General features: G+C 35.8%; 10 protein-coding genes and 2 long non-coding RNA genes across 17 annotated transcripts; 5 read left to right on the top strand and 7 right to left on the bottom strand.

Annotated features, from left to right (window-relative positions):
- Positions 1–757: 757 nt before the first annotated feature.
- Positions 758–34295, bottom strand: LOC147064998 (apoptosome protein Dark-like). The gene is made up of 19 exons (XM_085958376.1): positions 34005–34295; positions 30208–30345; positions 29249–29482; positions 28909–29123; positions 27180–27444; positions 25434–25666; positions 23973–24546; positions 23469–23662; positions 18992–19112; positions 17837–18014; positions 16985–17344; positions 16352–16616; positions 15778–15924; positions 12808–13084; positions 8309–8953; positions 7212–7364; positions 6088–6320; positions 3147–3299; positions 758–1052 (listed from the first exon to the last, which is right to left on the bottom strand). The coding sequence occupies exons 2-19, from the start codon at positions 30343–30345 to the stop codon at positions 845–847; spliced, it is 4593 nt and encodes a 1530-aa protein (XP_085814502.1). The 5' UTR covers positions 34005–34295; the 3' UTR covers positions 758–844.
- Positions 34296–34518: 223 nt separating this feature from the next.
- On the top strand, positions 34519–42899 carry Pop5 (POP5 ribonuclease P/MRP subunit). Its single transcript, XM_085958396.1, has 2 exons — positions 34519–34619; positions 40086–42899. Exons 1-2 carry the CDS (start codon positions 34600–34602, stop codon positions 40528–40530), a joined length of 465 nt encoding a protein of 154 aa, XP_085814522.1. The 5' UTR covers positions 34519–34599; the 3' UTR covers positions 40531–42899.
- LOC147064996 (uncharacterized) lies at positions 42897–45460 on the bottom strand. The gene is made up of 3 exons (XR_015071961.1): positions 45392–45460; positions 44694–45145; positions 42897–43943 (listed from the first exon to the last, which is right to left on the bottom strand). It is a non-coding gene; the product is annotated as an uncharacterized LOC147064996 (long non-coding RNA).
- A 4552-nt stretch (positions 45461–50012) lies between these two features.
- On the bottom strand, positions 50013–53097 carry LOC147064995 (putative ATP-dependent RNA helicase DDX43). Its single transcript, XM_085958380.1, has one exon. It carries the CDS (start codon positions 52945–52947, stop codon positions 50551–50553), a length of 2397 nt encoding a protein of 798 aa, XP_085814506.1. The 5' UTR covers positions 52948–53097; the 3' UTR covers positions 50013–50550.
- A 4066-nt stretch (positions 53098–57163) lies between these two features.
- Positions 57164–75985, top strand: LOC147064993 (FGGY carbohydrate kinase domain-containing protein). Its single transcript, XM_085958384.1, has 4 exons — positions 57164–57441; positions 69993–70861; positions 72491–72716; positions 75485–75985. The coding sequence occupies exons 1-4, from the start codon at positions 57253–57255 to the stop codon at positions 75848–75850; spliced, it is 1650 nt and encodes a 549-aa protein (XP_085814510.1). The 5' UTR covers positions 57164–57252; the 3' UTR covers positions 75851–75985.
- On the bottom strand, positions 64142–68861 carry LOC147064994 (uncharacterized). 2 transcript variants are annotated; one of them, XR_015071959.1, is made up of 3 exons: positions 68783–68857; positions 68369–68503; positions 64142–65070 (listed from the first exon to the last, which is right to left on the bottom strand). It is a non-coding gene; the product is annotated as an uncharacterized LOC147064994 (long non-coding RNA). The 2 variants fall into 2 exon arrangements; XR_015071958.1 differs by having other exon boundaries at positions 64143–65028; positions 68783–68861.
- Positions 75986–129772: 53787 nt separating the features above from the next.
- On the bottom strand, positions 129773–137864 carry LOC147064992 (RNA polymerase-associated protein CTR9 homolog). 5 transcript variants are annotated; one of them, XM_085958398.1, is made up of 7 exons: positions 137790–137864; positions 136187–136281; positions 135767–135889; positions 134630–134867; positions 134127–134399; positions 132219–132394; positions 129773–130244 (listed from the first exon to the last, which is right to left on the bottom strand). In XM_085958398.1, the coding sequence occupies exons 4-6, from the start codon at positions 134635–134637 to the stop codon at positions 132373–132375; spliced, it is 303 nt and encodes a 100-aa protein (XP_085814524.1). In that variant the 5' UTR covers positions 134638–134867; positions 135767–135889; positions 136187–136281; positions 137790–137864; the 3' UTR covers positions 129773–130244; positions 132219–132372. The 5 variants fall into 5 exon arrangements, with proteins under 5 accessions (XP_085814524.1, XP_085814525.1, XP_085814523.1 ...); XM_085958399.1 differs by having other exon boundaries at positions 137786–137803; XM_085958397.1 differs by lacking the exon at positions 137790–137864 and having other exon boundaries at positions 136187–137514.
- Positions 137865–145311: 7447 nt separating this feature from the next.
- Positions 145312–147770, top strand: LOC147064991 (zinc finger MYM-type protein 1-like). Its single transcript, XM_085957411.1, has one exon. It carries the CDS (start codon positions 145474–145476, stop codon positions 147625–147627), a length of 2154 nt encoding a protein of 717 aa, XP_085813537.1. The 5' UTR covers positions 145312–145473; the 3' UTR covers positions 147628–147770.
- Positions 147771–152820: 5050 nt separating this feature from the next.
- Positions 152821–159394, top strand: Gas41 (YEATS domain-containing protein 4 Gas41). Its single transcript, XM_085958395.1, has 4 exons — positions 152821–152956; positions 155233–155514; positions 156428–156626; positions 157923–159394. Exons 1-4 carry the CDS (start codon positions 152909–152911, stop codon positions 158093–158095), a joined length of 702 nt encoding a protein of 233 aa, XP_085814521.1. The 5' UTR covers positions 152821–152908; the 3' UTR covers positions 158096–159394.
- Positions 159395–161123: 1729 nt separating this feature from the next.
- On the bottom strand, positions 161124–208163 carry LOC147064989 (uncharacterized). Its single transcript, XM_085958383.1, has 6 exons — positions 207986–208163; positions 170558–170715; positions 168306–168522; positions 167570–167678; positions 163665–163732; positions 161124–163212 (listed from the first exon to the last, which is right to left on the bottom strand). Exons 1-6 carry the CDS (start codon positions 208043–208045, stop codon positions 161737–161739), a joined length of 2088 nt encoding a protein of 695 aa, XP_085814509.1. The 5' UTR covers positions 208046–208163; the 3' UTR covers positions 161124–161736.
- Positions 208164–209711: 1548 nt separating this feature from the next.
- On the top strand, positions 209712–249306 carry LOC147064988 (dnaJ homolog subfamily C member 1). The gene is made up of 8 exons (XM_085958392.1): positions 209712–209972; positions 210046–210194; positions 214275–214446; positions 215971–216215; positions 217149–217326; positions 242585–242815; positions 243159–243323; positions 247881–249306. Exons 1-8 carry the CDS (start codon positions 209826–209828, stop codon positions 248037–248039), a joined length of 1446 nt encoding a protein of 481 aa, XP_085814518.1. The 5' UTR covers positions 209712–209825; the 3' UTR covers positions 248040–249306.
- A 16238-nt stretch (positions 249307–265544) lies between these two features.
- On the bottom strand, positions 265545–266327 carry LOC147064987 (uncharacterized). Its single transcript, XM_085958310.1, has one exon. It carries the CDS (start codon positions 266325–266327, stop codon positions 265545–265547), a length of 783 nt encoding a protein of 260 aa, XP_085814436.1.
- Positions 266328–283465: the final 17138 nt, after the last annotated feature.

The raw sequence follows: 283465 nt of genomic DNA, 5'->3' as shown, positions 1-283465 counted from the left end.
AGGAGGGTTACTTACTTATTCAAGACCAGCTGACTAATAGACTGGAGGGCGATGATCCGGTCTTTTCGTACCCTAGAGGGGCCGTTTGCTGAAGGCAGACAGTTCTGTCGGTATTACTACCTACCTCAGTTTAAAACCCTTTCACCGCAGAGCATTTAATTACTATTTAATTACCACATTTAAATAACATGCTAATTATATCAAATGTCCAACTAATGAGGGCACAGCGTACAACAGCTGTGCCGTCAGCGGTGAAAGGGGGAAAATGAAATTTAAACTTAACTTGATTATCATAAATCTAGGCTAAAATTATTATTTAAAATAAAAATGGAAAATTGTGCTTTTGTCTAATTGGGAACAATTAAATAATGTTCAATTGTATAAAAAAATATTGTAGTTATATTATTTTATTAAATGTTTTAAAGTTATCGAATATCTAGTAAAAAGTTAATACAGTTCCCATTAACTTCTGACTTCGTAGTTTTATCATTTTGTAGAGAAGGAAATGTAATCATATTCGATAGCTAATTCAAAAACAATGATCTAGTTGTAGTATTGAGGAGACGATATGAAATGGGTGTATTATTAATTGTACACCCAAGAATTGATGCGGAAGGAAAACATCTTTTCACTGCTCCTGGTATAAAGGAAGCCGGCCTGAGAGCCAAGATTGCGAGTCGTAAACATCTCCGCGTCATATTATTTAACATATAATGGAGTTCTACCATGTAAACACCGGTTCAATTAATATATGTCATAGAATATAAGAAAAAAGTTTTATTAGTACTGCCTAAAAAATAAAATAACATAGCAACTTGTTTTAGAGTAAAAATAAGTAGTCCAACTAAGATTCTTCAATTAAGCTATCCGAATACTCGCATTCCTGTATTCCTGTTTTATTGTTGTTGAAAACGTTCATGACATAGACGGTCCCGCTGTTGTCTATGGTGACAAATTTCTCAAACATGCTGTCCACCATCAGTTTGCTAGCCTTTTCACCGACTAGCTTAATGCACGCCAACAACTCCTTACGAGGATTGTACTTCCTGTAGCTGTAATGGAAATAAAACAGTATACAATAATCTGTGGTCAAATTGAAGTAGGTACTGACATCAGTCAAAATTATACACCGCAGGAACTACCCTTAGCACCCTTTTATGGGCCCAGCAGTTCTATTCCATCATAACACTCCAAAATCAATAAAAATAAAGATTCCAAGAGTTAGCCCTGTTTAAATCTCAAAAAAATTTGGGGCATCTTTGGTAGCTGCATGAATATTCTCTTCTAAGACTTTGTAGAAAATATGTATTTCATTATAGGCTTGTTTTTTCTCGTAGAAATTAACATTTCAAGATCAACTAAAATATATAAATAACATAAAAGTGTATTATTGTAAATGTCATCGTTTTAAAATTTAGAATAGGACTTTGAAGTCTGCAGACCAGGTACGCTATGTTATAACTTGTGACATGAAGTCACCCGATGACATGACGTAATTGTGACGTAAGCTCAATACACACATACGGCTCACCATAGATATTATTATGCTGAAACACCTATTTGTGTATGGGGACAATGAATAACGCCAGTATTAGAGTAGCGTTAATTTCTCGAATGCTATTGACTCACTCCGGTAGTACGTCACAATGATGTCATATGACGTCATGTCGACCGGGCGACTTCAACTCGCAAGTTACAACATAAGGCCCCAGGTACATTGGATTTCAAACATGTTCCATATTTAACTCTCCGACTTGCCAGAATTTGTCCGTCAATCAAGACATTAATACGCAATCATTTGAATTGAAAAAAACCTATAATTATTGTTCTAAACATTTTTTAATTAAATAATTTTTTAATTTACACATTAAAAAATGAGAGATTCATCAATTATTTTTTATATTTAAATTTATGAAATTCTTAAAAGAAAATGTAAAATTTGTGTTGTTTTCACTGTTATATTATGTTATACAAGTCTAAATGTAAATAACACAAAATTTAAGGAATATCGGAAGATATTAAGATAATCACTACTTTTGAACTTTTGACAGCTCGACTTTTTTATTCATTCGTTGATCAGTAGCAGAGCATAGACAAAACAGACGATTTATTGTCCTCGGACTTTTAGCTCACCAATGGAGCGCCTGAATTAAAGGTCCTATGCATAGTCATACTTATGTAAATAAGTAGGAATTACTATGATAAAGCAAAATTATATTGAGTAGAAGCAAACACAAAAGACTAACAGTATTAAATTGTCTTATTACATTATTCAAAAAATTGATCATTTTTTGTATGCATGTGTCAACTGACTTACATAGTACTTGTGATTATTCTAGCACCTAGTATTGTGCAACTGTCAAAGTCTCTATCTGCAGTGCGTGCATTTATTCAAATAAACCACTGATTACATTAAAAGATTTAAAGTTTATATTAGTTTATGATTATTAAATGTATTTAAAAAATTTTAAGGAGAAATGAAAATGAAATAATTACAAGATAAAAAGAACTTTTTATATACAACGTTTTTAAATTTTCTGTTGAATTATTATGCTCAATATGCTCAAACTTGTACTTGATATGAAGTAAATAAAAAACAATCAAACAAATATAGAATACTGAAATGTCATTTTAACATTTCATTTTGATTTCCATAGTAACGCATGTATATATTAATAATTTACTTGCTAGGACCACCCCCTTAGCAACCAATAATAGTCTTTTACCTTTTACGGATTTTTCTGAAATAACTTTCCATACAAATCAGAATTAACTGAAAATGAATTCAATTCTGCTTAAAGATGGCTAAAAGTATTAAAAGAATGCATTGGCATCGTGTTCTAAAATGTCTAGCTAGTCGGGAAGTAAGTTAAAAATCGATTGAAAGATTTGTACTGGACAAACAAGAATACGAGCTAATAAAAACGTTGTAATAAAAATGACACTACTTTTGATCGCCAAAAGCGACATTCTAATGTTTATTATTTTACTACACTGTCAATTATGTATGCATAGGATTCATAATTAGTTAGTACAAAACAATGCTAACTTCTTTCCATTTTGTCCCTAGTATTCTCATATTAGTATTGTATCAATAACACAAGTTCATTTTGAATATATTATTAATAGAGAGTATATCCACAAACCTCTTCCCTTTCCAAAGACTTTCCGAGTCTCTTTCTATGGAGTTTGGGTTTTTTGCTGGGGGGTTGGTAAAATTCATCAACAGGTCGAATTCTGTTAAAGAATGTCTATCAGTCAGTGAACCGCTTGGCATTGAGGCTAAGCTACTTAAAGCGCTGTAAACACAATCATATCAAAGCGTGAACAAAACTGTGAGTGTGATAGGGAAAGTTTTCGGAAACACTTAGTGATAAAGATATGTGTTAGAGTGAGATAGAATAAACTGGTATGTAAGTGTATGTTTCACTGTGCAACCTACAAATCATATTAATTTAATTACTCCGTGACGAGGGGTGGTTGCGGGCTGTTAAGATTCTATTAAAATAGTGCACACTAATCTTTGAGTCATACCTGTTTTGTTTTCATTGAACTAAGAATTGCAGATGGTGTAGGTTAGTTTTTAAAAATCAAATATGGGCAATCCAACCAAAATAGTGCACACTTTTCAGTTATACTTATTTGTTTTCGTTGAATTAAAAATATATTATATTACAGATGGTGTTGGTGTTTTAAAATTCATTAAACCCTGCTAAAACCAAACCATAATAGAATAAAAAAAATCTTCTATCTATGGTATCAAAAATTATCTGTGATTTGATTGCATAATTTTAGATATTTTATAGATAGATGAATATTTTTTCATTAATTTAATTTTAAAAACTAACCAACACTATCTGCAATTCATAGTCCTAGTTCAATGAAAACAAATATGTACGACTGATAAAGTTTGATGTTGATACCGCCTAAACCATGGCATCCTCAGAGGATCCAAGGCCATGAGGCCTGAATCGTCATTGGGCGGATTCATGCAGACATGATCAGATCGACTACGATACAGAAATTTCTAGCCCGTAAGAAATATCGTTATTTCGAAAAAAATATGTCAAATCATGCATCGACTTAATATGGCGTCACCTGCGCAGTCGAATCTAATTCTGGGGTGCGCAATGATAGATGGTTCAGCCAGCACGCGCCGACGCATGCGCAAGAGACAGCCTGGTCACTTCGAGCGAGATTGCGAGGGAGATTGATTCGTGTTTTTCCTCTTGCCTCGCGTCGGCCGCTCGGAGCCGACGCACCTCGGTGAATTATTTAATTTTTAAAAATATTATGTTTTAGACGCTGTATTCTTGACTAAAGATATTGAGATACCCTGGGTTCCAGCGGCTAGCTCAGGTGTGCATCGAACCCCGGATTCACAAAAAAAAAAAGGATTTATATTTGTTGGTAAAATTAAATAAAACACTAAGTCTTTCTCGTGCGGTCTTAGCATTATATATTTTAATATTTGGTTGGACAACGTCACTTTGTAGTCCTTTACATATCTTGTTTTTACAATTAGTTATGCAGGTCTGTACACGGTTTACAAAGGACGCTTACTAACTTTCTTTTTTTTCTTTTTAAATTTCCTGTACCCACGCCGACTAGTAAAAAGGACTCGTGATTGGCCAAATCTGATCGCATGATCTTTGATTCGGCGAATCACGAGCCTGACCCTGGCGCCGGCGCGCGAGGATTTCACCGTTGCGCAATGCATGGCAAAATTTATTATATTTGAATACTTATATTTAGTCTTAAAATTATCTCTTTCATCCATCATCATTTACACTTTTTAAATTAAATTAAATTTATCTTAATTACACCTCCGCCCAATATGTGATTTTCACACACCGGACGAAGGCCTTTACTTATGAATAAAAAATACTTACGTGGTTGAGCAAGGAATCAGATTAGATGTTTTATGAAGCCGTTTCTAGAGGTCAGGGTTACGTTTCGACTTATAGCTACTAAGTGATTATTTTACACCGAGAGAAGCCCGCCTGTAACAGGGGTGTATCAATATTCCGAAAATAAAAAGCCCTGTTTCCGCCGTAAATCCGCGTTGTCAATAAAACCCGCATGTTCCCGAAAGGAGAAGCCAGCAAACCTATCCTAGACATTGCATCATCCCGCGTGGGTCCAGCGCGTCCTACACCCCCCCCATCCTTTCGGAGGTGACAATGTGTACTATCTATCTCGGATCTTCACAACCTACCTCCACCCTTAGCCACTGCTATAACTCAACCACTAGTAAAAGCATGAAAACAGATCCCGTTTAGTTCTGACGTGCATCGGTGGGCAGTGCTTGTCAGAATTATTTACAAAGTATAATAAAATTTCGGAGCCCGAAGAAAACCATCTTCTATCGAGACCTAAATAAGCATGTTGCTCTCATTGAATGGAAATTTTCATTCCTGAAAAGATATTTGTAATTAATCTAAATGTATTTCTGTTTCGCCGCTATTTTGCCAACCGCCTAATTTATGTATTGAATCTTAAATCGAATTTTTATTCCGTATATCGAAGTTGCAGGTTAGTTTTTATAATACTGTTATAGCAAAATTTCACATACCAAATGTCCGTTACCCGAGAGTAATCCGATAGTAAAAGCTGAAAAGAGGTTATTAAGGCTACTGATTAAATTAGCTGCGATTTATTCATAGTACACTTCACATTGCTATCGGCAGCGAAATCAAAAAATTCCAATATTTAAACACAATTTTAGATGCACTCATGGTCAATCTAATAAATTATTATATCTACAAATATTGCCATGGTAAAAACTGAAATGTGACTTTAATTATGAATGAATGGTATGTAATCATTATTTAGATGATCAGGTGCTCTCGTAGTCCAGTGCGTAAGGTGCCTTTCATCCAGGGGCCCCGAGTTCAATTCTCTGTGAGGTCACAATATACTGATGTATGTGATTGTATTGTTTTTGTTCTATTACTAAATACACAACTGTTTCACTGCACTACTGTCATTGGGACTCAGGTTGTAGTGATATAAAAAGCAATCTAATATCACAAAAACCATAAAAATAGTAAATCATGCAAGGGTGATTAGGTATATAATATTTACCTTCTTGGTTTTTTCAATGACTTCTTGGCAGCAAGTAGATAATTGATATTCCACCATGCGATCTGTCCAGCAAGTGAAACGAGGATCAAGGGAGTTTCGTCATTGGGCTTCTTGGAAGCATCTGAATCTGACTCATCGGCCGTGAACGGAGTGGGAGAAAATTTTAAATCGATTACAGGTGTCCTGTCAAAGCTCAGAATAGATATTAAGCTCTTGGAAATTATGTGCCATATCTGAAATTAAAAAAAAATATACCAGATGAGAGATCTTCACAATCCGCAATAAGATACCGCAAATTTTTTAAACACAATAAAATTGACCTTTGTGGTGACCAGGTTGGACGGCCCAATGAGCCCAACAGCTGGTTGAACCGACTTGAAAATCACTTCCCATGTTGGTCGGGTGACAAGTCCAAGCTCAAAAAGCTTGGCAGCGAATCCACCACGGCCGGTCAAGAATTGACTGGTGCAGTGGTCAGGAGTCAAACCGGTTATCTCCGATCACCATTGAACATTTAGAATTTAGAACAAAATTTGTGTGCCTGCCCTTGATGGAGGCTTCCCATGCCTCCGGGTCTTCGACGTCACATCTAGTGTCATTTGAAACAAACCATAAATCACTTCTTAATAAAATCAAGGGCGAACAAAAAGAATTTATCGATTGGGGAATTAAAAATATAAATATTCAATCAACAAATCTAATGAAATTTATCGACAGTCATTCGAATATAACAGCTGCTTGTTATTTTGCTTCAAACTTATAATCGCTAAAAATGAAAAACCGTTCAGTGATGTGGAATATTATAAAACAAATGTGGTTAAAATGCTCCCACGATCTCTTTGAAAATTTTGAAAACAAGGAAAAAATTAGTCAAAGTATAAAAGGTATGCCTTCGGCTAGAACACGGTGAAAGATAGAATCTCAAGAACTCAATTGTAATTTTTAAACTTTTTCAATAGAATTCTTATCAACTCAATTTTTCTTTTTTTTCCCCATGAAAAATCTATTTTCACTAATTAATTCCAAGTTGGCTTTATCTAAAGATTGGTTATAGATAAGGTCATCTACATTCATTAATCTTTATTATTTAGATATATAATTCTATTACTTAATTATTTACCTACCACAATATCTCCGGAGTCTTGTCCTAACGCCAACATTTTACAGTCATACGATATGCAGCAGCTGGTGATGCATCTGTCGAGTTTTTCATTTGAATCGAACAGATGAGCAGAAAGCGGAACCCCTTCGTCATTACTACTAACTAGATTATATATCTGAAATATACCAAGTCATTACACATTAAAGTAATATAAAACTCTAAAAGACTATATAAATAGGATAACCATATTGTACAGGCCAATTGTCATAATTTTCAAACATCAAATTGTTCAGGAAGTAAAAAAAAACTATGGGCATTGGATTTACTTATTATTTTATATAATATATTATTTTATTACAAATTGAGTGGCTTACTCTGTACGTACCCTGTGGCTTACGTTTAGAGAGGGTTACAGCATTTGGCTGGAATATTTTTTGTCACGTTACAAATAATGGCTTAAAAAATAGTTTTGAATTATTTTGATATGAAATGAATTTTTAGGATTTATGATTTTTGGCCAGTTCGTGAAAGAGTATGCAACAAGTTCATTACCATCAAAATGTCACTTTGGTGAAAAGTGAGGGTTACTGCAATTGGCTTGTACAGTGACGATACATCCTCTTTCCCCATACCATTTCTTCTTTTTAAGGCTTTATTTACTATTTACTATTTTAAGGCTTTTTTTACTATTAATACTGCTGCTGAGGTTTACCAGTCACTTGAAAAGTTACACCAGACTCTGTGGCAGGAGTGGAGAATTTTATGATACTACTGTGATACTCGGAAAAGGCTCATGAAGTTTTGAACTGTAGCCCATTGTGCCTATTAATATTATTAGAGTTCTAGTGTAGATATTATGATTATGTCGATAACTTCGGAGTAAGAAAAGACTTTTTTCTTTGGCCCAGTATCTTGATCTTGTGTCAAATGTGTGACCTGTATCCATTGTGTGCCCGGCAATCACCGATATTGTGTAATATTAGTTTATAAATAATATAATTTGATAGTTATTACTCCTATTCCTATTCCTTATCCTTCCAATAAATTTGTTCAGCACATTATTTGTTATGTGCTTACTTTAGATTAAGTTATAAAGTAACTGAGAAATAAAATACTCACTGTAAAATTTCCAGAGCAGTAACACAAGACCAAAAGCTTAAAGTTTTGTAGCAAGACACACGACACTTCAGTGCCCTCTCTGCCCAAAACCAAATCAGCCACAAGTTGCGACGTAGACGCACTCCATAGTTTGATGGTACCGTCTCTAGCGACGCTAACTATAACACTATTCTCTTGAATCAAGAAACACTTAAAACCATTTTCCATGCTGTGATATTCCTTGCTACATGAAGTTTCATCGATTTCAATAGAACTTTCTTTTGATACAGTGCTAAAAATGTGCGGAGATACAGGTTGGCTTATTCGCCTAGATCGTTCCAGATTATCTATAATGTCCATATCTTTCGGTAAACCACCAGATAATACGGTTTTGATGCAACATTCGTTTTTCGAAATGTATAAAACTGTGAATATGTTCCTTTTCCCAGAAACCGTCAATGTCGCGCAGTCAACAAACTCCAAATTGTAAATGTCATCGTTTAAATTGATCAAGGATACCGTGTGGTTGAATGTCCATATAAACTTCTTGATGACTCCATTCTCTTGAGCGTAGACCAAGTATTGACTGCACGGCGATACGGCAACCGATGTTATGGTGTTTTCAGCCGTAGTAGTTTCAGCAATCAGCTTTTTGCCGTATAATATCTAGAAATGAATATGTACAGTAAACTTTGTTATTTAAATTAATCAAAAGACTTCGAACCAGCATAGACACTAGTGTTTATGTAAAAAGAGGCTGGCCAACAATTCGTCTGCTAAAGCTACCTATGACTGCCGTATACTGGATGTCCTAAACTAGAAAGCGACCAATGTGGATAGGGACAGGTGAAGACAGCTAATGGCGGCAGCTGGGCTGTCGCGTTCTTGATGATCTGATGGTGATTATAATAGTCTATGATGAAAGAAAGTCCTCTAAATCGGAGCCTAACAATTCATAAACTTTGTAGCATGGATATTTGTGTCATTATGATGCATTTACGTTCATCTAATTAGTTGGCGGCTAAAAAAATCATGATTTTTTTAATGTGTTTTTGATCCAGTGTATCTAATGAGTTGGGTGAATGGTTAACAAATATTCCTTGTAAGTAACTTAAGAGCAAACATGGTAATTAAACTTTTTCTTCTATGATGTCATACTTTTTCTCAATATATAATAATAGCTGAAATATCTGGATTTGCTCAAAGTCGTTTTGTTGACAGATATAAGTATTGATAGGTATGAGATTAAGTAGGATGTTGATTTATACTTCCACTTATTAAAAACACGGATTCAGGGACATTAATTATTAAGTAAGTATATTTCCCTTGACAAGTAACAATTAATTATTAATAACATTTGTAAACGCACGCTTTGGCGCAAAAAGGTGGCAAATCGTATTTAAAGGCGACATTCAAGGCTCAAGGGTAGATTACCGACTACCCATACCGTACCTACTCTCGACCCTTCATCCGCCCAGAAACAGATAACGGTAACTTTCTTTTTCTTTGTTTCGCTGTGCATCCTGGTCTAGCCTTGACTCATTTACAATTACAATAATATCATTATATTCCCAACTCTGTCGATTGGAGGATTTTTGATGGGGATTTAGGCATTATGATTTTTGGTATCAGTACATACTATTATTCTCAATAATTATCAGGATTTCACTAAATATGTCAGGAGAACACTAAATGTGAGATTAGCTTTTGGATTTGAAGGCGCGCAAGTCAGTACCATTATAGCTAAAACACTTTGTAGTTACATAATAAATGTCACAAACATAAATAATTTTAATAAATGCAGCAATGCACAGATACAAAATAAATAGAATTAGCTTGGAGAGGCCTCTATCTAACAGTAGATTGACTCTGATTGATGATGATAATACACAATAAATGTCTAAATCCCCCATCAAAAATCCTGTAATCGACGGAATTGGGAAGAAAAATATTATATCTACTCATGTGTAATTGTAACTTTTAAATAAACGAAACAAAAAGAGAAAATTAAAATATAGAAATAGTTAAAAAAAGGTACCGTTGTTTTTTGACTCGGTGGGGCTCGAAAGATAGAAGGTAGGTAGCGGCCAGTCGGAAAGCATCCCTCGAAACCACCTAACTAACCTACTCGCCACCTTTTTCCCGTGTCAAAATTTTGTTATTTCAACCTAATATCTATGTTTTATATCTTATGTGAAAAGCCAAATACATGTACATAATATTTAATTTCTCTGAATCCGTGGTTTTAATTGAAGTGTAACACTCGGACATATATTCATCTAACAGTGGATTGATCCAGGCTGATGATAATTATGACGATATAAATCGGTTTTGATAAATATAGCAACGCAATACATAGGTCCGAAAGTAATGGAATCAACTTGGGAAAGCCTTCATCTAGCAGTGGATCGATCCATACTGATAATGATAACGATGAAATCAACAACTGTATTATGTCACCAGAAGGGCCTTTAAATATTTTTACGTAATATCAGCTTATTTAATTTAAATTTCTTTCATTGGTTCAAAAGACAACATTGGAGCGTTACACTATATAATAATATGGTGGTGTCATCTAAATTTGAATTTTAATGCATCAATAGTAAACATATTGCGGGGAAATGTCAATTTCGACCGTGATATATAATATATTATGAAATTGTTTTTGAAGTTGTCAATTTGTGTAATAATATATTCAATTCAATTTGAAGATTTTAGGAGTGTATAAATCGCACGATATGTCGATTGGCGTTCGCTGATGCGTTCATCTGTCACCCAATTTTTTTTAGCCTGTATTAACTTATTAATTATCGAGTAAACTAAATAATATACGTAGCTCAATTTTAATTGATATGTTAATAAAATTCTTTTTAAATTTAAATAGTCTAAATCAATAGCGGCCTTAAGCCTGACAACGGGGTAGGTCAATTTTGAATATATTATTTTAATTTGCCTTTTCGTTGTATACTTAAAAGACGTATTGCAAATTAGCTTTTTATACATTATAGAAGAAGTGCTAGAAATTGTTATAGGTAGGTTACTCACCCTTAAAAAAATGTCCATTTTTCACGTTGTCAACTCATCGTTAACCGAAATTGCACCCAACACGTTATAATTTTTTGTAAATTAGGTCAAAAACCAAACTTTGTGTGTCTATTTATACACCTAATAACTGTTGTACTTAATACCATTTAAGAACATAAGATTAAAACAATCAAACAAATTTAATAAAAACTCCGTTATAATACCTAGTGTTATGGAATGGCGGGATCATTTATATATAAACACTTTTTATATTTCCACTGATCTTATTAGAAGGTAACTTTATGATTAATATAGCAGATTACATTTTAATCGGTAACTTCTATACAATGGTTTAATACAGAAAATACAGTCGATGGGTTTTACTCAAAGGTTGGATTTAAACTGAACTACAATTAATAACATATGAAACTTTCAGACAACAATGGTCAGTTTAAAATAATAAGCGACAACAAATAAGAATAAAAAGGTTTGCCGCTCAAATGAGACCTTGAAACCACAGAACAAAACTCTTGAAATATTTAAGGAAAAATTTATATCATTCTGTTTCATTTTACATGTTGAAAATAGTATAGCTATCTCGTTTTCAGCAATGACCAAAATTTAGTGTATGCAAGCGATAAAACAATATGAAAAAAAAGGCGTGTTTTGTGCTTTCTTTCCGTCTCACATATGGGAAATGAGAGAGAAAGAAATATTATTAAGAAATATGAATCTTGGCATTCATAAAATTGACCGAACAGCGAACGATTGTGAGAGTTGAGATACGTGTGTGTGTATGGTGGTTAGATACATGTACATATAAATAAGCGTGCGTCACGTTATAATCGCTCGCCAAAACGAAAAAAGGCGTAGGATAATAATATATAGGAGATAATTGACATTGTATAATGTATATAGATTGTAAGATATTTATTTTTGGGAGGTCATTGACTATTTGACCCAAGGAGCCAGCCGCCCATGGACTAAATAGTTTAAATAGGGGCAGTCGCCATCTTGGATTCTCGTGGTGCAGTGCGTCAGGCGCTGGCCTTCCACCCGAGAGTTCTGGGTTCGATTCCCAGTGGAGGACACAATATTTATGTGTTTTTCTCAATGCCTGTATGTTTGTGATTGTTAATTACTAATAACCACCTTGTACGAAAAAGCAAGGACATCATTATTCATAATTAAAAAAAAAAAAACATTATTCAGTGTTGCAATGTATCAAATATTTTCCTTCATAAATTACATTGTAAGAATAATTGTATGTTGAATAGAAATCTATTATAGATTCACCAAATACGCAATAATAGAACAAGGGATAGGGTCAAGATTTCCCAAATTCTACACTTTTATTTTTGAATTTAGCATTATGACAGATCAATTTTTAGTGAGACTATTGGACAAGAATAAATAAGGCACACAATCGCATGCCAATTCATATTTCATTAATATTAACATTAATAATATTATAATAGTTTTTTTAACATACTCACATGTATTTTGTTGTTACTGTTTCTAACCGCTATAAGGGCTGAATTGTTTGCTGAAGTTAAATCATTGATATGCGACAGCCGCTTCTGAAAAGTCTGACTGAGAGGAATCTTTCGGGACCATCCAATGGTGCTGTACTTCCGGCAATTGAAATCTAGACTAGCCTGCTTTATTGTATGAACGGTGGTGCACCTCCGCTGGAGACCAGAGTGGGTGACAGGAGGACATACGAATTTCTTATTGAATAAGCAGTCAAACTTCATGGACAACTTTTTTTTCCTGGTAAAATGAGAAAATATATAAATTTTTAAAAAATCTGCACAGATCTAAGTACTGCATAATGTTCCAATTCTGAAATACATTATTTATAACAATAAAAACTCGATGACCAATTTATAAAACAATAGTAAAGTTTTCGTGTCAAATTTCACCAAGTCACTGAGTGTTGATTATATATGAGGCGCTAATTCCAAAAAGCGATAAGTCCACATTTGGTAAAAATCGAGAAAAAAATACGCACGTATTCTTTGTATAATTTTACACAATATGTATTGATCTATAAATTCCAAAACATAACATAACCCTACGAAAAAAATATTTTAAGTCTCGATTTATTACAAAAAGCGCCAAGTCTGTGTTTCATAATATTTAAAGCTTGGTTGATTTCGCGCGTGTTTAAGTCAACCAATAAGGGAACGTTCAATATTGAAAAGGGCGTCTCCCAAGCCGTAGCATCTGGTAAATTCATGACAGTGCCACGGAAATATGTGCCTTATGCGGAATAAGTTAAAAAGTGAGATACAAGTAGCACTGTGTCCAATTTTATTTTGCCTATATTTATTACATATAAGGGCGGACATGCTCAGCGTAGGTCAAAATGGAGCTTTTATTGCATTTTTAAAGCATGATCCTGGACATTTCTTAAACGTTGTAGATAATTTATTTATATAATTTTGAAGCCTTATTATCCTTTATATTTATTTTAAACATTTGATGACTGCATAAAGTATTTTTATTACATAATTAAACCTCTCACTCTAATGTTTTAGAATATGGTCATATTTCAGTACATGCATGTGCAGTGGTGTTAAGGTTTTTTACATTTATTAATTTTTAAATGCATTTATAAAACCATTAGTATAATTTATGTCGACATTATTGTGGTGAAATATTTACGATAAAAAATTATATTGATAATCTCTGTGATCCCAAACTTGACAAGAATTAGGCATTTTATTATTCAAAAAATGGGCAAGATTAACACATTTGAAGATAATTCTAAAGATACTAATTATAAGCTATGTCTTTGACCATTCAAGTGTGATAAACATCTTACGAATAATGATTGCTTTATAATAATTATTGACCTAAGAATAAGGTAGTGTTTTTTTGAAATACGCCATTTCTTTTGGCATTCCCCAGTAGTTAAGCTACAACATACGGCTGTAGCCATAAATTGACAAACTATAATTGAAGTAGGGAGTAAAATGATGTTAACGAGCATGTTTGAACATAAATTTAAAATGTGTTTAAAATTTTATAATAAATGGGACTTTTCGACAAGCGGAGCTCAGCGTATTTCTATTGAAGCCGATACCCAGTCTGAGTTCCCTGAGCCAATACGTATTTCAAATACTAATGTGATGAACTCCATACCAATAATACTGAAACTGAAACTAACACCAACTGGTTTTAGTTTCAGTTGAGTATGAAACTTTTGTTGCATACGCATGCCAAATGCTCTATATAGTATTCCAAATACTAGTAGTAAATATTTTGGAACAAGTTTCTATACTAAGTATTTTTTTATACTGGTAGTAAGTATACTTAGTCTTCAAAATCGACCAGTTTTCCCATCTCTAGTCATCATGACTGAAAGTGAAATAGCAGATGAAGTTATGATGTTGGAAAATGAAGATGGAAGTGAAGATAGCGAGGTTATCAGTGATAAGATTGCATCTCACCGATCTAATAACATTTATTCACTATTCGTCAGATAATGAAATTCAAATATATTACACGCATTTTTGTTATTTTAGAGAGTTGATTAAACATTAAATAGCAGACTTCAATTGTGCAAATAAAACTTGATTCTTTCTTCAAAGCAGGATTACCGAAAGCAACTGCGTCGACATTGGACATTAACCTCACTCCACAATGGGTGTGTCGGGATATATTAACTGAAGACGAATGACTAGGATTTTGTTTGTGTTTTTATATAACGGACTTTTGACTTTAACAGACATCCCTTCACCCACATTACTCCGTTATATGGAGGTTCTACTGTATAACAAATTTAATATTATATATCAATAATTACAAGATAAAAAGAACTTTTTATATGCCACGTTTTTAAATTTTCTGTTGAATCATATAAACTTGACAATTCTATGTATTAATAATTTAGAACAAATAAGGCAATTGTCAACAAATCATTTTTTTGCTAATTTGTAACAAACAAAGAAATATAGAATACTGAAATGTCATTTTGATTTCCACAGTAAAGCATATATATATTGATAATTTAGTTGATAGGACCACCCCCTTAGCAACCAATAATAGTGGATTGGATTACGGATTTCTTCGGAAATAATTTTTCATACAAAACAGAATTAACTGAAAATGAATTCAATTCTACTTAAAGATGGCTAAAAGTATTAAAATAATGCATTGGCATTGTGTTCAGATATAATCTAAAAGTTTCAAATGTCTAGCTAGTCGGGAAGTTAGTTATAAATCGATTGCAAGATTTGTACTGGATAAACAACCACCGGACAAACAAGAATACAAACTGAAAGTGGTAAAATAGAAAGTTGTTTTGAACATCTTTGATTAGTCTAGCAAATATACCTGCTTTATGATGCCTCGCAATTGAAAGAGAATGAATAGTTTGCGATGACAGAATAATGGGAGTCATTGTCGTAGAGTGCCATCTACGTTTTTCGTTTGCAACTTGTCACTACAATAATTACCTGCAAGTATTGGATGCGGCTGCGATTTCATAAGGTTTGACGCACCACAGTTTGATAGCCTGCACATTATCACTGGTCATTGTTAACAGAATATGCGAGAACAGCAAGTCATCGTTGTAAGGAAATGTGTCCATGCATGAGACAACTCTGAAAATAAAAACATGATTTATAACAACCACGAAAAGATGCAGAAATAGTATTTATAGATCAGCAGACAAGAAGATGGAGAATCCGAACATCTCCACTAACCATCACACAATGGCAAATTTATTGTTTTAATTGTTTAAAGGTTTTGCAATAAAGTTTTTTGTTAATTCTACGAAAATTGAGTTATTTATGTCGTCAGTTATTTTAGGCCATTGACCCATCTTCAAACGCTAAGATAACTGCTTTTCTAAACATAATACTAACTGAATGTATCTCATAGGATATATACAGAGCATGCACTGCGTTAATCTATCTTTAGTCTCTCATTATTATCATTTATTTTACTAGAAAGATGTAGTTGACTTTAAATATCTTTGGTTAATGATTTTAAGAGAGAAAAATAAATAGAATATAATATCATTATTACCCTCTGAAATTATTCCACTCCTTTATAAGCATGCACGACTCCAAATTATATACAAGGATCCGACAATCGGTGGTGGAAATGAAAACACATGAACCTCCTTGCGATACGCAAGCTGTGAAAAAGGAGTACTCTTCGTTGGTCCCATCCAGAGATCTGGAGTCTACGATTAGAGTTGCTTCCGGGCTACTCTGTTCTTCTTTTGGTTTCAGTTGGTTCCATCTGTGAAGGCGTTTGCTTGTCATTGCCAGTATATCACCAGCTTGGTCTGAATATAAAGAAACATAAAGGTTTATCATAATTCTCACGTTTGGTTTAGGCAAGGTTTAATTCATTTTTTAAAACTAACCTACACCATCTGTACATTGTAGTCTTAGTTCAATAAAAACAAATATGTATGACAACAAAGTTTAACGTGCACTATTTATGGCGGATCTTAACAGCCTACCTCCACCCTTCGCTACTGATGTATACCTACTGCCACAATATGGCTGAACTTCTTAAAAAATTATTATAAATACATCATCGTCATAGATGAGGGCTATTTCTTGCATAGGCAGATTTCTTGCACACTTGAGGGCTGCACAATCAATATATTGGGTATCTAGGTCGTCAAACTAATTTCAGTGAACTTACTTGGTAAAACTCCAAGAAATATTAAAGGCCACTGGTCGGTGAACGTCATGACCTGATGGAACGGATCGATGGTGTAAACATGTATTCCGAACAGGTCCTTATTCCATGAACCGTAACCGACGATAATTAGACTATCGTCACTGGACAAGATACTCTTTGTGATTACAACGTCACAGTTCACGACCTCGTCTAAGATTTTATCGCCCTCTAAATCGTAGAGAATGACAGCGCCCCCAGGGTTTGTGTGAACCAGTAAGATGTCAGTGTTGTAGCCCCAGGATGCCGCCATGCAGGGCCCACTCGGGTGAGTTATTGTTAACAAGCTGTGTGAAGAGTTCAACAATGTTGGCGAGCGGCCTTCTGTAAAGATACAATAATAAATGATCAATTTCATTTAAGGCTCTTCACCAGTCGTGAAATGGTTCATAATCCCTGACGATGCCAAACACATATCTGTAAAAATTAATAATAATACATTATTTTATGTCATGTACGGACAACAGCCATTAAATGTTGCGTGAATCAGGTGTCTCGCATGTGTGTCATTCCACAGAAGGATGTATATGGGGAATGACTGGTGTGGTGGTCCACAAGTTGCGTACGTACTGGGATAAATACTTATCGGAATGCTGGAAGTTATCTCTTGTTGAACCGTTTTTAAGTTAATATGTAAAAAATATTATATAATATTTCAATCAATAACTCCATGCTTTGTTACAATCTTACATTGAAAAAACAACACGTGAATTTAGCGTGATTCACGGTTTCCGAAGCGGATATTCTGCATGCGACCTTTGCATGGGCATAGTAAAGGAATATACCTAATAATAATATTACTTTGAATTTTGATACCATTTTCTGCCGAAACTGTTTCTTTCAAGCAATCATCGATTTGCCAGACCTTCACGACCCCGTCAGTATTTGTGGTTGCCATTTTGTAAGGTCTTTTATGATTGAATTCAATAGACTGTATGGGACTGGGTATGCTGCGGAACTTTTTCAATTTCTCCGTTAAGTCCTCGTTCCACACCTGAAAAATCGGACACCAAAGAATTAATATCAGATATTATCATAATCATTAACAAGAGACGATCCATTGTCGGATTAAGACCTACCCTAGCTCCTTCCAGTCCTCTCGGTCAAAATGTTTGTTTATTCTAATAAAAAAGGAAGGGTTACTAAGGCTAATGATTAAACTATCTGTAAGTAGGTCATTTCGCACTGTAGATTTATCATGTTTACACTCTGAGATTAATTTATAAATTTCCCAAGACTGAAAGATGAAAATAATCTACATTAATGTTACATATGTAAATGCAGTTTTTATACAAGGAATCGTCATTATTTAGATGAACAATCACGTAAAAACGCATATAATAATAATATGTATGTTGAGTAGGTAATCAAAGCAAAATGTGAACACTTGGCTGTATTCTCATTGTATGTATAAAGAGTTGCCGACACGTAGAATATTAACTTTTTTATCATCATCGCGATTACAAACTCGATCTGTGTCTTAGCCTCAAGAACATGTCTCCACTCCCCTCTGACTACCGCGAACTTCCTCCACTGCCTTTGCCACATGGATGCTGTTTCTGCTACACAATGAACCACAGCAGTCTAGACCTCTTGATCGTCCTCTTCCCTTTCAAAGAAAGGCCCTTTGGGTGGTTGAGTGGCTTACATCCTTGAGACATGGCCTCCTGAACGTAGTCGTCCCATTTCCAAAAGGGATTACTTATCTTTTTCGCACATGTCATTTATTGCATACGGTTATGACGTTTCTCTATATCTTTCCTTCAAAGAAATCCAGCTACCTCTCATTTTTTTTGATAAGGTACAACACAAGGCTTCCGTCATTACGTCAATGTCACTTTTCTATAATAAGCAATTCAACTATGCTAAAATTGATTTTGAATTTTATTGCTGTCTTTCTATATTCTAAACTCTTTCGGTGTAATACATATAGAAGACAAGGGATATAATGCCATATAAAAAAATACTTACAGAGACATTGCCATTTTTATTACCAAGGAAGACGTTATTCAACAGAAATCGGATTATGCAAATCTCCTCGTCTGGGATGTCTACCTGAATGAAGTTTATTTCTTCCTTGTCTTTATCAATCCTGTAGAAGAATTCAAATTTTAAGTAGTCTTAGATAAACACATCAAACAGGATCTATTATTAATCTCACTCGTATGAGGATTATAAGAGTTTTCAAATCAGGCAAAAATTTGTGTAGACTTTGTATTGTCAAATCTAGTAAATAACAATATTTATATGGTTTTTCATTAAGGATCAGCAGGTCTATTGTTAACGGTTATCACTTTACAACGTTTCCGTTATTTCCATTCTTACAAATTAGCACAGAAGGTACTCTTTACAATAAACAGGTAGCGGCGGCTATCTATAATTTTATTCATAATACAGCAAAAAATTAGGTTGGTAGACATTGATACCGGATGAAGGTCTCCCACAGGAGACCACCTCAAAGGACGGACCGAACCATCAACTTTTCCATAACACCACAGCCTACATACACTCTTCGCGGTTCTCGCAACCCTAGGCCGAGCGGAGCCCGCCTCCTTGAAATTCAAATTCGTCCGCGCTCCCGCCAAAACAGACGCGGTCTACCGATAGCGCCGCCACTACTCAATCTGTCGGTAAAACAGGGAGGTTTGCGACCGAGAGAAACAGGACGCCGCGATCTGTCAGTTGGATGGGCGCGAAAAGCGCTCTCTCACACCTGCCGCCGAACAGAAAGCATCGCCTCGGACGCGAAGCAAAAAGCATCTCCAGCCCAGCCAACATCTCTTCTCTTGCCCCTGACGCCGAACAGCAAGCATCGCCTCGGACGCGAAGCTAAAAGCATCTCCAGCCCAGCCAGCATCTTCCGCCAAAAAGATCGCATCGGCAGCATGCCAAGCCGCAAGCCAAATCTCTCTCGCATTGGACGCCGGACAGCGAGCATCGCCTCGGATGCCAAGCCCCAGCAGCCAAGCCCGCGACACCACGTCTGCAGCCCAAGCAACAAGTAGCCCAGCGCGACACCACGTCTGCAGCCCGCCAAATCGCAAATACGATAAAATAAACCAGCAACAACAAAATACACCGTGCGTTTCTGTCCCCCACCCCTGCTTCTTTGGCCATGACATTATCACGGTCTGCCATCTCCGCCTAAGCGCGAAGAAGGCCGGTAATAACATGTCAGTCAAATTCGGATATGTTCATAATGCCGAACCCTAGCGGAGAAGATCGAATACAAGCGGATAAAGTCGAACGAGCGCCATCTAGTTGGCAATGAGCCGAACACAAGAATTTTGTATTGACACGTCAGACATTTCAACATAACCTACAATTTTCTTAGTCATCTCATTGCGATTGCTCCAAAACAGTCGTATCTTGCATCTCAATTCTCAATATGTAAAATTGACATATTTCTCTGTCTCGTCCTCATGTTAGCACGGCCAACAGAGTAGCTGTTAAAAGATATCACCTTTTGACAGTTCCGACGGTTAACTTTTTTATATAATTAACCGCCAGAATACGTAAAGTGATAAATGTAATATATCTATCAGTATCACAATTAGCTCTTTTTGGATCTTAAGTGATACGTTAGAATAGGCCCACAGTAATCTTTTAACGTTCCTTCAGTAAATCCATAATCTCCATGGATATATGGCGTGTGGTGCCGTCTTGTTGTAACCACATGTTTATCACATCCAATCGAGGTCAAAATACCAGATCTATCGGTCGGATAGTATCAGTCACCATTAACGGTCAGTGCAATACTCATCTTGGAAGAAATACAGGTCAATGTTACCGCCAGATCAAAGCCCAAACGGTCACTTTTTCACAATATAATGGACGCTTTTGGATCATGTGACGATTTCGACTTGGTCAAAACTGAGCCTCGTTGCAAACATGATTTTCCATTCGTTGGTTTCATTGGAATGATTGATTACGTTGTTGAAGTGTGTACAGCACCATATTCACAAATCTTCTTCTTCTTTCGACCATGTCCGATCCTAATAGGATCATATCGTCGGTATAGTGGCAAAAGGCGTTAAGTCAAAAAACCTTGTTTTGAGATAATCGTCTTTTTCTAAATTCAAGAAATTGAAACCTCTCTATTTAAATAGTTTAAACATTTTTACCTAAACTTGCTACTTTATGATATTCGGTAATCAATTATGAATTAAATTTGAGTATTGTCAAGTCTTTTTTATAGTAATAATAATTAGTTTTTTGAGTTTATTTACAAAAAGGTGAATTAACGTTTTTTGCCACAACGATTTTTGAGTTAATAGAATAGTCAAACATAAAATGTTGTAGTTGAGTAGTAATACATTGGACTCTAATAATAATAGAAACTGGCCAATTTAAAATTAAATTAAAATTAAACAGAAATAATATTAGGTAGGTGGATACTATTTGGTAATAATATTAGGTAGGTATAGAAGTAATTTGATATTTTTGTATGTAAGATTAGTAATAATCTTGTTTCAAATTATGATATTTTTCATCTTTATTAAATTATTAAACATAAATTTGTGTAGCTAAGTACTAGGTAAAAATAATAAAAAAAAATACATTTTTATATATTTATTTATCAGAACATTGGATTAGAGGCGGATAAACGGTATGGGGATGATGATTACACAAAAATAATTTATGAAAACAATTAAAATTAACAATTACCCTAAAAAATTAATTAGGAAACTTAAAATATAATTAAGAGATCATTTCCGCTTCATCATAGCCAACCTCGAAGGGTTCGAGAACAGTATTTAATTTATTTATTAGAAACATCGATTAACAGGTGGATAAACGGTATGGAGATTTAAGAAAGAAATTTGGCAATTTTTGATAAAATTGGTATGATTTTGAGTCCTTGCGCAGTTTGCCGTCAGCAATTCGTACCCTTTGGGTTTTTGGAGCAGCACTGTCTGCATTCCTTAAAATAAAATCCCCTTTGCGCTCAAAGCTCTTCCTTCGTCTTCTTTGGCCATATCCGCCCCTTAATTGGAGCATATGGACACCACGCGGCGCCTCCAAGAATCCTTGTCGCTCGTCAGTTTTTTTGCTCCGTTCCAGGTCAAACCAGCATCCAGTAGCTCCGCCGTAAACATTCTATATATAGTATTTAGCGGCCTTCCAGGACGCCGGAGTCAGGTCGGCTTGAAGAACAGGCAAGCCAAGTTGACGTTCTTTTCTGGCATCCGCAGTACGTGGCCGAGCCTGGTCCAACGTCGCCTCTTCACTCTCAGCGTGATGAGAAGCTGTTTGGTGCATTCTCTTATCTCCTCGATCCTCAAGTCATACAACCGCACACCCAGTATTCGTCGCAAACATCTGTTTTCGAAGCTCAGTATACGGTTGCTCTGAGCCTTCGTAAGGTGCCATGATTCGCTACCGTAAAGCAGCACCGTCAGCATGCAAGCGTCAAATAGGCGGCATTTGGTTTTGACCGAGTACAATTGTGAGTCCCAGACATTATTAATATTGTCTCCATCCACAACATCACTTTGGTGCGCATCATCTAAAATATAAATAAAACATATGTGTTAGTAAGGATGTCTTTTCGATTACATAAAAATACGCCATAGAAACGTGATATCAGTACACAAATAATCAATAATTGTAGAGCAAACTTCATTTTGAGGTTATGTTGAATTAAGTTGCTTACCTTTTACATGCTCCCTTATTTTATTCTGTTGCCCATACAGAAACATAATATTTTCCAATCTTAAATTATACACGTCGATAAAAACGATTATAAAATAGATTACAAGCACTATTGTAGAAAATATGAGATATATAAATACGCGCGAAACGTCAACATTCAGAACCAACTGTCAAATGGTTGCAAGCTGTGTGTGGCATAGACAATAAGTCAATATAAATAACGGACAAGTGACTAGAAGCTTGAAGCCAAATAACGTTAAGTCATCTTATTGTTATTTGCCACTATGAAGTATGAAAGAAAGTGACTTAATACGTATTGAATTCTTTAAATTATGTCACAACTACATGGATTTTGGCGGAGCTTGTTTTTTCAGACGATAGAGCGTGTTAAACTTTATCATTCTGCATTCATAACTCAAATCAGCCAATTTTTGACTTATCGTCTTCTGCCACTATACCGACGATATGGGCCTCCACAGAATAGAGATTTGTATTGACAGATTTTTGTTTTTTACGAGAAATGGATGTCAGCCACTTGCTCAACCTATTAGGTCCATACCCTGACAGGCACAAATTGAAAAACAATATGTGTACTTGCCAGACCCAGGATTCGAACCTGGGACCCACGGCGTTATAGTCGAACGCTTAAGCCGCGCGGCCACCGTGGGTTCACAAATAGAATACAACTATCAGAAAATGATGGCAAAAGTTTTTGATACATAGTCAACTGACTGTTTCCCTATTTAATATTCATCCAAATGTTAATTTTAAAATGATTACATATTATACTCACTGAAACTGCAAATAAAGATTGTTTTTATTATCAGTCTGTTGTATAATTTTATATGCTTTGTAGTAAAGAATGCTGTCTGTCTCGTGTTGAAGAATATTCTGTATGATGTCGGTGTCGGGAAACTGGAACAAGTCGTGACCATGCTTCTGAATGAATTTTATTAGCTCATCAATATAGGCCTTCTCAACGCCCACCTAAAACAGTTAAAATCAAAGTTGTTGAAGAAAACCATTTATGTTCCCAAGTTTGCTTGGCCACTTTGGTTTCGGGTTCAAATTGGACAGATTCACATCTTGTCTTTTCAATGTGTGTTTGGACCCAGAGTATTGACCTAATAGGTTAAGCTAGTGGCCAACATGCATTTCTCGTAAAGTGAGGCGCCCAAGTAAGTATAAGAGTCAATTATTGAAAAATTATGTTCGCTTAACTCACTATGTAATTGTTAATTTTTGTGCCATTAAATGAAAAACCTTGAAAACCAGTGTCAAAAAATCAATGCATTACCTTGGATACGGTTTCCAAATAGGTTTGTAGGTCTTTTATTACATTTCCAGGACCTGCGAGACGTATTTTGGTGCCGATAAAAATCAAGTTGCTGTACAGAGTCTTATAAAGATCCCACGTGGAGTTCACATTTTGGGTATTTTGAATATGAAACATGATGTGATACGCTATGTATCCATCATCAGGTAAATAAGCCAAATCTTCCTCCGAGCAATTCTTTTTATATCTCTGAATCAAATCAGCATGCATCATGGACATAGTTTTCGTATCGGTGTTCAATTTCAAATATGACATGATCAGATCTTGTATCTCATATTGGTACGCCGTCAAATCTTTACTGTAATGTTCTATCACGAGGCTTTTGTTTTTCCACATTTTAATTTCACTCTCTAACTGCTCCATCGGCATGTTTAGTATCACTCTTAGAGCGTCGGCAGTCACTTTAATGTTGTATGGTAAAACAGCTAGCATTTTATATGAATCGATGGATTCTTGAGACCCTAAAGAGTTGATGCACATTTCGATTGGCGAATACAGACTTGATTGGTCATCGGGTGATTTCCAGAAACTGTAACTGAAACGAAACATTAAACAAACAGAAGTGTCAGTCGATAACGTAAACAGTCTTAGTTATGTTCAGTTTGTTATTATCAACAAAAGTATAAAAGTATGATACACAAACAGTTACGATTATACTTAAAATAAAAATCTGTTGAGCAGTTGAATATTATTTTGAACTTTATTTAGAATTTAAAATTTTAATTTTCGAGATCTACAAAATGTAATCGGTAACCATATTAATAGCGACTGTTGTTTCTGTTATTAATTTGATGTCATTATATTAATTAGTTGAGTTTTGCTTCAAAGCTTTAGTTTAAATCAGGCTCATTTAGACGGCCCTCGTAGTCCAATGTGTAAAGCATTAGCTTCGCATCCGGAGGCTCAGGATTCGATTCCCCAAAGCCTCAGCATTTATATGATATTTTCACCTCTCCTACTACATTATTATTTCACTACGCTACTATCATTGGACCTCATGGGTTGTTATAGTGTTCAAAAGAATTTATAACTATATTTAATATTTTTAGAATATATAATATTAGAGTACCTTAACCTTTTTGAGTAGATACTTATGTTGGTAAAAGTAATTAATTTAAACGTTGGCTAATAGCCCCCCCCCCCCTCATTGCAACTGTCAGTGTAGCCAGGTCGCATCACAATACAGAAGCACTATCCGACACTGTTACCGGATATACATAAATATAGTATGTGGGGAGTCTCCACCATAAGTTTTATTGAATTCTGAATATTATACCAATCTACACAATTCTAAGTTGCGAACCATATGTTAAGAACTGCCGGTTGAAAATCCTCTCAAGTAACCAAGGTTACTAAATATTATTGCATATTATCTTATTTTGTTTTCTTATCGGGACTAATACAGGTGTATTATGAACGCACAAAAATGTATCTTTATTCTTGAGTTGAGTGACGTAGTGATTCCATCGGCTGGTGTCGTGCTTTAAGATATCTTTGTTTTCTGCCAAGACTCCGCCCACCATCGCGATGAGAAGAGGCGCTCCCTTGCATATCCGATGGATTCTAGTGGCCTGGTTCGGCAGTTGCTCCATCTCCTGGTCGATGTACGAAGCGATCATTTTAATTGACTCATTTTCGGTAAGGGTACCTGTAATCTAAATTAACACAAGAAAAATGGTTGAACTTAATTTGATAGAATTAATGTTTTTATCACTCAGTATTTAACACGAGTTTCGTTCACACGGTGATCAAGTATGTGTACTAAAATTTATGTTTGAGTTTATGTAGTCAATACTGTGTGAAGCAAAGATGTTGAAGATGTTGATGCACACCTTATTGTTTGAGTAATGACTCGTTCTGAATAAGATCACCTGTCAATTACAGAAGAGCGATGCATACATTTTGAGAAAATTGAGAATTCCAAAAATATATCTATGTTAATACCCCGTATCTGACCTATATGACTTTTTGATGTATTAAAAACAACAAAAAAACTGCTCATCGACTGCGAAATTGCCATATCTGTAGTTATTTTAACAAAAATGATACAGCCATTTTAGTAATTTCCCGTATCTGAACATTGCAGAAATAAACCTGTAATAGCCCGTATCTTGCCTCTAAGCTGTGCATGACGTGTGTTGAATTCAGCTTCAAAATGTCACTTTGGAATTATTTAAAAGGTAAAACAGTAAGTAATATAACAAATTTGGATGTTTATCTTTATATATAATATTATGTCACGCTTTATTGGATGTTATCATTATATTAGGCGTTATGTGCTTTGCTTTACCACTTTTTACATTACGGGTTATTGGCATGCTACGATGCTACCCACGATGGCCGCGTGGCTTAAGCGCCGGTCTGTGGTGTCGAGAGTCCCAGGTTCGAATCCTGGGTCTGGCAATTACACATATTGTTCTTCAATTTGTGTATGAGTCAGAGTATGGACCTAATAGGTTGAGCAAGTGGCTGACATCCATTTCTCGTAAAAATAAAATCTGTTAATACAATTATATTATGATCCTATTAGGATCCTATTAGGACCGGACATGGAATAATAAATAAAAAAATGTAGTTACAACATGTCTGAACTATTAACAGTCAGATACGGGATATTAAATATTTCGTTTTTTTAGCTTCCTGCACAATTTGTAAAAAGTCACTTACGGGATATTGACATTAGGCCATCGATATAATATAGATACATATATATTACAATATAAAGTATATACATTTAGTCCTGATGCTTCTGTGTTCGATTCTATGAGTGAACAGGGCATGAGGAAATGACTCAAATCATTTTGTCTCATCAGTTTTCCATTATCTGTCACATAATTCGTTACGAATATACTCGATATATCATCATCTTAACATTACTTGTGAAGAAATTTTGCATACATACTACATAAGCGGTCACATTAACATACCAACGAAAAACAAACAAGTGTCTGTATCGTAATAGCCAACTAAATATATTATTTTGTTCTAAAATATAAGTAATATATTCCGAAATTTGGCACCTCCTAAATCTCAGCACCCGGTGGATACGGGCTCTCTCTGATTATGATATATCTTTAGTTTCTTATCTCCGTAAATATTTATGAATTAAATTAATTATTAATTAATACCTATATTTGGAGTGGGCATAAATCCATTTATCATTATTACCTTTACGTAGCATGGTTGAAAATCATCAACCAAAGTCTTATCCTGGGTTGTGACCATAGTCTTGCATCCAATATTAAACGCCTCTAGCACCTTCTGACTCCTCAAGCCGTCAATCACCAACAGTGAGTCCTTCAAACAGTCATTTTCAAACACGCGTTTGAGGGTGTCTTGGTAATATTGCCATGTGCAATCGTTGGAATGAATCAATTTTTTATTGTAGTTAACGTTCATCTTTTTAAAAATCAATAAGATTTTGCTGAACAGTCTGAAATGAACAAAAATTCACCATAAACAACAATCCTTAATTGGAACGACTCTGTTTGGCAAGTCTTGCCACAAGTAAAGCTTATGATATTTCGACATTTTTCATTTCTCGAGAATCGAGAATTCTCAAAATCAAGAATAATAATATGTCTTCTCGAGAAACCGACATTACAGTAGAACGGTAATGTTATACATGTTTAAATCCAAGTGTCATTGCTTGTAAACAATATTCTGCGCATGATAATAACGTCATATCTCTCGCACTTGAATTTGAGTCATAATACCGTTCTGCTCATAGACTGAACATAGCACTGACGTTTGCAACGCACAGCAGTTTAATTTGTTTACTCAAAGTGAATGGGTGTATTTATTACTTCATTCAATAAGTTTAAATAAAATTTTAAATTACAATCAAACCTACATACAAATGAAGTATAAATGTTTGTTTATTTATTTATATATTTTGGCAACAGAAAACTTTTCAGTGAATTAAAGTTCTCACTTCATTTAAATCTAATATTTTTAATCCATTTATGGAAATTACACTGGCCTTGTACCTTGTATTGTACCGTTTATTTTCTTAACGGACTTTCGACTTTAACGGACACTCCTTCACCCGGATTAGTCCATTATATCGAGGTTCTACTGTACTTATTATAAAATTACTTCTTGCCGATTTTTTTTAATTTTTAAGATTATTCCGGCCATAAAATGTTTACTGACAATTTTTAGAAATTCTATTTAGATTGAAAGGCAGAGCGTCTTCTTTTTAACTCCTTTCTTTCATCTTCTGGCCAAAAAACAAGGGTCTTTTTTTGTATGAGAAATGAGAATTTACGAAATAACAGAAAATTAATTTCTCGAGATTCGATATTGGCCTTTGCTAATTATTTCTCGAGAATTCTCAAGACAAGATTTTTTCTCAATCACAACCTCTAACCACAAGTACGGAAGACAAACAACCAACCGAGAGGCTCCTCTTCAATAAATTAGATAGGAAAGGGTGGCTCAGTCGACTTAAGCGGAGATTCCCTTAAAGCTGTGTGCTTGTACGCACAAATTCTAGCTTAAGGAAGCGCACATGATAAATTGATTGCAACACATACCTACCTCAATCAAGTTAAAAACTAGTGAAATGAAAAAATATATGAAGACAGCCAGCAAGCAGATAAGCGACTCCATACCGTCCCGATTTTTGCTTAAGATTTTATTACAGTGCATATCTAGAATTTTCCAGTATCCACTTGGCCCCACGTGACATATGAAGGTCGAAAAAGAAAAATATGATGTATCTTTTGGAGCTAAGTCTAAACAGTCTGTCATCTCGCAGGAAAGATGTGTATGTCATAACTTATAATGGCATTGTCATCGGTTGACCAGCGGATCAAATGAGTCCTGACAATTATTAAGTTATAGGGACTGTCACTAGGTACTTTATGAAATTCATTAATAATTAGTTACTCACCGAGATAGCAAGAAAACAATCTCCTCATCCGCATCCGCAGAATAGTCGCTGACGTTGATCCAAAAGATTTGACCGTTCAATGAGTTCATAACGAGAGAGGCGTTATTCCGGAGTGCACTGATGGCCAACGAAGACTTGCCACTTCCAGGCACGCCCAGTAACACAATCATCGTGTGAGCTCGCAACTCAGTTAGCTTCATCTGAATTTCTTTTTCCTGACGAAAACAGAAAATGGATTTATAAAATTAAATTGTCAAGAATCTAAAACTGTACACCTATCTATTCTACGCCAGTGTCTGAAGTGGAATACATTGAGTAGAAAGTGTTAATAATAACTTACCAAACTGGTCCTTTGGACGTAGTGTATTGGCAAAAGTGGTACATCTCCGCGGCTGAGGCAGTCCTCGAAATATTTATCAAAGACACTGTCCTGGATTTCCTTCTCTGTAAATACTAATTTCTTTTTCAGCCAATCGTAGTCGGTAGCGAGAGATTCAACGAAGGCTTGATATGCGTCAAACCGAGAATTCAATAACATGTCCAAGAGAGCTTTCACTTGATCATCCCGACTAGGCTGAAAGATCAGGAAAAAAAGTATAATGAGTAGACCGCTAATTCACCATGCTGATCTGAAGGGATTGGTTGTATTCTCTAGTAAAAAACCTACAAATTGCTTCAAGCTTTATGGATGTAGGCCTTTGTTGTCAAGGCCATTTTAAGACTCTCATAGGCCCTAAGCACTTTTATTTCTAGACACTTCACAATAGTTCTGTGTCTGAGGATTAATAAATAAACATTTTATAATAAAATTGGAAGGTGTTAGTTATTCTGGATTTTTTGTTTGTATTTATGTTTAATAAATTACCATTTCATTTTTTAGATAAACTATCGTTGTAGACTTAAAAATTTCTGTAGGCCCTAAGCACTGTACCCATTGAGTAATTGAATAAGAGCGACCGTTTTGTGTTTTGGAAAGGAAGAAAGAAGAAGAAGAATACACGGTGATCACCTCAATATCACCGAAGATTGCAATTAATTGTGAAAATCTCTAGCAATGTCAACGATGCAGCTAAAAAATATTTGTCTTCAAAATAGAAAGTAAGCCACTATTTAGTTTTCTGGGCTGCCAATAGAAAAAATTATTTAACTCGTTACCAATATAACCACACTTATGATAGTTCAAATTCTTTGGTATAATATACATAATAATATGCACCATTGAAAGTCCTATATCTTAATATTCACATGTTCACGCCATATTAATTTAATCTAGGGCAAAAGCGAACACTGTATACAAACCAATGAAGTGATGTAACTAAAATCATCGACATTAAAGAGTCTGGTCGCCAGAAGAGTATCAGCGATGTGGTTCACATCGAGATCTTGGACGATACTCTTCCTGTGCTCTTGGAGAAGTTGTCGCCCGTACATTTCCATCTTTTCAAAAAAAAAAGATATAAACCCTCAGTACACATGTGTAAATAATAAAATAATCAATTAGTTTTTGGTGGAATATTTTCAACAGGTTCCTCCGTCACTCGGATTCATTATTAATTCAAAATCTTACCTTGGCTTCCTGTAAGTTAAAAATATCTTATGTGTCAGTTGGGTGTTGGAATTTTATCAAATTGTACACATGTCATGTCACCCATTACAATATTATAATAAATGATAAAAAATATTTGGCAAGTAAATTTTACCAAACCACATTTTGTCACTAACTAACAGGGATTCCCAACCCTGAGCCCACTTTTGTGTCCCACAAACTAATTTGTGCATTATATTATAATATATATATATTTCTAAAACAAAAATATAATAAATTTATATTATTATTTGTAAAATAGCATTCTACCAATTAAATGCTGAATCAATTAAGAAAAATATAATTCATTGAACATACATAATTTTAATATTAATACTATCGACCGAAGGTACTTGATGGAATTTGAATTTAAATTCTAATGGATTCAAGCTTTGTAGTATTCCATTTGAGTCTGAGAATAGTACAAAACTTAAATCCATTAGAATACATGATTTTATTTGAAAACACTTAAATAGATAATAAATAATAAATATGTATCCCTACTAGAAAAAATCTTTTGAAAAAGATATGATGCCCAGTGGTACTCGACCCCGCATCCACCGGATTCGCATCAATGTACTTTACCAATTAAGTCATGTGCTTCCTATCTAATTATGACAAAATTAACTAGTAGTTTTTTACATTTCTGAAACGCTTCACAAACTGCGCTAATTTTGGCAGTCGGCTTTTGTGTTTTTAAATCAATGTATCAATTATTTTAATTACAAACCGGTGTCAGGATCTTTCAAAATTTCTTTTAATTCAACGAATATTTCACAAGATTTGAGAATGTAAAAAAGATGAAAAATAGTTTGTTAAAAATATTAATTGTTTTATAATAAATAAAATTTTAAATCGATTAATAAAAATAATTGCAATTGAATTTTTGTGTTGATGTTTGGGTCAACAGACAACTTAATTTTCAGAAATGCTCACAGCTGCATACATTTGGCGTTTTGTTAAAGCATAACAAGTATTGCTGCCGCCTAGCAAGAATATCCATTCTCAAAAAGTGGGGCTAATGAGATAAAATCATACTTTGGTTGAACTTATTTATGCGCATCATTATTTTCAACAATGAACATAATAGAATCAAAATATAGATCATGACTCACTGATGCGAATATAAATGCATATTCTTCGACATGGAAGTAGATATTCCTGTCCACGTCCATTCGTAACTATGAAACATTAATCCGATCCCACTAATAAAGTATCTATTTCATTATATTCAATATTGTTTTTAAATAACATTTAAAATGTCATTAATACAGCATTATTGACTAAGAAAAATAGAACTAATATTTATTTGTCAAATTCCGTGTCCAGTAACGTAAGTTTTTATGATTTTTTATGCCCCCCATTCCATTTTTGGCTATAATTAATGTGCTCCTGGTGAAAATAAGGTTGGATTCCCCTGCCATAGAGAATAGGTTTTACCTACTTGGTTTCCTCCTTTCGGTATCCACATGCATATTAAAATTATTTGTTGTTTTTATTTAATAAAACACAATTTTTTTTTTGTAGTACTTATTCCACTTTTAATCAATAGGTTAGGACCGGTTTCGTCCGCCTGAAAGTTCAGTTGAAAATGTCCGTCTGAGGCGGACGAAACCGGTCCTAATCTATTGATTAAAAGTGGAATAAGTACTACAAAAAAAAAAATTGTGTTTTATTAAATAAAAACAACAATACAATGCAGTTCCACCATGAATTGACAGTTAACAAAATAAAAGAAATATTAAAATTAATTATATATTATATTAATTATATATATTATGGTGAATATAAGTAGCGTTCAATTAATATTAAGGGGGTAGTAGCAGGCTTGCTCCAATAAACTAAGTCACCCCCGTGTCAAATCCCAAAAAGTCATTTCCCATCTAAAAAATATGTGTATTTGGCATGGTCGGCCATCTTTAATGGCTTGCTCTCAACGTGAAGGCGGACAAATTCATATTGATAACCGGATGATTCAGATGGCCGGATGACTGCTGAGCCCGATGGCTTATTGTTTCCAAGTTCCCATGTCACCGTGGTCTGTGTTATCCCACACCTTCCCTTAGCACTCGCTTTTAAACGGTATAGATGGAGAAAAAGGGAAAGGTACCCAAGACATAGGTTTATGTAGAATAATCCCACTTCTCATTCTTAACCGCTGAATAGATAAATCACTGCCTAAATAGGGATTACCCAACAACCGATTATTAATAAAGCAGTACATCTCTTCCCCCTTGTCCTTGAGAAGGGGGGAAATCTGCCGGGTTACTTCAGCGGGCTGTCTCTACGGCCGTAATCCATAATTTATTTAAGTCAAATTTACCATAGTACAAGTGCAGTGGATAATTGAATTGTCCATGCCTAAATGAATAAGCGAATCTGCACGGATGACTTTTCACCCTAACCTTTGTGTTTTAATATGTTTTGTTGTTTCATGATGCAATGTTCTTTGCTCTTCTACTTTACCCCGAAAATGAAGGACTCCCGAACACCACCATGCGGCATCCGGCCGGGAGAAGTTCACAATACATATTATTAATATTCCAATAATTTAATCAATTTGACAGATTCTGTATGAACCAATGAACCACTATAGACATGGAAAATAATATACACTTTTTCAGCCAGTATATTAATTATTCATAACCGAATTGCAATAATGTTATACATACTTAAGTACTAATTATTATTATTATTTTATACATAATACCTTCTTACTGGAACTCTCTTAATTTTTCAATGTTTTAATAAACGTTGTACAAACTTTTGTAGAACACAATACAGCGCAACGTTTGTCCCAGGAAATGGTATTAAGGGTGATAAGAAACTATTGTTTATAAATGGTAAAGGAGAGATAAAAAAAATAATTACTATACCTACTTTAATGTATGATAATTATTTTTGTATGTACATATTTTATAAAATGAATCATATATTATTATCATTGTGGTTAGATGGACTGCTGTGCATAGCAATGCAAACAAACAAATAAAAATGTAAAATTAAACCCCGTTTACACGTACATGCATTTATTGTTGACAGTAAGTATTATCGCGGCCATAACAAGAAAATGTTTGGGTAAACATGTATTATCCTGCAGTTCGCAAGATTGCATGCATGAATCAAAAAAGTTCGGAAACTTCTGAATTTTTATGCGACAGTAGGATTTTTCGATCGGCGCCTGCGCAGTAAAACGATAGTGTAAGTCGCGAGTGGAGAACTACAAGGTTCTAAGTGTTTGTCCTTGGAGAAACAAAAGTAACAATGATGTTGGGTTTGTTTTTTCAAGGACGAACACTTAGAACCTTGTAGTATTCGGCTCGCGAAGTGTTAATTTAAAATTTTCATAAATTTCGATGCATCATTATCACAAACTAAGATTATAGGTATTAGATAATATTAGGTTGGGGTAGTTTAGGTTAGGTTAGGTTTGGTTTGGTCTAAAAAGAAAGTTATAAAACTCATGACGGCATCTGCAGCACATTTACCTAATAATTAACTGAAAATTTACCTTTAATTTCTAAATTGAAATTTTCATTCATTGCAGTTCAATAAAAAGAAATCCTTTCTTTAAGCCGCGTTGACACGGTCCAAGTACACTTGAACCGAGTGCCGTTCAAGTGACAGCTTTATACTAATTATTCCTATCCAAGCTAACTTGGATGAGTAGAACGCGGTCCAAGTTGGATAGGAATTATTAGTATGAAGATGTCTCATACGAGTGCACTTGGATGGTAGGTACTCGGTCCAAGTGTGGATCGTACTTGGACCGTGTCAACGTGCTTTTACAAAGAGATTGAAGACTGGGAGGGAGGAGTCCAATCTCTTTGTTTCTTTATATAAATTTTATCTGATCGATATTCACAAATTATTATATTATTATTTTCCTCTGATGCAATAATTATGAAAACACGTTTTGACAACTTCGCGCACTTTCAGAATGCTTGAGCTTGAAGCACTAAAATAACTATATCTTGTAGGAGAGACGACATTTTGGGGGAAAAAATTATGGCATTGACAACACCAAACACCAAGCACGAAATGTCAACAAAATAAACGTCAAAAAAGTATTGGGATGACAAAAACTTATAATTTATTATTTTAAAATGGTTCGCTATAAGAATAGGTAAATACACCTCTCGCTTTTCATTTTTATCGACTTATCCTTTCATTAAATCATTACGTACCTACTTATAATCTTGACTAAAGTCTATAGGTGTCTATAAATTGAGGTTAAAATATCATGCTGTTACCAGTGCATGTACATATCCAACTAATTTCGATTCTTTTAAACTGTAAAATGTTATTAATCATCCTGACATTTTAAATCATGGAAATGATACCCCAGATGACCGCATGACCATTTAAACTTTAAATTAACAATTGGATCGAAAAGTAAGGTAAACGTACCTACCAGTACCTAGTTGACCATTTAAGAAAAAAATTCAAAAAAAATAACGATTAACGTTTAGCATTAGACCGAATGTTGGCAAAGCAAGTCTACTCATAATGGATCAAATGTCTTAATTAATATGACAAAAAAATTGTGTTCAATTTTTCAAAGCCATGTTTTTGTTCCAATAGTTGACCATCCAAAAAATTGAAAGTTCCAGTAGTTGACCACTATATGTTTCAGTAGTTGACCATGTTTAATCAGGGGTTCCAGTAGTTGACCACTATATTTTTCAGTAGTTGACCATGTCTAATCAGAAGGCTTTATGGCAAATCTGTCATCAGAGTTGCCTCAGGGCTTTCTGTCAGACCACTCTCCCATAGCTACTTAAATCAACTTGGTAGCAATGGGCGATTCAGTAACAAATTAAATAGGATAGAATTTTGTTTGACAGCCAATCATCAGCTTTGTTCGGGTAACGAAAGGTGCAAAATTAGTTACTTCAAACTAAAAATACAAAAATATAATTATTTTAGCAACTAAGTACATACATACTACATAGTAACGCATAGGCTCAGTACTTACCAAAATAAAACTTAACATAAAAATCCTTAGATATTCCAAATAAAGTCCAATTCCGGAACTAAATAAACATTACGAGTTTTGCTTACTTGTGTCGGGTCATTTATATGGGATACTACCGCCTTCCATTCATAGCTAAGTACATCGGGTCGCTCTGGCCATTCCCGCACTTTTGCATTGATGAAATAGTAGCTTTTACTTTAGAAATATGGACGATTTTCCCCGGAAAGTATTATAATATAATGTTCATTAATGACTTTCATAACGGGCAGCCATCGAGTTTTAGGCTTAAAGCTTTCATCACTAGACGTATGCCATTCACTCTCCGCTGAGTCTGAAATGTCAACACTTGGGTTAGAAGACTCGGAAGAAAAGCGCATTTTCTTCTTGACTGCTTTCAATTCCCCCATTTTTTTTCTTCCTTTGCTTGCTCATTTAGTTCTTTCTTTCTTTGCCTCTCTGCAGCTCGTTCTTTTTTCAACCGTTCCATTTCTTCTTTCTTCCTCTTTTTGTTTAGGAAATACTCCTGGCAAGGTTTACCGGAAACACTGGTGGGGGTTTTTTCACTTTTTTGCTTTCTTCTTGAATTTTTCTTCCCCTTCACCAGGGAAGAAAAAATGTCTCTTGAATGGACTACGAATATTTGATGGACCAGCAACGGGTTCACTGGCGATGGGAGACAAAGTATCATTACAAATCCTTATACCAACCTTAGGTGCACTGGCGATTGGAAACGAATCATCATCACAAGTCGTTAGACCAGCCACAGGTGCCCTAGCGATTGGAGATGAAACATCATAATAATTCATAGTATTCCAGGCGGCCAAAGACATCATATCATCGGATTCCTCTTCTTGCAATGCCTCATCGATGAGTTTGACCGGGTCAGGTGTAGTGATATTTTCCAACTCATTTTTTACTTTTTGTCACAGTGCGAACAGTGACTTATCATCTTGATCAGGTTCGTTGTTTTTGCGGAATGATTCAAGATTTTCCTCATCAATGTTTTTACTCAGGAACTCTCTCTAAATACCGCTTGGGTTCCTCTGATGTAACCATTGAAGGCACACTTTACGATTCTCCTGGTACTGTTACAGCTTAAGGGCTCCATGGACAAAGTCCACATTTTCGGTAATTTCTTGAGGAATTCTTTTGTACTTGTAGAGGACTGTCGTTGGTGTGACAGCCCCACCGACACTCCCTGTTACTATGACGGTTATGCATTCTTTATCGTCGGCATTTACCTGCTGGTACACTGTTTCGATTCCTTTTTTGGCTAAGACCCTGTCCCCCTAGGGGTGGCAGGTTATATGAAAGTATGGTGAAGCAGGCAGGTTATATAAAAAAGTATGATGAGGTAGGCTGATAAACAATTTGCGGCAAATCTAACGTTAACATTATTAATTATATGGGTACGTTATAATGACCAAAGTAAATCCTCCGTGATGCCCTGCATTTTTTTTATCGCGTCGCTATTTCTCGTAAGTTGTCGGCTATTGTTGGCCTGCTTCATTCAGTTGCTATATATTCAGGGCTATAATTCAAGAAATTTTTGTTTTCCGAAGAAAAAATACACAAACCCATTACCCATACAAAAAAAGTTGACGCCTAGGTCATCTACTGGACAGAACCACCCTAGACACTTCTAATTAATAAATAATCATTCCATAATCGTTCCATACTTATGAATGTAAAAATTGTTCAAAACTAAGTGAAATAATTTAATTTAATTTATCTAGTAGGTAGTTGACCACCCTGGTCAACTACTGAAAAAGTATTAAAAAAAGTTTGAGTAGTTCACCCCCCCACAAACTTGCTTCCTTGTAAATATAACTTAAAAATTACAAATGATATCGATACTTCAATATTATGACTGCCCGTATTGCATTAACTTGATATTATGAAGTCAAAAACATTAAATTGCCATATGCTTACATCCACTGATATCCTTAACAATTTACTTAAGAAATTAAAAATAAAATGCTTACGGTGTGATGTGTTGTTTTCAAATAGCTGCTATGATGGTCCTATGACATATGGTGATGTGTTAGTTCCTCAATCCGACCACAGATGGCTTCACTTGTCTCAACTTTACAATTTAGAGCAATCCCGTGTCTACGTTTCTTATTTTGGGCATTTTATTGAAAAAAGGTCAACTACTGGTACATGGTCAACTACTGGTACATTTACCTTATCTCCGCCGACAAAAAAAGGTACTTATTTAATTTTAATATACTTAATTGCAGGGCTCGAAATGACCGGAGCGCTATTGGTAAAATTATCGCTCCGTGTCATGGAAAAAATATTTTAACCGTCTGAGCTAAATAGGCCATATAATAGAAAATCCAACACACTTATACAGTATAACCCCTATTTTACGTTTTTAAGGGAACACCTAATTGGAGGGAAAATGTAAAAGGGGGTATTGAAAAAAAGAACATTTAAATTTTATGTTTCTAAAAAAATAACGTTTTATTAAAAAACAACATTCAATGAAAATTTTTATTGAAAAATTTTTTATTTTTTATTAAAAAAATCATGTATATTAGTTTGTTGCATTTTTGTTTTTTTGTTATGTAATTCTCTTTCAAGATTATATAAACATTTAAAAATGTCATCTTGAATATCAGCAAAGCTTGTAAAGTAGGTTTTTAAACCCTCGATGAACCTCATTGCTTCTTCTTTTGTTGGAATATCAACCTCTTCTTCTTCAGACAGTTCTTCAGCAGACAAGTCTGCTGGTATTAAATGACTGTCAACAATGTCATCAACTTCCACCAAGTCTGATGTCATAACATTGGAGTCAAGGTTTACATAATCCTCCAGGGGTTGGTCTGAAATCCTTTCCCAGCCTTCTATAACATTACACTGGATATTTTCTTGGGTACTGGGTACGTCTTCATCCTGCTCCTTGTATATCCCAGCTTTCCGGAAACAATTCTTGATGGTAGAGTCGGTTATTTCACCCCATACCTTAACGGTATAATGCATTGCATCTAAAATGGACAAACTCAACTCGCATATTTTGAATATTTCCGACGTAAACCGCGGGAAAGAAAAACGTAAATGCGGGTATTAAATGTACTGAAATACATCAGGACTGAAAAAATTACACGCAATTGCCGGGAAAACGTGAATTCCGGGCACGTAAAAACGAGGTTATACTGTATTTATAAAATTTGATAACTACTATGTAAATAAGTAGAAAATTGTCGAGCACTCCGGTTCGTAAACTTTTCCATTTCGACCCCTGCTTAATTGTCTACATGAGAGAAACTGTTTCCGCCAAAAAATGATAAATGGTAATGCAGTCATCTACATACACACACATAAGTAAGTAAGCCACACCAGTTTATGAAATGTGAAATAACAAAAAAAATCATTATCAATTCGATCTATCAGTGACAGAACTAAATGAGATGGTGGCTGTCACCGGAATTTATCCATTGCCATCTTCCAATTGATCTAAAATAAACCACAATCTGCTGTAACCTAGAAACAAATGAATACTTATGGTATAAGTTATAATTTTTTTCAGTAGGTTGTGTAAAGACTCTGGTGCCAATTGTTTATAAAAAATTCACTTACTGCCGTTGACTATTATACCCGTTTACACATGCACGGATTTACCGCTGATAGTATGTATTATTCCGGTCATAACAAAAAAATACACGCGTAAACATGTATAATAGCGCCTGTACACATGCATGGAATTACTGTCGGCAATCGTGCTTATTTTAAACTGTCATGACAATAACTGTTTACACGTAAAAGTGCTGACTGTCTCTCTAATCTCATTCTTCAAGAATAAACGAGACGCGAGGTCGTCATTTTATGCTACTATCTGACAGGTCGTATTGAAAATCGGAGCTCAAAATGAGTAATTTGTTTTTTACCGGCATGTTCTCTATCACTCGAAAATAATCTTACTTGCGCGCAATAAGTCATCACAATTTGGAATCTTCCATTTGTTTGATTTATGCACGCAATCTTGCCAACTGTAGGATAATACATATTTCCGCATACATTTTCTTACTGTGCACAGTACATCCATGCACGTGTAAACGGGGTATTATCCTGCAAGTTGCAAGATTGCATGCATGAATCAAAAAAGTTCGGAGGCCTCTAAATTGTCACGTGACAGTTGGGATTTGTTTGATATCTGCACTGCGCAGTAGAACGATAATGGCAAACCTGCCGGAAAAAAACAAACTACACTCAAACGGTGTAACCGGTTTTTACGACTGTCAAATAGTATACCATAAAATGACAATATCGCATCTCGCTTACTCTTGAAGAATGAGATTGGCGAAACAGTCAGCACTTTTACATGTAAACAGTTATTATCGCGATAGTTTAAAATACACACTATTGCTACAAGTAAATCCATGCTATTGTTGCGCATGCTTCTGTTATCGCGTATTTCATGAAATACAGTAATTGAGTAATTAAGAGATAATTTTTAATTGTTTTACGTAGGTAGTATAAATTAGTTAAGCAATTGTTTATTTTGATTTCTATGATAAAAATTGTCAATTACGGAATGTTTTTCAAGTATCTTTACCCTATGTGTTCTACAAACGAATCGAAATTGACCTATATTGTTTTTTTCAACAGATATGTTGTGGTTGAAATAAACATGCCCGGGAAATCGGCTCTGGCAGCATTAGTTCTGAAGCCATTCTCTTTTTACAACGCAGTTATTGGAAAAGTTCAACAAATACACGGAGATTATGGCGCGGCAGCCATCAAGGCAGGGTTTACAACTAAATATTGCAACGAAAAAACAAGAATTGCTCTTATTAAGGTACGCCACGGGCCACACAGAATTCTAACGAGTTCATTACCATTTGTTGACACAGTCGAAGGCATCAATGTGACGCTAAACACCTTGTATACCGGTGCCACTATGAAACACTGTTTTAAGTTCATTCAAGTTTACCAGAGAAAAAGACTTTATGAAATGTGGCCTAGACTGAAGACTGAGCGAGAAAAAATAGCGTATGAGTCTGCGTTGATGGATTTCAATTTAGCTGACCAAAATGATGTCAAAATGAATTAATATAACACATACTATATCGAATGATAAAAAAAAATGTTATGCCTATCTATAATTCGTTGGTGGAGGCCCATCACCCTTAGATGTCTCATGGAACGCAGCAACGAAACCAATTGACCAATGCTAAATGATTCCGGGACCTTGGAGACCTGGTGTCCAACCGGACTCCTCATTGCGCTCGCGCTAAAACAATCAATGTGTTAACCATCATGCTATGTATTCAAAGTCCACCGAGGATTTACTCAGGACGCCTCTGTGCTGTTGAAACCCACGGAGTGATATAAGAATATGAAACAGTGCCAGTTGGATCCCTGGGTGAACCATAATAACAAGGAAACACTCCAATGCGGACAAATTTATTACAGGTCTAATCTGTTGCTGTTATCAACAGTACTCGTAGAAAGTAACACCATCGCAGCCTGCGGATCCTGAGAGCCCTCCCGTTAGACAAAGCAAACCCTACAGGTGACCCTGCCGGTCACTTAAGGATACCCTTTCACCACTCAAGGTGACAAACGCTACTGCTAGACACTTCCACTTGGGCCTGCCGTTGGATGCGCTGCACGAAAGCAGCTGCTGTCAGTTCTGAGTCTTTCCAATTAGCTTCAAAGGAGGTGTTTCAGCACCTCATGAGTTGTGAAGTGCTGGCCAACTTCGTTATCAAATTTAGTTTGGTATATCTGGATATCATTATCTTCTCTGCAAACTAGACAGACCATGCTTAGCACTTGCGGCTGATGATCGAAAGGTTTCAGCACCACAACTTGCCAATCTCATTACCCAAGTGTCATGTCGATGGGTTAATGCAGACTAATATACTATACTAAGTTAATGCACACTTGCTTTGTGCTACTTGTGCGCCCGTTCAGTAAGTGGATTAAACCTGACTCTTTTTAATCATATTTGTATGCTCAAACTTTCATATTTAATTTATAACAACCACTACTACATTTGTGAACAATCTCCGCTTTAAAAACTGTAACGCCTGTGTTTTTTCATATCATCTCAAATTGGACTTTGAATTTGTTTGTTACTGCCAAGTCACTCGTGGTCATCAACCTTGGCTGATCGTCCGCGATCGACCATCCACAGCCCGCTGTTCAAGAGGCCACCTTCCTCTAACCGACTCATGTCTACACTCCATATAGCCCCCTCCTCCATTCCACCGAATTCAAAGCCACGTCACATTTTTCTACTTTGGTGTCCGACAACAGCAGGCAGTCTTTTTGCAATTTTTATTTGATTTCCCTCTGTACCTACTGGACTTAAAAAAACCATAGTTTCTTTCTTAATAACTACGGGACTTTTCATTTTATAAGTGCCTAAGACTTTTTCCCTAAAATTTTTAACTTCATTTTATATACCTTCTAGACTTAGCATATTCTTTCATATTTACTTGTACCTAACAGTACTTTAAATTTTCGCAACCTCTTTTTTCATACCCATAGGTATTTTTCATAACTTTCAACTTTTTTTAAATTCATCCCTAGTACCGTCGTTCAACAGTCAAATTAATTTTTTCTCATACTCTTAGGTACCACTACCCATATTTGTGCCCAAAACCAATTTTTTCGAGGGACCATTTTTGGACAATGACCCAAAGTTTCATACTCCTGGAAACATCCAAGGGACTACTTTTTGACTGCGACCCTAGACTTCGTCACCCTTCCCTGGGGTCTCCTAAGACCACCCCCATACCACTGACCGTAGCGCAAAGTCCGCGCTTCATTTTTTTATTTTCGTTTGTTTAGTGTAAACACTGACACAGTGTCGCCTTCGTCCGACCGACTCACATCGGCAAATTTATGAGGATTCATACAAAAACTTACACCTATAAATTTTAACACATGGCCCCAATCAACAGACTTCCCCTCCTGGGGATCCGAATCTCACCTTGGACGTCTCCCTCGACGCGTAAACCTCAGGCATCTTCTGCCCCCCTCCTGTCCTCATCCGTCATCAGGGAGAGGACAAAGACAGCTAGACTGATAGAAACTTTTGAGAAAATCTAATTTGGAAAATCGTACCTAACATATTATATTTCAATACTTGTTTCAAATGTCATATTTGGACATACAATTTTTTCACATCATAAAGGTATGATTGTAGACAAATGTTTAGTGTATACAAACTCAATTTTAATAAAAACTGGATTTACAATATCTGTCCCATTATAGGTCGCCGAAAGGTGACCTACCTAGAACACCGGGTTACCAAAAGGAATTAGCCGCATCCTAACCACTTAACAAGGCGTCGAGTAACTGGCTGTATGAATACATCCCCCATTTTGCCGACCATGCAGTCAGTCTCACCAATAATCAATGTTATGATAGACTTGTAAATTTTTATGAAAAATAAAACAAAATTGTAAGACAAGTACATTATTTTATTTAATCTTTCAGATACATTTTTAACAAGAACATATTCAGGTGAAATAGGTTAGTTCCGCTTATGAAAGAAATCACAGCCTAAACAGGAATGCCATGCACAAATGCATGATAAAACATACAGTTATCAAATTGTTAAGGCAACCAATCTTATAGATCGCTTCTTAATGTTTACCTCCGGTAAGTATTGTACCGAAGATAGCAATGTGATTTTCAGATTCGATATCAGTCATCAAATTTGTAGTCGGAAACTCTGACCAAATGCCGCAAGCCACTAAATAATGGAACTGAAGATTACTACTAAACAGTGATAATATATTATTATTTCACTTAAGGTTACATTTTTAAGTCACTATAAATGAATAATAAAAACATTTTTTTGGATTCAATAATTTATTGTAATCAACGGTAAAACTAATCAAAGGGCAAATAATGATTGAAACTTTTAATCAATTGAACTGGCATGGTAGAGATTTTTTACTTCATTTCTTTGTACAACTTCTACACTCTGCAGTGTTGTTCATGGAATTCGTCCAACTTTTTGTAGCAAATTCATGAAAATCCAGTGCTTCATTTTCATTATTACGGTAAACCAATTTACCATAAATCACCAGTCTAGGGGGCGAATATTTGCGAGAAAAATATGAATACAATTATAAAAATACGAGTATATCCAATCAGAAATAACTTGATAAATGACAAGCACGTAATAATATTGGTTTCTTGATAAATGGTCACGAATAACAATACAATTGAGACGTCTAGTAATGAAAACCGATAAGTCCCTTATATGACCAAAACCTAACAAAAAAAATACATCCATGTTCTATGTAAAATATCACACAAATTTTAAAAACCTAACAATTTAGAGAAACCGATTATTTGAATTGAAGTAATATAAATAAATGTCGACACTTCCAATTTTATTTTAATAGTTTTGTAGGTATTTATTTGGTAAATATAAAAAAATTAATGCATTTGCTTTCACATTGTAATATATAGGTACCAGTGGCGAAGGGTGGAGGTAGGCTGTTAAGATCAGCCATAAATAGTACTCACCACTAAACTTTGTCAGTTATACGTATTTGTTTTCATTGAAATAAGCCTACAATCTACAGACGGTGTTGGTTAGTTTTTAAAATACAATTAAACCCTGTGAAACCAAGACATAATAAATAATAGTTAAAAAATACTCGTCTATCTATAAAATATCTAAAATTATGCAATGAAAATCATACATAACTTTGGATTTTATAGATTAGTATTTTTAGATTATAGATTAATATTATATTTTGGTTTAGGCAGGGCTTAATGAATTTAAAAAAAATTGACCAACAATATGTGTAATATGTATTCTTAATCCAAGGAAAACAAATAACTATGAATGAAAAAGTGTGCACAATTTTGTTGTATCGCCCAAGTATACCAAAACTATTATGATTTCGTTTAGGCAGGGTTTAATTAATTTTTAAAAACTAACCAACACCATCTGTAAATTGTAGAGTCCGTATTCTTTATGCTGGCGTGCACGTCACGACGGAATGGATTGTGTCATCGCGTTTGAATGTTGCAAGTTTTCAATGAGAGGGAATGCAGTGTTAAGATGCTAAAGTGGGGGGGAAACCACAATATGCCAGCATAAAGAATACGGACTCTAGTCTTAGTTCAATAAAAATAAATACGCATGACTAACAAAGTTTAATGTGCACTATTTATGGCAGATCTTAATAGCTTACCTCCACCCTTCGCTACTGATAGGCACTAAAAATATTGGATTACATAACTGAAATACTTAAATTATAATATAAATAAAACTTCCATAATGCAACAAATTAAAACTAAGGAAATATATGGATAGGGTAATTATAATGTGTCTGTTACACATTTGTTGACTGACAAAAAAAATGTATGCAGCTGCCATTAAAGATGACATAGATCATTTTTTTTAAATTTCAACAGCCCTAAACACAGATCCATATTCCTTTAACTCACTGTAAAAATTGCATATGAAAAATCAATACATAACCCATTACGATAATTGTGACATCTCATTGATTATTAATTCTGTTATGTACCTTTTATGAGGAATGGTTATTAACCATACACTCGACCCGTACGCTTTGAATGCAAAAAACATGTGAATTATTCACAGCCGAGATTATAAATTATATACTATAATACTGACATCGTAAGGATTGTCATTAGTAACTTATAACATATCGTCGTTGAAACTAGAAAATTGTGTAACTCCAAAAACACTACTTTACAGGAGAGACAAAAAACATTATGGTTTCCTATACAAATGTATGGTTTTGGAGTGAAATCATCCATGATTTAACAATGATACAATTTTTCTGGAATTACAAAATTTGCAAGACGGATAGATATTATCAACGGCCACTAGATGGCATTCAAAGTCAATTTTCGATTAAAACGGAGTTACACAATTTTCTAGTTTCAACGACGATAACAACAACGACAGAAGCTTTAAATTATTTGTTTAGTAACATTTTAAATTCAAAAACTTACACCTAGCACATTGTTACATTTGTAAGGACTTATATCTGTGCACAGTGAGGTGTTTAACCCGGCCGGCGCCGATGTCACACACCTTGTACAAATCGGCCAAATTCGCAATGCGCATGTGTATAAATCGATGCCACCGCGTCCATATTTATCATACGGGACTGATTTTTTCACGTAAATTTGGCCTGATTTGTCCTTCTCCTGCCACCTATGACATATTTTAAAAGCATTGGTTCTAAATATAAAATAATCACCAAAGTTTCGAACCAATTCGTACGGCCAAGTTTTGCCGGTCGACAGAAATCAGTTTGAACTGCGCGCCGCGTCTGCGCAGTATACGACAGACTTTCAACCGAGCGGGCCATTGCGCGGGATTGTATTTATCGCATACAAGTTGAATATTTACCGCAATCGTTGATAAATACTTTTTTTGCTGTCTGGTGTACTTATCACATTAAAACTGGCATGATTAACTATTGAACGTATGATTTTATTTTATCGCGATTTTTAAAATACTTTTTGTACTGTCTACCGTGTCCCATTTTAGTGAATGTGAAAATTAATACTGATATCAATAACTATGGTGTGTGAGTTTAATGGTTTCTGTGATTTGGCGTTTCTTAATACTGTAGTTAAACATTTTAAAAACATTTCATAGTTTTATAGTGCGTAAATATGGAGGAAGAAAATGTGCGTACTAATGAGGAATTGGACTCAGATTATGACATGTCGGAAGAGGAATTGGAACAACATGAGACTGATCATGATGTTGACGATACGGACTCTGACGAGCCAATTGAATTTTTGCGGTCATGGAGAACTGGTCCGTATATTCCAATAGTTCACGAATTCAATGATTGTCGATCTGGCGTGACATCGAACGACTTGGACGAATCCTCTCCCGAATGTCTTTTCTTTGAACATTTTTTGAATAAAAATATAATGTCGGAAATAGTGAACCAAACGAATACATTTTTTAACCATTCGTACAGTGCGGGAGACCTCGGACCGAAATCGCGGTCACACAATTGGACAGACACGTCAGTGCCGGAGTTGTATACATTTTTTGCCGTATCAATGCTGATGACTCGAAATAAGCACACGTCGATAGAGGAACATTGGAGTACCGATCCTTACCTGCATGCAGACATTTTTGGGAAAATAATGGCTAGAAATCGATACCAGCTTATTTTACAAATGCTTCATTTTTCTGATCCTAGTGTGACCGCCTCAAATGATAGACTAGCTAAAATTAGATTACTGTTAGAACACACAAGAACAATTTTTAGGGAAACGATGATACCGTATCAGAATCTTTGCATAGATGAGAGCATAATCGTGTTTAAGGGTAGATTAATTTTTAAACAATTCATTCCTTCCAAAAGACATCGATTTGGAATAAAAATGTTTGTGATGTGTGACGTAATGACAGGATATATTATTGACTTTATAATTTATTGTGGGGAAGGGACTGACATACAAGACAATGAAAATCTCGGTATTTCCGGTGCGGTAGTGACAACGCTAATGAAAGACTATATCGGGAAAGGTCACACCTTATGGTGTGATAACTGGTATTCGAGTCCGGCGCTCTTTAAATACCTTCACTCTCACAAAACGAATGCTTGCGGTACAGTGAGAAAAAATCGTAAAGATATGCCAGAGTTCAGCAAACTGAAAAAGGGAGATACCGAGGCTAAGTACAATAGTCCACTTTTGGCTCTGAAATGGCACGATAGGAGGGATGTTCACATGCTATCCACCCTCCACGATGCATCATTTGGACCAACGGGAAAAGTGAACTATAGAACTGGCGAAAACATTGAAAAACCAAAATGTGTTATAGATTATAACAAAAATATGGGTACGGTAGATAAGTCCGACATGATGCTTAGCAACTTGTCGTGTATGAGAAAATCGATCAAGTGGTATAAAAAGGTCGCATTCCACATGATCGACTTATATTTATTAAATGCTTTTTATTTATATAAATTTATTAAATCTGACAAAAAAACATTGGGCGATTTTCAACTCTGTGTAATAAAACAACTAGTGGACAAATATTGTGTGAGAATTTCAAATGCACCCCTGCCTAAGCCGACAGCGTCAACTAGCGATAATCCCGTACGATTATTGCCCAAAAGTGCAACGGGACATTTGCCAGAATACATTTTACCGACACAAAATACCGATAAGCCTAGAAGAAGATGTTTCGTATGCGGGAATTCTAAAAAAAATCCGAAAAAAACAAAACTCTCTCGCTATATGTGCCCAACGTGTGATGTTGCGTTATGTCTGTCACCTTGCTTTAAAATATATCACACATCTAAAGAATTTTAAAATAGGTTTATTATTGTATTTGTTTTTTTTTTTTAAATATGTGAGTTCGTGTTAATTTATCAATAATATTCAATAAGTGAAGTGTTTGTGTAGTTTAAATATATTAAAAGGGTCCCCTTTATATTTGTTTACGACTCAACCCGAAGACATTAATATGTGATTTATCGATATGCACTTGAAAATTAGTAACGCTCGATTCGTGGGAACGTATGCACAAGTGTCGAAATATTACACACCGCGCAGAGCTCTAACTAGTTGCTACAAAATGGCGACTTGCGGTAAGTTCTTTCAAATTTGGATAGCATTCGTTTGTTCGAGTGTTTCTGATATTATAACTGATTTATTACGGTTTTTTAGTGTGTCGAAATTATCTTAATGGCTTTGGGTTCTCGACTGGAGCTGTGACATATTTTTTATTGCTTTTTTTAGTATAGAACAAAGACGATAATGAAATTCATGCGTAGTTATGGTGCGTCATACGATTTTTGAGGCAGGTGCCGGGTTAATCATGGAAGCATATTATTCTTATTGAAATAAACTTCATGTTTAAATCGTATTGCTGGGGGAGAAATTGTATGCACTGCACTCGGAGTGGTGAATGTCATTATTACACAGTAAAACTACCAGTTACTGTCAGCTGGGTGAGAGCATGCAATAAAGTATTAGGCAAAGCCAACCCCTAAAACATCACAGTTCATTTTCTAAACCTAGCGGATACCGACTTGCGATTTTTTAAGATAACTTTCTTATCTCTGGTGACACTGAGTTGAGACAATGTAATAAATATGCCACCATTTTTTAAAATTCAGAAAGTATAATTTCTAATCGAGTTTAGCATTGCGTTACCTTACTTTGAAAAGGTTCCAATTGCACTTGACCATGTTTTGAGCCTATGAGCGTTTGAAATTTGGAATGGTCATATTTTGAATATAAAAAGACATGTAGATAGAACTCTGGCATACTGCTAATTCCTATATTTGACAATAGATGACTCTGAAATGAACATATATGATAGAATATGGCTAATGGAACCTTTCCACATCAAAAAGTAATTTTAGGCCGAAATGTCAGTTAGAACCATTTCAAAATAAGGTAACGATTGCTTATTCAATCAATAGCCACAATATAATATTCTCAATACAACACACATCAAAATCAGTTAAATCAAGATAAGAAAAAATATACAACATAAATGAGGACTGTTTCATTGCAAATTGATTTAAGTTTTAAAAATTAAGTCTAAAAACAAAAAAAATGACTCAAATGGAATAGCACAAAACTGAACTTCATTAAAATTTAAATTCAAATTCCATCAAGTACCCTCGGTCGATAGTAATAATATCATATCATTTTTATTCAGTTATTACACATTGGGTACAGGGAAAGTGGGTAAAAAATAGATGGTAGTTTTAAATTACCATTTTTCTTCCTAAACGGAGCATGACGTGTCACTAAATTTCAAAACCCGCTATAACACTTTTTTGAAATAATTAAGATATATAAATATCGTTGGATTCGTTATTAAAATCTCTACATGATAATTTTATCGCCTCTTTTAAAAGCCGCTACGATTAACTGTCATTTATGAAACAAGATCAATGTGTCTATCAAATCCCGCTATAACACTACTGAAACATTTTTAATTCAAAAAGTTTTTATTGATATTCTCAACATAATGAAATAGTGTTATAGCGGGTTTTGAAACTCAGCGACACATATATGCTATAAAGTACAGTCACGTTGAAGAAAGGCCAGAGTACCCGTCTCGGCAAAATTCACATCTTTGGACCCAATGGGGTGGATGAATGACTGACAATCATCCATTGTAAATAAAGTATGTTAATATATCATCCGCTCATACCTTTAAAGCAAAAATAGTGATTTTTACATGGAGGAAATATTAACAGACTTTTGGGATCAAACACATTAAGTATTGAACATGTAAATTTTGCCAGAAGCGGGATTCGAACTGGCAACCTGTTTTTCTAGAAATGGACACTGCCACTATATATATATATATATAATATATATATTATATACACAACTATATCCTTAGAGAAATTAGAGAATCGCAAGTCTAGTGTCTGAAAATATGTACTATTATCAACATTATAATACTAGCCTATGAAGATTCTCATAGAACACAATTACGCATTCCTGAAAACAGCAACAAAATTACCATTCTATCTTATAAACCCCATACTTAAATCTAAAACCATTTTTTTTGACAGTTTGACACTTTGACAGTTGAAAACGCTATTATTATCATCTTTACAATGTTTACTAATATTTACCTTGTATAAATACGATTTAGGGAGGTCTTTGTACTCATTTTTTTACATAAATTATGTTATTTTCAATTAGCCATTTAGATTATATATCGCCAAGATACTGGCGTGTCCAAACTGATGATGGTCACTCTACGTCCTACGACATTCGTTTGTAACGAACCAGAGCGCAGAGAATAATTCAACGTTAATTGGGATTTACAAATTTTGCAAGATAGACTGACAATATTCTACAAAATACAATATCAAATTGTAGATTTAAATTGTTAAACTGGACACGATTTCTCAGACACATTATAGTTTTGCAGAATGAATGCTTCGAGTGTTGTAATGTAAGACAGGTATCTGGTATTACAGGTATAACTTACATAATATGGATATTGAAAACCTATCATTGATGTTTACCAAGAATAAAAAGGAATTAATAATAAAAGCTATATACCTACTGTTTATAAACAGAAATTGACTCTGACGGACCACAGTTAATATCTTCTACCTCGTCCAAAGCGTCCGCCTCTTCCCCCGGCGGGCATTTCAGCCTTTTTCTTGTTGAACCTCTCCGCCATGTTGACCAGCTCATCGGGGATTTCCTGCCCCGCCTCCTTGAGAATGTCGATGAGTCCTTCAGCGTTGGCCCAGTCCCGGCGGCTAATGTAGGTGATAGCGTTCCCGGAGCGACCAGCGCGACCCGTCCGCCCGACACGATGTACAAACTCCTCCAGGTTGTGCGGGAAGTCAAAGTTGATGATGTGCGTGATGTTTTCGATGTCAATTCCTCTGCTGGCGATATCTGTGGCGATGAGAATGTTAGCTTCACCCGTTCGCATGTCTTCCAAAGCTTGCTCTCTGTCGCATTGATCTAAGCCGCCATAAATGCTTTGATAGTGGATTCCCATCATCGCCAGGTCCGTCGAAATGGCGATGGCCGTCGCCCGGCGGCCGCAAAACACTATGACTTTATCCGTTGGATCCATCGCCCTGAAGAAGTCGACCAAAATTTGGAATTTTTCTTCCACATCATCGTTGACGAACAACAAATCTTGCTTCACGCTGTGGACAGCTGCCAGATCCAGAGTTCCGACGACGACTTGCACAGGATTTTTCATGTAACTCGCGGCCAACCGTTGCACGAGGGCGGGCCATGTGGCCGAAGTCATAATCGTTTGTTTGTCAGGACGGATGTTGAGTAAAGAAATTCGAATTTGCGGTCCAAATCCCATATCGAGCATCCTGTCGGCCTCATCTAAAACCAGGTATGTGATGGTCTCCACATTGAGGTGTTTCGCCATGACCAGATCGTTAAGCCTGCCCGGCGTCGCGATCACGATCTGTACGCCCTTCGCTACGGTGTTGATCTGATCTTTTCTGCTGCCCCCACCGTAAACGCAGACGGATTTAATACCCCTGTAGTGGTATTTGCTGACCTCCCTCTCGATCTGGATGGCCAGCTCTCGCGTTGGGGCCAAGACGAGCACGTTCGGGCCGAGGCGCTCCTCCATGGGTATCGGCTGCTTTTCAATGTGAATGAGGGCTGGCAGAATGAAAGCGAGTGTCTTTCCGGTGCCGGTTTGCGCGATTCCTATCATGTCCTGTCCGCTGAGAAGAATGGGCCAGGCTTGCGATTGAATAGGCGACGGTGTTTTGAAATCCTGTTTATAAATTTGATCCAAAATCTCAGGGTACGGGGCAAAGGCCTGCTCGAATGTGATGACTGGATTGGGTATCGGTAGCATTTCTTGTGTAGCATCGGTGGTCACCCGATTCACAGAGATATTATTAGTAGCCAGGCGCCAAGCGGTCACATCCCTCGCGGACATTCCGGCCACTTCTGGATCTTCTATGTAAAAATCTTTAAGAATCGGAGGAAGCTTGGCCCAAGACTCTTCCAGCCGTCTTCGGCTTTCCGCGGCGACCTTCTCCCAGTCATATACCTGGTTATCCTCTTGCGGTTCGTTGTAACTCTGATTGTCTCCTCCGTGCGACTGTGGATTGTTGTAGAAGTCGTTGTTCGATCGCCTCTGCGGTTCGTCGTTGAACAGCGCCAGGATCATCTCTTTGGCCTTGGCCTGCGCCTCCGACGTTCCAATTAACGAAACGGACGTCTGTTCGCCGGACGGATCGCTGTTTTTGTCGATTTTGATCTTGGCCTGGCTCTGCTCTTCAATGAGTCGGATGTTACTGCCTCCGCGGCCGATAATCTTACCGACCAAATTGGACTTCACTTCCATGACAGTCGCCCGTTCCGACGATTCGTCTTCCCTCTGATTGCCCTTCTGCCAGTCATAATTCTGGGTTTCGTCTTGTGAAAAGTCGTTGCTTTGATTATCTCTTCCGCGCGACTGTGGATTGTTGTAGTAGTCGTTGTTCGACCGCCTCTGCGGTTCGTCGTTGAACAGCGCCAAGATCATCTCTTTGGCCTTGGCCTGCGCCTCCGGCGTTCCAATTAACGAAACGGACGTCTGCTGGCCGGACGGATCGCTGTTTTTGTCGATCTTGACCTTGGCCTGGCTCTGCTCTTCGATGAGTCGGATGTTACTGCCTCCGCGGCCGATAATCTTACCTACCAAATTGGACTTCACTTCCATGACGGTCGCCCGTTCCGACGATTCGTCTTCTCTCTGATTGTTAGAAGCTTTATTGCGCCAGTTGGAGTTGGTAAAAGTCTGGCGACTGCCGCCTCTGCGATCCCCGTAATTGTTTTGTCGATCACCGTGGGTATTTTGACGGTCGCCGTAGCTGTTTTGGCGATCCCCATAACTATTCTGGCGGTTGTCGTATTTATTTTGACGACCACCGTCCCTCGATGTATTGCTATTTTGTTGCTGCGTGAATGTGGCTGAGGCCGTTTCGCCACCGCTGTCCCAACCGCTATCTTCCATGGCACTATGGCAGCAGCAGACCCACAAAAATATTTACCGAACAAATATTTGTACAATCCTTAGTAATTTATAATTTCACAAAAATATTACATGCACAACAAAATATTACCAAGATGTCGGAAAACGTGCTTCTCGACTCTCGGGAATGTTTTGATTTTTTGAAGCTACCCGGGTCGACGTTGATTGGCTGACACCAGTGTTGCCATCTTTTTCTATGCTGTTTATAGGACAAAGGCATAAAAATTATAGTATATCTGAAAAATATATAGTACAGGAACATTTTTTCGTCTTGAATCCTTTAAAATTATAGTATTTTGGTATATTTGGTGTAAAATTATAGTATTTTACATTTTTCGCAGAATTAAAATTATAGTATTGTACTATACTTATAGTACGGTTGGCATCACTGGCTGACACTGTTTGTCACTGAATCATAGACAAATTTAATATACTTTTCATTGAATTATAGTATTTCCGCAAAAACTATAGTGCAGACCTACAAACTTATCTGTAGAATGGCCAAAAATGGAACTACGAAGTACGAACTACCATAGGACGCCATTTTGAAAATGTCATTCGAATGTCAGATGTCATCCAGTTACGATTCTTGATTGGGTAGTTTTCGACAGTGGCTCCCCATTCTTCAGATAAGTTTGTAGGCCTGTACAGTCCTACAAACTTATTTATAGGTACTCTAAGTGCTCAGCCGTAGTGGTTTGGCGGGCGCGGCTCGGCAGCGTCTTGCGAAACTCAAACGTATAACCGTATGTGAAATATTCGTAGACAGTGTCTTTTTTGGGGCATAATACACACCGTTATACGTTTGAGTTTCGCAAGACGTCGCCGCGCCGCGCCCGCCAAACCACTACGGCCGAGCACTAAAGAACAGTCAAAAATGGAACTACGAACTAAGATATGGACGCCATTTTGAAAACGTCATTTGAATGTCAGATTCTGTCCAGTTGCGAGTCTTGATTGGGTAGTTTTCAACAATGGCTCCCCCATCCATTATTTAGATAAGTTTTTAGGTCTGTACGCGTCATCAGTTGAAAATGTATAGGTAGCTAGGTTTTATTTTTCTCACAAAAAAATATTAATTAAATTTTGTTTCATCTTTTTTAAGAGCTTTCTTCAGTGAAACGGAAAATAATTTTCAACAGTAAGTGCGACGAAATTTCTCACTAGTCGCCAATCGGAGACTGACACGTCGCTATAGGATTTGTTTCCCGAATAGACCAAATGTCAATTTTACAGGAGACGAAAAACAAATTTCACTGTCGTATATTTTAATATCAGTAGATGTAACAATCATTCTTTCTATACTGTATGATTGCAACATTATCTAAGAATAGATTCCAAGAATAATATACTGGTATAAATCATTAAATGCACAGAAAATGCGTTTTATTTACAAGTACTCACTGTGGATATTCGGGAATTTTTTAGCGCTCTCTTAGAATAATGGATATTCGGGACAAAACATGGACGTTCGGGATTTAAGACCGTAGCGTTTTGCTGCACGGCCCACAGATTACTGAGTGGTCAAAAAGTACGCGCCTCAAATGTTATATTTATTTACACGATAATTGTTAATAATTACCTCTACTATTTAAATACTTAATGATCGTAATTATCCAAGTTCGTATGTAATAATAACACGCGGCAATCGCTTTTTTCGGTTTTTTTTTTCGGATTAAGTAATAAAATAGTTTTTAAGTAATTAACTATTTTTTTATTGAACGAATATTTCACAAGATTTAAGAATGTACCATTCTAATAATTGAACATACTTACATATTTTTTTAAATCACTTCTGAGAAAATATATTATAAGGTATCTACTACTTCAATTACTATCCGACGTCACGGTCATTTCTCCAATATTTTATGATGGTACTTACTCGTACTTGCTAACAATTTTATATTAATACTTTTTCCAAAAAAAAAATCTATTTATATATATCTGTATATTATTATATATATATATTTCTATAATTGACAATTAAACTTATTACAAACCACCAAATAAATATTATATATTTACTATTGTAAGGAACAACAACACAAAATAATAGCATGTATAAATTAATTACCATTGGCTGCTAATATTAGGTAGGTACCAATATCCTAAGTATATAATATCCACCAAATAAATAGTTACTAACATACATATTAAATTAAAATATTAATTATCAGCGCATTCAAAAATAAATAATAGCATCGCCTTTATTTTCATAGAAATACCTAGATTAAAAGTAAAATAAAGACAAACAATGTTTGATTAATAATAATTTGAAATAATAATTATTTTTTACGTCGTAGTAGTTGCCGGGTCATACTGTAGAATTCATATAACCGTTGGGATTTTGTGTCATTTATCAAAACAAAATGCAGTTATTTAGGTTGAAATACTCACTTCCACAACTCTATTGTAAGTTCAGGGCGAACTGGTGGTGTATCAGCTATGAATGATCTCTTCAAATTTGATGAATTCACTATTAAAACAATAGTAATGTTAAAAACAATATCAATAAGACGAAATTTGAAAGAAGTCTCCAGACGGCGGAAAAATATGAAAGTGGGCGTGATTGTTTTAGAGCTAGACAGCGTGAATGTGGGAGCGAGATGCACGGCGTGAGCGCGGTTTGATTGGATAAAGTCATATTCGGGAAATAAACACTCAGTCAGAGATATATTTCGACCGAAATTAACTTGGATATTCAGGTACGAATAGTTGGACATTCGGGAGAAAATTACGGAGTAATTGTAACTTAACATGGCGTATTCGGGTTTTTTTAAAAAATATCTCTGTTCCTAGATAAAAATATATTGTTTTTATAAATGATTTCGGTAGAGTTCGATAAAAGAAATTGAACTGCATTAAAATGTCGATTTCGACAAAAATGGATATTCGGGAAACAAATCCTATAGCGACGTGACAGTGGAGGTGTCCGCACGTCGATTTGTTTTATCATGGCGTCGGATGACAATATTCTTAAATCGTGTAAAGATGACTAATCTCCATACTCCATATGCTCCAGTTAAGGGGCGGATATGGCAAAAGAAGAAGAAGAAGAATATGAATATAAAACGCATTTAACAAACTTAACAATATAATATTATACACGTATGCACTATCGTTTAATTTATCCTGTATCTCTTCAATGAACATAATAATGGTCAACGTAATGGTGTCAACTTTGAAATTTGCCGCCTTACGGTAAACACTAACAACCTCAATCATGAAACGCGGTCCTTTGAGATTTAGGTCGCGATATACTGGCAAGATAATATTATGTTCTCGCAGTGTACCTACCTACATTGAAGTTATTTTTTTAATAATATTTTTTTATGAGTTAGTTAGTATATGACCAAATCACAAAAATCGACAGATAAAAAATGCTAACCGGCGAATTCAAAATATTGCAATTTAAGTCACTCAATGGCTTTTATTACCTTTTTCTAACAATTTTTTTCTTAGTTTGCCATATTTTCTTCTAATACCTACGATATTATAGTAGATACTTTGCACTGATGCGTATGGAAATATCGAAATTTTACTATTTTTGGAGTATTTTTAATGTCGAAATTAAATCTTTAAGATACCTAACAATATTTTTTTCCGGTACTAGAAATTGTATTTTGTACGTACTATACATGTTAAATACGGACCAAAATTATAGTACAAATACTATAACTATAGTATAGTACGATTGGCATCAGCCGCTGGTAGCATTGTGGTGTTACGTTAAAGTAGATACGTAAAATTCTATTTCCCTAAATCAAGATGCAATTTTCCATAAAGGTAAATTATTACATACATAAAAATATTTTTTAAATGCGAAACAGTTATTTATTAATTATTTTAAAGATTGCTTTAAATATTAAACATGTTGTATACTTTATAGGAAGGAAGTTTATAAATTCCAATTATAATATGTACAAACAGGTATTGGTATTTAGCATGTTGACCAGATCTTTTTTATGATCATTATTTTACCTGGCAAACTTTTTCGTGAATGTCAATATTGACACGACGAAATTTAAAAAAGTATTATTTTGTAAATATTGTATTTGTGACCCCATTATGTTTTTCAGTTTAATTCAAGAATATTAAGAAAACTATGTGATAAGTGATAACCTATGAGATAATTTTAATGACATCAGAGATAACCGAGTCAATATTATTGTCTCGCCTCTTATGATGAGCTTAGAACATTATTTATCACCAGTACGTTTCCATCCACGAACACGAGAGGTGGAATTAGAAGTAATTAAACTATTGTGAATATTTCTGTTCGTTAAAATGAAGCCTAGTGGTACCTATTTTATTGGAGTGGACGTCGGTACTGGTAGCGCGAGGGCAGCCATAGTCACAGATTCAGGAAAAATTCTTAAAGTTTCCGTAAACCCTATAAAAACATGGACTCCAAAGGTTGACCACTTTGAACAATCATCAGATGACATTTGGAATTCTTGCATTTCCGTTATTAAAGTAAGTAAATATTATTATGTTCATACTATCGGTACTTAATTTAATGTATTAATGTGTAAACTATGCCGTATTGCACTGCATCGTAAATCGTAAAAAAATATACATTTTTTTGACCATGTCCGATTCTAAGAAGATCATTTATGGCATGGGTGGCCAACCTTTTCAGCAGCCGGGCCAGATTCTAAAAATGAGATTTTCTACCGGGCTGCACAACCGATTTTTTTATTATACAAAACAAAAAAGAAATATATTTTATATATACTTACTTATTAATAAAATAAAACAAAAATGAGAATCAAACATATTTATTAGATTAGACTTTTTTTAAATAATAAAAAATAAACAAAATAATAAATGTTAGTGAGAAGTTTGATGTTGTGTGGCAGAACTAAGTGCATCAATATCGATGTCGGGTGAGGTTGTTCCTACACGCAAACAGTTTTCCAAATGCACATCAGTGATTCGTGTTCTCACTCGGGATTTGATATGCTTCATCCGACTAAAAAGCTGTTCACACGTGTAAGTGTTTCCAAATAGCGAAGTCATCATTAGAGCATGTTTATAAAATGCAGGATATTTTTCCTTGTTCAAATATGTTCTGATAGAATTTCTCCTTTAACTGTTCATCGCAACATATTTCACAATGTTCCATTTGGGAGTATGTGCCTATTTGTGAGCGAATTCAAATTCGAGCGAGCCAATATCGAATCTTAATTTGTGAAATAGCACATCTAGCGGCAGCATTTGATATTATTTTTATTTTCTCACTGCTCCGCGGGCCACAAGTTGACACCCAGCGGGCCGCAGGTTGGCCACCCATGATTTATGGGCTTCAACAAAGTGGAGGTTTTTTTAAAAGATTTTTGTTTTTACGAGAAACAGATGTTAGCCACTTTCTCAACCTATATAGCTCCATACTCTGACTCCAAACACAAATTGAAAAATAATATACTTATGTATTTGCTAGACCCAGGATTCAAAACTGGTACCTACGACATTATAAACCGATGCGTTAACACTGTGATACACATTTACCACTGCGTAAATAGTTTGTTTCAACTAGAATCAGCGGTGATTTTCTTTGTCGCAAAAACATATGCAATTGATTCGTCACAAGATTTAAAAGGGGGCCTAAAAACACTCTGAACCGGTCATACAATTTATAGATTATATTTATTAAAAAAAAAACAATTTCTCACATGGGATGAATTCACCGCATTGTCACTGTCACTGCGAGTAGTAGTGTTCGTACCTTTTCGGCCGATTTAATATTATTTATAGTAGTAATTGTGTCTGTGTATAGATATTTCGTATGCATAAAGACGTATAGTAACAAGATCATTTTAATCGTTAACCTAAAATTCAAGATCAATCATCGTTTTTGTGAAATTAAGAAAAGTTCAAAAGTGCTTCAAAGTTATATTACAGTATCAATATCGCGATTTATGTGTCAGTGCTTAGTCAGGCCAAAAGTGCTTAATTGACGTCATTACGCTCATTAACATTTAATTAGTATCTACGAAATAACTGAAAGTGTTGATATTGTTTATCGTGTTTTTATTATCTGTCATAAAATTTAAACTATCTACCAATTTAAAATTTAAAATGAATACAAAAATGGAATTGGTTCAATTGCTCGCATTATTAAAGTCAGCTGTTGACCGAGTGGAAGCTCTTCAGAATGTAATCGCTACTGGATTGTGTGACAAATGCAGCTGTCACCTGGAGTCCATTTCCTTGGAGCAGCCATTGACTATTACCACTGCTGTACAGCCAATCTCTTCGGTCAGTCCAGTCCCTGCTGTCCGTTCTAGGACAACAGTCATTACAAGGTCGAAAACCAAAAATTTAACCATGAGTAAGCCACCTGTCGCTCCCAGCTGTGCGGAAACAGTTAATGTAGTGGCTTTACCGGCCACACCGCCCCCTTTCCAAGACAATATGTCGCAGTCAGCCGGCACTGATGATAAAATATGGACCACGGTGGAAAGCAGCAAACGTCAAAACAACAAGTTTACCACAGCAGCTGTTAACATTAGAGGTACCAAATCAGGCACTGCCTCCTGCTCTGGTATCGAGAAGACAAAATTAATTCACGTTTGGTCGCTTCATCCTGATACTACCGTGGAGGCATTGACTAGTTTTTTAAACGAAAGTGTAGCTGGTGTGAAAATATCTGTTCATAAACTTCTAACAAAGAAAAATTATGCTTCATTTAAAGTTGTCGTTCCGGAGTCGGATGTAACCAAATTTATGATACCCGATATTTGGCCTGTTAACTCGGTCGTAAGCGAGTGGCAGTGGAAACGGCCTTCTCGTAGTCCGAAACTGTGACGTCCAAATAATATTAATTCATTTCAGAAGCTAGATATCTATTATCAAAACGTTCGGGGTCTTCGAACTAAGTCCGTTGATCTGCGAAATGCTGTTTTAGCATCTGACTTTACAGTCATATGTCTGAGCGAAACTTGGCTCAACGACTCAATGTGTGATTCCGAGCTGTTTGATGAAAGATATCTGGTATTTCGTTGTGACCGTAGATTTGGACAGAGAGGTGTGGCGTTCTCATTGCTGTACGCTCCGACCGAGTGGACAGTATATCTGTTGTTGACTGTCACTTTGCTGCAGCTATTGACATCGTTATTATTCGATTACTGTGCTATGGGTCATTTTTCACTGTTTGTTGCGTGTATTTTCCACCGCGATCGTCTCGCGATGCATATAATTCGTTCTTTTCATACTTTGAAAACTTGCCAGTTGAAAATTGCATAACCATCATTGGTGATTTCAATTTGTATTCATCCTCGACAAATATCGATCTGGAGTTTGCTCATTTTTTGTCCTGTATGAATCTCAAGCAGTTTTCAGAGATTAGAAATGCTTAGTTTTGGCGGATTCAGATTGTTGTGAACCGGTACATGCGTGTGCCGACCCACTTATACCTGAAGATGCATATCACCCCGCGCTCTCAATAGATTTGCCATTCAATTCTTTACGGTTCACAAATAGTCTTATTCAACATCATAATGTTGGAAATGGAGACAGTGAATGTATTGAATCGAAGTTTATTAATAATAATTTGTGGAACTTCTTTAAGGGCGACCTATTGCATATGTATTACGAATTTCAGAATATTGATTGGGAAATTTTATATTCGATTAGTGGCGTCAATGCTGCAGTGAAGGTATTTTACCAATGTATATATAATGTATTTGACAAGTCATTCTTTATAAAAAAATCATCGGGCTCTTCGCGCAGCTACCCAAAATGGTTCAGTTTTGATTTAATTAAAAACATTCGACTAAAGCACTTGCATCACAAAAAATGGAAGAAATCGAAGTATCTCAGCGATTATATTTTATTTTCTAATCTGCGTAGGAGTGTGCATCGTTCCATCGGTGCTGCGTATAAGTCATACATTGATGGTATCGGGGGGAAGTTAGCGTCAGATCCTAAATCATTTTGGAATTACGTTAGAAGTACGTGCGACTCTAGTGCTCAATTATCATCTATGTCTCTGGAAGGGAGTGTTTTGAGTGGCTCCCAGTCCATTGCTAACGGTTTCGCTTAATATTTTATGTCTGTATATTCTAAAGCTCCTTCGATATTGCCCACACCTCACCCGGATAGTATTTCATCTTCCTGGCCAGTACTAGATATTGGTCTTCTGGATGAGACTGACATGGTGTATGCTTTCTCTCGACTATATCCAAAATCCTCAGTAGGTCCTGATGGTATCCCCCCTTGGATTGGCTTGGAGGGCTGTCATAAGTTGTTAACTGACCCCCTACTATATTTATTTAATCTCAGCCTAAGTACTTCTGTCTTCCCAGATTGTTGGAGCCTAACCCGTATTCGTCCGGTGCACAAAAAAGGCTCGCGCTCTGAAATAATAAATTTTCGCCCGGTGGCTGTTCTATCTGCACCAGCTAAATTATTTGAGTCTATTTTGCATAGGTATATTTATAAACATGCAGACGGTCAACTGACTGACGCTCAGCATGGTTTTCGATCAGCTCGATCAACAGTTACAAACCTTATGACGTATACTGAGTACATATCTCATTCGCTGAACGTAAATTGTCAAGTGGACACAATTTATACAGATATGTCAAAGGCTTTTGATCGGGTAGATCATGATATTCTCATTAACAAATTAAGTGCAGTAGGTGGATCTATAAATTTTATCAACTTTTTCAAATCTTACTTTTCGCATCGCTGTCAATATGTGGAGTGTGCAAGGTGTAGATCCGACGTCTTTCAAACTTATTCAGGTGTTCCCCAAGGATCAAATCTTGGTCCAATTATGTTTCTTATATTCATTAATGACATTGTCAATGTTATAAATAGAATCCAGTTTTTACTCTTTGCAGACGATTTAAAATTATAAGCCTCAATTCACAGTGAATTAGATTGTCACATACTACAAAATAATCTCAACCCAATTGAAATTTGGGCGAAAAAAAATAAACTCGAATTTAATACTGATAAATGTGTGTGTATTAGCTTTTCGAAATCAAGATCTCCAATTATTTTCAACTACAATATGTCAAATAGATTACTGAAGCGTCAATCAGAAATTAAAGACCTTGGCATATTGTTTGACTCACGTTTATCATTTCGCTCGCACATCACTTCTACGGCATTGCGTGCGAGCAAGCTTCTAGGATTCGTCATGAGACAAGCCAAGTCATTCAAGAATCCAACTGTTTTACGTACACTCTATGTGTCGTTAGTACGGAGTATTCTTGAGTATGGCTCCATCATCTGGAGTCCTTATGAAGTTTCCTATAAGCTTGTTTTAGAGCGTGTTCAGAAAAAAATTCTTCGTCATCTCTATTTTAAAGTTTATAATTATTTTCCTTTTGACACCTTCTCAAACGAGTATTTTCCGACTAAATTTCTTCAAGGCATGCTCGCCTTTCATTCTCTTGAAGCTCGTAGGTCACTTCTGCTCTTAAAGCATTTTTCCCTGCTCTCACGTGGTATCATTTTCAATCCCGATATTCTAGAAAATTTAAATTTTTACACACCCGTCAATTACATGCGTGGTCGCAGCCATGACCTATTTTGGGTGAAAGCTGTTTCCTCATGTCAGGCTCACCAGGCACCAATAGCGAGGGCTGTGCGGTTGGTCAATGCACTCCCTAGAGATGTAGATATTTTTGGCGATCCATTATATATTCTGTTTTTTAAATTCTATTTTATTGTTTAATTTGTACTTTTTGAATCATTGTTGTTTTTTTTAAATTTTATTTCTTTTGTATAAAACTATTTTTGCTTTCTTTTTTCCTCCACTTTGTTTTTTCTGATTTTCCGAACTAATTATTTGTAATTTTTATTCTAAATGTCATGTTGTGAACGTCCTGAATTAATAATTTGTTATGTACTCAACGTGTCTTTTTCAAATAAATAAATAAATACTCAAAAGTATAACAAAATCCCTGCAAATAACATGAAAGGAGCTCATTAACCAATCAATCATTTGCATACACAAAAAAAGCACTTTTAGTTTTTGGCTTTTATTTATTTTTTATCGTGGGTGGGGGCTCAAAAACAGTCTGTATGTCAGGCCTCCACGTCCTTAAACCCACCACTAATGAAAGAACCTATTATGAGAAATATTTTTAGTAGTTATTGATTATTCATTCACATGGCGGCAGTTTGTCATGAACACAACTAAAATATGATGTGATAATTGTAGCATTATATTTATGTTAACACTGTCCCTTTGTATTATTTATTTGACATTCTTAGTCTGATCAATTTGAATTTTGATCCAAGAGTTGGACAGAAGCAAACTAAACACATAACAATATTCACTTGGACAGTGTGTACCTAACTGTCTTACATACATGGACCATTTTTCTGTAAATATTAAACTTCGAACAAACAAAATATCTAATAACAGTCTTTAAACATTTGACATGCATATTATCTACTGGATATAAAGGACAAGTAAAATGCATCAGTTGTGCAAGCAAAAAAATATCTTATTTTTACGAAATAAACTATCAAAAATTGCAACTTTAAGAGTATGTAGATAAGTGAAACGGCAAATATTTTTCAACAATAGGTGGGACGAAATTTCACATTAGTCGCTAATCGCCGAGCGGCATTCGAGGTGGGTTAAAGCGAAAACGTTATGCCTGTACTCGAAAAAGAAAACATGCAATGAATATATTATTATTATTACTAATTCAACAATAGACAACACTAAATGGATGCAGTTTTTATGACAAATTATGTTCCATTCGGCACGTGTCATTAGCACAATCCGCGCGTCGCATAGTTACGATCTTTTTAGACCATGCCTCAGCTGAGGTATAGCCATTGATATATTAATATTTTGTAGTTGTGATCCTTATCGTCACAACTACAAAATAAAAGGAGACGAGAGTCTCTGGCTAGATAGGAGTAGAGTATAAAAGAACAGAGCATGAGACAAAGGCAAGGCCATGAGTTGCGTGCATCCTTTTCAAGCTGAACAAAATTACTTCCGTAACCTCGCAACTGACAACTGTAAAAAAAATTGAATTAGAAATACAAAAAGGAATTGCACGGCTGAAGGCACGTGCAATCTATGATTAAAAGATGTAGTTATTACAGTCCTGGACGCCACACGGTCTTGATACCGTGAAAGATTACAATTATATAGCAGTGTGGAATAAAGGGGAAATAATAAATGAAAGAGCAATTTATGTACTTGACTGAACTATATTATAGCGAAAACAAGAATATTACATTAAAAGGTTATAAAGGAAATACTATAATAACGGCAAGCAGCTAAGTTTTAAAAGAAACATTGGAAGATAAGTGAATCAAATAATAATAGTTTTACAATACCAAACTTGGAACGAACACAGAGGCCTCAAGCACTGCGGCTGCAATCGTGCTGCTTTAAGTGACGTCCATTATAAATGTTGGTAAAACCAAAGCAGAGCACGACTATCCTGTATGACAGACCGAATCAAAAAGCCCTGTTGCTACTTTCACACCTCGCGACGTCCGCTGCGGCCGGAAATTCTAACAGCGACATCTGTGGAATCGCGGACGCTCCATGACTTGACCATAAATATTCGACGGGGTTGCCAGAGTATGAATGTTGGTTATGGTCATTTTGAACATAACAATATCCCCGTCCTTGGAAAAGAGAAGGTCCAGCCATGATGCGAGCTTCGTCTTGAGGCGTCCCGGATGTCTTCAAAGTAGGAGTGAACTTCCCGGGGCTCGTGCACAAAGGGCAGCAGACGGGAGGAGATGTGAAAGCAACATAATTTTCAATCATCAGATTCATCGGACGGTATCCTGGTGGTAGCTTTCCGGATTTGGGTGACCCTTCCAGGAGGCATACGATGTGGGCTGGTACGTTTCAATAATAATGCTTCGATAGATGTTATGTAAAAAAAACGACGAGAAATGGGTGTAAAGCTCGCCTCCGATGGTTGACGTCGGAGGGAAGTAATCTTGAAATTGTGTGTGGTGGTCCAACGGGAGGATGTTCTACGGGGTAGTGAAGGTCTAGGAGCCATCGTAGAAGTTTTCCCTACCTAACGAAGTTCCACCACGAAGAATGATTTGAAGTAACTAATTGTTTTTATGAAAAAAAAAAATATGAAACAGAAGCATCTACAAAACAAAACAAAATACATTCATAAACAACCCAGATAAATTGTGAAATTAAGTCAATAAGTTTTAGTAAGTAAGCAATAGTAATAAGACGCTAAGCGTAAAATAAATTGTATATAAAAAATGATTATTTATAATTGAGATTTTAGATTACTGATTTTGACAAAAAGGTATCAAAATCAGCGCAAGTGTAATGATGCAGATAGTTGATGGAAGCAATGCAATACGTCAAGAAGAAAAACCAGTATGGAAATAATAAATGAACTGTCGACTGATCATCGTACAGTATTAAATACAGTATTGCAATAAAAAAAGTCACTCCACAACTTGATCGATTACTGAATTAAAAGAAATATAATGAGTACAGAAAATATGGTAAATAGCTACTTTTGAATTGGCGTGCGTATGAGGCTAACGGTATAATGTATTAACGACAAACGTCAATCCGTATATTTAATAAATTTAGCAAAATTAAACTACAACAAAATAGTACAGACTACCAAATCTGACTAATTCAACAGCGGGTTAACAACCAATCGCAGTACCTTGGATTCCCTGAATGCATAAATATAAAAGTAACGTGAGCTGATAATCTAAGCTGCGTACTGAATTACGCAAAGATTTCCTATTAAATACAAAAACAAGGGAACGAAAAAAAACGAGAGAAGCTCCGCGATAACTAAATTTAAATAACTACGTTAAAGGTCTACGATTGCGGTACGAGACTGTCATCAACTTCAACAAACACGGTTCAATCTTCGAGGTTACTCTATCTTAACTAACTTAACCTAAAATATAGTTACCACACCGTGAATGCTAAAATGAACTCGATCCCGCAACACAAGAGACTACCCTCAACCACGACCCGCGTCTCCATCCGGAAGGAAAATCCCCCCACAAAGCTTCCTCAAACTCTAGGCTGGGACCCATCAAAAGGCGCGGACGTGAAAGTGAATAAAGAAATAAAGCAAACGGAAAAGCCACGCGGAAAACAGACACTGCAAAGGCATCAGTAACACGTCGGAAGTTAAATGTAATTAATAAACCAATATAGGTTATAGCGCGTCTCACATTCAAGTGAGGGCTATAAAAAAAACAAATATACTAACATGCAACAGGTTCCGTATGAATAACGGCCAAGAAGAATTTAAGCAAAAGAATGGTTCCTCACAATCCAATTCAGGCAACACTTATTAAAAATTGACCCAAAGTCAGTAAAGTGCGATGGAATTCCGACGTTCAAGGCGGATTCCATAGCTGCAGATGTGACGAAAAGGCAAGCGAACAGCCCTCCTTTCCGTACAGAGTTTGACTGCTAGAAAAAAGACACCTGCCTTGGGAACCGTCTTCCGCACCCAAGGTCTTTAGAGAGAGACGTCACGGGTCCACCTTCAGTTCCCGTGAACGCGCAGAGAAAAGGCTAGCAGTCAAAAAAAAAAAAAAAATATTAAAATCTCCAAAATCTTCCATCAATAAAAAACTCCTCCTGAATTGAACTGTGTGAGCTAAATATACCATCTTAGACAATGTAAAGAAAATAAGTTATAAAAATAAAACGTAAGAAAACCACACGCGAAGACAAATATAATAGCAAACCTTATTAGAATTTGATGCAAAATTGGCAAGACGATATAAATTTGTAAAATTGTACTATAGAAATATGAAAGCAAAAATGACTCCTCGAAGCGTATCCAACTGCTCCGCCCAAGAGTGAAACCCGCCTCTCGAAGCGGGAACCCCTAGCATCGATTGGTTAAAATTAAATGCCGCACTTGGGCCAATATCTGCTATAGCGGATAGGGTATACCTCTGCTCCGAGAGACTGCAAAACACGGTATTCACTTGGCTGGTTATGGCAGTTGAAAAGCCACGATCAAAATACGGTCAGCGCACAGTCATCTGAAACCACGATATAAGATTAAAGTACAATGTAGAAAGGTGTAAAATGCCAAAAAATAAGAAAGGAAAAAAAATGCAAAAATTATTCAGATTCAAGAAATAAACACAAGCGGTTTATTATGAGATAAATTAAGCTGTATAGAGGCAAAAAAAAACTAATTAAAATCTGGGGTGTTTATCAACGTTAACAAATAATATATATGACATAAAACAAAGAGGACTAGAGAATATCAAATGCAATTTGTAATGCGAGCATGGTAACTTCAAAAAAAAATGAAAAATTACCTTTATAATAATTCTTTTATAATGATATCCATAGTCAATTTGTAAATATTATAATCAAAGTCATATTTGTAAATATTATAATCAAAAAATTTTAATGAAGTCGACTTGATAATTAATCACAGTTAGATGAGAGTAAATATCGTTGAGATATAGATATAGTTGAATTGCAACGCAAGAAGTATTACGAAAACACAATAAAAAAGAAAAAGAAAAACCAATAAACTACGTTAGGATCAAGCAAAGCAATCTATAGGATATTATTTATAAAAATTTAGACAAATATAATAAAAGAATCCAGCGTTAAAGTTGAATATGAGATAGTATGCAAGCAAAAATATATTTATGATTGAGATTGCAAAATTAATGATTTAATAAATTTCAAAAGCAAAACAAATCATAATGATTGTCCAAACCAAAAAATGTTGGAGAAAATGACATTTAAAGTTCCGAACAGAAATGAGTAAAAAAGTTATATGAAAAAAGTATTTAGCGGAACATATTATTAAATTTGAATTATTTAATAATCAACAAGAGACACGCTATTTATTTGTATAAATGCGGATATTTGCAAAACTAATGTTTTAAAGAAAAATCAAAAGACAAAATTTTAGAATGGTTCAGTAACAAGTAAAATTCAAAAAGTTAAATTGAACAGAATTAAATTTAGTGAAAACTGGCATAAATTAAAAGGAAAATTGATTATCACTTCATAACTGAGGGATCGAGAGATCAGAAAGTTAAATAAATTTGAACGTTGACATTTGAAAAAAATGAATCAGGAAAATATTGATTTAATTAAGTAAATCTATTTCATTAATAATAATTTACTATACGCGATGAGTCCTTTAAATTAAATAATTTTGCTTTTCTAATAAACAAAAATCTGCGGAAGTTGATTCAAATTAAAAAAATAAATTTTGTAATTGAAAAAATGATTTAATTATACAAATATTTTACTCTAGCGGCCAACAAACGAAGCTAGAAACAAAGAACGGTTTGAAACCATGGTCAATCGCAAGAAAGAAACATTTGACAGGCTGTAAAAACTGAATTTAATGCAAATGAATTGATTAAGAAATAAGATTTTAGGTTATAAAGATAAAGAAACGTTGACCTGTTTTGGGAATTCCATGTATGTAATAGCTAGGGAATGTTTTAATTCCATTGGTAATAATTTTGTTTTCATCCATATCATTATTGATCGATATTATACCAAGTTCTGTCATCGATAATAGGTAACCAAAAATTTCTGAAATCTCAAAAAAACAAAATTATGATATGTGCAAACAAATTATAAAGAATTTGGGGCAAACTGAAAATGGTAGCACTAAAGATATGTCACCACGTATGTTGAAACATGAAATATAATATTAAATTTAGTGTGGGTAGGAATCCACAAAATGTCACAATGCAATGATCAGCCAGAAAAAGACTATAAGAAACAAATGAAACTGAACCAAACTTTGAATTTAAATAAAACAAAACACATTAAATAAACGAACTATATTAAATGATTCACCAAACTTACAATGTTAATCTGACAGCAAAAATATAAATTAAATATCGACCGACACCAATCTGACGTTTCGATTTACGAAATGAATCATACGAATAAAAATGTTGCCAGTCAACGAAATCACGGAACAAATAGCTTGAAAATGATAATTGTTTTTTCTCTACAACCGAAGTATGAAACATTGTAACAAAACGAAGGTGAGAAAAAAAAACAATTCAGAAGCGCGCCAATGATATATTAATATTTTGTAGTTGTGATCCTTATCGTCACAACTACAAAATAAAAGGAGACGAGAGTCTCTGGCTAGATAGGAGTAGAGTATAAAAGAACAGAGCATGAGACAAAGGCAAGGCCATGAGTTGCGTGCATCCTTTTCAAGCTGAACAAAATTACTTCCGTAACCTCGCAACTGACAACTGTAAAAAAAATTGAATTAGAAATACAAAAAGGAATTGCACGGCTGAAGGCACGTGCAATCTATGATTAAAAGATGTAGTTATTACAGTCCTGGACGCCACACGGTCTTGATACCGTGAAAGATTACAATTATATAGCAGTGTGGAATAAAGGGGAAATAATAAATGAAAGAGCAATTTATGTACTTGACCGAACTATATTATAGCGAAAACAAGAATATTACATTAAAAGGTTATAAAGGAAATACTATAATAACGGCAAGCAGCTAAGTTTTAAAAGAAACATTGGAAGATAAGTGAATCAAATAATAATAGTTTTACAATACCAAACTTGGAACGAACACAGAGGCCTCAAGCACTGCGGCTGCAATCGTGCTGCTTTAAGTGACGTCCATTATAAATGTTGGTAAAACCAAAGCAGAGCACGACTATCCTGTATGACAGACCGAATCAAAAAGCCCTGTTGCTACTTTCACACCTCGCGACGTCCGCTGCGGCCGGAAATTCTAACAGCGACATCTGTGGAATCGCGGACGCTCCATGACTTGACCATAAATATTCGACGGGGTTGCCAGAGTATGAATGTTGGTTATGGTCATTTTGAACATAACACCATAAGAAAAATAATATGTAAACAAAATTAATTTAATTAAATTATTAATATTCACTGAACCTCTATGCTATTTTAATTTTTCCACGAGACAGAATGATAGTCTTGATTTAATCCACTCGTCACTATTAAATCCAGAAAACACACTGCTGTATTTGTGACAATCCTTATACAATGACCTTCTTGAATGTTTCAGGATGTCATTGATGGCTATTCCCCGAGCGATATAAAAGGAATTGGTTTTGACGCAACTTGCTCTTTAGTGGCCATCTCATTCGCCTCGACGCCTTTAACAGTCAGCACCACCGGTCATAATGAGCAAAATGTCATTCTATGGATGGACCATCGGGCAAAATCGGAAGCCGATCACATCAACTCAAAGAGACATCCGATTCTTAAATATGTCGGAGGTAACGTCTCTTTGGAAATGGAGATGCCAAAGCTATTGTGGCTTAAGAAAAATTTACCAGACACCTGGAACAATGCAGGATTCTTATTTGACTTACCCGACTATCTTACATGGAAAGCTACCGGCTCCAACGGCAGATCTCTTTGTTCTGTCGTTTGTAAATGGAATTACGAAGCCGATAGCTCTGGAAATAAATCATGGAATAAAGAATTTCTATCGCAGATAGGATTAGAAGACTTATGCGATAATAATTTTGTTAAAATTGGCAATAAAGTGTTACCGCCCGGTTCAAAATGCGGCGACGGATTATGCGATAGAGCTGCCAAAGAATTGGGACTTTTACCAGGAACCCCTGTTGCTACTTCCATCATCGACGCCCACGCTGGAGGACTGGGAATGATTGGCTGCGCGGTTGATAATATTTCAACCGATTTCAGCTCACGTCTAGGGCTGATTTGTGGAACGTCCACTTGCCACATGGCAGTGAATGAGTCATCAATACTTGTGCCTGGCGTTTGGGGTCCGTACAACAGTGCCATGGTGCCAGGATACTGGTTGAATGAAGCAGGCCAGAGCGCATCCGGTATTTTAGTGGAGCACATAATTAATTCGCACCCAGCAGGATCATCTATTAAGAAGAAATGTACAAAAGGGATGTAAGTAACCGGTTTTGATTTCTAGTCGATCTGATGCCCAGTACATCGTTCTGTTTCAAAATAACATTCAATCCAGACTAACATCGCCTTGTAATTATAAAGGAATTGTGCTATTTTGGATAGCGATATTATGTCAGAAAAACACAAAATTTTCTGAATCCATTTAACTCTTTTAAGTGCCACGAGTGAGTTTGTTCACCAAAGTTTTTATGTACCATCGGGCCTAGCGAATTAACTCGCGAAATCTTTTTGACATCATAGCAAGGTTATTCGTAGTTCATGTATATTTTCAAACCAATATTTATTATTTTAGTGTGAAATTGGGTTAGGTTTCACAATTTTTCATCATTACTTTGTATTTCATATTTGTCATGAGATTTATTTTATTCCAAAAATAGCGAGCCTAGAGGTATCCATCTAATTAAATTTGGCTAGCAGTAAAAGGGAATATTAAATATACATAATTTTGAAAAGCCTCAGAAAATACCTGTTAGAAATAACTCGGAGTGGGATTCGAACACTCATCTTTTGCTTACTGAACGAGTGCTCTTAACCAATTAAGCTACTGACCTAAGTATCCTTCTTGTAAATAATGTCTAATAACTGTACTATTTAACGTGACTGTATGACATTACTAACTTGATTTATGAGTGGCGTCAGGATTACTCAAAAATATTAATTAAATTATTTTGAATATACTCATACACTATAACATAAATGTATACTTTTTATTGAAAATACGTAATTTTGAGAAGCCTCAGAAACATACAAGGTCTGACTGGAAACGTTTCTGACCTTTGCCGAGGTAAAATACAATTGCTCATGTGGAGGTTTGAAATCTTAATCACACACACTCCTCTTAGCAGTCCCGCCATTCTTCGAAGCATATTTGGAACACCTCATTGGGGATGGAGTACAGCTCAACTGTCACGTTCTGCATATTATCTTCTCATGACAGATGGGTTCCTTTAAGCGGTATTTTTAGTTTGGAAGACAGGCAAAAATCCAAAAATGCTGTGTTTAGCCAAATTGCTTCTGTTCGATCGCTGGCGCTTCAGCACAAATTTCTCCGACAATATCTGCAAGGAATTTATTGAACTAATGCTTATCCCCACCTCGTTTGCATGACACGTTGATCGTCCGCAGATGGTCAATGACCTTGTCATTTCCGCCAGTTGAGGCCCGACCAGAACTCTCCACCTGTGTGGGACCATCTTTGAACTGGTTGTATTACTCCTAAATTTATGTGATGCCCATTTCATCTTCGCCAGAAGCCTTCTGAATGGTTTCCGCTTGATGCAATACCACTGCTCACGTCTTGATAAAATAAAATTTTTACGTGTAGGTACTGAGTACATTCCCCCTTTGACAGGCTTTCTGACGCTTTCAGCAGGCAGATGCATGCCTACGAAGGTATCATCCACCTCCCCAATAGAGGATGCTCCCGTGCTTTATTCGATTCAGCAGGAAAAGGTCGGATACTTTCCTGGTAGCTTTGAACTCATTTGCCTGACTTGACCAATAAATACATAATGCTGGTCATTGTGTTGACAATTTATTCACTTCTTTGAAGTCTTCCGATATTGACAGTTACTTTGGATTCATTTTGTATTTTTATTTACATTTCAGGATAGCACAAGACTATTTGAATAATTTCATAGTAACCCTCACAGACATGAAGAAATTGAGTAACCATTGTTTTCTAACGAAGGATATTCATGTCTGGCCGGACTTTCATGGTAACCGATCACCTATAGCTGACCCGAATCTCTCAGGAATGATAAGCGGCTTGAGTCTTTCAAACAATGAGGAAAATCTTGCACTGATATATCTCGCTACACTCCAAGCACTAGCCGTGAGTAATTAAAACCAGTTGCCATTAATATATTTTAACTTTATAGTGGAACCATCACTAGATTTTGAAGTATAAGTCATTACATAATTATTAACAATAATTACATTTGGTTTTTCCGAATTGAAAACACAACAAACAATTTGGTGCACCTAATTAGATGTCCACTAATATCCAGACAATTTAGTCTAATAATTGTCACAATCATGATAATGCATTGGTGAGACTTATAGGGTTTCCATGGAAATAAGCCGAACCGAATGGTTTATGACGGTCTCACCTTACGCCGAAACTGTTTATTGCCGTAATAAAACTTGTCGAGTGTTCTCCCACTTAGCTTCGGATTTGTATATACGGGCGCCGCCGTGTTCCATTATGCTCTATGCAAATAACGGTGTTTGTACATGCGCGCCTATTTGAAACAAGTATTCCTTATATTAAAACAGAAAAATATTTTTTCTCTATGGTCAGTTTTTGATGTCTATGGGCACTTAACTGTCAAATAAATGACAATTTCTCACATTTTGCCGCTAGATATCCCTAGTGGTCCATATATTTTGAACTCGCTATTACATTTACTTTCATATTATTTCTTTTATTTTTCGATTAATACTACATTATGGCCGGATAATCCAAATGCCGAATAAACGTTATTGAATAAATAATCATTACAATATAAACAAATGAAAGTAAATGGTTATCGTGATAGTATACCTACCTACCATATAATTATTATGCATAAATCGATTCCAGCATAATCATGTGAATTGAGTTGTTCAAAATATTATATTACTTGTATTTATTTGATTTCATGAATCTGCGTCTGATGTGTATTTACTAACGAGACTCTTAAATTTGAAAGCGTCGCCTCTTTTACGAAATTTGCGGCATTGTAGATTAGCTTTATCTACGAAAGCAAAGTTTACTACCTATAAATAAAGCATTCATGATTGAATAAAATAAGCACCAATTATAGAATCAATTGTAAAATAGATAGTACCATTAGACAATAATCAAAATAATACACTGAATCATAATGAAATACGGAAGAAAACAAGAACCTATGACAATTATCAACAAACGCGGGCTGTCAGTTGCGATCTGTCAAAAATGGACTCTGCCGAATTTAGCAATCGGTTTCGCTAAACTTATGGTAGAGGGGCATTAGGTGTTCGGGTTCGGCGAGATGCTTATGTACTAAATTTGGATGAACGCAATTATACGGGCGTATTATATATCTGGCGTAAAATCGCATTCGAAAATTTTGGATGAACACCCTATTAAACTGTTGTATTATTTTATGATTGAGGTAATTTGACCTAAACATGGCCAGTTAATACTTGTATAGTGGTTTTGTCACAAGGTCTGAGAGAAAATCAACAATCACCAAATCTCGGACGGTCGGCTTTATCACAGTCAGCTATTGTCTCCCTGAACCTTTTTTAGTCAGTCTCCATTTAACCATGCTCTCACCACAGATAAATATTTTCAAACGTAAACCATGAGGAAATATTCAATCATCCATCTAGCCCTCCGTCTTTAATTAACTTTAATAATATATAAATGAATATGGCCATGATAGCTGAGCAGCTACGCATCAGGTTTATAATGTCGTTGGTCCCAGGTTCGAATCCCGGATTTGGAAAAAAAATCGTATGTTGTTTTTCAATGTGTGTTTGGTATGGACCTAATAGATTGAGCAAGTGACTAGCATAATATATTTCTCGTAAAACAATAATCTGTTAAGAAACCTCTTCACGAGGTGACCCAGATTCACATAGAATTGTGCAGCCAATTAAAAAAAATGTGAATAAATATTTAAGTACATAATTAGGAACATTTTAAATTTATTACCTACCAACAGGACATGCATTGTACAGTCTAATTAAAAATAAATACGTTTGTTGAGAACCCGTCCTTGTAAAATCATGTATTATCATTTACCACTCCATATCTTGAAATAAAACCATGTCTCAGAGCTTCCTGCCGTCCATTGAAAGGTGATCAGAAATCCAAAGGTTACAATATATATACCTAAACAATATTGTTTTAAATACATTCGAAATGTTATTAATAATTTATATTAATTTCATTATAACTTCGCATATAACTCTTTATTCATTATACTATTTTCCTTCTGTTTTGCATCTTCTGAATGTGACTAAATGAACAAAAATTGTCCAATATAATATTATGTACAGTGTTCTCTGACGTGCCCCTAATTGCACTTTTTGCAGAAAATCCTAAATAACCTTATAATCCCACTATACTATCAGTGCTAGAAACTTATTAAACAGGATCAATTCGTAGAAGGTTAGCCTTACTAATGAGTTATGAGTGATAATTATTAATAAAACCTTTATCTTAAAATAACTACAAATTACATTTTCAAGTAAATAGTACACATTTAATCAATCAAGGATCCATATTTCTTTCGATGGAAGTGTCATTGCGCTGTTTGCATACTTTTCTTCTATGTCCACTCCTCGGTCAGAACGTATCACACTCATTAGTTTTCTTGCATCTTCCCAGGCCTTTCTAGCATCCCATAGCTCCGCCTTATACACGCTATAGATGGTATTTAACGGACGTTAAGGACATTGGGTGTTTGCATACGTATTTAAGAAAAAAACAAAATAAACTGCGAATGTCACTGCTCTAGGATAACCACCCTTATTTAATTACACTCCTCTTGTTCCGTATCTCTTCGCTGCCATTTATTCAACTAAACCTAAATTGATTTGTAATAATTATATTCATTTTTTTTACAGTACGGCACGAGGCATATCATAGAATCTCTAACAAAGGCCAGCTATAAAGAATTCAAGTCTATATTGATCTGCGGTGGGCTGTCGCGCAATAAACTGTTTGTCCAGATACAAGCGGACGCTGTCGGTGTGCCATTACTCTGCCCAGAGGAGTCGGAATCCGTTTTGCTTGGGTCGGCTATTCTCGGAGCTTGCGGAGCTAATTATTTCCCCGATATCAACACGGCAATCAGCAAAATGGGTGGAGGGGCCAGTGTCGTATATCCAAACTCATCCGTTTATAAGTACCATGAGAAGAAGTACAAAGTGTTTTTGAAAATGCTGTCTGACCAACAATCATATAGAAATATGATGGATGAAGATATTTAAACGTGTGTTTGTAAACATTTTAGAAATTGTAAAATGCTGCTCATGAAGTCTTTATTTCATGTATTTTTTAAGTGTTATAATATACTACATTTTTATTCATTTATCCATAAATATTATGTAGTTATGATGTGTTCATCTGGCATATTCAACTTATCGCCCTTTTCCTTTCACACACAATTTTGCACATTTGAAAAAAGTGTACCCAATATAGTATGTCCAATATTGTAAATACTGTTTTGAACAATCCATTGAACTTATTACAGACAATTTGTCAACATTTACTTGGTAGAATCCCATTTTACAAATCGTCACTGTATATGCCAAGTAGCGTAACCCTCAAATATCAAATTGTTCAGGAAGTGAAAAAAACTGTGGGCATTGGATTTACTTATTGTTACATAATATTTATTTATTATTTTATATAATATATTATTTTATTACGAATTTACTGTGGCATACGTTTAGAGATGGTTACAGCATTTGGCTAGAATATTTTTTTGTCAAGTTACAAATGGTTTAAAAAATAGTTTTGAATTATTTTTTTGGGATTTATGATACTTGGTCAGTTCGTGTAAGAGTATGCAATAAGTCCATTACCATCATAATGTCACTTTGGTGAAAAGTGAGGGTTACGGCAATTTGCCTGTACAGTGACTCAATGATAATATAAATTATATTAAATTCTACACATGTTTTTTTAAGTCAATAGCTATTTCAGTTGTAACACCATTATCCTAGTCTTGATAATGGTGTCACAACCGAAATAACTATTGACTTAATGAATATCCTGTAGAAATTATTATAATTTATATTATCATTAATTGTAACTTCTATTTGGTTTCTATTAACGAAATACATCTTTATTTATAAATTGTGTTTATCACTTGGCATACACAACATATATAAAAGGTTTTATGACACGTGATTCGCTCACATGGTGAGCTTTATTAAGTATGAATATCTACTGAAATTTATGTTGTGAATGTATGTTTTGTTATAATAATTGCGGTGCTGGGGATTAAATAAGTAACCTAGTGTAGCGATGGAGACTAAACATATGAAAGTCTGGCAAAAGGGACCTCTAATTTTATTTTCATACAAACTCTCGGAATTAGGCAACTTAGAGATTCTTTCTTCAATACAAAAATGGTACTTACGTTAACCTGGAGCCCGCTACAGTTATTTTCATCGAAAAGCAACAAAAGACTCCGTTTAGAAAAAGATTCAACATCTTTGAGTACAAATTACTTTTACCTAATTAAACTGGGATAGGAGCAGTTGTCACATACCCAGTGCTCGAAATGGAAAAGTTTACGAACCGGAGTGCTCGACAATTTTCTGAAGATATTAACATAGTTATCAAATTTTATGTGTATTTTATATAAATAAGTGTGTTAGATTTTTTATTAAATGCCATATCTAGACTCAGACGGTCAAATTATTTTTCCACGAGACGGAGCGATAACTTTACCGATTTCACGAACAGGAATGGCGCTCCGGTGCGCTCCGGTCCATTTCGAGCCCTGCACATACCTATGTGTGTAATTATCATGAATTACCACAGAGTAAATCCCTAAAAGAAATCCATCTTCTTGAAGCAAACCACGTACCTGAGGCTTTTGCTTTTTGTACAAGTCTTCACTTATATATTCTTTCTAACACTACAACAGGCCATGAGAATGAGGCCCAATGATAGTAGTGTAGTGAAACAGTATTTTAATTAGTGATAGATGAGAAACGATCACAAAAACCCAGGGTTTGAGAAAATCACATAAATATATATTATGACCTTACCAAAAATTGAATCTATAGCCCCCGTATGGAAGGCCAGCACATTATGCACACGACTACAAGGGCGTTCAACTGTCATTGAAAATTATAATTAAGAAAATATTTTTTTAAATATAGTACTCATTGTAATAACATGGTTTAGGTAGGTAGGTACTACAATAGATTGACAGCGCCAAAATGCGTAAATACTCAAATTAACATGTTCATTATATCCACTTTTTATATGCATTGACACCCACGGTCGTCTAGTGTGTAGAGCCGTCATCAAGTTTATATAAATACGAAGCTTTGACTTATGGGTTCAAACCCGTGATTGCTTGAAAGAATGCATATTGTTCCAGTGCAAGGATCTAATAGGTTGGGCAAATGGCTAACAACTAATCCTCATAAAAATTCTGTCAATGTAACCTGCACTCTATACATATCATATATTGTGTTTTATTTTTTCAACATGTTTCGTTTAAATATTGGGCAATTTTATATATCAATGTTTTAATTTTTGTGCAATAATCTTATAAGATGTGAAAACTATTTTTTATGTGATTTTGAGCTAATTTTATTTTGTCTTTTTTGGGAAAATGTTTTTTAATGGATTACAAATAATATTGTTAATTTTTGTTATCTCATAATTCGGAGGATTCGGCTGTCGGCTGACCATGTCCACTGCCCAACTCCATTTCTCTCTGCATTTAGCTATACTCAGGAGTTTTAGCAGTGGTAAACCTTGTTCACTCTTCAGTGGCCCTGTATGCCGAAAGATGTATAGCCGATAGAACAATAAGAATACTGATTATGTTACGTACAATGAAAAATATTATAGATTTTATTACCTCAAACGGTTTTATAAACTTAATTATTTACTGGTTCTGTGATACAATTAAGATTTTATTGAATTTAATATAAATATTGTAATGTTACTTGGGATATTCGGTTATGGGAAATAATTTTTTTATATAAACTATGTAACGCTCAATTAAAACATGGTTCAACAAAATGAATGTATTTATATTATATATTTTTATAAATTTAATAAAGTTTACTTGACGTTAAATAAAATGTTTCACTATTTGACTGTTCTCTGTGTGCTTGCATCGTGTTTCTTTAGTCATACTGATCGCCGTGATGCAGAAAGCCTCGAAACTGTTCTGGGGGATGTGGCCGGCAAAAGGGACAGAGGGCAAATGCCGCTATGATGGTGTAACCAAATGAAGGAATGCACTAGAAAACTGGTAGAATCGCACCACAAGGCTTGCAGAGGATAAGGAAAACTGGAGAAGGGTGATCCAGAATGTCACAGTAGCTATTCCGGAGTGATGAAGAACCAGACATGAGGGTTATTATGAGGAAATGAAAGATTTTACTAAAGGGTTGTTCATAAGTGATGTTATGCCCAGTGGCGGCCGGTGGTCTTCAGAATAGCATTTTCTGGTAGTGCACAATGGTTTATCTTCTATAAAGAGAAGATCTTCTTCTTTCACTCTGTCACGACCCAGCATTGGGGCTTAGGGCAAGCACAAGTTCGCGCCACTTTCCTCGGTCCATCGCCAACTCTTGCGCTACCCGCCATGTCAGACCTGCAGCACGTAGGTCGCTTTTGTGGCACCGCTGCAGGGTGAGGGAGGGCCGGCCATGGCGACGGAACCCTTGAGGCTGTGCCATAAGGGTACGAAGTGTCACACTCTTTGGTGGCATCCGGATTACGTGTCCTAGCCACGTAAGGTCGTAAAGCGTCTTTTCATGATTACCTCAATCCGAAGGCTGCCGTGTTCTCTTACCGACTTCTAAGAAAGTAAATTAAATATGTCCTTGTTTATTTATACTATTTCTCAAAAAAGTTTTTGAACAGGATGATTTAATATCAATAAAGAAATATAAATGTTAAAGTTTATGGCTTTACGCTCTGAGCGAATAATGCGTCAGCCAAAGAAATAACCACTGATGTGTTTTTTCATTATTTTGAATGTATGAGTGGTTTAGACATAAACGCGGGAGTTGGTATTTTCGTAACATGTTGGCGATTCATTAAAAATGTTAACTGTAAAATTGTTAAAAATTAACTCGCCAACATTGTTATAAAACAGAAACTGGCGTTTTTGTTTCTAGAGTCCTTCGTTTCGTGCGCCGATCTAAAAGTGTGTAAAAAATTCTACACAAAACGCCATTACAGGACATTCGGCCACCGTTTAAGTAGTATACAATGACCTCATTGTAATCCTGTGCAAACTGAAAATCTGTTTGGATCGCAATTGCTTTGCGCTCATAAACGGAGTATTGTTCATAATACTGCTACATGTTCTACTTCGCGAAGTGAGTGATACACGTATGAATAACAATGAAAAGTTGAGCGATGTCTTCAAAAATGCAGGCAGTGCTTGCATGGTATTAGAGAAGCCGCCGCTGGCTATGACCTATAAGGAAAAAGGGGCCTGATATAATGCAATGATTTATGACGAAGGGGTTGTAGTAAATGTGACATCACAAAACGAATAAAATAAACTTTACTGTTTATATAATATAACAAGCTGAAATCGTTTATTTTCAACATTCATTTTTTAGTGAATGGGTAATTCAAAAATTTTGACAGGGCGTAAAAGATTTTGTTCCGATGGGAGGAGGGGAAGTCAAAAATACAGAAAGTCATATTATGCACGACCCCCAAATTTAAATATCTAATGCAGTCGAGCAGTAAGCAATAAAGTCCGACCGGACGGGATGGCGCCGGGTTCGGATTACGTATATGACATTAGTTAAGTATCTAAGTACCTATCTACTTGGTGTTTTCGCCGACAAGATTGAAAAAGTATCCATGCATTTGGTTTAAAAAACATCCAAAGTTTGTGAAGTAGGTACCTACCAGCGTTCATTACAAAAACAACTTTTGTAGTTTATGAATGCCATGCTCGTTTCGGGGAAAAATTCTAATTGTGTATTTTTGTTTGAATTGCGACTTTTTATGTTATGTGACCGCTCATTTAAAAATACCTATTCTCTGATATAGCGAGTAACGCTCATCAAGAGCAAATTCAGTCGGTCCCATCTTCCTCGTAATAACCAAGTTCGACTGTATATAAATCATAAAGTTTTATTTTTTTGTGTTTTCTCACTACTGAAAATGCATTTTTATGTTACTAGGCTAGGCTAGGCTCAAACCGTCTCAAAACAGTTCTAGACGAGAACCAACCAAGAGAGCAAGCTGGATTCAGAAGAGGCTACAGTACTATGGATTATATACAGGTCGTCAGGGAAATCATAGAGCGCTACCAGGAATACAAACTGCCATTATATCTTGGTTTTATAGACTATGAAAAGGCGTTTGATTCCATCAAAAAATTCTCAATTATAGACGCCCTTAGCAACCAAGGAATTTCCAGATGCTACATAAACATATTGAACAGTATATACAGTGATGCCACAGCATGCGTGAAACTCCACAAACGGTTGTCTAAATTCCCCATTAACAAAGGTGTCCGGCAAGGTGATACCATTTCACCTAAACTATTCACCGCTACTCTTGAGGACTTATTTAGGAAACTTGATTGGGAGGAAAAAGGTGTTCCAATTAACGGAGAGCACCTCAGTCACCTGCGCTTTGCAGATGATATTGTTATACTCTCACAAGACCCGAAAGACCTCCAAGGTAGAATGCAAGATCTCGCGGATGTCAGTCAAACGGTCGGTCTAATGATAAATGTCTCAAAGACAAAAGTGATGAGGAACTGTTTTTCGGACCCTGCGATTATCTATATTTCTGGCACCCAACTCGAGCAAATCAGCAGCTACATCTATCTCGGACAGCAGGTGTCCATAGACGGAAGCATGCACGATGAAATTGCTCGAAGAACAAAGCTGGGATGGAGTGCTTTCGGACGTCTGAATAGTATCTTCAAGAGTGTGTCAACCATTATGTCTTAAGCGTAGGATGTTCAACCAATGTGTGCTACCCGTGCTCACGTATGGCTGCGAGACGTGGACCCTCAACACGAGAGATGTCCAAAGGCTAAGAGTCACACAGCGAGGCATGGAGAGGTGCATGTTGGGCGTCACGCGAAAGGACCGTAAGAGAAACGAATGGGTTAGGAAGCAGACAAGAGTACGCGATGTAATAGACGTTGCCAAACAGCTGAAATGGAGATGGGTGGGGCACATTGCTCGCCGAAAGGACGGCCGCTGGACAAATGCCGTCATCCAATGGTACCCAAGGGGTACGAAACGGCCACAGGGTCGCCCTAAAAGCCGCTGGATTGACGAACTGACGTTCGGCGGAAATACGTGGCAGCGAACGACACAGGACCGAGAGAGTTGGAGAAAGCTTGGGGAGGCCTTCATCCAGCAGTGGATTGACCCCGGCTGATGATGATGATGTTACTAGGCTACTACAAAAGAAGGTCGCGACAAGAAATTGGTTGGGAACCAGTGCTCTAAATAAAAAAGGTATTCATATTTTAAAAGTATGTGAGGGCAGCTTAGATGTAAAAAGTATATGTTGAGGTAGGTACGGATGTCGTTTCTTACATTAGGTATAATTATAACTTCAAACATAATAGTTTTGTTATTTTATTTCGAAAGTTGAAAAAATACCTTGCTATTTACTATAGGAATGTCCGATCTTTTAAAAATTACCACATTTACCATTTTAAGTTTAATGGCCGATCATTTTTTTTTTTTTTAACTTTTTTTCATTATCCATTTGCACCACCGATTGGGTTCGTGATAAAAAAAAACATTAAAATGGCAACACATATTTTTATCTAAACGCGGGATTCGAACTCACGCATTATCATTATGGCATCACAGAAGGCCGCACCAACTATAGGTAAATTCTACAGTGGCACCATAGGCGATTCGCGCGTGTATTGAATTGCTTGCGACAATGCCTGTTTCAATGCTAGCAAACGATACCACTAAAACTTCAAGCCGCATTTGCCGTACCCATGGTGCCACTGTAAAACGATTTACCTATACTCCACCGTGCGGCATTGAAATTAAATTATAACATTATGTATTACAGCTTACTATAACTAGGGAATCCAATCCCGAGCCAAAATTCTGATCCCGGGATTTCGGGATTACAATTTGACAATCCCGGGATCCCGGGACTGGTCCCGAGATTGGCATTTTTTTCCATTGGTAATATAAAATGTTTATATTTACAAATAACATTGATAAAATCGGTCAAAAATAAATCTAGTATAATTTATACTATTTAAGACATTTATTGTTAATATTGTATACGTTCAATCTTGGAAATACACAAGTTTAATGGAGTAAATAATATTGTAATATAAATAATAATGTGAATTTAATATGAGATTGCTGTTTCTGATAGTAAAGATATAATGAATGGATTAGCGAGATTTAAAATAGTAAAGCAAATAATCATGGCGTACTTATGGCCTTTCCGCATCATAAATATAATTTTTCGACCATGTCCGATCCTAATAGGATCATATGTGCCTCCACAGAGTAAAGGTTTGTATTAACAGATTTTGTTTTTTTTTACGAGAAATGGATGTCAGCCACTTGCTCAACCTGCAAAATCTAATTAGTCAGCCAAATATGAAACTGCCGTAAAACGTATGATATCATGGTGGAATTACTTTGTTAAAAGTGCGAAGCATTGTTTTTTCCAATCTTTTTCATTTTTAATAATTCATGTGAAAAAATAAAATGAATCGGCAACCTACACATGGGTATAAATCAAACTTCATTCAAACTCAGTTTACTTCTTATGTAGTTATTTTTTATTAAAAGTATTTTTTCTGTTTTATTTTCGCTTTTTATTTTATTTTCCATAAAAATTGATAAAAAAAATCAATCCCGAAATCCCGGGATTATGTTTATCAATCCCGGGATTCATGGGTATCGAAAATGGCTCGGGATCCCGGGATTGGAATCCCTAACTATAACATCATTACGATACTAGATTCATTCGAAACGTATATTCAAATATAATCAAATTAAATATCCATAATTTGAAAACATCTCATGCATATACACCACACCGACACCCGACGGGACTTGAACATGTATCTGCTGGTTTCGCGCCAGTATACTTTTCCAATTAAGCTACGGGCATCTTACTGAACTACGACGATTTTAACTACCTAGTAGTTGTTACATGAAATGCTTATCGAATTGCGTTATAATTTTGGCTATCGGTTTTAGTATATTAAATTAAGGTAGGATCAATTAATTACTAACCGACGTCGCGGATCACTCCATTATTTAAATATATTTTTAATCCAATGAATTTATATCCAATGATATAACACAAATTTTAGCAAACGCTTTAAAACTAAAATTTAGAGAGATCCTGACGCCATCTAAGAAACAGTCAGTAATCAGTATTGTTAACTAAATTAACTAGATAACCTTGATTTAAAATTACAAAAAATGGTCGCTGATAACAACGGAATGTGAAATAACTATTAGGTATAATGCGTAATTATTTTCCGCATCATTAGCAATTAATTGTAGTATTAGTTTAACCGGTAAACCTCACTGCCCGTAATGCGATAGATTATTTTCTAAACTTTTTAACATACATAAGCAGAGTGGGTCTATCGCTTGGGCCCCGCATCAGTTGAAGTACGGCCTTATGGCGGAGAGAGTCCAAAAGAAAATTTTGAGACTCCTTTACTTTCGGCTGCATGGATATTATCCGTGGCTCTATCCGACTGATTTTCAGCAAGTGTGGCTCTCGCGCAAAATTTCACAAGTTGCGCGTAAATCAACGAAAATACAACGTAATCAAATACGCCAGCGCCCACTGGATTTGACGACGCATTATACGCGCCCGCCGCATGAATCATCGTTTTTTCGCGAATCACCGCTTCTCGGCGATACGAATGAAAGAAAATACAATGGAGTCCATTCATTGAATACAGCGAGCAAAATCACGCTCTGGACGGCGTCGTCGATCGACGGGCGAGAAGTAATTATTTAATAACAGAGATCTCATTGTTTAATTTTATTGCATGTCCTATATTTCGCTGGTTGAATAGATTAATTTATTGCTTTGTTATGAGAGACGCTGTAATAATAATTATTTTGTGCTGCTTGGGCCGCTTATTACATAGGTGAAGGGTAATGAGCGGCAAGATACGTGTGATTATGGTTATGAATAAACGCTTCATACGCCGACTTCGCCCGCTCGACGCGTTCTATGGGCACTATCGCTTAGGGATGCTTACATACTGTAGCTTAAAATTTAGAAGGGATCTTTATTTAGCTACATATTTTTTAAGACTTATACGCGGCGTAAATGTGAACTCTGACATTCTTGGTGGTGTTGGCTTGTGCGTCTCTGATAATTACCTTAGGAATCGAGGGCATCCGTTGTTTGTTCTCCCACGGTGAAGAACTAACCTGCCATTAGTAATGCCAATTGGGAGGGCAATAACCTTGTTTAATAAAATCGCTTCGGATATTGATATATTCCACTTACGTGAGGGTGAATTTAGGTGGACGTTGTTTTATAAGTTTTTAAGATAGGGTTTATCAAAGTTCACTCTGTGTGCTTACATCTACTTGTATTTTAATATTTTGTTATTTTTGTTATTTTAATTCTTATTTTATTACTTATTGTATTATTAACTCACACTTCTCTGTATTTTTATTTTTAAAAATTATTAACACTTATTTTATGTCATGTCGTGAACGCTTTGAATTTATAATTTGTTATGTTCATTATATGTAAAATAAATAAATTTGATTGATTGATTGACTATATTAAAGTGTTTCTGTGGTTGTTGCAAAGTAAAAAGGTATATAAATTAGATAACTTTATCTATATAAGTGTAGTGGTCAATGACTTGGTGCCTTCTCAGCATTATTTTGACAGTGTAAGAATCTCAAAATTCAGAAGTTTCTCAAAATAATAAACATTTCTAAGGCCTTGTTGGCTTTTTCTTTTGTTCAGATAATTGGTACGGCATAAAACACGGTATGCAAAAGGATACTTTGCAATTTGTTACTGAGCTTCGTATCACTTTCAGCGTAGTGCTGCAATAACCACATTTACGAAGTGTACATTTTTCAGGATAATGATTTGAATTGATATCGTCAGGAAATGGAGGTTGACCAACCCTTTTTCGTGAAGTAAAAGATCCTATCAGCTGATCAGCCAACTTGTTTCTAAAGTGAAGATGTGTAATAGGTTTTTTTTTCATTATCCAACATAGCTTGGTATTCTGTAATTCCTTCAAATAATCTCAGGAATGCGTCTTCACCCATGTCTTCAAGGTCTTTCGCACTAAAACCTCTGCTTCTCCCATTTTCCAAACTCAGAAAATAAAAAAAAAAATTGTTCTGCAATATAGGCTTCTACTTATACATATAACATTCCATAACTATTTTGTTTCATTCTGAGATATGTATTTCAAAAAATTATTACAGTTTGAATGAAAACAAAAACAATTATTTTTACCTGCGATTTTTATGGAAATCATTTTTTCAAAGAATGACACATAAATCATCAAATAACTCGATAGCGACTAATTATCCACAAAAAATAACTAGTAATTGTGAAAGTTCACTATATTGTTATATGAAATTAAATGTATTGTGGTTTAGAAATTATTTTTAGTGTCTATATTATGTAAATCAAAAAGGGTCCAAATTATACAATTTGAGGTTAGATTCTCGACATGCCACTCAATAATTTGATATTATTTTACTATAACACATACAATTTATAGGTGAAATACAAAAAACTATATATTTTTATGTATAGTATAAATGTACATACTTCGTTTTCAGTAAACAAGTCACAATTTTCGAAAAACAAGAACTTAAAAACACTGTTGTTGAAAAACTGGCAGCTATCATGTCGCTAAATGGACACCGCGGGACACATTTTTCGTAATCTACTCAATATGTGCAAACTTCAGAGCGATTGGTCAGATTCAAGACCTCTGTGCGTTATCTGAGAATGATTAACGTTATCTGAGAATGATACCCCATAAGGGTGATTATAACTTGTAAAATTATAGTCGGAGCTCCGACGCCGCAGAATTCGGATCGACTTCGAAACTGCTGTACGAGATAGTGTAGATCGTATCTACGAGCGGCACACATCTGAATCCGACCTCATTGAGGCGGACTGGAGCCTCATAAAGAGTGCGATTGTGTCGTCCGCCCGTACCGTCCTTGGTACCAGAAGGAGTGAGCAGCCAAAGTGGATGTCTGACGAAACGTGGGCTGAAATTGGAAAACGAGCCAGGCTGAAAGCCCTGAGAGACGAGGAGACAGACCCCGACCGAACCGAGGACCGCCGGACTGACTACCAAACCCAAGACAGGGTAGTCAAACGAACCGTGCGGTTGGACAAGCGCAATTTTATGAACCGGCAAATTGAAGCGGCAGAGGAGGCAGCAAGCAGAAACGACACCAGGAAACTCTTCCGAATCACCCGTGAAGTCTGCGGCAGGCGACCACCGACTCCCGGAGCCATTCGTGGTCCCAGTGGAGCAATAGAGTCTGACGCAGAATGTGTCAAGAAGATTTGGAAGAATCATTTCTGCGGAGTGCTGAACCGCCCACCCCCTTTGGATCCCTTTGACATATCTGCGGAAGCTTTACTTTTGGACATTCCCCGAGCGACCGACATTTCCGATTGCCCGCCCACGCACACCGAGATAAAATCGGCTGTGAAAAGGCTCAAGAACGGAAAGGCACCGGGGGGAGACGGGATTCATCCTGAATTCCTCAAGTACAGCCTGAGCGCAATCCTGCACCCTATGTTTCATTTGATGACAAAGGTGTGGGAAGAAGAGCGCTGTCCAAGGGACTGGGTGAACGGTGAAATCATCACACTTCACAAAAAAGGTGACCCTCTAAGCTGCGACAATTACCGAGGCATTACGCTACTCAGTGTTCCGGGAAAGATTTTGGCAAACATCCTCTTGATGAGAATAAGGGACCCAATAATGCACGTCCTCAGGAAAAACCAAGCCGGGTTTCTATCTGGTCGAGCGTGTGCAGACCAAATCCACAACCTTCGATGTCTTCTCCAGCAGAGCCATGAGCTGAACAGTCCGATGGCCTGCTGCTTTGTGGATTATGAGAAGGCTTTCGACAGTCCGCACCGCCCCTCCCTCTGGACGATACTGGGAGCATACGGGATCCCTCCCAAGATCATTGCCATTATCAAAAGCCTGCACGAGAATAGCGAATGCTATGTCAGAATTGGAGACACTGTCACGGAATGGTTCGGGGTCACGACCGGAGTCAGACAGGGTTGTGTCCTTGCACCGTTTCTCTTCATCATTCTCTTTGACTTCATACTACGGAAGTCAATACCACCCGAAAGAGGCATACCTGTTACCCCCACGGTGAAGCTATGCGACCTAGAATACGCCGATGACGCTGTCCTATTCGACAACTCAATCGAGGGCATTCAAGAGACAATCGACAGGTTGCATAACAACTCCTCTCGCGTTGGTTTGAAAATCAACGCGAAGAAAACCAATGTCTTGTGTAATAGCACCTGTCCTGATCCAGATTTCCCTCTGATTAGCGACGGACAAAACATCGAGAGCGTCGACAGCTTCAAGTACCTGGGGGTACACATCACGGGAGATGGCATTTTGCAGAAAGAGCTCGCTATCCGAATGGGAATGGCTGGAGCAACATTCAACTCGATGCGGAATGTCTGGGACTCACGATTGTACTCGGTCAAAACCAAATGCCGCCTATTCGACGCTTGCATTCTGACGGTGCTGCTTTACGGTAGCGAATCATGGCACCTTACGAAGGCTCAGAGCAACCGTATACTGAGCTTCGAAAACAGATGTTTGCGACGAATACTGGGTGTGCGGTGGTATGACTTTAGGAGCAACGAGGAGATAAGAGAACGCACCAAGCAGCCTCTCATCACGCTGAAAGTGAAGAGGCGACGTTGGACCTGGCTCGGCCACGTGCTGCGGATGCCAGAAGAGAACTTCAACCTGGCTTGCCTGTTCTTCAAGCCGACCGGATTCCGGCGTCCTGGAAGGCCGCTAAATACAATCTACAGAGTGTATACGACGGAGCTACGGGATGCTGGTTTGACCTAGAACGAAGCAAGAAGACTGGCGAGCGACAGGGATTCTTGGAGGCGCCGCGTGGTGTCCATATGCTCCAGTTAAGGGGCGGATATGGCAAAAGAAGAAGAAAATTATAGAAATATAGGCCTTAATGTTGTCTGTCTGTTTCAAAACTATCCGTTTTTCGCTTATGACCTATAAAGGGTTAAACTATTGCACAATCGTCGCATCTACAATCAGCATATTCTACACGCGTGACATCGAAGTGCAATAATGCAGAGGCCAGCAGATTTCTCAATATGTAATTACAAACTTCAACAACAATGAATCGGAATTTACCGAATATTCATGCATATAATTAGCAGGTCATAGTTGATTAGTTGCTCAGTCTAAATACCTATTAGTATCAATCATAATCTCCGTCTGATAAGTAAGCTCCTGTCCCACGAGTTCGGACCTCGGGACAATTAATAAGTTCCATAAGTATTGTAACAGAACGCTCTTGTAACATATTCTTGAACCAACTGTTTACACTACAAATAAAACTCGCTCCTGCATCCATCGGAGCAACCTTCACCAAATCTCGACTTCTCATCTCTCCTCCTGACGACTCTCCATCTACACCTCTTGGTCGTCTCAAATCACATGGGTCTCGTACCTCAACCACGAGACCCGCAAAATAAGTACCTACATCTACTCATAATATATCATTTGTTCAGTTATAACACTTATAACTAGAGGACCAATATTGATGAAACTTGCTCAGCTTATTGGTACCAACTTAGTAGACTTAAATATCAATATCCTAAAAGAAACTTCTTGGATATAACGTACTTGTAACAATACGAAGTAACGCGCGAGTTTTGAAGAGCGAGTCTATAAATCGAACTAATTAATAATCGTGCTCGGAAACTTGCACGTATGCAGTTCGCCGTATCACACTTAACCGTGAAATGTTGTATCGGAAGTATATGGCCGTATATTAAAGACCGTCCAACATCTGTTGTATAGTACTGACATAAAATTCATGTCTAAATAAAAAACGGTTCTTGTCGGTTTAATTTACAGAAAGCCAGCAGCAAACAAATTTTGGAAATAGCCGATATACTGGATTATTTGTTAGGTTAGGTTTGCATTCTTGAATTTCATGAAATTTGCCAAAATCAGCAGCTATGGAAATTGAATTAATGTTCAAATTGAATCTAATAAAATTGGAGACCGTATATTATACGGTGTCATCTCTTTCCGACAAGAAAGCTCACGGCGAACTGTGCCATGATGAAATATTTTACCTACAATTTACATGTAACCATTAATAATATGAAATAGTTTATTTTTTTGATTGTGCAGATGAAGGAGTTCGCTAATAATAAATAAAATCAATCATGCATCTAATACTTATAATACAATTCAAAGAATACTAAGTATTTGTCTGTGCAATCAGCTTTAAATTTAGAAATTATTCTCGTTAAAAATCCCCATGCGGCAACATAAAAAAATCGTTACTTTTAAAAATAGCTTCTGGCTGTTAATAGTAAATACCTTAATTAGTTTTCAAAGGAATTATTGATTTTATTGGACAATAAAGGTGACATGAAGCACATGCCATGTATCGTTGACTGCTCGACATAATATTTCAGAAGTAATGAACAGTTAAATAAGGCTGCGTAAATTATTAAGTATATTTTTATTTTTAATATTTTATTATTTATTATTATTATTTATTTTATTATTATTATTAGTATTTAATTTATAATAATGTTAGGTAATATTTTTAACTTCATTGCACCACGTAACATGACAATTTCCTCGGCAGACCAGATTGCCAATGAGGTGGTTTGAACTGTTTGAAGACGATACAATAAGCCAAGTGAAATCAAATGCAGAAAAACTGCATACTTAATTCAATCATATTTCCGCAATGAACAGTATGATTCACTTCAGCTCATAATGCGGGGAAAGGTAGAGGGCAACAAAGGCGTAGATAGAAGAAGATCCTCTTGGCTATGCAACTTTCCTGTGGTTCTATGTCAGATGTGTTGGCGATCTGATACGATTTGTAAAATAGGCAAACAAATAATTTTTAACACGGCCTTCTATGGAATAAGTATTAGGTACTAAGCACCAAAACATGTCAATCCTGCTGTTTACAATCACTGGTCTAGTTCAGTGGAGTGCCTTTTGATTAAAAGGGTAGATGGTAGTAGATAAAAAAAGTAGAACGTGTAATATTTTGATCGACGATGGGTAGCGGGTTCTAATCTTGTTTCTGAGTCATTAAAAATTCAATTGTGTATTTTTTATTAGAAATACGACAGAAGTCAAAATATAAGCGTTGAAATAATTCGTCAGCTGAATGCAGAACTATTCTAACTCATATTTGAAATATTTTACAAAAGTGTTTTTTTGAACAGCATAGTCAAGGTATTTATTATTTATATTATACATTTATACTTACCACGCTTTTTTCATCAATAGTTCTACTAAATCACGATGTACCTATACATTTATTTATATAAATAATAAATAATTGAAGTAGGTTGTTTCAAAAAACTTCCTTCCAAAAGAATTGTTTTATTGTCATCAGTCATCATTAGGTTTTAAATATTTTTTTTGAGCAACAAAATATCAAAAATATCTATCTGTTTCAGACAATTTTGAAACATTTAAGCCCGATATATTTTTGAATAATTACATATTTTTACATATTCTAGGTGCACATACTTTCACGTAAACACAAAATTTCAATTTCAATCAACACGTGATTACTAGGTGGGAACTTGGCTTAGTGCAGTAGATTACTATACTGCGAATTCGGAAAAATTACAAGAAATTATGGAGATGCTTGATGAGGAAGATTCCAACTCTATTTCAATAGCAACAGAAATAATGGGAAACCGTTCCATAAAAATGAATTGGCGTTCATCACTTCAAATAAAATTATGGTCATCTGGTAAACACAATTGATATGTTAGAATCAGGGAACTCAGAAATAATGGGAACTGAAATACACAATGGGTAAGGCGATAGCAGGTAACCGACTCGAGTAAGAAAGAATCCGGGTTAAACTTACACACGTGTTAAGAATACGTTTTACGTCGAATACTAAAACCCGCTCTCGGTTTATGCATTTACGCTCATTTAATGTTCACTATTGCACGTGCATAATGCGTGCTTCATTTTCGTAGGACACTCACACATTCAAAAGCCTGCTTCACCGTGCGGCGTATGGAATATTGCCTATCGGTATTCTATTTATTATCTGTTCTGTGGTTAGAATCATCTGCAAAGTCACTACATAGTGAGGCAAATTAATATTTTAAGCAATAGGTACTGCTGCTAAAATGAGAAATGCTCCTGGATCAATTCGAATAAAAATATGTACAAAATTAAATAGTGTTTTAAATAAAAATACTGGACTTCAAACGCTGCAGAATATAATAACTGTTTTGGAAAATCCAACAGATAGATGCCTCAGATTTTTTCTACTTCAGAAATAGTTTCATTTACATACGCAATAATAACATCTGTAGAAGTGGAAAGAAGTTTTTCCATGTATAAAAATTTTGCTAAGATCAAATCGTCAATGATTCACTCTCGAAAATTTGTAGCATTATTTTATTATTTATTGTAATAAAGCGTTTTCTCTTTGTGAATAAATAATAAATTAATCTGTTGAAATATATATGATTAATTTATTGTAATACAAAAGTACTTACTTAAATTTTTAGCACCAATTTTTGTTTTTAGCACATAATTATGAAATTTTAATAACATATTTTCCAAATATATCTAATTTCATATTTTAGGTACCTATTATTCATTTTTTAGCCTCTAAAAATCCTAAGCCTAGTCATCACAATATTTATAAATGAATATTTAGGTAGGTAATGTCGAATGGTGAGTTTTTGCCACCATAGAGTTCATTTTAAGTAGGTAGGTAATTTAATAATACATATTTTTTATATATCATTTAAAATGTTTTTTTGGACCTTTGCCGCCCCCTGAATCTTGCCGCGTTCCTGTAAAGCAGTGCTCCGCAATCGGTGTGCCGCGAGACGATGCTAGGTGTGCTGCGGAGCAGTGCTTCAAAAAAAACACAAATAATTTTGTATATTATACAATACTTGGCTGGTAATACATTTGAGCACCTGCATGAACTTAATAAAACAATGCAAGATCAGAATGAAAATATATTGACTTGATCTGTCTCAAAAACATTTAACTTTGCTTCAAAAGCTATTTCATCATTACTTTCATACAATCAATACGACTGGATTCAAAACCCTTTTACAACCAATGCCGAAAATTCTATAGAAGCGCTTATGCTATTTTCTGGATTTCGGTTAATAAAGAATATCCTCAAAAATAAGTAAGGCTAAAAACTTTTACGTTCATTGAAATAAGCTCAGGTATCATATTAATTAGTTATTTTATTGATAATACAATACATGGGAATATGTACATTTGGTTCTTCGTCGTGTGTTATGTATATTTAATTATTTATCAAATAAGTATGTAATGTAATTTTGGTGCATGTCCCCCACAAGGTGGCTCTAGTCTGGGGGTCCAAGCTCAGGAGGGGCGGCGTGGCAGGTCAAGCAGATAAGTGAGATAAACACAAATTATAATTAGTTTGCTCTAATAGCAAACAAAGTCTATTTTGGTGTATAAATTATTTTACGTGTGGTGTGCCGCGGAATTCTGGGTAGACCTTAGTATGCCGTGGGTGAGAAAAGGTTGCGGAGCACTGCTGTAAAGTGTAATTACTTAACTAAATTAATTATCTAATAGATTCTTAAATCTAACTAAAGCAACGACTGATCCAAATGGAAAGAGAATATGTGTAATGCCTATAAATTCAGTTCTCAGTAATGAGGCAAATGGTATTATGAGGATTTTATTTAGCTCAGATTAAGTTAAATATACAGATGGACTGTTTATATAAAAATACTAAAAACAGTACCTGCAGCTGAATTGCTTGACAAAAAAACTTATAGGTTAACGGTGAGGAAACATAATATTACATTATTTATAATTATCAGATGTGATACTGCCACATACAAGCTAATGGTGTGGTAAAAAGCAGTTCAGCATTCAGTCGACATTCCGGGCTTGACGTTTAAATATTTTTTCATATTGGCCATTAAAGATTAAAAATCCACGTACCCCAATGCCATGATACGAATTGTGGATGGCGTGCAAGGACGCGTACTAATACGAAATCGATTGACGATTGTAATATTTTATTCATCGGGTGGTGTTTGCCTGTTTGGCGTGCGGGTGGTCGGTGGGCCGGCCATTTTGTGATGACAGGCCATCAAGACAGTGACGCCGCGACAAGGAGGGACAAAACGGTTCGAGTTTTTATTAATTTTGATGTTTGCACCCAGTGACGTATCGTAGGGGCAGGCAGGCCATGCGATGCTTAGGTGCGGCACATTGTATTGCGGCATATACTTGACAATTTTTGAAGGCAGTGGCGGTTTTCCATGAAATTGATGACGCTGTTGCTTCATCATAACATTCGGACAACTTACTTTAAAAAATAATCGAAGCATAAAATAAATGTTGTCTTGTAATAGCTAAAATGGTGGTTTATCGCACAGGTAAACTTTGCACAAGAGATCCTCTAAACTTGTCAGCGCCTCGGACCTCCATATACCTAAAACCTCCGCTGTTTAATTGTAAGTATATATTTGTGTTGCCACGTTTTGACTCCACGATGGCCGCCTATTATAGCGTCGTGGGTCCCAGGTTTGAATCCTGGGTCGGACAAGTCAGCACACATATTGTTTTTCAATGTGTGTATGAGTTCGAGTATGGATCTAATATGTTGAGCAAGTGGCTGGCATCCATTTCTCGTAAAAACAAAATCTGTTAATACAAACTTCCACTCTGTGGAGGCCCATATTATGATCTTATTAGGATCAGATATGATCGGAATTTGTGTTGCACTTACCCGATTAAGGAGAAAGTAAATAATAACATATTTAGGTATGTAGGGTACTATTTTCATACAATTTTAGACTAAAATACATAAGGGTGTCATTTTACTACAAAATCACGAAAACTGCGATACCGCAAAGCTGATCTTGGTTCCAATTTTATTGTAATCAGACAAGATCGGCGCTGCGGTACTGCAGTTCGCGTGAATTTGCAGCGTCGTACCTATGCATTGACTTCAAATGCTGCACCCTTTAGCCCAGTTGCACATTGATAATCGTCTCGACTAGGATAATAGTCATAAATAAAAACTGAGCGCAACATGCAACTTTCTTATGTGCATATAGGCATGGTCGTGCGAGGACAGTGACGTCACACGGCAAGCCAAAACGAACGACGAAGTGCGACATTTGGGGATTATACGAGTACCTAGCTGCTCTGTATGTCGGGTGAAAATAGTTGCATGTGACTCCAGCTGTTTTTTTTTCAAACTAAAATGACGCATTCCACCAATGTGCGGAGCTTTATTTGGCAACGTGTGTTTTGTGAATAACAATGACGTCACATCAACATATTCGACACGTTGCAGACGGACGAGTTTAGATGTGCGAGACGGCTAGAGGAGTGCTCTGCAGGCATCAGCACTGGATTCCTCTACAAAGCTTATTGTAAAATTAAGACTTTATTTAGGTACATATCTGCCAACACGGAAAATAATATTTTGAAAGTACTAACTAGGTAGGTATGTTAAAGTTTTTTTACTAAGTCTTAAACATATTCAAAAGAAATAAGAGGGAATAATATATATAGGATATATATATAGGAAATAATAAATAATAACATGTACCGTTTAACAAAAAATAAAAAAAAATTCGGTTAGGTACATGTTCAAACACGCGCGTTAACATAATTTTACTCCCTACTTTAATTATAGTTTGTAAATTTATGGCTACGGCCGTATGTTGTAGTTTAACCACTGGGGAATGGCAAAAGAATTCAAAAAAACACTACCTTATTCTTAGGTCAATAATTATTATAAAGCAATCATTATTCGTAGGATGTTTATTACGGTCAAAGACATAGCTTATAATGAGTATATTTAGAATTATCTTCAAATGTGTTAATCTTGCTGATTTTTTGAATAATAAAATGCCTAATTCTTGTCAAATTTGGGATCACAGAGATTACCAATATAATTTTTCATCGTGAATATTTTACTAAAATTATCTCGTCATAAATTATACTAATGGTTTTATAAATGCGTTTAAAAATTGATAAATGTAAAAAATCTTAACACCACTGCACATTCATGTACCGAAATATGACTATTATCTAAAACATTAGAGCGAGAGGTTTAAAAGAATACTATTTTATATAACAAAAATACTTTATGCAGTCATCAAATGTTTAAAATAAATATAAAGGATAATAAAGCTTCAAAATTATATAAATAGATTATCTACAACGTTTAAGGAGTGTCCAGGATCATGGTTTGAAAATACAATAAAAACTCAATTTTGACCTACGACGAGCATGTCCCCCCTTAAGCCCAGTGCATCTATTCTATACATACACAATACTGATATCGGCGGCTATCGAGGGTGGTAGTTTCATATGTTTGTATTGAAGTACCTATTATAATTTTTACAATAAATTAATTGTTATTGTTACAATAAGTGCTATGTTTTAATAGCACCTCCCTTGGCTGTGCTAAATTTTAGAGCGAGTTAGACAGTTTTGACTGTTTATACGCAGTGACGTCCCGTGGGGGTAGGCAGATTGAGCATCGCTTGGGGGCGGCAGTTACTTGAAGGGCGGAAAATCGAGGGGCATTATTTGGAATATATAGAAATAGCTACCTTAACTTAGTAATAACGAAAATATATTTCCATTGAAAAAAAAGCTCACTGGTTTTATCGGGTTCGCGATATCTAGTTTACTTCCGTTGCCCTACGACGTACTTGGTGACCAGAAACGACACGTGCAGATTTGCGAATAATTATTCTGATATTTTATTAGTAATGTATCCATACAACACATTTCTTACTTATAGGACTCATGAAAGGATGATAATACTGTATAAAAATGAGGCGGCTTTTTGGAGCTGCCTAGGGGCGGCATTTTATCTAGGGACGTCACTGTTTATACGCTCAACTTATTGTAACAATTATAATACCTGAATACAAACATATGATAAACTACCCTCGATAACCGCTGATAGCGGCAGATATCAGTCTTGTGTTTAGAATAGATGGACAAGACCCCTTCAAGCGTAAATGCGACCCTGTATTGATGGAAACGATGTTTAATTATTTTGACCCAGCCGCATTGATATACTACTAGATGAGGAGTTCCCATACAAGTGTCATTTTAAAAATGTACCACAAAAGATATTACGAATATCGTCTTATAATATTTCCTTGTAGGTATAATGCGTTATGACCGTTAACATGGATTCCCGAATTTCACCCGTATTGCCCTGGCTGTAAAACTAAATTTGCGTTCTTGGAATAGTGAACCTAAGGGTGGCTGCAACCCAAAGCAGACAGAGCAAGTCGTCATGCGCTGACTATTAGTTAGAGTAAGATGCAAGCTAGATCGGGCTTACTCAGTAAGTTTTAACATTGGCCGAGTCGCTGAAAATCGGGCGTCATTTTAAGAAGCATATGATTCATCCAGTAGTATAGCAATGCCCAGCCGTAGGTTTAGAACCCTCGACATAGAGTCCTAGAGGATGAGGAAGAAAAATGGATAAAATAATATTTTTTTTTCAACATGGTCGATTATATAATGAATATCGGAAAACTATGGCACGCCAATGAAAGTCGATATTTTCCAATATGTACCAACATAATGTACATACGTGCAAAGGCAAAAAACTATCAAGTTGTTTTCCATTGAACAGGCATAAGTAATTAGTTTTTTTTTAAAGTAAAATAAGTAATTTTTGACAATTTATTGTTGTTCACGAAACTTGTCTCAATCCAGACTGACTAAATTACATCAATTATTATTGTAACGTAGGTTTTTGGTCAATTTAAATAATTACATAATTCGACTGCCTACGTAATAGGGAAGGAAATACCGTCTCTGTTCTGGCAGAACACACTAACTGGAGAATACTAGTTAGAGTAATTTGACTTTGAAGTTGTTAAAATGTTTGAAATAATGGTCTATCATGTGAGTTTATTAAGTAATCGTAAAAAGGATGACTTTAAAATAAAGACTGTTTATTTATTAAGACGGTTTCCAGACGGTAAAGATTGAAACATTTTGGTACTAACTCAATATTTCGTTTTTTCGAATTAGTGTCTTCTGCCAGAACAGTGACGAATTACGTGGTCGGTTGTATATTTTTCAGTTTAAGCCACCTAATAATATTGTACCAGTTTATAATAATATTTTGTGACGCTATAATTCTGTGGTAAACTTTAAATTTATTAAATCTAAAGATTTTACATTCACATTTACATCACGTCTTTCTCAGCGTAAGATACGGATAAAAATGTACACAAATATAAAGAATGAGGAATTAGGTCTATTAGATTAGATTTCCCCCCCCCAAATCAATGCTATGTACAACGGTTGTATATAGGCGCGTTTCTCTACTCGCGTGAGGCCCTTGGTATATTATTTTCCCTCCAAAAACGGTTGAGAGGTGTAGGGTGCTTATAAGTGGGCATAGTTTAATTGAGAAAATATTTATTATTTATTTATACCAGTGGCGAGATTCGACATAAATAGTGCACACTAAACTTTGTCAATCATAGTTATTTGTTTCCATTAAACTATTAATATAATTTGCAGATGGTGCAGGTTGGTTTTTTAAATTCAATTAAACCCTGCCTAAACCGAACCATAATAGTTTAGGTATGTTATGGGCGATCCGACAGAATAGTAAAAACTTTTTCAGTCATAATTATTTGTTTTCGTTGAATTAAAAATACATATTACAGATGGTGTTGGATAGTTTATTTTAAATTCAGCCCTACCTATACCAAACCACAATCGATAAAAATATTCTTCCATTAAACCACACATATTTTTAGATATTTTATAGATAAACGAATATTTTTTGACTATCATCTATTATGGCTTGGATTAGGCAAGGTTTAATTGAATTAAAAAAAAAACTAATAAACAATAAAATAAGCACATTGTGGTCTTAGTTCAATGAAAACAAATACGTTTCACTGACATAGTTTAGTGTGCACTATTTGTGTCGGATCTTAACAGCCTACTTCCACCCATCGCCACTGTTGTATACTTATCTACATTATAAAAAAATACCTGGTATTTTCATAATATAGTGAAGGTGCAAGCACGCTTACATAATAGAAATATTTTTAATGCCTCTTTATTAGAAAATCACTCGCAATTATTTAATATTTTTTATACTCCTAGCCTCTTCAGTAAACAGTGTATCTATTTATACACAAGGCTGCTATCGGTGGCTATCGAAGGTAGTTTATCATATTTATGTATTGAAGTATTATAATCGTTACAATAAGTTAGCCGTATAAAATTTCAAAACTGACTATCTCTAAAAGTTAGCACAGCCAAGAGAAGTGCTGTTAAATTACAACTAACTTATTGTAACAATTATAATACTTCAATACATAAATATGATAAAATACCCTCGATAGCCGCCGATAGCGGCCGATTGTGGCCGATAGGAGCCTTGTGTATAGAATAGATGCGCAGGTGTCGGTAACAATACGTATTCGTAATAAACTGATAAGATTGCAAGACAACAAAATACTGCTCACGTCTAACAACGTTGTTGTGTACTGCATCTCTCATGATGCCAATGGGATAATTTTTCAATAATAGTGATAGTAAATAATATTTGTAAAACATGTATTTTCCGATTTACCAGAGAATTTTATGATTTTACTGCACATGGGCTCAGCGTTTTAAATGTTTTATTGAAATTAATACGTGACATTGGGTCCAATCGGTCCAATCGCCCTACATCCAGGCCAGGCCTACCACCGATTGCACTTTACTAGAGTCATAATTTACTATATTCCAAAAACATCGAATTTTGAGATAATTGCAAAAAACCACCAGAGCACTGTTTTTTGTAATTAGAAGAAAAGTATTGAGCCCCCTTGAATATTAACGAGAGAGTGAGTCGATTTACATTTAAAAAAAATATATATATATATCTATAATACTCCTACGGCTGCAGGCACACAGCACAATGTAAGAAATAGATCTCCCTGATATGTAAGAAAGGCCTTCATGACAAAACTCACATTCTTCATTGAAAAATGTGAGTTATGAGACCAACAGTCAACTTTGTCAACGATTTTCATATGGTTTAAAGTAACTAAAAAATGACAAAATTGAGAAATGTGAGTTATTACTCTAGGCCAATGACATTAATATGGACGAATCATCTGGAAAAGAAAATGACACTCACTTTATTGTCGGGTCTGCCGAATGGTATAATCTGTTCTAACACCATTACAATAAAGGTGATATTGCTATAAATTCCTGATGCTTTTTGTTGGGTCTGCCGAATGGTTCGGTTCGAACGGGTTCGCTCGAATGAACATTGACATTAGAAACACTGCTCTAACGCCATTACAATAAAGGTCATATTGCTATAAATTCCCGATGCGTGATATCGCATAATGGAAATTGCGTGATTGCTATACATGCGAATTTACTTGCTAGCTACTGTATTCAGTGCGTCATCCATTAATAATGTCATTGCTCTAGGCCTAGTTCCTAGGCGACTCAAATATTCGTGATAAATTGTTCCAATTAGTGCATTATTATTTTGCGCTGTTATAATCTTTAAACCATAGACTATTATACTATATAATATTATATATTATAAACATATATATTATAAACTTCGTAAAGCAAAATGAGATATAACGGTACGGACATACGAAAATGCTGCTTGGGAATGGAAATAGTGAAAATAAAAATCAAAATGTAAATATTTCGAATCTCACTTCGACACTTTTTACAAGCTCGTATTCTTATTTGTCCTATGGTTCTTTGTCCGTTACAAATCTTGCAATCGATTTTTAACCAACTTCCCGACTAGCTAGACATTTGAAACTTTTAGAATATATCAGAACACGATGTCAATGCATTTTTTTAAAGCCATCTTTAAGTAGAATTGAATTCATTTTCAGTTAATTCTGTTTTGTATGAAAAGTTATTTCGACACCATTATTGGTTGCTAGGGGTCTGGGGTCTTAGCAACTGAATTATTAATATGAATATATATACGTGCGTTACTATGGAAATCAATATGACATTTCCGTATTATTTCTATCAAGTACAATTTTTTTTGATCGTTTAAAGGGGGACATGCTCAGCGTAGGTCAAAATGGAGATTTTATTGCATTTTAAAAGCATGATCCTGGACATTCCGTAAACGTTGTAGATAATCTATTTATATAATTTTGAAGCCTTATTATCTTTTATATTTATTTTAAACATTTGATGACTGCATAAAGTATTTTTATTACATAACATAGTATTCTTTTAAACCTCTCGCTCTAATGTTTTAGAATATAGTCATATTTCAGTACATGCATGTGCAGTGGTGTTAAAATTTTTTAAATTTATTAATTAAAAAACGTTGTATATAAAAAGTTCTTTATATCTTGTAATTATTTATAATTATAGATAGTAAATACCTCCATAATATCTGCTATTTTCATTAGATTCAATAAATCCGTCATTCGAAAGCACTGTTTTTTTTCCTTGAATTATTCTCACTGCTGAAGGACGTAATTAACATGTCATAATTGTATGTAGGTTACTACCTTCATACAATTACTAATAATAGGTAAACCCTTAATGTGACTCTCATTCTCTACGGTTAATTCTGTTCGCGGTTTTCTGTTTTCTCAAGGGCGAAACGAAAAAATATCTTCGGTGTTAAATGCACAAGATTTCAAACACGCGACCATTACAAACAAAATAACATTTTTTTACTAATCACTTCAAAAGAACACAAAACAACTGACCTAATGTAAATTAAATGTATCAAAATTCTCTCTTGGATCGATGGTCGATGTCGTAATTTAAAATGTATGACTTTCTAACTATGTAGGTACATTTCTACAAAGGCTTCATATTAAATTTAGGATATCTTAAACTTAAACGAACCTTTGCATTATAGATACCGACGCATAATATCTTCTGTGGACATTTTATAGTGACGGTTTATAATAGATTTAAAAAATATACCTATATCCTTAATAAATAAAACAAAATTGAAAAAAAACCACTTGGAAAAGCTATCTGTCAACATTCTTGACATTGCGCTCAATAATATTACCATATTAATTAAAATAAAAACACAATATTTTATTTAGTAGGTACTATCACTACTTGTTTACAAGACGTGTTAAGCAAATATTATATAGGTAGTACCTACCTAATAAATATTGTGTTTTATTTTGATTACATAATACAATGCATTTCCACCATAAATTGACAGTTAAGACCATAAAATTAAATAATGACAAAACAATATAGGGTGCAATATTCATAGCTATATGACCTACCAATTCGTGTGAGTGAAATGCGTAATATAGGTACTTGGGTGTTATATTTATGAGATCGCGCAACAAAGACGCGCGCGCGCATCAGAAAGAGACAGCTTATACGTTACAGACTCAACAAAACAAATACTTACGTTTATTTTTTGTCTGTCGGTTTTATTGAATGTAATAAATTTTTTTCTGTATAAAAATGATCAATGTAAATGTAAAAATTAGCCCGTCACTGGTATAGAGTTAGTATAGAGTAATAGAGATGGGTATGGGTAGGTAGTACCTACCTAAAGATTTTTTAAGTACACAAAATTTGCAAAAAAAAATACACGGTTTTGGACCTTTCTGACGAAGCAGGCGTCTATTGCGCTTTTATGAAAAATCACCACTTGTTATGTTACAACATATTTTTTCTTCTTATTTTCATCTGGCACTAGAAACCGGGATGGATCTTGGTTTATATATACCACCAGTTTTCACAGACCACCTCTATTCTTCTCCGGTTGATCACTCAGAACTCTCGCAAGTGTCTTTTGTAGGTCATAAAGCCACCGTAGTGGTCTTCCAGCACACCATGCTAGTTCATCCGTACGATTAAATCGATTAAAAATGGAACAGTACTGTCTGCAATGCTCCACGAACAAAGAGTATTTATTTATCTCAATACTGTGCGGCAATGTCTTTCCGGCAACGGTGATAGTAATTACATCGAAATGTAATACGTACCATTTACATGTAACCATATAGGTACTACGAATAAAATAATCAATTAATTCCGCAAAATGTCCACAAAAATTCCTAGAAAGCGTTGTAATCGTCTGCGATTTTCTGACCATTAAAAAGAAAAATGAGTGCATTTTCTTACGTGACCTTTTCCAGCATATTCTAGGGAAAATTTTGGTCAATGATTCACGCGCGAGTTTCCCTTAGATAGGCACGAAATAATAAATCACGTTCGCACAATATAGTATTACCTATACAACGCAACGCAGTATAGTCTCAGACCTTCAAGGGCGCAGGACGTCAATGCGCAATATAAATGGAAATACTGAAATATTTAATGTAGTACAATAATGTTGTTAGTTACCTGATATAAATGTGAAAGACGTAAATTAGTTTTATTAAAACTTACCGTAGTAATATAATATTGTGCTGGTGTTCTTTTAGTAAAACAATAATATATTAATTTGTATGCGGTTTGTAAACCACTGTTAAATTTATTAAATTTAAAAATCTGCTAAGTTAATAACCGGTAGTTTTTATACACAAGAAATAGTGATAATCTAATGTGCTACGAACCATACTTTTATCATTTTAATATGATTTATGTATTAAGAGGTGTAGTGAAAGTTTTTAAAAAAAATGTTTGTGTTCTGCTTTAATCCAACAAGCTTTCGTTGGAAAAAATACAGTTAAATTAAAAGCAGTGTGGATATTTTTATGGTAGTGCAAAATAAACAAACACAGCCAAAATGTACTTAGATAACGGTGCAAAATATAAATAAAGTTTATATTAGTGGTTATTAAAAAAAAGTTCAAATTAAAAGTGCTATAATAAGAATAAACTTTCAAAGTCTAGGTGATTTAACTTTTTAGACATATTTTTGCATAAAAATACCCGGAAAGAGAACAAATTTAAAAAATATATATAAATTAAAAAAGATTTGTTAGATAGTCCAACGGAATTTTTGTATGTAATGCGAGGTTTGACTGTATGGTTAATTTTATTTTATTAATCGCAAGGAATCGATCTAAAAATTAATAAACAATTAATTATAATGAAAGTTTTGTGTTATAATCAGTTAAATATTAGGAATAGAATGCCTAAAAATGTCAAATGCCTCCATTCACGACCCATAATGGCGCAATAGATAATATATTCAAGCCGAAGAACAGCGGCAGGAAGTATTTAACATCGGGGGACATTCGGAGAAGCAGTAAAGCCAGAAGACATCCTACGGAAAGGAGCCTACTCACTCCAAAGACGCAAAACGACATTTTGAAAATGATCGAGACGGAGACAATCCACCACAAAGAGACGCTGTCACCATTTAATCCTCTGCCAGCGATCGGACAGAGGCCCAACGCAATCTGGGACGGTCGACCGATGAATATCGATATTAGAAAAAACTTAAGTGATATTACGATAAAAAATTTAGAACAAAGAAAACTTAGTTCTCAAAATTATTATATATTCAGTGTGAACACTAATGAAACCATGGTGAAGCGTTACAATATGAAAGAAATTGAAATTCCAAAAGAAATAGTTAAAATTACAAATGAAGATAATGTTGGTAATGATAAAGAAAAGAATGAATTATTAATAGAAAATAGAGATGAACCTAAAAGTGTACTTGAAGAAACGTGTTCAAATAAATCTAAACCATTAGTTAGACAAAATACATACAATGTTTTAGAGCCTGTAATTCTAAAAGGTACAAAAAACAAAAAAGTAGACTTTGCTAGACAGCCTGTGGTGAAATCACAAGTTGTATCTTTAGCAAAACTATGTTGTAATGGATCAAAAGAAAGTACAGATAAAGACACAGAAAAGAAATATCTGCAAGTTAAAGAATTGCCAGAGAGTAAACAAAACACGTCGATGCCAAATCTGGAGAAACCAAATGGACCACAAATTTCCGGAAACAAATTATTCGAACAGAGGGGGAAGCTGCTGGATCGTAGAAAACGAGAGAGTTTCCCCAACGTGGTGATTGAAGAGGAAGACTTGAAAGAGTTGAGGGTGGCCAAAGATTTACAGGAGATTGAGAATTCGGATGAGTGGAGCAGCTGCAGTGACTCCGAAAGTGCCCGACCGAAGATGCGGAATTTGATTGACATTTTCAACAGTTTACAGATCTCGCGCAAGTACAAAGAATCGATCAGAAAAACCAATAATTGGTTCTGATTAATATGCATGTAATATCTAAGACAAATGTATGTAGTACTTACCTACAACCATTTCTGCTCTTTTGAGCTAAATATGTACCTATACATATTTATAATAATTCGTCACCCGTTTCTAACATGGGTAAATATGCCGCAGATGCCCGCATGAGATTTTATAACTTTATTTTTAGACCAAACCAAACCAAATATAACCTACCCTAACCTAACCTACCCCAACCTAATATAATCTTAATTTGTGATAATGATGCATCAAAATGTATGAAATTTTCAAATTTTTAATTAACAATTATTGGATCGAAAAGTCTATGCGCCGACAGAAAAAGGTATTTAATATAATTGTCTACGAGGAATAAACTGTTTTCGTTAAAAAAAATTATAAAAGCTCATGCGGGCATCTGCGGCACAATTACCCTACCATGTAAAGTCAAAAATGTGTGTACTTTTGGCATCGCTTCATTACTATTATCATATTTTATATTCATTGTTTGCCACATGAAATTCGACTCAGCCACACTAACATCGCATATTATATTTGTATACAATCTGTAAACTCGATTACCTAAACTAATAAATCACTTTTACAACAAGCTAGAGCTGTGGTGATGAAATGTTGCAAGCAGCGACGGTTTAAGGGACGTGGAGGTCCCAATCACTGACTGACTTTGAGGCCCTCTACTATGGAAATGAAACCAATCAAATTTTAGAAAAAAAATTGTAGTATAATAATTACAAAGATAGTTTTATTGCATTTAACTACTGTGCTAGACTTGCGTATTATTTGTTAGTATCTATTCCAAGACAGATTTGGAGGCCCCTCGGAAATATATCGCGTGTGCAATAAGTTGTGCGAAAATATAATATATATTATATATTGCGAGTGATAAAAATACAGTAATTGAGTTGTGTTTCAAAGATTTTGTATACTTAGTTAGATACATAAAGCATCAGGTTGTGAGAAATACGCATATGTTTATTATTTCGGAACTTTCTGAGCGCCTCTTGCGCTTCAATGAAAACCGTCACTGGCTGCATGTTGCAGGTTGCAGGTTGCAGGGGTAGAATGTTGATATACTCAACAATATTGGATTTGTTCATATTAACAATACCAACCTACAATTACGCTGATACCAATGCAATGGGTATGAACTGTTATTTAAAAAAAATGTTATATCTTTAAATTGGTACCTACTATCTAAATAATATTTATGTTATGTAAAGCAAACTAACAGCGTTATGCATTAATTATAAATCAAGGGACGTCATCACTAAGGCATAGTTTTTTTTAATATAACTTACCTATATATATCTACCAATGCCACATTATTTTATTGTCCATAATGTAATATGACTTCACGCCTTAACAAAGGGGATGGGCTCTGATATAACATGCTAATTTTAGACGAAGGGTTAATTAGGGGGAGGGTTGGTTGTAGAAAATTTCAAATCATTTTTTTTCACAGGAAAAAATATTCCGCGAGAATAATAAAGGTACAACTTGCATCGATTATTATTAATGAAGTTGTTTTTTAAAGAATGTTAGAGGAGTTAAAAAGTGTGATGATGAAGAAGGGGGAGTAAAAATGGACGACACCTTACTTCAAACTTCTCCAAACGGACCCATAGTTTTGCTGTTAATTTAATATTGTTCTATCAGTACTGTTATCCATTCATTCATAACCATTGGCTTACTACTTGAACACAATATTTTAAAAACAAAAGTGTTTTCGTAAACGACCCTGTGAATTCATTTATCTCGAAACTATTATAGCATATTGAATATTATGGCTGAAAATTCACTCTACACTGAAGCAAATATGCCGTCCTGTGCTATTTATAGTCTCAAATTATCTTATCTAAATTCATTACCAACTTAGAATTTTTTTAGCATGTCTAATGGGGTGTATACAAAGAAAATATTTAAAATTCTGATTTACACATCCGTATGCACTGATATTATATTATGTTGGTGCTGCAGGCGAAAATGTTGTCACCTTTTTGGGTGTACTTACTCTAAAATGTTGTATTATTGGCATTCCGACATTATTAAGATTTTATGGCGGCGGTGGATGACCTGCCTACACATATGTGATGACAGCGCCAATAAATTAGTAAACAATAATTAAATTATGCTACCCACTGGTTGGGAATCACTATGTTAAATGTACAACATATTATTATTATTATATTATATTTTGTATATTCATGTTGAAATATTAATTCTATCATATTGCAATACGAGAGCATAATATGTCTTTGACTTAATCTGCTAACGTCACCACATAATATTTAAATAATTGTCTATGTAATGCTGTGTCAAAGTTCCTCTATTATAATCTTTATAATTCACTCTAATACAGGGGGGGGGCAAACTGCGGCCCGCGGGCCGCATGTGGCCCGCCGGGTATTTTTTTGCGGCCCGCCATCATTAATTGTACTTCTGATTACGAATAACTTTTTTATAATCTTTTAAAAAATATTAACAATAGATTACAATTTGAAGAATTTTTGCTGTTTCGTAAAAATGTATTATGTCAGTACGTCTTTCTTGCGTCTCGTCTCACACTATGTAACCACTATTTTCTACGTTGAACATCGTGACACATTTAAATACTGTTAACTCTGCGTTGCAAGGAAAAAAATATAATGCCTAAGATAAGGTAAAAAGTTTGAATGGATTTCAATTACAACTCAAGTTATTCCTTCGACAAATATGAAATAACAACGCGGACCACTTTCCAACTTTGAAGTTGCTGAATATACCAGAATATAAATTTGAAGAATATGGTAAAATTATTAAAGCCCTGAATGACGATGTTTCACAAAGATTTGGTGACTTCCGAAAAATTGAGACAAGTTTAGCAATAGTACGCGATCCATTTTCAATAGATATTGATAGTGTACCGACAGAGCTACAACTTGAGATTATTGATCTGCAGTGTGACACTGATTTAAGAGAATTGCATTGTCGTGAAGAAATCTCCAAATTTTACAATGCCCTTAATTCAGACAAATTCGACCAACTTGAAGATTATGCAAGAAAAATGTTCGTTATTTTTGGATCAACCTATATATGTGAACAAACATTTTCGATCATGAACCTCAATAAAAATTCTTTACGGTGAAATATCCCCGATGCCCATTTACAAGAAGTTTTGAGAAAATCAACTACAAAATTAACACCTGAATTTAAAAAATGTACACCACTTCATTCTTCTCAATAATTTTTCGTGATAATAAATAGTGTATATCTAAAAATGGTATTTTGCTTGCGCCCTGCTCTAATATAATATTATTATATCACTCGGTCTGTTAAATGACACTGCGATAAAATGTATTATTAGTAAAAAAAAATTGTAACTTATTAATTTAAATTGATTGCATTGAAAAATATCTTAAAATGCCACAAACAAAACCCTCCTCTTCAATATTATGTATGCTAGATGATGCCCAGAGACCATTATTATATTTTCTAGTTAATACAATCAAGTGAATTAAAACGAAATAGATAAGTAGTTATACATGGCAATATTTTTTCTTTACAAAACTGAAATGATTTATGTACTTAATATGAATTAAATTATATATTATAATTATTATGAACCTATTTAATTTTAAAAAATATTTTTCATTGAATTTTTATACGAAAATGTACCTAAGTCATATTTTACACTATGTAAGCGTGATGTAATAGTTATATACGACAATAAAAGCTTGTTTTTTAAATAATAAAAAAAAATATCTTCTTAATCTTCTTCTTAAGCCATGTCCACTCCTCAATTGGAGAATAATATGGACATCACGCGGCACCTCCAAGAATCCCTGTCGCAGTATCTAATAATAACAAAAATGCCTAAATATTTTATGCAACCCATATTTTTGCAGTGGCGTATTTAGGTTAGATGAGCCGGATTTTAAACCCCGTGCTTCTAACTATTCGCACCTCGAAGTTAAAAAAAATACTAAATACCTACCTACTATTTATAAATATCTACTTTCTATAAAATTTTCATCTCCCACAATAGTAGGTACGTATATGGAATTATTATTTAACCATACACGTAAATAATCTGCCGAAAAAAACTTGGTAAAATAAAAGAGATTAAAGTCAAATCTTGGTGATTTCGTAACTATATTGTGACGTGTAATTTTCCGGTATTGTACAATACAAATTTCTACCTGAGCGATAACATCTAGAATAATTTACAAGTTCAATTTCATAAACCTTACCTGTGCTCATGAAAACACAGCACATTTATTAGTGTTTTTCAATTTTTGTATTAATATACTATGACTATGCACAGTAATTGCACCCATGAACTACCACAACATCCAGAACGATTATATTATAATATTATCTATTTCTTTGGGTACTATGATCTATCAAAATAATGCTCTTCTAGTTTCTAGTTATGCTATCAATCCAATCCCTGTCCACCCGATGAGTGTTTATTATTTTGACCTCTTCGTGGGATCATTTACAATCCGTCTATACGTAATGACAAGAATTAATTTTCATTTTCCCAACTATATCACTCCTAATCATGGCCCCCTCAAGGGGGGGGGGGGGGCTGACAGGCTCTAGCCTGGGGCCCGTGCTTAGGAGGGGCCCGGCGTGATGGGTCGACCAGATAAGTGAAATAAACACACATTAAAAATTCACTCCAATAGTAAAAAAAGTCACCTGCGACGCTATTTTACTTTGAAAATATTAACATTTAATAATATGTGACTATGCGATATAATTTTTGATAATTGTGTGTCAATTGTATACTCGACAATTACATAATTCAAGTAGGTGTTTTCAAAAATACAAATATCGCTAAATAATTTCACCTAAACACCATTTGGAAAATGCTTGTATAATGTCACATTGCTTTTAACATTAGCGATAGGTAGGGGGGCACCAATGATTCCAGCCTGGGGGCCCGTTTCAGGATGTGGGGGCCATGCTCCTAATCATGCGGTATCCATATTATTATCCCATCGCAGGATGCTGTGTATCGTGCGATTCACCTATTTGATGGCACCATAAAGGTAGATATATATATTTTTTTGAACTATTTACTGTTTTTCAGCGTAATAAATAGGTTAGATTTATTACTATTTTACTTTCATATTCTTACATCAGAATTTATTTTCTCTTCTTCTTTCATGATTTATATTTATTGTTATCGAATCGTACATTGGCCAATAGTTGCCATAGCACTATTTTTTCTAAATAAATAAAAATACAAATAAGTTATAGGCATTGGTAATAAATCCACAATTACATTTACCATATGCACGTTTGCAGTATAAATAACATTAAGGTGTCATAAAAGCAAAATGTGTTAAAGAAACCCTTCTGCCAGACGGAGCTTTCAGTGGTTTCGCTGAAGAAAATTCAGTTTGTATAAATATTAGTTGACGTCATATAGACGTATTTTTATTTATTTTCATATGTTTAAGCTCCATTTCTATAAAGGGTAGTAGGTATAATCATTACCGAATCTATTGTAATAATTACAAGATAAAAAGAACTTTTTATATAAAACTTTTTTAAATTTTCTGTAGAATCATATTATAAACTTGACTTGACTAGCTTAAACGATCAAAAAAATGTGTACTTGATAGAAATAATACTGAAATGTCATTTTGAGATCCATATTGATTTCCATAGTAACACACGTATATATTAATAATTTAGTTGCTAGGACCCCAGACCCTGGCAACCAATAATAGTGGATTGGATTACGGATTTCTTCCGAAATGACTTTTCATACAAAACAGAATTAACTGAAAATTAATTCAATTCTACTTAAAGATGGCTAAAAGTATTAAAAAAATGCATTGGCATCGTGTTCTGAAATATTCTAAAAGTTTCAAATGTCTAGCTAGTCGGGAAGTTAGTTAAAAATCGATTGCAAGATTTGTACCGGATAAACACCACCGGCCAAATAAGAATACGACTTATTGTAAAATAGGCACTGAGCTACTTACTGCATATCTGGGGACCAAAACAATATTCAATTTTCTAGTTTTTTTTTTGCTTCAAGATGTTGAATTATCTTTCAGATGGAGTTTTCTGTAGATGCCATATAAAATTTATTGTTGAAACAAGTTTCAGTTCGTCGTATGTAAGTACCATTATTCTATGCAAAAGAATGTACAATCACTCTCATTTCAGAATTTGTATGAAAATTAGGGGTAGGTACTTACCAGAGGTCATTCTTGGCTCATTTTCATGTGTAGTATCAATCTATGTATGAAACAGTTTTCTTCAATATCTATGGAAAATATTTATATACCTACTTATAAGAAAATTAAGAATTGGTAAGTACATTTTACATTGCCGAATACAATTGTTATTGACTGTTTTTAATTCGTGGCAATCTAGAGAAACAGTTTTCCCCCGGTATGGAATTTAGTTTTACTCTTTAGCCATTTTAAATTTAGGATTTATTAGCATTAATTAATTAATGTCTAAGTAATGGTTCTAGCATTCAATGTATCATTATTCAATATTCAGTCACTGGGTGGAAAGCCCTAAATTCGTATAATATAAATATATCAATTAGAATGTGCCTAATGTAAAATAACAGAAAAAAAATCCATAAAGTTTGTATTTACCTAAGAACCTTGGGTAAATATCTATACTAAAAGTATTATTTAAACAATTAGATATTATAAAAAAAAGAATGTCTTTTTTTATTTAAAACCTTCTAATCAATATATGTCATGCTTTGCAAAATGTTTCCCATTATTTAAAGAAGCCGCCATAATGTAATATAATATAATGTATAATTTAATTAATAATTATTTTTGAGTGTGTGATGAATGCGAATGACAGCAACGCTATTTTCATTAGTTTTGTTGATCTGTCATCGACTTCTAAATTATGTTAAAAATTGGAACTGCATGGAAGATCAGTGCGCATTTCAGACTTAATTTTTGGAAAATATAGAATTATTTATTTATTTAAAAAAAGACACATTGAGCACATAACAAATAATTAATTCAAGAAGTTAGACATTTAGAACATTTAGACATTTGAATGACATTTAGAACAAAATGTACAAGTAAATCAACTAGATAAAAAAACAAGGAAAGTAGAGAAAAATAATAATTTTAACTTAAAATTAATTAAACCTTAAAATAATTCAAAAGAAAATATAAATTAAACAATAAAATAGAATTTAAAAAACGTAGTAACATAATGCAATGCTAAAAGTGTCTACAACTCTAGGGAGTGCATTAAAGTGGTGAACTAGGTAAATTATATAAATTAACAAAAAAACCCAAACTATTAGCATTATTATTTCAATTAAGTACATGTATATATATGCCTATTTATTTATAAGATACCTAAGCGTATTAAAATTTTTACAGGTGCGTTGATTGAATGTCCAAATTAATATTTAGGGAGATTTATACCCTATTCCATTTACATGAGCATTAGTTTCTATATCTACAATAAACATGAAAAAAATATATATCCATTTATCATTACACAGATAATAGCCGATGATTGTGATAACATGTCATTATTTTAGAATGTACACAACAATTATAGGCTAAGTAGAGGTTATTCGAGAAGGAGGGTATTATTCACATTTTCTCGAAAAACTCGTGCAGGCCATTACATCACCGAATCGCCGTCGGTCATCATAAACCCATAATTCATAATAAATTTCCATCTACAGCGCGGCAGCCTGGGTCTAGTCCGTTGGAGTGGAGCTGACAGCTGCAAAATAAGGACGATATTTTAACAAGTGAGAAATAATATAATAATATGAAAATTACATTGTCGATATCCAGCATATTTTGTGGCTTGATAATATTATATATACCACTGTCCTAGCGTAGAGGTGAAAATTTAATATTTTATTTTTGAAGTTATACTTCTTTAGGCGCTTTTGCAAAATCAGATCAGAGTGTATTTTTGGCGTGTGACATGTAACACATAAATAATTTTTTCACACGAAACAAACGCACTCGATTGGATTCGAACCACCGATTGTTTGGTTATCAGCCGAACGCACTACCTTTACGCCACAGTATAATACTGCAATCGTGGCGATTATACAGTATAATATTATAGTTTAGAGTTGTTCCGTTGCCTAGGCATGCGAATTTATTATTGTCGACATTACGTAGTCGTATTACGTAAACAAACTATTAAACGTCAGAGTGGCAGTTGTTACTTACTTAAAAAAAAACAACGATTAATAATTATATAATTTAGTAATATAAGTTAAAGTGTATAGAAATAAACCAACGGCGTTCCAATAAGCGGTCATATTTCTTGAGTGTGTAATTTAACAAGATAATTAAGAGCTAGTCGCAGAATCTAGTTTATCACAAGTTTTGTTTTTGTTTTGTTACGCCAAAGAAGTATAACTTCTAACGCGCGTACATTAGTACAGACACCGTTTTTTTTATCTATATTTATTTAAACAACTTGTAACAGTAAATGCAGTCGATGCGTCTTTCTCTCATGTAGAATTTAAACCGAATAAAGAATTGTAAAACTATTTTGATTAGGTATATTATAAAACAAACATTGACAACAATATCGTTGAAAGGAAGCTTGAAACAATAAGCGATACATCATTATCATTACGATATACATTAATTGTACTGCTTATTAACATTTTGAAAGAATAATATAAAGATAAACTCAGATTGCGGGGCTATAATAACATCATATCCAACGACATCGGTATTTATAACTGAACGTTTACGAATGTCTGACAACCAATCCTTGTATTTTATGCGAAGGTATTATTTTGATGATGTATGAAGTGGATGATTATCCAATAGACCCCTACACCACCCGCCTCAGGGCAACCAGGAAAGAGAAATTGCAATAAGTACATTATTTTCTTTCTTTCTTTCGACCATATCCGATCCTAATATGATCATATGGGCCTCCACAGAGTGGAGGTTTGTATTGACAGATTTTTTTTACGAGAAATGGATGTCAGCCACTTGCTCAACCAATTAGGTCCATACCCTGACACCCACAAATTGGAAAACAATATGTGTACTTGCCAGACCCAGGATTCGAACCTGGGACCCACGGCGTTATAGTCCAACGCTTAAGCCGCGCGGCGGTGGCATTACATACCTATTAATAAATTCGTGAATACAGGTAGGCAAGAAAAAATAATTATATTTGGTACAAACGTTACATTGTTGTCTTGTTTTTGTCGTCCAACGATTACATTTTACATTTAGTAGGTACTTATCTATCTATGAATCTTCGGCAAGTCATTTTTGAAACGCATTTTTTGTTTTCCTAAAAAATCCAGTCGAATTTGAACAAATCCGTTCAGAATCAAAGTCGAGAGTCGTACATTACTATATCTGTCTATTCTTTATTTCTGTATTTCACGCGAACGAAGCGGCGGGCTATTGTTTATTCAAGAATAATAATAGTTCGAGTAAATACCTCCCATCTCAATTCGAGTGGCTCCGTGCCTCCGTGCATATTGTTAATAATGCAATCGATAGGTATGTATAATATGTACCTCAGCTAATTACGAATAATTTACTTAAAAATAATTGCGCCAATGGCCGATGGGTCTTTATTAATTTACACTTATACGTGGCAATTTTATCAGTCAATAATTACTGTTTTAAGTTATTGATTAAAATTGATCCAAAACAATTTAAATAATAATTATGGTTATAATATAATAATATAATTTTGAACTGTTTTAAGTTTTGTACTTTTCCATTTGAATAGTTTTTTGCGACCAAGGTTTCGCTTTTCGGCATCCTAGGCGATTCTGATGATACTGCAGCGCTCGAATTGAGAAGTTTTACGAACCGGAGCGGAGCGCTCGATAATTTTCAGAAATTATTAAAATGTTTATCTAATTGTATGAAGGTATATTATATACCTACTTATCTAGTATCTACATCTAGCTCAGACAGAACATGGAATACCTAACAGTTTTAAACTTGTGGTATGCGAACATTGTCATTGTTGGCGGGTTTTTAACAATTTTATGACAATTCATAGGTTTCGTATGAAACTTTGAAAAAATATATGTGACTTTAATTGATTTTTAATAATTCTCAAACCGGAGTGCAATATTAAATTTTTCCGCGAGACAACGATAATCTCGGCAATTTCACAAACCGGCGTGCAGCTCCAGTGCAATTCGGCCAATTTCGAGCCCTATGGTAGTACGAGCAATGTTATTTTACGACGTGTTGTTTCTTTTGCTGCAAAATTTTACATTATTTAAGAATAATGACGTATTTTCGCGAACTTAAAAAATATGTTGATTCAGTAGCTACATACACACTAACGGTGTTCTGTGTCAGTAATTGTATGCTTGCCATTGGTATGTGTATGAAGATGCCGAAAGTCGAAAAAACAATTGAAATATAAATACTTATTTCAGTTTAAGTTTCATAAACTCTGCTTGCACGTGTAAGTATATCTGATTTTATTAAAAATGTCGTTTCATATTTTCCACACGATTCTTTAACATTGTAGGTAATAAAATTAACACATAATATATTTTTTTGGTCGTCGGCTAGCTTGAGTTTTCCGACTATAGACTGGGAAAATTCGTGGAAATGTACACCCACCATTATAGTGGCCACCCTAAATATTCAAGGGTGACCTTTAGAATACGAATGTAATATAATAAGGAAGGTTCAACGTATACCAGTGTATTATTATATTATAACAATAAAAAACTGTTATACCAAATACATCCTAATGTGAATTATTATCAATATTGTATACACATTGTCTTGCTGTGTTGTTGCCTCACTATACAAAACGTTTAACAAACAGGTAATAATTGTTATTGATAAAATGGTATTAAAGATGTTATCAGTATAATATTGACTGGACTGTTACTATTTGTCACGTGAAATAATCATTACCTTCCAAAGCGGGCTTACCTTAGTAGGTATATATAATAATTCTATTATTTCAGCCAACCTCCATACCTGTATAGGAATATATATTATATGATAGGTTTCTAACCTGGGGCCGGGATTAGGAGGGCCTGGCGTGGCGGCTCGACCAGCCAAGCGAGATAACCACCATCACAATATTTTTCTAATAGTAAAAAAAGCAATTTTACTTCAAGACTATTTTGAAATATAAATGGTAGTTCAATGCAATTCGGTGTCATGATATTTATGATGCTTTATAATACACTTAAATGATAATTCACGCACAGCAGTTTATTTTATTTTAGTGTGTTTCTTCACTCTAAGGCCTTGTCCACATGGCGCGTTTTGATTGTGAACAAGGCCTAATAAAAATGACTATTTATTCAATATGGCAAGGGGTCGCATGTCACTTGACTACCAGAAAGGAGGTCTATACGAGGTATATAAAGAATTTTGTATGTAAGTAAGAAAATAAGAATGACAACTGAACGATCTTAATATTTGTGGATTTTACCAACTTAACCATTCGCTTGCAAAAATAATTTCAAATGTCAACAGAAATAGCGTATAAGACTATATTTCTATTATTTACACTCCAAATTCTTTGGCCCTAACTGAATTTATTAAGTAGATACTTTCATATATCACTTGTATTCACTCGTCAGCCCAGTGACGTCCTTTGTCAAAATGCCAATGTCCGTTCATTGCCAGTTAAGCTTAAAATAGTACTAATGTAATCAGTATACCTAAGTTTCTTCTAAAATGGATTCAAAACGGATAAAAAAACTCATTTCCACAAAGTTTATTCTGAAGAGTTGTAACGTTTTCTTTTCTTCCATTATTTGCTGCCCCTGAGCAGTGCATGATCTATCTATTCCCACGGTGTAAGCCTAAACACCAGCCCCTCATTTTATCGTCTATGAATATGTTAAAAAATAAAGAATATTGTCTATTGAATTAAAAAGAAAATCAAAGATAGGTATACTAATTTTAAACATAGAACGTTGTTAACTGAAAACAATATAATTTGACGTTTTGTTTTTACTGTTTATTTTATAATCTTTATCGTGACCAAATTTGTTTTAAAAAAAACCGTTTTAGTAGATCAATATTTTTTATACAGTCACGTTATTAATAAATATAACGCGCAATTCCAATATTTTTTTTTTTAACTTTACAGCAAGAAACGATTTCATTTTGTTTGACCCCTTGTCTGAGGGTAAGTGTCTCGGATTAATAATTCACAGCGCCATTAATTTTTGAAAGCCCCTTAGGTGTATTGATTGGTCCACTTACTAACTTACTTGGAAAACTTTCTTGGTGACGTCACACATCGCCCTTGAACTGACCGGAATGGCGTTCGCCGTTTTGTGCTTTCTTTATTACCACCATTCAATGACCCCTCGAAGAAAACACTAGTGCTAATGAACTAAGGGTCAACCACAACATCGGGTAATTATTATTGGATAAGATCGATAGGTAATAGTTTGGCGGCCGTACCTAGTTGGCAAATTTTAATTGAATTTTTAGCGACTATAGAAATAACTAAATAATTCACTTCGGTAATTCACTTAGTTACCTGACTCGGGTTCCAGCGCTTCTATTCTATTCTATACACATTCTATACACATATATGGTAGGAAAGTATCCAAGTATTAGCACTTATTGTGACAATTACAATAAGTTAGTTGTAATTGTTACAATAAGTGCCATGTTTTAACAGCACCTCTCTTGGCTGTGATAAATTTTCGACAGTTCTGACGGCTAACTTAATGTAATTTATTGTTATAATAAGTGTTAATATGTATTTATACTTTCCTACCCTAGTAAGCTGCCGTAAAGGCCGGAAGCAGTCTTGTGTATATAATAGATGCGCAGATAGGGTTGTGTAACTTTTCTTGGACTTTCCGGGACAACTATACAAAATATTTGGAACAATCAAATTCGAGACGTTTTTCTTCGCGATTCTTTCCAAAAATAAAATCCGCCTAAAATCTAAGTCAACAATTACTTAAACCTTCTTTTCGAAAAATATTTTTCCCGTCAATGCGAGTTTTCTTCTGAATGAAACATTTTCCGTCGTGTTCGATCACTTTTTTAACATTTTTTTGTTTAAATGAAAACAAAATAAAAGTTTTCCTATAGTATCTGAGTTGAGAGTTTTTTATTTTAACATTTCTTCTAAATGTCGTGTGGATTTTCTTTAAGAAGATCCTACTTTTGCCATGCTGCCAGTTAAAAATAAATCTGGACAGTGACATCTAAAATTACTGAACATTTTATGTTATGGTCCAACCGGAATCCTGGACATGCAAGGTCGTATTTACCGATGATAGCCTCCCAAAGTGGTAAGGGGCCCAGGGCCCGAATGATATTTAAAAAAATATCAATGGAAAAACCATGCAGAGAAATTCTCAAAAGCGTGAACTTCAGGAAGGTAGATAGATAGATACCTTTGTAAACGTTAGAATTACCTCATTAGTTATAGATTTTTATATCTGTAATTAATTATTAATGCGAACGGTTACTGCCCACATTAGGCGGACCTCGACTTACGAACGTTCGACTTTCGCACAATTCGCTATTTCGCACATTTAAAAAAAAAGGTTTTTTTAAAACGTCGCGTTGGCCGTGAGGTTAAGATATCCCCTTCTCGCTCGCTCACAAGCAAGTGCATTTCTTGCGTTACTTGCATCCTGCTCGCACTCGTCACTTTGCTTGTGAGCTAGCTAGGATTTAGTCTTGCGCAGGAGCGCGTGCGGGCGTGTTATGTTATGCGTTTTGCTAATTTTATTCATTTGAAATATTTCACCCTAAAGATTTATAAACAAGAGTGAGAAACAGAAAAACTGCAGTGTTGATACGAACAAAGAGAAATCAAGGACTTATAAACTTCACACGACGTTCTGATTGCGGTGAATCTTTTTCTTCAATCGGACGTTCGTATGATACAAACAGGTCTACTACGATATGTTCAATTTTGAAAAATAAAAATAAAATTAAGGAATACGTTCAAAATTGTGGGAATATATCTTTAAAGGTTGTTTCCAAAAGACACGGCATAGTTATGGATGAAATGGAAAAATATTTGTCATCATGGATCGACGACCAACATCAAAAAGATGTCCCTCTGAATATTTCAATTATTCAAGCGAAGGCTCTTAGTTTGCACAAAGATTGGAAGGCTAGATTAAAATAAGATTCTAACACGATTTTTCAAGTAAGTAACGATTGGTTTATATTAAATTCACTGGATGAATTTATTTCCTCATTATCCAAAATTATTGAAGATGGAGAATATTCTTCTAGCCAAATATTTAATGTAGATGACACAGGTTTATTTTGGAAAAAAATTCCTAGTTGTACATTCTTATCTAAGGAAGAATCAGTTGCCCCTGGGCATAAACCTTCTAAAAACCGATTGACATTGCTTCTTGGTGGAAACTTGGCTGGTGATTTAAAATTGATGCCAATGTTAATTTATCAACCAGAAAATCCCAGGGCATTGAAAGGGAAGGATAAAGAATTGCTTCCAGTAATCAAATAAAGATAAAAAAACTGGGTTTACTGCGTTAATAATAAAAGATTGGTTCACTTAACATTTCGTGCCAGTAGTTAAGCAATATTGTAAAGTTAACAATTTACCATTTAAAATAAGAAAAAGAAGAGTGGCAAACAGTTAACTCTTGATAACTTTTTAAGGGAAACATCCGCAAACCTCACTTAAACATGTCTCTTAAACATCTTATATTTACTTGATAAATACATATTTCAAAATACACACAATTTAATTTTTTTTTTACTTCCCTCTACTTTCGAACATTCAACATTCGCACACCTTTTCAGGAACCAATTATGTGCGAAAGTCGAGGTCCTCCTGTACCACAAATTAACAATTATATAGGTACGCAGCACCATTGGCCCAAATCGAGATAGTTCAAGTAATGGCTCTGCCGATAGTTTGAAATTTTAGAATTGATAGATATTGATGAAATATTGTTGAAAATCGTAAAATGGATGATTTTTTAAAATTAAATCTGACGGGGGTCCTATAATAGGAGAACATGGTTCATTAAAGCGCAAACTCGGGGGAATGGGACGATTTGGCACCGCGAACTGGCCTCCGCCGATTGGCCTCCGGTAATTGGCCGCCGGTACAATCGGACGCCGGCCCAATTGGACGCCGACCCAATTCGACGCCGACCCAATTGGCCTCCGGGAGGATTGGACGCCGCACAGTTGAATTAAATGCGCAAAGGAATAGACGTACGTTAGGATTTGTTGGAGTAAATAAGCAAGTCAGTTTAATATGCTTCTATCTTCTCAGTAGTTGTACCTTACACATTTCGCGCTTGACACATTTTTAATATAGATTGAGAATAATTATTATGCCTTATGATGTTTATTAAAAGAAAATAATTCTTCCCTCGATAAAACTTAGAGATGTGCATAATCAATTAATTTATAGTCTATACATGGGTAGTTATTTATATTTACAACAAATATTAAAAATAATGTTAGATGTTAGAATGAAAATAACATTATATTTCAGCGTTTTATCGACTTAATATTATAATAAAGCTTAAACATGTATATTATTATGCATAAATGCGTATTTTAAGATAGTATTATTGATAAACTACTTAGGTAGTGGGTGCCGGACGAAATCCCGAAGGCCGAAATCCCGAAGGCCGAAATCTCGAAGGCCGAAATCCCGAATGCTGAAATCCCGAATGGCCGAAATCCCGAAAAATAAAAAAATGCAAACATCAATAATTGCGCAATTTTTGCAAGAGACAAAAGCCCATTTTTTGTGGGAATATAAAAAAATGTAAAATACAAACATCAATAATTGCGCAATCGTGAGCGCAATTTTTATAAGAGACAAATCCCATTTTTGCGGAAAATGGGTTTTTCCGATTGCGCAATTTTTTCCCCAGGAGAGACCATTTTGCAGAACGAATGGATTTTGTGTCTCTTGCAAAAATTGCGCAATTCACGATTGCGCAATTATTGCTGTTTGTATTTTGCATTTTTTTTATATTTCCACAAAAATGGGTTTTTGTGTCTCTTGCAAAAATTGCGCAATTATTGATGTTTGTATTTTTTTATTTTTCGGGATTTCGGCCTTCGGGATTTCGTCCGGCACCAAGTACCTAAGTAGTTTATCAATCAAACTACTGAAACATTTATACTTAGCAGATAACTTACTTAATAATTTGTTTGTAATTTCAAACTATCTTAAAATACGCATTTATGCATAATAATATACATTTTTACGCTTTATTATAATATTAAGTCGATAAAACGCTGAAATATAATGTAATTTTCATTCTAACATCTAACATTATTTTTAATATTTGTTGTAAATATAAATAACTACCCATGTATAGACAATAAATAAATTGATTATGTACATCTTTAAGTTTTATCGAGGGAAGAATTATTTTCTTTTAATAAACATCATAAGGCATAATAATTATTCTCAATCTATATTAAAAATGTGTCAAGCGCGAAATGTGTAAGGTACAACTACTGAGAAGATAGAAGCATATTAAACTGACTTGCTTATTTACTCCAACAAATCCTAACGTACGTCTATTCCTTTGCGCATTTAATTCAACTGTGCGGCGTCCAATCCTCCCGGAGGCCAATTGGGTCGGCGTCCAATTGGCCCGGCGTCCGATTGTACCGGCGGCCAATTACCGGAGGCCAATCGGCGGAGGCCAGTTCGCGGTGCCAAATCGTCCTAGACCCCAAACTCGGCACTGTGGACAGGGACTTATTTTCCAGGATAATTGCGGGCAAGCCGGGACTGCATAAGTCAGCAAATTACAAATTAAATTGGGTACATATATTATTAAAATTAATTAAATTATAATTAAAAACAGTAAAATTAGGTAGGTATCTACGTAATTACACAATAACGTTATATATTGGCGTTGCGGCTCCAGCATCTTCCTCCATCAAGGTCTGTCCAAACCCACACCAAACCGAATTTTTATTTTATTTTTAAAAACGGTACATGTTCAAACATGCGCGTTACCATGATCTTACTCTCTACTTCATTTATCGTTTGTTAATTTATGGCTACGGCCGTATGTTGTAGCTTAACCACTGGGAAATGCCAATAGAAATGGCTTATTTCAAAAAAATACTACCTTATTCTTAGGTCAATAACTATTATAAAGCAATCGTTATTCGTATGATGTTTATCACATTTGAATGGTCAAAGACATAGCTTATAATCAGTATCTTTAGAATTATCTTCAAATGAGTTAATCGTGCCCATTTTTTGAATAATAAAATGCCTTATTCTTGTCAAATTTGGGATCACAAAGATTATAAAATATATTTTTTTATCACTATATTTTTACTAATGGTTTTTAAATGCTTTTAAAAATTAATAAATATAAAAAATCTTAACACCACTGCACATGGATGTACTGAAATATGACTATATTCTAAAACATTAGAGCGAGAGGTTTAAAAGAATACTATTTTATGTAATAAAAATACTGTATGCAATCATCAAATGTTTAAAATAAATATAAAGGATAATAAGGCTTTAAAATTATGTAAATAGATTATCTACAACGTCTAAGGAATGTCCAGGGTTATGCTCTGAAAATACCATAAAAGCTCCATTTTGACCTACGCTGAGCATGTGGTCCCTTAATGCTTGCTTTATTTTTTTATTTAACGTGTTTGATTATAATCAGTTATTTTTTAATTTAAATGTCATGTGAGCACCTTGAATTCTGATTTATGTACACAAGGTAGAGGTTTTAAGCATAGAACATAAAAAATCTGAATATCATCGTAAAAATCCCCAAAACAAGCATGGCATTCATAAACTACAAAAGAAGTTGTTTATTGTAATGAAATGCTAAGCCGCCGGCGCTGGTAGGAGTGGTAGGTACCTACTGACTTCACAAACCTTGGATTTTTTACATGCAATTTCAACCATATGCGTGGATAATTTTTCAATGTTGTCGGCGAAAACACCAAAGTGACACTTAACTAGTGTCATAAACGTAATCCGATCCCAGCGACATCGGTCTAGTTGACTGCCCGGCCTGATTTTATTGCTTAGGGTCGAAAATGTTGTTAAACGATCGACAACATTAACAGTTTTGCTCGGTATATCTGAGAAGTAGCTCGTTATAAAAGTGAATAAATGTATGGAGAAAATCATAAACTAAAATGTCAACGAATGTTTCCTCATTACATGCAGGATCTCGCTATTTCCGTGATCGTAATAACCAAGTTCGACTGTATTTATTTTTATCAAAGGTGGTATCTATTTTGAAAATATTCATAATATTAATTTTAAATAATAATAATTAAGTTTATTTTGATTAGAATGTTATCTAATTAATTTCTTTTGTTGTGTTAACAAACTGAATAAAATAAATAAAACACAGTATTATGTAGTGCTAGTTCTACATATTTACAAATATATACAAATCAGTGGAAATACTACATATTGTGTTTCCTTTTAATTAACGTTATTATTAGAACAGTTAAGTGTATATTTGTGTCGTGTGCACCGCACTTTGACATAGGTACCTACCTACCACACGGCAATTTTAAAAGTAAACCTTTTTTTTTATCATCCCAGGAAGAAGTATTCCGTTGATTTTTTTTTTTCATTTCTACAGTCCCTGAATTTTCCAACCCATCTTTACCCAGGCTTTTTTCCAAACCGGAAATAAATAAAGTTTCCAAAAAAATCATAACAACGCAGGCTAGGGATATGTTGATTTTACACACCAACAGACCTTTTGACTGTTTATTTAGTCATCCTATCTAATATCTTGAGACCAAACACATTGTTCATGATTGAGAATACCCTTTCGATAGTAGTGCCTGCTAGAGCTAGACAAAAGATATACATACAAACAAAATTACACATAATTTATGTAAGATACATAATTTTGAAAACATTTCAGAGAAAATATATTATAACCAATAGAAAAAATCTTTTTTGAAAAATGTAAGACACCCGGCAGGATCGAACCTGCAACTCTTGGGTTCACGCCCCGCCCCGTTCGCGCATTATCCACTATGCTATGAGGTGACATACTAATTGCGACCAATTTTAACTATTGGCCTTTTAATACCTGCTCATTAGCGGTATTCCAAATTAAGCTACTATTGGCAATCGGTTTTTGTTTATTAAATAAAAGTAGGTACCTACCTACTACTTCAATTCTAACCGACGTCACGGATTTCTCAAATATTTTATGATATAACTTACTCGAACTTGCTATTAATTTTTAAATAACTATTAATTCGTTTAATCAACGAGTAATTCACAAGATTTAAGAATGTACCATTCATTATTGAACATACTTACATCATTTTGAAAAACACTTTTGAAAAAATACTCTAATTTATGTGATATCATAATTTATGTGATATGATGTCACACCGTAAAACTAAATATTATTATGTATGTATATTCTATACAATTTTGAAAATAGATCTCTCACACCCGTAACGCAGGTAAAATTATAGAATTTTGTCAAAAATTATGAAAGAAATTGGAGTTTTTGTTTGACACAAAAAAGACAGGGAATTTGAAAGAATGAGTCATATTTTTACCTTTTGTCAAAATAATTTTACCGGCGAATTTAAGAAATCTGTTTCATTCAGAGGACTTTTTTGAGAAACTTCTTTTCTCTCTCTGCCAAATTTTCCTCCATTGCGAAGTTATATAACTTAATTTTTCGGTGACCGGACAAAACAGAACAAGACAAAACAGAACATGACAAAACAAAAACAGAACACGACAAAACAGAACATGACAAAACAGAACAGTGACAAAACAGAACAGCCATGGGAAAAATGAAACATTAATTTTTGTGGAATCTATTAATTGATTAAATTTTAAACGAAATACATATACTTATATGTAAATATTTAATATTAAAAAAAAAAACATCGAACAAAAACAAATGAAATCATCAAGGTATAATATTATATATAGAGTATATACAATTGTATAATGTAATCACTGCATGTTGGCCGTTTGGCGTAAATATCTCAATTTATTTGTTTGATTTTGATAATCATGCACGACTATTGCTACTCGATTACTAAGTGTCTCATACTTTTTCTTTATAACTTCAAAGCGACCTGTATGATCACTAGCTAATAATAATTGGGGTGCCGGACGAAATCAAAAATCACGAAAAAAATGGTTTTTTGTCTCTCCTGTAAAAATTGCGTAATCGCAACACTTATTTTGAATTGCGCAAATTTTACAAGGGAAACAAAAAAAACATTTTTTGTGGAAAAAATGGGTTTTTGTCTCTCCTGCGAAAAATTGAGCAACCTTAACCTTAACATTTTGAATTGCGCATATTTTACAAGAGAGACTAAAAAATCATACATTCTGTAAAATTTGCACAATTCAAGATAAGTGTTACGATTGCGCAATTTTCTCTCTCTCTCTCTTACTTATTTTTCGGGATTTCGGCCTTCGGGATTCCGGCCAATCGGGATTTCAGCATTCGGGATTTCGGCATTCGGGATTTTGGCCTTCGGGATTTCGACCCAAACCCATCCTAAGCTTACTGGCAACACCGAGTTAAGTTTATTTGAGGCTTTCTAGCGATTAGTAATGCAGAAATAATTAGGTATATAATTTGATTTATTATGGCGTATTGAAAATCTCTGCTATTAAAAATCTATCAACATAATAGAGATAGGACAATTTCAATATTAAATTTATATTTTTCCTGAAAGGTCATAGTTATATCAAATTTATCTGTTCTGTGTATGTTCTGTTTTGTCACCGAACTTTAAAAAATATAGGTCCATTTACCTGGATCACCCAATGTTAAAACTCCAACTTTTTTTGTGTGCATTCGTTTGTGCATCGTTAGTGCACGTTTGTGCATGCGTTTATTTCGTTTGTGCACGCACATTAAGGGGGTTATTCGCATTTCAATTTGGGTGACCCAGCTAAATGCTGGATACTTGTGTCACTAAACTTATATTTTTTTCAAAATTTAAATTGTAAGCACTAGTGCGTTGGTAGTTAACGTTAGTGCACGATTTTTTTTTGTCTTTTCATCTGTATTCAGCGCGCTATTTAATTTTTAAGTTTCTATGCAAAATCTGACTGCGTGGGTTTAAAAATATTTATTTTAGTAAAATCTCTTGTCGCATAGCTAATGCGCAATCCTGCATACTTTTTTATTTTTTTTCTCATATAGTGCGTGAGTTATTTGATATGAAATATTTGATGAACGTTAAGTAGAACCATCCAACAAACTTTTAAAATTTTTTATTAGGTCATCAATTTGACTATTATTAGCTTACGTTTGTGCACGTGCTTTTTTTGTTTTAGAGATTATATCGTGAGAGATATTAGTTCTCTAAATTCAGTGACTTGATACTTGAACAAATAAATTTGCTTTAAAAAATTTTTGTTAAGTGCATACGATTATGTATATTTATGTAAAATTTTAACACGATTTTTCAAATTTTTATCTTTTATATTAACCTAGAAAATTAATTTTGAGTGGCCGTCAAGTTTTAACACCAAACATTTTTTTTCCACATTTTTTAAATGCATACCTTTGAGTAATTTAATTATATGATTTTTCATATATTTTTTATTGTTTTTCCATGTAAATTACGCGAAAAATTCGCATTTTTCCATTTTCACTAAGTACCCTGTCAAAATATCCCGAACAAAAACAACCGCATCCGCATGGATGGTCTGGTCAAAAGAGTTTCGCAAAACAGCCAATACGGCTCCTATCTACCTGTTTTCCATTTATACTAATTGATGATAATCAACATCTTCGTGCTTCAATTTGGAAAGCACCTGTATATATATTTTTATTGGTGCGTCGTCAAAATATACTTTGCAAAGCCATTCGCAACAGTTATAGCTGTCACCAAAAACTGTTTTCATCACTCCAATGTCACAATATAATAATATTATACTATTTATTGTTATTTATCTTACAAATTATTGATGGCTTTCACTGTATCTTTAGACCTCGTGCGGTCATAAATGTTTCGTTATGCATTAATTTATGACGAGCAAGCTTTATATCCAACGCTAGTTACTTTAAAAATCCCAATTTTAAGTACGTTTAATAATAAGACAACCAATAAACAAAATTATAAGTAGTTATTATCCACCTTATCGTTTCGATTGACAGCGTATGAATCATGTATAATTAATAGTTATTAAATATTTGTATTTTGTCATATATTGTCTATGATTATATGTATACTAAGTTTGTTGTCGTTGCCTATCATACGTCAAAATCTTCTGTCACATGTGATGCGCCTTTCAGGTTTAGGGTACTGGAAATACTATTTAATACAAGTTTATCCGTCTATTTACCACATCCCTGCTTAAGCAGTTATAGTGGATAATTATTGCTCTCCCTAGAATTTTCCCAGCACCTAGTAACTACATTGAAGTATTCTATGGTAACAATGTCACGATAACGTCGATATTTTTTTCATTTCCTAATACCCATCATTTTCTACACACCCAGTGCCGTGGTCAATATTGATGGATGAGCCATAATGCACCAGCACCTATGCCACATACGCTCCTTGAAAATAACTAGGATGCCATCTGAACTGAGAGAATCATACTCTGTTTAACACTGTCATGAGACTTGTAGCTCTATAGCACACCGGTGCGCCGCTAGACGGTAGGTGTGTCGCGGAGCATTGCTTGCAAAAAAACAAATAATTTTGTATATTATACGATAATTACTTAATAACCAAATTTGCGTACATATAAAAATATATGTTCGGTAATATATTTTAGCACCTGCATGAACTTAATAAAACAATGCAAAGTCAGAATGAAAATAATATATTGACGTGCTCTGATAAACTAGGAGTTAAGACAAGGATCTCTACAAATGTATCAAAGGACCTACCAGACCACCATTAAAAACAAGCAATTAATTTTGGATCCGTCTCAAAAACAATTAACTTTGCAGCAAAAGAAATTTCATCATTACATTCATACAATCAATACGACTGGATTCGAAACCCTTTCGCAACCAATGCCGAAAATTCTATAGAAGCGCTTTCGTTGAAGTTGAATTGAGAAACGATGGGACTCTAAAAACTAAATTTTGCAGATGTTCCATTGGCTATTTTCTGGATTTCGGTTATAAAAGAATATTCTTGGATTTCCAACAAGGAGTAAGATAAACACAAATTACAAATTTGCTCACATATTAAAAATAATTGACTGCAGCGCTATTTTACTACGCTGGTATTAATAATTTAAAACATTCGATTGTAGGTTACAATAATTATTTATTATTATTGTGTCAATATTCGACAAACAAATATTCTTAACCAGACAACTAACCATAATTCAAGTGGATGTATTAATAAATACAAACATTCAATACCATTAATTTTACCTCAAACACCATTTTAAAAACTCTATTTTAGGGTATCACACTGTCTTTAACCTTAGCGATAGGTAGGGGGGGGGCAAATATCCTAGTCTGGGGTCCCCCTTCAGGATGTGGGGTCCATGTTTTGGTGTATAAATTGTTTAACATGCGGTGTGTCACTGTCTTCTGTGAAGACCTGTGGTGTGTCGTGGAGAAAAGGTTGCGGGGCACTGATTTACATACCGGTGCAAGTCAGTTTACAGAAAGCCAGGCGGGAACCGCGCCAATTTTTATTGCTGATTTTGGCAAAATTCATGAATACAAAAATGAAAACCTAACCTAACAAATAATCCAGTAGGTATATCAGCTATTTTCAAAATTTGTTTGCCGCTGGCTTCCTATAAACCGACAAGAACAATATACCTACCTACTTGCACTGTTTGAAAACACCTCAGAAACATTGGTACTTAAAAAAATATGACACCTGACAGAATTCGAACCTGTATACATTGAATTCTGGCCGATGCGCTTTACCAATTTAGTCACCAGTATTATATCCAATTACGGCATAACTAGCCGTAATGTGACTGAAGCTTTTTACAAATTATGCTAGTATTATTGACCTTTGCGGCTTGGTAAGAATACAATGGGACTCAGCTTCCAGCGGTTCCATTAATCGAGCAGATATGTTTTAAAATTGTGTTTTATGTTCATAAAGAATGTCACCCTCACAAATATTGTGATATAGTATATTCTATAAGATCCCTTTAGAGCAGTGTGGACTCCTCCAAAAGTGCAATTAGTAATATTATCAGGGCCTGAACAAAAACGATGCATGAGTGCGAGTGGGAAAGTATTCGGCACCCTTATAATCTCTGCGACACGATAAAAGGTCTACATATGTTTGAGTTAGTTTCCAAAAGTATCGCCGACAAATTGTGGTAAATCGCTTCACGTAGCGTCGTAGCTCGTGTTGCTAAATTGCTATTTTTTGTGTTAAACATAGTCATTGGTAAATATTTTTAGTTATTTAAGCAGGAAAGATGGTTTTATGTGTTGTATTAAAATATGGTAGCCGTACTGATAAGCAAAAAGATGGTATTACGCTTCATAGGTAAGTTGATACATGTTCGTGATAATTTATTTGTATATTATTATAGAAAATTATATTTTAATTCTGAGCGTCTAGTGCGAGCACTACCGAAATGGTCTATGGTCTCGAACATTTGTAGACGAATGCGTTCGCTCACCCACAAACCAAACGCATGGCACGCAGCTTCATTTAGCAATGCAACGGGTGGCGTCTAGATGTATCTATAGTCTATGAATATTATGCTCTCTGCGAATATAATAATATTTTATAACAGCTGAGCAAAGGAAAGGGTGAAAAAATGAAATTCAACATTTATCATAAAACATCAATTATTTATTAAAATACTTTAAACTACCTGTCTATTAACAATCATCAATCCAAGAGGTACTTAACTGGGTGGTCGACTTAAACTTAAAAATGTAAGGAGGTGTAACGTGTAATTTCTTTGCTTGGTCTAAATGTATTACAATAAATCATCAATGTTATAAAGGAAAAATCATGAAATTTATGATACAAAAATTAATCAATTTTCTGTGGGTAGGTAGTTACATAGGTAAGTATTGAAAGTAATAAACTTCTGTGACCAATCAAAACGTGGGCGGACATTCTTCTCAGGATGAGCATCATGGTGTAGAGTAGAGAGCCGTTACAAGGCCCAACTCGTCTGGCTCGTAGCAAAGCTATATTGGCTTCCTGGAGTCGATTCGCATACGACACAGCTCGGGCCATGTAAATCAAATCATCCACATTATGGTGAGCGTGGAATTTGTTCAAACAATTCTCATACTGCAAACAAAAAAGCATTGATAAGATTAAGCAAGCGTGTACAGAAATAAACAGAATATTACTTAAAGTATATGCTGTATAAACGTATACTACGTAGTCAACAATTTATTGTTTTTACATTTCATTGCTTGTTTGACCATTAGATGGGTGAGCAGCACATTGCATAGAAAGCCTTGGGGCATAGATAGCAGTGGTGAAGGGTGGAGGTAGGCTGTTAAGAACTGCCATAAATAGTGCACATTAAACTTTGTCAGTCATGCATATTTTTTTCATTGAAATAAGACAACTTACAGATGGTGTTGGGTTAGTTTTTAAAATTCAATTAAACCCTGCGAAAACAAGTCTTTTACAGATTAACATCCACATAGACTTTTTTGGAATACACTTTTTTTATCCCAAATTGCTCCATGAGATTTAGTCGATCACCCTTGTCATATAGATACACATATTTCGGACCATGAATTGGATCTACAATATGGCTGCTGCTCGCTATAAAGACGTGCTTGGTGAATTGTGTGAATCTCTAAACTGTTTTACAAGTTTCACAATGCAGATAATAAACACCTCTTCTCTGAAGTGTATATTGATCTATCTAGTATCAACGATGAAACAAAGACAGATGACAAAATGACTAAGATGGTTATACATAATTATTATATCTTTAAAAATGAAAGTTTATGTCTTGTATATTAATAAAAAATGGGATGATATAACTGCAAATCAGACTGCTCTAATTAAATCCAAGCTTCGATGTCATCTGGGAATTGATCAGTGACTTTCTTGAGATGTGCACGAGCTACATCTCGTTAAGATTGAAAGGTAGATTTAGCGTATAGTGATCCAAGAATTTTTATTATCTCGTAGTTCTTTGGTTGAGCCTTTATGACATTTTTGAAACATTAGGAGGCCCAGTGAAGGAATAATTGTTGAATACAATAAAACAACTTAATATATTTATACATTGGCTTTGCATGAATTATTTAAATTCGCCCACCATACAGTATTAACAATAATAATTACAACATTATAATAATATAGACTAGAACATAAATTTCACTCCTCATACTTGATAAAAAAATAAGAAAAAACTCGGCAATAAAGTTGGATGGCAAAATTAAAAAGTGGTCACGATCCTCAGCCATGAGTGAACGACCAAGAAGAAGGATGTATGTGGCAGTAAAGAATTATGGACCGAGAAAAATGGAGGAAGCTAAGGGAGGCCTTCATCCAACTGTAGATCAACCCCGGCTGATGATGATGACTTGATAAAAAGCTTAGTGCCCATACGCACTTGCGGCAGGCCGCATCGCGGCTAGCCGCATATCGTTTTTTGTATGCCGGCTAGCCGCAGCGGCCTGTCAGAAGTGCGTATGGGTGAACAAAACAATTATTGTAAAGCAATTTTCTTAAGTGGTGAATACCAGGTCATATTCTATTATATACAAATTTTAATTCATAGATAGCATAAGGATCTCTTCGAATTTTCGTACTGACATACTAGTACTTTTTAATAGTTTAAATTAAATTATAGATTCTTCAAGATGTTACACAAGATTTAACAATGAAACATTCATCAATCTTCCATACATAACTCGAAACAGGTTCAGAAACAAACCTAATTGATAAAAATGTTAGAACATGACATGGGAATCAACCCTAGATTTATCGCATGCCAGCTGAGTCAGCTTGAGAAGATCCAAGATTTTTCGAATGGGTATTTTACTGAGGCTGTTCCAAGTTAACTATTTTCAATGAAGACTGTTACATTCTTAAATCACGTGTATTATTTAGGAATATCAACTGTTAAGCTGTGGACCCAATAGGTTGAGCAAACGATCAATTATATTTCTTGTAAAAAATATCTGTTATGAGACCTCTTCATGAGGCAGCCGAGATCCACATCGGATTGTAGGGCCAGTAAAAAATATATTTTTAACTGTACGCCTATACAAATATGATATAAAATATACATACATTCTCTGAATCCCCTCGATAAAATGATATACATCTGCTCGAGGCCAAAGTGCGGCAGGACAAATGCAGAAAGTGCAAACTGCGTAGCCTGGTCGCGGTTTCTCGTGCAAGTTAGTAACAGTTCTCCGCACACAACCCCCGATTCTCTGTGTTGTTATTGGACTTGGATTGTAACCCTGAAAACAAATTACAAGACAACTGAATGAACTGAACTGAGAAAAATTTTCACCCTGCTGAATTAAGCGGATAGACAAGGTTCTTGAATTACTATTAAGATTACTAGATAGATGGAGCAATGAGATCTTTTTAAAATTTATGTAGAAAGGATTTTATTCTTTTCGTCATAAATTTCATTTCATACTCATGTGATATATGAAATTTATATCATAATATTTACATTAAGTATGTAATTTTATTAATCAGACATAATTATAGGTTCATATAATTTCTTCATGTTTTCTTTACAGACTTAACGGCCCACATGCTCAGCATAGGTAAAAATGGAGCTTTTATGGTATTCTTTTTCTTTTTTCTTTCGACCATGTCCGATCCTAATAGGATCATATGGGCCTCCACAGAGTAGAGGTTTGTATTGACAGATTTTGTTTTTAGGAGAAATGGATGTCAGCCATTTGCTCAACCTATTGGGTATATTCAGAGCATAATCCTGGACATTCCTTAAACGTTTTAGATAATCTATTTTTATAATTTTGAAGCCTTATTATCCTTTATATTTATTTTAAACATTTGATGACTGCATAAAGTATTTTTATTACATAAAATAGTATTTTTTTAAACTTTTCGCTCTAATGTTTTAGAATATAGTCATATTTCGGTACATCCATGTGCAGTGGTATTAATATTTTTTAGATTCATTATTTTTTAAACGCATTTACAAAACCATTAGTAAAATTAATGTTAACATTATATAGTGACATATTTACGATAAAAAATTATATTTAATAATCTTTGTGATCCCAAATTTAACAAAAATTAGGCATTTTATTATTAAAAAATTGGCACGATTAACACATTTGAAGATAATTCTAAAGATACTAATTATAAGCTATGTCTTTGACCATTCAAATGTGATAAACATTCTACGAATAATGTTTGCTTTATAATAATTATTGACCTAAGAATAAGGTACCATTTTTTGAAATACGCCATATTTATTGGCATTTCCCAGTGGTTAAGCTACAACATACGGCCGTAGCTATAAATTGACAAATGATAAATGAAGTAGGGAGTAAGATCATGGTAATGCCCGTGTTTGAACATGTACCGATTTAAAAAAATATTTTTTTTCGGTTAGGTTAGATTCTGGTTATGGCTACGGTCGTATGTTGTGGCTTAGCCACTGGGAAATGCCAATAGAAATGGCGTATTTCAAAATAATACTACCTTATTCTTAGGTCAATAATTATTATAAAGCAAACATTATTCGTAGAATGTTTATCAGTTGTGTAATTCATGCGCACTAGAAATCGTATCTGTGGATGATCAGGGTTAAATTATTGTTACACTATAATGGTTTTTCATTGGAAAAAATATTTTAAATATAAAATATTTTTTTTATGAGAAATGGATGTTTAGCCACTTGCATTACCAATTGGATCCAGAGTCATGAGTCATGACTATTTAGAATTTGAATATAAGATAGATAATGCAAAATTGCACTTGGCACATGGCATTCATCCGTAAATCAACAAAACTTAAAAAAACATGAGAATTAATGGATCTTTGATGAAATATGCAAACTCAATTTTGAAAAATTCTAGATATTCATTTTAACTGAATATTTAAAATATTATATTGAACTATTTTAAATGAGAGATGAGTATATTCTCATTTCACAGATTGACGTTTGCTGTGAAAAATATTTAAAACAATGTAAGTATCCCAAACCTTGCTTTATCCTGATTATTTAGCTTCATAAAGCAATGGCCCATGCCGAAACGGAGACGGAGAACAGCCAGGCGGTTGGGGTTGGTTCTCAGAGTTTCCCTGTAGAAGCCGAGAGCGCTGCGGTAGTCTTTTTTATTGAAAGCGATGCACACTTTCCAGAACAGCGAGGGGATGTTGTTGGAAGATTGATTCACCACAAAATTGAATTGCGCATCCACCGTCCACCACTTTATCACCCTCCAACAAGCACAAGTATGCTCGGCCCAAAAGATTCTGCAAAAAAAAAAAATACAGATGTACAGCATTTTCGCCGGTAAAGTAAATTCGGCTGTTGTATAATGAAAAATCAGTTGTTTTCATTTTGTTTTTCCAAGTCATGTTGTGAATGGATTGAACTTGTAAATTGTAAAGTTCACTTCATATTATTATATATAAAGAAATTTGAACAAAATTTGACTAGGTTGAATAAAATAGGTAATGAAAGTGGGTAGGTATCGTCTTACATGATCATACATGATGATTTTGTCGGCAGTGGTGTATAGGTTTGCGGCTTTGGTGAACAGATCCCGTTTCATGTTTATATTCTTTTCATGGTTAGCTTCCTGCACGCAGTATGTGGCGAGCATGTCCAGGCACCGCATCTGATCTTTCTCCGAGTTAGAATAATCGATGTTGGCCGCGGTGCGGCCCGCATCCAAGATTTTAATGAAGTCATCAGTTCTTTTTGTTTACGTACGGCACCTGTATAGAATACAAACATTTATATGAGAATACGCAATTTGAAAAATTGAAAGGACCCTCGCAAACGATGCTAATAGAAATCAAGATCCGACAGGTCCCATCCATTCATTCAAATATCATTCTCTCTGGACATAAAAATGTGGATAAATGTGGTTGAAAAATTAACCCTGCCTACATCGCAATAAGGGTTATTGTTGTACATTTCTTTCCGAAACGCTAATATATATATTGTAGCAAGTAGTTAAATATTAACTTTACCCACATTGCAAAAAAAGGATTATTCGAGATTTTTGAAAGATGTCTTTGACCTATTCTGCAAAACTTGCCCACTTTAATATTGTGATTTTGTATGAAACGGTGTATTATCATGGTACTTATATCAATGTATACAAACGAGTAAGTTTTAATACCGGCTCGGTTATCGTAACTTGGTTTCTATGGGGCACTATTTCTTTCAAAAAGTTTGAAACGCCATATGATTAGCAAGGTCTTTTTTCATTGAGGCATGACCATAATAGATTAAATTGGATTAGAAATCATGCATTCTTGCACGCCAATCGAGATATCGGGAAGATTCTACAGGTGTCACTCTTAGCACAGCTATGAAAAACGCCCAATGTTCGGTACACCATGGTATACGCTCGACTATGTGTGTCGAGACGTGGTGGTTGGCGATGGAGAAAAGCAAACACCAGAGAGTAATCATTACCCATAAAAATTGATTAAAAAAGTATTCATGTAGTTATTTAGTAAAATATTAATATACCTACTCAAAAGGGTTCGCCATCCAGATTATAATTGATAGTTTTTTTTTCTACAATAGACTGTTTACCCTAGGAAATTGATGGTGACATTCTAACTTCATTACATTCCATGCGTAAAATCTTATAAGTACTTACTACTTACGCCAACATTGACATTGACCCAGATGATAAGTGGGATCTCTCTAGGCGAAGAATACTGAGTATTTTTTTTCATCTCATGCGGTAGGTAATAATTGTTCAGGATCCAACTTCGATCACCTAAAAACAATTTAGATTAGGCAAACGACATTGGTTACGTCACATGTCATAAAATGAAGTAAAATCACATCACAAAACTTTAGCTAGTTCAATGTAATAATTATAACGAAACTATACATTCAAAACACTACATTATTATAAAATAAGTGATGGTTTATCTTTACACTATTATCAAAAATCAAAATGTTTCGAAGTCGCATGACCAGGCACCTGCTGTAGGTACGAGGAACTAAAGAATGACGTCATTACATTTTAAGCTACGAGTACTAGAGTAAAAAATAATTGCGCTGTACTTACCCGTGTTATGGGAATTCACCGTCTTCGAGCTGCATTAGAAAACTTGGGATGCCCCGTAAGGAATTATTGCTTTGCCGTAATCTATTTTCACATTGCTGCAAAATTCATAATATATTATATTTTCTTATAACGAATAATCGTCAACTTAACCCTTTGTCTATTGTACGGTATAACGATACGCTACGGCCTACGCCAATCGATGTATGAAGCTTCTCTAAGTAACATAGAAAAATAATGAATCATTTCAGCGTATAGGCATGTGGGGCTTATAAAATTTATATCAGAAATACGACTTGGAAGTTAAAGGCTTAAAATAGTATACGATCACTTCGTTATAGTTTTTTAGATCTGCTAACACATAAACAGTAAAAAATAATGATTCATATTATAACACAGCATAATAATTATTAATTACCTATTAATGATTTGCTGTATTTTTTGCCTAACAACGATATTATGGGTCAATGAGAAATGGGACCAGTCTCAGGAAATAAAAACTACAATTGAGATCGCAAGGAGCGCCTTTCTCAAAATGAGACGCCTCCTTAGCAATCGAGATCTTAACCTAGGTCTGAGACTGCGTATGGTACGTTGTTATGTGCTCTCAATTCTTTTCTATGGCATGGAAGTATGGACGCTAAACCAAGAGATGTCACGGAGACTTAAAGCTTTCGAGATGTGGCTGTATAGACGCATCCTCAAAATTCCTTGGACTGACCGGGTGACAAATGTTGAAGTTCTCAATCGAAAGGGGAAGGACCGAGAAATTCTACGTAGTATCAAAACCAGGAAACTACAATACCTCGACCACATTATGAGAGGACACATATACAGCATTCACCAACTTGTCATTCAAGGAAAGATCAATGGGAAGCGTAGCAGAGGACGGCGCCGCATTTCGTGGCTTAATAACCTCCGTGATTGGTACGAGTGCAGCTCCACCGAACTGTTCCGGGTAGCAGACGACAAAGATAAGATCGCCTTGATGGTGGTCGACCTCCGCTAGGGGATGGCACAATAAGAAGAAGATAGGTACCTATCTCTATAAGGTTTATAGATTTTTAATAACACAGGTTTTCAATACGCCGTAAAAAATCAAATTATATGTGGGTACTTATAATATAAGTATTATTATAATTTAGGTAACTATTCTATTCATACATATACTGCATTCCTAATCGCTGAAAAGCCTCAATTAAAATAAAGACTCAACTCGGTGTTGTCGGCAAGTTAGGTACCTAGGTACCTATATCTCGCCTTAATGCCCTTAATCAATCTAATATTACGTTCAAAGCTGACTGGAAGAACGAAATAATGAGTTTAATAATTCTGTGAAGATAAAAAAAACAGGAAGATCGCCTCTCTTCTAATTATAGCAAGGAATCAATCATTTTGAGGCTGCTGTTGAGAGATGTCCCAAGACTACAAAATGTTATAAAGGTTTTCGCAACGCCATTTTTTCATTGTACCTAGTCACCCAAGCATTTTGAACCTATAAGATACCTAGACGAAATAATATAGCTTGCCAGCGATTATTATTAACCAATGCCCATACAGGTCACATTAAGTGAAAAAAATGTATGATAGGTAGGTACCTACCTACCATTTATTAGTAATCGAGTGGCAATAGTCGTGCATGATTATCATTTTTGAGGTTTTTACGCCGAATATGTATAATATGTAGGTACATATCTATTTCTATGTATTTAATTAATACATAGATATGGTGCTTTTATTTATGAATTGGTCATAGCATAGTAGTTGGCCGTTTCAACTTTTGGTTGATAAAATTAGGTGTCAGTCATTATTTTATTACGTCGTCTGTTGATATGTATAGCTTGGTCTCCATTTTCATACAGAAAAACTTGAACCAAAATTATTCCCTGTGATTTTTTAAAAAAAGTTATTGGTGAAGACAAATACAAACACTTCAAAATGATAAACACCAGAAAGGCTGTGAAGACACCCCAAAAAATTATAACTTGTTTCAATGTTGTGGAGTTATTTTAAAACATCAGAAAATGAAAAGACCAGAGCAGCATTAAATTTCACTGCCATAAGGTAACAGCTTCTACTATGCAAATATACAATAATATTGATGTACCTACTACCTATGTAGGTATTCAACAGTTTTAAGAACACTAAATGATATAGAACCACAGTCTAATCACGAACCGACAATCATTTACATAATATTATTATCTCGGCAAGATGACATTGAACCATCCACATCTGTTTATTTGATCCACTGTGGTGCAGTTGAAAACTATGTATTCCGTTTAAAAAACCTACTAGAAAATTGAAGAAAAAAATTAAAAACTTTTTTTTGCAATAGTGAAACAACAGTTGTTATTAAAATAGGTACGAGTAGGTAGGTACCTAATTCGGAAAATATTATTCTTTGCAGATGATACATACTAGGAATTATCGATATTAATGGTATTATAATAATTATATAGTACCTATAGCAATTATTATATTTAACACAAAAAATATTGCTCCAGTATTGGAAGATAATGACTTGTTTTTGTGTCTTGCACTATGTGGTGCCAGATAATATCTCAGATGGTATTTCAGATAAATCCGGCATTCATAAGAGAAACAAGGACGATTCTGAAAGATGGATACAGAGAAATACTAAAACCTGGTTTTTTCAATTATTTTTTTAATGGTTTTTTCATATTATTTTATGTTTGTTTTTGCAAAATCACTTATTTTCCACCAATTTTCTTAGAATTGGGCTCTTATCTTCAAAATTCTAGAAGCTCGTATATTTGTGTATTCCTTCGCTGCAAGGTTCTTTTGTGATTTCACATTATTTTTCGGGTTCTGTAGACCTACTAAATTTAGGTCCCGGACCTGTAGCCCTTTTTGGAAATTCAGCCCTGCTTGTAAGGGTAAATAATTACAAATTTGGAGCACATCTGAAAACCGAACAGCTTATATTATATTGTAGACCTTGTAGGACTAATCGTTAATAAATAACCTAACATATTCTCACGAATCAGTTCTTACAACTTTAAGAACTATATACCTACATGCAATATTATCTCAATAACACGAAACGGAACGCAATTTTCAAAGAATCCACGAGCCGGAACGGTATCTTTTAGAATTTCACGAACAGGAACGGCGCTCCGGTGCGTTCCGGTCTATTTCGAGCCCTGGCTTGGTTGTATATTTAATGATGCCAATGTTTAATTTAGACCAGTGGTCCTCAGAAAGTTTTCTTGTGGTCCGCAATTTTTGGGCGTCCAAATGCTAATGCTAAAATTTTAATAAAACCTGTGCAACTGTAAGTATTTGAGCATTGTGTTTTTGTCCTTAAATATATTAATGGTTTTACGTGACGAAATTAACTGCTATCATACGTTATTATATAATATGTTTTCCTTATACGTTAGCGGTGCGTAAAACGTTTCTAATAATTTCAGTAATCCACAGCTGTAAAAAGGTTTAGAAACACTGATTTCGACCATTTTAAGGGACAAATAAACATTTTAAACATAGTATAGAAGTCTGTCAGAAATTTGAATACCTGAATTGAAAACTATTTCAGTCAAACAAATAATTTAGATGGACTAAAATACCTTGTTCAGCAAGAAAAGAAAAAATACCTACGCCAGAAGGGAAAAGGAATCTGACAAAATTACTGAAAAATATGTGTTTACAATAGACAATGCGTTTTGATATATCCAAAATCTAATGTGTCCAGCGCATAATTTAAAACAAAACTTGCCATTCATAATTTTACTCTCTGCAACCAAAAACGATTGATGGTCTTTGCAATGTTTTGATTGAAGTCGAAAGTGGGCTTACTGCAAATTAGCTTTCCAGTGTAATGATATGTCAATAATTTACTCTTCCTCTTCTGCCTCTTTCTACGACGACGACGACGACGACTATAAAATGCCACGTAATATCACCAATGTACATTAAAAAAAGGAGAAGGACCACACTCAAATTGAGGTTGAACGATTCGCTCTGTAATTGAAATGAGGTTGAGAAATAAAAAAAAAGTGTTCATGCTGATTATATAACTGCGTTTAAAGAAGCCTGGAAAAACCTAAGCCATACCATGTCACAATCTCCGCCTATAGTAATAGGGAACGACTCTACCTACGCTATGACCGGTCCCAAGCCCGGATAAAGGATGAGGGTTCGTCGTAGGGTTAATCACCCAACACGATAAAAAAAACCCTGATTACGAACCCCGGACTCCCCATAAACCAACGACCCAAGCAAAGAATTAAGGACAAACGATTATATATACAATGTGGCACATGGAACGTACGCACTATGTTGCAGCCGGGCAAGATGGAGGATGTTGCAATTGAATTGCATAAGTATAAAATGAGCGTGACTGTATTGCAGGGAATAAGATGGGATGGCGCAGGTTTCATAAACAAGAGAAACTACACTTTGTATTACACTGGATCTGCAGGTACGCAGGGTCGCTATGGAACTGGGTTCTTAATCAGCTCTGATATCCGCAGGGCAGTACTAGGATTTGAGCCAATTAGTGAGAGATTATGTAAACTTAAACTGAAAGGTACACTTTTCAATATTACGTTCATCAACGTTTATGCCCCAACTGATGATGCGACCGAGGAAATTAAGGATAGATTCTATGAAGATCTGCAGAGAGCCTGCGAAAAAGTCTTCCCACATGATGCTCTAATTATCTTGGGAGACTTCAATGCAAAAGTTGGAAAAGATGAAGCATTTAAATAAGTAGCTGGGCAGCACAGTTTGCATCAAACGACAATCGATAATGGTGAATGGCAGAATCGAATGATCACATTCTTATATCAAAAAGAAGAGCGACAACAGTGGAGGATGTGCGCGTCTGCAGAGAAGTCAATTGCGATTCTGATCACTTCCTGGTGAGAGCAATATTAAAACAAAAAATCTCCTTAATACTGAAAAAAGAAGGCCAGAGAAGAACTAAATGGAGAGCTGAAAAATTGAGGGATGAAGAAATTTTGGATAAATACCAGGAATATATAGAAACAAACTTAAAAATGACTTTAATAACCGATGATGTGAATGTGGACTGGGAAAATACAAAAAACTGTGTTATCACGAGTGCCACAGAAATTCTGGGGGAAAACAAAGCAAAAATAGATGCAGGATGGTTTGATGATGATTGCAGGCAAGCACTGTTTGAAAAAAAATGAAGCAAGGAAGAAATGCCTACAAAGGGAAACTCGCCAAAATTACGAAACTTATAAAGAAAACAGAAAAACTGCAACAAAGCTCTGTCGAGAGAAAAAGCGATTGATGCTCATGGAATGTCAAAGAAGAAACAATGATCTCAGAAAATTTTACAAGACTAAATCCTATCAACCCTGATTAAACTCCTGTAAGGATAGTGAAGGACAAATGCTGATCAAAAAGAAGGACATTATGGAAATATGGAAAGGCTATTTCACAACACTTTTAAATCAGGCTTATAATAATGGTCATGAGGAAACGGAAGAAGTATTGTACCACACTGCTGAGGAATTTATTGATGAGCCTACTCTGCCTGAAGTAAGAAGAGCATTAAGAACGCTGAAAAACAATAAAGCACCTGGAACCGACAGGATAACAGCCGAGCTGATAAAGACTGGTGGGCCCTACACTGGAAGCAAATATCCACAAGATAATTCTCAATATTTGGGAAAAAGAAATTCTACCTGAGGAATGGAAGATGGGTATAATAATCGTGCCTATTCTGAAAAAGGGAGACAAAACAATCTGCGATAACTACAGAGGGATCACAATTCTAAAAACAGCTTATAAAGTTTTCTCATCTGTACTGTATAGCAGGTTAATGATCTATGGTGAGGAAATCCTGGGAGAATACCAATGCGGCTTCCGACCAAATAGATCCACCATAGATCACATCCATCTCATGAGGCAAACTATGGAGAAAGCGCACGAATACAACCTGACACTCCACCACCTGCTTATTGATTTTAAACAAGCTTTCGCCAGTGTGAATAGGGATAAGATGCTGCAAAGCCTAAAAATACTGGGAATTCCCTTAAAACTAGTAAGGCTTATAAAGACCACACTGACGGATACTAATTACAAGCAGATCCAAACAGAGGATGATCGACTATGGTGGCACTATGAAAATAAAAGCAGAAAACGCTGGGCTGGAAATAAGCCAGTCAAAAACTAAGTATATGGTCAGCACACGCGATCAGGTACCGCTGCAGAATATAGTCATAGGACAGCATGCATATGAAGGGGTGGACAAGTTCACGTATCTCGGATCCAGCCTAAATACCCAAAATAAGACAGCAGAGGAGATAAAAATCCGCCTTATCTCCGGGAATAAATGCTGGCATGCCTGCAAGCGACTGGTGGGGTCGAAAATTCTAGGCCGAAGAAGTAAACTTCTAATTTATAAAACGATTATAAGGCCAGTGGTCACTTATGGCTGTGAGACTTGGTGCTTGACTCAAAACGAAGAAAACAAATTAGCTGTCTTCGAGCGAAATACTCCGCAAAATCTTTGGACCCACGTTGGAAAATGGGAACTACAGAATTAAAATGAACCACGAGTTGGAAGAGCTGATTGAACAGCAAACAATCATAAGACACTGTAAGTTCCAAAGACTACGATGGTCGGGGCATGTGGAGAGAATGCCTGAAGTTAGAGCGCCAAGGATCATGACGAAGTGGCTACCCCAACGGAAGAGACCCAGAGGCCGTCCAAGAAAGAGATGGGCTGACGCCGTAGAAATTGACTGGCTTCATATAGGAAGATCCGGTAACTGGAGAAGTGTGGCGAGAGACCGGAGTGAGTGGAGAGCGGTTGTGGAGGAGGCCAAATCCCACCCCGGGATGTAGCACCGTGGAAGAAGAAGAAGATACCATGTTACATATTTATGCCATCATTTTAATAAAAAAAATATTGGTGTTAGATTTTACAAATCCATAGGTACGACCAGGAGGAAAACTAATGACTTATATTCGAGCACTGCAATATAATGGATCTAATAAATGGAAATATTAATTTAAACTGCGTTTTGGTGAAGAATAGCAAGAGCTCCCTCCAATCTCTTTGTCCCTGTACGAATAAATTAAAGTACTATTATGCAACCAAAATTCTTTGCAGCCTTCCTCAACTATATCAAGAAAGGCATGAAATAAAATAACTAAGAATACCTTCAGTTCTTGAAAACAAGTATGGTGGCTGATTATCACTAATTTTATAATAATCTGTCATTTGAAAGCTAACTCGAAAATTAAAATGAATTAAATATTATTTTGTTCATTTATGTGATGCTTATTACCCCTATTTATGCGATTTTATTGAATTTTCCAACATAATGTAGACAAGCAATAGATACTGTAAAACTTGGTGCTGTTTATTTTAATTCAAACATTGTAACTCCCAGCTCAAATCTCAAAAAAACAAAAGCAAACCATGTAACTCCTCTATATTCTATGTAAATAAATATTTTGTAAAAATTACCAGATTTACTCATTTATAACATTAAAATACTAAAAGTGTTCAAATTTCCTAAACCAGTCCGTTTTATTTTAAAACAGTTTTTTCTTCCTTCTGTGAAGTTGGTTAATACGGAGTCACAAGTTCCGCGCATTTAGTTGACGAAATGTCATTCCAATATTATCTTTTGAAGAAAATATCGTTGCATAAAAATACATTGCATTTTTCAAAAATATGCATACCAACGTAATTATTGTATTATAACTTATTTATTTCTTATTACGGATCATAAGTTAAAAACAAAAGGTACCTAAGTATACTTATTATTTACTGCGTTTTTGCTTATGAAATTAACAAAATCATAAATAAAAAGACAAATTTTAAGTTTAATAATGATTTTTTTTAAGATTTGACACTTTTGTGTATACAAAATATTAAGTTTTAAGTAATCTATTATGGACCGAAATATTTAGAGAGCATACACCGTTTTGGCTATTTTGCGAGACTCTGTTGACTGGATCTTCCAAACGGATGCGGTTGTTTTTGTTCGGGATATTTTGACGGGGTACTTAGTGAAAATGGAAAAATGGGAATTTTTCGCGTAATTTACATGGAAAAACAATACAAAATACATGAAAAAATCATGTAATTAAATTACTCAAAGGTGTGCATTTAAAAAGTGTGGAAAAAAAATGTTTGATGTTAAAACTTGACAGCCATTCAAAATCAAATTTATAGCTTAATGTAAAAGATAAAAAATTGAAAAATCATGTTAAAAGTTTTAAAAAATATATGTAATCGTATGCACTTAACAAAACAATTTTAAGGTAAATTTAATGGTTCAAGTATCAAGTCACTAAATTTAAAAAAATAATATCTCTCAAGATATAATCTCGAAATCAAAAAAAGCACGTGCACAAACGTAAGCCAATAATATAGAAATTGATGACTTAATAAAAAGTTAAAAAAGTTTGTTGGGTGGTTCGACTTAACGTTCATCAAATATTTCATATCAAATATCTCACGCACTATATGAGAAAAAAATTAAAAAAGTATGCAGAATTGCGCATTATCTATGCGACAAGTTATTTCATTAAAAAAAATATTTTTAAACCCACGCATTCAGGTTTTGCATACAAACTTAAAAATCAAATAGCGCGCTGAATACAGATGAAAAAGCAAAAAAGAATCGTGCACTAACGTTCACTACCAAGGCACTAGTGTTTACAATTTAAATTTTGAAAAAAATCTAAGTTTAGTGACACAAGTATCCAGCATTTAGCTGGGTCACCCAAATTGAAATCTGAAGAACCCCCTTAATGTGCGTGCACAAACGAAAGAAACGCGTGCACAAACGTGCACTAACGATGCACAAACGAATGCACACAAAAAAAGTTGAAATTTCAACATTGGGTGACCCAACGTTTAGCTGGAACACCCAATTTGAAATTGGAATTTTTCGGTTATTATAGGTGCACAAACGAAAAAAAATCGTGCACAAACGTGCACTAACGATGCACAAACAAACACACCCAAAAAAATTTGGAGTTTTAACATTGGGTGATCCAGGTAAATGGACCTATATAATATAGTACCTATGCGGACTAAAAAAAATATACTAGGGTTATCAATATTGTGACATGTTTTATGGTGCTCTATGCTATGGCAACTTTTAATCAATCTGACAGTTGACAGATTAAATTATTGTTTACTTTTTATATTCAATATTGAAATGTTTCATAAACACAGTTCGCATTACAGGACCTCGCGTTATCAATTAATATGAGCCGGATACTCATTTTTTGTTAACTGATGTCCTTTCCATACTCACTTAAGAATGGGGAATAGCGTTGAGAATATTTTAAGTAAACCATTTCACTCTCGAGGATACGAGGATCAGTTAAAAATAATTGAGGCAGGTAAACCGTGCCCTCCCCTTCCGACCATGTCCAACCTTGTGGATTCCAAAAAGGTATTCCGTAGACAATTCCACGTCACAAAATATAAATCGATTGAATGGATGACGGGTTGTGAAATTCGCGTAAAACTTTTCTGTTGGCCGTGTCTTTTATTCTCTTCAGAGATTAGCGTGTGGAATAAATGGGGATATTCTGACCTTAACAATATATCTATGGCAGAGAAGAGACACGAGAGGTCTATGGCGCATATTAAAGCGTCTATGGAATATAAAATGTTCAGCAAACAAAATAATGGTCCGACTGATTCCAGTCAATGCGAAACAGAAGTAAGCCAACACAATGTACTCGTCAATAAAAACAGAGATGTCTTAAAACGGATTATTGATGTAGTGTGCTATCTAGCGAAGCAAGAACTCTCACTACTTAGCCATAATGAATCTTGTAAATCCACTAACGGAAGTAATTTCATAGAATTTCTGAAAGTGCTTCGAGATTATGATTCTCTTCTGGACGTTCATATGACCACGGCGACTGAATTCCGCGGTACTTCTGTGTCTCTCAAAAATGATATAATCCAAACTGTAGCTAACATTATTGAAGAACATATAAAGAAAGAAGTGAACGCTGCCATCTTTGTGGCTATAATACTGGAAGAAACGTCAGATGTTCTGTCAAAGTCGAAGCTTGCCACAGTTTTACGGTTTGTTAACGAGGGAAAAACACATGAAAGATTTGTAGGCTTTACAGATATCAGCGCAAGAAGGACTTCTGATGACCTATTCGATCACATTGTCAATATAGTCGAGACATATAAACTCGAACACAAATTTGTCAGTTACACCTACAACGGAGCGACTTTAATGAGTGATCAAGTACGTGGCTTCCAATGTAAAGTTCATAATGAATATAACGCCATTTTTACGCACTATAATGATCATGCGCTGAGTAAAATGGTGGCTCAAGGCCTCTTTCATATCGAAGAGTGCAGATCATTTTTTCAAACTGTGAATGGATTGTCTGATTTCTTTTACAATTATCCTGAAAGAATATCTGCTTTAAATGACTTATTTACTAAAAAATGTCCCAATGAACGTATTGAAGTATGGAATTTTACATCATGTATGAATAGCGTAATAATTTTACAATACAAACAGTATAGACATCAGTTTGTATGTTTTTTTCAACACATTTTGGAAAATTCAGAACGATGGGACAGCGATACGGTGGTGAAAGCTAGAGGATTCTTGCTTTTATTAGAAGAGTTTCAAATGATTCTTCTTCTTTCAATTTTTTCAACGCTATTTGCTTATACCGATGATTTATATAATACTCTACAAAACAAATCGAGTACCATGTTAGACTGCGGGAAGATATCAAATGCCTTAAGCCAGCTTCTAGAAATAAAAGAACACGGCTTTGATGACTTTTGGTCATATTCCTTCTCTCAAAAAAGCGATGAACACAATCATATGTTAAAAAGACAAAAAATGTCTTTTGACGATGACGAAAGGAATCACTTTGTGGATGTATACAACAAGATATGTGACGGTATACGAACACAGATCGAATGCAGATTTGCTTCGCTACCTAATCTGAGGTATTATGAACTTCTTTGCCATCGAAACTATTCAGACTATTTAAGTATTTTCCCAAATAAATTAGTCAGTAAACTGGAAACAGTTCATGGAACCCTTTTCGAATATAGCCGATTAAAAAATGAGATATCCACATTGTATGCGAGCTATGAATTTCATGGGAAAAATTTGCACGAATTGTTAGACTACATGGACAAAAATAATCTTGATAAGGTTTACCGGCAAGTTATCAAACTTGGACATCTCATTTTGACAATTCCGAGAGATTGTGTGGTTGATGAATTCTCCAGGTCTTCGATGAAGCGTGTGATTTCCTATTGCGGGGTTGCGTATGACGATCACAGATTGAATGGACTCACTATAATTTCTATTGAAAAGGCTCTACTTATCGAATTGAAACAAAGGAACACATTTTATACTGAAGTAATAGAAAAATTAACAAACCTGAGACCAAGACCTGAGCTAACATATAAATAAATTTTTTAAAAAGAAATATTGTTCTATTTATTAATAGTAATATATCGTTGTTGATTCTGCATAATATGTACAAAACTGTGTTGTCCAAGATGGGTTAATAGATTGACCGTACGATTTTAAAGCTTACAATAGTGGAACGATTTTAAATTCTTTTAATTGATTATTTACCTCTTTTTATAATTAATTTAAATATATATATTATATATTCATGATGGCCGAGCAGCTTACGCGTCGGCTTATGATATCGTGGGTTCCAGGTTCGTATCCTGGGTCTGGCAAATACACATATTCTTTTTTCAATATGTGTTTGGAGTCACGAGTACGCACATAATAGGTTGACCAAGCGGCCGACATCAATTTCTCGTAAAAACAAAAATCTGTAAATACAAGTCTTCACCCTGTGGAGGGTCATATTATGATCTTATTAGGATTGGACATGGTGAAAAAAAATATTTTTAACACTACATCAACCCATGACAGTAGTGTAGTGAAATAATAATGTAGGTAGTAATATATAAGTGAAACAATCACAAACAGCCTGACTTAGAGAAAATCACGTAGATATATTGTAACCTCACCGGGATCAAATTTGGAGCCCCCGGATGAAAGACCAGCGCTTTACACGCTGTGCTACAAGAGCTGTCAAGGGAACAATATTTTTGTATAAAAAATCATATTGGGTAATAAAAGTGGTAGGTATACGTAAAAATTTTATTTTGAAAATACAAGTTATTTCGTGTTTGATAATTTTAACAAAACAAATTATTATAATAATCATGATTCACGTAAGACACACTTAAGCAGAAGTTTCCAGGGGTGTCACAATATTTCTAATTTCAAATCGTCACCTCAATACAAGTATAGTGTGAAATCTTTACGGTGATAAGCAGCCGGGCGGCTTGGAAAACTACATCCCCTCCTCTCGTTTTTCAGTACTTACAATACTTCGGAATCGAAAACCATAGATAAGATACAACACGAGAGCCGCCGCCAGGTCTCACATTAAAGATTTCGCAGTCTAGATAACTCTGATTTGGTTATTGTTGGGAAAATGAAATTTAAACTTTACTTGATTAACACAAATCTAGGCTATAATTATTATTTAAAATAAAAATTGTGTATATCAAATTGGGAACAATTAAATAATGTTCAATTGTATGAAAAATACTGTAGATATTTTATTTATTTAGTGCATTTATGGTTTTAAAGTTATCTAATATTTTCAAACTGTATTAATTTTATACAGTTAACATTAACGTCTGACTTACTTTTATCATTTTGTAGAAAAGGAAATGTAGAATCATATTCAATAGCTAACTCAAAAACAGTGAAAATCATGTTATCTACTGTCGAACAAGATCTTTTTGGATACGTGTTAAAACTGTGAACCAACAAGCTCCTCCCATTTTTAACCGCACTTCTATTATAAACTAACAAGCTCCTCCTATTTAGTCGACGACAGCGCCTTCCGGCTTGTGCCTAAATCTTCTTGTTGGACAGTAGTTGTAGTATTGAGGTGACAAAATAAAAGTGGATAATGCCTACCGACCATCCTTAATAACCATTACCACTCTGTTCACTTTTTTCCAAAACGTATCACTCTGATTAAAATTCGAGACTTTCTTGTAAATGTTTAAAGTAGAAAATTTGTGATATGTATATTAAAAAATAATTAATTACTGCTCTAGTGAGTAAGAAACGTCGATAGTATTGGCTGTAGTATTTGAATATCTAAATAAAACCTTATTTTTCAAAATTATGAATTTGAAAAAGACTTCATTAATTTTAGGACGTCGTATTTGATTATTCGTATTACCATTATTGATGAGATGGGTTTTTGGTACGCTTCACTAAAAATATATAAGTGTATATATATTGGACTTAAATAAACTAAAAGTATTACGTATGCTTTCAATATATTTTATGGTTATTATTTATATTTAATTATTAATACAAAATGTGTATAGTATTGGTAATATAACCGAAAAACCCAATATAAATATTTAGAACGGTTTTTTTTAATTATCTTATGTCTCGCTGCAATTGCATTGTCCAAATATAACGCCTCCTTCTAAAAGGTTCACTAGCGAACATTTGGTTGGCCGTGGTATTAGAAAAGACATTTGGTACTTAATTTTTTATTGGTTACTTACTTGAAAGTTCCGCACCTCACCGAACAAAAGAATAGTCAACCTACAATATTTGAAAATGATTTGTAACTTCACAATCACTGTACAGATCTACAAACTTATCTGGAGAATGAGATGGGGGAGCCACTGTCGAATACTACCCAATCAAGACACATACCTGGCAAGACATTTTTCAATATGGCGTCCCATGGTAGTTTGTAGTTCCATTTTTGGCCATTCTCCAGATAAGTTTGGAGGTCTGTACACAGTGTTTCACAGTTAACTTCTAAAATGTAATAATTTACTATAAATGTTATTAACACAATGAAAATAGTTTACAACTAGTAGTTGTACTAGGGAATTCAATCCCGAGCCAAAATCTTGATTCCGGGATTACAATATAACGATCTCGGGATTGGCATTTTTTTCAATAGTTAATATTTAATTTTCATATATATAAATAACATTGATAAAATCGGTCAAAAGTAAATCTAGTATAATTATTTATACTATTTAAGACATTTATTTATGTTAATATTGTGTACATTCAATCTTGGAAATACATAGGTTTAATGGAGTAAATAATATTGTAATATAAATAATAATGTAAAAGTAAAACAGTTTTATTTATTTATGAAAAGATAACAAATACAAGTACTAATACAAGTTCAATTAAAATAAAAAATAACCTATTGTGTTGAAAATAAATACAATATAAAAAATTAAAGATTTAAGTCTGAATATGCCCGAAGTAATACCAAAGCATCAAGTGTTTCGTCATTTGATCTGGATCTAATTTTGGTAGGTACCCAGGCATATTTTCAAATTTTAATTGTTATTGTTATTATTTTATAAGGAGAGATAATAAATAACGTTTTTATTAATGACATATGCATTAACTTCCTAATTCCATTAATAAAGATGTTATGATAGAGTTCAAACTATAATGCATTTCACACCATTAAAACATTATGAATCACCTTAAAGGACTGGTAAGTTTCTTCAAAATGTTTTTATTCCTATATCGTAATAAATAGGTACATACATCAATTAAAAATAATTGGCATAACCATTATTGAGCATTGAGCATTAATACATAAAGATCAAAGAAACAAACTAAAATTAGAATGGAATGTTGAATTTAGCTGTTATTGTTATTATTACATTATTTGAATACCTAGTCAATTAGTGTAACTTTTATTGATGGCAAATACATTAAGATTAATAACATCAGTGTTTGATTTTTTTCGGCAAGAGTTATTGTCATCATAATATTACATTTCATATTTTATGGCTTCATACTAATTTAAGCATAAAATTGAGTCCACACTGGTTGAAAATATTATAATGATTTTCTTTTTTTTATTTATTTAATTTGAAGTATTTTTTCTGTTATATTTTCGTTTTTATTTTATTTTCATTAAAAATTGATAAAAAAATCAATCCTGAAAGTTTCGGGATTATGTTAACTAATTCCGGGATTCATAGGTATCGAAAATAGTTCGGGATCCCGGGATTGGAATCGCTAGTTTGTACTGAACACAGTTTTTCAATGTATGATATTTTTTACAGCATTCTTCCACATGCAGTGCAGGTTTGATATCACAAGTTTTACAATAATATATTGTACGTCTTTTTTGACCTTTTCTATCAGAACCGCACACTACGCAATCCCTATATCTTTTCTGCACATCAGGCATAATTGTAGGAATATGTAGATTGACGTGTTTTAACCACTGTTCCGGATCTATTGAATGTTTTCCTATTTTTGTATTTGACCCTTCTCTGTAATTTCCGACCAGCTGAATAATTAGTTTATCTATAAATTGAAGATGGCTCAGTGGTTATTCAATGTTTTTATCTTTATTTTGTTTGTACAAAATGTATGAATTTACCACTGAAACTTCTAAACCCCAAAAAAAGAATTTACGCCACCATTTCAATGTCTTCATTAGGAAGCAGTATGTAGAAGTATCTGATCTATCTACACCTCCCATATATTTAGTGTAATTAATCACTACTTTTGGTTTAACAATATCTTCTTCTATTCCACCTCTGTTGATCCGTTTTATTATTTGCGTTCCGTTAGAATGCCAATTGCTTAACATTGTCACAATCCTTTTATCTCTCCAAGCGAGAACCATAGCGTCATTACTTCCATATGCTACCATTTCGCCTTGTTTTAAATTAGGCTTTTTGATGGCTGGTGGCAAATTTTTTCAGTTCATCTGAAAGCGGAACGCTGGTATAAAACCGGTCGGTGTACATACGATAACCTTCAGCTTCTGGAATTGCTTGTAATAGATTTTAATACAAATGCAAACCGATTCTGGACATAAATTGGAGATCAGATCTAATTAATTTCTCAGTTGTAAGTGAGCCATAATATGGAATAAATGAATATAATTATATACCCACAACTAGAATCAGCCAATACATATAAACGAATACCCAATTTAGTTGGCTTGTTTGGGTTGTAGGTCATGAAACAAATTTTTCCTTTAAAATTGACGACAGATTCTGAGTGCCCGGTTCACTTTATTATTGATTCATAAATCAAGGTTCCGGAATGCGAATGTCGATTGTCGACAGAAATATTACAACATAATCAAGTAACTACTGGAACTACTGTCATATTAACTGTCACAAACAAAAACAAAGTCACGAATTGTGTTGCCCTCTTTTGTAATTAACTTCCATTTCTTTGCTGGAATAGTTTTGGTTACTATTTTTTATCATTTGATGAAAATATAAAGTATTTGGGTACATTCTTTTAATAAATTCTTCACTGGCTACAATGTATCGCTTTAAAAATTGACAACGGTCATAAATTACCACGTCTTATAAGTAACTTTCTCAGTATATTATTATTTATATAAAATTAATATCATTTCTATAAAAATTAATTACTTTTAGATAGTATATTGTATTAGATACCTAGGTATATTATCTCGTCTCACGTAGGTGGGTGAATCTCACCCTACTTTAGGGGTCATTTTTAATGTGTAGGTATATGGAAAATCTATTTTTTTATCCTGGTAGTCACAAAACGAAATAATATTTTGACATTGACAGCGTCTCCAATTTGTAAACATTGTGAATTAGTATTATTTCGCGCCGACTTCAATTTGATTAGTATTTTGCATTTCAAGATGAGTTTACCAACAGATTTTGGTCCAGATTCTGGTGGAAGAGTTAAGGTAATATAACATCACACCTTATCTTTATATGGCTAGACGTTTATAAAATAATATCAAAGAGTATACATAACCTACAACGAATTCTTTTTAATTGTGCTTTAAATTAGTGTACGCCGACAGCGCGAAAATATTAGAAGTTCAGCTAATTATACAGTACCTACTCCATATCTGAAAACTTGAAAAACGGTCCAAAATTCACATTTTTTAATGTAAAAATCAACTGAACAGGTGAGAGATAACTTTATGCAGTGTAATACATTGATGTTAATGGTCCAAAATAAACTACATTCGCCCCATACCACACCGGTCTTAATACGGCGTATCACGGGCAATTCATATGTGAAGCATTAGTATATTTGTATATCTGGGAATGTCTCAGGTGCTGTTTCCCAAGACTGAGGTCGCCGCATTCTACTTATGCTTTGACTGTTTAAATTGAATCTTTAATAAATTGTGCCCACGGGAGAGAGGAGCACGGAGAACTGACAAAAATTTAAGTGATGAACATTTTATTTGAAAAGATCTTCATCAGATTTAGGCAAAAGCCGGAAGGCGCTGTTGTCAACTAAATGGGAGGAGCTTATTAGTTCACAGTAGCGTAACATGCAGCAATTTTTTTAAATGCTTTTAATTTTTTTTAAATTCGACTTTGACCTTTCGATCAGGTTGGACAGGCTCTACAGCTGGTTGGACTGACTCGATCGTCTCTACCTTTTCCATACACATTTCAGAACATTCCCAGAGGATGTGGTTTGTATCTTGTAGTTCTCCACCACTTGGATAAGTTCAAGGTCATAAAGCTTGGCAGCAAATCCACCGTGTTCACTAAAAAATTGACTGGTATAATTAATAGTGGTCAGGTCAGTGCAGTTATCTCCAATTGCCATTGAACATTGGGAAAAACAAATATGTGGGCCTGCACTTGCTTGATGCATCCCACTTTCGCTGCCAAAGTATGTTAGTACAACACAAACATAGCATCTTAATTGAGCGTATCACGAGACCCTATGTTTGGATGTGAAGCATCAGCAGCTTTTTACGCCGGGAATGTCTCAGGAGCAGATACCCAAGACTAAGGTTGCCACACACTAAAGTGTGCTTTAACTGAGTTTACAGAGACTTTCTAGTAAAAGTGCCCATGGGAGGCAGGAGCGTAGTGAAAAAACATAAAATAATGATTCTAATTAACAAATATATAGTACACAAAACAAAGCTAAAACTATGTGAAAAGAGCAACACGTCCGCAATAAGAAGTCGCAAATTTTTAAAGGCATTAAAATTGGCCTGTATGTACACCCATCCATGAATTATCCGCGCTCAATGTTACTTGACTTCGGTGATTGGACGAGAACCGGTGCTTTCAATATGGTATGGTCGTTGACATTAAAAATTGTATTTCATTACCTACTAAAAATAAGCATGCCTCAATTCAACCTATCGACAATAGAAACATAATATTATGTAACAGTGACGGCCGCCATTATTCTTTGTTTACTAAACTTAAAAATAAACCAAAACTTAAAGTCGGCTACACACGCTCATGTATACTTGTGCAATTTTTTCCCACACAAATTTCACAAGTCTTGTGCAATAATATCCTACATTCAATGATAAGAAATAACCACAATAAGTTTGAATAGAAAAAATCTAGATGAAGTTGGTTACCTTCTGGGTGTTAGTGTAAGAAGGCACGATTCTCTAATGTGGATAAACTTAAATACGTGTAAAAGAATATGTTATTTTCAATATTTACATCCGTATCATTATATGCATATTAAAGTTTGTCACATAAACGAAACGCGCATTTAATATTGATAATATTTGAGGACATTCAGAGGACTTTGTATTTCCTGCATGTAAAACTGCCTTGAATGTTTAGGTTTATGCAGACTGACTTTTGCATTTATATCTTATTTATCTGTTCTGTAAAGAAATTATATATCATACGTTTCTATGATTGTACATTAGTGTCACTGAGGGATTACGGCTTTGAAGGTAAAAATATCACCTGCATATCCACAAAATTGTCACAGTAATAAAGAATAGGCAGCTACTTCAACGTGTGCTATGTTGGACCTAAATAATATACGCGATTGCTGAAATAGACCCCTTGGTTCATCTACTCTAGCTTTCTTTCAATGCAGATTTCACCTGCCGACATAATAGATGTTAAATCTGTGTATCCAACTTCTTATAGCACATCATCTTCCTTGTCTTTTTTATAATGAATAATGACTCCTATGGAATTATTTGTTTAATATTATATTGTATTGTAGGGACTGACGATTGTGAAACCAATAATATACGGAAACATAGCCAGGTATTTTGGGAAGAAGCGGGAAGAAGACGGCCACACGCATCAATGGACCGTCTATGTTAAGCCGTACAGCAACGAAGACATGTCAAATTATGTCAAGAAGGTCCATTTTAAATTACATGAGAGTTACACAAATCCCAACAGAATCGTCACAAAACCACCATACGAAATCACGGAGACTGGCTGGGGAGAGTTTGAAATCGTTATCAAGATTTATTTTCAAGATCCTAATGAACGACCGGTGAGACACTACTTGGTTATCTTTTAGAGTACATCTCATATTAAATGTGATATTTTACACATAAACTAAACCTTATAATTAATTTGTTATATTGCTTCCATTGGTAATTATTCCATGTTCTTCATGTGTGATGTTCACAAACGCTGCGTAGCGTGTACCCTTACTGTAGAGTTCAGAAAGACCATAGCTAGAGTTGCGTCTGAGAACTGCTTCCCACTGCTGACCCCTGTACTTTACCAGTTACATTTGCCATACCCAAACACGTTCAAATTCATTCAACTGACAATTGAATTGCATCTTGTACAAAACACTAATAAGACTAGCATGACTGGGAAATCTGGTGTGTGACCAAAAATATGAAAACTGGTCTCATTTGAGCGGATCGTGCTGTGTGGTATCTTTGGACCTATCAATGACACACAGTCAGGGTGAGGATGGATATACAACAACAAGCTGTTCGCTTTGTATATCTAGAGATGATTGAGATTTCTCATCTCGAGAATTTGGCTTCACGGCTAAAAATTTTAGTCAGAATAATTAAAAAAAACTTGATTTGAAACAAATGGATCTTGCCCTTTCGCATCTGCCTCCGTGCAGGTCTGTCCAAAGCCGTTTCCCTTCAGTTTGGGATACCCAAGGTCCAATGTGATTAAGAAATTAGATATAATTTAGGTCCAATGTTAACAATTCGTTTCAGAAGCAGGCAAGAATTGCCATGGCAAGTAGAGAGCAGAGCCAAGTTGAAGCCTCAGAGCTTAGATCAAAATCAACTTTGGTTCATACCAGAGTCAGTTCACTAAATAATGACTGAAGATTTTGTCATTTGAATTGCTATTATTCCCATTCCCTTTTCTGGTTGCATTCATTTTTGATTAATTGCGTTTCATTGTTTCAAATATTGTAAATATTCCAGACTACCATGTATCATATATTGAAGTTATTCCAATCACCTATTGTGGAGGGCAACACATCAGCAGCCAGCGGCGGAAAGAAGGGCCTCGTATCCGAGAATTACGAAGAAATAGTCTTTCAAGAGCCTTCGCAGATGATGCAGCATTTGCTGACCACGGTAAAACCTCTTACACATGAGCCCTGGATACATGACACCGATTGTAAGTATATTTTTACATATCACCTGTCATAACTTACCCAGTTGAAAATACCCAGAAACATTTATTTTTGTTAGCCAGAAAGGAAAATTAATAATAGATAAATTCCATGAGTATGTCATAATGCTTCACAAAGAGCGACACTCGCAAATCGATACCGACATTGCATTTCTCTTGCATGGCTTTTTCGACCATTCGATTTGCGTACACCTGCCATCACTGTATTTAATGTAATTATAAATATGTGCCACAAAGTACCAGGAATTAAGTAAATAAAAGTCAGAAATTTGTGCATAATTAATCACATATAGTCGTAAATTTTTTCTTTGAAATCCATACAATGAGTAGGTAGTAGAAACATGAAGTGACAAAAGTAATTTTTCTTTCCCCTGGATATTTTAATGTTCAAACATAACTGTTTTTATGATTCAACGTAAATGTTATAACCTTGTATATTGTTCTATCTATCTTTCACAGTTGGATTTTATTGTATTTGGTTGTTTGGGCTGTCACCGTGTGTTTTTCCTTAATCTTTCTTCGATGTTTTGGATCCATTGCATAGGCCATTCTCAAGAGATAATTTTATTGTAATATAATGTTCTGTTAGTTGTATTAAGGCCATGCATTAGTTGAGGCACGGTCTAAAAAGATCGTTGCTAGGCGATGCGCGGATTGCGGGTCGCGGGTGCAAATGACGCCTGTCAAACGAAATATTATTTGTCATATAAATCCAACATACGTCCATTTTATGTTCTGTTTATTGTTCTATTAGTAACAATAATAATATATTCATTGACATGTTTTCTTTTTAAAGTAAATGAGTAACGTTTTTAGTCATCTTTACACGATTTTAGAATTAATTGACCCGTCGCCATCACGCAGCAAAGTGACGTGTTTCTGGCTCGACATTCTCTCACTGAATGGCAGCGAGTCCAAAATTTCGTCGCGCCTACAGTTGAAAATTATTTGGCGTTTCACTGATGCGTCACCTTAATAAGAATTTATTATTATATAATCATATGGCAATGATAAAAAAAAACATTTGTTTCAAAAAGAAAAATACATAAAAATAAAAACAGAAAAATAAAAGCACAGAATTTGTCATATAACAAGTCACAGTAGAACCGCCAAGGCATCAAACAACGCAGCAGCCTCCAGCTTAGCTTGATGTATGGTTGAAACTATACTTCTTGGTCTGAATCCCACCATACTCGCAAAGTGAACCCCCACTGGCTTGTGATGATATAATCACACCTGAATTTGGAGTATTAGCTGTTTAAACCAACATTCTTGTTCCAGTTGAAGACAAAAAAGAGAAAACCCTCGAGAAGATTATAGACGCCAAAGGAAAAGTGCGTCAAGAAATTACTGAACTGAAAGAAAAACTGAAGTTAGCCAAAGAGACCATCGCCAAGTTTAAGGAAGAGGTATCAAAACAATCGCATCCGATATCAAATGTTTTAGCATTATAAGTCATCTGTAATTAAGTATTTTAGGATTAATTTTTGTAAGACTTTGTTGAATTAAATCTTTTGTGTAAATTTCATCACAATGAGTTTCAATTTTTATGCTGGGCAGATAGATTGCACACATCCCCTCGAGATTCCAATAAAATTTTTCATATTCAGTTGGAATCAAAAATCCTTTTTCTATTAAGATGAAGCCTTATTTTAAATAAAAGTGTAATGAATGAAACCCTATTTCGGTATTCACCTCCTCCAGCATCAGGCTCCATCCAGATCTGTCCAAAGTCACTTCCCAGCGATACCCGAGGTATTTAAATAAAACTCAATACATACATCTTGTACAAGGTAGATTACATCTTCATTTGGCTTTTGACTTGTCAAGCGTCACTCGTGAAATATGTGAAGATAATATTTCTGTAGTACATCTGCAAATCCATTGTCACTTTACACTTTGAAGACAATAGTTATGTAGATATTTGCAAACTGCAATTACGATTACGTTGTAAATGCGCATGCGTAATCAATTTACCCTGTTGCGTGATCGGTGGACCACTTGTAGTGGGTACAATTGGAAATTGTTGACCCTCTCAATAGCTCTGTTGTGCGCCCTAAAAGTGTCGCAAGGTCTGTTCGGCCTTCTGGACACAACCATAATATATGTATTTAATTTTATCCACACACCATCACTGCTGACCTATTAAATAAAATCCTATGTGTTTCATCTCAATTCGAGCCTCATACTCCACTCCAGTTGTGATCATTGTATTCTAGTATTGTTACATGTTGAACAAAAAGAAAAAATACAGTAAGAATGAATAAAATTCTTGTTTAATCTGTGTGTGTTTAAATTTAATGTATTTGGTATAAGTTTCTTATTCTATAATAATTATGTGACTTTTTGTAAATAACTTCTGAATAATATTATTTTTTTATTTGAACAAGTCTCTATTTACAAAATATAAGAGTGTAATACTAATGCATTGAATTTTGAATTCAAAAAGCAATTGTTAATAATGTTTGTTTTTATTCTCAAGCAATGCCTCTTACATAACCTCACAAATACACAATTAAGCCTTTCTATGTATTTATATTGAGCAAATCTTTAAGCATTTACGTTAACGCACCGATGTTTACTGCCATGTTTAGTGCGGCAGATAATTGGACAGCATTATATCAGCACAATGATGCTTAACTCAAAATTCTCTCAAAGTAAAATAGATATATATTTTTGATTGTTACTTGATTTAAATGTTTTTAATGCAGTTGACATAAAATTATTGCACATGTATAATACAATCCAATTATTGCCTTAATTTTAGTGTTTTACTTGGATTTCTAGAAACAATGAATTAAATGTTGGTATTGTTATATACACCCTTCTTATGAAACAAATAAAAGTGAATGGAAACTATAGCACCCCATTCAATCTATTTGCATATTGGGATTCATAAATCAGTATAGTATGTAGCGACAAGCGTTGTTTTCGTTTTCAAATTGAGCGACTGGATCAAATTCACATGTTGTTATCCAATCTGTGCTTGAATCTAGGTCATGGTTACAACAGATTGATCGAATTGCTAATGAACAATCCTCGCAAAAATGTTTAGTATACCTTCATATTATATATCTGTCCCGGAGCGAAAATAGTAATTTTCTTTTATACAATTCCTGATGCAAATAATTGAAAAGTTCATCTGAGCTTCCTCACATTTTATGTAGTGATTAAATCATATTCAACAACAATGATTTCTTATTTAATGTGAATTTTGAAAAGATAGTTACTTATCTTCACAATAAATAAGGCTCAATTCAGTACAGCTTCACATGAACCAAATCAATTATTTTACATGTAAGTAGAAACTCATTCTGCATTTTTTTTGGACACGTTTGGCGTGGACCGGTGGTTTTGGATAGCCTCGAAGGAAGGCGAACCAGAGGCACGCTGGAGTGACTAAGTGAAGCAGCTGACTGGGGGCAACCTTCACTCTGCCCTGAGAGAAGTAAAAAAACGATAGGGGTAGAAAATCTCGGTCGCTCAAAAGATGACAGAATTTTAAGGTGGTCACGATACTCAGCCATGAAGGAATGACTAAGAAAAGCATTCAAAGAAAATAAATTCAACCATTACCCTCCCAATTTGCATAACCAATGACAGATTAGTTGTATTTATATCATAAGCAGTGACGTCCCGTGGGGGTAGGCAGATTGAGCATTGCTTGGGGGCAGCAAATCGAGGAGAATCACAAGGTATATATAGAAATAGCTACCTAAACTTAGTAATAACGGAAATATCTTTCCATTAAAAAAATCAGCTCACTGGTTGGAAACAAAATGTATTGATTAGGCACTAACAGGTATTTTTTGTTGGGTTCGCGATGTCTAGTTTACTTCCATTGTCCTTGGATGTCACGTTCTTGGTGAACAGCAATGACACGTGCATACCTAATTTAAAATTTATCCAAATTTGTTTGCCAGTCACTCACGAGTTTTGGAAGTTGTCGAGTGTATTTTTAGATATACCTATCTGAAACCGTAGACTCACAATATTGTCTATTGAAGCAGAGATGGCATTTAAATTAGATTTAGTGGTAAGTATAATATAATATATTATATATTGTTAGTAATGTATCCATACAACACATTTCTTAGGTATGTATTGGAGTCATGATAGGATGATATAAAGTACTGTATAAAAAAATGTGCCGGCATTTTGGCCCTGCCTACGGGCGGCATTTTGTCTAGGGACGTCACTGATCATCAGTGAACAAATAACTGAATTAGATGTTCCCAAGTTCTCCGATAGTTGTATACACATGTGACCTTGTAATTTTCCATTGTTCACTGTTGACAATTAGTAATTTAAATATATATTATTATATTACGCATGGAATACCTATAATATAATATTATAATGTTGAAATCCCAAAAAATCCAAGTAAAAATGTAAAACTTTCTTTGTGATTAATTAGAATGCGTATTTCTTATGTAGTATTATTTTTATACAAAAATGTGTTTGTAATATTATCATTGTTTAGTGATGTCTGCAAAAATATTTTTTATTCAAAATAATAAGCATGAATTGAATACATTTCATCTTTCTCTTATCTTTAATGGAAGATTTTATTCATCGAAAAGTGCTTTATGAAAATATTTCAACATACCGCGGTATATTTTATACAGAATGACAATAATTAATTATTACACAATGATGTCACAGTTTGCATTAGTTTGGATACTATCTACAATTCTTTTTGGTTCTATAACTCTCGACCGAGTTAATAGTTAATCTACTATTTTTTTATAGGCCCTTGTTATAAGTTAATAACGGATTGACTCCGGTTTTTAAATTACTATTGCAGGATAATAAAATAGCTTCGATAATTTAAAATTAATATCCTCTTGTGCTTAAAAATGTTTTATAGCAAATAATAAAAATACTCTGTCTTACGAATCCCGATCACTTCACATATTTTGTTTAAAATTTATTTAAAGGCCCGATAACAATAATAATATTGTCCTTACTTTATGTTTTTTTATTTTTTCTTTAGAATGAATACGATTACTGAATATCGAACAACCACAAATACTACATATATTTCGCACTACTGTCTGTTTTATTTAAATTGTCGATGGTCAATCACAAAGCGTCAGTTAAACGACTCGCCCTCGTCCCCTGAGACGTCTTGCTCCGTCAAGAGAGGGCTGTCGTCGGCTTGAGTGTTTCTGCTTATTCTCGAACTCCTGCCGGAAGCGGTGGCGCCGCTGCGATGGGAAACGGTTAAAATATTTGGCACTAAACCGTTCCCGCACGGAGTCGTCGGTGCCGATCTCGATAGCCACCCCTTCCTCGCAAACTGCCGCTTAAAAGATAAACTAGCCGTCGGAGATACCTTACTGGGGTGGCCATTCTTTGCGGTCAAGTTCAGAGGCATGTACAAGCTGCTCTTGCGACTCTTACAGAAGTATCTCTTGGCTTTATTAACATCAGATGTGAATTCGGAATCCGCATTTTTCCCGCTCTTTTCGTAATACTTATCATCTTCGCTCTCGTTAGGCAACTGTTGAATTTTATCTAAAAGCTCTTTGAATTCAGAAGTCGGGCTGGTGGCCCGCGGTGGGGAATCAGGGGTTCCCAGATTCGCCAGACTGCTGATATCGGAACCTGTCATCGAATTTCCGACACTAAATGTTCTGTGCATTTCATCTTTGGATCCAAAGTTGTTTATATTCTTGGCAAAATTGCTGTAATCACTGGAGACGTTTGCGGGGGCTTCGGCGGCGGAGTGGGAGAACAGCTGGCAACAGTGGTTGTCTTCAAGGCTGTGCAAATTGAAGGCGGACGTGTTTCTCTCACAGGAACTGTCGTGGAAAGAATATTCCCTGACTTTAATGGCGGTGTTGCAATGTCTGGCATCCTCACTGTATGGCTGAGAATAGTCATGTGAAAAATGAGACGTCGAATGAGCGTTGGTCGCTGAACGCCCATTCATATTTGGAGCGTTATCCGGCTTTCTGGAGTTTGATTCCTGTGTTGTAAAATTTGTATAAACCTTAGTAAGAAATTGATTGTTCTCGTCGACGAAATCGCAAGAGTTTCCATTGAAATACTTGTTTATTTGTACTCTGGCTGATACTTTCTCTATTAAGCTATTTATTGGATTACTATCCGCTTCGTCGGCCTCTAAAGTATCTCTATAAGCGCGGAATTGGCTGTCGGCATCAGCTGAGTCCTGCGAGTATCCTCTTACACTAGATTGGGCATCCGATGAATGCAGTAATATTCTATTATTAGGCACTGACAGAGAGTGAGGGAGGGCCGTCTTTGTGGGGTTCTGCCCGAGAAAGACTTGGCTGTCGTCCGAAGGCGTTCTCACGGAAGAGGGAGAGTTGTTGACGTTGAGGCTCAGATTCCCGGGGTCGGGGTCGCTACTCTGGGAGCCGAGGACCGAGGGCGGACTCCTGTCGGAGGTGTGCAGGGAGCGGGCGGGGCTGGAGTACTCGTGGCAGGTCACTGAAGAAATTGATCGTAGCAGCGCTTGCCGGTGGGGGGCGGAGGAGGGAGGGGCACAGGGCCATTCCACGCTTCCTGCACACGAGTATGGAGGTGGGATGATTGAATTTGCCTGGAACAAACAAACCATTTTATCAACATTATCCTATAATTACCGTATTTTTCTTGAGTGGGTATATTTTAAAGTGATTATGAGTGTAGAATTCCGGGAAACAAACCTGAATATAACAATGCCTATTTTTATACAGACCAATAATTATTGTCAATGTGGGCAAAACCAGAGATGGATTGTGCATGTATTCTTAAGAAAATAATTCTTCAAAATTCTACCTAATTATGTTTTGCTGTCATATACAATTAAGATTAAATTGGATTAATCTCTATCAAGTTTTGTTGTCAACGTGTGCACTATATTATTTTTCCTCATTTCTGAATCCATTTTCAAGACATAATGTAGCAAATTGTTATGTAGTTGGATGCAAACGCTGATCAAAGATATTAGTGTACCAAAGAGTGTCAGGTTAGGTTAGGTTAGATTTATTATATATTAATCAATAGGTTTACCTCATTTGCTGTGTTACAAAAGTAACTGGAGCTGAGAGAGTCGGCAGTACTTGTCGCCGATAGAGAGCCTGGAATTGATAACATACTAAATATAGTCTCGATGCTTCACGTTAAATATTATGATAAAATATACCAATCTATAATATGTACTTATTCATGTAATATCTCTTGTATATAAATGTCATTAGTGATAATTGAGGAACTGACAATTAAAAGAATCCGAGTGCATATCTATACAAATTGAGTAAAATGATTTTAAAGTTCAATAACAAGCGATTGTAAATTCTGCATAGCTATCTTCAATACTCATACTATATGAAATCTTGTTTTAAAATGATTTATTATCACTATATCAAGAAAGAATATTTTTTTTTTTTGATTCTACCGAGGCTTTGACTGCAACTCGCTGTCATATCGCCTCTTCTCATCTGGAAGAGGATCCGCCGATCAGGCCCTCACTCCAATTCTGTTAAAGAATTTTGCCAAGCTCTTCTGTCTTACCCACCGCCAGGGCACCTTTCAATTCGTCGATATTCTCAAAGATATCCGCAATTCACAGCTGTGTGTCGTTCATATTTAGGTCATTGTACTGCTATATTATGTACAATGTGCTCCAAAACATCACATTCATCGCAGAGCTGCGAATCACTTCTTCCCATGAGGACATCAAATCTTTTACCCATTGTGTGTCTTGTTCTTAGACTCAGTATCAGCTTAAGCTCATTTATCTTCAAAGGAGACTCAACAAACGTGGGGATGGTAGAATGGACTTACTCCATTTCCCCTTTTCTAGGGATGCCCTGTGGTGAAAATCTATCCACATGCTTGAAAGAATATAGATATATATTATTTATTTTTATTAACATCCACGCTGATGGCGGATTGCAGAGATTGCTGGGGAGAGACTTAAATGGATCCATCACATCCTCAACAATAATGAAAAATCATCTTCAATGGTCACCGTTTCCTACCTGCTTTGCATTGAGTTTTACCAGACGCATAACACCCCCACGTTTGGAAACTGCATTTTTAATTGTATCCATTTTAAAATCACTCTCAAGAGACACGACCACCGAACACTGATATATCTGTAGGTACTAAATATCACTCTCTACAACGAATATATCGATGGTATTTTGTTTTAATTCAATTAAAATGAAGCCTTATGTCGACATGTTAATAACAAAGCATTTCTTTGAGAACTAAGAGCCTTAGACCAATTTACTTGACGATTATAACTTGACTTAGTAGCATCAAAACAACGTGACATTTCTTTAATGCTGTCTATATTCTTCCAATCGCTCTTACTTCAATCCTTGATGCAGTATCTTTTTAATCCATCTAATGAATTTACAATCAAACTGAGATATTTGATCTATTTGGCTTTTCTTAATCATGTATGCAATCAGTGCTATACTCTTAAATAGATGTATATTTTTGACTGTTTAAATTTATAATCTTCCTTCGGAGGGTTTCGGAGATTAGAGAAGACATTCGTAAATTCAATGTAAACCTCATACAAGCAATTGTGAAAGCAGGCAGAAGTTTAAACAAAAACAAGCAATGCTTGTCGATAGGAAAACGTCAAATCACAGCACTAAAAGCAAAAGATGGTTCTATCGTCAGAAATTGGGAACACTTCGAGGGCTTAGTGTCAAACAACACTATCTACAAAAGTGCAACTTTACAGGAGAGCCAAAAATCGTTATTTTAGATTCTTGTAACTTAACAAGGGAAATGTTTATTTAAAACCTAATGTTAATATTTTATAATTTATTGCGTATTGTACATTTATCTTGCTTATGATGATGCTAAAATTTATAGGGATAGTTTTTAAAAAATACGAAAACAAGGGTAATTTATGTAATTATCGTTAAACTTTACTGACGATTTAATAAGAAATTAGAAAAAATTGACATAACCTTGTTTGACTATCATGTAGCCGTAAATGTAAAATAACGTTATCTCAAAAAACAAAAAAAACACTTTTTTGTAGATAACGTTGTCTGACTTTAAGCACTCGACTTGTTAAGCCGAGTTGAAGAGTTCTACAGCGATCTCTACAGTGATGACACTGACAATACGACTATAGACTTAGATCTTCAGAGAAATGGAAATTCGGAAGACCATACTCCCGAAATTACATCCTGGGAAGTAACCCATGCTTTAAATTACATGAAAAGTGGGAAAGCCCCCGGGGAAGACGGTTTAACGATAGATATCCTCAAAAAAGCAGGAAAGGATGCAAATGAAGTACTTGCACAATTGTTCACAGCCTGCATATGCAAAGAGGATGTCCCAGAGGTATGGAAAAATGCCAGCATTGTCATTCTTCACAAAAAAGGTGACAGAGAAGACCTAGCAAATTATCGTCCAATAAGTCTACTCCCTATTCTCTACAAGACGTTCACAAAAATTCTCTCAAACCGTCTGCAAAATGTACTAGACGAGAACCAACCGAGAGAACAAGCCGGATTTAGAGGAGGATACAGCACTATGGACCATATCCAAGTCGTCAGAGAAATCATAGAGCGGTACCAGGAATACAAACTGCCACTATGCATGGGTTTTATAGACTATGAGAAGGCGTTTGATTCGATAAAGAAATGTTCAATACTCGACGCACTCAGAAAACAAGGAATCCCTGGACGCTATATAAATATTTTCAATAATATATACAGTAGCGCAACAGCATCTGTAAATCTCCATAAACCATCGCGCAGATTTCCTATCAGCAAAGGAGTCCGACAAGGTGATACAATCTCACCCAAACTATTTACAGCTACCCTTGAAGACTTATTCAGGCAACTTGACTGGAATGACAAAGGGATCCCCATAAATGGAGAATACCTGAGTCATCTGCGCTTTGCCGATGACATAGTAATTTTCTCGCAAGACTCAGAAGACCTCCAAAGCAGAATGCAGGAACTCGCTGAAGTAAGCAACAAAGTAGGTTTGAAAATAAATGTAACAAAGACGAAAGTCATGTTCAACTGCTTTGCAGGCCAAAAAGAGATCCTCATCAATGGCACTCAGCTCGAACAGGTGAAAAGCTACATCTATCTGGGACAACAAGTATCTATAGATGGATGTATATTTGATGAAATTGTTCGCAGAGTAAAGCTAGGCTGGAGTGCTTTTGGCCGCCTGAATAATGTCTTCAAAAGTGACCTTCCAGTGTGCCTAAAGCGCAAAGTGTTCAACCAGTGTGTGCTTCCCGTGATGACATATGCGTGTGAAACATGGACCCTAAGTAAAAGAGAGATCCAGAAACTTAGAGTAGCACAACGTGGTATGGAGAGGTGCATGCTGGGCATAACGCGAAAGGACAAAAAGAGGAATGAGTGGATAAGGAAGCAGACAAGGGTTTGCGATGTAATAGAGTTTATTAAAAGCCTTAAATGGAGATGGGCTGGACACATAGCTCGAAGAAGAGACAATCGTTGGACAAATCTAGTCATCCAGTGGTATCCAAGAAGTACAAAACGTCCACAAGGTAGACCTAGAGGCCGCTGGATCGATGAAATGATAAAGTTCTGCGGAAGTACGTGGCAACGCAATGCACAGGACCGAGAGAAGTGGAAGCAACTTGAAGAGGCCTTCATCCAGCAGTGGATAGATTCAGGCTGATGATGAAATTTATAAAATTTGATCGAAGGATTTGTAGCGTTTTGACAATAATGACGCTATTAATTTTATGAGATCGGAATAGAGGAGTTATTCTCTAAGAGATTAGATCCTCAAGATAAGATAACTCTGAAAATGAATCATACCCATAACCTATGGGCAGTCAAAAATGGAATTGAAAGTTTTGAATGTAATTAAATGGTCAATTTTCCGTGTGGAAAGTTAGTTAAGTGTGGAAATTCGTATCGATAATGTGATATATGAAAAATTTTATTTACCAGGAGGTCTGACGATGTAGTTCTTGAAATACTGCACCATAAAGTCGCCGTCTCCTTTGTCAGCCCCAATGTAAATCACCATTGGATACAAATCCGGTTTCGATGTTACCTGTGAACGAAATTTTCATGTATTTGATAATAAAAGAAAGTATTACTAGTATGATTCACCAATTTAACCCCACTATTTACCATAATTACGCATGTATTTCTACTGGAAATTTATATCCTCTCTATTTTCTCATTGTATTTACTAATTGTGTTGAAGAAAAACCTTCTCTATGGACATATAGCTTTTGTACAGGCGGCATGAAGACATATCGGACACATTTTAATATTGCGAAATTAGAAGGAAGAAAGTAAAAGAGCTAAAAATAGCCAAAACTCAGTTTTATAACTCGACAAGGATAAAACAACTCAAATAGGTTAATGTTTTTTTGTTATTTTTATTTATTGAAATAATCATTTTTAAATCATACAATTTCATGAAAATATTAGTTCAAACTGACTTAATTTTTTAAAAAAGTTCACATCTGATAAGTTTACATATCACTGATTTAGATGAACAATGTAAAACTGCAAATAACAATAGGTAGGTACATATGTAAATAAGCAGCCAAAGCTAGAGTGTCAACAGCAGGCCGCCATTTTAATTTTTACAAAAACCATTATTCAAACTACCAATATTATAGAGAATATTTACGAATTCAATCATATTGAAAAAGTTTGAGTTATATACCTCGTTGTAAGGCGGTGGAGCGGGCTGTACAGAGGCCCGGCAGAGGGATCCGCAGCGGCTGTACTGTGGGGGATAGTAGCACGAGCCCGCGCTGTCCGCCTCTGACGAACGGGAACCGTGCGCGCAACCACACAGAGACCGCCACCACCGCAGCTGCTGCCGCATGCGACAGCACATCACTAGGAACAGCACCACGGCCGCAAATGTTAACAGCAGCCTGCAAATACATACAGATAAAATGAGTAGATATTATTGACGACTTTTAACAAAGCCTTTAAATTGAATAATAAAAAAGAGCACATTGCGAACGATATTTCGAGCTAAGAATGAAAATGGAGCGTTGTGCATACATCAACCACTATGTCTTTAAGAAATTTGGGTAGCCTAACACAATCAAACCATCAAAATTACCTGACTAAAATAAACTGGTCATGTTTATGGACTTGGGAAGACTACCCCGGAAAGTTTTTAATACGAAGCCATATGAGTGGAGAAATATTTTTTTTTTTTTTTACCATGTCCGATCCTAATAGGATCATATGGGCCTCCACAGAGTAGAGGGTTGTATTAACAGATTTTGTTTTTTACGAGAAATGGATGTCAGCCACTTGCTCAACCTATTAGGACCATACCCTGACTCACACACAAATTGAAAAACAATGTGTGTACTTGTCAGACTCAGGATTCGAACCTGAGACCCACGGCGTGGATGGCTTGGCCCAGAATACACAAGCAATCGGAATTCCAAATTAGAAGAAAATTGTTGATGATAGAACGAACTAGGGACAATGACTTGAGTAGGCCAAAGCCCACTTCAGGCTACTTACGTGTGATATGATTAGCACACAATAATAATATAAATCTATTTTCTTTTGAGAGTGTTTTGAAATCAGCACTAGTGCACCGATTGCACAGCTTTCCCCTAAATAATATCAGAATAACTAAAATATTAGCAAGATTTGTAGAGATGTCAAAAATTTAAAATTGAATTACTCCTGACGTCATTTATAAATTAAGATAATAATGTCATTACATGGCTTAAATTACAAAGTTGACAGCCATCTTTTGATAGAATTAGACAGCTCTAATTATTCACAAGATGGACAATTGGGTCAGCAGGACATAATTATTGGCACAGTGTGTTTGAATCCATGTCTATCCAAGTTTTTTCTATTACATATGTATGTATGTTTCTGAGGCCTTTTAAAATAGTGTATCTTTGATTCTTAAATCTTGTGTATTCAGAATTCGATAAAAAAAATCAATAAGAACATATAATACCTACAGTGAAAGCTGAAGAGAGAAAATTTAATTGATTTTTCATTTAAAATTAATACAAATTGGTTTGGTGCATATTTTTGGTTTGCAAAGGGTCATCCTAGTATGCACAAAAAAAACAACAAACTGTAAAAATGATGTAAGATAAGAATGAAAAATGTCAGCAGCAAGCAACCTTAACATTCGAGCCAAAACGGGGAATGACAATACCATGTGACCCCCTGACTAAAGTTATGAATTACGTTGTGTAAACTTGGCCTTCGACACTGCAGACGTGTCTATAAAAAGAAATGCTCATATATGTCGGTACTTTAATATTCATTTCAATGATTGCCATGCATTTATGTAATGAAATGTGATAAAATAAAGGAAATTTTTAATTTTAAACGTAAATTGTGGGAAATAAAAATGTAAAAGTGAGTATTAAATGTTAGTAAAATGAAATGATGCTGCTGAAACTACACGCAAGAAGAGGGAAAACATAGAAAATTGGGGTTCCACTGTAACTTAAATTTCAAGAAAACAGAGTATATTATTATATTTGGAGAAAAGATATTTACAAAATATCTAACGCAGTAGTAGGGATTTACTCAGTCTAGCTTTTGAAAATGTGGTGAAATTCTAACCACTGAGCATATTATTAAGGCCTCCACCACGTTTCCTTTCCTATGAGACATTCTGCCCTAAGAAAGGGTATTACGAAGGCTTCAACGTAGGTTGAGACTACTGTAAATTCAAAGCTATTTTTACTATTTGTCGACTGATTTAGCATTACTATTTCGGTCTTTGTATTTCCGTTTATGTTATAATATAATATTATATATTATTAATACTGTACTGCCGTACGAGTAGATTGACAAATGAAACAACAGTAGCCGATTTCACGATATCAAGTATACATAATAAAGAGGTTTCATGAACTGAACTGAATGTAGACTTTTGAAATAATTGCATATTATGGAGTGTGTACAAACCATAGGTAGTATTTAACAGGGGCGTTGATTACGTAGTAGTCATCGACGGAGACGGGGGGGCGGTATCCAGCGGTTGGGCGAGGCAGGCAGCAGCCCTGTACGCAGCACTCGTGGGGCTCTGCACACTGGTGGCCCCCCGGGCACGCCTTGCTCCACACCTGAAATACAATTAAATCACGTGAAATACAGATATTTCATCTATCAAGGCATCGAAATGCACCAAATTACACATCTAATGAGATCATCTTAGATACTTAATACATATCGATCGTGATAAAAGTAAAGATGGCCATTCGGGTATGGCAACCGCGACGGAACGACATTGGTTACTGCTATCGGAGTGGCAATGCCGTAATACATCTCTATGCAATACTGTCACTTATCACTGTCGTTTGTCTCTGTCGTGGTACTCAAAACATTAATTTATGCTTGTGTGTCCATTAATATTGTCTGTGGTTGGATTTTTATATATGTATACCTCTTCTACACTCTGCACAGGCATACGTTAATTACATAATACAAATTACATAATATAATACATTAATTCCTAAGGCTAAGGTAGAATGGTCGATAGGTGAGCAGAGTTCACAGAGGCACATTCGGTAATTCATGTTAGCGGACGCTAATATAATATATAATGTTTAATATTTGCACTTATAGTGCGACATCTATATTTTGGTCGACATGTCATGGCGATATTTTTTAGAATGAAAAATCTCCCCTGCTCTTTTACATAAATCGCAATGATAATGTCCTCCAACCTGTAACATTGCATACCATAGACCAGAAATCCCTAACCTAGTTCCATGAGCCATATCAAGGGTTCTGCGAGATTTCGTATTGCTTGCTAAAAAAATAGGAGCAGACTGGTTGAGATTCCCTGAGGTTTTAAAAATGTTTCAAGGGTTCCGTCAATTAAAAAAGGTTAGGAACCACTGCCATACACAATATCCGCATACAACGTTTTAATGTATTGTATAAAAAATAAGCTTCTGTTATATCGGTTTATCTAGCTCAGCTCCCCTCCCGCTGTAAGCAGTGGCCTGCCCAAACTATGGAACCATATTAAATAGGTATTTTAAATATTTTTACAATGTGTTGCTCTGTACATTTTATTTACCTGTACAACCTATCATTCATTAAGGAGGTAAGGCATAGAAATTTATTGTCAAATTGACAAATTCAAGCAATCTAGTTGGACACTAAAACAAAAATTTAAATAACATTAAATTTATACCAATAAAATACCAATGTTGCCATGTCTCCTCTTTCATCGTTATGTTATCACCAAAAGATCGAGTAGTACATATTTCTCATTACAACCCTTTTTAAACTGATATCGTTAGAGAAAAATCTTACATTAAAACAATGTTTATTTATACCTATATAGTAATATTTTTTTACATCTAAATAATAGTACCTATCTAAGTACCTACCTAATAATAAATTATCTAGATAATGCCCTTGAACCAAATTATTTTTTATGATTATACATAATTGGTTCGAGGCAATTTATTTAAAAAATTAATTCAACATTTTACTGTCTTTAAAAAAAGCATACTAGGTAGATTGCAATAAAATGTTAATGACTACAATCTACAAAAATGAACGTAGGTAGGCACCTGGGTTAAAATGTGACAATAAACATGTCCATAAATAATTATGTCAGTCTCAGTTGAAAAATACACACTAATTAGATGATGCAATCACACTGATACGATTTAAGAATCATTATTTTTTTATCGCATCTATTTTTATTTTATATAGGTAGGTATTCCTATTCGTAGGTAGAAATACTTTCCACAGACTTTTGAAAAATTGTTTAGGCATTGAAATTTAAAACCTCAATAAGTAAATCATATTACCTATCTATAGTATGGATGTTTTATTTTCAATGCTGTAAATTTGACATTACATTAAATCGAATCTTATTAGTGAGGCATCGATTTGATAGCTTGATTGCTCAAATATATATTTTTGTTTATGGTACACAGACCGCGCGGGAGCCTCTTTCATTTCGATTTCCGAGTGCCATCTTTGACCGCTGTCATCATCTTTAAAAAACTACTCCTCCGTATAAAATGGAATAAGATTAAGACGACGGTTGAGTGGAGTGTATATAAAGCAATCATGACGTGCTTGGTTCAAAATTGTCGAAGGTTTGGAGCGCAAATTCTCAGTAGAATGCCATAATGTACAGCGTACAGAGCTTGTGGTGCCAATTCGTGTATACTAGTGAAATAGTGAAAATAAAAGTTCATAAGAGTGGCTGGCCAGGATACCAGAGACAGCAACTTTGTTAGTTTGTCACCAATGCATGCCTGTTTTATAGTAAGTATTCCATATATTTTTTTGTGTTTAATTTGATCCATAAAAACACCGTCCCCACCAGTGGCGCACCCAGGATTTATTATTGGGGGGGGGGCCGAGTAGGAGAGTTAAATATAGTTTTCATGCAAATGAAAAAAAAATATTTAGTAGGATTTGTAAATTTTATGTTATTTATATTATTTACAGAACAAAATCAAGTTTTCTTTTCTTTTTACAAAGCTCTTGAATTTCTTCGGCCGTGGTTACTTTAATTATCTCTCTGTGTATATAAAGTAAGGCCAGTCCATTTAATCTTGACTACGTCATGGTATGTCACCTTATGTATATTTGTTATATGTATATTTTTAGAAGGCGTAAGGTTAAAAATGATCTTTTACTGACGCATGTTGTGACGGGAAGTGTTTCACAAATTTTAAAAGATGTTGAGGTAAATCATTTTGTCGCATTTTGATATGGCATCAACAGCATTTCTGCATATAGTGACTGCATTTGATTTTTCGAACTTTTTATACCATAATTTCAATTCGGCATTTAAAATTGCAAGATTTGTAGAAGGCATATCACGGTCATAAAATTCTCACAGCTCACAAAATTCTTGCAATACATTTTCTGTTGGAACATCTTTTCCGTTTGGTAGAAGAGTTATAAACTGCTTCAGTACTTCGCGATGTCGCATGAAAGGTTCATTGTGCTGATTTAATATTTGGTCAATAAATATAAATGGAACAAAGATAGTTCTTCTGAAATACTCTTCTACTGAATCAGCTGGAATATTACACCTCAATTTTTGTTTCTATGTAGATCACCGCTTTTTTATTTCAAAATTAAATTTATTGGCTTTTGCACACGCTTTATCGTAATTGCCAAATTCAAACTGTGTGATGCACAATGAACATATAAAACTTGTGGATATATGGCGGATATAATTATGAGATTGGTCACCATTAAACTTCCCGCTCATTGGTATGGCACCGATGTAACCTTACACATGTAAATATGACAAATCGATTCCATAATTATGAAAATTTTCCAATATTTTGTCAGATAAGCTTTCTCCTGTGGTGCTTGTTGCAGGAACAAATTGAATGAATTGTTCACAAATTTTGTTGTTATTTTCATCGTCTATGTATCTAATATACAATTAAAATTGTTGCGTTGTCGAAATGTCATAAGTTTCATCGGCGAGGTTGAAAACATTTTTTATTAAATTGGAGGCATAGTGGCGGTAACCGTCAAGCGTGTCATCAGCGACTGGTGGATTGGAAGTGATAACAGCAACCATGCTGGACATGTGCGCCTAGCATGCTAAACCATAAACTCAAATAAAATATAGGCTGTGCTACCCGCTTGGTCTAGAGCAGTGGTTCTTAACCTATTCGAAGTCACGGTGCACTTTTGATCATAAGAAAAAAAAGCGGTGCACCAAAATCAAACGGTCAGAAAACAAAGAAAAATGTGCGGACATAACTTTTATTACAAAAAAATATTAAAGAAAAGATATATAGTACATAATATATAGAAAAACTGTAACTAAAATTACCCTTAACAAAATGGAATTTATTTGATGTGAAAGTCAATAAAATTAATGTGATACCTGAGTTTGTCGGATTTTGCAGATTTCAAAATTATTAGGCCTTCAATTCTTCATCTAAAATTATAAGACTTTCTCGTTTTTTAGTTTTTATATTGGTTATTGTTGAGAAACCGAGCACAAATATGATGTTGAAAACTGTACCAAAATTTTCAGTGCCCTCGTGTAAGAGACCTGGATATTCATCTTGGGCAGAAATCCAAAGTTCCTCGATAGTTATTTCATTTATTATATTAGTACGATCCGTTGACAAGATAACCAATTTTTCATCTTCTCTTGGTACGAAAATTCAAAACTCGATGTATCAATCGTAGCAAATGGATTTCGTATTCAGTCATAATTTTCTATATGTAAGGAAGGAAAATAATTTGCAATCTTGTCTTTCAATAAAGTGAAATGTTCTGTTATAGCGGGAATAATTTCCACAGAAATGTTATTTTTTTCGAAATCCTGTCAATTTGACAGTAGATTTTTAAAAAAATCGCCTTTTCCTTGAATGCTTGTGTTAATGTTATTTAAGTACTTAATTAAAAGTATCTGCTAAATATGCCATTTTAGCACACCGATCATCATCATTCTGAAGACGTTTTACAAAATCATCCATCCTTAATTTTGGAAAAAAGATTAACAATTCATTCTTAAGCTCTATGAATTGGCATACAATTTTACCCCTAGATAACCACCTCACTTCAGTGAGAAAAAGCAAACATTTGTACTTAGCTTCCACAGATATGCAAGGTTTTTTTAAAAATGCCTGTTTTTAAAGGTCTGGATTTGATGAAATTTACCATATAATTTACAACTTGGTCTAGTACAGGTTTTAGTGCTGCGGTAATGTTTTCGAAACTATAGATTCCCTATGTAAAAAAAACAGTGCATTGATATAATATTAGGGTTTCTTGTCTTTGCGAGGGTAACAAATCTTTTAAATGAGCCTACCATTGACGGAACACCATCCATACGAATTCCTCCATGATATTTTACATTGTTCTAAATATGAAGACATATAATCAAAAACGTCTTGTCCTGCCGTACGCTCGGTGAGTTCTTTGCAGCATAGATACGAGTATATTCACTATCTTGTATTCATTTATGAAACGAAAACCTGTGAGGCCAACGGAAAACGCGTGCGATCGATTCGGCAACATCGAAATCACATTAGATCTTTCATCGGCTTTCATAATTTCACGAAGGACTTTTTCGGTTTTCACTATTTCGCGGATTTTTCTGCTTTTATCATTATTTTCGCGGTGCAATTGCAACAAGCCAGCGGTGCACCGGTCAAGAACCACTGGTCTAGAGCTACAATATTTATGCCGAATTCCACTGAAAAAAAATGTTTTTTTTAAATTTACACCACCACCGACTGTTGTGGGCATGGCCCCCACATCATGAATCGGGCCCTTAAGCCAGGATGTTTGGCGGGGCCCCTTACCTATCACCAGTGTTAAGGGCAATGTGATGTTCTACAGTAGTGTTCCTAAATGGTATTCCATCTATATTTTTAAATAATCCCCTTGTCGGACCTCATATCATATTATCGATTCGTTATCATACTATGAACTACTTGTCGCGACCCCCTCTTGTGGTAGCCAAGTAGCATTCGACCCTTCGATATTGGATAAATAACCATTTTTATTTTTCTAGAAACACTAAAAATAATTGTAATATAAAATGATACACGTGAATTGTCATGTATTATATTATATTATATTTTCATCATACTACATATTTTTATGTCAATTTTGATGAAGTAGTATGGCCCCACATGCGATTTTTTTTAATACCTATAACAAATTTCTGGTGTGTGTTTATCTCACAATCGGACGAGCCGCCACGCCGGACCCTCTTAAGCCCGGGCCCCCAGGCTGTAGCCCTGTCAGCCGAATTTTTATCGTCGATTTTGGGTTTTTTAATAGTGAAGTTCCAAAATATTAATTGAAAATGAAAAAAAAGTATTATTGCATTTAACTTATACACAAACCTACCCAGCAGAACACAGCCTAATTTCTCGTTTATCGGAAACCACTCCGGAATTCGGGTGAAAACCGAGCATTTTTGACGTTTCCATTAGAGATTGGGTTTCTAGAAAAACCCGAAATTAGTGTTTCGAAATTTTTGTGCTAGAAATTAAAATCTAAGGAAATTTTCTTAAGAGGGTGCTGGTAAATTTGAAATTATTTTTTTGTCGTGTTTTTATTTGTCTAAGCTAATGGCTTTCAAATTCAATGTTTTTGGGGGGTGCCAGGGCCCCTTGCCCCCCCCCCCTGGGTGCGTCACTGGTCACCACTAGGTAATTTACCTACCTACAGTAGCCACATAGACAGCGTAGAAGTAGACTGATATCTAAAATTGGTATTACCTACATTATTTCTGAAATCGGTAAATGTGCCGCAGATGCCGTCATGTGATTTTATAACTTTCTTTTTAGACCAGACCAAACCTAACCTAACCTACCCCAACCTAATATTACCTAATATAATCTAAGTTTGTGATAATGATACATCAAAATGTATGAAGATTTCAAATTTTAAATTAACAATACCTAATTATTAGATCTAAAAGCCTATGCGCCGACAGAAAATGGTATTTATTATAATTGTCTACATGGAATAAACTGTTTTCGTAACAAAAAAAATGATAAAAGCTCATAACGATTGACGGCATCTGCGGCACAATTACCATTACACAACTACCAATCGCGAGTGGAGAACTACAAGGTTCTAAGTGTTTGTCCTTGGAGAAACAAAAGTAACAATGGCGCAGCTTAGAATACTACTTCATTGTTGGGTTTGTTTTTTCAAGGACGAACACTTAGAACTTTGTAGTATTAGGCTCGCGCAATGCTTTTTTGAAAAACACATTAAAAGAACTACAGACTACAAAACGACCGTTTTGTGCGCGGCTCTATCAGATATATACCTACCTCAACATCGAACTTTCTACAGTTCTACACGACCACATGTCTGTCGAAATTCTTCGCTTCCATGATTGGTCAATTGGTCAATCTGTCATTCCAACGCGCTTCGGGACGCCTCACGCCAAAATGTCCCGTTTTCAGAAAGAGAGAGAGAGAAACCCACGCTTAGATTACACGGTAACAATAATTAGAAATATTTTTGAATGGGTGATTTTAACCAAAATACCTACGTGGGAAGAAATTCAAAGTGTAATGGGTGTAGGTAATGTATTGATTGAAAAGGAATTTATCAATTATTTATTGTAACCAAGATACTATTTATAATATATATTATTATATATATAGTATATTTAATGAGTATTCACTTATTTATAACTGCATTACACCGGAAAAAGTGACAGAAAGGAACACTGGGAATATTTATTATTACAGTTTCACACCAATAATTTGAATTGTATGAACTTTCGTATAATTGTTATTGAATACATTTTATGTCTGTCCGGCACTAATGCACCGACAGAAAGGGTTTTTTCTTATGAATAAGTTGTGAACGAACGAAAAAACACAGTTGCACGTCGCAGTTCGTCCTGCCAAGAATTTCATTCTTTTTGTTCTTCAGAAAAATATAAGACCACATAAGTTATTTTATTTTCACGTGTTCATTTTCAGCGAGGCATGGTCTAAAATTATCGTGATAGGTACGCGACGCGCAGATTGTGCAAACGACGCGTGTAGAACAAAACATAATTTGTCAATTATGTTTTGTTCTACACGCGTCTTTTGCACAATATATTATATTCATTGACATGTTTTCTTTTTCAAGTAAATGGGTAACGTTTTTAGTCATCTTTATACGATTTAAGAATATATTCCTCCGACGCCATCACTAGACAAATTGACGTGTTCACAGTTCGACTATCACTCTCCGATTGACGAGTCCGAAATTTCTTCGCACCTAGTGTTGAAAATTATTTGCCGATATGTATACTGGGAAGCCGAGAGCCATCCTGTTGGACCAGCCACCATAGTTTCCCATAGTTCCTCTATATTCATAGCGACTGATTTGTTTTCTCCACAGCGACCGATCGACAATGTTCACTAATGTGCGGTATCATACTATCAAGAGTACGATCTACCCTCGACTTGACTCGAATTGAAAGTTATCAAAATTTCGAATTAAGAATAATTATTATCTTGTTTGGTTGAAAGACATTGATGTACGTTGAATACAAAACTTGTGTCTTTTTTTGATGTAGTGCGCTTATTATTTTACTGTCATCAATATCTTACATTTACAATCAATATCTGAGATTTAAAAATAGCAATTTTAGGCTTTTTACTTATAATATCTTATCAATTCGAATCAGTATGATAAAATTTTCCGTTTTATTAAAATAGTGTAATATGAATACCAATAAGTATTTTAATTTTCCACTGGGTACAGGTAAATCTACTTAATTTTATTTTTCACTACCACACCATATTTTTACCCAGCAATAGCAATGAGCAATTAATAAGGTCTTTCTATCATTCAACTGGAAACACCTACGTGCTCGCAGAATATGGAATTGTTGTAGCCATAATAAATTATCTAGATTTTGCCAGTAAACTTGGCAAATCATAAAATACTCTTGATTTTTACTGACCGTCATAAATCGTTGCCTTTCTCGAGCTTCTGCGTTCGTGAGACGACTTTGAAGCATGCTCCATACTTTGCATGCAAACAAAACAAAACTAAACCAGACAAGGACCTACGACCTACACAAAATTTTCCTTCTCGGTGCTTGGGAAAACCGTGTTTGCGCAATAATAAATTCTGAAAATAACAACATTTTCCAATTTGTTATTATGTTGATATTATGTATATATAGATAAATAGTATCACCCAGGCTACAGGATAATACCCCCCCCCCCACCAGGTTCACAGTATGGCAGTGGCACGTTTCGTGACGTAGTGGCCCCCAACCAACTAACTGATTTTGAGCCCCCCTACAATATGTGGAATACTTTGAATGAATTCCATGTTATAACTAGGCTTAGGATTTTTAGGTGCTAAAAATGAATAATAGGTACCTAAAATATGTTGATATAAGTAATTGGATAATATGTTATTAAAATTTCATAAATATGTGCTAAAAAACAAAAATAGGTGCTAAAAATTTAAATAAGTACCTACCTATTACAATAAATCATATATTATATTTCAACAGTTCAATTTATTATTCATTCACAAACAAAAAATGCTTTATTACAATAAATAATAAAATAATGCTTCAAATTTGATTGTGAATCTTTGACGATTTGATCTTAGCAAATTTTTATACACGGAAAAACTTCTTTCTCAGATGTTATTGCGTATGTAAATGAAACTATTTCTGAAGTAGAAATAAATGAAACATCTGAGGAATCTGAATTCTGCAGAGTTTGAAGTCCAATATTTTTATTTAAAACACCATATAATTGGTCCAGGAACATTGAAATTTTGTGTTTATGTGAAAAGAATAGATGTGCTTAAACCTAGAATGTGTGTAAAATATGTAATTATTCGAAAATATTTATAAATAGGTGCTAACCAATAGGGTTTAAATGTGTTTTTGGTTGTGAGGCTGCTCAAAAAAATATTTAAATACTTACCTAAGAATCCTAAGCCTAGTTATAGCATAACAGCAATATTCTTTATGTGCACAAGATGTGCACCTACCTAATTGAAGTTTCTCGAATGCAGACATGGGCGCGTAGCCACATTTCGTAGAGCCAACAAAGTATGTACATATAGTGGATGGATTTTCCAATTTGCTGTCTTCAAATAATACAATTTGTTTTAAAAAAAAAGCGTCACTCCGGTGACCACACAAAAATATGAGACAACCATTCTTTAATTATTTTTCTTCTAACATCTTTTTTCATTTTAGAGTGATTACGCCATCTTTAGGTACCTACATATAATTAATTGGATTGCAATAACTTACGATGTTATTTTTTATCTCCGTAAAATACTGAAATTACATCACTAATTATTTCGATAAGCTATTCTATGGTAATGACGGCGTTACCTACACAACTTAGCTTGACCGTTGAACGGACCTAGGGATGGGTGAATGGCTAACAACCACTCTTAAAAAGTCTGTTAATATAATTTCATCTCTGTGGACGCCCATATGCGTAGGGGTGAAAATCTAATAAGGTCGACTTTGGAGCAAAAATTATACTTTACTTTTTCTGAAATAGAATTTTGTATAAATTTTGTTTTCTTTATTGTGCGGTTCTTTAAAATTTATTTTGAAAAATGAATATTACATATTATGTAAAATCAAATTCGTCTAGCTTGTAATTAAAAATATTGAGCAGATATTTCTGCCTATTAATTTTTCTGTAAACACACTTTGTTTACATTAAATTAGCTGAATATTTAATTAACGTAAACAGTATTTGCTACAGTTCGGTTATGAGGAATACAGCGGAAAACACATTTTGAAAATAGCCGATATACTGAATTATTTGTTAGGTTAACCTAACCAAACCTAACCCAACCAAACCTAACCTAAACTTAACCAAACTAACAAAAATAATCCAGTATATCGGGTATTTTCAAAATGTGTTTTCCGCTGTATTCCTCATAACCTCTTTAGGATGGTTAAAAAAATATGAAAATAAACAAGGTTAACTATTATTATAATAATTATTGGTCAACCTATTTTCAAACAAAAAGTCACACAAAAAAAGGTCTGAGTTTTATTAGTTTATTGCAGTGTTATTAAAAACCCTAGGTAGGCAAGTATGTATTGCATTATTTTTAGAACAAATGCCATGCTTGTCCATTGGAGTAATAAATATCTTACTTATATAGTCTTCGAGGATTTATAATTTATATAATTTCTGTTTCACCATGCGCTGATCAAAAATGAAGATTTTGTCCATCGTGTACTGCCAATTTATAGGCCATCCATGGACTCAAACCGTATGCGGTTTGGAACCGTGTAGCTTATCTTTTCTATTCTTGGAAATATATTTTCACAATCTATATTATAAGCATCTGATCGTATCCGCTTATACCATACACTTACACTTCCAAAATTAGTGAAAATATATTTTCATGAACAAAAATCATAAGTTTAGTATGGCACACGGATCTAAATCGCAATCTAAAACCCCTTCCGAATTTTATGTCAAACAACTACCGAATATCAAAATAACACGTTATCACCCAAATAGGAAACTGAAATATTAATAACTACAATATACCTACCTACAACATTCCCTCTAATTTTTCTATTGTGTGTGCGGATCATCAACGCATCTGAGTGTGTCACTTGGCACCAGGTGCGGTAAATTTACACCCCCCCCCCTCCCTCACAAACACACACAAACATTTTTTTCATTAAAACTTATATTTTTAAATTAGCATTTTTGTACAGATACTTTCATCAAAAATTATTAATGTATGAAACCGAGGCTTAAATAGAGTAGTTCGAGAGTAATTCGTCAAAAAAATCTTTTTTAATGACGGCAGTCATCCTGGTGTACTTTTTGACTTAAATGCCTTTTTAAAAGATACAACCTCCATTCAATCTACTTCTTTCCAGACGTGAATTCTCCTTGCATATTTTCTGCGGAGCATATTTAGTCCAGTCAAATTAGACCGAAAAATACGTTATGGTTGCAAAAGGTCGGGTAGAAGATTTTTCTTTTTAATTTGTATATATGGTAATGAGTGACAAGAAAATGAGTTTTGCCATTTCGGATGACTTCGGCACAACTTTTGGCGGGCAAAAAACCGCAAAATTTTGGGTGTTTTTTTGGTTTTTCGGTTATATCTCAAAAACGGTTGGTCGTATCAAAAATATTGTTATATACAAAATTAAAGCTTATTAGATTTCCTAACATGTTTATATACTACGTTTTTTTTCTATCTTTGACCGTTTATGAGATACTTGCTGTTGAAAACAGTATATCGTCGCTCTAGGATTATATTGTCCAAAGCGACAATATGTGAAATGTTCAGAAGACGAAAAACAACGTTCATTACCTTATATTTCAATATTATTATTTTATTTTTACATTTATTAAATAGGTTGGGTAGGTAATGGTGGGTTTATTACATTCGTGGAATTTGGGCCACAGGTAATGGAGTGACTAGTTAGATAAAGTCCATTAATTTCGCCGGGTTTTTTTCAGTTAATATGCTATTGATATTAAATATTTAGTTATTGTTATTTGAAATTATCCTATAATTACCTTTTATTGGTTTAAGAATATCTTTGTGATTCAAAATATGGTCAGTACAAGGTCTGAACAAAAACGATGCATGAGTACGAGTGAGAAAGTATTCGGCACCCTTACAATCTCTGCGACACGCGCTAGAGTAAGATAAAAGGTCTACATATCTGTGAGCTAGTTTCCAAAACTATCGCCATCAAATCGGGGCGAAACGCTTCACATAGCGTCGATAACTTGCGAGCTCGAGTTGCTAAAATTGATATTTTTTGTGTTAAACATAAAGTCAATGGTAAATATTTTTAGTTAATTAAGTAGAAAAGATGGTTCTGTGTGTTGTCTTAAAATGTGGTAGCCGTACTGACAAGCAAGAAGATGGTATTACGTTTCATAGGTAAGTTGATACATGTTCGTGATAATTTATTTGTATTTTATTATATATTTTAATATCAGTGACCTAGTGTTTCTTTAAAATAACTTAAATTATGGATATTTTTACCTAATGGTTGCATTTTGACCGCTTAAAAATACTATATAACGTATAAAAATAGAAAATTATATTTTAATTCTGAGCGTCTAGTGCGAGCACTTTGGGCGAGCACTAGCGAAATGGTCTATGGTCTCGAACATTTGTAGACGAATGCGTTCGCTCGCACACAAACCAAACGCAAGGCACGCAGCTTCATTTAGCAATGCAACGGGTGGCGTCTATATGTATCTATCAAGGCCTGAACAAAAACGATGCATGAGTGCGAGCGAGAAAGTATTCGGCACCCTTACGATCTCTGAGACACGCGCTAGAGTAAGATAAAAGGTCTACACGTGTGTTGGTTAGTTTCCAACAATGTCGCTGGCAAATCGTGGTGAAACGCTTCAGAAAGCATCCATAACCGCGAGCTCGTGTTGCAACAATTGCTGTTTTTTGTGGTAAACATAAAGTCAGTGGTAAATATTTTTAGTTAATTAAGTAGAAAAGATGGTTCTGTGTGTTGTGTTAAAATGTGGTAGCCGTACTGATAAGCAAGAAGATGGTATTACGTTTCATAGGTAAGTTGATACATGTTCGTGATAACTTATTTGTATATTATTATATATTTTAATATCAAGTGACCTAGTTTTTTTTTCGAAATAACTTTAATTATGCATATCTTTATCTAATGGATGCATTTTCACCGCTTAACAATACTATATAATGTAAAAAAATAGAAAATTATATTTTAATGCTGAACGTCTAGTGCGAGCACTTTGGGCGAGCACTAGCGAAATGATTATTCATAGGCGTCCGCAAAAAGTGGGTATGTGGTTAAAATTGAAGTAACAAAAAACTGAAAAAAAATATTAGTAAAGATTACCTATAGTAGGCAATCATTTTATTGTTTTGAAGAAATGGAATTTAGTATACATGTTGAAAAACTCCCGAGGAATAATCGATTTAGTGCCCTGTTTGTTAACATTTTTGCTTCGTGATTTCCTAAATGTAATTGGTTTATGAATGTTATTGTAATGTTGCTCCCTAATGGATTACAGATTCCCAAAATATGAACCAAAAAGGCAGAATTGGATAAATCAAATACATCGTGTCAATCCTTCCAGCTGGGCTCCGACTTCCAGTAGTTGTATTTGTTCCAAACATTTCGAAGCGGCATATCTTAAAAGAACGAAAAAAAGGGTATGCTTAACGTATGACGCATTGCCCACGCAATTTGAAGGATTGAAACATTTTTTGAGGGTAAGTAATTTGAACAAAGAGGTTCCATAATATATAATTTAAACGAATTACAATACAATACCAGTTAAATGTGGCAACCGCTTGAACGAAAATACAAAAATAGATAAAACATACCTACTGGCATGATTCATTCTTCTATTTTCTATTATTATTATTATTATTATCAATATCATTGACAATATTTTGTAGTTAGTGAAATTTATAATATGCGGAAAAAATATCTAAGATTTTTTCTACCTGGACTATAGTAGTAATGGTAATTTAGATAATGGGCTATACAATGATTTAAACCTATTGTATAATTAGGGAAAGTAGGTAGGTATTGAGTGAATTTCTGAGAAGGATATCATTGCCATTATTATTGGCTGAGCGGTTACTATATAAGCATTTAATGTGGAGGTTCCCGGATTCGACTCTAGGGTCTGGAAAATTTTACATGTTATGTACCAGGGGTTTGAACAGTTATTTTTTCGTTCCGGTTCAAGTAAAAAAATATAATATATCGGCTCTATTTCGGTTTTCGTTCCGACAACAATTACGGGCTTAATTTACAAAGCCATGTTATATGAGTATGGACCTGATACGTTACAAGAGGCTAACATCGATTTCTCATAAAAAAACCTGTTGATATAACATCCACTCTGTGATCTTTTAGGATCGAACATGGTATAAAATATAATTATATAAAGTATACCTACATATGTATTTAATTTCAGGTCTCGAAGCCACGTCCGATACAAGCATCCGAAAATACCCCAAGGAAAAAAAAAATGCGAAAGCTCATCAAAAATATGGAGGAGATTATCAAAAGACAAAACATGTCGGAAAACCGTGTAAAAGCATTAGCATCGGCAAGGCTGCGTAGACTAAAAAATATTCAAGCTGTTAAAAGACGACTTTTAAAAAAAGTCGTCACATTTAAAACAATAATTAATTCGTTAAGGTTAAAACAATTGGTTTTAGAAGAAAATTTAGAACTTTTAACTTCACTCGAGGGGAATAAAGATTTTTTGATCGCGAGCACGGGCCATACGTCTAAAAAACAATACAGTCCCGAGTTACGTAAATTTGCATTAACCCTGCACTTTTATTCACCTAGAGCTTATTCGTATGTTCGAAGTCAATTCTCCACACGCTTACCTCATCCAAAAACATTATCACGCTGGTATACTGCTCTTGATTGCCAACCGGGGTTTACAAAAGAAGCTTTTGATGCCATACGCTTAAAATCGTCAGCATCGAAAAAAAGGTTGAAAGGAGTGTTAATTTTTGATGAAATGGCGATTAGGAAGCATCTGGAATGGGATGGAAAATTATACCATGGTCATGTAAATGTAGGGAATAATTTAGAGGGAGACTGCGTGCCCATGGCAAAGGAATGTCTTACGTTTCTAGTGAGTTGCCTTAATGACTCATGGAAGATTCCTGTAGGGTATTTTTTAATTGATGGCATAACCGGCTTACAAAAAAGTGCGTTGGTAAGAAATTGCCTTGATCTTCTAAAAGATTGCGACATAGATATTGTAGCATTAACTTTCGATGGCGCACCAACAAACACAGCAATGCTTAAAGATTTAGGATGTAATTTTTCTGACGAAAATAACTTTAAGACCACCTTTCGGCATAGGGAACAAGATATAGCAGTATTTTTTGATCCATGCCATAATATAAAACTGATAAGGAATGCACTTGGCGAAAAAAAAGTTATAATTGATAAAGACGGGGGTATTGTAGATTGGAAATACATCGAAAAGCTCCATGATCTACAAGAAAAAGAAGGATTACACATTGCGAATAAATTACGTGCATCGCACATATCGTTTTTCCGCCAAAAAATGAAAGTTAAATTAGCTACGCAGTTATTAAGCAACTCGGTTGCTGACGCTATTGATTTTTGTAGAAATACACTGAAGTTGCCAGATTTTGAAAATAGCCAGTCAACTTCCACTTTTATAAGATATTTTAATAATTTATTTGATATTCTTAATTCTCGCAATTTACATGCAATGGGGTGGAAAAAACCTCTCAATTCCAAAAATTATGATGAGAATTTAAAATACTTTGCAGAAATAATAACATACATAGATGGTTTGAGATGGCCGAATGGGTCTCAAGTGATAGCATCGGCAAAAAAAACAGGGTTTCTGGGGTTTAAAATATGTATAAAATCGTTAATTCACCTTTACCAAATGATAATTGTTCCTAACCCGAATATATCATTTATATGCACGTATAAAATCAGTCAAGACCATATTGAATTGTTTTTTGGTGCTGTCCGATCCCAGGGCAGAAAAACTTGGCGGGCCGCTTGCCCAGACCTGTTCTATATAATCCAAATATTATAATTTGTATAGGTTTTTTTTGCACGTCCTTCAACTTGTGTTTTAATAATCTGAATTTTTCAAAGTGATTTTCTTTGATCCATATTTTGTATTCGATTCGCTATTGTGCATGTCTATTTATATACTCTGTAGGTATATATTTTTAGATGATGTGATTTCATACCTTTGAATTATTGATACTTGTAAATTAATATGATAATTTGTCAATTTAATATTGATTATACTCATGTACCTACTTAGTTATTTACTTTGTTAATTTTAATGTAGGTACCATATTATTATGATAATTAAATAATAATACATTTTGAAGTTTCTGTATTTATTATATTGAAGATATCCACCAATGAACATCAATGAATATTAATAATATTCCGTTTCTCCCGCACGCCTATGGTCTCGAACGTTTGTATACGCATATGTCCACTCACTCACACAACCAAACACACGGCACGCAGCTTCACGTACCAAGGCAATGTGAAGTGTCTATCTGTATCTATTGTCTAAGGTATCTATAGTCTATGGGTCAGTAATATTAAAATTATTAAGAATTGAAATTATTAGGGTACCTACTTATATAATAATAAAAGATTACTTACCTATTAAAAAAAATATTTGGGGTTTATTAATTAGTTAATTAGTTTAGGTTTACAAACTAGTCTTTATTGTCAATGGGCGTTTTTTGCCCGCCAAAAGTTGTGCCGAAGTCATCCGAATTGGCAAAATTCGTTTTCTTGTCACTCATTACCATATATACAAATTAAAAAAAAAATCTTCTACCCGACCTTTTGCAACCATAAAGTACAGATTGACTGGACTAATTATGCATTTGACACAACCATCTGTTTACGAATGAACAAATATATCACTAATTCTTACTTTTTTCGAATGCATTGAAGATGGCATTTCTGTTTCGACGATTTCAGAGAGCCATTCCAATTTAAATTTATCGCAGGATTTCTTCTTAATGATCACATTTGAAATATCACATCTACTCCTTTTTGACATTTTTAGGGGATAAGTTTTCTATAATTAATAAGCATAATTATTGTACTATATTATATGTGACTATGTAAGCAATCGTATTGTTCACTTGAATTGTTTGTTACGTACACTGAAAACACCTGTAGTTATTACCAAAATCTGAAATGAAACTTTCTTTTACAAAACGTTTGTGTGAGGACTGTGTGGGGGATGAAGACATGTGTGCGGACACATTTTGGTAAGTGTGCGCGCATAAACACACATCACAAATTTTGCTCTAATAATAGGTAGTAATGCGGTGCTAATTCACGAGAGGGAATTTTTCATTTAAAAAATGAGGTGTTAGATGCAATTTGATTGTTTTGTGTTGATACTTGACAACTAAATAATTCAAGTAGATGAATTAAAACTACATAAAATCCCTAAAAATAAACCAAAGGCCCTTACTTTTACCTCTAACACAACTTGGCGATGGGTAGGGGGCCGCCAAAGACCCTGGCCGGGGGGCCCGTTTTGAGGGGTGGGGGCCATGCCCTACCCATTAATAGGTAGTAGAGATTTCTATTCTATTATGCATTTTTTCACAATATGTGGGGAAAAAATCATGAGAAAAATTGCCATTTCAATCAATTCCACTATTCTGCTAGGACCTACTTTATTTACACTGAATACCAGCGCATCTATTCTGTACACAGGACTACTTTCGGCCGCTACGGTAGCCATCTAGGGTAGAGTTGGGTTTCGGGAATTCTCGAGAATTTTTCGAGATTTTCCATCCCGAATCTTGAGAATTGAAATTTTCAGCATTTCGGGAAATCCCGGATCTCGAGAATCTTTTCTCGGAATTCGGGATTTCTTTATTATCAAATATTAATTTTCTTTTTCGCAGAAGAGAAGCATTGCGATGATATCAAAATGCTCTAAAACCTGTACCTACGTGTTGTTGTCGAAGCTCTCAGCCGCCAAAATATGAACTTACTTGCAGCGGAAATCTGCCAGACGTTTGGGACAGAAATAATTAAAGAAGCCAAAGCGTACCTGGTCCGTCTTTCTTCCCACAAGCATTCAAGAAGAAATTAATAGCAGTTTATTAAAAAAAAAAAACGTATTTTTTTCGAATTTGTCTGTTTTTACACTGATATTAGGATTTTTTGAATATTCTCGATATTTCGAGAATTCTTTTCTGGAAATCACGAATCTTGAGAATTCATAATGTCATCATTTCGGGAAATCCCAAATCTCGAGATTGAGATTTTGTCGGGAAATACCCAACTCTAATCTAGGGTAGGTTTGTATTGAAGTGAGCACTTATTGTAACAAATTGTTTTTTCACAATAGACAGGCCCAACCATTCGTCGCCCGGATAAACGCATTCAATTATTAATTACTTATTCTTCTTTAAACCATATTTTTTATGTTTAATATGCAATTTCCTTGATTTAATCTCTCTCCATTGCACTAACATTATCTTTTTTATTATTGTTATAGACGCCTTTATCGCTGCTGACCTTGGCGGCCGTTACGTTTTTGGTCACGATCATTAAAAAAGTCACCAAGGCTTCCGAAGAACTACAAGCCCTTGAAAATGTTAACCGATCAGCGAAGGACGCAATCATTAATAGCTTGAGCGTAAGCAGGCTTGCTTGTCATACCGTCAGACAAGTTGGAAGACCTTGAGAACACCCTAATCAAATCGATTGATCGCCGGCCCGACTGACACCGATCGAGAGTGAGCCATCGCAAGGCCTTACAAGATATTATGCTGCGCCCAGCACATCCGCATCCTGTCATCTCCACGATATTTCCAAGGTAAGAAACCGTCACTACCGATAGACAGATCGATAGAGTATACGCTTCATAACTTTGCACTCCGGCTCTAGAATGAAAATGATGTAATATTTTCTACAAATCATTTTTCTTAACATAATACCTATTATCTATTTATTTAATTATTATTACAAGTGAATATCATTTGATCTAATTCTATGCGAGGTAATTAGGCAAAGAGTCGAATCAGAGTAGTGAAAAGTGCAAAGTTATAAAACGTATACCTACTCTACTGGCGCAGATAGATACCTCGCATGGTACCGTGGTCTTTAATGATCTGAGTAATCTCAAAACATAGCCCCTTGTGCACCCTGGCGTCTTGTGCTGCTGAAATGGATTGTAGAAAGTCTAATGTCAGCTCCCCTGCCGGAGAGTGTAATGGGGCGAATACATTACCACCACGTCACGTGCGCTCACGTATTGTCACGCTGACAAATTTAGCATTTGGTTTCGTTATTCCGCAGTCTATTTTGAATGATCACTAGCTATATAAATTTAATTATGCAACTCGAGTAAGTTGTTCTTCGGTAAGTCTATCGGAAAGAGACTGAGAAACTGTTGTTGCTTTTGCAGTTATCGACCAATAAAACACAAGCGCGAAGAGCATGAGTCCATGATAATACATTCATATAAAACTAGAAGGATTAGGCCAAGCAAATTATTGGCAGTCAACATTACGTACGGTTATATCTGTTTAATTTTTGCATTGATGTAATAAAAAGAATCAACATAATAAACGTGACAAATAAGAATGATTCATGCCTTTTAGTTCGAGTGATTGCAAGCATACACGTTAGGATAAGTATTTTAAAACCTTAAGGCGGCTATACCTCAGTTGTGGCATGGTCTAAAAAGATCGTGGCTAGGCGATGCGCGGATTGCGGGTGCAAATGACGCATGCCGACCGAAATATAATTTGTCATATAAATCCAACATGCGTCCATTTAATGTTCTGTTTATTGTTCTATTAGTAACAATAATAATATATTAATTGAGTTAGCATTTACTTGGTAGAATTCCATTTTACAAGAAATGAAAATATAATTAATATTAAATTCTACAGGTTTTTTTTTTTTTTTTAAAGGTTTGTCGATAGCTATTTCGGTTGTAACACCATTATCAAGACTATCTATAATATATTCATTGACATGTTTTCTTTTTAAAGTAAATGGGTACCTAACGTTTTAGTCATCTTTACACGATATAAGAATTAATACGCCCGTCGCCATCACGAAACAAATTGACGTATTGAGACCTCGACGTTCGCTCTCAGACTGCCAGCGAGTCCAAAATTTCGTCGCGCCTATAGTTCAAAATTATTTGCCGTTTCACTGAAGTATCGCCTTAATATTCTTTAGAGTTACGACAACCTTGCGAGACAAAGTTTTTCCCCCGGTTTTCGTGAGGTGGTTCCATTATTATGCCTTGGCCGAATTCAAATAAGCAATATGTAGGTACCCGATGCGGGTAGACGAATTGTTTTCAATCGTGTCCAGATATTTGTACGTATGCAGTTCGCCGTATCACATTTCCCCGTGAAATATTGTATCGGAAATATATGGTCGTATAAAGAGATAGTATAGTACTGAGATAAAATTCATGTCTAAATAAAACACGGCTTTTGTCTGTTTACAGGAAGCCAGCGGCAAATAAATTTCGAAAATAGCCGATATATTGGATTATTTTTTAGGTTATGCTAGGTTAGGATCCAATAAAATTGGAACATTATTGTCTGAAATGCTCCACGAACAACGCGTAATTTTTTCATCGCGGTGCTATAGAGATGACTGTATAGTATACGTTCATCTCTTTCCGATAAGAAAGCTCACAGCGAACTGTGCTATGGTGAAATGTAATACGTACAATTGACATGTAACCGTTTTCAATAAGGCATTTTTCTCTGCCGGCACCAATTTTATTTCTTTTGACTAAGCACCAAGTAGAGTAGTTTGCGTGCCAAAGCCCTGAAAGAAACCTTGATATAAATCCGAGGTATCCGTAAATGCATCTAGAAAAAATACATATAGGTACATAATCTTCACAATAATACTGCTTGATTTTAGACTGGTAGGTATAGCTCAGTGATATCCCTAGACAGAATGCCGCCCCTAGGCAGCGCCAAAATGCCGCCTCATTCTTTATACAGTATGTTTTATCATCCTTTCATTACTCCAACACCTGAGAAATGTGTTGTGTGGATACATTACTAACAAAATCAAGACTAATTATTCGCAAATCTACTCTTGTCGTTTTTGGTCACCAAGGACGCCGAAGGACAACGGAAGTAAACAAGACATCGCGAACCCAACAAACATAATATTATAGTCATGTTAAATCTTTTAATACGTTTTGTTTCCAACCAGCAAGCTAATTTTTAATGGAAAGATATTTTCGTTTTAAGTTTAGGTAGCTATTTCTCCTCGATTTGCCGCCCTTCGAGTAACTGCCGCCCCAAGCGACGCTCAATCTGCCTACCCCTACGGGACGTCACTGGTATATCTACCAGTAGCGAAGGGTGGAGGTAGGCTGATAAGATCCGCCATAAATAGTGCACATTAAACTTTGTCAGTTACACGTATTTGTTTTTATTGAACTAAGACTACAATTTACAGATGGTGTTGGATAGTTTTTAAAAATCAATTAAATTATTCAAAATTGAGCACACCTTTTCATTCATACTTATTTAATTTTATTGGATTAAGAATACTTGTTACACATAATATTGTTGGTTACTTTTTTAAAATTCATTAAGCCCTGCCTAAACCAAACTAGAATAGATAAAAAAATATTATTGTATCTATAAAATATCCAAAGTTACGTATGATTTAATTGCATAATGTTATGTGTTTTATAGATAGACGAGTATTTTTTGACTATTAGCTATTAATTATTATGGCTTGGTTTTCGCAGGGTTTAATTGCATTTTAAAAACTCAATACACAAGTTGTTGGTTAGTTTTTTAAAGTTCATAAAGCCTTGCGTAACCAAATTATAATAGATAAAAAATATTATTCTATCTATAAAACAACCAAAGTTATGTATGATTTAATTGCATAATGTTATGTGTTTTATAGATAGACGAGTATTTTTTGACTATTAGCTATTAATTATGGCTTGGTTTCGCAGGGTTTAATTGCATTTTAAAAACTAACCAACACCACTGTAAATTGTAGTCTTATTTCAATGAAAACTAATACGTATGACTTGACAAAGTTTAATGTAAACTATTGATGGCGGATATTAACACCCTACCTCCACCCTTCGCCACTGATAGCTACCTAATGCATCACTCACGATATAATTAGTTTATATATGTACCTATCTAGTAAAAGTATCTAGGTATCAACATCAACCATTCAAATAATCTCAAGCGTTGTTTTAGTCGACACTGCGGCAATATTTATGAGACATTTTACCTGCCCATATTAGTATTTCCACTAATTGCCAATATCCTGGCAGCATGGCCACGAATTCACGGCGGGTGGGTGTCACTGCGGTCCGCGAGGCCAGTGACGTCCCGTGGGGGTAGGCAGATTGAACGTCGCTTGGGGGCGGCAGTTACCCAAGGAGCGGCAAATCGAGGAGAATCACTAGGTATATGTAGAAATAGCTACATAAACTTGGTAATAACGGATATATCTTTCCATTAAAAAATTCAGCTCACTGGTTGGAAACAAAATGTATTAATTAGGTACTATTAAAGTTTCAACAGGATTTTTTTGTCGGGTTCGCGATGTCTAATTTACTTCCGTTTTCCTTGGACGTCACGTTCTTGGTGAACAGCAATGACACATGTATACCTAATTTAAAATTTATCCAAATATGTTTGCAAGTCACTCGTGAGTTTTGGAAGTTATCAAGTGTATTTTTAAATGTACATATCTAAAACCGTAGACTCGCAAGCACTATTGTCTATTGAAGCAGAGATGACGTTTAAATTAGATTTAGTTGTATATATATATTGTTAGTAATGTATCCATACAACACATTTCTTAGATATTGAAGTCATGAAAGGATGATATAAAGTACATTAGATATATAAGTATATTAGATTTGGGCAGGCGTAATAAACTAGAATTCAATATTGATAAATGCAATCTTTTGTCATTTACCAGAGCCTCAAAAGTGTTGTTTTTCCAATACTCGATGCATGGCAGAGTTCTGTCACGAATATCATCTGTAAGGGATCTTGGTATTACGTTTGAGAGTAAACTGACATTTATTAGCCATATAGTTACCATTTGTAACAAGGCGCTTAAAATGTTGGGCTTCGTCATGCGTACTTCCCGGGTCTTTTCGGATGTTACGGTATTAAAACTTTTATTTAATTCTTTAGTTCGAAGCAGACTTGAGAGTGGGTCTATTGTTTGGGCACCGCATCAGTTGAAGTATGGCCTTATGGTGGAGAGGGTTCAGAAGAAATTCTTGAGACTCCTTTATTTGAGGTTGTACGGATACTATCCGTGGCTTTATCCAACTGACTTTCTCTTAGGCATGCTTACATACTGCAGTTTGCAATTTAGAAGAAATCTTTATTTAGCTATGTATTTTTTTCGACTTATACGAGGTATAAATGAGAACTCTGCCATTCTGGGAAGTGTTGACCTGTGTGTCCCTGATAATTATCTTAGAAATAGAGAACATCAGTTGTTTATTCTCCCAATGTGCAGAACCAACCTGCCACTGGTAATGCCAATTGGGAGGGCGATAACTATGTTCAACGAAATTGCTTCGGGTGTTGATATATTCCACCTACGTGAGGATGAGTATAGGTGGACGTTATTTTATAAATTTTTAAAATAGGGTCTGCTTAACTCATCCGGTGTATTTCCATGTACCTATATAATTAATATTTTTGTATGTACATATTTGTTTAATAACATATTATCTATCTCTTTTTTATGTCATGTTGTGAACGTCTTAAACTTATAATTTGTAATGTCCACAATATGTAAATATAAATAAATTGAAATTGAATTGAAATACAGTATAAAAAAAATGTGGCGGCATTTTGGCACTGCCTAGGGGCGGCATTTTATCTAGGGACGTCACTGCGCGAGGCTCTGCGGCCGACGGGGTTAAATTTAAATAATTTAGCTTTGACTGCATTGGCGCGAATTTTAATTGACTCAACTCGAACAAGTCAATTCGTCACAGCAAAGTGCCACTAGAGATGAGTGATTCAACCAAAAGTCCGATAGAAGTGGAAATTCGCCCCATCCCTGATCATCTGGAAAATTTGGCTCAAGCAAAAATAACGATTTTTCTGTTGGCAACGTAAAACGATAATAATATCATTATTAAATATTATTTTGTTTGAACGTTTCAATGAAATTCTGTAATGCATATTATCTGTAATTCTTCGATTCTGCCGTCTTCACAATTATAATAGATTGTATTTCTCAGTTTTTTCATTCTAAGGGTTAATACAATGGTGGAGGTAGGCTGTTAAGATCCGCCATAAATTTAAATTAAACCCTGCCCAAACCAAACCATATTAGTTTTGGCATATTTTGGGCGATATGATAAAATTGTGCACACTTTTTCATTCATACTTATTTGTTTTCGTTGGATTATGAATACATATTATACATATTGTTGGTTCATTTTCTTAAATTCATTAAGCCTTGCCTAAACCAAACTATAGGTAATAGATAAAAATATTATTCCATCTATAAAGTATTCAAAGTTATGTATGATTTAATAGCATAATTATAGATATTTTATAGATAGACGAGTATTTTTTGACTATTATCTATTATGGCTTGGTTTTGATTAATTTTAAAAACTTACCAACACCATCTGTAAATTGTAGTCTTATTTCAATGAAAACAAATACGTGTGACTGACAAAGTTTAGTGTTCCCCATGTATGGCGGATCTTAACAGCCTACCCCCACCCTTCGCCACTGTGGTGTATTATATCATAATATGCGTATAATGTTCCTGTGTCGCAGCCTGGGCTATACGAGATCTCAAAGCCTCACAAAAAACCAAACCAAATCATTAGCGTAGTTTACGCAAATTCATATATAGATAGGTACACCTAGACATGCCACATGAGCGTATTTGAGTAAACAGCGAATGCTTCAGATGGTCGCACCAATTCACGAGTGCCACGGGTCTTCCACTGGTAACAGGCCTACCGAGATAACGAGAGGACCAACCCTTTGAGAAAGCTATTCGATAACAAAATAATCCTCGACACGGTCCTCAGTCATGAGTAGAGTTGGGCATTTCCCGACAAAATCTCAATCTCGAGATTCGGGATTTCCAGAAAAGAATTCTCGAGAAATCGCGAAATTTCAAAAAAAACTTGTAAAAATCATAGAATCTGTGTAAAAACAGACAAGTTCCAAAAAAAAAAAAAGATGTTTTTTTTTATTTATGTAAGAAGACAAACAAATAGAAGTAGAAAAACAAAAATAATTATTATTTACTTTACATTACTTATTAAAATAGAATTTCAAAAAACACAGGCTGTCAATCGCTGCGTCTGACAATCGCGTACGCTTTTGAGACACAAAATTTCCTGATGTTGAAAAAATTGCGCTCATTTTGATTCGACGTTGGCTTAATTGTATTAAATTCCCCGATCAGTCCTTGAATTTTGTGTTTTCTGTCCACTTTTTCCATATAGACAATCGATTTTTCAATTAATATTTGATAATAAAGAAATCCCGAATCCCGAGAAAAGATTCTCGAGATCCGGGATTTCCCGAAATGTTAAAAATTTCCATTCTCGAGATTCGGGATGGAAAATCCCGAAAATTTCTCGAGAATTCCCGTCGGGAAATTCCCGAAACCCAACTCTAGTCTGTAGGTCTCCGGTACTGGTGAATAAGAGGATGTAATATTCCTTTTACCTAAATTATTTGTACTTTTTTAGTTGGGGACCCGAACCCCACCCACTTATGTATGCGCCTGAAACTATATTTGTAGGCTATAATAGCCCATATATTTTTTTTTTCCCTAAAAATGCCGCAGTGTTGTCATTAGGTTTATTTATAAACTCATTGGATGACACAAAATATTCTAAAGGTTAAACAATAGCCTAGGTACTTCGATTGAACTCAGTATTTGAACTTTTTTGAAAATTGCCATTTAACCCTGCCTATTGGTGCGTAACAAAATACTGTTACCCCTTAAAATAGATACCTAGTACATATTTAATCATCAAACACTATTCAGTGGTGGACTATGAAAGGTTGATTCTAGCTAGAGGTACTTAGGGATTGCAATATCGGTATTTCAAAACCGGTACTCAATTATATTGATCCAACGTTGAGTTTGAGAAAGATTGTTCTGTACCCGGACTTATAGTATTTATAAAAATTAGCAGTTCTAAAATATAAAGGTCAACATAATAAATGTAGGTAGGTACTTCAGGTTGCTATAAAACACGTTTTAAATAGATTTTAATAGTTATATTTTTATTAATAGGTAAGTACCTATTTTTTTTATATATTTTGACGAATACCGGTATTCAATAAGAAATGCCGAAATACCGGTAGGTATTGATAATTTACTCATTCGGTATTGCAATCCCTAGGCCGGTACTATATTGATTGTACACATTTGATAATATTATACGCTTCATCTTCAGCGTTAATGTTTGACGAAAGACGCGTTTTTTCTAAACTGCAATGCAGTTGTAATTTATCAGACGATATTATGATTTCATTTTGATCACGCCAGCAGAAAAAAATATTGTACCTATCGAAATGTCAACAATCTAACATCAAGTGACGTGCCGTGGGGTGGATAGGCCATGATAGATATGAGAATAATTTTAAGAGTGCCAGGGCTCGAAATTGACCGGAACGCACCGGAGCGCCGTTCCTGTTCGTGAAATCGATAAAATTATCGCTCCGTTTCGTGGAATAAATAATTTGACCGTCTGAGCTGGATAGGCCATATAATAGAAAATTTAACACACTTATTTTTATGAAAAAAAAAAACACATAAACTTTGATAACTTTACTATGTAAAAATCTTCAGAAAACTGTCGAGCGCTCCGGTTCGTAAATTTTTCCATTTCGAGCGCTGAAGAGTGCAATGTACGTATATTTTGTGAAAAGCAGATTTTTTGCCGCAGCGTTACAGACTACTCGAAAATTCAGTACACACGCATGTTACAAGTTTGTAAATTTTGATCGCATTATTTTGGTTCGCTTATGATAATAGAGAAGAAAATAATAAAATAAAGATAGGTACATACACACCTGTTAAATTACACGTTATTTGAGAATAAAACTGGAAGCGGCCGGTTTTTTAATTCTGCTACAGATGTGATGCTACCGCTAAAATCTACTGAACTTAAGAACCGAAGCGCTCAATAATTTTCCGAAAATCATAACACAGCTATCTATTTTTTTACCACGCTTTTCTTAGCTCGTATTCTTGTTTGTCCGGTGGTTGTTTAACCAGTACAAATCTTTCAATCGATTTTTAACTAACTTCCCGACTAGCTAGACATTTTACACTTTTAGAATATATCAGAACACGATGCCAATGCATTCTTTTTTTTTTTTAACTTTTAGCCACCTTTAAGTAGAATTTAATTAATTTTCAGTTAATTCTGTTTTGTATGAAAAGTTATTTCGATACCATTATTGGTTGCTAGGGGGTTCTAGCAATTAAATTATTAATATATACGTGCGTTACTATGGAAATCAATATGACATGTCAAAATGACATTTCAGTATTATTTTTATTAAGTACAATTTTTTTGATCGTTTAAGCTAGTCAAGTCAAGTTTATATGATTCAACAGAAAATTTAAAAACGTTGTATATAAAAAGTTCTTTTTATTTTGTAATTATTTCCATACTTGTTATATTGCCTATTTAGCTCTGATGGTCAAATTGCCTTTTCCACGAGACGAAGCGATAATTTTGGGGATTTCACGAACCAGGGCGGCACGGCGCTCCGGTGCGTTCCGGTTCATTTCGAGCCCTGGAACCGTGTCAATTACATCAATATGGTAGGTATTACTTTAATTACTAACCGACGTCACGGATCACTCCAAGATTTTTGTTGTTGTATAGGTATTAGTTAATTTTATATTGTATACGATATAAAATTAACTAATACCTACCTATATACGATATTTTGGTTGTCAAATTTCATACTCTTCAATGTGAATGGCACCCTACTAACTACTTACTGGTTACTAACCCTGCCATGCAGTGACGTCCCGTGGGGGTAGGCAGATTGAGCGTCGCTGGAAGGGGGGGGGGGGGCGGCAGTTACTTGAAGTGCGGCAAATCGAGGAGAATCATTTGGTATATGAATATAGAAATAGCTACCAAACTTAGTAATAACGAAAATATCTTTATATTAAAAAAATTCGCTCACTGGTTGGAAACAAAATATATTAATTACCATAAAAGGTTTAATATGACTGTATTTTTTGTCGGGTTCGCAATGTCTAGTTTACTTCCGTTGCCCTTCGACGTACTTGGTGACCAGAAACGACACGTGCAGATTTGCGAATAATATTACAGTCTGACTATTTAACCAGTGTGCGTGAAAGTTGCGTTGGTCATCAAAACTAGGTGTAGTGGGTACAGTGTTGCCATATTTTTCTATGCTGATTATAGTACAAAGGCGTAAAAATTATAGTATTTCTGAAAAATATATAGTACAGGAACATTTTTCGTCTTAAATCCTTTAAAATTATAGTACTTTGGTATATCTGGCGTAAAATTATAGTATTTTACATTTTTCGCGAAATCAAAATTATAGTATTGTACTCATTGATATACTACTGGATGAATCATATGCTTCTTAAAATGACGCCTGATTTTCAGCGACTCGACCAGTGTTAAAACTTACTGAGTAAGCCCGATCTAGCTTGCATCTTACTCTAACTAATAGTCAGCGCATGACGACTTGCTCTGTCTGCTTTGCGTTGCAGCCACCCTTAGGTTCACTATTCCAAGAACGCAAATTTAGTTTTACAGCCAGGGCAATACGGGTAAAATTCGGGAATCCATGTTATCGGTCTTAACGCATTATACCTACAAGGAAATATTATAAGACGATATTCGTAATATCTTTTGTGGTACATTTTTAAAATGACACTTGTATGGGAACTGCTCATCTAGTAGTATATCAATGATTGTACTATAATTATAGTACGGTTGGCACCACTGAGTGGGTACCTATATGTTTTGTCATTTCTCGGAGTCATCAAAGGATGATAAAAAATACTGTATAAAAAAATTGGGCGGCATTTTGGCGCTGCTGAGGGGCGGCATTTTGTCTAGGGACGTCTCTGCTACCATGACCCCCACTAGTAGTCTACAATTAATATTAGGTGCCTAGGTATGTAATAATATAAACACTATCTTACCTACTAGAAAACGTAATTTTATGTATATACTTGCACTGCAACGACATGACTTTGATACAAATCCAATCATCCAATAATTCGCAGTGACATAACATGTGTCAGTGGATAGACTGCTGAGTTTGGCGAGGGAATGGGTGCAAGAATCGAGTGGCCCTCGAATCAAGTGGATTCTATTGTTTTATTACGAAATTTAAAACGGTCGCTTTGTCAATAGAATTATCATGATTCTGTGCCAGTTGAGTTTTTTAAAAGGGGACTTTGAATGGAATACCCACAATATTTAATGGTGATTTTAAGTTTTAAGTAAGCAGGTCATGGCCCCCACAAGGGGGGGTGACAGGGCTCTAGCCTGGGGGCCCGGGCTAAGGAGGGGCCCGGCGTGGCGAGTCGACCAGATCAGTGAGACAAACACACATCACAAATTTGCTTTAATAGCAAAAAAAAGTCGCCTGCGGAGCTATTTTCCTTCGACAATGTTATTATTTAAAATTATGTAGTTGCACGATACAATTTTTAATTGTGTATCGATACTCGACTACTCAATAATTCAAATGGATGTATTAAAATATACAAAAAACACTAAATATACACATTAATTTTACCGCGTACACCATTTAGAAAACACTACTGTAGAGCGTCACATTGCCTTTATCCTTAGCGATAGGTAAGGGGGCCCGCCAAAGATCCTAGCCTGGGGGCCCGCTTCAGGATGTGGGGCCCATGAAGCAGGTGCGTGAAGGCCCGAGACCATAGCCCCTCCAAAGGGCGTAGCGGGTCGATCAGATATATGAGACAAACACACATCACAAATTTGCTCTAATAGTAAAAAAGTCGCCTTCGGCGCTATTTCACGAAAGGTATAAGTATTAACATTTAAAAAATGAGGTGGTAAGATGCAATTTGATTATTTTGTGTTGATACTCGACAACTCCATAATTATTCAAGTAGGTAGATGTAATGGATTTAAGTTTTGTACTATTCCATTTGAGTTAGAGTCCATTGAGAATTTACTTAAATGAAATACATAGTACAAACATAAGTACCTTCGGAAAGTTAGTATTAATATCAGTGGTGAAGACTCCATACTAGGCGATTATTTAAAGCCTACCTTCTTAAGAAACATATTTTTTAATTGCATATTGACATATTTATATACTTAATCACTTCATTATTTTATGTTATATAAAATTAATTTATTTTGCCAACGAGACATGTCGTATATGTCGGAATGTATTACAGTATTACACAGTTAACAAAACAACTGCAAAGGTATTAAAAAATATACCACAGCGCGCCGTAAATAAATAATAAACGCCGCGACGTCTCGACGTAAATAAATCTCCGATTATGTGTGAAATAGTTCTTAAATTTTTTCGTATGGACTTTACGTCTCGTAACCTCAGCAATTCTGCTGATTTGTACGAAATAAGGTAAGCTCCTATCGCAGAGCCTAAAACATTCGCGCATAGTAATGTTGTCACGAGTCACGACTGCGCACTTTGTCCAAAATCATTAATAATTAGATAATTAAAAAAATAATGTCAACGGCGTTTAATCGAATATTAATAAATAAGTAAGTATAGATTGTTTTTATAAATAAAAATAAATTTTATCTAATGATTTTTGATGGGTATACATGTTTCGAAAAATACGTAATTTAAACACATCGCTCATTTTTATGTCGTCAATGAGTTTTTGAAGTTTCATTGAATTAGTGTGTCGCTGTCATTTACTAGTGTGTACCTATTCATTAGTAGTAAATATCGTACTATTCTCGTAAGTATACCTGACAAGTGTGCTCTTTTTATCAGATCTCCACAGCCAGTAGCGCACCCAGGGGGGGGGCCAAGGGGCCTTGGCCCCCCCCAAAAACATTGAAATTGAAAGCCAATAGATTAGACAAATAAAAACACGGCAAAAAATGATTTTAAATTCTCCAGCACCCTCTAGAAAAATTTCTTAGATTTTAATTTCTAACACAAAAATTTCGAAACACTAATGTCGGGTTTTTTTAGAAACTCAATCTCTAATGGAAATGTCAAAAAATTATCGGTGTCCATCCGAATTCCGGAGTGGTGTACACCGAGTGCAATAGACAAAAGTGCGATAAACGAGAAATTAGGCTGTGTTCTGTTGGGTAGGTTTGTGTACCTATAAGTTAAATGCAATAATACTTTTTTTTCCATTTTCAATTAATATTTTGGAACTTCACTATTAAAAAACCCAAAATCGACTATACAAATTCGGCGAAAAGTACGACTACACCCACCACCATGGGCTGACAGGGCTACAGCCTGGGGGCCCGGGCTTAAGAGGGCCCGGCGTGGCGGCTCGTCTAATTGTGAGATAAACACACACCAGAAATTTGTTATATTATAAAAAAAATCGCATGTGGCGCTATACTACTTCAGTACTTCATCAAAATTAACATAAAAAATATGAAGTATGATGAAAATATGATATACGTAACTACATGATAATAATTCACGTGTATCTTTTTATATTACAATTATTTTTAGTGTTTCTATAAAAATAAAAATGGTTATTTATCCAATATCGAAGGGTCGAATGCTACTTGGCTACCACAAGAGAGGGTCGCGACCAGTGGTTCATAGTATGATAACGATCGATAATATGATATGAGGTCCGACAAATCAAGAATTCAAGGGAATTATTTAACAATATAGTTAAATCCACGGAATACCATTTGGGAACACTACTGTAGAACATCACATTCCCCTTAACCCTGGTGATGGGTAAGGGGGCCCGCCAAACATTCATGATGTGGGGGCCATGCCCACCACAGTCGGTGGTGGTGTAAATTAAAAAAAAACATTTTTTTCGGTGGAATTCAGCATAAATATTGTGGCTCTAGACCAGTGGTTCTTAACCGGTGCACCGCTGGCTTGTTGCAAGTGCATCGCGAAAATAGTGATAAAAACAGAAAAATCCGCGAAATAGCGAAAACCGAAAAAGTCCTTCATGAAATTATGAAAGCCGATGAAAGATCTAATGTGATTTCGATGTTGCCGAATCGATCGCACGCGTCTACCGTTGGCCTCACAGGTTTTCGTTTCATAAATGAAAACAAAATAGTGGATCAATATCTATGCTGCAAAGAACTCACCGAGCGTACGACATGACAAGATGTTTTTGATTCTATTTCTTCATATTTAGAAAAATCTAAAATATCGTGGAGGAATTTGTATGGATGGTGCTCCGTCAATGTTAGGCTCATTAAAAGGATTTGTTACCCTCGCAAAGACAAGAAACCCTAACATTATAATATCTACGCACTGTTTTATTTACACAGGGAATCTATAGTTTTATTACCGCAGTGCTAAAACCTGTAATATACCAATATATCAAATCCAGACCTTTAAAAACAGGCATTTTTAAAAAAAACTTTGCATTTATTTTCTATGGAAGCTAAGTACGAATGTTTGATTTTTCACACTGAAGTGAGGTGGTTAACGTGGCGCACCCAGGAGGGGGGGGGGGGGTGCAAGGGGCCCTGACACCACCCAAACATGAAAATTATCAGAATGATTTTAACCATTGAAATTGAAAACCAATAAACCTTTGGGCTTAAACAAATAAAAACACTGGCAAAAAAATGATTTGTAATTCTCCAGCACCCTTTTTAGAACAATTTCTTAGATTTTAATTTCTAACACAAAAATTTCGAAACACTAATGTCAAGTTTTTTTAGAAACCCAATCCCTAATGGAACTGTCAAAAAAATTCTCGGTGTCCACTCGAATTCCGGAGTGGTGTAGGTCATGGATAGGGAGGGCTGACAGGGCTCTAGCCTGGGGGCCCGGGCTGTGGAGGGCCCGGCGGGTCGGGTTGACCAGATAAGTGAGATAAATACACATCACAAATAATTAGCTTTAATAGTAAAAAAAGTCGCCTGCGGCGCCGCTATTATATTTCATAACCATGAAAATTTTCAATTACTTATATAATTGTGCAATATATTTTTTGATTATTATGTGTCGATACTTGACAGCTTCATTATTAATGTGGATGTATTTAAAATCGCCAATAATTCACTGTGTAACTACCCTTAATTTCAACTAAAACACAATTTGAAAAACGTTAATGTAGTGTTTCACACTGCCTTTAATCTTAGCGGTAGGTAGGGGGCCCGCCAAATATCCTAGCCTGAGGGCCCGTTTCAGGATGTGGGGACCATGGTGTAGGTACACCGAGTGCAATAGACAACGAGAAATTAGGCTGTGAAGAAGAAAAAGAGCCTATGGGACTAATTTACTTTCTCCTCCTTGGGCCCCCCCCAATATTAAATCCTGGGTGCGCCACTGTCCACAGCCTACCTCTTTCCAAAAGTCACCCTTCGCCACTGATTAATATTCAAGTCGATGTATTAAAACGACATAAAATCGCTAAAAATAAACCGAAAGCCCTTAATTTTAACGCCGTCACAGCGTCACACATGCCATTAAACTTAGATATAGGTAGGGGGGCCGCCAAAGATCGTGGCCGGGGGGGGGGGGCGTTTTAGGATAAATTTTTGCGATACCTAACCCACCGTTTAATGATACACTCATTCAGATTGTGAAAAATGCACTGTTTAAAAATCTTCATTGTTTTCCACGAAGCGATCATCCCATATATTTCATGGAAAACCGCCAATGATAATATAATTATTATTTATATACAATTACAAAATATAATATCTGTTCTACCCACATTAGTGATATAGGTACATACCTAATATTATCTTCTACAGCAGCGGTCCCCAACCGGTGGACCATGAGAGAATTTTGGTGGTTCGCAGAGTAATTTGAATATATTTGCAATTTTCGTATTTATTAAAAAGTTTCAGTATATTCTTATAATATTTTTTTGCATTATTCTGTCGTCAATGAATAAAGTTTGCTGTTCGGGATAAAATAAAATGCAAATAATATGTATCGACACCAGGGATTCTTTTCTGTGATCGACACACTGATATTATTATTTGTAATTCTTGGAAACGACAGTGATGTCGACACACCACTAAATTAGAAACGCTCGATTTTTTCATGTTTTCTAAGAATATTCCATTATAGCTTCATATTTCTTCACCATACATGTGGCATATTGTTCTATTGTGAGTGGTCATTGATCATTTTTTTCACATGCTGTCCGAATCCGAAACAACCTGACTAATTCTTCAGTCTGCCAATAGTGCCAATAGTGTTTGTGCCGTTAACAGCCAAATTGTTCAGTGAATAGAGAATAGTGAATAGAGTTCGAGATTGTGTTTATAGAATTTTTAACAATGATGTGGAAAAATACGTGGTAGTGGTACGCGAAATTCAAGATTTTGAGTTTAGTGGTCCGCGAGGCCCAAAAGGTTAGAGACCGCTGATGTACAGGATACAGCGTTCCATGGATTTCATACAATATTTGAAAAGAAGAACGATTGCTTTTTCCATAAAACGTCATAAACATCTGACAAAAATCTGTAAGAATCACCGTTATTGCAATGTAGGAAGAGTTCCGTTTTAAGTGTAGGTACTACATTTATAGCTGTCAATGAAACATACCATTGTTCGAATAGGTTGAACTAGGTACTCAATAATGAAGTAAGTGGGTACGACATGTTTGTTTCGAGTGTAGATGATTTTTTGAAAGTAAAATATTCAAATTCGAATTTGAGGAATAATACTACCTAGTCACCTTCCTATACCAAAATACTTCGATTGTTTAAATAACTATTTCTTTAATTCAACGAATAATTATTCACAAGATTTAAGAATGTACCATTCTAATTATTCAACATAAATAATTTTGAAAAACACTTCTGAGAAAATAATAATTAACCAATAGAAAAAATCTTTTTGGCTTACTTTTTTCAAGAAGATTTTTTCTTTTGGTTAGGGATAATATATTTTCTTAGAAGTGTTTTTCAAAATTATGTATGTTCGATTGTTTAGGTGGGATCAATTGTTTTTTTTCCAAAGAATACCTAAACAGTATCTACATAATATTTATTGCCAATAATAAGTATTCCATCCCGTTAAAAAAATGGAGAAGAGAGATTTTGTATGTTGGATTAAAATATGTATTGTATATTATGTTTGTAAAAACTTCTTCATGTTCTATAATTTATACCTGGGACCTTGTCCGTGGAGTTTTTAATGCCATTTATGGTACATAGGTACATCAATTTGACTATATACCTATATAATATCGATACAACTTGCCTATGTGATAGTTACCTAAGATTGAAATTTTAACCTGATTAATTTGATGTCTCTATCTCTGTATGGCGAAGTATTGCCTTAGCACAGTGTCTGCCAAACTGTGTACCACTAATGTGCCGCGAAAAAAAAAGTCTATGAATTTTTCCCATGCGCAGGACGCTTCCTCAAACTAATTAAAATGTCATTAGAAGTGCATAGAATTATATGACACTAGAAAACCTCTCTGCTTCTGTATTCTCCATTGCTTGATCATCAAAATATAACTATACGAGTGGGTCATCAATCCTTTCGCAAGATACGATGTTAAGCACCTGATATTAACGAAACGGAAGAAAAAATCATAGACTTGAAAAACGATCTTGTGGAAAAAGCCTTATTTTCTAACCTAGGGTTGTCAGTATTTTGGATTTCGGTTTGGAATCAATACCCTCGATTAGTTACTACAACCATACGTGATTGTTTGCGCGTATCGACATAATATTTTTTCTCAAAATTAATTGCATCCTTCCCACTAATAAAAATATTGTTTATATAGCTTCGCTATGTATATAATATCAATAAAACAATATTTGAGGGGGGGTGTTTGGTGTGCCACGAAATAAATTCCTTTTCTCCAGTGTGCCGTTAGGTAAAAAAGTTTGGCAGAGGCAAAAGGCGCTACTTATTACAATCTACACCACTGATTTCATTGTCAACGAATATATTGGTGTACCACTATTTTCAGCGACGATTTTCTCTGACACAGTTGACGCAATCGATTTAACAGAATATTTTAAAGGGGCCCCAAAATAAATCTCATAAATTCTAACTTTGTGAGTTATGAATACCTATACCTTATATAAAACAATGCCCCTACCTATCTCTTTTATTTAATCATATCCTGTAGGTAACGAAAAATAACTATTAGGTAGGTACTGCATAATATCTCAATGATAAAACATAATATGCAAGAATTTTATTATGCTTTGGATAACATTTTATACTTTTTTTGAGAAAATATAAGCTATTTTTTTAAATTTTGGTATAATCAAAATCGGCTCAAAATCAGTTAATGTCTCGGGCCTCCACGACCCTAAATGCGCCACTGACTATTTCAGTACATATTTTGTTTGCAAAGGCTTCTGGTTATATAGGTAGGTGCCTACCGACCGACAATAATTAAATTTTGTATGTAAAAGTTGTCATGGTTAGGGTTATAGGGTGTAGTGAAACTCGGTCAAAGATACAGTGGCATCTGTGACGTGCCAAACGAATCTCACATACGATAAAATCGGCGTCTCGCCGTCGCGTTCAGGGGGAGGAAATGGAGGCAATAGTGGTGGCCAAAGGGGGTTCAGGGAGGAATAATCGATCGATACCGCGCAGGTGTCAACGGCAGGAAATATCACTCACTTATTTTTAGACAATAAACAAAAGCGACAACAATTTAATACACACATTGTAACGCCATCACATCAACTCAAAATAGATCCAATCTTATATTCGTTTAATTAATAAAAATCGCGATATGTTTACTTTAAGAAATCACTGATTTTACGTATTATACGTATTTAAATATGTTTTTTGATAATTAATCAGGGTATGTACAGTAGTTTAATTTATGGTCTAATATTCAGTGAACATTACTTGATTATTAGATCAAAAGATTGCGTACATACACTATCAATAACATATTATAATATGCAGTTTTATATTTAAAATTTTAAGGGTTACTTTGAAATAATCTATCATTGGCGAGTAATATACTTACCATTACAATACAACCAGTACACATAAAACAGTTTAATTCATATCACATAACATTACAGTTCGTAATTGCCAAATTATTTAATTTTTAATAAAATCTAGTCAGTTTTCAGTGGGACATGGATGTATTATGATATAAAGGTTAATTACGTAAATATAACAAAGTCCACTTACCTTAACGGGTAAACCGACACATAATCCAGAAATGCATAGCAGTCGCAGTGTGTTCTTCATATTTTACTATAACTACATTGAAATTATTCACTCTTAACATTGTTTCCATTTCTTACGATACCATTTATGCGGTGGTGTCGACGCTTGCGCATGCGCGCCATTACGTCCTACACTCTACAGACTTTTCACTTCTTCTGGCTCTAGCCCATCACGATTCATTTAGCAAGAACAACATTTTCTCTCTATATCTACATACTTATATAAGTATGTTAATTTATTATATAGAAGACAAAGGGCAAAAAAGTCCCATAGTAAAAAAATCATTGTATCCAATGAAAAAATCATGTTTATAATAATTTCAAAAGATAGAAACGATGCGTATTTTTTATGAAATATTTAAGAAACATAAATCCTACACCAAAAGACACATTATTATTTAAATAGGTATAGGTAAATAACAGAAAAGTAGGTAATATTTATTTACCTATAGGTATCCTGATACCTACGTATATTAACGAAAATGACAGATTTTTTAGAATAAAATACCTACCTACCTATTTTATTCGTTATTAGCTCAGCAATTAATAAATACTACTATCACTGATATTACTGCCATCAATGCTTAATTATTATTACTATTGCATAGTTATCCAATTCCCATTTGAGTTCAATAATAATTTATTGTGTATCTCAATAAAAACTCCTTGTATACCTATATCAGAAATTGATAAATTAACGTCAAATAGGTTTGTAAGAAATCACTTTCGCAAATCATATTTCGATTTCGAGCAAAACTAACCATAATTAACGTAAATGATCCACAGACGCATGATGGCTTGACGAATTAAATATCAATCGCTATAAATTCCAATTGATTTAGTTTTGTACTATTACATTACCATTACACCAATGAATGGCAAATACACTTTGATACCATAACAAATACAGCGAATTATTTTCGTTTATAAAGTAGTTAAGTAATAATTGTTTTATACAATAAAATAAGATAAACACCTTATTACCTGAATCATTTAAAACTAAAATTTAAATTCTATCAAGTATCCTCAGTCGATAATTTTATTTAAAAATCGATATTATATTATTTGAAATAAAAATACATAATTTGATAAAATCTTTCAATAATATTAAATCTTGCGTGTATTCAGTACCTATTGAATTAAAGCTTATTTAATTAACATTTAAAACCGACAGTCGTTAATAATTTATAACGTAACAATTATAATATAATGTTATTGTTCTTTCGACCATGTCCGATCCTAATAGGATCATATGGGCCTCCACAGGGTGGAGGTTTGTATTAAGAGATTTTATTTTTACGAGAAATGGATGTCAGCCACTTGCTCAACCTATTAGGTCCAAATAATTTAATTGTTCACGTAATATAAAAAAACAACAATAAACACAAAATGTTTGGTATTGCTTGCTGATGTGGCTTGAAGTTTGACTCGCGATGTCAATGGATCGGGAAACTTACTGAATATAAGTACTAAATTATTAATACAGAATACTATCTTTATTGTATATTGATATTTTATACAATTATAAAACTGTGTTACGGTGATGTGAATTCCAAAAATAGTATTGATAAAAAATAATAATCTGCTATCGATATTTTTCTTCAATATTCATTTATTATCGATCGCCCCATCCTTATTTTATTGTGGGAAATAGGACAAAAAACAGAGGAGCGTGCAACATTTACCACGTAGTTTGACGGTGGATTGACGTATGGTTTGCTTTGACGTTTGAATACATTCTTTTAGGTTACCTTTGAAATAAGTTAAGTTTCATGTCGCCGTATTGATTGAAATCATTTGCAATGCTTAAAATAACGGCGTGGAAGTTATTAGCAATATTTATTTTCACAATCAGCGGCGCTGCAGCGTGGGATAACGACGACTTGGAGGTCTTTGACGTTGTCGAAGAAGTCGATCAAAATTTCTACGAGCTGCTCGGTGTACAAAAGGTATGCATATCGACTTCCGAATTTCTAAAATAATGTAACTATTCGCTAAACAATATACTATTTTTCCCTACAGGATGCGTCGTCGTCGGAGATTCGAGCGGCGTATAGGGTACTAACCTTAAAATTGCACCCTGACAAGAATTCGTCGCCAGATGCCGACGTACAGTTCAGAAACCTGGTGTCAGTTTACAATATCATCAAGGATCCTGGGAAGCGAGAAAAGTAAGCTTTGTTATTTAAAAAAAAATCATGAATTCGATTTTTAAAAAAATATATGGAATTCTATTTTAAATTTTGAATTTCTGCGCATCTATTCTATACACAAGACTGCTTACGTTACAATTGCAGACGTTACAATAAGTAGTGCTAATACTAATAAGTTAGTTATCGAGGATAGTTTTTCTTATGTTTGTATCAAAGTATTATAATTATTACAATAAGTTAGCCATCTAAATAGTCTATCTCGCTCTAAAATTTAGCGTAGCCAAGAAAGGTGCTGTTAAAAAATAACCTTTTTGACAGTTCGGACGGTTAACATATAACAATTAACTGCCTCAACACATAAATATGATAAACTACCCTCGTTAGCTATGATAGATGCGCTGTATCAGTTCAATCTGTCAACATACAAAATATTAAATTTGCTCAGGCTACCAAATAAACCAAATCAATCACACTAAACGCGTTCCAGAAAGCCATAAAGTGTTTTAACACCAGAGTTTTATAGGGCTCATCTTGTTACAGCTAAACTCTTTTTACTTAAACTGTGTAAATGCTTTAGAGTGTACTTCAGTGAAACAGTAAATTATTTTCAACAGTATGTGCGACGAAATTTCGCACTCGTTGCCTGGACTCGCCAATAGGAGACCGACTGTCGAGGTGTGCACACGTCGATTTGTTTTGTCATCGCGTCGGATGAATATATTATTAAATCATGTAAAGATGACTAAAAAACTTTACGTATGTAGGTACTTGAAAAAGAAAACATGTCAATGAATATACTATTATTATTAGTAATATAACAATAAACATAACATTAAATGGACGCATGTTGAATTTTTCTGACAAATTATATTTCGTTCGGCACACGTCATTTGCAAAATCCGCGCATCGCCTAGCCACAATCTTTCCTCAACTGAAGTATAGCCTTAATAATATCTTTTCTTTTAACCTATTCACATATTCCTAATCACAACCGTCTTGGTCTTCAAATGACATGGGGTATTTTCTAAAGCAGCGTTTATTAACCTATGGGCCGCGACCCAAAATTGGGTCGATTGGTATATTTAGTGGGTCGCAAAATATTCTCAACAAAACAATATTCTTGCCAGCATTTATACTATACATGCTGGCAAGAATCATCATCATTTATGGCACTACAACCCTTGGTGGTCTTGGCCTCCTTCAAAAACTTCCTCCATTGTGGACGATCCAGCGCCGACAGTTTCCAATTTCTTTGACCTAGTATTTTTAAATCTCCCGTGGCACAGTCCAGCCATCTCAGTTTCGGCCGTCCAGGTCTTCTCTTGCCATCGAGGGTTGCGTACATAGCTTGCCTCGCCGGTAGCCTGCGTAGTCTCTGCATTTCATGTGCCACGTGATCTTTTTGCCCCCATAAATTGTGTATAGCTCCTCATTATACCTTGACCTGCAAATGCCACCTTCTTGAACAGCCCCAAAGATTCTTCTCAAAAGTCTCCTCTCAAAGATATCCATACTTCTCTCATCCTGTTTACTGAGTGCCCAGCATTCTGATCTATATGTTAATACCGGGCGTTGTTTTGGTTTTCGTTGAGAGTGCTTTGTTCTTTAGAAGCTTTTGGAGATCAAAATAGCACCTGTTGGCGAGGGTGATCTGGTGTTTTATTTCGTCGCTCGTGTTATTACTGTTTGTGACAAGGGACCCTAGATAAACAAATGAATTCACAGTTTCAAAAGCATCGCCGTCAATGATAAAGGTGTTATTATCATGTGTTGCACAGTGGAGAACTGGCATGTATTTTGTTTTACTTTTGTTTATCCTTGCAGCAGCTGACTTTACGGAAATAAAAGCCCGTCTGAGGGCTTCTGGGGACCTGCCAATAACATCAATATCGTCGGAATATGGCAATAGTTGAATTGATTTATGGAATATTATGCCATGGCTTCCAATTTTGTATCACGGATAATCTTTTCGAGTGTCACGTTAAATAGAAGGCTGGCAAGTGCGTCCCCTTGTCTAAGACCGTTTATTGTAGGTAGAAGTGATGGTAATGTCTTTTGGACCCGCACACTTGATTCAACCCTTGACATGCTTAATTTGACCATATTCACGAGTTTGTGTGGTATATTTAGTTCCCTCATGGCGGCATATAATTTGTTTCTGTTTACAGTGTCATGCGGCCTTAAAATCTATAAACAGATGATGGGTTGGGATACTAAACTCTATGGTTTTTTCCAAAATATATCGTAAGCTAAAAATTTGGTATGTTGTTGATCTGTTTTTTGCGAAATCCACATTCATAATGTCCGGTTATACTCAGTATACTGGGTAAGGTGCTTATATATCACGTTTGAGAGGATTTTGAAGGCAGTATTCAGAAGAGTTATTCCTATATAATTTGTACAGTCCATTGGGTCTCCTTTTTTATGGAGTGGACATATAATTACGAGTTTCCATTCATTTGGTATATTTTCTTCTGTCCATATCTTTGATATTATTTCATGCACGCAGGATAAGAGTCCCTCTCCTCCATACTTGAACAGTTCCGCCTGTAGACCGTCAGCTCCAGGTGATTTGTTGTTGTTGTATGTGTTACGCCGAATGTGCGAAATTGACTATTACATGAAATGGGCTAAATTTTGCCTAAATCATGAAAAATGCAAGCCCGTTGCCTTATTCATGAATTAGACAAAATATCTGGTGAGTGCATGAATTCCGCAGTAATTTTTCTGCCTTGTTCATGCATTAGACAAATTAGATAGTAGCGCTACGGTGGTATTTTTTGCAACTAAACTAAATGTGTGAAATGCTCGTGGATTGGTCAAAATATACGTATATTATCTATGGTCGAAATAGGTGGTCGCGCTCCGGTGGTATTTTTTGCAACTAATCAAGCTAACCAAATTTGTGTCAAATGTCATTGATTATAATATAAAAATATACCAATCAATAACTAAAATGACGTTCATATCCATTTACTATGCGTAAAAAAACTAGAACTATAATATGATAACGGATGAATTTTATTAAAAGGTATTTTCGCGATTTGATTCGTGCTTGGGTATCGTACATGCAATGACCGATTGTACGTTTTTGATAGTTTGTTGACACTTGTTAGCTAACCTCAAAATGGACATTCAGTTGAATAATTCAGAATTTCAAAACCTAACCTAACCTAACCCAACCCAACCTAACCTAATAATATTATATTATGTCCAATTATAACTAATAAAATCATCCGTATTAAATTTAACTTTTCTGCTGTCATGTTGACAGTTTAAGAATTCCATGCCCTGGCGACTTCATGTACTCGGCAGAAAATTTACCTTATTCATGAATAAGGCAACAGGCTTGACTATTACATGAATTAGCCAAAATTTAGCCCATTTCATGTAATAGTCGATTTCGCACATTTGGCGTAACATATGCAATACAATATTCTGGCAACACTGTTTAACGTTGACGTTACACGCAATCTCAGTGGTCAAAACTAATAATTTCTTTCGAGACGACGTTCTCTTCTCTGTTTCTCTGTTGGCGCGATAACCCACTGACGTGACAGTCGCGTGCGATTTTTTAAGCATTGCAGCAGTGCCGTATTAGTGAGTTTTGCACTATTTAAATATACACAATTTCATACCGCGCGCGGCAAGTCGCGTCTGGGTTTTGCCACTTACTGTTATATAGTCTGCTTATATTAAAGTTCTTAAAATTTATTCTACCCACAATGGCAAAACGTGAATACAAAGAAGCATTTATAGATAGGTTTCACCTGCGTTAATGATCGCAGAGTAGACAAGCCAAAGTGTGTACTGTGTTGTGAAGTATTAAGTAATGAATCTTTTAGAATTATTAAAATAAAATAAATTTTTGCAATTTTATTTATTTTATCTTGGGTCGTGAACCAAAATTATTACCCTAAATTATGTCGCAGATCAAAAAGGTTAAGAATAATTGTTCTAAAGTCAGCTTCGATAAGTTTTTTTAGTTGGACCTAAACACTGAAAGACTTCTGTGATCTATCCATTCACAGATTTTTCAGCCTATCAGCAATTTATTTATTCTTTTACCATCGGTTAATTGTATTCTTTATTGTTTAGGTATAATGAAGTTCTTACAAACGGGCTTCCTAATTGGCGGTCAGCGGTGTACTACTATCGTCATGTGCGCAAAATGGGTCTCACGGAGATGACTATCATTTTATTCGTCATCATATCGTTTGGCCAGTACATCGTCGGATGGGCTGCCTATGCGGAGAAAAGATATTTTGCAGTAAGTTTTTATTATGGTTTTTGCGAATTCGTTATATGAAGCGCCTAGTTTCAAAATCCCTTAAAACGATTTTACGTAGTTTTGAGAAAAATGAGAAAAACACATGTCTATTAAATCTGTGAAGTTTATGTATTTATTATTTGATTCATACAGTCTAAAGAGTATTTTGTTTAATATCTTTTACTCACTTTTAGCATATTTATATCATTTTAGGGGACTTCGAAACTTACCTATCATTTCAAGGGCTTTTGAAGTTAGCACTTATGATTTTAGGGGTTCTGAAACTCACATAATATAGCAATGATGCAAATCGCCAAAGGCGACTCGTGGTTATTGTTATTGGAGAAAAAATATATTTTTTTGTTCAAAAAATAGTCAAAGTTACTATAATTATGTTTACATATTATTATATATTTATTGTTTATATATATATACCTACCAGAAAAGATCTTTTTTTTTTTTTTTTTTTTTAAATACATAACGTATTTGAAAAGCACATCCGACCATTTTAGCGGGTTTTGAAATTTACCCTAATCTTTGATCATATGTATTGACGACGGTTTTTGGTGGTTTTTAACGCTCAATATTTGGCCATCGTATAAGTACCAAAAATATCTATCTAAATATATATCTAACTCCAAACGGTTTTAGGGGTATCCGAAACTAGACGCTCCATATTATGTTGATCGATCATTTTTTTTCTCCTGCCTTGTTTTGATATGTGCCACAAGCTAGGAATCGTCATAATGAATGTAATCACTTGCGTACTATCTTTCTTGTTCGTTCATATATACTATAGTTACAAACACGAGTGAATCAAAAGTAAGTCGATACGTCACAGTCAGGTTAAGCAGTAAACTAGATACTTCTTTGTAACGCATAACAAAATTAATGCTATATTTTAAGTTTATTGCTAAAAGTAATGGATTGTATTTATGATATTTATTTTATTATTTGGTTTATTAATATAGTGTTTTCATATTTTAAATTGTTTTCTGAAATTTTGTTTATCGCGGCGACGGTGTCCAAAACGTATTCCCCGCAATGAGGGTTACCTTTAATTATAGCACAATGATTACTGTGTAATATAAATTGCTTACATATAATATATTAGTGTTTAAAATTTTTCATGCACATAATGTTTTGAATTCGAGTATTTTAATGAATATACAATGTTTAGCCCACATCTATTGGCAGATTTATAATGTATGAAAGAATATTATTACATAACTTGGAGACGTCTCAGAAACATGGATGTTATTACAATTACATGAAAAAATCTTGGACCGGGAGGGATGGGAACATATGTACTTATTTTGTTTACTAGACAGCACTCTAATCACTAAAATTCCTACCCGAGTAGCAACCTTACACATATTTTCTAATATGATATCTGACCTGTTTTCATGTTCTATATTTTCAATGAAGATAGTTACATTTTTAAATCCTGTGCACATTCAAAGTTTAGCTAAAAAAGAATAATATTGTTATTGTGTATTTATGAAAAAATGTTGTTTATTTCAGGAACAATTGCTGGGGTCCAAGCTTAAGAAGATGCAAAAGAAATCGGTGAAAGGAAATGCGGCAGCCGGAGGTAACGATCTGATGGAACTATTGGCGGAACTTCCCACTCCCAGCGTGAAGGACACCCTGCCTTTCCAGACTGTCCGGTTGATCATCGCCACTATTAAATTCTTGACTAAAACTCCCGGCTATATCGTGGAATATATAGCCGAAAGAAAAAGGATACGACTTGAAGAGGAGGAACTGTAAGTTAATTAAATATATGCAACCGTACCTCTATTTACACCAGCGATTTCCAAACTGGGGAGGCGCGGACTGTTGCAAAGGGAGGCGTGAAACGTTTAACACAGGTTATAAATATAGCCACAGGTTTGCAATTTGCGAGTGCATATTTTATAAAATAGCAATAAACTACATAACAAAACAGTCCTATAAAAGTTAGGTTGTTTGTAAACCTGTATGAAGATAATATGGAGACTAATTTTATTATACCACATAAGTGAAATAAAGATAGACCACAAATTCATTCTATTAGTAAAAAAGTAGGCGCTCTTTCGGTTACAGAGTATTAACATTTTATAATATACCTATGTGTCTGTGTGATACAATTTGATGTGATTGTGTGGTATGTGTGATTGATGATAATTCACATGTAGAATTTTATTTTTATTTGTTTGTATTTCCTGACTAATAAAAATAGATATATGGAAACAAAAACCTTTGTTCAATTTCGGTTGAATCGAACTAAAGAATAATATAATACTTTGTCAAGAAAACCAATGCAAGTAGGTACTGCTACCATTCGTAACATCATATTTATGCGAAACAGAATTTTCTGCATTAGATGCAATGAAATCCATATATCGAGCCCGTTTGGTAGAAAAAAAGCACTTTGTGTAAAAATGTATTTGATGAAATAAAGGGGGGGGAGGCGCTAAGATTAGATTGTTTTAAAAGGGAGGCGTAGTAACGTAAAGTTTGGAAACCACTGATTTACACAGTGGACCGCAATCAATTGTATGACAGGCCGCGGGTTGTGCACAACTGGTTTACATTATGTTTTTTTCCTGAAGTAGTAATGGTGGATTACCTTTATTCATTATGTACATATAAAATCAGTTGTTTGTTGTTCACAGTATGTATTCAGTAGCATTAATCCCTTTATTTTTCCCAAAAAGGCAAAGAGAAGAAGAGGAGAGAATTCTGCGTGAAGAAGAAGAAGCGGCGAAAGAGAAGGAGGCTCGAGGGCTGCGGCGGAGACGACCAGGGTTCGTTCCTCCCGAAAAGACTGGATGCGATGAGCCAAGATGTTTCTTGGATCCTGTGGATGAACCGGAAAGGCCGGTTCAAGTCAAGGTAACATTTTATTGCTTATTCTGGTAATCAATCATTGCATTTGTTAAATCTGTGAAATAGCTTATTTCATTGACGAGAAATTTTAGGAATTTCGTAAAACACATGCATTGTACGCATCTGGATAATTGAGAAACTACTGAGGAGTATGTACCAAGTGGCACTGTCCAAGTGATTACTTATCTGTACAGAGTTTAAAATTTGCACCGAGCAGACATCAGCAAGACGTTAAACATCATAATCCAAGTATCCGGAAGTGACGTCAGGACCTATATTTCTACTGTCTCGAGGTGCTTGGGTAACAAGTGTCCTTGAAATTGTTATCAGCAGACCATGCGATGGTCGACGGCTGCTGTGATACAGACTCAGGAACGCTGTGCTTAGAGAGGTTCTATATAATACTATTGATAATTTATACATACATAACATTGCTGATTTTTTATTTGAACTAGAAACTGAAGATAACGAAATTATGAGGCTACCAATCACTGGTTCTGGCGTTAATCTAGGAGCTTAATAATAGTCATTATTATTAAGCGTGTGGTACCTACACGATAAAAGAAAATGTCACAGTTATCAGTATATAATTTGTTATAATTTGCGTGACTAACTTTGCAGTCAATGTGGTAATCATTTATTTCAAGGCCATTTTCTAGTTAATCTCTGCAGGTTATATTGTTGCGGAGTGAACGGTGATAAGTGTTGGATTTGTTTCTAGGCAGTTACGTAATTTATAATGCTAATGCAAAAACTCGCAGCATTTTTTTTTTTTTTCTTTAAGTGGCCACGTTTTTTATCAAGGTTCTTCAAAATTGTGTGTCAATAGTTTGCTCCAATGTAAAATTTACTGCATATAATATACTAAGTATCTATATAATGTTCGATAACAATTAGGGTAAGAGGTACAATCGTGGGCCACATAAAACTATAGATGATGCTGTTGCATACTTTTACAAAAATGGGGGATCACTATGTGAAGTTGCAAAAAAAAATCGGAGTGCCACGATCGATATCAATACATTGGAAATATTTTCTATCCAAATCTGGTTACTGTGGGTATAAAGTTTCCTATATTATTTATCGAAAGGCATAAGCCACATCTTATCTACCAAGTTAGTGAACTTTGTCTAAAATTTTATTTGAAATACATCTTATAGCACTATAATCCTAATGCACCTAGGATTCTTCAGCCTATAGATATAACTGTTTTCCCTCCAGTTAAAGCTGCAAAATATCGCAAAATGCTGTTTTCATCCTTAAAGATTTTACGATGTAGTGGGCATTTAAACAGAAGAAAACCTTAAAAATATTCAAAATACTAGCGGAGGTAAATAGATAAAACATTTTTTATACCATACTTATCGATTGCGGAAAAATTTAATCAAATTAAGTCATTATCTGACAACAGCTAGAGCATAGAAAATATAACCCAATTAAATGTATATAATGTGTCAGTGCCAAGAGAGAATGCAACATGGCAATAGATACTGAACGCATGGAAGAAATAAATGAAAATATGATAAATATAATATCTACAGCTCTAATTCAAACATTATCATGGCCTCCACCTCCACCAAAAATAAACGATAAACATTTTTTACAAAGAGTTCCATTCGCCATCACTTTGCAAAAATATAGAGATATTTAAGACCAAAAAATGGAAAACAAGAAAAGTGCAGAGGAAGATAAAAAAATAAAGGCAAAAACAGCACATTTTAATGAGGAAATTGAAAGCAGAGGCAATCAAAAATAATAAAGTTTAAAAAATGGCGGCCAAAATCGTTGTGCGATTTGTGAAATAATAATAAAACATCCTAATAAATTAGAATGTTCAGTGTATAAAGATAGCTTCCATTCAAATTGCGTTCCGAAATCTCAGCAGGTCCATGTCCCAATTGAGATTGATGTTTTATTTAGTGACTCAGGTGATGAAGTATTCAACAGACAGGTCAATAATTTTCTAAGACCTTAGAATCCACTCTCTGTCACTCTATCCTCTTTTATTACATCAACGGTGAGATAAAGAAGTATGTTTGTTAATTATATCATAAGATTAGACACTTTGATTCAATATTTTATTGAAAAGTAAGCCTTAGTTGTTTAATTTATTCAGAAAAAGGCGGGTGGCCCATCACTGTCTGGAAAGTGGCCGATCACTATCTGAGTGTGGCCCATCACTGTACTTTTTGCGATTTTTTTTTCTTTTATATTTTTTGTAATAACCATGTTTGGTGTTATAAACAATGTACACATATATATACATCCCGCTATCATTACTGCGTCATCTAATAGGACACTTTCATTCAATCTTGCGTCCAACTGTAATTCGGCGTCCGGTATACGGACGCAGAATTGAATTCATGTAATTTTACGTTTTCTCATCACCCAACCGCTCATAGAGTCTAAAACCGAAAATAGCCCAGACGCAGTTTTGTTACCTCATAGGAACAAAATATGTATTTGTAGTTTGCAGTTTTGTCGCTGACGGCGCTACTAGCGATGATTGTATATTTGTGCCTGTATATTTTGTTTACAATGTGTCGCGTGTCGTACGTCCTACGGTTGGCAACGCTGTATTCCAGCTTTTTATGCCAGCACGTGTGATGCAATAACAATAATAATTATTATTTATTCATTACTCATTCCTATGGTGTGACCTTCGGGACAGACGCGATGTATGGTAAATTAGGTAGGTAAGTATTATTATTTTATCGCATTCCCGTTATTGTTTCGGATACTTACTGTTTTGAAATATTGGTAACCTACCTACTTAGTATTAGGTTTTTATACAGTATTATTTAATATCTTTATTTTTATTGTTGGTAGGGAAAGATGCTTTATTGAGTTTAGCAAATTTTTGCAAAAGTTTATCACCAGCTATTTTATTGATACTCGTATGTTTTTATCAACCATCTTAACTTTATTTTGTTACTTATAGGTAATTCTTGTTTTTTTCTTTTTGTTAACCTATTTTCCATTATATATCGCTGGTTTGGAGGTAAAACTCATTATGTGCACTTTTGGCCAAAATGAGTTTTTTCATTATATCCACTAATTTTTACGATATCTATTGCTGGAAAAGGTCACTGTGACGATAGCTATCCTATTAACGGAAAAAAACTGGGGAAGAAATCATTATCAGTACCTATTTAAGATTTATGTTCAGGAAAAAGTCATTCCCGCACATAATGATTTTTTCCTGAACTGTAAACATGTATATAAGTAAGATAGTGAGTGTATTATCTGTGGTTTGCATTGTTTATAACTATCATCTTGTGCCAACTGTATGTTACTGGTTGATTTTTTGTATAAGATGAGAATAAATGCTACTTATACTAAATAATCAGAATGATGGTGTTAATAAGTTTAATTTAAAATACTGCCTGAATGTTAAAAATGTTATGCATTTCAAATGGACCAATTAATATAGCTTTAGCTGGATTGAGCCAAAACTGGATCATTCAGAAACAATGACCGAAGAGGGTAAAAAAGTCCAGCCAATAAAGCTAGTGAGGCAAACATGAAACTGGTTATCGATCACATTAAGAGTTTACCTTCGTAAACTGAACAGCCGCGTACGATACAGTTAACCATAGAATTCTGCCGAGTAAACTTTACATTTACAACCTCCTGAATGATTTCAAAATAACATGAGTGATTGAAAAGCTCCTGGCCAACCGAAGATTCTTTGTAACACTGGACGGAAAACGCAGCCGTTGGAGACAACAACGGAACGGCCTTTCACAAGGTACCATCTTGGCACCCATACTGTTCAACGTTTATACTAATGATCAGCCAATCGGAGTCAACACAAAACATTTCCTCTATGCAGATGATCTAGCCGTGTTATATTGAAGCATTAGCTTCGAAGCGATTGAGAAACAGCTTAAAGATACATTAAGCGATTTAAAGACATACTATGACCTCAATCAATTTAAGCCAAATCTAGGCAAATCACGGGTAGGAGCGTTCCATCTCCAAAACATGGACGCAGGGAAATTGCTTGATGTCGTTTGGGATGGGGTGCATTTAGAACCCACAAACAGCCAACAAATACCTAGGAATCACCTTAGATCGGACGCTGTCCTATAAGCAACACTGCATTAATACTAAAATGAAGACACCAGCAAAGAACAGTATCTTGAGAAAGCTAAGCGGTAATACGTAGGGAGCTCAACTACATACACTCAGGGTCTCAGCCCTTGCACTATGCACCTCGGTGGCCAATTATACCTGTCCGGTATGGCACATGTCTGCGCACACGAGACATGTGGACTGCGCTCAACGAAACCTGCCGGATCGTGACGGGGTGCTTGAAATCCACGCCTGTCATTAAAGTTCACGTGCTTTCAGGAATAGCCTCCCTCTAATCCGACTCCAAACTGTAGCCCTAGTTGAAAAGGCAGCCCAAGAGAGAGTGCGCGACACGTCATGCATGGGTATCAAATGTGCAAAACAAGGCTAAAATCCAGAAAAGGCTTTATGGCGACAACTATACGTCTGACCGTCTCACCCGAATAAGATAGACTATCCGCATGGGCGGCTAACCTAGCCTCTGAGGGTTTCGAAGATTGGGTAAAGCCAGCAGAGCACCTCCCACATGAAGCCATTCTTGGGTGCCGCACATGGAAAGCCCTAAACAGACTGAAAACCATGGCAGGGCGCACCCGAGATAACATGGTGAAGTGGGGGTTCTCTGAGGACCAAACCTGCGAGTGTGGTGAAATGCAAAGCATGGAGCACCTATTTTCATGCAAGGCTTGTCTAGTAAGCTTCAACTTTGACTTGATCTTACAAGCCGAGGAAAATGGTGTTACCTTCGCTAACTTCTGGAGTGACACATTGTAGGTATTGAAGACCCAATACGACGAAGAAATTTAAAATTAATAAGCAATAGGAACATAGATGAAAATGTAGAGCTAGTAATGTGGCTCCAAATTAAATGTCTACGTTATGAGAAAAAATTACCTGGAATTATCCAATATCGGTATAACCATACAGGACATTTTATTACATGAAAATTTATGCAGCGGGAAAAGGGAGATGGAGTAATGTTATTCCACAATTAGTAGGTGCATATCAATCCATATTACCAATATCTAATTTGAAAAAAATAGATCTTATTAAGTTTTGTAAAAACGGTGACATTCCGGAAGAGCTAAGATATTGGTATGAAAATTTACCATCTATATTGATCGCGACACATTAGAGACATTACCAGAGCCAGACGTTGTTGAGGAATAAAGAATATTTTTTATTGCTGTTTATTTTACCTCAATTTATTATAATTGTTGTTTTGTCCTTATTATCATTGTGAAATAATTATTATTAATCTCAGTGTATGTTTAATTGTTTTCAATTTGAATTTTTACTAATTCCTATTTTGATTAAAATAAATAATTTGTATTCTTTGGTACTTAGTAGTAGTCGTAAGTACCTACTAAAAGAGAATCCAAAACAATAAAAAACATTGCGAAACCCTTGCAAAAGTATTGACATACTATCACTTTACTAACAAACATGTGTGTGGAAAAACTCATTATGTACAAAAACTCATTTTTTTAAATGTTCCTAATTTTTTTATAGAATCTGATTACCTTCAATGTATTCTCTGATTTTTTATACATTTTATACAAAAAGAAGAAAAAAATTTAATTTGAAATTGGATTTTTAATTGCAAAAAATATGTTCAAACCTCATTATCTCAGAACATCAAAATGTAACATAATGAGTTTTACCTTTAAACCAGCGATATAGGGTTATTTTTTTCTTATACAATGTCATAATTGTGTTTCTACCAAAAACCTAACTTTATTTAGACATTGTTCTTGTGTTTTTTAATTATTAAATTGTGTAACTATTTTGAAGTACATATTGGGTGCCTATTATTTTTATCAACTAATGTTTCTACTAACTACCAACCTAACTTCATTTAGATATAGTTATTATTTAAAGTAGTAACTATAACAGTTATTATAATATGAATTTATTAAAAATAATTTTGTTGCTTATGACTATTTTTCTTTCACCCAGCATCGGATAGATCCTGGACAATGACATTATATAAAATAAATAAATATCTAGTTTTTTTGTGTTTATTCAGATGTACTTATAAGAATGTTATGCTATCAATTTTATATTAAATACGCTCTTTCTCTTTGCTTATACAATTTTATGGATCCGCAAAGTATAGTTTTACTTATCACAGTAAAGGGAATCAGAGAATTATGAAACTTAATTACCACCTTCCAGCAGCGAAGTGTGGAGGTAGGCTGTTAAGACCTGCCATCAATAGTCCACATTAAACTTTTTTAGTCACACGTATTTGTTTTTATTGAACTAAGACTACAATTTACAGATGGTGTTGGTTAGTTTAAAAAATTAATTAAACCCTGCCTAAACCAAACCAAAATAGTTTTGGTATATTTTGGACGACACGACAAAATTGTGTACACTTTTTCATTCATACTGGATTCAGAATACATATTACACATACTGTTGGTTAATTGTTAAAATTAATGTTAGTTAAAATTAATGAAGCCCTTCCTAAACCAAATTATAATAGATAAAAAAAAATATTATATCTATAAAATGTCCAAAGTTATGTATGACTTAACTGCATAATTTTAGATATTTTATAAATATGCTTACTAGTATTTATTGACTATTATCTATTATGGCTTGGTTTTCGCAGGGTTTAATTGAATTTAAAAAACAAACCAACCGTTCTCTAGTCTTATTTCAATGAAAACAAATACGTATGACTGACAAAGTTTAGTGCACACAATTTATGTCGAATCTTACAGCCTACCTCCATCCTTCGATACTGCCACATACTATATAGAAAATATCAAGATCTACGAGACCTAAAAATAAGTATTCCAGCAAAGACGGAAGAAAATTGAGGCGGGAGAATGAACTAAAAAAGGTTGGAAAGTACCTACCCAACAAAACATAATATATCTCATATCACTAACCATAATAAAGAGTACCATTCCAATTTTTCTATTCTAAATAATAGTCTCCGAAAACTCATAATAACGCGCCATGATCATAGCGCTCTTCCCAGAACGCTTTAACATTCAATAACAACCTATCTACATACCTATTAAATCTATTAAACAAAAACGTAGAGAAATAGTGGCAACATCGCAAGACGTCCGATTGTTGGGACAATCAAACCAAATATACAAGTGGGACGCACGACATGCTACCCACTATGAAAAAATATATGAAGGACCCCCCAATGTATTAATATGAAAGGAGTTCCGATAAGCGGGTCATTGAAAGGTAGTTTTTTATTTTTGTATATTTTTATATAAACGTTTTTCAAAAATTTAAATACCTCACGGTCGTCAGATGAATGACAAAAAGAATATACTTTGTTCAAATTTACGAAAAATCAAGTCTTTCAGATGGACGCTATACTGTAGGTTTTGTAAAAGGACGCAACAATGATAGCTGGATTTATATATATATATCAATATACATGCTTTGTAAACACGAAAAAATATTGCATTTCAATAAAACCACATTAATAAGCTTGTTCTGACCGATCAAAGCAAGCCATTCGCTTAACTGGCCCATCATTGTACCTCTTACCCTAATTTAATATGTTGACAAAGATTAGTTAAAAAAAGTCCTGAAATCACTGACTTTCGTGTCCCAAAATATAGCCTTATTCTCAGTTGAAAAAACACTTTTACAATATTATCTATACTCTTTTATGGTATTAATACTATACTAGCAGAGCCAGCTGGCGGTCGCCAGTCTGTCTCGCTAGGTCTTGCAGACGGCTTGGTGGTGTTGGATATTAATATAATTGTGAAGTATGCATAGATGGCGCCATAGTTTTCCCTTCAGGATGGATTTTCATTCACCTCAGACATTTCGCTGATTTGCCAGTTTTACGATTTGCAAGTCGTCACTGCCAATATATATTTGGGGTCATATGCGTAGTCTATTCTGAAATCTGGCCTTCACAATATCGTCTGATACCACTTCAGACTGATAAGCCTAGCAGAACAGCTGGAAATCGCCGATTGCTACCACTGACATTTTAATAGAATATACCTAATATGTTTATATATTGCACTTTTTCATTCATAGTTATTTGTTTTCGTTGAGCCAAGAACACATAATATTACACATGCTGTTGGTTAGTTTTTTATAATTCATCAAACCCTGCCTAAACCAAACAATAGTAGTTAAAAAATATATTCTTCTATCTACACAATCACTGCTGAACTTTTAACCTTTTTATCGCGACATAATTTCGCTCATGTACTTGTTCGGGCGCGCTGCGATTTTTACGATTCATAAATCATACCGAAACGTCATTAAAAATGTACCTAAAAATCCACTGAGTGGCTCTAGCTATAATAAAACATTCCTTTTAATTTTACAGCATGTGAAAATAAACAAAAAGATCGTAAATTAAGCAACAGAGCTTTAAGAAATTCTGTCATACATAATAAAGCACGCTTGGAGTACATACCGCAGAGTGAAGTGGCCTCTATGATACCTGATAAGTGGTAGACATTTGCGCCGATGATTAATGTTCACACGTTTTTTAACACCAACACAGAACGCACACAATCGTTATTGTTATATTATTTCCTTACAACTTGGTCTCATATTTCAGTCACACCTAATTAATGTTTATGGCTTAACTATATTTCAAAAATTGATTTTGTCATGGTAGTCATAAAAACAGGGCACAGAGCATAAAGCGACATCACATGCTTCACACATAATGTTCGTCATTTTTCTTTTTTTATCTTTAGTAGTTGAAGCAATACACACACGACATCTTCGATATGGTTTTGTTTTATTTACTGTTGGAGGAATTTTACGGGGAAAATGTCTTAGGAGTTCTGTTTTTAAAATTCTTTTTGGGTTATTAACTACACGAGTAGTTTGTGATGTCGATGGTCTTGAGGCACTGCCATATGTTTCGATTAATTGCCGGATTACGTTTAATTGAAATTCAGCTAAACTAATTTTTTTACCGGTGTTAACTTTGTAAAGTATGCTACTATTTAATAAAAATAAATCTATGATGTGGAATCCAACCTTTTTATACCACTTAAGACTCTTTCGCATACACGAGAGGCTGCTCAACATCATGTCAGCTTTGTCTACCGTGCCCATATTTTTATTATAATCCACAACGCATTGTGGTTTTATAATGGGTTGTCCTGTGGCCCTATTAATTTTATCTGTCGGTACCATGGAGTCATCGTGCATGGTACTGATCATATGCACTTCCCGCCTATCATGCCATTTTAACACGAGCAATGGGCCACGGTTAAGAGATTTTACTTGTCCTTTCTTCAGTTTATCAAATTTTGGCATTGACTTTCGTGTTTTACGTACCGTGCCGCAAGCATTTGTCTTTTTTTTATGTAGAAACTGAAATAATTCTGGGCTGCTGTACCAATTATCACAATATAGTTTATGCCCTTAAGTGCGTCAAGTTGGACTGCCCACTTTTGAAATTCAAAATTTTGAAATAGCCAGTCGTTAGTGCTGCGTTAGTGCTGGTTAGTGCTGCAATATCATCGTTAGTGCTGTTATATTAAAAAAGTTATAGGCAATTCAATGTGGGCAGTCCAACTTGACGTCAAGTTGGACTGCCCACTTTGTAAAAACAAATAAAATTCAAAATCCAAAATAGCCAATCGTTAGTGCTACATTAGTATTGGTTAGTGCTGCAAAAATTATCGTTATTGCCATTAAATTGCAAAAGTTATGGACAAATCAAATTATAAAAAACGTCAAGTTGGACTGCCCACTTTTTAAAAACGAATAAAATTCCAAATCCAAAATAGCCAATCGTTAGTGCTACGTTAGTGTTAGTTAAAGCTGTAAAAATTATCGTAATTGCCATTAAATTAAAAAAGTTATGGGCAAATCAAATTATGACAAGCGTCTAGTTGGAGTGCCCACTTTTGAAAAACAAATAAAATTCAAAATCCAAAATAACCAATCGTTAGTGCTACATTAGTATTGGTTAGTGCTGCAAAAATTATCGTTATTGCCATTAAATTGCAAAAGTTATGGACAAATCAAATTATAAAAAACGTCAAGTTGGACTGCCCACTTTTTAAAAACGAATAAAATTCCAAATCCAAAATAGCCAATCGTTAGTGCTACGTTAGTGTTAGTTAAAGCTGTAAAAATTATCGTAATTGCCATTAAATTAAAAAAGTTATGGGCAAATCAAATTATGACAAGCGTCTAGTTGGAGTGCCCACTTTTGAAAAACAAATAAAATTCAAAATCCAAAATAACCAATCGTTAGTGCTACATTAGTATTGGTTAGTGCTGCAAAAATTATCGTTATTGCCATTAAATTGCAAAAGTTATGGACAAATCAAATTATAAAAAACGTCAAGTTGGACTGCCCACTTTTTAAAAACGAATAAAATTCCAAATCCAAAATAGCCAATCGTTAGTGCTACGTTAGTGTTAGTTAAAGCTGTAAAAATTATCGTAATTGCCATTAAATTAAAAAAGTTATGGGCAAATCAAATTATGACAAGCGTCTAGTTGGGGAGCCCACTTTTGAAAAACAAATAAAATTCAAAATAGCGAATCCTTAGTGCTACATTAGTATTGGTTAGTGCCGTAAAAATTACCGTCATTTCCATTCAATTACAAAAGTTATGAGAAAATCATTTATGCACCTACTAAAGTGAAGTTTTTATGTACTTACAGGTAAGTAGGTACCTAGCGCAATTGTTAGAGTGAAAGAAAAAAGAGATTCGAATGGATAGGTACACATTATTAGCCTGATTTCCGCAGGTAAACTCAATGATTTTAGTTCATAATTGAAGCCTGAAAATAATACAAGATAATGTAAAGTTTTATGCGCGAATACAAGTAGGTGTGCACGGGCAACAGTGGATTGTATGAGGCGAAGGGATGGTGTTTTGTTTGAAGCCAGCGAAGGCAGGTAGCAAAGGATTGTGTCCGGTGCCTTTTCCGAAAATCCGTTATTGCAGACTGCAGACACTGTTGCCAAAGATAGACATGTTCGGATAGGTACAGAATATATTGCCGATTATACAATTAATAATCGACAGCACAAAATGGTAATAGTGTATTTATATTTTGTATACTTACCTACTTTCGTGTGTTTAAATGATACAATCAAGTTTCTCCGTAATGACATGCTAAAATAGGTAATGTTTTCACAGGAGTTTAGCAAGATTTTTTAGCGCCCGTTGCATTAACCAAACATATTACATGGTACTTCATATACCTACCTACAACTGTTGTAGGTATGTGAACTTGTGCTTAAATAAAACGAATCATAATAATATAACATAGATACTTTTACTTAACATAACTTTTATAACTACCTACAAGCGGTTAAATACTGTCACTTATTATTATGACAGCACTTGATATATAACTGCGTACCTATTTTAATGTTTTCACGGAATCTTTAAATACAGAGTTTATATTTTAACTACCTAGCCTATTCATTCCTTTCATTCTGCTTTGGCCGGGTTAAATTTTATACCTAGTCCAGTGTTACCAACCGTCAGTGTTGCCATCTTTTCAAAGTGGAATTATAGTTCAGAGAACTAATATAGTACGCGTAAAAAAATATAGTACGCGTTGTCATAGTGTTGAAAATGTATAGGACAATAATTTCCGTAACTTAAGTTTATTTCAATTTTTAGGAATTATAAATAGCTGAATGAAATATCAAATTTATCACTTCCTATTTTTTAATTCATGTATACAGTGGCGAGGGCCCACTCAATATTCGCTCGCGACCCATAGTTTGGGAAACCATGGTATAGGTTTTTAGTTTCTCAGAAAAAAATAACGGAGAATTTGAGAAACTCCGAGACCCCTTTTCATTTAGGTACCTCTTCCGACCAAAAATGCTTACCGAAGAATTCAAGAAATTTCATTTTAAACCAGTCAAGGGTTTTTTTACGTTTTTCGAGCAATTTTTTTCCAAGTACTCAAAATCTTCTTATATTGCGAAATTATAGTACTTTTCACCAATTTATCGAATGAAAATATCGAAATTTTAGTACTTTTTACATATTTTTTCCGATATTCAAAATTATAGTATTTTGGGCGTACTATATATACCTGGTTTATATCGTACATAGTACGCGGACCAAAATTATTGTACAAATACTATAATAATTATAGTATTTGTAATATAATTTTGGGCCGCGTACTATGTACGATATGAAAAAGGTATAGTACGTCCAAAATACTATAATTTTGAATATCGGAAAAAATGTAAGTATTCTTATCTTAAAGGTTTGCGTTCGATCTTAAAAAATACGCTAAAAGTATCTACTTACTAAAATTTCGTAATTTCCGTATTAAAAATTGGTGCAAAGTTCTATACTTTCATAATAGAAAAAAAATTTGGCGAGCCTAGAAAAAAAGTTCATCAAAAAAGTCCAAAATTCAAAAATTTTTGAATTCGCCGCTAAGAATTTACAACCGGAAGAGGTACTTAAGGGGGAGAGGCATGTCAGCAGAGAACCTAGCGGAAAAATACGAAGCTTGCAATTTGAGATTTTTTTTTGATAATTTAGAATCTTAACTGTATTAATTAATAAATATGTATCTGAAAACATTAAAAAGATTTTTTTTTTAATTTAAAGATAAACTTACAATTGTAAAAAAATGTAGAAAAATTTGAATTCGTTGCGGGGTCAGATCTTATTATTTACATTATATTTTATGGTCATATTTATTATAAAAATTAGTTTATTTTTTATAAAATAAATATAAAAAATATTAAAACGATGAATTAGTCAAAAATCTAAACGACGAAAAATTGAAAACTTAATAAACTAAATTTTAATAACAAATATGACCATAAAATATAATGTATTATGTTACAATTGTAAGTTTATCTTCTTTACATTAAAAAAAAAATCTTTGTAATGTTTTCAGATACTTTTGTAAATTATCAAAAAAACATCTCAAATTGCAAGCTTCGTATTTTTCCGCTAGGTTCTCTGCTGGCATGCCTCCCCCTTAAATGAATAAGGGCATTGAAACATCCAGATTCTCTTTACTACCACGTTCATTCATCAACTATTCATTTAAATATTTTATTTATTTAAATTCATCTAATCAATAATAAAACAATAAAATGTTATTTTATCAAATTTTTAATGGATATAAACAAGTAATAAAGGTAATTATAAACAGGCATTTTAATACAGTTTGTAGAAATATTATTGAGAATGACTACCTAAATATTCACGGTATAATTAATTATTACTAACAAAATAAAAAAAAAACAAATCAATTAAAAATTGCTACTGAGGCCAAAGAAGTTATTAGTACATTATAACAATGATAAAATCAAGATAAACATGAATACAATATGGACAGGTAGAACTAAATATTCAATAATAAATTATTATCAAAATCCAAAAATAATCAACAAAACGTCCACTAGGTACATGATATATAGTTGGCAAATCGATGTTATGAAATTAGAAAAAAAATTATAAAATTAAAATAATTGAGCTAAGTACAAAAAGGGCATTTGTCAAACAACACGATTTTCCAAGAGAATTGTAAGTTTTTAGATAATATGGATTGATCAAAAAATATAAAAATAGTTTGAAAGCTTTAAAAACACTATAAATATATGCATATATTTTTGTGTTACACTTCACCTTAAGAAACTTAAAAATACAAGAAAAATAGTATGTGGTAACTAGGAAGATTTATAAATAAAATTAAAAATTACATTGTCACGTACATTAATAAATGTGGAATAACAGTTACGGAATTTGAAATTAGTTTGATTTTGTTTTGAAGGTCATCGATTGATTCCCACTGACCTGAAGACCGATGTACATGGGTTACGTAATGACCACTACAGTCTTTATGCGATGGTGGAATAAAATCAATCAATGCTTTTAATTTAAATTGTTTATTAAGTATACTTAAAGTTAGAGGTATATCGGATATAGTTACTCGGTAGTTATTGTCTGCATCTTGAGCATTGATACCAAATATTTCAAAGAATATAAGATCGGAACTACATGAAAAAATTGATGTTATTTTACCATCACAATGTTTAGAATTAAATATATTATTACACTTTCGTTCATCCGACAACACTATAGCTTCTTGCAAGCTACTTATACCAAAAATTGTTAAAATATTGTAGTCGAGTGGAACAAATGCAATCATGTGAATCCGATCATCACAATTAAGTTTAGAACATTTGTCAGATCTTTGTAACGATGGAAATGTTAGCCTCACTACTTTCTCAACTATTAGAGACACATTACAATCACATTTAATTTTTTTCAAGTTTTTGCTAAAATGATAGGGACTGAAAATGGAATCCAAAATTTCTGCCCTTAATTTGTATTTTTGTGACACTACTTGTTTTCCACTAACACAGTATACTAATTCACTTAATTTAGAAGTTCTCATTGAATCCACAACACTTTTATTAAAATTTTCTGCATCTAAATAAGTTATCACGAGTGCATGAACAACTGCGTCGAAGGCACACGTATTTTCTAATGCTATTAAATTAGATTTAAATGAAATGGCTGGCAATAAATGTCCGTTTTTTAAAATATTAATTGGCTTCACCGATATAACATCTGCAGTATCGGAACTCCAATCCGGTTGTATATTGAAATATGATTGCCGATTTCGTCGTTTCACAACATTTTGCCCTCGCCAATTTTCTTCCGGTCGTGGTCTTTGCGAAAAAATAGATTCTTCTGGAAAATCATCATCACTTATTTCTTTTGGAAGATCATCAAAATTTTTTTCACTTCCGAGAGCAGTGTGATATTTCGAAGACGTAATTTTCAACTGACCTTCCAGAGAAAATAAATGTTTGCTTAAAAACAAATCTGCCCTGATAGGCAAATTTTCATTTTTTAATGTCAATTTTTTTAAATCCTTAAAATAACTCTCCACATTCGAGGTAGTGCAGGAAAGATCGCAACTACTGCCATTAATTAGCGGTATCATGATGCCTGTCCATAACGGCATTTTAGAACAAATGCTCTTTAATGGCTTTTCCAGGCCAGGAAGCCAATATAAATTATCCTGGTTATTATCGATATTATTCATATCACTTTTCACATTATTCACATATTCTTCAAACCATTCGCATTCATTATCGTCTATATTTACAAAATTAACAGTATCATCATTATCATCACTATCAGTATGACTGTCTTCCTCATACTGTAATAAATTGTTACAAATTCCATTCGCCACATATGATATAAGGAATTTTTTAGCTGAATCAGTTTGAATATTTTCATGGGTAGATAATGCAACGAATACAATGTTTTTTATTATAGATTTTATATTTTCTATGGATGTTTCGTCGACCAATAACCCAATACAGTGACAGTAAAATTTCTTTAATCTTTTGTCTATCTCTGAAAAACATCTCCATTTTGTAACAGAAGATATAAAATGATTCCTATCAATTCGGATGAAACATCTTGGCCTCTCACATTGTTTATTCGACAGATATCTTATACTTTTTTTGATGTATTCTTTAATATCATTACAGTCGGTAAAGCAATTGATTACTGAATTTATTAGCGCGGAAGATGCATCGAGTCTAATCTCATCCGGTATTGCAGCGCCCGATTTAATCCATTGCTCTAACCAAAAAGTAATGGAAAGTGTGTCGTGTGCTTGTGAGATCATTTGGATTACAGGGGTACCGCTAATATTATTAACTTTTAACACACCTACATATAAAAATATGCGTTTTGCCCTCGTGTAACCAATTGGCTTTGGTTGGGGTTCCATCGCTTTTACAAGACTCCCTGTTGCATCCAGTGATAGTACAGACCAGTTTTTTTTTTTATATTGTTTATAAAAGCCCATTTGTGATATTGTCCAATAGTGGACAAAAAATGGATCAAGTCCACAATTATGGATGGCACCTAAGAATGGCAATGTGTGTTTCATTTGCCAGATTGATAGAATCACATTGCTGTGCAGTTGATTGTCAGTAGCTAGTTCATATCTTACTTGACGGTAAATATGTTCCGGGTGTAATGTTGGGGGTTCCAAATCACCATAAGCCATTGTATTGTTCGCCAACTGTCTTTTATACACAACTGCTGATTGATGAGTCAATTCTTTCGCCGCTTCAATCCTTTTAATTCCAGATAAATGCCTTTTTGATTGTTGTGTATGTTTAAAATTTACATCGTAACCAGTGATTACACATGAAATTATTTTGTCACCATCATAGTTCTTATTGTTTTCTTTTATTACACATTTTAAATACGCACCACATTCTTTGCATTTTGCTTCGCAAAGAAAACGAAAAGCACCTGTTCGAAATACCCATATACAATTAGTTTTATTTTGTTTGTAAATTTCGTCGTTGAGAACGTGCGTCCAAACTCCTTTTGGTGGTACAGTACGCGTTCGAAATTTTAAATTTGGACGATTGGGTTCATTCCTTATAGCAAAAATTTTATTGGGTTTGATCAGCTCCCACACATCCGATGATAATTTTAATTCAAATTTTAATGATTCAGAATCTGAATCAGAGCTGTCTTCGATTGGGCACAACCGTTTTGTGGAAACATGTTCACTGTACTGACCTCCCAATTGAACAAATAATGCACAGCTATTTTTTCTCAACAAATTATATAAAGCTTTTGTAGACAATTTAAAGTTCAATTCCTTGGACATTCTTAAATAAACTTCATTTTTTGGAACAGGCACTTTCCGAACATCTTCAACAATTTCGTTTTTGAATTTTTCAAGACACTTCATTAGTTCATCGTCACAAACTGCTGCCTGTCTCGGCATATTGAAATTTTTTTTTATACAAAAACAAAATTAATAAAAAAAAACAAATGCTTAACACAAAAATTATGAAAAACGATTTTACTAAACTACCGACTAAATTTGTCTGTTCAGACACGTTTATTTACAAAATCACTCGCTACTCGACTAAATCACTGGAACAGTCCGAACAAAGCTTAAGAGGCGGAAAGAGGTTCAACGTTCGTCGCTGCAGGACAACTGAACTTGTATGTTCTTTCTTTTTCAAGGCTCGGTCAGTGTTGCCATCTTTTCAAAGTGGAATTATAGTACAGGACCTCCAAAATTATAGTATTTAGGGTAAAAATATAGTACACATTGTCATCTGTTAAAAATATAATTAGGTACCAATAGGTTTCTTGTTTCTCAGAAAAAAATAACGGAGAATACTAAATCAAACTAATTTCAAATTCCCTAACTGTTATTTCACGTTTATTAATGTACGTGGCAATGTAATTTTTAATTTTATTTAATGAATCTTTATAGTTGCCACATACTATTATTTTTTGTATTTTTAAGTTTCTTAAGGTGAAGTGTAACACAAAAATATATGCATACATTTAAAGTGTATTTTAAGCTTTCAAACTATTTTTATATTTTTAGATCAATCCATATTATCTAAAAACTTACAATTCTCCTGGAAAATCATGTTGTTTGACAAATGCCCTTTTTGTACTCAGCTCAATTATTTTAATTTTATTATTTTTTTTCTAATTTAATAACATCGATTTGCCAACTATATATTATGTACCTACTGGACGTTTTGTTGATTATTTTTGGATTTTGATAATAATTATGGAATACTTAGATCTACCTGTCTATATTGTATTCATGTTTATCTTGATTTTATCATTGTTATAATATACTATCTTCGTTAATGTTATAACTTCTTTGGCCTCAGTAGCAATTTTAATTGATTATTTTTTTTTGTTATTAATAATTAATTACACTGTGAATATTTAGTCATTCTCAATAATATTTCTACAAAACTGTATTAAAATGTATGTATATAATAACGTAAACACGCGGACCAAAAGTATAGTACAAATACTATAATTATAGTACGGTTAGCAACACTGGGCTAGGTATAATTTAACCCGGCCAAAGCTGAACTTCGCCATACAAAATCGAAACTATGCGGTGTTATTTCTTGGCATATTTTTTTGCCGTATAGGAATGAATAGGCTAGGTAGTTAAAATATAAACTCTGTATTTATTGGAGGCCAAACTTATAAAGATTCCGTGAAAACATTAAAATAGGTATGCAGTTATATTATATCAAGTGCTGTCATAATAATAAGTGACAGTATTTAACCGCTTGTAGGTAGTTATAAAAGTTATCTTAAATAAAAGTATCTATGTTATATTATTATGATTCGTTTTATTTAGGCACAAGTTCGCATACCTACAACAGTTGTAGGTAGGTATATGAAGTACCATGTAATATGTTTGGTTAATGCAACGGGCGCTAAAAAATCTTGCTAAACTCCTGTGAAAACATTACCTATTTCAAATTACCTATTTTAGCATGTCATTACGGAGAAACTTGATTGTACCATTTAAACACACGAAAGTAGGTAAGTATACAAAATATAAATACACTAGTACCATTTAGTGCTGCCGATTATTAATTGTATAATCGGCAATATATTCTGTATCCGAACATGTCTATCTTTGGCAACAGTGTTTGCAGTCTGCAATAACGGAAAAGGCCATGGACACAATCCTTTGCTACCTGCCTTCGCTGGCTTCAAACAAAACACCATCCCTTCGTCCCATACAATCCACTGTTGCCCGTGCACACCTACTTATATTCGCGCATAAAACTTTACATTATCTTGTATTATTTTCAGGCTTCAATTATGAATGTTGTGTTATTTTCAGGGTTAATTCTAAATTTCTACATTACCTACCTTTATTCTTCTAGGTAATCGTATCCTTCCATAGGTATATATTTTCCGGTGAAAACGCTTAATCTAATGATCCTTCCAGGTAGTTAAACGTTTCAATAACATCAGCTTCGGAAATCAGGCTAAAATGTGTACCTATCTATTCTAATCTATTTTTTCTTTCACTCTAACAATTGAGCTAGGTCCTTACCTGTAAGTACATAAAAACTTCACTTTAGTAGGTACCTAAATGATTTGCTCATAACTTTTGTAATTTAATGGAAATAACGGTAATTTTTGCAGCACTAACCAATACTAATGTAGCACTAAGGATTGGTTATTTTGGATTTTGAATTTTATTTGTTTTTCAAAAGTGGGCTCTCCAACTAGACGCTTGTCATAATTTGATTTGCCCATAACTTTTTTAATTTAATGGCAATTACGATAATTTTTACAGCTTTAACTAACACTAACGTAGCACTAACGATTGGCTATTTTGGATTTTGAATTTTATTCGTTTTTAAAAAGTGAGCAGTCCAACTTGACGTTTTTTATAATTTGATTTGCCCATAACTTTTGCAATTTAATGGCAATAACAATAATTTTTGCAACACTAACCAAAACTAATGTAGCACTAACGATTGGCTATTTTGGATTTTATTTGTTTTTGAAAAGTGGGCACTCCAACTAGACGCTTGTCATAATTTGATTTGCCCATAACTTTTTTAATTTAATGGCAATCACGATAATTTTTACAGCACTAACTAACACTAACGTAGCACTAACGATTGGCTATTTTGGATTTGGAATTTTATTTGTTTTTAAAAAGTGGGCAGTCCAACTTGACGTTTTTTATAATTTGATTTGCCCATAACTTTTGCAATTTAATGGCAATAACAATAATTTTTGCAACACTAACCAAAACTAATGTAGCACTAACGATTGGCTATTTTGGATTTTATTTGTTTTTGAAAAGTGGGCACTCCAACTAGACGCTTGTCATAATTTGATTTGCCCATAACTTTTTTAATTTAATGGCAATCACGATAATTTTTACAGCACTAACTAACACTAACGTAGCACTAACGATTGGCTATTTTGGATTTGGAATTTTATTTGTTTTTAAAAAGTGGGCAGTCCAACTTGACGTTTTTTATAATTTGATTTGCCCATAACTTTTGCAATTTAATGGCAATAACAATAATTTTTGCGGCACTAACCAATACTAATGTAGCACTAACGTTTGGCTATTTTGGATTTTGAATTTTATTTGTTTTTACAAAGTGGGCAGTCCAACTTGACGTCAAGTTGGACTGCCCACATTGAATTGCCTATAACTTTTTTAATATAACAGCACTAACGATTATATTGCAGCACTAACCAGCACTAACACAGCACTAACGACTCGCTATTTCAAAATTTTGAATTTCAAAAGTGGGCAGTCCAACTTGACGTACATTATGCCCTTTACCAAAATAATCCTTCATCAAAGTGGTGACAACAGCCCCAGATATTCCCAAAAGTTCACTATCACTTATTTCGGTTTCTACACCACAATAAATAATAAAGTCTAAAATATAACCGGTTTCCACATCACAAATCACAAATAATTTGATTCCAAACCTATGTCTTTTTGACGGTATAAATTGTTTGAATATTAATCTCCCTTTAAAAACAATGATACTTTCGTCGATGCAGAGATTTTCGTTTGGTAGCATTTTTTCTTTGAATATTTTTCTGCAGTGGTCAAGAAGTGAGCGCACTTTATAAAGACGATCTCCAGTAGGGATTTGGGTATCAGAGTAATGTAGCATTTGTAGAATCAACTCATACCGATCTCTTATCATAGTTTGGCCAAATATTTTAGAATTTAATAATGGATCAGCACTCCAATGTTCTTCAATTGTGAGATGGCGATTTCTTGTCATCAACATTGATACAGCATAAAAAACATACATCTCTTCTGGGCATGTATCATACCAGGCATGGATCCTTGCATTCGGAGTGTGGGCTTGTGTGTTGAGCATATGGTTGTGGTAATTATTTGTATGGTTAACTATGGTATTCATTATTGTTTTGTTAAGAAAATGACGAAAAAATTCCATTTCTGTGGAATTTTCATTGAGCTGTACACTAGGGTTAACGCCTGAGTTGAAACTATCAAAATCGTATGTGATCGGCACGAAGGGACCCGCAGTCCACGATTGGAGTAAACTGTCTGGTGCTGCACTGGTAGACGGTTCAGCCACTCCTTCATCACTGCCTATATTGGAAGGCTCGTCAACATCGTCGGGATGTTCTACTAGCGCAGCTTCTTCATTATCACTTTCCATCTCATAGTCCGAATCCAAACATTCAACATCAGGGATAGACATTTTTATTTAAACACTAAATATGCTATTATAACTTAACAGTTTTGAGGAAATTTAAAGTTTTAATTCACTACACAATAATATTAAATTTTAATCTTAGTTCTTTATTCGACTAAAATGAGAAGAATTTTAATCATCACTTTCCTTGAAATAAAAATGAGTGGCCGTGAATTTTGAAAATCTATTCTACATTTTTTAATTTAAATTTAAATATTTTACAGATTATTATTTACTTATTCTCAATTTTTCGTATGTATTTCCATACAGTACAAAAGATTTATTATAGGAATTTTAAATTATTTATGTGTTAATAATTTCGTTTTCACTTTACAACCACTGATTTAATTCATAAAATCACTTTTCATTTAAAGAATTAACGCACATAATTAATTATTAACAGAATGGCGCATCAATAATAATTTTATAGAAAACCGTAAAAAACTTTGAAATGTATCAATCACAACACGAAAGCAATCGACTGTTGAAAATTATCACCGCACTAGCCGATTTCATGTATGAGATCATTAACATCAATTCGCGCCGGCGCAAATTGCGCAAAGCAACTAGCGGTAAATTTTGAAACCAATCATTGGAAATCTGTTTTACTCCAATATCGACAGGGTATGTGTCTTTGCTTAATTTCGAATTATCTAAAAAGTCTTATTGAAAAAAAGTCACAGATGTCAGTAAAGGAATAACCCAGCTAGTTTTTCAAACAAATTTCGACTGTATTACTCGCCGAATTACGAAAATACGGAGGTAGAAACTTATGGGCACTTCTGGATGCCCTTAGCGGTGAACGGTTTAACTATCATGGGCATTTCTAGATGCCGTTAGCGGGAGGAGGGTTAAATACCTTTTAATTACCACATTTAAATAACACGTTAATTGTATCTAATGGCCAAGTAATCCAAACGCGCCAGTCGCGGTGTTAGCACTAACGCAACGTCTTACGTGGGCGAAGTCGGCGTGGAGCGGCGCGCGCAACTCAAACGTATAAAGAAAAAAAGACTGTCTACAAACATTTTCACACACGGTATACGTTTGAGTTGCGCGCGCCGCTCCGCTCCGTACCGACTTCGCCCAAGTAAAACACCCCGTAAATGAGTTACGCCCACGGTGGCCGCGCGGCTTAAGCATTGGACAATAATGCCGTATTCGAATCCTGGGTCTGGCAAGTACACCTATTGTTTTTCAATTTGTGTGTGAGTCAGGGTATGGACCTAATAGTTTGAGCAAGTGGCTGACATCCATTTCTCGTAAAAAACAGAAATCCGTTAATACAAACCACTACTCTGTGGAGGCCCATATGACCTATTAGGATCGGACATTGTCGCAAAAATGAGATAAAATCCTTACAGCGCTGATGGCACAACTGTTGTGTCCGTATTAGATGGCCATTAGATATAATTAGCATGTTATTTAAATGTGGTAATTAATAATAGTAATTAAATACTCCGCGGTGAATGAGTTTTAAAAATCCAAAATGATGTTTTTAAATATTTTGTAGACAGATGCGTATTATGGCTTGGTTTCCCAGGGTTAAATAATTTTAAACACCTGTAAATTGTATTCTTATTTCAATGTAAACAAATACGTGTAATTGACAAAGCTTAGTCTGTACTATCTATGCTGGATCCACCCTACCTCCACCCATCGCCACAGCAGGATAGTCTAATTTTTCATACATTTAGATTATTGCGTTACAATACGTTTTATTTATTCAATGGGGGAAGATCCCATTTGATTGAAAAAAATGTAAAAACTATCTCGTAGTAAGTCTTTCAAGATACTCATAATTATTACCACTTTAACATAATTATTATCACTACCACCACACACGGATGTGTCAACATGCTTTGCTTAGGAGCAAAAATCGTATTTTATTTTAAAATTAGTAGGTTCTTAATAATACTACTGAATAAATTCCAACATACTTAATTTATTATTTAACAAATTATCTGGATGAGGAAATAAAAATGATATTATTTTTATCACATACAAAAATGGAAAAGTAGTAACTACTTAATTATAGTACCTACCTAATTATGGCCTAAAATAGTAATAATTGACTATTATAATATTATTTGCCAATAAGCGATATTACAGGTGATAAAGAATAAATGATACGTAATGTCATTTTTTACAATATTCATAATAAATTACAATAACATAATCATCTTACAATAAAAATGTCTTGATTGAAATTGATTATTTAATATGCTAATAGAAATGTCACATTTTTTCGATTATTCCTGCAAATTCTAAATTTGAATTCTGACACGTCAAATGAACTTGTAATAGGCTGTTCGCAAAAGAAAACAAATGACAATCATTAGTCTATTAGTTTGACAGATAAGTGGCAGTGAAGTAGTTTTAGATTATATTTTCGTAGTAATAAGTGAGGAAATATGCATTTATTTCTTGTTAAAACTTTATAGTACGCTAATGTGCCTCTTACAGATTTGAATAGTTTTGTGGAATTATTGTGATTTGTGAAATTTCGATTATATAGAAAGTATAAAGCGACATTATAATTAATTTGCGGTAGATAGACAGTAAAGTAGCGAAAATGTATGGTGACGGATATAAAATGCGATTTAAAAATGATATTATCTGTGATTGTGTCGAGTTTTATCAGATTGTGCCGGATTCAAATTGAAGTAAATTCGAGACTCTTAAAAATGAATTGAAATAGTTTAAAAATCGACAAAACGGTATTTAAATAAAAAAATTGGTGCGTTTTCCAAAATCTCTTAGGATAATAATATAGCTAGACCTTGCAGGTCGCTTGGCATCCTAAATTAATTGAAATAAGTATAAAATTTTAACACGTTGGCTGCGCAAAAATATCGCATGCTTTACAGCAGGGAGGGGCAAACTTTTTGGATGTAGGGCCGAATTCAAAAATTCAAAATGAGCGGCGGGCCGCAAGTAAAATACCATTTTTAGATATACACTATTTATCAGTATTTATTTATTTATCACGAAAAATAAACATTACAAAAAAATAATGAGTAGAATGAAACTGTTGTAAATTTTTTAAAATTCAGGTGTTAATTTTGTAGTTGATATTCTCAAAACTGCTTGTAAATGGGCATCGGAGATATTTGATCGTAAAGAATTTTTATTCAGGTTCATGATCGAAAATGTTTGTTCACATATATAAGTTGATCCAAAATTAATGAACATTTTTCTTGCATAATCTTTAAGTTGGTCGAATTTGTCTGAATTAAGGGCATTGTAAAATTTGGAGATTTCTTCACGACGATGCAATTCTCTTAAATCAGTGTCACATTGCAGATCAATAATCTCAAGTTGTCAATATCTATTGAAATCGATATTCAACGTAGAAAATAATGGTTACATAGTGTGAGACGAGACGCAAGGAAGACGTAATACATTTGCGAAACAACAAATTCTTCAAATTTTAATCTATTGTCAATATTTAAAAAAAATATATAAAAAGTTATTCGTAATCAGAAGTACAATTAATGATGGTGGGCCGCAAAAAAATACCCGGCGGGCCAAATGCTTGTTTGCTCCCCCCTGCTTTACAGAGAACCTGAAAAATACCTAATCTTCGAAACGCGAAAAGGCACGTTCTTACTAACATATTTTGCGTTTATCTGCATTTTATTTTGAACGGAATTTTATCTTACCTTTTATACAGCAATTTATTCAACTTTAATTAATGTTGTTGATAATATTTCTTATTGTTGAAAAAGTACACGAAAAAGACACAATGATATAAAAAAGTTGACATATAATTTACACTATCACAATACACTACAATACCTATTATACGTTGGAATGTTAGATTTAAAAAAAATCTGTGAAGATACATATAAATCCAGATTAAATTGGTATGATCTTTTCCCCCCAATTCCGTATCTGCTGATCTGCCATAAACATTGTCTTAACTGTTTCATAGTTGTTCATTCAGTACGCATGACCTAAACTGCGCAGTCTCCCAATATAGATTGATTGAATAGAGCTGAAATCTTTGTATAAACCATATATGTAGCTCATCATTGTATCTTTCCTTTTAATTGTTGTTACATCTGACTGGAATATATATACGGCAAAGTTTTCTATGTTGTCTCAATCAGGCCTGATTAGTCAATAATTTGAATGTTTTATTATTGTTGATAGCCGTTGGTTGTGGGCGGTCTGTGGACGGACGATGACTTGACGGAGCTCGTGAGGCTGGTGAAGAAATATCCAGGGGGAACTCCCAGCCGTTGGGAGAGGATCGCTGAGTCGATGGGCAGGAACGTCGGCGAGGTGACGCACATGGCTGCCAAGTTGAAAGACAACTGCTACCGAGTGCCGGGGCATACAGAGCAGACTGATGAAATACCAGGGCTCGAGGTCACCAAGAAGGTAAGATATAATCTTGTAGGACATTTATTGATACAAATATTTTTATCCAACACATCTTCTTCTTACTGGCACTACAACCCTATGTAGGTCTTGGCCTCCTCCAGCATCTATCTCCATGTAGGTCTGTGCCGCTTGTTTATTATGCCCGAGGTCTTTAAACCCAACTCGACATTATCCCTCTATCTTATACAAGGTCTTTGTTCACTTTCTGGCTTCCTCAGTATCAGTTTCTTTGTCATGTGTGAATTGTCCATCCTGTGTACTCGGCCCGGTCATATAAATCGGCCCAATTTGATGGTGTGGTGTGATGATTATTCAGTTATTGATTTGATGTATCACCTAGGTGAAAACGAAAGGAGGGCGCGTGACAGGCGGGCCTGCGGTGGTTGAGTCTGTGTGGTCGCAGACGCAGCAGAAGGCTCTGGAAGCCGCCCTTGCCAAGTACCCTCGGAGCGGAGCCTACGACAGGTGGGACAAGATCGCCAAATGCGTGCAGGAGAAGACGCGGGTGAGATATTTTTCACTTTACAACTTGTTGCTGTCATGTTTGTTTATTCCGCCTTAGCGCTTCTCCCCTTTCTACTGAAATTAACCTTAAAAATATTCCTTCTTTAGAAACAAAATAATTAACAGGATATGCAATAAATATTTTCTATTTTTTCTTCAAAGTGTAAAGGTTTTCTACATTATTATATTTTAAAAATAACAAAAATTGATGGAGGAAAGTGTTGAAAGTGACAGGAAAATTAATATTTGTTATGTTTACAATATTCTCCTGTATGTACTGACATTTTTTTTGTGTAAAAACAGTTAGTTTTCAGAAATAATGACTATACTGTAAAAATTTTACATGTTATTTTACAATGTGCGTATGTACGCTTATACAACCACACATTTTATAGGGAACACTGAATACCTTCCTGAAAATATTGTAAATTGAATAAAAGATGGCGTTGATTGGCAAACATCTTTCACATATAAATTATATATTTTAGTGTCTGGACAATCTTTTTCGCGAACGCACTCTGACACAAACTTATATGAAACCAGATAATGGACCCATATTCAAGAATTCTCTGCACTAACGAGACATATAATATGTAAGACATTAGGTTTAGTTTATTGCAAGATGAATCCTAGAAACCTTCTTACACACAGTAATGTAAAAGTGATTTGTGAGCTTAATCAAAAATAATTAATTACCCTAGTTACCTTTGTCCAGATGCTTTGTTATAAGTATGTATATGTGTTCATAAGTAGCCTTAAGGGGGGACATGCTCGTCGAAGGTCAAAATTGAGTTTTTATTGTATATTCAAACCATGATCCTGGACACTCCTTAAACGTTGTAGATGATATATTTATATAATTTTGAAGCCTTATTATCCTTTATAGTTATTTTAAACATTTGATGACTGTATGAAGTATTTTTGTTACATAAAATAGTATTCTTTTAAACCTCTCGCTCTAATGTTTTAGAATATAGTCATATTTCGGTACATAACTGTGCAGTGGTGTTAAGATTTTTTACATTTATTAATTTTTAAACGCATTTATAAAACCATTAGCATAATTTATTACGAGATAATTTTTGTAAAATATTCACGATAAAAAATTATATTGATAATCTCTGTGATCCCAAATTTGACAAGAATTAGGCATTTTATTATTCAAAAAATCGGCAAGATTAACACATTTGAAGATGAATCTAAAGATACTTATTATAAGCTATGTCTTTGACCATTCAAGTGTGATAAACATCTTATGAATAATGATTGCTTTATAATAATTATTGACCTAAGAATAAGGTAGTGTTTTTTTGAAATACGCCATTTCTTTTGTCATTCCCCAGTGGTTAAGCTACATCATACGGCCGTAGCAATAAATTGACAAACTACAATTGAAGTAGGGAGTAAAATGATATTGACGCGCGTGTTTGAACATGTACCGTTTAAAAAAAAATAAAAAAAAAATTCGGTTAGGTACATGTTCAAACACGCGCGTTAACATAATTTTACTCCCTACTTTAATTATAGTTTGTCATTTTATGGCTACGGCCGTATGTTGTAGCTTAACCACTAGGGAATGACAAAAGAAATGGCGTATTTCAAAAAAACACTACCTTATTCTTAGGTCAATAATTATTATAAAGCAATCATTATTCATAAGATTTTTATCACACTTGAATGGTCAAAGACATAGCTTATAATAAGTATCTTTAGATTCATCTTTAAATGTGTTAATCTTGCCGATTTTTTGAATAATAAAATGCCTAATTCTTGTCAAATTTGGGATCACAGAGATTATCAAAATAATTTTTTATCGTGAATATTTTACAAAAATTATCTCGTAATAAATTATGCTAATGGTTTTATAAATGCGTTTAAAAAATAATAAATGTAAAAACTCTTAACACCACTGCACAGTTCTGTACCGAAATATGACTATATTCTAAAACATTAGAGCGAGAGGTTTAAAAGAATACTATTTTATGTAACAAAAATACTTCATGCAGTCATAAAATGTTTAAAATAACTATAAAGGATAATAAGGCTTCAAAATTATATAAATAGATTATCTACAACGTTTAAGGAGTGTCCAGGATCATGGTTTGAAAATACAATAAAAACTCAATTTTGACCTTCGACGAGCATGTCCCCCCTTAAGTGACTCTTAATCGTCAATTTTTAATAACTAGTCGCGACCCGAGAACTGCGGGGTCATAAGTCGACAACTGCAGCAAAAAAGATATGGGCAGTTGAAGTTTTAAACGCTTGTATTTTGTTAATTGTGAATGTGAGGGCTCTGGTTTCATAACTCACAAACTCCACAATAAACCAAAAATGAGTTATGAATGCAGCAATGTTCTTTATATTTACACCGTCCATTGAAAGTATGATGTAACATTCTAAACACTCAAACTCCTATTAAAAACGAATGTGAAAATAAGCTTTATTTTTAAAACTTACGTTCTCCAAATACATACTTGTTATTTTCTAAATTAATAATCTTCATTGCAGCCAATAAGAGTGAGGAAATTTTTGGGAAAAAAGACAATTCAAAAAAACTTCATACCATTTTAAAATGAAAATTATGTTGAAAATATAATTTAAAAATATAAAACATAACAATGATAAAAAATAACTTCCAGGTGGGCATCGGTTGTTTTTAGTATAAATTAGTATTTTTCATTTCGACTTAATCTATAATAAAATTGTTCGCGTAATTGCTGCTGTAATTCAAAAATAAAATAATTTTACTGCAATTGTATTTCCTATTTATTATTATTGAGATAGTCTTTTTTTGCGTATACAGCGTGCAGATACAGACTTTTCTCGTCTTGTAGGCTTGGCCTGATTGGCATTTTCTGTAAATTCCATGATGGATTCTCGGATTCGGGGATTCTCATGCTAGCAAGCCCAATGTTGATGGTTCAATTTCAACTGGCTTGTTGTTTTCATCTACATCAGATACATTTATTGTAGTTGTGTATACAAGATTGTTGTTACTAATGGTTGAGGGAATGTGGTGTAATAATTATTACATTTTTCGACTCAGTGTTTAGCCTCGTATTCACAAAATGTCCCTCAACATGACGCGCGACATAGAGTCTACATGACACTGCAATGTTGCCCGCTGTCCCCAATGTTGCACGCAACATAGTGCGGAATTTCAACATGACGCGGAACGTGTTGAATGTTGTCGCTTCACAAACGAGTGCACGGCCAGCGCGTCTGTCCCATGTCAAATGTTGGCGAGTGTAGACGGGTGTGCAACATGTCGCTCAATATGAGTCACTTGAATATCCACACTTCTTTCTCTTTGTTGTAGTTCCGCACTCACAACCTTTTCTTTCTCGTACGTTTCGATAAACTATTCATTAGAATAAATATGTTCGCAGCACTGACCAACACAACCCCTCGGGCGACATTTCTGCATTAACTGATGTGAGTCATAGTGTGTACAAGCAAAATGATCCGCGACATGTTGCTACATTTATCCCCTAGTGAATACATGGCTTTAGAATAAACTTCAAGCCATCAAGAAGCATATCTTTCAGATCCTTCATAACATAATATTATTGTATCATTAATATCTTCAATCTCTACAGTGTGGGAATTCTCAGGAATAACAATTCTAGAATACAACATTATCCATTTCTTGACCTCATCTACTGAGATTTGAGACATCTCAAACATTTATATCAGTTAGACTTTTAAACCTGAAACATAAAGTCAATGAATTCAGTAGCGTTACAGTACATCCAATATTTAGACATTGTTATTAACAAAATGTTAAAGAATAAATTATTGTACAATGTTCGTTCGACATTCAGCTTATGAAAATATTCAATTACATATTGTAATTAACAGTTGGTGAACTGTAACGTCGTTTGTAACGAAATTTAAAAAATAACCATAATATAATCACAGCTTACTTATTTTTCTTAATATAATTCATCTATTAGTGAGTTCACAAATAACCGTTGTTATCAAATATCATGAAACATTTTTTTGAGGTTATGTATCTCGAAGCTAAAGTAGTTTGTGTAAATACTCGTGATTTATAGTTAAATAAACTGCATGAAGTCTTAAAAATAAATTTGAAATACAAAACAAGATTTTACTCTTCTTATTTCAATTAAAACCATTTTAACAACTTTAAATGTATTCACAACCGCGAAACGTCAAAGCACATATAACTTTGTAGAGTGACAGATCTTTCTAGATTGATAGAACTCTGTAGTACCACAGATATTTTGTGAAGTGCACATAGAACTAGGTAGTATTGGGTCTTAATGAAAAATTATAAGAAATATTGACTTCATATTAATATGGCATGTAGATAATGTGACTTGGAAGACTGCCTCATTTGGACAAAAATTCGGCACTGAGCACCTTGTAGTTCTCAGGTCGTGTAGTGGCAGAATAGAGAAGAGCTGTGAAAATCGGATGTCAGTGTTACCAGTTCGTCAATTCAACTGGAAGTGTTTTCACTACAGTTGGGTATTGATTAAAAATCGATCCAAGAAAGCTTCAAAGCTAAAAAATCTTTGCTATATTTCAGGAGGAATGTATGCTTCGTTACAAATACCTCGTAGAACTTGTCAAAAAACAGAAATCCGATGAGGCCCCAGAACAAACACCGCTTACTGACCAGACGTCTCCTCTTCTTCAGAACCAGACACCGACTTGTCGGGATTACGATGATGAAGCGGATGAATAGATAATAGTTCTGCTATTTATTGGTTAAGAAATATTATTCGATTCCTGCTGATTGAACTATGCTAGTCGTTGCATTATATTGTTATGAATGCTTGTATTTTCTAGTGATTGGATTATCTCCGTATCTATTAACTTCTGTATCAGTTTTTAACATTTCGTAGAATTATCACGTTACATTCACATTAACTTCGATGCCCACTTGTCAGCTGTCTTGTTGTTTTATTAATTTCATGATGGAACAGTCAGTGATGTCCAACGGGGGTAGGCAGGTCATGCATTGCATATGGGTGCACATGAAAGGCGGCGAATTAAGGAACGAATACAAATATTATGTACAACTTTTGGAAGCAGTGGCGGTTTTCCATGAAGCAGATTATGCGATTGCTTCATTAGAAAGTATCGACATCTCAGTTCAAAAAATAATCAAAGCATAAAAAATCCTTAAAACATATCTCGCTATTGTTGTATTGTAACCCATTGTAATACATGCTGTTATGGCGCTTATCGTACGGGCAAATTATTCCCAAGGGTGTCTCTAAACCCGACCTCCACATATCGAAAACCACCACTGTTTATATTATAATTAAATAGGTAAGTTGGCATCCAACAAAATAGCATCTAATTTGAAATTAAAAATAAAAGGGAACGGCATTCTAAGTCATTCTTTGTCTAGGGACGTCACTGAATACAGTAATTTTTCCGTATCTCTTATGAAAATACTAAATAATATGTTATAAATGGGGTATGAAATACCGCAAACTGAACGCTGGATCAATTGAAAGGTTAGCATAATTCAATCAGCAGGTTTGCATCGAGCTAAGTATTGGTACAAAAGGAGAACTGTCAAATTGTTTTAAAATGCTACAATATTAAATTCACTATTGCACTATTTGAAACGGATTTTATTTACAGAACTATGTAGAGACGAATCTTTAATAAGCACATGCAGCCATATGTGGCTGTTATCTCATCAATACGGTGTAAGTCCCAGAAGCTGCTGCAATGAATTGCATGTGTTCAAAGAATGTACTTACATACTTAATAATCCATTTATTTTGAATTTGAAGCAAGTTTATACTTTTAGGTTATGTTTGTGTTTGTCCAGTTTTCTCTGTGCACCAAAACATAGCATGTTATTGTTATACAACAATCCAAAATCCATAAAACATTTGGTTGTAAGATTGTGTTGTAATTCTTCATAAATTATTCACACTTGTATTGTTTCGTTTTTGTCATATGTAATATTTCAAATAAAATTGTTAATATAACCAATCTTTTTATTGTTGGGAACAAATCTCGTAAGAAAAATGATACATAATATTTTTGTTTCGTTATCATATTGACATTGGTCTTTTCATTAATTCTTCTTTCCTGTTTTGAATTAATTAAAAGTTCTACAACTTAATTTTGAGTTCTACTACATATATTATGTAATTACAACAATAATAAACTGTCTTTTGAGCATGTTCATTGGTCAGTTATGTATGTAATATTATATTCCTTAAAAATATGTAAATATAATAAATCAACATGCATATAATAAATACTATGTATTTTGTAATATTTTATTCCAATATATCGCCGGGTTATTAACACAAAAAAGAAGAGTGGAGATTAATTTAGAGTAAACATGACATGACATGTTACAGCATTGCCGGCGAGTAAACAATGTAATCTTTTTTTTAGCATGTACATTTTTTCTTAAAAATGATTTATCTGTGTTTTATGTACCTCATGTAAAGAATATGTCCTGTGTCCATTTCCAAAGGCGGTATCCCCATACGCATATGTCATTCTTATCAATAAGTAAATTAAAAATAATTTAAAAATTTCACAAGTTCGATTCCCGATGAGGTCACAATATATTTATGTGATTTTCTCAAAACCTGGATGTTTGTGATTGTTTCACTTATATTAATGATTACACTACTGTCATTGGGCCTAATGGCCTGTTGTAGTGTTATAAAGCAAATCTATATATTTTCTTTCTTTTTTCTCGTAAATAAAAATACAATCTTAACAGATGAGCTCTGATTTTTTTTGCTGCGCTCAATCTTAACCCATTGCTACCGCCTTCTGAAATGTTTTTTTGTTATTTCAATCTGATTTTTTTAAAGTTACTCGTGACAATCATACATTAATACGGTACGGCTTGTACTGTACTATTAAATTGTTAAATTAGAACAGAAACTTTTTGTATTCATTACAAATTGATGAATTTGGGTTCTCCTCTAGGGGCAGCAGGTTATATGAAAGTATGGTGAAGCAGGCAGGTTAAGTAAATCCTCCTTGATGCCCTGCATTTTTTTTTTTATCGCGTCTCTATTTCTCGTAAGTTGTCGGCTATTAATTGTTGGCCTGCTTCATTCAGTTGTATGAGATAGCCGATTCCTTTCCCCTCTTTTTATTTAATACCTCTATGGTTTGCCTACATATTACATACACAGACTGCATTACTCTCCCTACAAACCACACAGTCAAATAACGTGTCTCTCTCTTTTAAACTACATACTCTAAAAGCCGGTTCGGATTAGTCGAGTAGTTTATAATTTAAAACGTGGCCGGCCCGTTAGGGTCATTAAGCACCATCAGGTCATATGTCGCCATGAGCTCCTCGAGTGGCTCAGAGCTGTCCTTGCCAGCTCTAGACCCTGAGGGGTTTGGGTTGAAATCCCGAAGGCCGAAATCCCGAATGCTGAAATCCCGAATGGCCGAAATCCCGAAAGCCTAAATCCCGAAAGCCGAAATCTCGAAAGCCGAAATCACGAACGCTGAAATCCCGAATGGCCAGAATCCTGAAGGTCGAAATCCCGAAAAATAAAAAATTACAAACGGTAATAATTGCGCAATCTTAACACTATTTACAAGAGAGACAAAAACCATTTTTGTAGAACAAATGGGTTTTGTCTATCTTGTAAAAATTGCGCAATTCAAGATAAGTGTTAAGGGCGGACATGCTCAGCGTGGGTCAAAATGGAGCTTTTTTCTATTTTCAAAGCATGATCCTGGACATACCTTAAACGTTGTAGAGAATCTATTTATATAATTTTGAAGCCTTATTATCCGTTATATTTATTTTAAACATTTGATGACTGCATAAAGTATTTTTATTACATAAAATAGTATTCTTTTAAACCTCTCGCTCTAATGTTTTAGAATATAGTCATATTTCAGTACATAAATGTGCAGTGGTGTTAAGATTTTTTTCCATTTATTAATTTTTAAACGCATTTATAAAACCATCAGTATAATTTATATCGACATTATTATAGTGAAATATTTACGATAAAAAATTATATTGATAATCTCTGTGATCCCAAATTTGACAAGAATTAGGCATTTTATTATTCAAAAAATGGGCAAGATTAACACATTTGAAGATAATTCTAAAGATACTAATTATTATAAGCTATGTCTTTGACCATTAAAGTGTGATAAACATCCTACGAATAATGATTGCTTTATAATAATTATTGACCTAAGAATAAGGTGTTTTTTTGAAATACATAGAAATGGCGTATATTTTTTCAGGATTAACAAAAACCCATTTGTTCTAAAAAAAAAATGGGTTTTTGTCTCTCTTGTAAAATTTGCGCAATTCAAGATAAGTGTTGAGATTGTGCATTTATTGCTGTTTGTATTTTTCGGGATTTCGGCCTTCGGGATTTCGGCCATTCGGGATTTCAGCCATTCGGGATTTCAGCTTTCGGGATTTCGGCTATTCGGGATTTCAGCATTCGGGATTTCGGCCTTCGGGATTTCGTCCGGCACCCGACCCTGAGGGGGCCCAGAGCCAGAAGAGGACGTCTGTGTCCGCCCCAAAACAATCTGCTTGCCCCGACAAACTTGCAAAATCCTTTCTATCTGCCACGTACAAAACAGGGTAGGGTGGAGGAGCTGTATTTGAAGTAAGCTGAAATTACTATTATAGAGTGTCCCCTGATATCAGCAACCTCTACCACCGCAAAAAGCTCATTGTGAGAGGTGCAGTACAGCCAGTGGGAGATTTGTGACATAGACGCACGATAGGGCCATATGATTGGATTGTACAATGCGTCCTCCACTGAGATCCCGGTTAGGTTAGGTTAGTTAGACCGAAAAAGTAGGGTTCCTGGATTAATAAAATATCAATATTAAGTTTCTGGGTGGTTTTTAAAAGTTCAGCCGTAGTGGCCCTTCCTCTGCCCACGTGCGGCTTCTCTCCTATGCTATGGCGTGCAGGACATTCAGGATCATTGACTTTGTGTAAGTTGGGCTTTTTGTACCTTGTGCACACAGGGCATTTCCCTGGTGCGTCAAGGTGTGGGCAGTCGGATTTGTGCTTGTAAATGGTATTACTTACTATACTTTGTACTTGGTGCAGTGGCCGCACGTGTTGGTTTTAGCGGAGCAATTCTTTGCCGTGTGGCCGTAAAGATGGCATTTAGTATACTTAATGACGCCGCAGAAATCCCTTATTGGGAAGGCATCCCATCCAAGGAACAGGCGTCCTTCGTTAATTAGTGCTTCTCATGCCTTTGCTAGGACTGATAGTACCATGTGGCACTTGCCAGTCATTGGTCCTGCTTTATGGCTCATTTTGAGTCCGTTACAGTCATATTTTGTGAGGAATTGGCACGATCTTTAATGATGGCCTTGCCGGCCTCCAGTTCTATGGGCATCGCCCAGGTTTCAGCAATAGCCGAGTAGCAACTGTGGATTTTGTGGTTCTGCCATCCTTATCAAGATACAAACTCTTGATTGGGAGAGCCACTTTATTTGCCCCACTTTGTGATGCAGAGATTTGCGTATCTGTAGTCTCTTGTTGCGGTGCAGTTTTTGGGATTGATGCTTTGGGTTTCGCTTTGGTTTTGGCGCCAGCTTTCGCCTGTCCTTAGCGCCATCATCCTTCTCCTTGCTTGTATTGTCGGACTCCTTTTCGTTCCGGTTTGTTGTCTCTGTTTTTCGTCCGAATTCTCAGAGGAGGACAAGCTCAGGGACGCGACGGATAAGTTGTTATCAGGTGGGGGGTCGCCCGTAGGGCTCCCCATTGAACTTAATTTAGCTTAACTTTTTACTTAATTTTATGACATTCAGTATCGGTTTTTATTTGGCACTTCAGTGTCTTTACAGTCTTAGTTTGGGCACGTTAATGTCTTTGATCTTTCCACTTTTTAACACTAAATGGTTATTTTGTAGCCTTCGCTTAAATTTATTTATATATTTTTCTACTCCTTGACGTTGGTTCCTCCCTTTATTGAGGTCTGACGTACTGAGTTGCTGGCTCTTCATATACAGTCATGCATATAATGAATTAATCAGTCTCCCGACCCTCCTTTTCCCTTCTGGTCTGTTGAAGAGAAGCCTCTTTGGTGGTTGGGTGTCTTCCATCCTTGAGATATTGCCTGCCCAACGAAGTCGCACTACTTTCACGTGTGAGACTACAGGGGGATCTTCATACAACGCATATAGTTCATGGTTGTACCTTCCTCGCCACATGCCATCCTCACATACAGCTCCGAAGACTCTTCTTTATATCATTCTTTCAAAGATATCCAGCTTCCTCTCATTTTTTTTTGATAAAGCCCAGCATTCCGACCCATAGGTTAATATGGGTCTGATGAGGGTTTTGTATAACTTTATCTTAGTTTTCTTTGAGAGGAGTCTTGATCTGAAGTGTCTCTGTAAACCATAGTAAGATTTGTTTCCCAGAATAATCCTTCTGCTTACTTCTTGGCTGATGTCATTTTGAGGGGTAATGCGTGATCGAACTCGCCTGTGTTCAGAAGGGTTATGCCCCTGTAGTTGGTACAATCCATAACGTTTCCTTTTTTATGAAGGGGGCATATTATTCCCATGTTCCATTCTTTGGGTATTCTTTCTTCCTGCCACACCTTACTCATAAGTTCATGCATGCATGTTAAAAGGTTTTCACCGCCACATTTCATTAATTCAGCTGGGATATTGTCCATGCCAGGGGACTTACGGTTTTTCAGTTTATTCCTTCCCCCCCTCACCAGTGAAGGCGGTGTACTTTCTTCACCGTCATCTGGATATGTTTGTGGGTCAGAAGTCGATTTCGTTGTTAGATCATTGGAGTTGCTGTTTAGAAGAGTATCTAAGTGTCTCTTCTATCTTGCTAATATTTCAGATTTGTCATTCAGAATTTGTCCATTCTCATCTTTGCATGTGTTCACTCTTGGCTTAAATTTTTTTCTTGATGTATTTACTTTTTTGTAAAATGGTCTACTGTACACTTGTGTGCTATATGCTTTGATTGTAAAATGGTCTACTGTAAACATGTGTATGCCACACACCACACTCGGTCTTAATCGAGCGTATCACGTGGCCCTACATTGGCGATGTGAAGCATCTAGTTCAGTTTTAGGCCGGGAATGCCCTAGGAGGAGATACCCAGGACTAAGGATGCTATGCTCAAAGTGAGCTCTGACTGAGTTTAAAGAAGTTACTTTCTAATGCAAAGTGCCGGAGAGAGAAGAGCACAAGGAAATTATAAAAATAAAAATTGATTCTAGTGTATATTTACGGAACCTGAGCAGTTGTGAAACCTGTTGCCGCATTTTGACGACAACGAAGTTTAAATAAGACTCAGTGTCGGGTTTACAATTGAAGAGGCCTTGAGCCCTCAGTTTAATCACTTGTTCTGTTAGTAATTACTTAATTATTAATAATTCTTCTGTTACTTCTTCCTCCACAAAGGCAGGAGGGTGAGCCCCGTTTTCCGACCTCGTAGGTTGGTGAGCCCGCTGCAGTGTTGCTCCATTGTTTTTTGCGGGAGTAGGTCTCTTGTCGCGCGCGTACATCGTCATATATTTTGTCGCGGTTAAAATCCGTTGAGCGGCGTTGTTCCACATACAAGGGATATAGCCAGTCGCCTGGGGAGGCGAGTTGTACCTTCGTGTACACCCATTCTCCGATCTTGTAGGTTGGTGAGCCCGCTGCAGCGTTGCTCCATCGTTCGCGGGAGTAGGTCTCTAGTCGCGCTCGTACCTCCTCATATATTTTCTCGTGATTAAAATCTGCTGAGCGGCATTGTGCCACATACAAGGGATTAAGCCAGTCGCCTGGAAAAGCGAGTTCATAGTCCAGCACCACCTGAGCAGGTGTGAAACCTGTAGCCGCATTTTGACGACAACGGAGGTTAAATAAGACTAAGTGTCGAGTTTACAATTGAAGAGGCCTTGAGCCCTCGGTTTAATCACTTCTTCTGTTACTAATTGCTTAATTACTAATCATTCTTCTATTCCTTCTTCCTCCACAAAGGCAGGAGGGTGAACCCCGTTCTCCGACCTCGTAGGTTTGGTGAGCTCGCTGCAGCGTTGCTTCATCGTTTGCGAGAGTAGGTCTCTAGTCGCGCGCTTACCTCATATATTTTCTCACGGTTAAAATCTGCTGTGCGGCGTTGTGCCACATACAAGGGATTAAGCCAGTCGCCTGGGAAAGCGAGTTCATAGCCCAGCACTACCGCGTACCTCATATATTTTCTCGCGGTTAAAATCCGCTGAGTGGCGTTGTTCCAGATACAAGGGATTAAGCCAGTCGCCTGGGAAAGCGAGTTCATAGCCCAGCACCACCACCTGAGCAGGTGTGAAACCTGTAGCCGCATTTTGATGACAACGGAGGTTAAATAAGACCCAGTGTCGTGTTTACAATTGAAGGGGCCCTGAGCCCTCGGTTTATTCACTTTGTCAGTTACTAATTGCTTAATTACTAAGCATTCTTCTATTACTTCTCCACAAAGGCAGGAGGGTGAACCCCGTTCTCTGACCTCGTAGTTTTGGTGAGCCCGCTGCAGCGTTGCTTCATCGTTTGCGAGAGTAGGTCTCTAGTCGCACGCGTACCTCATATATTTTCTCGCGGTTAAAATCTGCTGAGCGGCATTGTGCCACATACAAGGGATTAAGCCAGTCGCCTGGGAAAGCGAGTTCATAGCCCAGCACTACCGCGTACCTCATATATTTTCTCGCGGTTAAAATCTGCTGAGCGGCATTGTGCCACATACAAGGGATTAAGCCAGTCGCCTGGGAAGGCGAGTTGTACCTTCGTGTACACCCGTTCTCCGACCTCGTAGGTTGGTGAGCCCGCTGCAGCGTTGCTCCATCGTTCGCGGGAGTAGGTCTCTAGTCGCGCTCGTACCTCCTCATATATTTTCTCGTGGTTGAAATCTGCTGAGCCCCGTTGTTCCAGATACAAGGGATTAAGCCAGTTGCCTGGAAAAGCGAGTTCATAGTCCAGCACCACCTGAGCAGGTGTGAAACCTGTAGCCGCATTTTGACGACAACGGAGGTTAAATAAGACTAAGTGTCGAGTTTACAATTGAAGAGGCCTTGAGCCCTCGGTTTAATCACTTCTTCTGTTACTAATTGCTTAATTACTAATCATTCTTCTATTCTTTCTTCCTCCACAAAGGCAGGAGGGTGAACCTCGTTTTCCGACCTCGTAGGTTTGGTGAGCTCGCTGCAGCGTTGCTTCATCGTTTGCGAGAGTAGGTCTCTAGTCGCGCGCTTACCTCATATATTTTCTCACGGTTAAAATCTGCTGTGCGGCGTTGTGCCACATACAAGGGATTAAGCCAGTCGCCTGGGAAGGCGAGTTGTACCTTCGTGTACACCCGTTCTCCGACCTCGTAGGTTGATGAGTCCGCTGCAGCATTGCTCCATCGTTCGCGGGAGTAGGTCTCTAGTCGCTCTCGTACCTCCTCATATATTTTCTCAAGGTTGAAATCTGCTGAGCCCCGTTGTTCCAGATACAAGGGATTAAGCCAGTTGCCTGGAAAAGCGAGTTCATAGTCCAGCACCACCTGAGCAGGTGTGAAACCTGTAGCCGCATTTTGACGACAACGGAGGTTAAATAAGACTAAGTGTCGAGTTTACAATTGAAGAGGCCTTGAGCCCTCGGTTTAATCACTTCTTCTGTTACTAATTGCTTAATTACTAATCATTCTTCTATTCCTTCTTCCTCCACAAAGGCAGGAGGGTGAACCCCGTTCTCCGACCTCGTAGGTTTGGTGAGCTCGCTGCAGCGTTGCTTCATCGTTTGCGAGAGTAGGTCTCTAGTCGCGCGCTTACCTCATATATTTTCTCACGGTTAAAATCTGCTGTGCGGCGTTGTGCCACATACAAGGGATTAAGCCAGTCGCCTGGGAAAGCGAGTTCATAGCCCAGCACTACCGCGTACCTCATATATTTTCTCGCGGTTAAAATCCGCTGAGTGGCGTTGTTCCAGATACAAGGGATTAAGCCAGTCGCCTGGGAAAGCGAGTTCATAGCCCAGCACCACCACCTGAGCAGGTGTGAAACCTGTAGCCGCATTTTGATGACAACGGAGGTTAAATAAGACCCAGTGTCGTGTTTACAATTGAAGGGGCCCTGAGCCCTCGGTTTATTCACTTTGTCAGTTACTAATTGCTTAATTACTAAGCATTCTTCTATTACTTCTCCACAAAGGCAGGAGGGTGAACCCCGTTCTCTGACCTCGTAGTTTTGGTGAGCCCGCTGCAGCGTTGCTTCATCGTTTGCGAGAGTAGGTCTCTAGTCGCACGCGTACCTCATATATTTTCTCGCGGTTAAAATCTGCTGAGCGGCATTGTGCCACATACAAGGGATTAAGCCAGTCGCCTGGGAAAGCGAGTTCATAGCCCAGCACTACCGCGTACCTCATATATTTTCTCGCGGTTAAAATCTGCTGAGCGGCATTGTGCCACATACAAGGGATTAAGCCAGTCGCCTGGGAAGGCGAGTTGTACCTTCGTGTACACCCGTTCTCCGACCTCGTAGGTTGGTGAGCCCGCTGCAGCGTTGCTCCATCGTTTGCGAGAGTAGGTCTCTAGTCGCGCGCTTACCTCATATATTTTCTCACGGTTAAAATCTGCTGTGCGGCGTTGTGCCACATACAAGGGATTAAGCCAGTCGCCTGGGAAGGCGAGTTGTACCTTCGTGTACACCCGTTCTCCGACCTCGTAGGTTGGTGAGCCCGCTGCAGCGTTGCTCCATCGTTCGCGGGAGTAGGTCTCTAGTCGCGCTCGTACCTCCTCATATATTTTCTCGTGGTTGAAATCTGCTGAGCCCCGTTGTTCCAGATACAAGGGATTAAGCCAGTTGCCTGGAAAAGCGAGTTCATAGTCCAGCACCACCTGAGCAGGTGTGAAACCTGTAGCCGCATTTTGACGACAACGGAGGTTAAATAAGACTAAGTGTCGAGTTTACAATTGAAGAGGCCTTGAGCCCTCGGTTTAATCACTTCTTCTGTTACTAATTGCTTAATTACTAATCATTCTTCTATTCTTTCTTCCTCCACAAAGGCAGGAGGGTGAACCTCGTTTTCCGACCTCGTAGGTTTGGTGAGCTCGCTGCAGCGTTGCTTCATCGTTTGCGAGAGTAGGTCTCTAGTCGCGCGCTTACCTCATATATTTTCTCACGGTTAAAATCTGCTGTGCGGCGTTGTGCCACATACAAGGGATTAAGCCAGTCGCCTGGGAAGGCGAGTTGTACCTTCGTGTACACCCGTTCTCCGACCTCGTAGGTTGATGAGTCCGCTGCAGCATTGCTCCATCGTTCGCGGGAGTAGGTCTCTAGTCGCTCTCGTACCTCCTCATATATTTTCTCAAGGTTGAAATCTGCTGAGCCCCGTTGTTCCAGATACAAGGGATTAAGCCAGTTGCCTGGAAAAGCGAGTTCATAGTCCAGCACCACCTGAGCAGGTGTGAAACCTGTAGCCGCATTTTGACGACAACGGAGGTTAAATAAGACTAAGTGTCGAGTTTACAATTGAAGAGGCCTTGAGCCCTCGGTTTAATCACTTCTTCTGTTACTAATTGCTTAATTACTAATCATTCTTCTATTCCTTCTTCCTCCACAAAGGCAGGAGGGTGAACCCCGTTCTCCGACCTTGTAGGTTTGGTGAGCTCGCTGCAGCGTTGCTTCATCGTTTGCGAGAGTAGGTCTCTAGTCGCGCGCTTACCTCATATATTTTCTCACGGTTAAAATCTGCTGTGCGGCGTTGTGCCACATACAAGGGATTAAGCCAGTCGCCTGGGAAAGCGAGTTCATAGCCCAGCACTACCGCGTACCTCATATATTTTCTCGCGGTTAAAATCCGCTGAGTGGCGTTGTTCCAGATACAAGGGATTAAGCCAGTCGCCTGGGAAAGCGAGTTCATAGCCCAGCACCACCACCTGAGCAGGTGTGAAACCTGTAGCCGCATTTTGATGACAACGGAGGTTAAATAAGACCCAGTGTCGTGTTTACAATTGAAGGGGCCCTGAGCCCTCGGTTTATTCACTTTGTCAGTTACTAATTGCTTAATTACTAAGCATTCTTCTATTACTTCTCCACAAAGGCAGGAGGGTGAACCCCGTTCTCTGACCTCGTAGTTTTGGTGAGCCCGCTGCAGCGTTGCTTCATCGTTTGCGAGAGTAGGTCTCTAGTCGCACGCGTACCTCATATATTTTCTCGCGGTTAAAATCTGCTGAGCGGCATTGTGCCACATACAAGGGATTAAGCCAGTCGCCTGGGAAAGCGAGTTCATAGCCCAGCACTACCGCGTACCTCATATATTTTCTCGCGGTTAAAATCTGCTGAGCGGCATTGTGCCACATACAAGGGATTAAGCCAGTCGCCTGGGAAGGCGAGTTGTACCTTCGTGTACACCCGTTCTCCGACCTCGTAGGTTGGTGAGCCCGCTGCAGCGTTGCTCCATCGTTCGCGGGAGTAGGTCTCTAGTCGCGCTCGTACCTCCTCATATATTTTCTCGTGATTAAAATCTGCTGAGCGCCGTTGTTCCAGATACAAGGGATTAAGCCAGTCGCCTGGGAAAGCGAGTTCATAGCCCAGCACCACAGCGTACCTCATATATTTTCTCGCGGTTAAAATCTGCTGAGCGGCATTGTGCCACATACAAGGGATTAAGCCAGTCGCCTGGGAAGGCGAGTTGTACCTTCGTGTACACCCGTTCTCCGACCTCATAGGTTGATGAGTCCGCTGCAGCATTGCTCTATCGTTCGCGGGAGTAGGTCTCTAGTCGCTCTCGTACCTCCTCATATATTTTCTCGTGGTTGAAATCTGCTGAGCCCCGTTGTTCCAGATACAAGGGATTAAGCCAGTTGCCTGGAAAAGCGAGTTCATAGTCCAGCACCACCTGAGCAGGTGTGAAACCTGTAGCCGCATTTTGACGACAACGGAGGTTAAATAAGACTAAGTGTCGAGTTTACAATTGAAGAGGCCTTGAGCCCTCGGTTTAATCACTTCTTCTGTTACTAATTGGTTAATTACTAATCATTCTTCTATTCCTTCTTCCTCCACAAAGGCAGGAGGGTGAACCCCGTTCTCCGACCTCGTAGGTTTGGTGAGCTCGCTGCAGCGTTGCTTCATCGTTTGCGAGAGTAGGTCTCTAGTCACGCGCTTACCTCATATATTTTCTCACGGTTAAAATCTGCTGTGCGGCGTTGTGCCACATACAAGGGATTAAGCCAGTCGCCTGGGAAGGCGAGTTGTACCTTCGTGTACACCCATTCTCCGATTTCGTAGGTTGGTGAGCCCGCTGCAGCGTTGTTCCATCGTTCGCGGGAGTAGGTCTCTAGTCGCTCTCGTACCTCCTCATATATTTTCTCGTGGTTGAAATCTGCTGAGCCCCGTTGTTCCAGATACAAGGGATTAAGCCAGTTGCCTGGAAAAGCGAGTTCATAGTCCAGCACCACCTGAGCAGGTGTGAAACCTGTAGCCGCATTTTGACGACAACGGAGGTTAAATAAGACTAAGTGTCGAGTTTACAATTGAAGAGGCCTTGAGCCCTCGGTTTAATCACTTCTTCTGTTACTAATTGCTTAATTACTAATCATTCTTCTATTCTTTCTTCCTCCACAAAGGCAGGAGGGTGAACCTCGTTTTCCGACCTCGTAGGTTTGGTGAGCTCGCTGCAGCGTTGCTTCATCGTTTGCGAGAGTAGGTCTCTAGTCGCGCGCTTACCTCATATATTTTCTCACGGTTAAAATCTGCTGTGCGGCGTTGTGCCACATACAAGGGATTAAGCCAGTCGCCTGGGAAGGCGAGTTGTACCTTCGTGTACACCCGTTCTCCGACCTCGTAGGTTGATGAGTCCGCTGCAGCATTGCTCCATCGTTCGCGGGAGTAGGTCTCTAGTCGCTCTCGTACCTCCTCATATATTTTCTCAAGGTTGAAATCTGCTGAGCCCCGTTGTTCCAGATACAAGGGATTAAGCCAGTTGCCTGGAAAAGCGAGTTCATAGTCCAGCACCACCTGAGCAGGTGTGAAACCTGTAGCCGCATTTTGACGACAACGGAGGTTAAATAAGACTAAGTGTCGAGTTTACAATTGAAGAGGCCTTGAGCCCTCGGTTTAATCACTTCTTCTGTTACTAATTGCTTAAGGGGGGACATGCTCGTCGAAGGTCGAAATTGAGTTTTTATTGTATATTCAAACCATGATCCTGGACACTCCTTAAACGTTGTAGATGATCTATTTATATAATTTTGAAGCCTTATTATCCTTTATAGTTATTTTAAACGTTTGATGACTGCATGAAGTATTTTTGTTACATAAAATAGTATTCTTTTAAACCTCTCGCTCTAATGTTTTGGAATATAGTCATATTTCGGTACATAACTGTGCAGTGGTGTTAAGATTTTTTACATTTATTAATTTTTAAACGCATTTATAAAACCATTAGCATAATTTATTACGAGATAATTTTTGTAAAATATTCACGATAAAAAATTATATTGATAATCTCTGTGATCCCAAATTTGACAAGAATTAGGCATTTTATTATTCAAAAAATCGGCAAGATTAACACATTTGAAGATGATTCTAAAGATATGTATTATAAGCTATGTCTTTGACCATTCAAGTGTGATAAACGTCTTATGAATAATGATTGCTTTATAATAATCATTGACCTAAGAATAAGGTAGTGTTTTTTTGAAATACGCCATTTCTTTTGTCATTCCCTAGTGGTTAAGCTACAACATACGGCCGTAGCCATAAATTGACAAACTATAATTGAAGTAAGGAGTAAAATGATATTAACGCGCGTGTTTGAACATGTACCGTTTAAAAAAAAATAAAAAAAAATTCAGTTAGGTACATGTTCAAACACGCGCGTTAACATAATTTTACTCCCTACTATAATTATAGTTTGTCATTTTATGGCTACGGCCGTATGTTGTAGCTTAACCACTAGGGAATGACAAAAGAAATGGCGTTTTTCAAAAAAACACTATCTTATTCTTAGGTCAATAATTCTTATAAAGCAATCATTATTCATAAGATTTTTATCACACTTGAATGGTCAAAAACATAGCTTATAATAAATATCTTTAGAATTATCTTCAAATGTGTTAATCTTGCCGATTTTTTGAATAATAAAATGCCTAATTCTTGTCAAATTTGGGATCACAGAGATTATCAACATAATTTTTTATCGTGAATATTTTACAAAAATTATCTCGTAATAAATTATACTAATGGTTTTATAAATGCGTTTAAAAATTAATAAATGTAAAAAAACTTAACACCACTGCACAGTTCTGTACCGAAATATGACTATATTCTAAAACATTAGAGCGAGAGGTTTAAAAGAATACTATTTTATGTAACAAAAATACTTCATGCAGTCATCAAATGTTTAAAATAACTATAAAGGATAATAAGGCTTCAAAATTATATAAATAAATCATCTACAACGTTTAAGGAGTGTCCAGGATCATGGTTTGAAAATACAATAAAAACTCAATTTTGACCTTCGACGAGCATGTCCCCCCTTAATTACTAATCATTCTTCTATTCCTTCTTCCTCCACAAAGGCAGGAGGGTGAACCCCGTTCTCCGACCTCGTAGGTTTGGTGAGCTCGCTGCAGCGTTGCTTCATCGTTTGCGAGAGTAGGTCTCTAGTCGCGCGCTTACCTCATATATTTTCTCACGGTTAAAATCTGCTGTGCGGCGTTGTGCCACATACAAGGGATTAAGCCAGTCGCCTGGGAAAGCGAGTTCATAGCCCAGCACTACCGCGTACCTCATATATTTTCTCGCGGTTAAAATCCGCTGAGTGGCGTTGTTCCAGATACAAGGGATTAAGCCAGTCGCCTGGGAAAGCGAGTTCATAGCCCAGCACCACCACCTGAGCAGGTGTGAAACCTGTAGCCGCATTTTGATGACAACGGAGGTTAAATAAGACACAGTGTCGTGTTTACAATTGAAGGGGCCCTGAGCCCTCGGTTTATTCACTTTGTCAGTTACTAATTGCTTAATTACTAAACATTCTTCTATTACTTCTCCACAAAGGCAGGAGGGTGAACCCCGTTCTCTGACCTCGTAGTTTTGGTGAGCCCGCTGCAGCGTTGCTTCATCGTTTGCGAGAGTAGGTCTCTAGTCGCACACGTACCTCATATATTTTCTCGCGGTTAAAATCTGCTGAGCGGCATTGTGCCACATACAAGGGATTAAGCCAGTCGCCTGGGAAGGCGAGTTGTACCTTCGTGTACACCCGTTCTCCGACCTCGTAGGTTGGTGAGCCCGCTGCAGCGTTGCTCCATCGTTCGCGGGAGTAGGTCTCTAGTCGCGCTCGTACCTCCTCATATATTTTCTCGTGATTAAAATCTGCTGAGCGCCGTTGTTCCAGATACAAGGGATTAAGCCAGTCGCCTGGGAAAGCGAGTTCATAGCCCAGCACCACAGCGTACCTCATATATTTTCTCGCGGTTAAAATCTGCTGAGCGGCATTGTGCCACATACAAGGGATTAAGCCAGTCGCCTGGGAAGGCGAGTTGTACCTTCGTGTACACCCGTTCTCCGACCTCGTAGGTTGATGAGTCCGCTGCAGCATTGCTCTATCGTTCGCGGGAGTAGGTCTCTAGTCGCTTTCGTACCTCCTCATATATTTTCTCGTGGTTGAAATCTGCTGAGCCCCGTTGTTCCAGATACAAGGGATTAAGCCAGTTGCCTGGAAAAGCGAGTTCATAGTCCAGCACCACCTGAGCAGGTGTGAAACCTGTAGCCGCATTTTGACGACAACGGAGGTTAAATAAGACTAAGTGTCGAGTTTACAATTGAAGAGGCCTTGAGCCCTCGGTTTAATCACTTCTTCTGTTACTAATTGGTTAATTACTAATCATTCTTCTATTCCTTCTTCCTCCACAAAGGCAGGAGGGTGAACCCCGTTCTCCGACCTCGTAGGTTTGGTGAGCTCGCTGCAGCGTTGCTTCATCGTTTGCGAGAGTAGGTCTCTAGTCACGCGCTTACCTCATATATTTTCTCACGGTTAAAATCTGCTGTGCGGCGTTGTGCCACATACAAGGGATTAAGCCAGTCGCCTGGGAAGGCGAGTTGTACCTTCGTGTACACCCGTTCTCCGACCTCCTAGGTTGATGAGTCCGCTGCAGCGTTACTCCATCGTTCGCGGGAGTAAGTCTCTTGTCGCACGTGTACCTCATAAATTTTCCCGCAGTTAAAATCCGCTGAGTGGCGTTGTTCCAGATACAAGGGATTAAGCCAGTCGCCTGGGAAAGCGAGTTCATATCCCAGCACCACCTGAGCAGGTGTGAAACCTGTAGCCGCATTTTGACGACAACGGAGGTTAAATAAGACCCAGTGTCGTGTTTACAATTGAAGGGGCCCTGAGCCCTTGGTTTAATCACTTCGTCTGTTACTAATTGCTTAATTACTAAACATTCTTCTATTACTTCTCCACAAAGGCAGGAGGGTGAACCCCGTTCTCCGACCTCGTAGGTTTTTTTTTTTTTTTTTGACATAAAGGGTACCTTGCTTGCTATGACAAGGTTTAGGATCTGGAAGGATAATGATTTTACTTGGAGCTAGCTTTTGTGTAAGGAACGGCCTGACTTTTGGCTATGGCCTTGCTGGGAACTTCTCCGCATTCGCTTTTGAGACATAGGGAACCATAGAAACCTATGTCAGAGAAGACGGAACTTAAGCTTATTAGACACTTAAGGGACCTTCCAGCCATCGCATGATGGTTGGCTTTTTGTTTTCCTATCTATCTTACCTATTCCTGCTCTGTGATACTTACTCCTTTATTCAACTCTTTAAGTCGCCTAACTATCTGAACAACAAACCTTTCAAATTCCTCTGCTGCTTGTCTGCTTCTGAAAATGTCATGAAAATCTATCTTTGCAGATTTAAGCGCCATTTGGAACTTGTATCTCAGCAAGTCAAACATCGGGAATTCCCTCAAAATGTGAGGGACGTCCTGCGTGATGTTACCGTCACACTGACAGCCGTCTGTTTGACTCACTTTGAATCTGCAAAGGTATCCATTGAAGACTTCGTGGCCGGTGAAGATCTGCGTTGTTTCGAAGCTCGGCTTAGAGAAAGTCTGGTAGCTGAAGGCATCCAAAATGTTCGGGAAAAACATTTTCGTAATCTTTCCCGTACTTGAGGCTCTGTAGCGATCGTTCCAGGTGTCGAGGGTACTTTCCTTAAGTTTTCTCTTCGCATAGCTTAGTGGAAATTTGTCGTACGTCGGTGCCGTCTTTTTACGCGTAGCATCCTTTGCTTTGGCGTCGGCTCTTCTCCAGCAAATTTCCACTGTCAATCCAGTCTCCTATCGCTCTCAGCTTTCGCTGGGCGTCCGCGACAAGAGGATTGACCGATACAGATGCTATGCTTTGTGCCCCAGACTTGCAATCCGTAAGGATTCTTGCAATTTTCCCGGGTTTTCTTTTATTGAGGATCCAATCTAAGGCGCTATTCATTGCCGTCATTTCCGCCTGGAATATCGAGCAACAGTCAGCTAACTTGAGTGTTCTCGCCTGGTATTCTTTACCCTTTTCACATGGAACTATCGCTGCGCCTACTTTTCCATCCAGGACACTACCGTCCGTGAAGATTCTCAGTTCTTCATCCTCTATGTCTGGGACGTCTTGGTCCCAGTAGCGGACAGTTTGTGTCATACGCGTGGATGGATGTGGGAGATCGTAGAATCGTTCAACTCCCTGGTATCTTCTATCCGAAGGCAAGAAGTTTGTTTTTCCGGATCGTTTGATTTTGGAGATCGCGATACGTTCTTTAATCTTGAGGTCCAGTGGAGTGAATGATGTGAGTGCCTGAGCTGATGTCAGGGAGACTGTCCGGTAGCCACGGCAAGCTCTGATGGCCATCTGCCTTTGGAGTGCGTCCAGTTTCTTCTTGTTTGTCTTCTTATTGGCTGTCTCGCCCCATACGTTCGCCGCGTATAAGACTATCGGCTCGATCACTCCATGATAGAGTTGCTGCGTCACCTCTGGGGGACATCCCCATGTAGGTTTTGCGGCTCTCATCAATTTGGAAGCAATTCCAGCCGCCTTCCTCGCAACGTTTTCAAGGTGCGGGACCAATTCAGGTTTTTGTCAATTGTGACACCTAGGATTTTGAAGTGTTCTACTGGCGTCAAGGCAACTCCATTCATTTTTATCTTCGGCAGAGCGGTGAGTTTTTTCCTTGTCATTATCATCACATTGGTCTTTTCCTCCGAGAAGTGCAGTTTTGCTTTTCTTCCCCACGCCGCTGCTTTCTTCAGAGCTTCATTTGTGCAGAGTTCTACACCCTCAACAGTTTGTCCCTCTACTAAAAGAAGAACATCGTCTGCGAAGACTTGAACCCTGCAGCCATGACCGAAGTCTATTTTTAAGAGATCGTCCAATATGATGTTCCAGAATGACGGACCGCATGTCGATCCCTGGATGCATCCTTTCGTCGTCAGCTTGGTCATTGTTGCTCCTGCATGTGTTATGTTAACCTTTCGGTTTCGAAGATAACTGCGGACCAGCGCATAGAGATTTGCCGGTGTGTCTTTGTCAGCGAGCTGCTTTAGCAGCATCGGCCACCAGGCATTATCGAATGCGCCGCTTATATCTAGAGATACCGCGATGACTATTCGTTTGTTATCTCTATGCTTTGTTATTAAATTGACCGCGTCGGTTAATGCGTCTTCTGTCGATTTTTGTGGAGTGAAGCCATACTGTTCCTCGCTCATGAGATTGTTGTGATGAAGGTGCCAGTTGATCCTTCTGATCATGAGTTTTTCAAGGATCTTGCCGAAAACCGGTAGAAGGCCTATTGGTCGGTACGATTTGACGTCGCAATAGTCCTCTTTACCAGGTTTCGGGATGACTACAACCTGTGCGATTTTCCAGTCGTCGGGAAAGTATACCAGCCTAAGGCAAGCATTAAACATTGCGAGACAAAGTTCTGTGAATGCATCAATGAAGCGTGAGCAAATGTCTGCGGTGAAGTGATCTTGTCTTGGGCTTTTGTTTGGGTTCATTCCCCAAGTGATCTCAATCAATTCTTCTTCCGTAAAAGGAGGATCATCCGCTGAAGAAAGATTGGCTTTAAAAGCCCCTCTGATCTCAGCGTGTTCGCGTGTTCCTTCGGTCGTTGTATCATCATCTGGGAAGAATTGATGTAGAAGAGCCTCTGCAGTTTCTTCAGCATTTTTGCACATTCCACTTGCTGTCCTCATTGTTACAGGGATTGATCTCTTTGAAGTCCTTGTCAATACTCGATAGACGGTCGACCAAACTGTTTCTCGTGTTTGAATCGAGCAGTAGAGTTTCCACGATTCGGTTTTTGCCTTATCGATGGCACTCTTGTATTTTTCTTTTGCTTCGAGATATTCTGGTAAAGTGATCGTCAATCTTCTTGTTGATCCAGAGTTTTGCAGCTTGTGTTTTGCTTTAATCGCTGCCTTTTTCAGCTCAGTAAGTTCGTCGTTCCACCACGGGTTCGGGTATTTCTTGTCAGTTCTCTCCTTGGGTAGCATAAGTTTGTCGCAGGATAATTTCAAAGCTTCAATTGTCGTCTTAATATTCATTCGAAGTGTGTGTTCGTCATGCACGTCGTTGAAGGAGCTGATATTTATCTTCTTTGCTTCAAGGTATTCTTCTGCCTGTTTCCCAAATTCATTCCAATTTACTTTTGTGGTCTTGTCGAGTTTCGTCCCAGTGCTTGTTTCTACTAAGCTCTGTTTTCCGTATTCAAATGTGATCAGATGATGGTCGCTTAGTGCACTCATCTCGGTGTCCACTCGCCAGCCGGTGACATCTTTAGTGGTATGAGCTGGACATATTGTAATGTCAATTACGCTCTTGCAGATTGTCTGGTTTCTGACAGTTTGAAAGGTTGGAGTCGAGCCCTCATTGAGGATCTGGAGATCCAGCTCAGCAATGAGGTCCTGTAACTCCCTTCCTCTGCTGTCAGTTCTGCTGCTGTTCCACCAAATGCTCTTTGCGTTGAAGTCTCCACCTATCAAAACTGTACTTTCAGAATCAATCAATTTTTCCAGAATTCGAAGAATAGGGGCGAGATCTGCACCTGGTTCTACATATACAGATGTGAGTACTATTGGTTCCGTAGCACTGTCTAATTTGACACAAACAATGTTAGGGCCCGAGTACTGCGTGAGAAGAATGGGCGATCCCCAGCCACCGAAGACGATTACGGAGGCTTTTGAAATTTCGCCGTTTCGTCCCGGCGACTGAAATACCTTTAGTCCTGCTTTTGACGGCATGGAGTTCGATGCGCCAACATACGGTTCTTGGAGCAGCGCCACGTCAAATTGGTCAAAGTTAATGACCTCCTCGTGAGCGGCTCTGCATCTTTGGACGTTCCATTGGAGGAGCTTTATGGAATCTTTATTGGCCATAGTTAATTCTCTCCAAGGCTCTTGCTTCCATCATCACCAAGAACGGGCATGTTTTGCTGTTAGCTCTGTGATTTGTGCTGGATTTCTTTGCCTTGCAGCAATTCCAACACTTATCTTCAGTAGCGGTACAATCTTTTGTGCTATGAGCTTTTGCGCATTTTACACATCTTTCCGTTTTTTCCGTGCATTTTAACGACGTGTGCCCAAATCCTTGGCATTTGTAGCACTGCAGGAGGGGTGAAACATCTTCAACGTGGACCCTCATAAAACCGAGATTCACCCTTTCGGAGTCCAGCATGGCTGTGCGTATGGCCGGGGTTACCTGTAACATACAATTTTTAAGTTTTTCATTTTTATTCTTTAGGACCCTTACAATTTTTATTTCCATTTTTGATGTACTAGTGTTTGCAACAGCCTCATTTTGTTGGGTCAAGAGTTCTGGAATCTCATTGTCGTCATATTCTTTTCCAACGCCTTTCAGAATCACGATCGGATTCCGTCGTTGCACCGCCTTGGCTGCCAATGTTCCATTAGAATGTGTGTTAACTCTGGCGATGAGCGCGTGTGCGTCGTCAGCTTTGGGGCAGCCAATTATGACGCTTTCTTTGCCAATTCTGAAGGAGCTGACCCCGATTTTCAAATCTTGGGGCTTGATGTTTGCCCTTATTTCTTTGGCTATGTCTTCTGCGGTGGCTTCCTTCGTCGAGCTGACGAGGATCTTATGGATCGCTTCTGGCAAGTTCCTTTTTGCTCTTGTGGCATATGATTCCTGAGGGCTTTGCACTGGCTTTTCCTCTCGAAGTGTTTTTGCATGCTGTTCTTCTTTTTTGAGTAATTCTTCGGCTGCTTTAAGTTTTGTCATCGCCAATTCTACCTTCAGGTCTGCAATAGAATTTTTCATTTTCCTGGCCTCTTTCATAATGTCTAAATATATTTTTACCAGTTCCTCTTTCTGTTCCTTGGTAATATTTCCTTTGAGGGATTCCACTACCAGAATGCCTGTGGAGGCACTTTCTTCCACTTTGTCTCGAAGGTCAGGGCTAATTCCTTGGGATGTCTTTGGCTTTGAAGGGAGAGATGGAGCGGGGGACTGCTTTTTGGTCGTCGGTCTTCTCGATGTTCCAGATTTGAGCTCGGGATCCGGCTTCTTACGTTCTTCGGCAGTCAGGCGCGCCTTCATTTTCGGCTGCTCTTTCAAATCAGGACTCGATCTCGATCTGGAGAGCCCAGCCTTGTCCATGTCGCCAGACGGCGTCGAGGGTGGTGACCTCAGTGTCCTCGGCATGGTCGTTGGGAAGAGGAGTGATGGAGATTCAACTCCCCTTCGTGCAATTCTTGACGGATCAGGGGAACGTCTTCGGCGAACTTCGGTGAACCGAGTGCGCGAGACTATTGAACCAGTCTAACTGGCCCCGAATGATCTGCACCACTCTGGGAGTGTAGCAGACAACCGGGTTCAGAAGAAAGGTCGTGCGCAGCGGAAACCGTATGCCCCGACGTCAAGTCACCGAATCAGGGGCTTGTTACCCTTACAACGGAACTCAAACGCCAGAACAGACTCGCCCTTTCGCGGCCCCTATGCCGTGCAAGCGACAAGTAGACCGCAATCGGGATACCAACTCTCGCTATTCGCGCGAAAATAGGGTTTGACACCTGAGTCGCTGCTCTAGGTTAGGATTGCTCAAAGAGCGGCTTGGAATGGTTGTGAGTCGTCACCGCGTCCAATGGCCAACGAAGAACAGGATGACCAGCTCGATCTCCACTTCGGATACACCACGATCGCAGCCCTGTATCGAAAATCTGAGCAAGAATTTCTGCTTGACGTCCATACGACAGGCGAGTGATTCAACGATCGGGCAAACCCGAAATCGATGAGAGACCTCGACGCGCAGACAAGCCAACAAAAAAAACTCAGGAAAGTGACAAAAAGTTTTTCCGAGATTCTCCCAGATTTTCCTGGATTTTTCCGAGCTTTTCCGAGAAAGTAGTGAGTCTTGGTTTCGGATGATTTTCCAAAAAAAAGAAAATTTTTCCCCGATGACGGATCAACCATCAACCGGACGTCCTTCCACGGTCACTGTTGAATTTATACTAATAGTAGGTATTTTATAAATAAAAATGTAGGTACAGAAGAAGTTTGAAAATTTTTTTATTTGACAGATTTATTATTAAACTGTGAACACTGAATTGATAGAATTGTCTTTGGTATATGACACTTGGCACTTGGCACTTAACCTCATTTCGGCAAAGCCGACACGTGGTAAACACAAATCCAGATTTATCCAGAGAATCCCTCAATAAAATAACAAGATAACATTCTCTCTTATAGAAAGCACTTTTTTGAACACAATAAAGCAGAAATATTTCAAAACAACACTATCTAGAGATATTGAAATTCCAGTATAGAGATAACACAAGCGCGTGCGGTTCCCTACGAAGTTCCCTTGAAGTCTCTCGACCTCGTAGGTTTGGTGAGCCCGCGGCAGCGTTGCTTCATCGTTTTCGAGAGTAGGTCTCTAGTCGCGCGCGTATCTCCTCATATATTTTCTCGTGGTTAAAATCCGCTGAGCGCCGTTGTTCCAGATACAGGGGATTAAGCCAGTCGCCTGGGAAAGCGAGTTCATAGCCCAGCACCATCTGAGCAGGTGTGAAACCTGTAGCCGCATTTTGACGACAACGGAGGTTAATTAAATAAGACCCAGTGTCGTGTTTACAATTGAAGAGGCCCTGAGCCCTCGGTTTAATCACTTTTCCTCTTACTAATTACTTAATTACTAAACATTCTTCTATTACTTCTCCACAAAGGCAGGAGGGTGAACCCCGTTCTCCGACTTCGTAGGTTTGGTGAGCCCGCTGCAGCGTTGCTTCATCGTTTGTGAGAGTAGGTCTCTAGTCGCACGCGTACCTCATATATTTTCTCGCGGTTAAAATCTGCTGAGCGGCATTGTGCCACATACAAGGGATTAAGCCAATCGCCTGGGAAGGCGAGTTGTACCTTCGTGTACACCTGTTCTCTGACCTCGTAGGCTGATGAGTCCGCTGCAGCGTTACTCCATGTTCGCGGGAGTAGGTCTCTAGTCGCGCGCGTACCTCCTCATATATTTTCTCGTGGTTAAAATCCGCTGAGCGCCGTTGTTCCAGATACAGGGGATTAAGCCGGTCGCCTGGAAAAACGAGTTCATAGCCCAGCACCACCTGAGCAGGTGTGGAACCTGTTACCGCATGTTGACAACAACAAAGGTTAAATAAGACCCAGTGTCGGGTTTACAATTGAAGAGGCCTTGAGCCCTCGGTTTAATCACTTCTGTTACTAATTGCTTAATTACTAATCATTCTCCTATTCCTTATTCCTCCACAAAGGCAGGAGGGTGAACCCCGTTCTCCGACCTCGTAGGTTTGGTGAGCCCGCTGCAGCGTTGCTTCATCGTTTGCGAGAGTAGGTCTCTAGTCGCGCACTTACCTCATATATTCTCTCGCGGTTAAAATCTGCTGAGCGGCATTGTGCTTCATTGCCTAGGATTCCGCAGTGACCCCTTATCCAGCCGATGTACACGTTCTGTTTTCTGCATCGTAGTTCCTGGATATCAGTTTTAATGTCCATGACAATAGGATTGACCGAATTTCGGTCTGTTATTGCATGGACGCCTGATTTGCAATCTGTCAAGATCGTTATTTGTTTCCATCTGTTTGGTGATTTTTTCAGAACGTAGGTAGACTCTGTCTTGCGGCAAGTCCTGCAGGGTGAGAGTCTTCTTTACCTCATATGCTTCTGCAAGCTGCCTTTTCCTCAGGTCAAGTGGCATGAAGCCGCTCAAGACCTGAGCAGAAACTAGAGAGATCGTTCTGTATCCTTTGCAAGATCTGACGGCAATTTGTCTTTGAATGGAGTTCAGTTTCTTGCGGTTGACTTTTTTCTTTACCGCGTCCGCCCACACGCTGGAAGCGTACTTTATCAGAGGCTCGACAGCACCTAAATATATTTGCTGCATAACCCCCGGCGACGCACCCCATGTGGGTTTGGCGGCTCTGATCAATTTGTTTTTGATGCTTGCCGCGTTTTTACAAATGTTATCGACGTGTTTGGACCAGTTAAGGTGGCGATCTATGGTGACACCGAGAACCTTAAAGTGATCCACGTATTTTAGTTAAACTCCGTTCATGTAATTGTTTGGTTGTCGGTCCTTCTTTCTGGTAATATACATCGCGTTGGTTTTGTCTTCTGCAAAGTGTTGTTTGGCTTTTGAGCCCCATGATGTGATGATTTTCATCGCCTTGTCAGTCATATTTTCAAGCTCTGTCGTATTGTTGGCAGTCGCAATCAATAGCAGGTCATCCGCAAATGCTCTCAGTTCAACTCCAGGGCCCAAGTCCTCCTGAAGTACATCATCTAAGATGTAATTCCAAAAGCTCGGTCTGCAAGATGATCCCTGAACGCATCCTTTGGTCATAACCTTCTGGAGCGAGGCATCAAAATGTGACAGTATGACTTTCCTTTGTTGATGATAGCTCTTCACTAGCGTAAACAAGTTCCGAGGGCACTTCTTCCTTCTCAGCTGGCACAATAGAAATGGCCACCAAGCTCCTCTGATGTCGAGCGAGATTGCTATGATCATCTTCTTGTCTTGCAGTGCAGTCCTGATTTCGTTGACTGAAGCGTTCGGAGCGTCTTCTGTTGATTTCATGGGCGTAAAACCATATTGCTTGTGACTCAACTTGCCTTTTTGATGAAAATGCCAGTTTATCCGATTTATTATCAGCTTTTCCAGTACTTTTCCAAATACTGAAATGAGGCCGATCGGTCTGTAGGACTTGATGTCTTGAAGGTCGTCTTTTCCCGGCTTGGGAATGACAACAACCCTCGCTATTTTCCATTGAGCTGGAAAGTGGCTCACTCTCAGACATGCGTTATACATACCCAATACTAATGACCTATCCACGTTGAAGAAATGAAGGCAGATGTCAGCGGTGAAGTGATCTTCTCCGGGTGCCTTATGTGGACTTATGTTTGATACTATATCCTCAATCTCTTCTTCCGTGAATATCGGGTCGTTTGGGGTGTGGGGTAGAATTTCCGCCATACGTCTGATGTTAATTTGTTTGTTGGTTTCATTTTGTATGGTGTCGTCCGGGAAAAACCGGGAATACTCGTCGCCATCTTTGAGCGTCGCTGGTGGAGTGGTCTTTCTTCGGTTTACCAGAACTCTGTGAATTGCAGACCAAGCGGTTTCTCTCTTCTGTGATGCGCAGTAATTTTTCCAAGACTCGATTTTGGTTTTCTCAATTGCATCTTTATAAGTTTGTTTAGCTTCAAGATATTCAGGAAGCGTTTTGGTCTCTCTTCGGAGTCTTCCTGAATTCTGAAGTCTGTGCTTACATTTGATTGCGTCTTTCTTGAGCTTATAGAGTTCAGCGTTCCACCAAGGACAGGGCTGCCTTTCGAAAGGTTTCCTGATTGGTATAATTGCTTTGCACGATTCTCCCAAGATGTCCATCAATGTGTTTATTTTCTTTTCCAACACAAGCGAGTTGCTCACTTCAGAAAAATAGTTTTCAGAAGCGTTAATATCCGTGAGTTTATTTTTAATATCTTTCGAAAATATTTCCCAGGCTGGACCGATTTTTATGATCTTTGATTTTTTGGATTTGTCTCCGCCCCGAATAGCAGAATAACTATTAAAACATCGGAAAAACTCAGGTCACTGAGATCAGCATATATGCACATGAAAAAACTGTTGAAGCGTAAAGCAGGTGATTGTTTACTCACGGTATAAGTTCGGAGCGATTCGAGGTGTTCAATATGTTCTTAAAAGCAGATAAAGAATATTTGCTTTGGTCACTGGTAAAGTCACAAATTCCCAGGGAATTTCCCGGGGAAAGCACGTAAAACTTTTACAAATCGTAGTCCAGGGGCAGGCAGAGATAATGGTGAAAAAACGGGAACGAAAACAGTTGAATAGCAAGGTCAGAAGCGGAAAAACGAAAAAACTGCGGAGCGATGAGCGAACACGTCCGTACAGCTCGAGTTTTAATTAGACAGTCCCATGACCAGTCAGAAATTGACTGGTGCAATGTCCAGGCATCAGCCTCCTCGTGTTGCATCGTATACGTCTGGAAAATAAGCAAAAGTAAGCCGGCCTTTGCGGGAGGGGGAGGCCACCCATCTCGCCTGCCATATTGCATATGCATGCTTATATACTAGTTCAGATACAGTAGATCTGTATTTCACGCCCTCGATTCTCTGTGGAGGCGTCAGAAGGACGCTACCGAGTTCGGTTTGCAAGCCCCTCAGAAGGAGGGTGATTGCGCCTCTAACTTGGACGTGCAAGTCGAGGCGTAGAACCCCCTCAAAAACCGCCAGTGCATCGGTTGATGTTGTACGGTAGGCGTTTGTCAATAAAATCAGGGCTGCTCCCTGAGCGCCAAGTAGCGTCCTCTTAACGTGAGTTGTGGATGCCTTCGTGTGCCAAACGCTGGAAGCATATCCGGCGATTCCCACAAAGATAGCCCCGTAGGCGATTTTTAAAGCTCGTGGCTTTAGGCCCCAATTGCTGCCGGCCATACGCGCCAACTTTTGATAGGCCGCATTTGCTTTTGCTACGCTCGTCTTAGCATGATCGATAAAGGTCAACTTTTCGTCTAGACTAATGCCAAGGTATTTTACCTGGCGTGAAAACTTGATTGTTTCATTCCCAAAGCGGATTGTGGGTGCCCGCTTGGCAATGTTTATTCTATTGCTGCCCTTAAGGAGGACAGCTTCTGTTTTGTTTGTCGCGAAGGTAAGTTTGTTAGAATATGCCCAGTGAAGGATGCGAGCCAAGGCATCCATGGCTACACGTTCGAGATCCGCACGACTCGACGATTCCACTATAAAAAGTAGGTCGTCGGCGTACGCAACAAGCGAGCAGCTCTGAGGTAGCGGTAACGACAAAACATCATCGAACATAATGTTCCAGAGCAAAGGGCCCAGAACAAAGCCTTGAGGACAACCCATGGTGGTCCTCCTGTGTATCAGGCTGGGTCTATAGTTATATGTAATTTATCTGTCGGAGAAATAGCTCTGAATGAGAGTGTATAGATTTCCGGGTATCTGTCTAAGCCTAAGCTTAGTAAGGATTAGGGGCCACCATGCGTTATCAAAAGCGCCAGCAATATCAAGGAATATTCCGGCCATTATCCCATCACCATTTTTAACATGTTGCAATACACATCTGACCACATCCTCGGTAGATTTTCCAGGTCTAAAGCCAAACTGCCTATCTGAGATAGGGCAATGCTCCCTCAGGTGGCTCTCAATCCTGCTGGATATGAGCCTCTCAAGGACCTTTCCAAGTATCGGAAGCAAGGTAATTGGCCTGTAGGCCTTTGGGTCACAGGGAGGACGTGGACCAGATTTGGGAATGATAGTGAGCAAGCCCTTTTGGCTAGTTCATTGTTAATACAATCAATACCCGGCGCTTTGCCACCCGGGAAGCGTTCAAATATGTCATCAATTTCAGTATCTGTAGGTTCCGGAGAATCAGGCACGTCCAGCGGCAGAACCGCAAGGGCTCTCAGCCGGCCTGCCTCCTGATCTCCATCGTCAACGTGGGGGTCTTGGGGCATTAGCGCATTTAAAAGTATACCTGCAAAGGCATCCATCGCAAAAGATCCGTCAGGACGTCGCATCGCCGAGGCAACTCCACCAGGCCGAGAGCCCAGCTTCATTGCCCGGAAAGGCGGGCCCCACGGGTCATACCCCCCTCGTTGGTCACAAAGTTCCGTCAATGTTTCTTTTTGCATTTGTTGATGCATTTTTTATATTTATTCCTACACTGCTTGTATGTAATGGCGCTTTGATCACATCTGGTAGGATCGTTTTGTTTCCTTCAGAGGTTCTGTAAAACTCTTCTCGCCGTTCTCATTTCATTTCTGAGCTTATTGAGGGGTCCACCAAGGCGCCAAGTTAGGCCGTCTTAGGGAGGTTCTGCCAATAGTTAATTCAGCTGTGCTGGTAATCAGCGAGGTAAATTCTTTGGCTCTGTCGTGAATGTTAGAGGCCTGGCAGTGGCCATTCTGTCAAGCCCTCTTTTGAATGCCTCATCAAAATCATCCAATGCAGCACCCCCAGGTCTGAAGCGTCTTGGAAGCAGATACTCCTCATACCACCCCGCCGGTGCCGCACCCCTCTCGATCCCAATCGAAAAAGCAATCAGACGGTGGTCGCTAGCCGACGCGTCGGTGTGAACTAACCAGTCCACGGTGCGCCGAGTAACGCCACTTGTCGTCAAAGTGACATCAATATGGGATTCACCACTAGCGGTAGAGAAAGTGGCCGGCCCGTTAGGATCATTAAGTACCGTCAGTTCATGTTTCGCTAGGAGCTCTTCGAGTGGCTCGGGGCTGTCCTTTCCATGTCTAGGTCCCAAAGGAGACCATAGCAAGGATTGGACATTTACATCTGCCCCTATAACAATTTGCTTGCCTTGACAAGCTTCTAGGATTAGATCAAGCTGCTCCGTACAAAACAGGGTAGAGAAGCTATACTTAAAATATGCTGATATAATTACTAAAGAGAGTCCCCTGTTATCGACAATCTCTTCCACCGCAAAGAGGTCCCCAGATAGGTGAAAGAGGCGCAGCACAGTCAGCGCTGGGTCGATAACATAGACACATGACATGGCATCTTTATCAGCTTGAATTATGCGCCCTCCACTCAAACCTTGATTGGGACCAACGGGATAAGGCTCCTGTATGATCAGTATGTCCAGCTTTTCTTCTTTGGCGATGTTAAGGAGCTCTGCTGTTGTGGCTCTTCCTTTTCCCGCGTTCAGTTGGCCAAACTTAATCATTGTGACTATAATCAGTTCGGCTTTGTTCTTGTGCCACTGCGAAGAGTCGCGCTGGGCACTCAGGGTCACTCAATGAGTGGCGGCTGTTGGGCTTTTTAAATCTTGTGCACGCTGGACATTTCGCAGGTGCTTTTATATCAGGGCAGTCAGCTCTATCATGACCATCTGTGGCACAGTGGCCACAGGTGTTGATTTTTGCTGTTCATCTATTAGCCATATGTCCGTATAAATGGCATTTGTGGCATTTAAGGACTCCACAGAAGTCCCTGATGGGAAATGATTCCCATCCCATAAATAGGGGTTTGGGTCGAAATCCCGAAGGCCGAAATCCCGAAGACCGAAATCCCGAATGCCGAAATCCCGAACAGCCGAAATCCCGAATGGCCGAAATCCCGAATGGCCGGAATCCCGAAAAATAAAAAAATATAAACAATAATAATTTTCAACCAGCGGTACCCCAATAGGGGCGCTTTTTCTTCTTTTTTCTTTTCTTCTTTAGACCATGTCCGATCCTAATAGGATCATATGGGCCTCCACAGAGTGGAGGTTTGTATTGACAGATTTTTGTTTTTACGAGAAATGGATGTCAGCCACTTGCTCAACCTATTAGGTCCATACTCTGACTCATACACAAATTGAAAAACAATATGTGTACTAGCCAGACCCAGGATTCGAACCTGGGACCCTCGACTCTATAGGCCGGCATTTAAGCCACTCGGCCATCGTGAATTGGCCTCGACCATTTTTCTAGAGTGTGTAATTTAACAAGATAATTAAAATAGTTATATAAAAACTATTATTAATTATGGAGTGAAGCAACAAAATAATTTTCAACCAGCGGTACCCAAATAGGCGGCGCCTTTTCTAGAGTGTGTAATTTAACATGATAATTAAAATAGTTATATAAAAACTATTATTAATTATGGAATGAAGCAACAAAATAATTTTCAAGTAGCAGCACCATTCTCATAATAATAATAATATGTTCTGCGGAATAAAAGAGATGATATGAGAATATTAATATCAAATTATTTTTATTTTAAATTTATTTTTCAAATACAAGAGCTATTCATGTGAGGTACACAGTACACATCTGTTATATAAAATATTTATTAAACATACTAATAATAATAATAAAAACACATGTCCTCACTAATTTCAAAAGGAAATACTATGCGCAATTTCACGGAGGTAGTCCATTAATGATCGATTTTCCCGATCATTTACAACCATCATTATTCTACAATCCCGATCGATTGTTGTCTTCTTCCGATTTGGGGGAGAGGGTCAACCCCGAAGTATGGATTCTACTTGGCTTTCCATTTGACACTGTTCTTTTTGAAACTCCTCGATAATTCTATATACACCAACGTGTGCACGTCCGACCAAGTTTTTCCACCTTCTATGCCACGCTTTGATGTAATTTTGCGTACGTGATATTCCAACTTGCATCGAGTCGTAAACTGACCATAGAATTGGTGGAAATGAAGGTGGGGTGCGAGCAGCATTACCGTTGCGTAAATGACGTCTTATTCGTCCGTGAACGTAGTTTTCTTCAAACCACTGGGCAACATCAGTAGCTTCTGGTGGCAAATGAGGATTAATGGCGTCAAATGCCTCAGGGATATTTTCTGTTGGTAAAAATGCTGATATATTAGTATTTTGTGATTGTGATCATTGTCGTCACAATCATAAAATAAAAGGAATGTTTCTAAATAGGATTAGAATAGAGTAAAGTGTAAAGTTAAAGAGAGCATGAGGCATAAGCAAGGGCCATGGATTACCTGATCTTTTCAAGCTGAACAATAATTACTTCCGCAACCTCGCAACTGACAACTGTAAAATTAATTAGAATACAAGAAGGGATTACACGGCAATCCATGGTTAAAGATGTACATAATAAAGTCCTGGGCGCCACACGATCTTGAGGCCGTGAAAGATTATAATTATTTAACAATGTGGAATAAAGTGGGAACAATAAATAAAAGAGCAATTTATATACTTGACAGAAACTATATTATCGTCAAAGCAAGAGATTATAAATACATTGAAAAGGTTATTAAGCGGCTCGATATTGAAATTTGGAAATACTATAATAAATACAAGCAGCTAAGTTTGAAAAGAAACATTGAAAGAGTAGTGAATCAAATAATAATAGTTTTAAAATACCAAACTGGAACGATCAGAGGCTTCAAGCACTGCGGTTGCAATCATGCTCCGTTAAGTGACGTCCATTATAAATGTTGGGTAAAACTCGAGCGGAGCACGACTATACTAGACGACAGTCAGAATCAAAAAGCCATGTTGCTGCTTTCGCACCTTGGGACCTCTGTTTTAATCGCGTACGCTCCATCGATGTGGCCGTAGATAATCGTCGGGGTTGCCAGCGGTATGAAAGTTAGTTATGTTCATTTTGAACATAACAATGCCAATGCAAACAAATGGCGCAGTATCAGGCTAAATTCTTCGACGGTGCCGTATCAAGGTGCCAAACCATTTGCTTGGATTCTTCTCCAAATACATTGTCCTAAATGGATGAAACATGCTTTATTTGATGTTTTAAGGAATTCATTTTTCGATGCGTTTATTGCAGCCAATTCTAGATCTGTTAAAATAGTCGGTGGCTTCAAATACTATTTCATATTCTTCGCCAAAGTAAATTAAATCTTGAAACATCCGTTTATAACATTCTTCGCCTTTGCTGGTCATTAGCACATACACCAACAGTAAACATCGGTAATTTTCAAAACCGACTGGTGCGTGAATTGTATATAACTGATAAAATCTGGTTGCATTCTCCATCACTTTGCAAAAATATAGAGATATTTAAAACCAAAAAATGGAAAACAAGAAAAGTGCAGAGGAAGATAAAAAAATAAAGGCAAAAACAGCACATTTTCATGAGGCATTTGAAAGTAGAGGCAATCAAAAATAATAAAGTTTAAAAAATGGCAGCCAACATCGTTGTGCGATTTGTGAAATAATAATAAAACATTTTAATAAATTAGAATTTTCAGTGTATAAATATAGCTTCCATTCAAATTGCGTTCCAAAATCTCAGCAGGTCCATGTCCCAATTGAGATTGATGTTTTATTTAGTGACTCAGCTGATGAAGTATTTAACAGATAGGTCAATAATTTTTTAAAACCTTAGAATCCACTCTCTGTCACTCTATCCTCTTTTATTACATCAACGGTGAGATAAAGGAGTATGTTTGTTGATTATATCATAAGATTATGCACGCTGATTCAATATTTTATTGAAAAGTAAGCCTTAGTTGTTTTATTTATGCAGAAAAAGACGGGTGGCCCATCACTGTCTGGAAAGTGGCCGATCACTATCTGAGTGTGGCCGATCACTGTACTTTTTGCGATTTTTTTTTCTTTTATATTTTATATAATAACCATGTTTGGTATTATAAAATATGTACACATATATATATCAATATACATGCTTTATAAACACGAAAAAAATTGCATTTCAATAAAACCGCATTAATAAGCTTGTTCTGACCGATCAAAGCAAGCCATTCGCTTAACTGGCCCATCATTGTACCTCTTACCCTACTTATAGCAACATAATGTTTTGCCGCGATGTTTACCAACAAAATCAAAATATATTTTAGAGACCACTGGCCGCAACTGCTAACGTGAGAAACTAAAGGATTTTCAAATAAAAATAGTTAAATATTATTAATACTTACGTCTGGCGATGTCTTTTTTGATATAAAACTTATATCAGTCAGATGTTCACACAACCCCTAAAAATTTAATAAAATGTTTAGTTTTCTTTGCTTATTGCTCTATTGTTGACTTAATATGATATGCAATCATATTAAATTCGAGAATACGATCAGTAAAATAACAAAAGACTGATCTCGAACATGACCTCCATTTTGTTCGACAGATACCTGAAAATATTATAATACATGTAGGTATATAACAATATACGTTTCAAACATCCCCGGTTAACCTCTCGTCCATGGAAAGGCTCACAGACCCGAGAGAAATACACCACAGTAAATAAAATGGAAATAATTTAATCTTCCTTGGGCGGACCGGGGGTTGGGGACCACTATATTAAACATTACTTATACAATATTTATAAAACAATAAATGTGTGAATTCTTAATAAACAGAATATTTATACTTATAATACGGAACTCATACATAAATATTTGATAAATAATATTGGACCTTTTGGACCGCCGCTTTGGTTTTTGCCGAGTCTTGTCCCTCGGTAATAGGGAAGAACAAGACCACAGGTCTGGCAGCCGGAACAGATGGCCGTTCGTGGGGAGTTCTTACAGGTTGTTGTGCTGTATGAGTATTGGTGTGAGTAGACGAGGATTGTGCTCCCCTACGCGCCACTACACTCCACAATTCCTGTTTTCCACGTGTTTGATTAGTACTCGGCACTGCCGTGGATCTATCCTTAATCACAGCTTTACATGCCTCTAGTTCATTGGCCATAGCCCAGGTCTCAGTCAAAACCTTGTCCAGTTCGGTGCCGACTGCGTTTAAAGTGGCATTGGTTAATCTTTTATTGTTCTTGATAATCCCTAACGCTTTTTTTAATGTAGTCCGCTATGTTGTCAGCCCCTTTTTGTGATGGGGTTAAAGGAATGTCATTTGTTATATGATCAGATGCAGCGTCCTCTTTATCGTTAGCATCTTGCTCATTATTCTCGTTAGGGCCTTGGTTGCGGACAGACCGTTTCTCTTTATCTTTGGTTTTTGGCCTTAGCATCTGCTCTTGTCGTGCGAACAAACTCGAGCACCTCCTGTCCTGAGTCAGAGTCTCTGGATGAGGACAAGTAGCTAACTTCGGCATACGACAGCTCTTTTCTTGGCTCACTTAACACTTAACCCGTGAGACATCGGTGTCCAAATTACGGGGATATGTAATCTTAGAAACGGGGGTGTAATTGTGCACCCTCGCTCTGAAGTTGAGGCATTGAAAAGCTTGCAAGCTGCCCTGAGAGCCGAATTCACTGGGAAAATACAGCTTCGAGTTATCGTATTCAACATGCCCGCATATGCGAATGAAACACAGCTTCGGGAGGCAATATTTAACTCCACCAAGGGGCAGACGGACCTGTCTGAAACGGCCTATAAAGACATCTGCCTTAGCCATAAGGCAGGCCCAAAGACCAGCAGCTGCCACTTTGTCGCTTATACCCCGGCCCCAATATGGTCTGCCTTATTGGCGGATGAGAGGCTGTACCTGGGTTGGGACTCCTCCCCTCGACAAGACTTTGTGGGGTTAAGTGCAATAAGTGCCACTTCGTGCCGACTGCCCCCACAAAGACAGCCCGACGAGGTGTGTAGCCTGTCTAAAACATAAGTAGCCTACGCCCATCAACACAGGCCAAGACAGGCCTAAACATATTGCTTTGACTTTCTGTCACTTCTGCACTCTGTCACTTCTGTCACAGAAGATCATTCAACATATTAAAACATTGAATCTCTTATTTTTCTCAACTCTTGTGAGTAGGTAGATCTAAATATTAAAAGGAAATAGCAATGGCTACTTAATAGGAATTAACTACCTACTTATTCTGATTAAGTTATTATATAACTATTGTAATAAAAATAAAAAATGTTGTAATAAATAAGAACCTATATGTACTGTACATACTGACTATACGTTTTTAATTTTGCCAAATGCAGAAACATTCATTGTACTTTCCAAGTCATTATGAACAGATTGCCTGGCTTGTTTATTTTTATATAGTGGAGATTTCAAATTCCAAAGCCACTAATGGTTTAAATATTCCGAAACGAATTTTACGGTAGTAGCTTCGCTCCAATCGAATGTCATTTCTACGGCAACAAATGAACTTGACTAAAGATAGCTTGTTCAGACTTCTCTCGTGGTTTGTTTGGTATTTAGTGAGAGGTGGTGGCGGCCGCTACTCGACCGAAAAATTAGAACAAAATG

This window comes from Rhyacophila brunnea, unplaced genomic scaffold (assembly GCF_057557595.1).
Source record: "Rhyacophila brunnea isolate RB1 unplaced genomic scaffold, BYU_Rbru_1.0 scaffold_7, whole genome shotgun sequence".
NCBI lineage: Eukaryota > Metazoa > Arthropoda > Insecta > Trichoptera > Rhyacophilidae > Rhyacophila > Rhyacophila brunnea.
The sequence above is the reverse complement of the archived record's forward strand: the minus strand, read 5'-3'. Positions and strand labels throughout refer to the sequence as shown.

Coding starts and splice junctions, on each gene's coding strand:
- LOC147064998 (XM_085958376.1), bottom strand. CDS start 30,345: ATGGAAATGTACGGGCGACAACTTCTCCAAGAGCACAGGAAGAGTATC. Junction 7,365..8,308: donor ACTGCTCTGGAAATTTTACA/GTGAGTATTTTA, acceptor GGTATATTTCAG/ATATATAATCTAGTTAGTAG. Junction 6,321..7,211: donor AAGACTCCGGAGATATTGTG/GTAGGTAAATAA, acceptor TTTTAATTTCAG/ATATGGCACATAATTTCCAA.
- Pop5 (XM_085958396.1), top strand. CDS start 34,600: ATGGTTCGCTATAAGAATAG. Junction 34,620..40,085: donor ATGGTTCGCTATAAGAATAG/GTAAATACACCT, acceptor TTTTTTCAACAG/ATATGTTGTGGTTGAAATAA.
- LOC147064995 (XM_085958380.1), bottom strand. CDS start 52,947: ATGGAAGATAGCGGTTGGGACAGCGGTGGCGAAACGGCCTCAGCCACA.
- LOC147064993 (XM_085958384.1), top strand. CDS start 57,253: ATGAAGCCTAGTGGTACCTATTTTATTGGAGTGGACGTCGGTACTGGT. Junction 70,862..72,490: donor AAGAAATGTACAAAAGGGAT/GTAAGTAACCGG, acceptor TTTACATTTCAG/GATAGCACAAGACTATTTGA. Junction 72,717..75,484: donor CTACACTCCAAGCACTAGCC/GTGAGTAATTAA, acceptor TTTTTTTTACAG/TACGGCACGAGGCATATCAT.
- LOC147064992 (XM_085958398.1), bottom strand. Junction 132,395..134,126: donor AATAATCAGGATAAAGCAAG/GTTTGGGATACT, acceptor ATTTGTTTTCAG/GGTTACAATCCAAGTCCAAT.
- LOC147064991 (XM_085957411.1), top strand. CDS start 145,474: ATGGGGAATAGCGTTGAGAATATTTTAAGTAAACCATTTCACTCTCGA.
- Gas41 (XM_085958395.1), top strand. CDS start 152,909: ATGAGTTTACCAACAGATTTTGGTCCAGATTCTGGTGGAAGAGTTAAG. Junction 152,957..155,232: donor ATTCTGGTGGAAGAGTTAAG/GTAATATAACAT, acceptor ATTGTATTGTAG/GGACTGACGATTGTGAAACC. Junction 156,627..157,922: donor CTGGATACATGACACCGATT/GTAAGTATATTT, acceptor TTCTTGTTCCAG/TTGAAGACAAAAAAGAGAAA.
- LOC147064989 (XM_085958383.1), bottom strand. CDS start 208,045: ATGAAGAACACACTGCGACTGCTATGCATTTCTGGATTATGTGTCGGT. Junction 167,679..168,305: donor CTCCACCGCCTTACAACGAG/GTATATAACTCA, acceptor TTTCGTTCACAG/GTAACATCGAAACCGGATTT. Junction 163,213..163,664: donor TTTGTAACACAGCAAATGAG/GTAAACCTATTG, acceptor TGTTTGTTCCAG/GCAAATTCAATCATCCCACC.
- LOC147064988 (XM_085958392.1), top strand. CDS start 209,826: ATGCTTAAAATAACGGCGTGGAAGTTATTAGCAATATTTATTTTCACA. Junction 210,195..214,274: donor GATCCTGGGAAGCGAGAAAA/GTAAGCTTTGTT, acceptor TTTATTGTTTAG/GTATAATGAAGTTCTTACAA. Junction 242,816..243,158: donor GGCTCGAGGTCACCAAGAAG/GTAAGATATAAT, acceptor TGTATCACCTAG/GTGAAAACGAAAGGAGGGCG.
- LOC147064987 (XM_085958310.1), bottom strand. CDS start 266,327: ATGAGAGCCGCAAAACCTACATGGGGATGTCCCCCAGAGGTGACGCAG.